The sequence below is a fragment of the Maniola jurtina genome, chromosome 13, assembly GCF_905333055.1.
Source record: "Maniola jurtina chromosome 13, ilManJurt1.1, whole genome shotgun sequence".
In the NCBI taxonomy this organism is placed as follows: Eukaryota; Metazoa; Arthropoda; class Insecta; order Lepidoptera; family Nymphalidae; genus Maniola; species Maniola jurtina.
The window spans coordinates 622,719-911,076 of NC_060041.1; the positions used below are offsets into that span (position 1 = coordinate 622,719).

General features: G+C 37.8%; 13 protein-coding genes across 27 annotated transcripts in view; 4 read left to right on the forward strand and 9 right to left on the reverse strand.

Moving 5' to 3' along the window:
* Positions 1–852: 852 nt before the first annotated feature.
* On the forward strand, positions 853–128,847 carry LOC123871321 (calcium/calmodulin-dependent protein kinase kinase 1). 2 transcript variants are annotated; one of them, XM_045915064.1, is made up of 12 exons: positions 853–1,095; positions 45,679–45,743; positions 115,388–115,468; positions 117,357–117,543; positions 118,220–118,273; positions 120,338–120,508; positions 122,093–122,240; positions 123,521–123,711; positions 123,989–124,204; positions 125,621–125,788; positions 126,904–127,088; positions 127,444–128,847. In XM_045915064.1, exons 1-12 carry the CDS (start codon positions 1,063–1,065, stop codon positions 127,622–127,624), a joined length of 1,680 nt encoding a protein of 559 aa, XP_045771020.1. In that variant the 5' UTR covers positions 853–1,062; the 3' UTR covers positions 127,625–128,847. The 2 variants fall into 2 exon arrangements, with proteins under 2 accessions (XP_045771020.1, XP_045771021.1); XM_045915065.1 differs by lacking the exons at positions 853–1,095; positions 45,679–45,743 and adding an exon at positions 53,765–54,077.
* On the reverse strand, positions 92,472–95,420 carry LOC123871317. The gene is made up of 2 exons (XM_045915054.1): positions 94,718–95,420; positions 92,472–94,559 (listed from the first exon to the last, which is right to left on the reverse strand). The coding sequence occupies exons 1-2, from the start codon at positions 94,859–94,861 to the stop codon at positions 92,667–92,669; spliced, it is 2,037 nt and encodes a 678-aa protein (XP_045771010.1). The 5' UTR covers positions 94,862–95,420; the 3' UTR covers positions 92,472–92,666.
* A 14,753-nt stretch (positions 128,848–143,600) lies between the features above and the next one.
* Positions 143,601–145,329, reverse strand: LOC123870965. Its single transcript, XM_045914483.1, has 2 exons — positions 145,291–145,329; positions 143,601–144,404 (listed from the first exon to the last, which is right to left on the reverse strand). The coding sequence occupies exons 1-2, from the start codon at positions 145,324–145,326 to the stop codon at positions 143,601–143,603; spliced, it is 840 nt and encodes a 279-aa protein (XP_045770439.1). The 5' UTR covers positions 145,327–145,329.
* Positions 145,330–152,833: 7,504 nt separating this feature from the next.
* On the reverse strand, positions 152,834–155,463 carry LOC123871348 (dynein light chain 2, cytoplasmic). The gene is made up of 3 exons (XM_045915107.1): positions 155,329–155,463; positions 153,542–153,665; positions 152,834–153,108 (listed from the first exon to the last, which is right to left on the reverse strand). The coding sequence occupies exons 2-3, from the start codon at positions 153,647–153,649 to the stop codon at positions 152,947–152,949; spliced, it is 270 nt and encodes an 89-aa protein (XP_045771063.1). The 5' UTR covers positions 153,650–153,665; positions 155,329–155,463; the 3' UTR covers positions 152,834–152,946.
* A 733-nt stretch (positions 155,464–156,196) lies between these two features.
* On the forward strand, positions 156,197–168,861 carry LOC123871341 (serine/arginine-rich splicing factor 1B). Of its 4 annotated transcripts, none has more exons than XR_006797252.1 (6): positions 156,197–156,539; positions 157,651–157,864; positions 162,769–162,915; positions 163,513–163,592; positions 164,537–164,706; positions 165,286–168,861. XR_006797252.1 is itself a non-coding variant. In XM_045915091.1 (6 exons), the coding sequence occupies exons 1-5, from the start codon at positions 156,361–156,363 to the stop codon at positions 164,652–164,654; spliced, it is 738 nt and encodes a 245-aa protein (XP_045771047.1). In that variant the 5' UTR covers positions 156,198–156,360; the 3' UTR covers positions 164,655–164,659; positions 166,280–168,861. The 4 variants fall into 4 exon arrangements, 3 of the variants coding, with proteins under 3 accessions (XP_045771047.1, XP_045771045.1, XP_045771046.1); XM_045915091.1 differs by having other exon boundaries at positions 156,198–156,539; positions 164,537–164,659; positions 166,280–168,861; XM_045915089.1 differs by having other exon boundaries at positions 156,198–156,539; positions 164,537–164,655; positions 165,179–168,861.
* On the reverse strand, positions 158,381–161,329 carry LOC123871318 (E3 SUMO-protein ligase ZBED1-like). Its single transcript, XM_045915056.1, has 3 exons — positions 160,699–161,329; positions 160,158–160,360; positions 158,381–160,030 (listed from the first exon to the last, which is right to left on the reverse strand). The coding sequence occupies exons 1-3, from the start codon at positions 160,890–160,892 to the stop codon at positions 158,493–158,495; spliced, it is 1,935 nt and encodes a 644-aa protein (XP_045771012.1). The 5' UTR covers positions 160,893–161,329; the 3' UTR covers positions 158,381–158,492.
* A 2,278-nt stretch (positions 168,862–171,139) lies between the features above and the next one.
* On the reverse strand, positions 171,140–178,302 carry LOC123871339 (2-methoxy-6-polyprenyl-1,4-benzoquinol methylase, mitochondrial). The gene is made up of 7 exons (XM_045915086.1): positions 177,982–178,302; positions 177,423–177,572; positions 176,810–176,939; positions 176,338–176,473; positions 175,297–175,385; positions 172,754–172,865; positions 171,140–171,962 (listed from the first exon to the last, which is right to left on the reverse strand). The coding sequence occupies exons 1-7, from the start codon at positions 178,145–178,147 to the stop codon at positions 171,861–171,863; spliced, it is 885 nt and encodes a 294-aa protein (XP_045771042.1). The 5' UTR covers positions 178,148–178,302; the 3' UTR covers positions 171,140–171,860.
* A 680-nt stretch (positions 178,303–178,982) lies between these two features.
* LOC123871343 (protein GUCD1) lies at positions 178,983–181,687 on the forward strand. 3 transcript variants are annotated; one of them, XM_045915101.1, is made up of 5 exons: positions 178,983–179,236; positions 179,583–179,781; positions 179,907–179,973; positions 180,649–180,836; positions 181,489–181,687. In XM_045915101.1, exons 1-5 carry the CDS (start codon positions 179,227–179,229, stop codon positions 181,661–181,663), a joined length of 639 nt encoding a protein of 212 aa, XP_045771057.1. In that variant the 5' UTR covers positions 178,983–179,226; the 3' UTR covers positions 181,664–181,687. The 3 variants fall into 3 exon arrangements, with proteins under 3 accessions (XP_045771057.1, XP_045771056.1, XP_045771058.1); XM_045915100.1 differs by having other exon boundaries at positions 179,023–179,232; XM_045915102.1 differs by having other exon boundaries at positions 179,221–179,300.
* A 3,835-nt stretch (positions 181,688–185,522) lies between these two features.
* Positions 185,523–193,127, forward strand: LOC123871342 (poxin-like). 7 transcript variants are annotated; one of them, XM_045915097.1, is made up of 6 exons: positions 186,950–187,062; positions 188,989–188,992; positions 190,710–190,857; positions 191,153–191,266; positions 191,609–191,800; positions 192,524–193,127. In XM_045915097.1, the coding sequence occupies exons 3-6, from the start codon at positions 190,714–190,716 to the stop codon at positions 192,794–192,796; spliced, it is 723 nt and encodes a 240-aa protein (XP_045771053.1). In that variant the 5' UTR covers positions 186,950–187,062; positions 188,989–188,992; positions 190,710–190,713; the 3' UTR covers positions 192,797–193,127. The 7 variants fall into 7 exon arrangements, with proteins under 7 accessions (XP_045771051.1, XP_045771048.1, XP_045771050.1 ...); XM_045915095.1 differs by lacking the exons at positions 186,950–187,062; positions 188,989–188,992 and adding an exon at positions 185,523–185,619 and having other exon boundaries at positions 190,705–190,857; XM_045915092.1 differs by lacking the exon at positions 188,989–188,992 and having other exon boundaries at positions 186,947–187,098; positions 190,705–190,857.
* Positions 193,128–194,280: 1,153 nt separating this feature from the next.
* LOC123871336 (peroxisome assembly protein 12) lies at positions 194,281–198,898 on the reverse strand. The gene is made up of 7 exons (XM_045915083.1): positions 198,633–198,898; positions 197,976–198,084; positions 197,243–197,445; positions 196,531–196,760; positions 195,656–195,800; positions 195,290–195,375; positions 194,281–194,708 (listed from the first exon to the last, which is right to left on the reverse strand). Exons 1-7 carry the CDS (start codon positions 198,750–198,752, stop codon positions 194,594–194,596), a joined length of 1,008 nt encoding a protein of 335 aa, XP_045771039.1. The 5' UTR covers positions 198,753–198,898; the 3' UTR covers positions 194,281–194,593.
* Positions 198,899–199,349: 451 nt separating this feature from the next.
* On the reverse strand, positions 199,350–219,083 carry LOC123871324. Of its 2 annotated transcripts, none has more exons than XM_045915068.1 (11): positions 218,764–219,083; positions 213,022–213,084; positions 211,726–211,892; positions 211,179–211,299; positions 206,138–206,259; positions 205,135–205,358; positions 204,287–204,419; positions 203,447–203,599; positions 202,864–203,035; positions 202,422–202,508; positions 199,350–201,694 (listed from the first exon to the last, which is right to left on the reverse strand). In XM_045915068.1, exons 1-11 carry the CDS (start codon positions 218,935–218,937, stop codon positions 201,602–201,604), a joined length of 1,509 nt encoding a protein of 502 aa, XP_045771024.1. In that variant the 5' UTR covers positions 218,938–219,083; the 3' UTR covers positions 199,350–201,601. The 2 variants fall into 2 exon arrangements, with proteins under 2 accessions (XP_045771024.1, XP_045771026.1); XM_045915070.1 differs by lacking the exon at positions 218,764–219,083 and adding an exon at positions 215,925–216,129.
* A 2,360-nt stretch (positions 219,084–221,443) lies between these two features.
* On the reverse strand, positions 221,444–253,542 carry LOC123871325 (nose resistant to fluoxetine protein 6-like). Of its 2 annotated transcripts, XM_045915072.1 has the most exons (12): positions 253,432–253,542; positions 240,354–240,490; positions 233,446–233,755; positions 232,808–232,919; positions 231,328–231,415; positions 229,942–230,117; positions 229,389–229,574; positions 226,478–226,654; positions 225,912–226,062; positions 224,220–224,397; positions 222,471–222,613; positions 221,444–221,840 (listed from the first exon to the last, which is right to left on the reverse strand). In XM_045915072.1, exons 1-12 carry the CDS (start codon positions 253,499–253,501, stop codon positions 221,733–221,735), a joined length of 1,836 nt encoding a protein of 611 aa, XP_045771028.1. In that variant the 5' UTR covers positions 253,502–253,542; the 3' UTR covers positions 221,444–221,732. The 2 variants fall into 2 exon arrangements, with proteins under 2 accessions (XP_045771028.1, XP_045771027.1); XM_045915071.1 differs by lacking the exons at positions 221,444–221,840; positions 222,471–222,613; positions 224,220–224,397; positions 253,432–253,542 and adding an exon at positions 253,047–253,154 and having other exon boundaries at positions 225,570–226,062.
* A 17,599-nt stretch (positions 253,543–271,141) lies between these two features.
* Positions 271,142–288,358, reverse strand: part of LOC123870653 (O-acyltransferase like protein-like) — a 21,058-nt gene continuing 3,841 nt past the window's right edge. Inside the window, exons 2-12 of the mRNA XM_045913999.1 lie at positions 281,186–281,325; positions 280,353–280,659; positions 278,391–278,502; positions 276,581–276,668; positions 275,919–276,091; positions 274,982–275,167; positions 274,517–274,696; positions 273,647–273,797; positions 272,986–273,163; positions 272,549–272,691; positions 271,142–272,129 (exon numbers count right to left, since the gene is read on the reverse strand). Of these exons, the coding sequence (XP_045769955.1) occupies positions 272,022–272,129; positions 272,549–272,691; positions 272,986–273,163; positions 273,647–273,797; positions 274,517–274,696; positions 274,982–275,167; positions 275,919–276,091; positions 276,581–276,668; positions 278,391–278,502; positions 280,353–280,659; positions 281,186–281,325 (1,766 nt within the window). The 3' untranslated portion in view covers positions 271,142–272,021. The remainder of the gene's footprint in view (positions 272,130–272,548; positions 272,692–272,985; positions 273,164–273,646; positions 273,798–274,516; positions 274,697–274,981; positions 275,168–275,918; positions 276,092–276,580; positions 276,669–278,390; positions 278,503–280,352; positions 280,660–281,185; positions 281,326–288,358) is intronic.

Below are 288,358 nucleotides of genomic sequence, written 5' to 3' on the forward strand. Positions count from 1 at the left end.
CAACACTTCACCTCTAGTAGTCTACACACCGGTGGAGCTTTGAAAGGATCTTTGACGATGCTATACATCTTCGAATTTTCCACAGCCTCTTAGTCTATACCTGGTATAGAAAGTTTCTGCGCATTAAGACCCCATTAGGCCCTTGTCAAACAAGCAGCGAACCGAAGGCGTGGTACATCAATTTGCTTTGTATTTAGGTACCTACTTAATGTCTATTGACTGGCTGACTGACTGACAAGCTTTCAAGGGTTCCGTACCCGATGGGTGCCAACGGGACTCTATTATACGCACAATAGACGGAAACGTTTAGGTGCGGAAACCGGCCCAGAGAGACGAAAGAAGAGACCCTATTACATACTAAGCCTCCGCTGTCCGTCCGTCCGTCCGTCCGTCTGTCTGTCTGTCAGCGGGCTGTATCTCGTGAACCTTAATAGGTAGAGAGTTCTCTTCCAAATCGGACGAACCGACGCGGGGAAGTATGCAAGGTTTCATGAAATTTCATAATATACTTACAGAATTCTAAAATTCGTTTCGTTCGACTCGTTCGGCTCGGATAAGTGTGCATTCCCTTAATGAAACTAAGCAAGTGTAAGCACTCCAATAAAATGAAATTCAATCGGGGTAGAGATATCACTCTGGGATAATGTAGAGTATTTATTAAAGAAAGAATTTTCAGACTCGGGTCTTTAGTTTCGGAGATTACCCCCTACATCCAAACTTTTCCTCTTTATAATATTAGTGTACATAGCTATCAATTTACCGAATACATAACAAGTGTGAACCTAGACACCAGCCCCTGGTTACCATGGGAACGGGGCGGCGCGCGCATCCAGTCACCACCAACCACCGGGACAGACTAGTCGCGTTCTAAATCCGAATGTAAACAATTTGTTGTAAACATTCCATTTTCGAACTGACGAATCGGATTTATTGACGCCATTCTGTTTAATTCTGGCGTAATTGAGGTTTAAGACTTGAAGTTTCGGGTGCGCGGTATTTGGTTCAGTTTTCATGGTGTTTTCATGTTTTCCATTGTGTTATGGTAGCAGACACGGGTGCTAAATGGCAGAGGACGTTAAGTGTGGAGGGGGAACAGTAAGTAATTGTATTTTCTTTCTTTTTTGAACTATAAAAAGCTCATACCTTACATACTTTATGTGTCTTATGCAACTTTTGGTATAGATCCGCAAGTTTCCATGAGACTTGACTAAACTTTTAATGTGTTTAACTTTAGGGCATAGGTAGGTTAGAATGTACTAAAATAGAAGTGGCAAGCCACTCTGCAATTTTATCTATACCTCCATAGTTCCATACGAATCACACATGAAGTTATTAGCCGTGTATGTTTGTCACTCTTTCACGCAAAAACTACTGGACGGATTTGGTTGAAATTTGGAGTGGAGAGAGAATATATCCTGGATTAACACATAGGCTACTTTTTATCCCGGAAAATCAAAAATTCTCATGGGATTTTTTAAAAACCTATATCCACGCGGACGAAGTCGCGGGCATCAGCTAGTATTATTAAAAATGCGAAAGCGTGCCTGTCTGTTATCTTTTCATGGCCCATAGTACAGATTTTGACAATATGATACAGAGATAGCGTGCATTCCGGAATTTTTTATCCTGGAAAATTAAAGTGTTCTCATGATAAATGTAAGGACTGTAAACAATTTCTTGTAAACATTCTATTTTCGAACTGACGAATAGGATTTATTGACGCGGCGCTGATTTGTTTTTCTGGCATAATTGAGGTTTAAGACTTCAAGTTTCAAAAACTTAGAGTTAAACTTATAAAACAAAGAGTTCCCACGGGATTTTTAACAAGCCTAATCTACGCGGACGAAGTCGCGAGCATACGAGTAACATAGTCTTTGAGCGCATAACATCGTCTTTGAGCCCAAGTAGGCACCTATCTTGTTTAAGAGCTTAAAAATGTAAATATTGCTATGGAATCGAATCTGCGTTCCTGGTAGATATTTCTATGTTATTACCACTAGGCCACCACGGCTCTATATTATTCTAGTATATTATGGTTAAAGTTTACGTGCTACAGATATTTTGTTAGCTGCTGAATTAATTCTCGTGGAAGTTTAGAATTTAATATAAACAGCTAGATATTTATAAGGGCCATAGCCCACGGCGACTTCTGCGACGACACAGTAGTGCGATTTGTAAACGACTCTATCGTCACATGCGGTCGCTATCCTTATGAGTAAAGATACAGTATTAGCTGATACCCGTGACTTCGTCTACGTGGATTTAGGTTTTAAAAATCCCATCAGAACTTTTTGATTTTCCGGGATAAAGAGCTTATGTTACCTACTTTGTAGGTTCTTAACTATATCATGCAATAATCACAAATAATATGGCAGTCTTTATTGAACCCCTTTGGTTTCTACACGGCATCGTACCGGAACGCTTAACCGCTTGGCGGCACGGCTTTGCCGGTAGGGTGTTAACTAGCCACGGCCGAAGCCTCCCACCAGACCAGAACAGAAAAAAGTTATAAAATTCCAAACGCCTGCCGGGAATCGAACCCGGGACCTCCCACTAATAAGACCACAGCGCTTACCGCTGCACCAGGGAGGTCGTCAAAACGTACACTTCTAGGGACTAGTAAGCGTAGCGTGGGTCGCCCTCCGACACGATGGACTAACGATATCGTTACGTTCCGTCCGAGATCGTAACCAAAGTTATGACCCACCGGTCTATTAGAGTTAAAGCAAACAAAACTATTTGCAGATCGCGTTTTATATAAATAGTGCGAAAATGGGAGCATCTCCGACAGGTAGAGGTGTTCTAAAATATAAATGGAAAATTATGCGAAATAGCCATGTAGGTACTTATCTACAGCTATAGGTTTTTGAGTTCCCCTGGGAACTGATTTTCCGAGATAAAACTCTATACCTATTAAAATACCAAATCGATTTAGTCATCGTGGCGTAACAGACAACCAAACTTTCACATTTATAATATTACTAGAGGATGTCCGCGATTTAGTCCGCATGGATTTAGGTTTTTAAAGATCCCGTGGGAACTGCTTGATTTTCCGGGATAAAAATTTGCCTATGTCAATAACAGGGACACAAGCTACCTCGGTACCAAATTTCATACGAATCGCTTAAGCGGATGGGTTTTTGGTAATCCCGTGGGAACTCTTTGATTTTCCGGGAAAAAAGTAGCCTATGTCCGTCCCCGGGATATAAGCTAACCCTGTACCGAGTTTCGTCAGAATCGGTTAAACTTTTGGGCCGTGAAAAGGTAGCAGACGGACAGACAGACACACTTTCGCATTTATAATATTAGTATGGATATATAAGTATAGTAAGTATAATATCTATTAGGCTTAGGATCAGTTTGTCTGAGTTTCAGAAAAAAAGATTTTTTGAGTTGAAAAAGTTATGATATAGGCGTGCGATACGCGATCTGGTTGATAAGAGAAATTATTTCTAGAAAGAGATTGTCGTTACATGAAAAAGTTAGGTCATTAGGAATGGCTATAATAGTTAGGTAGGTATAGGTAAGGTATTATTTTTTAGTCATTAGCCACGTGATTTTCTGTGCCGATCGCTAACGACTGTAGGTTGGCTGCGGAAATAGAGGGCTACCTACCTTGTACATTATTAAATAGTGGAGTTATATTTTATTTATTTTTATTTAAACAACTTTATTGTAACAAAATTACAAAGACAATAATTATGATACACTTAATTAAACAGAGGTCACCCTCTGGTCACCCTCTGGTCCCAGGTAACCCATACTTACGAACCTACAGAACTGTAAGACGGGGAGTCGCCATGCAACTATATATACATATTAGGTATACATAAACATACACTCTAATAGGTACATACTGTACAGTAAATATATAAATATATATATGTAAATATATGTATATAAAACATTAAATCTATGTAATATAATTAAATAAATAATACATAGTTAAATAAATAGTAGATTTTCCGTTGAAAATCAGTAATGTCAAAGCCGGCTCCATTTTAATGATGCCACAATGGTCGCAGATGGCTGTCCAATCAAAGCCTTGTCTGATTTATCACAGCCACGAGCGATAACGAGTGTTGATACTATCGCTGTACCAGAACTGTATATGATAACATCGTACCTACCTTCTAATACTATACCTTACATACAAGAGTGAATAGGCACCTTCTAGGCAAACGCACCCCATCTTATGAGTACATCATTAATTCCCTCAGGTGTGATCGTGGTCGCCAGATAGCAAAAAAAACCGGCCAAGTGCGAGTCAGACTCGCGCACTGAGGGTTCCGTACTCGGGTATTTTTGTTTTAGGATTTACAGGTAAAGCCCTTTCATATGATACCCCACTTGGTATAGTTAGTTATCTTACTTTGAAAATTGAAAATATGTAGTACTAATATTATTTGTTCATGAACACATTTCAATTTTTTTTTAATGACTTTTAACCACTAATTCACGGTCTTCGGATGTTTTTCCTTTACTCGTGCCATAATAGGCCTACGTGCCAAATTTTATGATTCTAGGTCACGGGAAGTACCCTATAGGTGTTCTTGACAGACACGACAGACATATACAAAAAAGTTATCCTAAAAGGGTTCCATTTTTCCTTTGAAGTACGGAACCCTAAAAATACTACATCTATAGGAAATAGAAATAAAAAGATTTTTTTCAAATTAACTTTTACAAGTGCTTTTGAATCCTCAAAAGAATCTACCATCTAGTTCGAAATGCCATTATCAGGTAGGTACACTATATGGCGACATAAGTTTTCTTTCTTTATACGAGTATTTTTTCGTACCTTCAAAATGATAAAGTTTTTTGTGGTTACATTCTTTACAGTACTTACAAAATAATAGCCCCAAAGAGGCCCCAGTTGTGTCACAGCTTGTCACGTAAAATTTAGGGTTTGGGCTTTATTGGGCCAGTTGGGGCCGCTCCCAAATTATTGTGAGGGACCCTTTTTACGGACAAATGTAATCGCGGGCCATTCTACTGCGCAATCCTAAAGGATCTGTAGATTAACGTGTAACTTGAGATCTAGGTTAGATACTTTTATTATAGCGAGAGAGCCAGTGCGTGCCAGACCTTCGTTATTTTATAAAAGCTGAAAGTTTCTCTGCGTGTTGTCCCCAACACAGGAACGATCAGTGACTATGAAGTTTGGTACATGGTGACTTAGCGGATGACAACTGATATAGGTGTAAAAATCTTATGTCAAAGTATACAGTCTAATTTTTTATATTTTCTTTGGAGTAGTATTAGAAATCACGTAATGCATTACCAGAAACTTGGTGTCTGTTTATAGAACTTATAAAGTTTATGGGTGTCTCGCAGGGGGCTACCACGACACAAAGTTTCTGGCAATGTATGTCGTGATTTCTAGTACTATTCCGAACAAAATATACAAAATAAGATTTTATAGTTTGACGAAAAATTGTTTACACCTTTATTACCTGTTATCTCCCAAAGCCGTCATGATATTATAAACTTCATAGTCGCTGACCGTTTCTCCCTGTATTAGAGACGATACGATACTTTTTTTATAAAATAATGATGTCTGGCAAGTGCTGGCTCTTAGCCCATTATATTTCCCTTTACGCTTAAAAAGTTTGTCGTTTTATGTACGTTACGTATGTTACGTTTTTATATATATATATATATACCAAGTACAGACTGAGGCCCTTATTATTTTAATACGGCTAACTAATGCCCGCGACTTCGTTCGTGTAGATTTAGGTTTTTAAAAATCCCATGGGAACTCTTTGATTTTCCGGGATAAAAAGAACTATATGCATTTCTCCAGGTATTCAACTATATCTACTTATACAAAAAGTGTGGGACACCTTCCAGCACAATGGACCGACGATATAAAGCGGCTGGCGGGAAGTGGCTGGATGAGGAAGGCTGAGTACCGAGTGTGGTGCCGCTCTTTAGGGAATGCCTATGTCCAACAGTGGACGTCCACAAGCTGATGATCATCCCAAAAAGCAGGGGTTTACTATAAAACTATTGTAGTACAATATAAGAAAGTCGTAAAGTAGCTGCATGGACCTCTTTCAACGACGTTTTAATTAAAAACCACTGAACAGAAAATTACTGTTTTACTCGGCTCCAGTACAATCTAGGTACTTGCGGCCACGGGTACAAAGTTGGGACTTATTGCTAGTTATAAAGCTATCATTTTCTCGTTTATTTTTAGGGTTCCGTACCTCAAAAGGAAAACAGGAACTTTTAAAGGATCACTTCGTATACAACGAACGTCTGTCCATCTGTCTGTCAATTCGGGAGAATCAAAACCTATAGGGTACTTCCTATTGCCTAGATTTATGAAATTTAGCAGGTAGCAATGTCTTATAGCATTTGTAAAGGAAAAAACTGGCCAAGTGTGAGTCAGACTCGCACACCGAGGGTTCCGTACTCAGGTATTTTCCCCGACATTTTGCACGATAAATAAAAATGCATATTTTTATGCATAACAAAAATAAATAAAAATCTGTTTTAGAACGTACAGGTAAAGCCCTTTCATAAATTATGAAAATACAAACTATTCATGAACACATTTTAATATATTTTTTGTGATGTAGTAAACACAAATTCTCGTCTTTGGATTGTTTCCTTTACTTGTGCCATAGACTTACCTACCTGTCAAATGTCATGATTCTAGGTCAACTGGAAAGTACCCTATAGGTTTTCTAAGCAGACACGACAGATGAACAGAGACCGACAACAAAGAGATCCTATAAAGTTTCCTTTTGAGGTACGGAAGCCTAAGAAATCCTATCTACGTATCTGACAGAGTCACTAAAAAGTTAAAAAAGCACTAGGCTTAAGTTAGCTTAGTTGGTAAAGTTACTAATCAATTTACATGGTGTTAGAAGGGTGATATTGATATGGGTAGAGACTGCTGTAACAAACGCACGGTCAGTAAAAAGTCAAAGGTTAATTGCTTGGTCCAACCTGCAGACTGTATTGCAGTGAGTCACGTTAGTCACCCATTATCCCATTGTGCCACCTATCTACTCATTATCTCTCATTCCTTTATTTACCCCCTATTTCTAATGAGCCTCTCTTTAAAACTCATTTAGCATTTTACAATAAAAAGTTTATTGGATAGAATCAGGCGTTACTTTGCGGAAGTTCATGTTTAGCAAGAAACAGTTAAAAATTATTTTGCTATAATCCGCCAACAGGATAAATCTGTATGGTCAAACATGCAGTTACAAGCTAAGCACCGCTTACCTCCCCAACCAAGCAATAAAGCCAAGTTCCCAAGCAAGCACTGCCACCACCATTCACATGCAACACCACACAAGACTTTTCCACTACTCTCGACGCACGTTTCGCCCCGACACCGGAGCATCCTCAGGAGATTTCGACTTTACAATGCTTGAATCACTTGACAATACAGCATTGTAAAGTCGAAATCTCCTGAGGATGCTCCGGTGTCGGGGCGAAACGTGCGTCGAGAGTAGTGGAAAAGTCTTGTGTGGTGTTGCATGTGAATGGTGGTGGCAGTGCTTGCTTGGGAACTTGGCTTTATTGCTTGGTTGGGGAGGTAAGCGGTGCTTAGCTTGTAACTGCATGTTTGACCATACAGATTTATCCTGTTGGCGGATTATAGCAAAATAATTTTTAACTGTTTCTTGCTAAATAAAAAGTTTTTTGAAAAATTAACTTCATTTTTGGGATTCCGTACCTGAACTCCGAAGGGTGCCAACGGGGCCCTATTATTATTATATCTCGCTGTCTCACGCTGTCTACCCGTCTGTTTGTCTGTCTGTCAGGGGGCTGTAGCTCATAAAACGTTATAGTTAGAGTTGAAAGGAGAATCGGCAGACACAGGCCGAATTTTGTGTCTTTACTATACCTACACCTACTCATAATTTAACAGGGCTCTCTCCGTCACTCGTTTCATACAATCATAGTTCCAATTTCATTTGAATATTAAGCAACCAAAGTCCATGAAATTTTGCAGACATATTCTAGAAACTAATATCTGTGACTGTGGTGTTTTAGATTTTTCTAAAAATATGTAGTTTTAAAATTATAGGGGCACAAAGATTTGTATGAAAATTTTTAAGACCGCGTAACTTTGAAACCGAATATTTTAACAGAAATCTGGAAAACCACAGACATAGATATTAGTTTCTAGAATATGTCTGCAAAATTTCATGGACTTTGGTTGCTTAATATTCAAATGAAATTGGAACTACGATTGTATGAAACGAGTGTCGGAGAGAGCCCTCTTATAAAAAGTATTTCAATTGATTTTACATGAGACCACCGTGGTTCGTGAATAAAAAGTCAGTAAAAAGTCAAAGGTTAATTGGTCCAGTCTGCAGATATATCGCATACGGAATGCCGTCACTCTGGAAAGTCACCAATTATCCCATTGTGGCACCTATCTACTCATTGTCTCTCATTCCTTTATCGTCAAACTTCGCGACGGCTAATGAGCCTCTCTTTAAAACTCATTTACCCTTTACAATGAAAAGATTTTGAAAAATTAAACTGCATTTTTTAAATACCAAAGTTATTCTGAGACTAAAGAAAAGATCACTCACCGAGACCATATCTAGTATCTACGTATGTGCTTAAAATCCATACTAATATTATAAATGCGAAAGTGTGTCTGGCTGTCTGTCTGTCTGCTACGTTTTCACGGCCCAACCGCTGAACCGATTTTAATGAAATTTGGTACAGACTTGGGATACATCCCGGGGAAGGACATAGGCTACTTTTTATCCCGGAAAATCAAAGAGTTCCTACGGGATTTAAAAAAATCGAAATCCACGCGGGCGAAGCCGCGGGCATCCCCTAGTTAGTATAAATGAGTACATACCTACCTACCCTATAGGTTGAAGACAGACAGCGAAGTGATCCCATAAGGATCCCTTATTCCTTTTGAGTTACGGAACCCTAAAAACGTAACATTGAAATATAATATTACTAATTATACTCTCTTAGTAATTCAAAAAATCTTTTTAAATTATTCTCTTTTTAAGAACAATTCGAATTGAAATCAACGTAGTTTTTTAACCAGCTTACTTGCTACTATTTCAAACTGACATGATTAATTCTACACGAACGGTAACATTGCATTTCCCTGTGGAAAAGTCTGGAAAAACAATTTTATTTGTCTTTGTAATGCAAATGGCGTACACTTTCTCCGTAAACACCTACTACAAGATTTATAACTCAAAATTTAAGAAACCCCCGACATGAAAACTAGAAAAGAGCTGATAACTTTCAAACGGCTGAACCGATTTTCTTGGATTATAGCTAAGAACACTCTCGATCAAGCCACCTTTCAACAAAAAAACTTAATAAATATCGGTTCATTAGTTTAGGAGCTACGATGCCACAGACAGATACACACGTCAAACTTATAACACCTCTCTTTTTGGGTCGGGGGTTAAAAAATGAATGTCACGTATATTCATTCACTAGCCGATGCCCGCGACTTCGCCCGCGTGAATTTAGGTTTTTGAAATCCCGTGGGAACTCTTTGATTTTCCGGGATAAAAAGTAGCCTATCTGCTAATCCAGGATATTATCTATCTCCATTCTGAATTTCAGCCAAATCTGTCCAGTGGTTTTTGTGTGAAGGAGTAACAAACATACACACACACACACACACACACACACACACACACACACACATACAAACTTTCGCCTTTATAATATTAGTGTGAAGATGCCCGCGACTTCGTTCGCGTGGATTTTGGTTTTTAAAGATCCCGTGGGAACTGTTTGATTTTCCGGGATAAAAAGTATCGCCTATGTCCGTCCTCGGAATATAAGCTAACCCTGTACCCGTCAGAATCGGTTAAACTGTTGGGCCGTGAAAAGGTAGCAGACAGACAGACACACTTTCGCATTTATAATATTAAGTATGGATTATGGATATTTTCTGAGTACCTATCATATCATAATATAAAATTACGACTCAGACTATAAGCAAGTGATAAACTATGTAATTTTTTTGAGCTTTAAAGGACAGGAAGTGTCGGGCAGAATAACAATATTCTGTAAAGGGAAAATATCTGATTCCACGAACGCAAGTAAAAAGAGAGAACTTTTGTAATAAGCTGACTCACTATTATGTAGAACGTTTCTAGGGACTTTGTAATATTGTAAGAGACTGCAGAAAATAGACAGGAATATTTTTAAACAGAAAATAATTTTATTCTAGCAATTTCTTGAGTATGGTTAGTATATTTATAAATATAGTTTGTTAAAAGGAAAAAAAACACCTATAGGAATTTAAAATAGTCGGGAGCATAATACAAAACGTACGTAGTACTAGCAATACGTACGTAGCCGAAATTCCACGGATAAATACGAAGCGACTTGCCTCCTCATTTCTAATTCGAGCTGCTAGGATATGGAACGCCCTTTCAGCATCAGTTTTCTCCTCTAATTATAATATAGACACCTACAAGTTAAGAGTGAATAGGCATCTTTTAAGCAAGCACACTCCATTTTAGGCTGCATCATCACTTGCCACCAGGTCTGATTGCAGCCAAACGCTAGTCTATAAATAAAAAAAATAAAAAAAATATGCCAAACTAGCTGATGCTCTTTGGTTTTCCGGTATAAAAAGTAGCCTATGTCACTCTTCAGATTTTTTATATAGTATGCAACAAGTGTAAATTAAAAATTTATAACACCCCCGACGATCCCAAAGTATCTGAGTTTTCTAAAACATCATTTTCAAATAAATAATTATGTATTTAGGCAACGTCCATCTTGACAGCTTGACATTTGTCTATTGACATAATATTATGAACCTAACGGTTATCTAACCTTCTTTTCTACAAGAAAACTAGAAAAGAGCTGATAACTCTTAAACGGCTGAACCAATTTTTTTAGATTATAGCTAAGAACACTCTCGATCAAGCCACCTTTCAAACAAAAAAAACTAAATTAAAATCGGTTCATTCGTTTAGGCGCTACGATGCCACAGACAGATACACAGATACACAGATACACAGACACACAGATACACAGATACACACGTCAAACTTATAACACCCCTCTTTTTGGGTCGGGGGTTAAAAAATCAAGTCAATCCTTTGCTTTGCTCCGATGCGACGTTTTTGAAGAACAAATCGACATACTTTCGCATATTTATAACATGGATAGTGATATCTTTGTTAAAATTTCATAAAAATAAATACAATTTGTAACGAAAGGTTGTAAATATTTAAATAGATATTAAACGTTGCTTTCAAAGTTCAATCATGAATTTGTAATAGGTACGATTTTGTTCGCAGCATTCCGGCCCACTTTTATATATTTTTCGGAATAAAGGTTTAGGCGTACACAACGCGTGACGGAAACGTGTTACAGTTATAAGACCAGGAACTGTTTGAAGATGTTTGTAACGAGACGTCGCGGTCAGCGTCGCCCTCTACCTACATAATATCCTTACATTACAGATGCTTGGGAGATTTTTAGGGTCTTAACTCGTTATTGCTTTGATTTCCAGTGTCATACTAAATTTGACATAATCATATCAATTCATAGAACACGATTTTTCTTTGAAATTCTTGCTGAAATGCGTATAAAGGCGCACCATACCCATACGCCCTTATTGCCGCGAACTGAAATCATGATACGAGTGAAAACCCTAACTCCAGAAGGTCTAAAGCGCCGGGCAAATGTCGTCGCTTACGCGTTTCTTCGAGGTTTCTGCGATTGGTTTATCTTTTAAGCAACCTAGGGAAAACTAAAGTATACTAACATAGTTCAATGGTCCTACAAAATTAATGTCGAGTGTCATTGCCGTCTTCAGTAATGTGTGACCAAATCTTTATCCATTATTTATGAAATAAAGCATCACTTTTGCTAAATAATGCGCGAGCGAGGTCGACCTGAATTATAAACCAAACGGAAAAGCTTTTCAACAAAGGGATTCAATGTTGAAGCAACAATTATTTCAAAATTACGTGTATTCAATTTGTGGAATTTAAAAAGTTTCTGAAAGTTCAGTTGTTTCGGGTTTTGATCCCGTCAGTAAAGCTACGGTCACACTTGGGAATAATTATTAACTTTTGTGCGATGCGACGCGAGAACGTCCAAGGCGTGAATTTATACGTGCACGTCTACACACTTTTTGTAGTCGCGTAGGTGTGGCTAAGGGTGAAATCTATGGGTAAAAGTGGCTTTGCTTAGACTTAAGATATAGTGAAAACGAGACAGATGTATATCTCTCACATATGTCTGTCTCGTTTTAACTCAATCTTAAGTCTGAGCAATGTCAAAGTGCGCTATAAATCTCACCCTTAGTCGTTTTTTGTCTCACAGGTTTGGATGATGCTTAATACGAGCTAAGGTCCTATTAGGCGCAATGCATATCAGGAGGGAACGTATTTTCTTTTTGAGAGAGAGAAATAAAAGATACAAGTCTACGCGATAGAAAGAGAGGCGTTTATTAAATTTTAAGCCGCAGCGCTGTGCCAGCGTAGTTATTGTACTTTATTGCGCAGTAGGTACCTATCGTTTTTGCTCAGTCATTTTCCTGTAGGTACACATTGAAATCCTGTCGTCTAGGTGTAAATTTTTATACAAAAAGCGATAACGTTTTTCTCCCCGTAAATGTAGTCCATAATTTTTAGAAATATGTTGGATATAATGAAGAACTTTGCTCGTACGTTTAAATTTTAAAGAAATATTGCTTACGTTAAAAGTTTCTAGCGTCTAAATATCCATATTTTTGACCCAAGAACTTACCTGGGCTCTACCCCATTACGTATAGTGCCTTACTTATTGAGTTTTATCAGTAGAATCGCGTGATTTCCAATTCAATTAAATTTTCTTTAACAAAATTAATGATGTTTCACACTTGCTATTGATTGGCATGTGAAACACAAATGTGTGAACTGAATTTATATGAAAATTGATATTTTCAACTCTATTTTTAGCAAACCTTTGAGCATTTCGGCAACGGGAGTGTATAAAATAAATGTTATATTTTAAGACGTTAATTTAGTGTATGACAATAGGGCTGGCATATAATTAATTATGTTACCTTTAAACGCCCCGTAAATATACTAGATTAAAAAAAACTTGAATTTGCTGGGAAAGTACAAAAACACTGGAATGTTTAGGTATCATCACTACCCATATTATAAATGTGGAAGTGTGTTTGTTTGTAGATTTTTTGGTTTGTCCTTCAATCACGATGCAACTCCTTATAGTTTTCTACAAAAGAACCCTTTGAATATACAGTGTTCGAGTTAAGTTTATGCAAAACCACTTAATCCAAGCAGCAATTGCGCGGGCGAGAGAATTGAATTACTCCGAAGGGAATGCTTCGCGCCTTTCTGCATTTACAAGATGTCTTGTACCTATCTTATTTTTTACCCGACTGCGGCAAAGCCAAAAGGAAGGGTTATGATTTTAGCTGTATATGGTCCGCGCGACATAGGCTTTTTATACGAGAAAAATTTACCTGACGGACATCCAAAAAAGTGGGTGTCTCCAAGATTTTTTTTTGATATTGTATCAAGTGGGATATCAAATTCTGAAAAAAATTCTGAGTTCAAAAATATGAATATGTTGTTATGTTATAAGTATGTTAAAATACATTTTTCAAGGAATTTCTGAAAGGCCGGTAAGTAACGCATTTGCGGTTCCTCTTGTGCTGCAAAGGTTCATGGGCGTCGGTAATCACTTAACATCATAACTGCTCGTTTTGCTCGCTCTTTTTTTTTAAACTAGAAAAGTGTGTTGTGTTTTAGGGGTGGCAAGGAAAGTTTATGCAAAACCACTTAACCCAAGCAGCAATTCCGCGGGCGAGAGAATTGAATTACACCGAAGGGAATGCTTTGTGCCGTTCTGCATCTTACAAGATGCTGGTGTCTTTTATCTTATTCATGAAAGACCCCTAAAGAGCGAGACGGGTCTCGCTCTTTAGGGGTCCGTACATAATTATGTTTTGGTCACAGCTTACAAAGTACTTTATGATTCGTTGTTTTTAGCATTTGTTGTTTAAATACAGTGTAATGGTAGGTACATAATATACCGAGATTTCATATTTCTAACAAGTTTAGTTTCTGAGATAGACTCCATCACAAAAATGGTCTAAAACCGACAACTTTGACGGCCCCCGTTTTTAACCCCCGACCCAAAAAGAGGGATGTTATAAGTTTGACGTATGTATCTGTGTATCTGTCTATGGCATCGTAGCTCCTAAACTAATGAACCGATTTTAATTTAGTTTTTTTTGTTGAAAGGTGGCTTGATCGAGAGTGTTCTTAGCTATAATTCAAGAAAATCGGTTCAGCCGTTTGAAAGTTATCAGCTCTTTTTTAGTTACCCTCACTTGTCGGGGGTGTTATAAATTTTTAATTTGCACTTGTTAAATGAGTAGGTACGACCCAAGTTGGGACAAAAACACAATTTTTAGAGTTTTCGTGTCGTAGCTACAAGAGGCTCGTTATTTAGTGTTGCCAGCTGCAGCGTGGATGCGACGCTAGTACGCTAAGCGTGACCTACTTGCGTACTGCTTTCTTTTGCTTTTTCAAAGCTTTGTCTGTATTTCACTTCTTTCATCGGCACTGCACTAATTGGATCCAAGTTTTGGATGAGGGTATACCTATCTATATATACAACATACGAGCAGATCTTTACTAGATCGTGCCCGGAACTTCAGCTACGTGGATTTAAGAGATACTAGCTGATGCCCGCGACTTCGTTCGCGTGGATGTAGGTTTTTTAAAATTCCCGTGGGAACTCTTTGATTTTCCGGGATAAAAAGTAACCTATGTGCTAATCCAGGGTATAATCTATCTCCATTCAAAATTTCAGCCCAATCCGTCCAGTAGTTTTTGCGTGAAGGAGTAACAAACATACACACACACACACACACACACACACACATACAAACTTTCTCCTTTATAATATTAGTGTGATTTAATTTAAGAGATAGCTTGCATCTCAGGGAAGAACATAAGCTACTTTTTGTCCCAGAAAATCAAAGAGTTTTTGATTTTCTGGGACAATTTAGATTTTTTAGGAATGCCGTAAGAACTCTTTGATTTTCTGGGACAAAAAGTGGCCTATGTTCTTCCTCGGATTGCAAGCTATCTCTGAAATCAAATTTTGAAAAATCAGGACAACATACCAGAAAAGTAATATAAAATATCAATTTCCAAATTGTCCCTACCGAAAATCTAATTTCGGACCTTCCAAAAAGCCTAAAAGCGACCACTGCGAAGAGAGTTCGAAAAATACAATTTATATCCTACTTTTATATCTTCGATTTGCAGATAGAATAGGAAATCTTTCGATTACCGTTTAAATACAAAACCGTTCGACCTGGCGCGAAGAGCTGTTCTAAAGGAAATTGGATTTATTCAAAGGGATGCTCATTTTATAAATATGCGACTGTACAATGGGGAAATATAGGTCCTACTATGCTCGGAGCTTTTCTACCTAAACATAATATTATATGAGGAGGTCCGTATAGGGAAACTAGAGTATCCGACATAGCCTAACGGGTTTCAAAGCTGAAATGGCAATGGACGGGATAGTTCGAAGAAGTGATAGACATACCTGCATGTTAATATACAGGATGTAACCAGAAAGTTAGCAAAAATTTAGCGTTATTATTATACTACCTAAACACAGTCCAATGCCAATAATCAGTAAACAAGTGTAAATTAAAAATTTATAATACCCCCGACAAGTGAAGATTACAGTAACTAGAAAAGAGCTGATAACTTTCAAACGGCTGAACCGATTTTCTTGAATTATAGCTAAGAACGCTTTCGATCAAGCCACCTTTCAAACAAAAAAAACAAAAATAAAATCGGTTCATTCGTTAAGGAGCTACGATGCCACAGACAGATACACAGATACACACGTCAAACTTATAACATCCCTCTTTTTGGGTCGCGGGTTAAAGATATAACCAGTAGGTACTTAGAGTTATTTTTCCTAACAGCAATATAACAATTTCGAATAAAAGAAAGGTACCTAATAATATTATAAATCCAGGAAGATGTTAATTAAATGCCCCCGGGCAAAATTGAAGATCCGTGTTATTGAATAGCATTGTGTTACTGAGTAGCATTAAGAGAAGTTAGCCTAGCGCGCTTTCCATACCAACGTAGTTTGGTTCTCGTTTGAATATTAACTAATCAAACTCACTGAAATTTTTTAGACACGTTCTAGAGGCTAATTATTATCTAAGCCTCTGTCTGTCCATCCATCTGTCATCCGTCCATCTGTCAGCGGGCTGTATCTCATGAACTGTAATAGGTAGAGAGTTAAAAAGAGTATGTATTTCTATTGAAACCAAAGGGATATGGTTTAGATAAAAACTGCCTTACTCCTTCCAATTTAGGCCACTTCTATCTTAGACTGCATCATCACTTACCACCAGGTGAGAGTGCAGTCAAGGGTTAACTTGTATCTGAGTAAAAAAAAACACTGACGGAAGTTTTACGAAACCTAACATAAATGAGAACTAAACTATTTTACGTTTGTTTGGAGCTGGCTACGAATGTACTCCTCTTAAGTAAGAGGAAACTCCGATATCGATTAAAATGGTGAAAATGAATTACGCAGGATTCCGTTTGTTGTTATGACCGTAAAAATGCCTGAGGACCCTTGCCGACAGGATAGGTAATTAGTATTATGAGATGAGGTGTCGTTTTACTTTAACAGGGCTCTCTCCGTCACTCGTTTCATACAATCGTAGTTCCAATTTCATTTGAATATTAAGTAACCAAAGTCCATAAAATTTTGCAGACATTCTAGAAACTAATATCTGTGTCTGTGGTGTTTTAGATTTTTCTAAAAATGTGTAGTTTTAAAATTACAGGGGCTCAAAGATTTGTATGAATTTTTTTAAAACCGCGTAACTTTGAAACCGAATATTTTAACAGAAATCTGGAAAACCACAGACATAGATATTAGTTTCTAGAATATGTCTACAAAATTTCATGGACTTTGGTTGCTTATTATTCAAATGAAATAGGAACTACGATTGTATGAAACGAGTGACGGAGAGAGCCCTCTCAATCACTTTAACAATTAATTCCTTTCGGCATTTTCATATCTCTTTTGAAATCAACAAATTAACAAATCAATATTAACCTATGCATTTCCTAACCTTTACCTTACCTTTCTCTTTATATTACCTTTCTCTTGAATCATTCCATCTATTCATGAAAACCGCATTAAAATCCATCGCATAGTTTACAAGTGTAAACACCCCCGACAAGTGAAGGTTACAGTAACTAGAAAATAGCTGATAACTTTCAAACGTCTGAACCGATTCTCTTAGATTATAGCTAAGAACACTCTCGATCAAGCCACATTTCAAACAAAAAAAAAACTAAATTAAAATCGGTTCATTAGTTTAGGAGCTACGATGCCACAGACAGATACACAGATACACACGTCTAACTTATAACACCCCTCTTTTTGGATCGGGGGTAAAAATATTTAAGCGTAAGTACAGAGGGAAAGACGGCGGAAAGCGACTTTGTAAATAATGTAGAGAAGTTTTGAGAATAAGTATACTCCGAACTTCACAAGGAAGAGAAAATGGGGTAAAGACGGAAATTCCTTAAAATTATTTATTTCACTTGCAGGAAATTACGAATACAAGCGAAAGCGATGCAAGCGAGCAACCGGAACTAGAGATCGCTTCTACTTCGCAGAATTCCCTCCTTTTCAACAGAAACCCTCGTAGGTACCTACTTGGGAAAAAGGTTTATGAAATTGCATTTTTATGTAAACTTGGCAGAAAGAAATTGTTATTACGAGTTACGACGTAGTTTGATATACTCGTAGGTAGACACTTAAGTACTTTATAAAGTTCATAACAATATGACATAATCACTACCTATATCTAAATAACTACTACTTATACTACTACTTATTGACTGACGGACCGACGGATCGGGCTGAAATTTAACATTCAGATTATGACGTAAACATCCGCTAAGAAAGGATATTTGAAACTCACCCCCTAAGGGGGTAAAATAGGGGGTTGAAATTTGTGTAGTCCACGCGGACAATGTCGCGGGCTGAAGCTAGTTATTATAAATGTCGTTTGATTGTTGGTTTGTTCTTCAATCACGGAGCAACGGATCGTGATTTTTTGCATGGAATAAAAGGGCAAAAGTTGTATGGCAGTTTCATTAAACACCTTTTACGTGACATCGTAGCGGAAAGTTTGATCACTTGGCGGCACGGCTTTGTCGGTATGGTGGTAACTAGCCACGGCCAAAGCCTCCCACCAGACAAAATACTAGACCAGACTAGACAGAATAAAAGCCCAGATAAAAACTTAGGTAATGTAATGTAAGTATGGAAGCGGCTAGTTTACATACATACCTACACTCGGTTTCATTGAAATGAAAGTGAAAAGCTGAAACATTTTGGCGCCTTGCCAGCGTTTTACTCGTGGTTTTACTAGTCTTACTAGATAGGTATGTGTATGTGTGTAATATAGGGAAGATACAATATAGGTACCTAGTCTTTATTTTAGTACATTATACTGAGCTGTACAGTATACACCCATTTGTAGTGGTGTCACAGATGAAATGCTTTGTTTTTATCTGACACCAACAACAAATAAATACATTTTCTTTCTTGATCGAGAGTGTTATTAGATATTATAATCCAAGAAAATCGGTTCGGCCGTTTGAAAGTTATCAGCTCTTTTCTAGTTACTAACCTTCACTTGTCGGCGGTGTTATAAATTTTTGATTTACACTTGTTATATATTTAGATAAGATAAAAACTGCAGTTAGTTTAGTGAAGCGCCTCTCGGACAAGCTGGGTAGATTTCATCTAGAGAGCCCTTTCGCGGCCGTCGTCGGCCGTAGAGACTCTCAACCTTGGCTTTGCATCACCCTGAAGCTTTCAGCCTTCGAATAGAATCAAGGGTAAAAGGTTTTTGTTACCTTTAGAAAACTCTAGAGCCTAGATAGGCAAAGCTCATACAATTGTATTTGGAAAAGTAAAGACGGCCGGTTTTTTTTGAAACAACCAGTCCTACTTAAAATTCAAAGTAGATAAACAGAAACCTCTTACCTATATCATTATAAATTTTTAAATAAGGATTACAGGAAAGAAGTTTCTAATACAAGAAAAAACTTGGGTTATTATTAAGCTCACCAACTTGTTAGCGGATACCTACCTACTTTGTTCAACTTAGTTGGTAACCCGACATGCCCGCATCGTTTTAACTTGCCTCTAACAAGAAACTTCCGGTGAAAACCTTCAAACAGAATAGAATGCAGAGATGTTTATTTAAATCACGGAATTAAATAGAATTAAGTTAGCCAGCTGCGTCTATTTGCTAACATTGCTCTTTAAAAGTATTTATACTGAACGTTTTTGAACCAAAGCTTCTTTGAGATGAAAGCTGGAAGAAAGAAAAATCTTTAGTTGAGACAACTTCTGCACAAAAATCAACTTATCAACATAGTGGCGTCGTTTCTGATGTCTGTCTTTAAACTAAATTATTAAGAGTATCTACATCTTTTTTTTAAATATCGCTAATAATATACAAGTGCAAATTAAAAATTTATAACACTCCCGACAAGTGAAGGTTACAGTAACTAGGAAAGAGCTGATAACTTTCAAACGGCTGAACGGATTTTCTTGGATTATAGCTAAGAACACTCTCAATCAAGCCACCTTTCAAACAAAAAAAACTAAATTAAAATCGGTTCATTAGTTTAGAAGCTACGATGCCACAGACAGATACACAGATACACACATCAAACTTATAACACCCCTTTTTGGGTCGGGGGTTAAAAAGGGATAGATAGCGAATTTTAAATTAACAACTTCATATTTTTAGTGCCACTCTCCAAATCTAAACGCTATGCTTATGACTGGCATCTGAAATCACGATTATTACCCATATTATTATGATAGAGCGAGCTAGAGTAAAGTTTTTTATAATAAGCATAATTATTATGCAAAGTGTATATTGAAGTTTCGCTTCTGTCGATTGTTCCACGAGCACCTCAAGCCTTTTTAAATAAATTTTCATCAAAACCATTTTCCAGACAATCCACTCTTAATTTTGGTAATAAAAGACGTCGCAAAAATCATGCGAGCAGTTAGGTAATTTTAATAGAAAATACAGGTTTTTTATTACAAATTGTTATTAGGAACACTGTACATTCTACATGAATCAATTAAAAAATTATAATTTTTTAATTAAAACCTGTATTTTCTATCAAAATTACTTTGTGGGTGAATTTTGGGACACCTTTGCTACTACGTAGGTACCTAGGTGGCTATAGTCGGTACAGATACTGTAACCACAATAATGGCGGAATTAAATTTGATCGTTCAACCGAATTCGGATGCGGAATTCGAGATAACGACCAAGTTCGAATAAACGACGTGGAATGCATCTGTTTTTGGTCAAATTCGTACTTCAAAGTAACCGAAATTCGAGTAGGTATAACTGGTGGATCGTATAAGTGCCAGTTTTGGGAGTTGGGATAGCAATGCGGAAGAATTTAGGAGCTCATCGAATTGTTCTCTTGAAGGGTACCCCTCTATTATATGATTAATGGAAAGGGGTTAAGAAAAGGTTCTTAAATCCGGTTTACTACGGGGTGTCCGAAAACTAGTCAAATCAGTATCGTTTTATCGAACGTCAAAACAGGCGCTTAGTACGCGAGCTTCTATGAAATACTGGCATGTGACGTCACAATGATTTCATGTGTTTAGTTTAATCGATAATTTAAAATGGTTATTACTCTTAAAACTAACAAAGGACGTTTTACGTATTTTAGACTACCCTATATTTAATAATCACTATATTCACAGGAAAAGAATTTATTTTTGGCATAGGCAAATACCGTATCCCACCCCTAAGCGGGTTAGTTAATAGCGAGTGACCTACTATAAGACCTACCTACCTGCCAAATTTTATGATTCTAGGTCAACGGGAAGTACCTTAAAAATAGATTTTCTTGACAGACACAACAGACAGACAGACGACGAAGTGAACGATAAGAGTGCCTTTTTTCCTTTTGAGATGCGGACCCTAAAAACAAATATTTCATCGTAGAGTCTGCGAAATAATGCCTTTCAGATTGTAATTTGTAATCTCAGAGATCCTTTCCCTTGTTAGCCCGCCGGTTATTTGACTTTACAAGGATTAAATCAGACCTTTTAGCCGACAAATGGGGGTTTAACTGTGCGCTTCGTGAAACAAATTGCTAATTATTTGAGGACATAGTAAGTTATTTGAGTAACACTATTGTAAACCCTTAACCCTGCTCTTAAAGTAGATCGAATGCCATTGAGAACACTACTCCAAGACAGCATAACAGTTATGCTGCTTTGAATGAATAATGACACAACTCAAAAAAGTAAAAATTTCAGGAAAGCCATTTAAAAATTTGACAAAATAGTCTTCACAACTTTTACTTAATGAATATAAATTCATAAAAAATATATTAATCAGTAGGGCATTAATCAGGGCCTTATTATAACAGGGGCTTATGGGTGCTTGGCCTTGAATACATTATAAAAATGATGCAAAACTACATGAACTTCTTGGCAATCGTTGACCGTTGAAGAAAAACGGCACCAAAAACCAATCAATGACATAATGACATTTTGTGGTATAACTCCAACATTTTTGCCGATATGAATATGAGATTTATGCACAATAAAATATGGACTATTTTCGTATTTTATATATTTCGTATTTTATCAATGCAAATAATAATAATTAGATATGTCAGTTTACACAATAATTTGGGGCGATAGTTCCAATCGGCCTTCGGGAATCAAACAAGGGTGGAACGCGGAACTACCCTCGGCTAGTGAAGGCTAACATCAAAGGTCGCGCGCCATTTTCACTAATGACCTCTCTCTGGATTGACCGCGGGCGCGAGCTCCAATTAATTACCTACTTGTTTCGACAAATGAACCTTTTTTTTTTTGCGATAAAATTTTATTGAAACATTTTGCATTTTGAAAAGAATAACTGCTGGGCTCCTTCCCAGTTATTCTCAGTACAAGTGTAAATTAAAAATTTATAACGCCCCCGACAAGTGAAGTTTACAGTAACTAGAAAAGAGCTGATAACTTTCAAACGGCTGAACCGATTTTCTTGGATTATAGATAAGAACACTCTCGATCATGCCACCTTTCAAACGAAAAAAATCGGTTCATTAGTTTAGGAGCTACGATGCCACAGACAGATACACAGATACGCGTCAAATTTATAACACCCCTCTTTATGGGTCGGGGGTTAAAAATTAGCTTTAATTATTTCTTAGCGAATGTCTACGTCATATTATTAGCTATCTGAATGCTATCATATATTCGGCTATATTTCAGCGCGATCCATCCAATAGTTTGAGCTGTGCGTTGATAGATCAGTCAGTCAGTCAGCTCTTGCTTCTAGTCAGTTCAGCACCAGCGGTACGTGCATCGTTGCCGAGTGGTCAAAGCGCTCTAGATACCATAACTAAAAGAGACGCAGGTTCGAAACTTTTTGATATGTATTTCAAATTATTTAGGAATCATAACATTTTCAAAATTTCAACGAGAGCGAAGCCGCGAGCGGTCGCTTGTGTTACATGGATCATGCTAAAATTAAGCATGCAGATTGCTATTAATATGACTTAGACACCCGCTAGGAAAGAATTTTTTGAAAATTCAACCCTTAAGGGGGTAAAATAGGGGGTTGAAAGTGCAGCCGTTGCGGACGAAGTCGCGGGCTTAAGATTAGTTCCTAGATAAGCAGGCATGTCATTGGGGCGCTTTAGTCTTGGGTGTTAGGGTCGCTTGAAGATATTTAACACAGTAAGCAATACTTAGTTAACCAAAATTGTTGACCAAAATTACTCGTGCACTAACAAGTGAAACTCTCGGGCTCAAAGTTTCTGTTTATTAGGGTCGGCACTAATTGAAATTCTTTGCAAGGCCCTTTAGTAGTGTTCAGTACAACCCTTATAATCAAATGCCTTAAGCGAGTTCAACTCAAAAACTTTTCTAACATTGCTATGTAGGTACTTACCTACTTATAAAACACTAGATGATCTGACACGTGGATTTAGGTTTTTAAAATCCAGAGGACTACTCATAAATTTTCCAGGATAAAAAGTATGTAGGTAAGTATGTAAGCTACTTTTGTACGTCAAAATGAATTGGTTGAGCGGATGGGCCAGAATCCTCCAACCCCCCCTCCAACCCCCCCTTGCAAGCTATGTCATTGCTTTACTATTGCAAAGTTTATATGAATAAAAATCTATTCTATTCTATTCTATTCTATTCTGTACCAACGGATGGGCCATGGAAAGCTACCAGACATACAAACACACTTTCGCATTCATAATAATAGTATGGTATGGTAATTAGTATGGATAGTATAGATTAGGAAACTAGGAATCAGAAACCCAGCGTACAGCCACGAGTTCACAGTAAAGTCTTCCGTCAATATTTATTTAAGTGATTTGATGGAATCCTAAAACAACTTTATGATCGTTGTACAACTCTCACAATACTCGCGCAAACATTTACTTTAGAGGGCAAGTGGTTGATCAATTCCTGAACCTATTTTCCTTCTGTTAACATGAAGTTTTAGCTTGTCTGTTGATTTAATCATGCCAAAACCATGGAAAAAATTGAGACCGAATTTTGGCAATGACAACATTATGGCACCACTGTTCTAGACAACTTGCATAACGATTATTATAACCCATCAGCGTCTCACTACTGAGTATGAATCTCGTCTCAGAATGAGAATGGTTGTAGAGGTATGCAACCTCTACAGTCGCTATGGACGTTGGCTGGCTGGAAGACAGCTGACAGAAAGAAAAGAATACAATAACTGAACTGATTTTAATGAAATTTGGTACAGACTTGGGATACATCCCGGGGAAGGACATAGGCTACTTTTTATCCCGGAAAATCAAAGAGTTCTTATGGGATTTAAAATAATCGAAATCCACGCGGGCGAAGTCGCGGGCATCCCCTAGTCACACTTCACACTTCACACTATATTATAAAGGTGAAAGTTTGTATGTGTGTGTGTGTGTGTATGTTTGTTACTCCTTCACGCAAAAACTACTGAACGGATTTGGCTGAAATTTGGAATGGAGATAGATAATATCCAGGATTAGCACATAGGCTACTTTTTATCCAGGAAAATCAAAGAGTTCCCACGGGATTTCAAAAAACTTAAATCCATGCGGGCATCATCTAGTTGTACATAAATGTGTTGCGGCGTTTCATTCAAGTCACCACGCTGCCAAATGGTTTCGGTCATAATCAGCTACGCTGGCCCATTGTGGATTGGCAGATTTGACACATCTTTGAGAACATTATGGAGAACTCTCAGTTATGCAGGTTTCCTCACGATGTTTTTCTTCACCGTTGAAGCAAGTGATATTTAATTCCTCAAAACGCATCATAGCTCCGAAGAATGAGAGTTGTGTACCTCCCAATTCCCCGAGTGGAAAACCGACGTCCGTTTTTATCAAAATGATTTTATTATAAGCGATTGGATAAAACACGGATAAAATGATGATTCGTTGAAAAAGTCAGCTGGAAGTTTTCCCGAAATAGCTCCGACATTAACTTAAGGTCTCGAGGCCTTGGGAAAGCGGCGAGGCGTTGGAGCAAGGTCAACTGGGCTAAGGGCGTATCCACACTGAAGGTATTTTTATCTGAGTACGGCTGTTATAACGTAAATAACGGGTAGGTACGTACCACGGTTAATACTTTGAAATGTTCATATTTTGACTCAGTTACATCGGTCGTGGTAATTTGTAAACTAATACGACAAAGTAGGCTTATATGCCATTCTATTTGCGACAATGACAGCATCATCCCCACATTTATATAAAAATCTTTACTTGAAAGGGTCCAGTCGTCCAGTTTAAAAAATTAGCTCTAGTATCGACTTTGACTCACAAATTAGTCGATACAAGAGCTAATTTCTTAAACTGGACCTTATCAAGTAAAGATTTTTATATAAACACGTGGAAATGATACTGCCACGTGGAATTGTGCCAAGAATACTGACTGCATTTCCGCGCTGGACAGCCAGGCTGATCCGTTGCGCATAAACTGAGCCAGCCCTTCTGTCACCCGATGAGGCTATTAATCGCGGTGAAATGAAAGTATTAGATATAGGTCGGCCATCTATATCGATTATACGGACGAAAATATCCTCCACTAACACACTAAATCACACTTTCAGTTCAGAAGTGGGATGTGACAGAAACTTGGGTCATGTTGTCTTTCCTATTCCTCCGAGCTTTGCCACTTCGGTATTTGTTTTGCACTAAATTGATTTACCCTTCTAACTTTGAAATAACGCTATCAAATCTTTAAGGTTCTTTTTTTTCTAATATTTTAAGGTTTTTAAGGTCTGTAAATTCATTTGGAAGCGAAAACTTCTTTAGGCGCATTGGGTGACTTAGGGATGGGTAAAAAATTGCAATAAAATTAAATTTTCAATCCGTATTATGTGCTAGTTTATTATGATCGCTTCAATTTAATTGAATTATAATTTTTAAAGATATATGCTCGCAATTTCATCCGCGAGGGCTAAACAATTTTCAAATCCCTATTTTATCCCTTAGGGTAGAATTTTCAAAAATCCTCAGCTGATGTCTACGCCATAATATCTATGCTATCTGCATGCCAATTTCAGCCCGATCCGTCCAGTAGTTTTAACTGTGCATTGATAGATCAATTAATCAGTCAGTCAGTCACTAAGTCAGCTTTTCCTTTCATATATAGAAGGCTAGCTGACGCCTGCGATTTCGTCTACGTGGATTTAGGTTTTTAAAAATCCCGTAGAAACCCTTTGATTTATCGGGATAAAAAGTAGCCTATGCCACTTTTCGAGTCTTTAACAACACATACAAAAAATCACGTTGATCCGTTGCTCCGTTGCGACGTGATTGAAGGACAAACCAACAAATGAATAAACACACTTTCGGTGTTATATATGGGTAGTGATATAATTCTGTGGTGAAAATACTAGATCTTGTCCTAGTTTTCACTTACATACTTGATATATACTTCGGCAATATGTTCGCTAGTTGCTGCCCTCATATCAAAGTTTCGTAGAACAATGTTACAACTCCTCCCTTCACCCATTAGTCTCACATATGCTATCGCAAGGGAATAGCTCTGTATTATCAAACATTGCCAACAATTTGATAATTTTGACCCTCGCTTATCAGTCTGAATTTAATTTTGATTTCCCAAGCGTGTTCGTAGTTAAGTTATAGCCGTATGCCTGTGTAATTATTAGATAACATGTGAAGTTAGGGCAAAATATGACGATTGAATTGTTATCTAAATCAAATGTTATACATTATTATCATGACATGGGTGTGTTTAGCTTACAATAAAGTTTTCATCTGAAGAATGCCAACGAAACTTAAAGTACTAAGCCTCCATTTTCAGTCTGTCTGTCCGTCAGCTGTAGCTCACGAAGGGTAGGTAATAATTAATCAGATTTCTATTGCCGTTATAACAACCACTAATCCATTTTATTTATTTATCTATGCTTTAAAACTAATGATATAGTAAAATTGTATGAAAAAATTAAAAAAAGTAAAATGAAATTGTATTTTAGACCTTTTAGACCCTTGCGATTGAGCAGTAGATTCGTTGATCGGTATGATTATAATTACTTAGTATAAGTAACTAATGATGATGTTACAGGGGCAAAATGCAACCCTCAATTAAGTTTTCTAGTGGGTATTTTCATCGGACGTTAATTCGCCCGTGGCTGCAATTCACAGTAGCCGCACTCTCGTCAAACTGTGAGACGGGATTAATTTATCACTCACCCGTTAGCTTTCATCCCGGGGATAAACATACACTACTTTTTTTCCCAGGAAATCAAGGAGTTCCTACCGGATTTTTAAAGGCCCAACGATTCAACCGATTTATATGTTTGCCACAGAGGTAGCTTGTGTCCCGGAAATTGATATAGGCAACTTTTTATCTTGGAAAATTGAAGAACTCCCACGGGGTTTTTTAAAACCTAAATCCACGCGGACGGAGTCGCGCGCATCATTTAGTCCTTTAAAGGGCACTAATGATTGTGTTACAGGCTATTAAAGAAAATTGTATAGCAAAATGGTGAAATTTTCTAGTGGGTATTTTCATCGGACGCTAATTCGCCCGTGGCTGCAATTCACAGAAGCCGCACTCTCGTCAAACTGTGAGACGGGATTAATTTATCACTCGCCCGCAGCTCGCTGGCAAGTTTGTGCTTTATTTTCCTCTTCTATTCACAACGTGTCTATTCCTACTTACCTACAGATTGCAGAGTCTAAGTACAGTCATTACAAATACAAATCACACTAATATTATAAAGGCGAAAGTTTGTATGTGTGTGTGTGTGTGTGTGTGTGTGTGTGTGTGTGTGTGTATGTTTGTTACTCCTTCACGCAAAAACTACTGGACAGATTTGGCTGAAATTCGGAATAGAGATAGATAATATCCTGGATTAGCACATAGGCTACTTTTTATCCCGGAAAACCAAAGAGTTCCCACGGGATTTCGAAAAACCTAAATCCACGCGGACGAGGTCGCGGGCGTCAGCTAGTCATTTATATAAGTGATTTTGTAAAGTGTTGATAGTAACAAAAAAGAATACCCGGCTAAGTTTGTTGTGGGCTCTTCTCAGACTTGGGTGCGTTTGGAACCCTCGTAGCTTTAGTTTTAGTTTACGTAATTAATTATCAGTACCTACTTTGAATAAATGATTTTGATTTTGATTTTGGAGCGGAAAAGCTAGCTGCCAGTCAAACATACTTTCGCATTTATAATATTAAATGGATATAGAAAGTATAACTCCACAACAGCCCAAGCACAATCATGGCATAACTCTTTGTCGCGTTTTTTTCCCCGACAAAGCGTTGCAAGGCGCGAGAGAAATGTGTCATATCGAAGTCACATGCTCTGACCAATTTAAGGCCAATTCACACCATGCACGTACACGTGACACGTGTGTAGTGACGCGCGTAAACCCCTAACACACCGGGTTACGCATACGTCCACGCTTTACTTTTTTTTTTTTATTAATTTGCAGACACAAAGAAATCCTTAAAAAATATGTCTCGCCAAACTGCATCACAGTTTGTTGGCGAGTTAGCGCTCAATACTATTAAATATATAATTACCTAATTACTATTTTACAGTTATTTAAATCTATTTTACAGCTTATTAAGAACTACTATAAATAATCAGTCAGCGCAATCGGTGTGCCATGTTTCATACAGTTCCATGCGATACAACGCAATGGTACGCGCTACGTCTACGCTTACGCAACGCTTATGCAGCCTGTGTGAACAGCTATAAATATTGCAGAGCAAAAAAAAATTTCAACTTTAAAATGACCTTTTCGTTCGCGGCAGAGCTTTTACGCTTATAAACAAAGTTGATTGAGTTGAGTTAAATTTTATCAGTGGCCGACAGAAACTTTTACGCTTTGAATACAACTTGATGAACGCAACGTTTCAGGCAACGTTTTTTTAAACTTGATTGATACAAACTGCATTTTTGTTGCTTTTCACTAAAAATCTGTACATGTTGTCCATGAACCATACAGATTTGACTGTTTTGGTGTTCCTTGTGTCTCGCGGACTCCTAAGGAACGCCTGTTTTTATCCAACATTTGAAATTTTAATGGGGATTTTGATACAGTAGCTTATTTTTTTACCTTACTTTTACCCGACTGCGGCAAAGCCAAAAGGAAAGGTTATGATTTTAGCAGTCTATGTATGTATGTATGTATGTTACTACTGGGCCAATTTTGATGAATGCGGTGTCAATTGATAAAGTTCAATACTAATACCGGACTACGCCTCTAAATAAACGCTGAAATATAATAAAAATTATGTTTTGTCGCTTGGTGAAATCATAACCCTTCCTTTTGGCTTTGCCGTAGTCGGGTAAAAAAAGTAGCGTTGCAAAACAAATAATCTCGTTTAATATCAGGAAAGCTTCTACCGTTTTGCCGATATCGAGACAAGTATGCTCTTTAAAATGTTTAAAGTTTCCGCGGCAGACGTCGCGTAATGCATTTTAACGCCACTTGACCTTAAGGGTCTTTGCACGTAAATGGATTCTGTAGTTCTTTCCACGTTTTCACATTATTTTCAGTAGTATACCTTCTTCTTGGAAGTAGCAAGTAATTCTAGCAAAAACGAACACAGTAGATAGTTCTGATGTTTACTAATATGATATCACATAAAAACGTAAGAGCGGTTACGCACTTATAAGATCCGAGTCCGCGATATACGAGTACGTTCCGAAGTATAATAGTCATAGAACTATTTTTATGGTAGCTTAAGCACTACATCCGACTTCCGTCATCCGATATCTCCTCGGATGATCGGATGTGCCTCGGATTCTAATCGGACGTATGACGACAAAGATGAATGAATATTTGGATCAGAGATCACATTAGAGCATAAGGAATATTCGCATTCGGTCCGAGTTTTTTACATCCGTATTTAACAGACTCGGATCGGACGAGTGCGTAATCGTTCTAAGTCTGCGAAAGTTTCGCTTTTTTAAAAATCCCGTGGGATCATTGATTTTCTGGTATAAAAAGTCCCGGAAAATCAAGCCTATATACGTGCTCAGGTTACTAGTTATCTCTGTACCAAATTTCGACAAAATCGGTTAAACAGATGAAAACACAAATAATACAAAATTCTCCCTGACTCTTAAAAGAGCCACGATAGCTCAACGGTTGAGGAGCGGACTGAATTCCAAAAGGTCGGCGCGGTTCAAACTACCGTTGCACTAACTGTCGTACCCACTGCTGGCACAAGCTTTACGCTTAATTGGAGGGGAAACGGGTGTACTAGTCATGATTAGCATGGCTGATATTCTTTTTTTTAAATGGCTTTTAGACGTCTTAATCACTAGGCTTCTTTCTTTACCTTCCACGCTTTTGAACCTGAAGATAATATAAATAAATATTTAAATATTATCTGTTTTTCCATTAAATGTCTAGATATTCTTGCAAGCTAATTTCTTCGTCACCTTTGTAACGGTGTTGGCAACTCGGAGCTCCTAATTCATTCATTACATCTTCACCTTGAAAGCTTCGAGTACATTCTCTTTCAACACAAAGGACCTTTGAGTAGCGCGCAGTGTTCCAATAACGACTTGTTTAAAATAATACCTTCGAATGAAGCGACTCTAATTACTGTGATAGAACTTCAATAAGTTCTTATAGTCATCAAATTATTTGTAAACTGTTTGTAAATTAAATGACGCTTCATAAAAAATGCATCATATTTTTAACCCCCGACCCAAAAAGAGGGGTGTTATAAGTTTGACGTGTGTATCTGTGTATCTGTGTATCTGTGTATCTGTGTATCTGTGTATCTGTGTATCTGTGTATCTGTGTATCTGTGTATCTGTGTATCTGTGTATCTGTGTATCGGTGTATCTGTGTATCTGTCTGTGGCCTCGTAGCGCCTAAACGAATGAAACGATTTTAATTTAGTTTTTTTTGTTTGAAAGGTGGCTTGATCGAGAGTGTTCTTAGCTATAATCCAAAAAAATTGGTTCAGCCGTTTGGAAGTTATCAGCTCTTTTCTGGTTTTCTTATTACTTTTATCCCAGGACCACCAGAGGTAACGTATTTTCTGACACAGGAAATATGTACGATTGAGTAGTGTTAGTAAGTACTAAGAAAGCATGCCTAGCCTACGTGCTAGCTTGCTTAGACGGCCAATTTTCAGGTATCTGATAATCAAGGTACATAAAACCATTACTTACCTCACGTAAATTCTCCAAACTGATTTTTACGTATATTTTAGGCAATATCCTTAAAAATATGTCGCCAATACTTCCAGACACTTCCCGCGTCGGCCGTATTGCTTTGCAGACGCTTTAAAGCTCCCAAAATAAGTAATTACTTAACTGCACGTAAATTCTGATTCTCCATTTTTATATATGTCCACCAGACAACTATTTTAAAACCTTTTACAAGAAGACAGACCGATCCAGATCCAATCATCCCCTAAATTCAATTTTAATGCCTCTGTGGGTTTGAGCGCGAGGGCATCATTATCTACGCGCATGAGACTGAGTAAGACATGTATTAGGATATATTGACTTCTCTCTCACTCTCTTATAGTTTACTTATGTCAATTAATTATTAATATAAAAAAAAAAACAGCTAAAAATTAAAAAAATTGGAGAATTTACATGAGGTAAGTAATGTTTTTATGTACCTTGATTACCTGATACCTGAAAATTGGCCGTCTAAGCAAGCTAGCAGGTCTGTAGGCATGCGTTCTTAGTACATACTAACACTACTCAATCGTCCACATTTCGTTCGTCAGAAAATACGTGACGGCTGGTGGCCCTGGGATCTTTCACTATTGTAACAGAGGTTCATAATATTATGTCAATTGGCAAATGTCAAGCTGTCAAGATGGACGTTGCTTAGATACATAATTATTTATTTGAAAATAATGTTTTGGAAAACTCCGATACTTTGGATCGTAGGCGCGGAGTTTCTAATTTATAAAATATTATAATCACAGTTAAACGAGAAAACATCAATTCAATTATAATATCCATCAGTCAACCAAAGGCCACGAACAATCAAACCAAACCCAAACCATAGTCAAACTATTTTTAGGGTTCAGTAGGTATCTGTAGAAAAAAAAAGATGTAGTCGCGTAGGTGTGCATGGCACTATTAAATATCGTAGGAGGCGATGACCCTCCGCGCGGCTGAGGTTCCCGCATCGTAGTCGCTTTGTCGCGCAGGTTTGGATGATGCATTAGGCGCACCTTCTTTATATTTTATCTGCTTGAACTCAGCTTATTTACTTTGACAAAATACGTTTAAAATTTATCATCATCAGGATCAACCCATCGCCGGCTCACTACTGAGCACAAGTCTCCTCTCAGAATGAGAAGCTACCACACTGGCCAAGCACGTATTGGCAGACCTCACGCACCTTTGAGGGAGCATTATGGCCAACTCTTAAGCATGCAGGTTTCCTGACGATGTTTTCCTTCACCACTTCGTTGTCTGTCTGTGTGTCATCTTTCAAGAGAATCAAAACTTATAAATTGGGTACTTCCCGTTTACGTAGAATCATGAAAGGCAGGTAGCAATATCTTATAGCCCAAGCACTCTACTTCTGTGGCCCAAGTAAACAGAAAAATCCGACAACTGAATTGTCATTACATAAAAAAAAACTTGTACGGAACTCTTCATGTGTGAGGCAGACTCGCACTTAACCGGTTTTGAAAGTTATGTCAAATAAAAATTTGACATGCAATAACAAACAAAATGACATACAAGCCACTTTATTCCTTATTTCATCGGATGAAAGTCGATTTCAATTTAATCGTATATCTTAAAAAAAGCGAACTATTATACGACTACGTAAAATGGGTACATTTTTAAAGCAACGACATGTTAGAAAGAGATATTTCGTTTTGGTCGTGTTAAACTATGTGAGTCATTCAGATAATTCTTGATTTAGTGATGTTCGGTCAAAAATATTTCATGGAACGTATAATTAACATAACATTGATGTTACTTTTGAAGAGATATTAGCTGCCTTATTGGATTTATATTATTATAGAAATTGGGTTTTAGAATGGCACAAATAAACGGTAATTTATGAATAAAAGTTTAAAAAGCGTGAAATAAAAATTAAATTAAAAATTTAAAAAACCCCCGACACATAAACCTCTAAAAAGTAAAAAAATAATAGGTAAGTATGTATGGGCCCTTTAAGAATAGTATAAATAGTAAATTTTTTATCCAAGCGTTCGTTGCGTCGGGGGACCGCTAAAGACTATTCTTTCTACAACAGATGACTTTCATAGTTTATGATAGGTAGCGGTCCCCTGGCGCAACGAGCGCTTGGATAAAAACTTTACTATTTATACTATTCTTAAAGGGCCCATACATACTTACCTATTATTTTTTTACTTTTTAGAGGTTTATGTGTCGGGGGTTTTTTAAATTTTTAATTTAATTTTTATCTCTTAATTAAGTAGGTACCCTACTACCTTAGTTTAAGTCAAAATATAAATAGAAAATCTAGTGTGTCGGCGACATCTCAGTTTTGCTCCGACAAACTCCTACATGTTGTGATCTTGTGAGCGGCACAAGACTTATTTTATTATTATGTATAGAAGGTAAATAAAACACTTACTTGTGATCCGGATTATATTGCAGCCACTGATTACTTGTTACCTTACACTTACAATTTGCCACTTTTCACTCACTATACACTTAACACTGCACTACTTGACCTTTTCGTTCGACGCACAAAAATCAACTGCCAGAGCGGGCCGGCTCGACCCCCCCTCGAGGAATATCCCCACTCCTCAAAAATACCCCTTCTTTGTAAACCTTCTGATTGGTCGAAGAGCCGTCCAATACCTTTCCTTCACAATAGTTTCTGATTGGTCAAGAGCCGGCTTGCTCTGGCCGGAAACGTCAAATCAAGTACTTAATTCTAATAATAACTAATTATATTTTATAAGTATTACATTTCTATTTTACATACTAATTATTTACTATTTGTATTAATTACACATTATTAATATATATTATTAATTAACAGCAACCTAGCCAGTGTTGCTGACAGTCGGCCATCCAAATCAAGTCGTTCGACCTCGGGCGACTGGCAACAAAACTTGGCATATTTCTCTTATTGTATACTAGAATATATTTTCCAAATACGTTAAAATTTATAATTTTCATTGATTATACTAATTTTATTCCAATTATTCTTAATCACGGACTAGGTCTGTCCTAAAACTCAATATTGGACCAGGGTTGTCTAGGACAATAGCGGGACCAGGGTTATCCCGATATAATATATTTCATCCTAGGACCAGGGTTGTCCGCTGGTCTGTTATTATGTTAATTATGGGAAATCTTGATTTTGCATGCGATTGTTTACTGTAGATAGATTACTATTTTTATTAGAAAAGAAAACGCGTGTTAGATGTTAACTAAATGTCATACTATTTGTCCTTTGTCAAATGTTTAGTTAGGGTCCTCTTCTGAGGACCCACTGGAAGACTCCAAGCCTTGTTGATGTGGTCGACTAAAACTGAGCCAGGGTTTAATTTTATCGATCGCTACGATGGATAAAAATCTTCTGCCTTTTTTTTGAGTCAGGGGCGTGTCTTCGACTTGTAGACGATCATGATCAAGTACTGCTGTGATCCTGTACGGGCCTTGAAACTTGGGGACCAGTTTCTTGCTTTGTCCTGTGGCAGGTATTTGCCGTTCAAGTCTGACTAAGTCACCCACTTGGTAATTAGGAGGCTTACAACGTTGCTTGTCGTAGGCTTCTTTTTGCTTTTGTTGGTATGTTTCAATATGAGTATTGATTTGTTGTCTTATATTGGTCCTGTCCAGACTTGGCTTCTCATCGGATTCGTCCACGTCAGCTATCTCTGATAATATTTTACCTTCATTAGGGCCTGATGGTCTAACTCCAAACAAAGCTTCTGAAGGGGTCCGGTTAATACCCTTATTGAAGGTATTATTCATACCCCATTGGATTTCGGGTAGGTGTTCATCCCATTTATTGTCTGAGGTACCTATGGACTTGGCCGTTAATGCATCTACAATGACTTTATTGTAGCGTTCCACTTGTCCGTTCGCTCTTGGTGTAGCCACTGCATTAAGGACATGCTTGATGCCCTTTTCCTTCATAAACTTCTCAAATGAGCCACTCGTGAACGAGGTTCCTCTGTCAGAAATCAATCTACGAGGGACCCCAAATGTACCGAAATATTCTTTTAGGACTTTAATACTCATATGAGACTTCGTGCTTCGAACGGGTCTAAGATAAATAAATTTGGTATACGCATCAATGATTACGAGAATATGCATGTTACCCCTGTAGCTACGGATAAATGGCCCAACATGATCGATATGCACTGTATCGAAAGGAATATCCTTCTTCTCGATAGGGTGCAGAACCCCGGGTTTTTTCCCCCCAGATGATTTCGTGTAAGCACATTCGAGACATGAACTAACATATTTTTTTATAAAATTTCTCATCTTAGGAAACCAATAGCACGATTTGACTTTCTCTAGTGTCTTGTCGATCGAAAAATGACCAATATCATCGTGATTCAACTTGACCACCTGCCAACGGACTCCTTTGGGTACCACCCACCTATCTCCATCCGGAGTAATCCTAAACAGTTTGTCACTCTTTAGCTTGTAATTTGTTTTTATGTCAATAACATCGTTAAGATTAGGATCCCTTAAGATTCCGGCAATACGCTGAACCTCAGGGTCGGCATTCTGTACTGTCACTAACCAGTTTTCCTCACCTACACTCATAACATTTATCAAGTCACTGTTGGTTTGGGGAATTGGGTTGCGACTAAGTGCGTCTACATGAGCCATAGAGGCTCCCGCCCTATATTCAATATCAAACTCGTATTCCTGCATTTGTTCCCACCATCGAGCAACTCGCGGTATCATATCTCTCTTCTGAAACGTAGCACGTAGTGAGTTGCAGTCCGTTACGACTTTAAACTTCACTCCGATTAGATAGACGCGAAACTTTTGAAGAGAGGATATAACTGCAAGTGTTTCGAGATCGTATGAGGAATAGTTTTGCTCTTCGGGTGTAGTCTGGCGACTGAAATAAGCAACTGGCTTTAGGATATTATGCTCATCGCGTTGCAGCAGAATGCCGGCAACGCCAATCTTACACGCGTCCGTATGTAACTCCGTCTCTGCATGAGGATCATATAGTGCTAGAGTCGGTTTTTTCGTCAAGTTTCTTTGTAGTTCGCGAAATGCAACGTCTTGTTCTGTACCCCAAGTCCATGGGGCATTTTTTTTCAAAAGTTTAGTTAGGGGCTTCGCTATGATAGAGAAACCGGGCACAAATCGCCGAAAGAAACTGGCTAAGCCTAAAAACTGGCGGACGTTATGTTGGTTCTGTGGTAAGGGAAACTTTTCTACTGCCTCTATTTTTCTGGACCCAGGACGAATGCCATCTTTAGACACCTCAAAACCTAAGTAGTCGACGGTGTGGCCAAAAAACAGGCACTTGGACAATTTAAGTGTCAAGCCAGCTTCGAAAAAGGACTTAAGGACGTTCTCTAACCTATTTAGACCTTCCGAAAAGGTTTTGGCCGGAATTATAACATCGTCTAAGTAAGCCAGAGCCTCTCTGTGACGAGCTGAACCCAGCACCTGGTTCATAATACGCTGAAAGGTTGCGGGAGCGTTTGCGAGGCCGAAGGGCATCCTAGTAAACTCAAAATGCCCCTCCGGCGTCACAAAAGCGGTTTTGAACCTATCCTGCTCGCGTATCGGTATTTGGTAGTAACCAGATGCCAAGTCAAGCGTAGTATAAAACTGATGTCCAGCCAAAACATCAAGTTGGTCATCGATTAGAGGCATGGGATAATTCTCTCTCACCGTTCTCTTATTTAGCGCGCGATAATCGATACATAACCGATAGTCTCCCGTCTTCTTGCGAACAAGCACTACCGGACTCGCATAAGAGGAGGTCGATGATTGAATTATCCCATTTCCCAACAGTTCCGAAATCATGTGTCGCACTATTTCCTTTTCTTTAATGGAAAGACGATATGGTCTATAGACTACCGGTTCGTTGTCATTGAGGTTAATGGACATTTCACCTACAGTGGTGGCACCTAATTCGGAAAGATCAGAAGCAAAGCAGTTTCTATACTTATTCAAGAGCGATAATAACTGTTCTTTTTGTTTGGGTGTTATACCGTCACCTACCCTAACCTCGGCGTCAGTCAATGGGGAGTAGTCTTTAGTACCCTTATTGACTTGCATAACGTTTGCCACGGTGGTCTTTTCTTCTTTCGCCTCACGTCCACGGGCCAGTAGGTATCCCTTTTTTAGAAAGACTTTCCTATCCTTGGGGACGTTAACCACCATCTTTCCTACACCCTCTTCGTCGATGCAAAACAGGCCTGATGGTACTGAAAATGTTACATCAGATGCAAGACGAATGCCCCCCTCTACGTACATATCCCCAGTCATGATAGGATCCGTATACACATCTATCAATGATGTTCCGAATAATGTAACATCTTCTTTAACAAATAGTTTTGTTTTGTGATTAGGTACAATAGCCTCACTGTTATTCTGCAACATGTATAGCTTATCACATGTCTTATAGACAACCACATGAGGTTGTTCCGTGAAGGATTGCCCTATCATGACTGGTACATGCATCGTATCGTCTGGTACTACGAATACTTCCACATCTGCTTTGACTTCGTCAATTTCAACGCAAACGCGGCGTTTTCCCAAGACACGTACGGCTGAGTTCCCAAACCCTCTGAGGGTTGGGAGATTATCGGTATCTTGGTCACTATCGATTTTGTTATAATCTGAAGACCTAATCATGCAGCATTCACTGCCAAAATCGATGAATGCCTCGAATGGAATTTGGTTGATTGTAACAGTTTTATGATATTTTTCTCCATATGTGTGATCATTTGACACTACCATAACCTTTTTTTCCGACGGATTATGTTTCTTGGAGTAGCAATGCTCAGTTTCATGACCAAATTTATTACACTTGCCGCATTTCTTTATCGGATCAGGGCACTGTGTAACATTATGGCCCTCTACCTTGCAGTTAAAACAACGGGAGCTCTTCAGGCTTGGTTTAGATTGCGTGGCTGTAGGTTTTAGTGGTTTACGTTCGGTTTGTGGTCGCACATTTCTGGCATTCCTTAAATAGGCAAGTAGTTTGTCTGGATTTTCGTATTGGACCGCTTCTGCACCTAACCGTATAGAGCGATCGTCAATACCATGCAAAATGCATTCTACGGCTCGTTTACCTACTATACCACATCTATTTATTAAGGCTATTTTGTCATAGTAGTATGTTTCCAGTGAATCCCCGAATCGGGCACGCTTAGCTAACATGTCAGTCAGCATCTGTCCGTAATTCTCGTCTGAGGGAAACGCGGTTACTAATTTAGCCTGCCATTCTTCCCATGAGAAGAGAACAGACGATAGCCCCTCGTACCATCGTTGGGCAACTCCACGCAATTTAGGCAGCGCAAAGTGAATTACTTGCTTCTCGTTCCATCCGTAAATTGAAGCACATTCGTTCACTTTGTGAAGCCACATTGATATCGTCTGTTCTTTCCTCGCAGGGTCAAATTCCGGTATCGTATTATGTAAATTTCCTAGTTTATCAAGAGAATTTAAGTGTTTAGTAGATTTCAAAATATCTAGGAGTGTCGTAAATGTATTACTTGCATTAGACTCATCTTCCGCTTGGCTTTTCCGATGGCTGGCGCGGCTGCATGGGCGCGGGGTGGCGCGGCTGCGCGAATGCTGGCTGGCACCGCTGCGCGAGCGCCGGCTGCGTGAGCGCTGGCTGCGCGAACACTGGCTGGCACCGCTGCGCGAGTGCTGGCTGGCACCGCCGCGCGAGTGTTCACTGGCACCGCTATATGAGCGCCGGCTGCGCGAGCGCGGGCTGCGTGAGCGGCGGCTGCGCGATCGCTGGCTGGCACCGCTGCGCGAGTGCTGACTGGCACCGCGGTGTGGGCGCGGGCTGCGCGAGCGCCGGCTGCGCGAACGCCGGCTGTGCGAGCGCCGGCTGCGCGAGCGCCGGCTGCGCGAGCGCCGGCTGCGCGAGCGCCGGCTGCCCGAGCTCCGGCTGCGCGAGCGCCAGCTGGCACCACTGCGCGAGCGCCGGCTGCGAGAGCGCCAGCTGCGCGAGTTCCAGCTGGTGGTGCCACTGCGTGGGCGCCGGTAGCGTGAGCACCGGCTGACATCGTTTCGTGAGCGCTGGCTGATCGAGCGCCGCCTGACGCCACAGCGTGATCGCCAACAGCGCGAGCGCCGGCTGGCACCGCTGCGTGAGCGCTGGCTGGCACCGCTGCGTGAGCGCCGGCCAACGCTGCTGCGTGGGCTCTGGCTGCGCGGGCGACGGCTCGCACCACTGCGAGAGCGCTGGCTGGCACCGCTGCGTGAGCGCCGGCCAACGCTGCTGCGTGGGCTCTGGCTGCGCGGGAGCCGGCTAGCGCCACTGGGAGAGTGCTGGCAGGCACCATCTCCTTGTTCGGGTGGATTCACTGTGAACAGTACCGGACAGGGAAACAAAAGAAGTTCAACAAATATCAACATATGATTAGAGACTACAAAATGTCTGCAAATTAAGTTCCCTTTTGATTAAAGAAAAGAGAAGAAAAAGTAATTATATACTAGATGGAAATAAAGTAAAAAAAAATAAAAATAATAATAACAATAAAAATACGATAAATAAATAGAATAACTCTAAGTATAGGTTTATATGTTAATAACCTTTGTTCCTTCAAGTCTTAAAATAAATTAACCTTTCAGGGCCAATGATTGTATAAAGTACGGTTTATTTGGGCTGTAAATTGCAAACACCAGTCTCAGTTTTTTTTTTTTATGTAGTGCTTTGGTCTACAAATTTGGCTATAAAATGTTCACTTTCCTTTAAGTTAAGTATAGATAAATGTCTAATTTATAAATAGGATCTAACTGTTTGAATGTAAAGGATCGAATCACTAATTCATTATTATTTACGCCACAGTATCAGTTGACAACTATTCGACCACCTATTATTGCCGTAGGGGAGGGAGTTAGCCATTTTCTGTTATACTTAAATTATATTACCTTATTTCTGCTACATGCAGGGCCACAGAAATCACACTTGGTCCTGTGAGGTTACTTTTAAAAATTTGTCAGAATTGTCAAAAATAATATAAAATTATTAAACCATTTAACACATGAAGGTAGTTCGATAAAATCGATATTTGGCTCATTCAATATCATACAATCTGTTGCTAGGAGGCCAACAAGATCGAACTCGCACAAATACGGGTGTTTTGAAGGTTTATTCTAATGCTTCGATAAAATATATAAATAGTACCTGCTTTTCTGAGTGACGCCTATACTTCATTTATTAAAACTTATTAGACCTAATGTAATCACAGATATGTGGGTATAAAAAAAATAAACAATTAGCAAATCAAATTTAGCAACATCAATTGTAATGTTGGTACCCTATTCCTAGAGTCGATGCCATCAAGGATTTGCTCCTATGATGCATTAATCGCACATGGGCATTGCCCTCGCATTTCAAAGGGTAATAACAAAAGAAATAAATAATAAAACAACGTACCGCATGCGGGTTTTTAATCGTAAGGGACTAGTATTGGGTTCAACATCACAACATGTAAGTATTTTCCAAAAAAAAAAATTAAAGAAAAAAAAAAGAATGGTTATAATTAAAGTAATTTTTTTTTTTTTTTTTTTTAGTGGGCTTTTCGTTAATTTTATCCCGCTTCTGAAATGTCGGCGACATCTCAGTTTTGCTCCGACAAACTCCTACATGTTGTGATCTTGTGAGCGGCACAAGACTTATTTTATTATTATGTATAGAAGGTAAATAAAACACTTACTTGTGATCCGGATTATATTGCAGCCACTGATTACTTGTTACCTTACACTTACAATTTGCCACTTTTCACTCACTATACACTTAACACTGCACTACTTGACCTTTTCGTTCGACGCACAAAAATCAACTGCCAGAGCGGGCCGGCTCGACCCCCCCTCGAGGAATATCCCCACTCCTCAAAAATACCCCTTCTTTGTAAACCTTCTGATTGGTCGAAGAGCCGTCCAATACCTTTCCTTCACAATAGTTTCTGATTGGTCAAGAGCCGGCTTGCTCTGGCCGGAAACGTCAAATCAAGTACTTAATTCTAATAATAACTAATTATATTTTATAAGTATTACATTTCTATTTTACATACTAATTATTTACTATTTGTATTAATTACACATTATTAATATATATTATTAATTAACAGCAACCTAGCCAGTGTTGCTGACAAGTGAATTTGTAGATTGTTGTTATGGACTAAGAGCCCACCAGGGCCAAACCTTCATTATTTTATTAAAGCTGAAACTTTCTCTGCGCATTGTACTCAACACAGGGAGGAACGATCAGGGACTACGAAGTTTTGATCATAAGTGGCCTTGGGAGATAACAGGTAAACAAGGTGTAAAAAAATCTTACTTCAAAGTATAAAGTATAATTTTTTTATATTTTCTTCGGTATAGTATTAGATACCACGTCATGGCTGCCAGACACTCAGTGTCGTGGCAACTTCCTGCCAAATTGACTGGCAAAAACTGACAATAATCGGTAGAGCCGTTGAGTAGTTACGAGCGGAAATAAAAACGGACATAGGTACATACATGTCAAACACATAACCTTTCAGGCTTCACCGCAGTCGGGTAAAAATTATCACATATTTTTCTAAAATCTGGTTGGTCGACTGAAGACATCTCTCCGCTCCACTTGAATGGAAACTGGGCCTTACCATCTGAAACGTTCAACAACAATAGCTACTAAGTACACAAAGTATCCTAATTCATTCATTACAATGTTTTATCTGGAATGCTTCAACTTTTTGTGTTTCCTTTGAACACAATGGAACCCTTTGTACTTGACTTTGAAAAGTGTTTGCTTTACCAACTGGGGAATTCTAATTTTAACATTTATTAGCAATGGAATCTTAATGGACATCATTATTCTCAATCCATCGCCGGCCCACTACTGAGCACGAGTCTCAGCTAAATGAGAATGTCAACCACGCTGGCCGATTGCGGATTGATAGATTTCACACACTTTTGAGAACAATACCTATGGAGAACTCTCAAGAATGCAGTTTTTCTAATAGAGCAAGATCTGAGAACCGTCAGATCTTACTTATTTTCTGAGAAACAAAATGTGTGGGAGTAATGCTCTTTTCTTGTGCCCTGGGACTCGCCTGATGTCGTCATCCACGTAGTGGGAGGTCTTCCAACGTTGCGCTTCCCGATGCGAGGTCACCATTCAAGCACCTTGGGACCCCAACGCCTGTCGGTTTTTCGAACTATGTGCCTTCCTATAACCACCTCAGCTTCGTCACGCACTGAGCTATGAACTCTGTTTCTCCTACGGACTCCTCATTTCTGATTTGCTCAAAAAGAGTTACTGCAAGCATCGCTCGCTGAGTGACTGAGCTTTCTTAAGAGGGCCATAGTTACTGACTCGGATCCATATGTAATCAATAACAACACGCACTGTTCGAAGACTTTGGTCTTCAAGCACTTAGGAATTTTGGACGAAAAGACATCTCGAGACTTTCCAAAAGCTGCCCAGCCAAGTTGAATTCAGCGAGTCAGTTTCCAAAATGTATGCATTATAGAATTGCTGCTCTTATACAATAATTACTTATAAAATACTTATTTGTGTTTACAAATAGAATCACAACGTTTGCTGTGGGACGCGACGTCCGTAAACTCGTACAAAGGCGTTTAATCAAGCCGCAGATCCACGCTTTTGTTCACTTGATACTGTTTCATATATCTATTGTTGTTCATGTTTATTTACTGATCAAACCATCACCAGCTCATTACTGAGCATAGGTTTTTTTTAGAATGAGAAGGGTGTAGGCCATAGTCCACCACGCTGGACCAGTGCGGTTTGGCAGACTTCAACACCTTTGCAAACATTATGGTGAATTCTCAAGCATGCAGGTTTTAACACGATATTTTCTTTCACCGTTAAAACAAGTGACATTAATTAATTGCTTTAAAACTTAGAAATACGTAAAATGAAGTATGAGTAAAATATCACTACATAATATAAGAAATATTATTTTCAGGATCTGCTCGTAAAAATAAAGTTATTACAAATAGAAATACATTAATATAACGTTTGCGCTGGAACATCGACGTCCATAAACTCGGACAAAGGTGTTTAATCAAGCAGGCTGCGGATATTAGTTCAGCATTTCACGCCTTTGTTCTCGGGATGCTGTTTCGTTTATCTATAGTTGTTTATTTTTAACCCCCGACCCAATAAGAGGGGTGTTATAAGTTTGACGTGTGTATCTGTGTATCGGTGCATCTGTGTGTCTGTCTGTGGCATCGTAACTCCTAAACGAATGAACCAGTTTTGATATAGTTATTTTTTGTTTGAAAGGTTGCTTGATCGAGAGTGTTCTTAGCTATAATGGAAGAGAATCGGTTCAACGGTTTGAAAGTTATCAGCTCTTTTCTAGTTTTCTAATAGAGATTTTTGTGTCGGGGGTTTTTAAATTTTATTTTTATTATTTTTTATTTATTTATTTAAACATCTTTATAGCTTAATACTATGACAAAGAATATAAATTCTACAAGTGTAAATTAAAAATTTATAACACCCCCGACAAGTGAAGGTTACGGTAACTAGAAAAGAGCTGATAACTTTCAAACGGTTGAACCGATTTTCTTGGATTATAGCTAAGAACACTCTCGATCAAGCCACCTTTCAAACAAAACAAACTAAATCAAAATCGGTTCATTAGTTTAGGAGCTACGATGCCACACACAGATACACAGATACACCGATACACAGATACACACGTCAAACTTATAACACCCCTCTTTTTGGGTGGGGGGTTAACAGGGCTCTCTCCGTCACTCGTTTCCACTCGTTTCATATAATCGTAGTTCCAATTTCATTTGAATATTAACCAACCAAAGTCCATGAAATTTTGCAGACATATTCTAGAAACTAATATCTGTGTCTGTGGTGTTTTAGATTTTTCTAAAAATATGTAGTTTTAAAATTACAGGGGCTCAAAGATTTGTATGAAAATTTTAAGACCGCGTAACTTTGAAACCGAATATTTTAACAGAAATCTGGAAAACCACAGACAAAATTTCATGGACTTTGGTTGCTTAGTATTCAAATGAAATTGGAACTACGATTGTATGAAACGAGTGGAAACGAGTGACGGAGAGAGCCCTCTTAAAAATACAGGATAGACTTAAAATCAAATTCCTATATTATCACTACAGTTGTTTATATGATTGCCCTAGGATTATTTACTAAGTCTTCGCTGGTCAACCATATTAGAATTATTGTGCTCCTAAGTAGATTTAACAGGGTCTCTCCGTCACTTACTCCATACAATCGTAGTTCCAATTTCATTTGAAAATTAAGCAACCAAAGTACATGAAATTTTGCAGACATATTCTAAAAACTAATATCTATGCCTGTGGTATTATAGATTTTTCTAAAAATATGTACTTTCAAAATTACAGGAGCTCAAAGATTTGTATCTGAACTTTTAAGACCGCGTAACTTTGAAACCGAATATTCAAACAGAAATCTGGAAAACCACAGGCATAGATATTAGTTTCTAGAATATGTCTGCAAAATTTCATGGACTTTGGTTGCTTAATATTCAAATGAAATAGGTACTACGTTTGTATAGAGCGAGTGACGGAGAGACCCCTCTTAACAAAATATAGAACATAATATTTGCGCTTAGACGTCGACGTCCATAAACTCGGACAAAGGCGTTTAATCAAGCTGGATGCGGATATTAGTTCAGCATTTCACGCCTTTGTTCTCAAAATTCTGTGTTTATCTATTGTTGTGTCTTGAGATTATTTACTTATCATCTTACTAAATAAAAATTTACGATTTTTGTATAAATTACTAGCGACCAGACACGGCTTCGCTTCAGTGAGAATTTTGACAAAATCCTGCTGTATTCCTTTCTAAATAATTATAAAAGAGAACCTCTGTGTAAAATTTTAGCTTTCTAGATCCAAGGGTTTAAGCTGCCCTTTGTTGAGTTGATCAGTGAATAAGTTAGTTGGTACTATTAAATTTTCGTCTATCTTTTATTATTTATAATGATTGTTTTAGTTAATTTACTTAAAAGGTCAATCATATTAGAAGCTGAAACCAAATAGAAACGCAATAAAATAATATTTGAGCTTAGACGTCGACGTCCGTGAACTCGGACAAAGGCGTTTAATCAAGCTGGATGCGGATATTAGTCCAGCAATTCACGCCTTTGTTCTCAAGATACTGTAATCTATGCATTGTTGTTCCTGTCTTGGGATTATTTAATCAGTTGAAGAACATCCGTGGGTTAGTCATCGTCATGATCAACTCATCGCCAGCTCACTACTAAGGACGGATCTCCTCTCATGATGTGAAGGGATTGGTCACAGTCTACCCCGCTTGATAAGTGCTGGTTGGCAGACTTCACCCACCTTTAGGCTATGGTGACGTAAAATCAAAGAAAAATAGGGCTTTAGAACTACCTGCGTCAAATGTACCTACTACATTTGACGCCTACCAGTGGCGTCGAAGCCTCGAGTTTTGTTAGACTGGCATAAACAGCTGTGCTCTGGCTCTATAGATCAATACATGGTATTTTTAACCCCCGACCCAAAATGAGGGGTGTTATAAGTTTGACGTGTGTATCTGTGTATCTGTCTGTGGCATCCTAGCTCCTAAACTAATGAACCGATTTTAATTTAGTTTTTTTTGTTGGAAGGTGGCTTGATCGAGAGTGTTCTTAGCTATAATCCAAAAAAAACGGTTCAGCCGTTTGAAAGTTTTCAGCTCTTTTCTAGTTATTGTAACCTTCACTTGTCGGGGGTGTTATAAATTTTTAATTTACACTTATCACTGAAAAGTTTACCTACTTGAATAAAAATATTTTCTATTCTATTTGACTATGTACTGTGACATTGTTACTGTGTGTATATTCATATTAAGTAAACAGTGAATTGAATGCAGTTTACCCTGAGTGTACCCCTTTGCAGGTGGGGGTGCTACCCCTGGGCGGCGTGCGGCGGGCGCGGCCCCCGCGACTCGCTGACATACCGAGGTATTTGCATTCTCATATTTCTTTATATTACACCAAAGTTATTGCTTCGGTATAAGAAAAGTTGTGATAGCCTAGAGGTCACAACATCCGGCTCCTAATCGGAAGTCGGGGGTTCGATCCCGGGCACGCACTTCAACTTTTCAGTTATATACGTTTTAAGCAATTAAATATCACTTGCTTTAACGGTGAAGGAAAACGTTGTGAGGAAATCTGCATGCCTGAGAGTTCTCCATGTACTTAAAGGTTTTAATACACTGTATATAAATGCTAGTAGTTATTTAAACAACGTTGATATGGCCCAAGCGCCGCGTTGCTCAGACCTTTGTTGGTGAATCTACTCTTTGTGTTGACAGTCCTTCATCCTTTGTCAACATACAAAGTCCTACACCTCATAATGCGGGCTAACATTACACCATCCTCTGTACACATATAAAACTGACTGACTAGCATATCAAGTTTTTAGTTAGTCGGTCGATTCCGGAAAACCTGCGCGAATCATTATTACAATTGCAATTGTTGTAATCGGCTGAACTACAGGTATACTTATAGCAACAATAAATCTATACATATAATAAAATTGTAGAAAAGTGGTGTCTGTACAGTGGAAATATATAAAAAAAAGTAGCAGGGGTTGTTATTATATCGATGCCAAACCCGAAATTGTAATTTTTTTTTGTCTGTTTGTCTGTTTGTCTGTGTGCTTGTGCACGCTAATATCGGAAACGGCTCATTCGATTTAGATACGGGTTTCACTAATATATTGTAGTAAGTTTCACTTAACATTTAGTGTTTATTTCATGTCAATCGGTTCATATCATAAATAAAAAAGTTATGTCAATTTAAAGAATCACGGCGTACATTTTTAACGTACAGAGTACCTACGTACTACACGCCTCGCGCCTGAGCGTCCGTGGCTATATAAAGCGCGAAAAGTCACTATTCCACGCGAACGAAGTCGCGGGCACAGCTAGTGAAAAATATATTCGTGCTTTACTCAGTGGGCTCAAAACAATGATACCCCACATGCTAGGGCCAAAGAAAATTTTGTTTCGGCTCCTTTTTAACCCCCAACCCAAAAAGAGGGTTGTTATAAGTTTGACGTTATATCTGTGTATCTGTCTATCTGTGTATCTGTCTGTGGCATTGTAGCTCCTAAACGAATGAACCGATTTTAATTTAGTTTTTTTGTTTGAAAGGCTTGATCGAGAGTGTTCTTAGTTATAATCGACGAAAATCGGTTCAGCCGCTTGAAAGTTATCAACTCTTTTCTAGTTTTCTTATAGAGGTTTTTGTGTCGGGGGTTTTTTAAATTTTGAGTTATTCATGTATGGCTCTTCTGAAAAATAATTTAATACTTAAAGAATTTTTAATTCAATACCTATTTGGTTTTGGGTCAACATTCTACACCAAATACCTACTAAAATTTCAGGTAACTCATTTCATCGACGAGCTAGAGACCTGTGACATGCGGACAGAAGACAGACAGACAGGCAGCAGAGCAGAATTAATTTATAGGGCTCCATTTTTAACTTTTGGCTACGGAACCCTGAAAATCTGCATTTTTTTTCGGAATGTCCCAAAAATCGCATTTTCACTCGTCACTAGTGCGGTGCCTAATGTTTAACTTGCAATGATGTGAGTGAAATGAAAAATCGAAGCTATGGCTAGTGACCACGTCCTTTTGAAAAAAATCAAGATCACACTAATCACACTTCACACTAATAATATAAAGGCGAAAGTTTGTGTGTATGTGAGTGTGTGTACTGTGTATGTTTGTTACTCCTTCACGCAAAAACTACTGGACGAATTGGGCTGAGAATGGAGATAGATTATACTCTGGATTAGCACATAGGCTACTTTTTATCCCGTAAAATCAAAGAATTCCCACGGGTTTTTAAAAAAACCTACATCCACGCGAACGAAGTCGCGGGCATCAGCTAGTAACGAAATATTATCTTTCAGGAACTTTTTAATATGTATAAATACCAGTATTTAAGCGAGCGAGCCCTTGTTTGAGGAGTCTCTTTGTGTTGACATTCCTTTATCCTTTGTCAACTCATGGAATAGGTACTAAGCGTAACTCGGGATGCCTGTGAGCTTCGAGGGTAAGTTGTCTCTGTAATGATAACAAATATTCTAAAATATTTTTTTTTAATTCAGATACAATTTAGCCCTTGACTGCAGTCTCACCTGGTAGTAAGTGATGATGCAGTCAAAGATGGGGTATGACAGTTATTATTAAATCCATACCCCTAAGCAAGCGTAGTGTGGGACACCCTCCAGCACGATGGACCGACGATATAAAGCGGCTAGCGGGAAGTGGCTGGATGAGGAAGGCTGAGGACCAGGGTGGTGGCGCTCTATAGGGAAGGCCTATGTCCAGCCGTGGACGTCCACAGGCTGATGATGATGATGAATAGTATTAGAAATCACGTCATGCATTGCCAAGACACCCTTAGTTCACCCTAGTAAACTTTAAAGGCGTCTGACAAAGGGTTGCCACGACACTAAGTGCATAGTGCATACAGATTTGTCTGTATCAGCGGATTATAACAAATTAAGCTTTTGGTTCCCTGTATATTACAAGGAACCAAAAGCTTAATTTGCTATAATCTAGTAAACGCCTGCTTCTATACAACATTTAGTTTCATCTATTTTCGGAGACTGTACCACTCGGATTTTTTCCAATGGCAAAAATTGCCTTCTGAAATTCAATTATACCTACAACTTCCAGTAAGAGTGAGGTAAAAGTGACTTTGATAATAAATGGCATCTCTAAGGCGTACAGATGTAAATTGCCCTGAGAGCGTCTTATCTGATGGGTCCTTTGTGTTCGTTTTGGTTATTACTGAAGTGACCTGAATTAGCTTGAATGTTGGGCTCATTGAGTTACCTACAGCATAGAGTAGCAGACACATGCATTAACTCAACCCATCGCCAACCCACTATCAAACTCATAAAACTGTGCCACTATTATGTATAGACGTCTGTTTTCTCTTAGAATAAGAAGGGTTGAGGCCATGGTCACGCTGGCCAAGTGTGGATGACACCTTTAAGAATATTATGGAGAATATTAAGCATGCTTTCCTCAATGTGTTTTCCTCTACCGTTGAAACATTAGATATATGCTAACTCGCTTCGCATGGAACCCGAAAAGTTAAAAATTCGAGTTCCAAGAAGTTCATCATTATCTTTATCGTCAACCAAAAGGTGAACAAAAAGCTGTTGTAGGGAATACCGCTTTTTCAAACTAAGCTAAGCTGAGCGAAGTCTTACAGCTTACTCTACTCTTCTCCTACGGATCTCCTCATTTCTGAGAGAAACTACAAGCACAGATCTCTCCATCCGAGCAATTAAGATTCATTTAATTATTAATTGAGAAAATAAAGAATTAAATAATAATCAATACTTCCGTGAAGAAATTTTAATATTAGGTACCGACATATTATTATGCTAATAGGTATGTAGTAGGTGGTAGCAGATAATTGCGCTTTAGTTTGACCTTTATCATATTGAAATTTATTATTATAGAAAAGGATACCTAGGGGGGCGTAGAGACTGCCCACGTGAACCACTGAAAGGCATTAACTTTATGGCACCAGTACACATTAGCCCAATGTGTCCAAGTGGGCACCTTGATGTTCCATTTTTGTTTGATGACGAGGTGAGGTCGCAGTCAAGGTCTAACTTGTAATGCAATAAAAAATAAAACCGACTTCAAAAACCACAAACACTAAAAAGTAAAAAATAACTTTTATTTAGCTACACGTGTAATGTACCTAGGTATGAAGTCGAGCGAGCATATTAAAACAAAATTAGAAATCCAAGAGTGAAGCTCGCCCGACTTCATACCTAGGTACATTACACGTGTAGCTAAATAAAAGTTATTTTTTACTTTTTAGTGTTTGTGGTTTTTGAAGTCGGTTTTATTTTTCTTTTGAAAATTTTTTATTTCACAATTTTTAGTGGCCCACTGTACTATAATATGCTATGCCCAGTTAAAACCCTACTGTTTACTAAGCTATTACACTGATCGCGAGCAATTTGCTCCTATCTATTGAGGAGTTCTGTTCTCCATCTCCGAAGATATTCATCAGATCTTCACCAAATTTATATGGGACCACCTGCACAGTATACCCTTTCAAACAAAAAAAAAATTTTCCAAATCGGTCCAGGGGTCTTTGAGTAATCGGGGAACATACATAAAAAAAAAAAATAAAAAAAAAAAAAGATCCCGACGAATTGAGAACCTCCTCCTTTTTTGGAAGTCGGTTAAAAAATGTTTCAAACCCGTAGTTGGTAAATCTACGCTAAGCTGGGTTTGATATTATCAAGTTAACTGTATCTTTAACTATACCCATGCAAAAAAGCGCGTCAAGCCGTTGCTCCGTAGCGACGTGATTGAAGGACACACCAATAAACTAACGCACTTTCGCATGTAGATATATTTTAACCCCCGACTCAAAAACAGGGGTGTTATAAGTTTGACGTGTGTATCTGCGTACTTATCTGAGTATCTGTGTATCTGTCTGTGGCATCGTAGCTCATAAACGAATAAACCGATTTTAATTTAGTTTTTTTTTGTTTAAAAGGTGGCTTGATCGAGAGTGTTCTTAGCTATAATCGTTAGCTATAACCGAAGAAAATCGGTTCAGCCGTTTGAAAGTTATCAGCTCCTTTCTAGTTTTCTTATAGAGGTTTTTGAATCGGGGGTTTTTTAAATTTTGGGTTATATCTCTTCCCTTTACAAGTTCGCCAGTTCGCCGATTGCTATGACCAAGAATGTTGGGCCAATGTGCAGGACTCTTAACACGTGGTGTAATATTCAAGATTAGTTCAATAACGATTTTGTATGTTAAACGTGGGTGTTACGATATAAAGTGACTCTAACTTTATCATATTAAACTGTACTGTAGGGAATTAGATTTTTTATTCGAGTACAAGTTAGCTTTTGACGATTTTGCTAGTGTATCTGCCTACTCTTTAATTCCTTAAGAGGGCTCTCTCCGTGCTTTGCCCCGTGCTTTGGACAGCACGTGAAGTCGTTGTTACCGCGCCTGATCTCTCCGATCGTGTTGGAATGCCGTCCCGTCGGGCTATGAGAGTGCATCTGCAGACACACTTTTCAAAGGCAAATTTGCGCTCGATTAAAAAGAATGATTTTACACCCTCATGCCAAAGTTTTGCGATTTATATAAAATCGTGCCCGTGCTTTGGAGAGTATGTGAAGACGTTGTTACTGTGGCTGATCTCACTCTGGTTATGTCGGAATGCCATCCCATCGACTATAAAATTAACAGGGCTCTCTCCGTCACTCGTTTCATACAATCGTAGTTCCAATTTCATTTGAATATTAAGCAACCAAAGTCCATGAAATTTTGCAGACATATTCTAAAAACTAATATCTATGTCTGTGGTTTTCCAGATTTCTGTTAAAATATTCGGTTTCAAAGTTACGCGGTCTTAAAAAATTTCATACAAATCTTTGAACCCTTTTATTTTAAAACTACATATTTTTAGAAAAATCTAAAACACCACAGACACATATATTAGTTTCTAGAATATGTCTGCAAAATTTCATGGACTTTGGTTGCTTAATATTCAAATGAAATTGGAACTACGATTGTATGAAACGAGTGACGGAGAGAGCCCTGTTAATTTTATAGTCGATGGGATGGCATTCCGACATAGCCAGAGTGAGATCAGCCACAGTAACAACGTCTTCACATACTCTCCAAAGCACGGGCACGATTTTATATAAATCGCAAAACTTTGGCATGAGGGTGTAAAATCATTCTTTTTAATCGAGCGCAAATTTGCCTTTGAAAAGTGTGTCTGCAGATGCACTCTCATAGCCCGACGGGACGGCATTCCAACACGATCGGAGAGATCAGGCGCGGTAACAACGACTTCACGTGCTGTCCAAAGCACGGGAGTGTAAAACCATTTTTTAACCCCCGACCCAAAAAGAGGGGTGTTATAAGTTTGACGTGTGTATCTGTGTATCTGTGTGTCTGTGTATCTGTGTATCTGTGTATCTGTCTGTGGCATCGTAGCGCCTAAACGAATGAACCGATTTTAATTTACTTTTTTTTGTTTGAAAGGTGGCTTGATCGAGAGTGTTCTTAGCTATAATCCAAAAAAATTCGTTCAGCCGTTTAAAAGTTATCAGCTATTTTCTAGTTTTCTTGTAGAAAAGAAGGTTAGATAACCGTTAGGTTCTTAATATTAAGTCAATTGACAAATGTCAAGCTGTCAAGATGGACGTTGCCTAGATATACATTATTATTTATTTGAAAATGATGTTTTGGAAAACTCCAAGTTTTTGAAAGTTATCAGCTCTTTTCTAGTTACTGTAACCTTCACTGGTCGGGGGGTGTTGAATTTTTTTAATTTACACTTGTTTTGTCAAGTATGTTAGCTTTTGACTAGTGTGTCCGCAAACATTGGTGCACTCTCTATTCCCACACTCTCAGCTTTGCTACTACTGAGTATTTCTTGTCTTGATATAAAACCCAAAAACTTTTAATCCAACCCGTGATTCGAACCCGTGACTTCAGCATCCATAGCACAATAAGCCAGCTACTAGTCATAAGATTAGTGAACGCGGAACGCAGAACTCTTGACCGTCGTCTCTATGACAGGACGTCAAAGTCATCATGCATGCATCTCGCACGATTTCCTAAGTAAATAAAAGTTGAAGCTTCCTTCTCGTAAGCTCGTAAGGCTAGCGTTCATTGAATATTGAACTCTATTACCGCTAGTCGAGGTTATGTTTTTGTTTGCGCGCGCAAGCCAGCGTGTAGAGCAACTGGTTGTACGCAGAGTAAACAATATTAATGCAGACGGTATTTAACATCCACTATTTTACATACCTACATTCTACATAGCTCAAGGGGTTGTGAAGCTGAAGTGGCAATGGGCAGTGCACATTGTTCGAAATCACGATAGACGTTGAGGTCCAAAGATGCTAGAATGGCGACCTCTCACCGAAAAGCACAGCTTTCGATAACCCCTTAGTAGGGGTCTGTCGCTATTGAGGGTTAAACGATTTTTTGATGGAGCAGAGCATTATCCAGATATTTTTGATGCAAGTCATCACACTAGATGATAAGGACGTCAAGCATTGCAGTGCAAAAATTATGCCGTGAAAAACCAGAGCCTATTCATGACGCATTATAAAATATGAATGAATTATATTAATTATTTTAATTACTAGTTTCCCATGGTGAGTTTCCCCATGACATATTGTTGCATTTTTTTCCTTCTTGTTTATAGCGTGTTTTCCCTATAATTATGTAACCTTTTTTAAATCATATTAAAAAAAATATTGTTATAACTTATTAAAATACTAGTAATACATTCCGGCTATGCTCGGGTGAAATTTCTAAAAATTATCATCTTCTTTGTATTTAACCCCCGACCCAAAAAGAGGGGTGTTATAAGTTTGACGTGTGTATCTGTGTATCTGTCTGTGACATCGTAGCTCCTAAAGTAATGAACTGATTTTAATTTGGTTTTTTTTTTGTTTGAAAGGTGGCTTGATCGAGAGTGTTCGTAATAATCGAAGAAAATCGGTTCAGCCGTTTGAAAGTTATCAGCTCTTTTCTAGTTTTCTTATAGAGATTTTGTGTCCGGGGTTTTTTAAATTTTGAGTTATATTAAACTAAACTTTTACAAGTACCTACTTTTGAATCATCAAAAGCATCTACCACTAGTTTGAAATGCCTTTCCTAACGTAAAGAACCAGCGAGAAACTCGGCAGTTGCTCTTTTCAAAGATTTGATATACTATGTTTAGTTAGCTAGTTAGCGAATCACCCTACTGTTCTCAGTAGTGGGCTGGCTATAGGCTGAGCATAATGATGATGATACAGATGATATTTTCATAGGCATTTCGCCATTACAAAGTGAAAACTGTCGCGTCTACACGCTTCTGTAATGTTAACTTTAATCTATGACGGTCGGAGCCTCCGGTCCAAGCGGCGAGCACGGCAGAACATAATACATATCAACAGAACACAACCGCATGGCGTCTTGACCTCTTCGGACGTCTAACCTCTTTTATTTTACACCTCTTTATTTTCCGCACACGAAAAAAAAACAAAAACAATAGGCCATAGACAAAGTTTAGAAAAAAAAGTTCGTCGCAAAAAGTTTTTATAAAAACATCTATTCTATCTGGTGCTGTTATTGCCTTCTATGTGTGTGTATTGTTTCGTATTTACAAGTGTGTTTATGTGTGTGTGTCAGTGTGAAAGTTTGAAAGTTCCGACATGAATGGAGTAGTTGTGGATTCCGAACGTAACGCGGAAATGGCGGGAAATGTTGACAGGTAAGTCAGACGATAAAAAATACGATAAGGGAATTCTACCTATTTTCTTCTTTTTTTTCAAAAGATGGTAAAAATTTTAAGCTTTTTTAGGGTTCCGTACCTCAAAATGAAAAGGTACGGAACCCTTCGAATGCGAGTCCAACTCGCACTTGACTGCTTTTTGTTACAACAATTTTTGTCTACCATCTTTTTAGACTTATCCAAAAACTTACCTATAAAACTAGGTAGGTACTATCTAGGTACCTTTAATTAAAACAATCAATCGTAAGCATATCATAAATTAAACTTTTCATTTTCATTTTCGTTTCCATTTACAAAAGGCTGCTTTCTAATCCATCTGAGGCCGAGGTCGTAGATATCCTAAATAGGTAAATAATTATAAAGTTGAAAGTTGTGAAAATATTTCAACTTACCTGCCTAATAGTACCTATCTACCAAAAATGCCATTTACTAGTTAGTTACTTAATTAGGTAACCCCAGCAATTTTAATTAGCTAAGTAAATTAAAAATTGCTTAGGTACTTATTCGCAGTTTGATTCAAAGTCAAAGTCAGATTTTTCGGGCAATATATGGAGCCACATTTTTCGAAATTCCCACAGGAGCGACAGGATCCCAGAGGAGCGGGGATTGTTAGTAGTTAGTAATAATTATTATTATAATTATTAAGTAAATTGGTTCACGAAAAAACTTGGTGAAACACTACTGAATTGTCAATTCGATAATCTACTTAATTAACCCCCGACCCAAAAAGAGGTGTGTTATAAGTTTGACGTGTGTACCTATCTGTGTATCTGTCTGTGAAACGGCTGAACCGATTTTCTTGGATTATAGCTAAGAACACTCTCGATCAAGCCACCTTTCAAACACACCCCTCTTTTTGGGTCGGGGGTTAAAAAAGGAAAAGCTGACTGACTGATCTATCAATACACGTTTCAAATAAATGAAACTACCGGACGGATAGGGCTGCAATTTGGCATGCAGATCGCTATTAGACGTAGACATCCGCTAAGATTTTTTTTTTTTGAAAATTCAGCCCCTAAAGAGATAAAGTACGGGTTTGAAATTTATATAGTCCCGATGTGGTAGTCTACGCGAAATCGCTAACTAGATAATCTAGTTTCTTATACGATAGTACGGAACCCTTCACGTGTGAGTTCGACTCGCACTTGGCAGGTTTTTATAATATATCATCGATATTCCAAACTAGTATTTTTCTAAACCGGTTTACTACAATCTTACACAGGATGGTACGAATTAAAATGATTATATTACGTAGGTACCTAACCACAATAAAAAGAGTTCGAACTTGAAATAAGTATATGGAAATGCAAAGATAATTATGTAAAAAGGTAGTCCCAGTGTTGTAATCACAACAATTAACAATGTGAATTAATGTTATAATAATGTTATAATAATAGTTAGTAGTTACTATTATGCAATTAATTTTTCTATTGCATATTCTTTATTGATTGCTATATCACATTTCCACACATAAATTCATTATTTATTATACAAGAAAATGTGGTATTCTAATAATGATAAAATAATTAATGAGTGGAATCACTTATTACAAAATATGCCATATTACAAATATTGTACTACAAAGTACAAACCCATATTACAAAATGTTGTGTTTGAAGGTTCGTTGGTTTGTCCTTCAATCACGTCACAACGGAGCAACAGATCCACGTGATTATTTGCATGGGTATAGCTAAAAAACCTGGGGGACTTCGTCTGTGTTGGTGTTAGCTGGCGGGCGTGCTCTGCCTTTTTGGAGTGTTTTTTTTTTTGTTAAAAGTAAAACTGGAAAGCGCTCTAAGGGGGTGCCGTGCGTATGTCGGCGAGCGCCGGCACAGACGGGGTCCATACTCCATACTTGTATAGTTTAACTAACTTGTTACAAATAACTACAAACTTGACATTGGCTAATCTTTGTAAAGCCAGACGAGAGAGGAAATATACCTGGAGAGTGACATCTACCTTTTATCCCCGAAAATCAAAGTTATACTTTTAACCGATTTATACGAAAGGCACAGAGACAGCTTCCGTCCTGGAAACTGAAATGGCCAACTTTTTATTCCGGAAAATAATAGTTCCCACAGGATTAATAAAAATCTAAATCCACGCGGACGAAGTCGCGGGCATCATCTAGTAATTCATATAATCTTTTATTCGTTAATATTATGCTTTAGTATAACCATACCTTGGTTTTATGAAAGAACGTTATTATAATTTTATTTTAAAGCCTTTAGTAAGGAACATATTCAAATTAAAGCGAGGGAAAGAAATTAAACGAAGCTATTACGGAGATATATAATACCTTGTTAGTTCAACAAAGGTTAAACGTAGACGTCTGGTTATGAAGTTTAGACATGAGATTAAATACTAGTTACTAACGACAGTTTGAGCCATGCTTAAGATGTTGTTTCAGTAAACAGCGTTTGTAGTGGTGTTTAAAATAGGTATTATGTTTTACAGTTAAACGTCTTTGGATATTGAGGCTGTTAGTTTGTTTTTTAAGTTCCTAAGTTCAGCTGTTCAGTTTTTTTTCTTCAGGTTAATCTAATTCCTCTACAGAGTCTATGCTCTATACGGTTACTCTGGCAGTTACTTCTGGATATTATACATAATATAATTCAATAAACAAAATTCCTCCCTCGGATTTGTTTGTCTGTAGGTAGTCCATACGCGCTAATCTCAGAAACTACTAGGGATTTTCATTCGGATTTTACCAAAAGATAGATTGATTTTGTGAGAAGGTACAGTATAATTTATAATGGTCCAGCATAATTTATAATGGTCCAGTATAATTTGTAATGCTTCAGTTTAATTTATAATGGCCCAGTATAATTTATAATGGTCCAGTATAATTTATAATGGTTTAGTGTAAGTTGGCCGAACTGTGATGATAATTTTTAACAAGCTTTGAGAGCTTTCTTGGCGAACGCAAAAACCTGCTATGTTATTCTAAGCAAAAGCTTATTATTCTAACAGGAAAGATATGAAAGTCGCCTCTAAGCGGACAAACTAATTTTGTTATTTTATTTTTCACTAGCTGATGCCCGCGAGTTCATTCGCGTTGATATAGGTTTTTAAAATTCCGTGGCAACTCTTTGATTTTCCGGGATTAAAAGTACCTTACCTATGATTAAATCCGGTGTATAATCTATCTCCATTGTAACTTTCAGCCAAATCCGTACAATGGTTTTTGCATGAAAAAGTAACAAACATACACACATACACAAAAAAATCGCCTTTATAATATCAAGTGTGAAGTGTGATGTACCAAAATCGTAGTTAGTAGTACTAATGCATAAACTTAAACAGCAGCTTTGTTTTTGTTTGACGAACGTTGTTTAATTTTCATTATAACTTCAGCACCATTCGACACATGTTACTCGTACCAGTACTGTAAACTTTCCCACACTTGCTACTGTTCAAAAATTAATCTTAAGCGTTTAATCTTAAAGCTCATTATATTTATAACTTATATTGAAACTATGCATGTTTTCAGGAAGCCACATGTAGGACTGGTTATTCGAAAATGGTATTTAATTATTATTGGGTGCTAAGATTATATTTGCTTATTAGAGGATGCCCGCGACTTCGTCCGCGTGGATGTAGGTTTTTGAAGATCCCGTGGGAACTATTTGGTTTTCCGGGATAAAAAGTTGTCTATGTTAATAACATGGACGCAAGCTACCTCGGTACCCATACAAATCGGTTGAGCGGATGGGTCTTTAAGAATCCCGTGGGAACTCTTTGACTTTCCGGGATAAAAAGTAGCCTATGTCCGTCCCCGGGATATAAGCTAACTCTGTAACAACTTTCGTCAGAATCGGTTAAACTGTTGGCCGTGAAAAGGTAGCAGACAGACAGACAGACACACTTTCGCATTTATAATATTAGTATGGATAGTGTGCTTTAATGTGTGTGTTGGTAGCCTAGTGGTTAAAACAGTAGTGGTTGACAGCCTTCTATTTAGAGGGTTCGATCTCGGGCACGCACTACTAACTTTTCGTTTTCTTTCTTTCTTTCTTCTCTCTGGGCTGGTTTCCGCACTTAAACGTTTCCGTTTGTCGTGCGTGCATTGCCCCTCCCCGCTGAAGTCTTCACTCCAGCCATCCAAGCTCGCTCCAGAAGCTGAGTAGACCACCCAGGTTGCCGAGGGCTTCATGAAGTGAGGTTTGGGATCCCAAATGGCGTTCTCGTTGTTCTGCAACGCCCGTGTAGACCAGGAGCACGTGCGTCGGTGTTTCATCGACCTTCATGCAGGCCCTGCACAGAGGACTGTCGATAACACCTATAACGAAAAGGTGTTGGTTTAGTGGGCTATGCCCTGTTATGAGTCCCACCACCTTCCTGTTTCGTGTCATTAACGGTGAAGGATAATATTATGTAGTTTATAAGACATTACCATGTCTTGTATTTTCATAACATGTGCAATAGCTAATACAAAAATACAGGAAGGTACTGTACGATATTTTCAAAAGCATCAACGGCAATATGACTTTATTTCCATAACATCTAAGCCGTTTGTGATACTATCACAGTTCAGAAAAACACTTTATCATTATCATAATGTTAAACGATGACCTCTTCTTACTTAAAATAGCACGAATTTGAGCTTTTATTACAGTTTACACACTTCAGTACACGCTTCGCGCACGCTGTACTTGGCATCGCGTGTGTAAATATTTTGTGTAACAGCAAACAGGGCGTGAGGGGAAGCGAAACATTCCGAAATGTTACACATGGACGCAGGCATTAGTATTTCAATTATAACCAATTATAACAATCTAAATCCATATCCATACTAATATTACAATTGCGAAAGTGTGTCAGTCTATCTGTCTGTCTATTTGTCTGTCTATCTGTCTGTCTGTCTGCTAGCTTTTCACGGCCCAACAGTTGAAGTTCAACTTTTTAACCGATTTTAATGAAAGGCACAGAGTTAGCTTATGTCCCGGGGAAGGATATAGGCTACTTTTTGTCCCGGAAATCAAAGAGTTCCCACGGGATTTTTAAAAACCTAAATCCATGCGGATGAAGTCGCGGGCATCATCTAGTATAAGTATGTATAATAAAAGGAAGAGGTGACTGATCCATCAACGCTCAGCTCAAACTACGTATTATGACGTAGACATCCGCTATGAAAGGATTTTTGAACCTCTAAGGGGGTAAGGTGGGTACAATAAAGACTTGAAATTTGTGTAGTCCATGCGAACGACAGTCTAGGCCTAAGAGTAACCGAAAACCCTCTAAAGAAATACATATTCTGTGAAAATTTCGGCTCTCTACATATTACGGTTCATGAGATATACCTACTAGTGGCCCGCTGATAGACGGACGGACGGATGGATAGCGATTTTTCGCAAAGAGGTTTATTATTTTAACGTTTAAACTATCGTCGGTGATTTCTATAATATTATTCTTTGTTTCATACTCAGAGATACCTACAATAGCTTGCCCCCTCTACAAATATCGATAACCCGCGTGAACCCACAAGAACCATTCATAATATTATTCACATATTAATGATAACATACCTACGCATTTCACAATGTTACTATTTTTGTACTGAATAGCATTAAGTTATCTTGCATAGTACAGTGAAGGGAAAAAGTGCTTTGAAAATAGATACGTATAAATATTTAAAACCTTAGATAAATAGAAAAAAAGAAAAAGATGAAAGAAACAAAAAACGTTTATTTTTGAAAGCTGTGCCACACAATCACACTAATATTATAAAGGCGAAAGTTTGTATGTGTGTGTGTGTGTGTGTGTGTGTGTGTGTGTGTGTGTGTGTGTGTGTGTGTGTGTGTGTGTGCGTGCGTGCGTGCGTGCGTGCGTGCGTGCGTGCGTGCGTGCGTGCGTGCGTGCGTGCGTGCGTGCGTGCGTGCGTGCGTGCGTGCGTGCGTGCGTGCGTGCGTGCGTGCGTGCGTGCGTGCGTGCGTGCGTGCGTGCGTGCGTGCGTGCGTGCGTGCGTGCGTGCGTGCGTGCGTGCGTGCGTGCGTGCGTGCGTGCGTGCGTGCGTGCGTGCGTGCGTGCGTGCGTGCGTGCGTGCGTGCGTGCGTGCGTGCGTGCGTGCGTGCGTGCGTGCGTGCGTGCGTGCGTGCGTGCGTGCGTGCGTGCGTGCGTGCGTGCGTGCGTGCGTGCGTGCGTGCGTGCGTGCGTGCGTGCGTGCGTGCGTGCGTGTGTGTGTGTGTGTGTGTGTGTTTGTTACTCCTTCACGCAAAAACCACTGGACGGATTCGGCTGAAATTCAGAATGGAGATAGATGATATCCTGGATTAGCACATAGGCTACTTGTTATCCCCGAAAATCAAACAGTTCCCACGGGATTTCAAAAACCTAAATTCACGTGGGCGAAGTCGCGGGCATCGGCTAGTACCAGATATACCTACGGGTTAGGTTGTGGTGGTAATAATTGTGGTTTTAATTCGTCCAAGTTTAAAACATAATTATTATAATTTAAGAGCGGTGATAACTCTCTTCCCTTGTCGAGTTTTTGTTTTCTTATGTAAATTCTATCTGTGAAAACTTGTTATTAGCTTTAATGTTCTTCCGTTCTTATCTATTTACCTATTCTTGTAAGCTGTAAGTTTTCCTTGTAAAATAAAATAAGATATATTTAGACTAAAAAAAAATTTAGACTAACCTCAATCATATCAACGTACAGCTTATTAAAACGCCAAGTCTAGAATCTTGAGGTGTATTAAGGTTATACAGGGTAAAAGTGAGAGAGACACCATGTGTGGTGAGACGCCATACCTTTGGTAATTCAGTGAGTGAGAAAGAGATAGATATATTTCTCACTATATGTATTGCCTATAGGCATATAGCTTTTGCACAATATAGGCTCTATAATGTAGACCCTGAGTTATAAAGAAATTGCACAAATTCTACCCGAGCGATGCCAGAGCGGGTCGGCTTGTTAATATATTATCTGTATAAATTATTCAACTGGCGTCCGCCTGTCAACGAGCGTCAACGCGATTGATTTTGACGAAGGAATTTTATTTCTTCATTCCCTGAAGAAAAGTTGAATCAGCAATAAATGCTATACACACTAATATTAATATTTAAATTTGGAAATGTGTCGGTCTGTCTGGCACTAGCTTTTCACGGCCCATCCATTCAACTGATTTTGACAGATCACAGATCAGGGAAAGTTATCTGTGGTACAGATATAGGCTTGCATCCCAGAGACGGACATAGGAAACTTTTTCTCCCGGGAAAGTGACAAGTTCCCGCGGGAGTCCCCGCATGCTTTAGGGTTGATTTATGTTAAACCGTGCAGGGCCCGAGCCGTGCCACGATCGAGGCACGTTCGATGCGCAGACGATCCACGGATTGCAATTTTGAATGAAGAAACGTAACACGGACGAGGCTGGGAAAACTCCGACATGGCATGGTCTGATGTGAACTCATACATTTTCCGAACTGTGTGTCTCGGACGTGGCACGGCTCGGGCCCGGCACGGTCTAGCATGATTAATCATCCTTTATTTGACATAGCTTTTTGCTAAAGAATTTGAAGTGAAACCGGAACGGTCGTCAAAAATCATAACTTTTGCGATTTCTGAAACAGTTTGAAAGTAAACATATTCGAACATAAAGATATTTTTTACGAGTTTTTTATTTCTAAGCTCACTGTTCGCCGCTGCGCTGAGTGCGCTGTAAAAATACAATAAAACGTCAATAAATCCGCAGAATGCAATGGCGCCGATTCTCTAAACTAATTTTAGAGTATCTGCATCTTTTTCTTAATGTTAATAAAAATTAAATTAAAAATTTAAAAAACCCCCGACACATAAACCTCTAAAAAGTAAAAAAATAATAGGTAAGTATGTATGGGCCCTTTAAGAATAGTATGAATAGTAAAGTTTTTATCCAAGCGCTCGTTGCGCCAGGGGACCGCTACCTATCATAAACTATGAAAGTCATCTGTTGTAGAAAGAATAGTCTTTAGCGGTCCCCCGACGCAACGAACGCTTGGATAAAAACTTTACTATTTATACTATTCTTAAAGGGCCCATACATACTTACCTATTATTTTTTTACTTTTTAGAGGTTTATGTGTCGGGGGTTTTTTAAATTTTTAATTTAATTTTTATTTCACGCTTTTTAAACTTTTATTCATAAATTACCGTTTATTTGTGCCATTCTAAAACCCAATTTCTATAATAATATAAATCCAATAAGGCAGCTAATATCTCTTCAAAAGTAACATCAATGTTATGTTAATTATACGTTCCATGAAATATTTTTGACCGAACATCACTAAATCAAGAATTATCTGAATGGCTCACATAGTTTAACACGACCAAAACGAAATATCTGTTTCTAACATGTCGTTGCTTTAAAAATGTACCCATTTTACGTAGTCGTATAATAGTTCGCTTTTCAAGATATACCTACGATTAAATTGAAATCGACTTTCACCCTATGAAATAAGGAATAAAGTGGCTTGTATTTCATTTTGTTTGTTATTGCATGTAAAATTTTTATTTGACATAACTTTCAAAAACCGGTCAAGTGCGAGTCTGCCTCACACATGAAGAGTTCCGTCAAGTTTTTTTTTATGTAATGACAATTCAGTTGTCGGATTTTTCTGTTTACTTGGGCCACAGGAGTAGAGTGCTTGGGCTATAAGATATTGCTACCTGCCTTTCATGATTCTACGTAAACGGGAAGTACCCAATTTATAAGTTTTGATTCTCTTGAAAGATGACACACAGACAGACAACGAAGTGGTGAAGGAAAACACCGTCAGGAAACCTGCATGCTTAAGAGTTGGCCATAATGCTCCATCAAAGGTGCGTGAGGTGTGCCAATACGTGCTTGGCCAGTGTGGTAGCTTCTCATTCTGAGAGAAGACTTGTGCTCAGTAGTGAGCCGGCGATGGGTTGATCCTGATGATGATGAATTTTTAACGTATTTTGTCAAAATAAATAAGCTGAGTTCAAGCAGATAAAATATAAAGAAGGTGCGCCTAATGCATCATCCAAACCTGCGCGACAAAGCGACTACGATGCGGGAACCTCAGCCGCGCGGAGGGTCATCGCCTCCTACGATATTTAATGGTGCCATGCACACCTACGCGACTAAAACAGTCGAGGCTACAACATCCTTTTTTTTTCTACAGATACCTACTGAACCCTAAAAATAGTTTGACTATGGTTTGGGTTTGGGTTGATTGTTCGTGGCCTTTGGTTGACTGTTGGATATTATAATTGAATTGATGTTTTCTCGTTTAACTGTGATTATAATATTTTATAAATTAGCAACTCCGCGCCAACGATCCAAAGTATCGGAGTTTTCCAAAACATTATTTTCAAATAAATAATTATGTATCTAAGCAACGTCCATCTTGACAGCTTGACATTTGCCAATTGACATAATATTATGAACCTCTGTTACAATAGTGAAAGATCCCAGGGCCACCAGCCGTCACGTATTTTCTGACGAACGAAATGTGGACGATTGAGTAGTGTTAGTATGTACTAAGAACGCATGCCTACAGACCTGCTAGCTTGCTTAGACGGCCAATTTTCAGGTATCAGGTAATCAAGGTAGGTACATAAAAACATTACTTACCTCACGTGAATTCTCCAATTTTTTTAATTTTTAGCTGTTTTTTTTTTAATATTAATAATTAATTGACATAAGTAAACTATAAGAGAGTGAGAGAGAAGTCAATATATCCTAATACATGTCTTACTCAGTCTCATGCGCGTAGATAATGATGCCCTCGCGCTCAAACCCACAGAGGCATTAAAATTGAATTTAGGGGATGATTGGCCCTCTGGATCGGTCTGTCTTCTTGTAAAAGGTTTTAAAATAGTTGTCTGGTGGACATATATAAAAATGGAGCATCAGAATTTACGTGCAGTTAAGTAATTACTTATTTTGGGAGCTTTAAAGCGTCTGCAAAGCAATACGGCCGACGCGGGAAGTGTCTGGGAGTATTGGCGACATATTTTTAAGGATGTTGCCTAAAATATACGTAAAAAACAGTTTGGAGAATTTACGTGAGGTAAGTAATGGTTTTATGTACCTTGATTCTGATGATCAGATACCTGAAAATTGGCCATCTAAGCAAGCTATCACGTAGGCTAGGCATGCTTTCTTAATACTTACTAACACTACTCAATCGTACATATTTCCTGTGTCAGAAAATACGTAACCTCTGGTGGTCCTGGGATAAAAGTAATAAGAAAACCAGAAAAGAGCTGATAACTTCCAAACGGCTGAACCAATTTCTTTGGATTATAGCTAAGAACACTCTCGATCAAGCCACCTTTCAAACAAAAAAAACTAAATTAAAATCGGTCCATTCGTTTAGGCGCTACGAGGCCACAGACAGATACACAGATACACAGATACACAGATACACAGATACACAGACACACAGATACACAGATACACAGATACACAGATACACAGATACACACGTCAAACTTATAACACCCCTCTTTTTGGGTCGGGGGTTAAAAAAGGACAGAACATGAATATTACATTTTTAAAGACTAAATTTTAGAGCACACTTAAAGAATAAGCTCGTGACTAGCAGCTTTGACAGCGGTTTGACAGCTCTAAATTAAAAAAACTATGTCTGTCCTTTTCATATCACATCAGTAAAAAGAGGATGCAAAAGCTCTAAAATTTAGAATCAGTACCATAACGTTTTTCTTGACGGTACATTTCTACAACACTATAAAAGTCTACCCAGCTCGGGATTGAAAAATGTAACCGGTCAAGTCCGAATCGGACTCACACACGAAGGGTTCCGTACAAGAAAGAACACATTATTTTAATTTGCATGGCAGTCATTTTAACTACAAACTTCAACAACACTACAAATCTCAACTTTTTACGTATAACAGTTCATGAGATTCAGCCCGCTGACAGACAGATTAACGGACAGACAGACGGACAGCGGAGGCTTCGTAATAGGGATGAAGTCACAGGCATCATCTAGTATTAAAATAATTTCTCTAGCGTGTGAACTAAATATAATCTATTTCCGGAATGAAAATTTCATTTGGAAAAAAATTCGTTTAAGCGGTGAAACGGTTGAATTTTGAATTTCCCGTGTCGAATTCCTGTAATTAGTGACTGTGAATTTTCACTCGCTTCTCTGCCATGTGCTTTTTAGCTTTTTAGTAATGCTGTCAGATGTTAGGATTTTATATCTGATTTTAATATTAAAATCGGACATAAAAGACATAAAATCCTAACATAGAAAAAAGATAAAGGCTTTTGCTTACCTATACCTTAGTACGTTTATTATTCATAATCTCAACTTATATCAATATTTTTAAACACACTAAAAATTAGGTAATTACTTAATTACATTAATTACTAAATTTTGTTGCAATAATTTATATTTTTAATACACCGACCTAATATATTATTCAAATGATAAAAGAGCGTGGATTTGACCTGCAGCTCGCTTCTGCAATGCGCGGGGCTTTAATTTCTTGTATACATGGCATAATATTGTATATCAAATCTTTTAAAAGAGCAACCGCCGAGTTTGTTGCTGGCTCTTCTCGGTAGGAAAGGCATTCCGAACCAGTGGTAGATGCTCTTGACGATTCAAAAGTACTTGTAAAAGTCTAATTGAATAAAAATATTATGAATTTGAATTGAATGGATTTTGTAGGATAAAACACGGCCCTTTCAAGTTTGGACACGTTATTATAAATAATGTCCGTAATTTTTAAAGTGCTTTTCTGTAAATCCAATATACAGGTTACATTAATTTTAGACTAGTCTAATAAATTCTAATCTAAAACTACGTCTCACTTCGCTTGACCGGAAAAAGGAACGGAACAGACGTGTGAACAGAATTTTAATCAACTTCAGATATTCGATTCTACTTTTCGCATGAGATAATATAAATCCTAGGGATTTCTTTTGTACTTTTAAAAGATTGGATTGGGAATAATTTGATAGTAAAAATATTGATTTTATGTAAGGCCAATATGGCGCTTACAACAAGTAGGTAGGTAAAGAGTAGACTGATAGCGTCGGGCCTTCTTTTCTTTTGAAAATTATTGAAACACATTTAATTATTTTTTTTGTAACTACAAATTCGTGATTATCAAATTTTTTCCTTTACTTGTGCTAGAAGAACTACCTACCTGCCAAATTTATGATTCTAGGTCAACTGGAAGTAGGTACCCTGTAGGTTTTCTTGATAGACTCAACAGACGGACAGACAGACAGACAACAAAGTGATCCTATAAGGGTTCCGTTTTTCCTTTTGAGATACGGAACCCAAAAAATGAGCTCGGTGGTTATCATTCAGTATTAGACACTGAGTCAGCGAAGAGCGAGACAGTTAGCGAATCACAGGTGGCCCGCCCTTTAGCAATGAATGGAACTTACCCTATACCAAAAGAACTTGCCGCGTTAAAATCCATACTAATATTATAAATGCGAAAATGTGTCTGTCTGTCTGTCTGTCTGCTACCTTTTCACGGCCCAACAGCTTAACCGATTCTGACGAAAGGTACAGGGTCAGCTTATATCCCGGGGTCGGACATAGGCTACTGTTTATCCCGGAAAATCAAAGAGTTCCCACGGGATTCTTAAAGACCCATCCGCTTAAGTGATTTGTATGAAAGGTATCGAAGTAGCTTGCGTCCCTGTAATTGACGTAGGCAACTTTTTATCCCGGAAAATCAAACAGTTCCCACGGGATCTTTAAAAAGCTTAAAAATCTTCCACGCGGAAGAAGTCGCGGGCATCCTCTAGTTGCTTTATAAAATAGGCTATAAGTATAAAAGAAATTTATGACTCTCTTGACATATTTGTGCGCCACTTAAAAGGAGCTTAAAGACTTGGTAGAACCGAAAGCCGACCCTGGAATGGCGTGCGAGGCGGTAATCGGCTTTTGGTATAGATGTTTAGCGTGAGATTTCAGCTGTAAGACGCCATTTCTACTTACATCAATAGCGACATAATGTTTGTACAAGTAGCTATCTTGACTAGGTAGCTCTACCTGAAGGACGTAGGTATTTTGACTACGATTTGCCTGAAATATTATTTATGTAAACGACGCTAAATTATTGTTTTTTTATCAAATCGATCTTCTTCTTCCAGACCTTATCCCACGCTACGTGGGGTCGGCACAACATGTCTTCCTCTTCCACTCTCTTCTGTCATCCATCAACTTATCATCTACCCCTTTTATACGCATATCCTCTTTCACGCAATCCATCCACCTTTTCTTTGGTCGTCCTCTTATAATAATTAATAATGAATTCTATAAATAACCTAAAATCTAAAAGAAAATATTAAATTAAAACTGAAATAAATTAAACTAAATCTAAAACCTCATATACCTAAACTAACTGACTGACATCAGTAGGAGCAGGCTCTGAGGAATAAGGAAGTTCTATGTTAAGCTGGTGGGTCTTGAAGCTTGAGGTTTTGCATGTAGATTTTTAGAGTTCAGTACTCGCAGGTTGCCAACGGGGCCCTATCACTAAGCCTCCGATGTCGGTCCGTCCATCCGTCTGGCTGTGTGCCAGCGGGCTAGGGCTGTATCTCGTGAACCATAATAGGTAGAGAGTAGAAATTTTCAAAATGGCCGCCATGAAAATTTAAAAAAGTCTTATTTCTTTCACGGCAATACGGAACCCTCCGTATGCGAGTACAACTCGCATTTGGCCGATTTTTCATTTGAAACATAGACTACACATTAATAAAAGATTTTCAGAAATACCTACCACCTGAGCAAATAAATTCGTCTCATGCCTCTAGCTATGACATTAGAATTATATATCTTTGGATAAAACATGATTGTAAAAGATACCCGTATCCCGCTTGGCCGCCGGTGATTTTGATGAACCTTTGATGTTGTTTGATGTTACAGAATATTATAAAGTAATATCCAATGCTTTTACAAAAACAATATCTTTGAGATAAGAATTTTGAAGATTCGAAGCCTCAATAGCTCAACGGTTGAGGAGCGGACTTAATTCCGAAAGGTCGGTGATCCAAACCTAATCCGTTGCACTATTGTCAAACCTACTCCTAGCACAAGCTTTACATTTAGTTGGAGGGGAAAGGGGAATATTAGTCATGACTCATGATTTAGTATACCTAATATGCTTTTTTTTAAATATGCATATACCTATATGATTTTTGGAAACTTTTACCATCTGGAATAAGTAAAACCTAAGTAAATGTACCAAAAATTGAGCCAATCACAAATCAATGATGGATGCATCTTTTTTTAGGGTTTCGTACCCAAAGGGTGCCAACGGAAACCTATTACTAATATTCCGCTGTTCGTCGGTCCATCTGTCTATCTGTCTGTTAGCAGGCTGTATCTCGTGAACCGTAATAGGTAGAGAGTTGGAATTTTCTCAGAATGTGCATTTCTATTGTAACAAATAATAAAAATTACAAAATGCCGTCAAGAAAGTTAAAAAAAATATTAATAATTTTTTCTTGTAGAATGTTGCGGAACCCTTCGTGTGCGAGTCAGACTCGCACTTATTCGATTTTTTATACTAGACCAGCTGTCCACTGCCACTTTCATCATTAACTAGCTGACGCCCGCGACTTCGTCCGCGTGGATTTAGTTTTTCGAAATCCCGTGAGAACTCTTTGGTTTTCCGGGATAAAAAGTAGCCTATGTGCTAATCCAGGATATTATCTATCTCCATTCCGAATTTCAGCCAAATCCGTCCAGTAGTTTTTGCGTGAAGGAGTAACAAACATACACACACACACACACACACACATACAAACTTTCGCCTTTATAATATTAGTGTGATTGTTACTGTTATGCTTGAAGTCATACCTACCATTGCATCAATGGAATCAATGCATACCATTTCAGATATTTCAAAATCAACACAATAGTCTAACTAGATAAAGTCTACCCACAAATCTCTGACGCAAACCGTTTGATAATAAATCTAGATCTGATCTTCTCTATCAATTTGGATCTAAAATAAAATGAATTTTAGTATCCGCGGGCACTTTATACCGTCCGAAACCCACATCTATTTGGTATTTGAAATAATTTAATCAACAAACTGAAAATGAAAATGTTTATTTAACACTAGATATCGCCCGCGGCTTCGCTTGCGAAACGTTATATTGTGGTGTTATTGAAATTAATTACCTATTATTTATTTAACTGGTTCAAATGTCGAGTGGCAGCACTAATTTAACTCGGGAAACTATTAATGTTTAAACTGTAATAAACGATTTGCTCCCAGAAACTTCTAAAGACAGATAGTTAGGTACTACCTATTTACTTAAAAGCATACGAAGATTTTGATGTTATTGTCTCGCGAGGTTTGAAAAGTAGAGTATTAAACTTGGTGATAATCAGTAATACTGCCTTTGTCTTGGACTCCCCTAAACTCAGCTCACTCACTCAGCATTCTAGATGCAAAACACTCGCTACGCTCGAGAGTTACTCTAAAATCCCTCGTTACGCTTGGAATTCATGTGATCTAATAAATTACATTACCCCCATAAATAAAATATAATAAAATAGAAATAGAATAGATGTTTATTCAAATAAACTTTTACAAGTGCTTTTGAATCGTCAAAATAATTTACCACTGGTTCGGAATGCCGTTCGTACCGAGAAGAACCAGCAAGAAACTCGGCGGTTGCTCTTTTCAACTGTTCAATTTACAATAATATGCCATACTATACAAGCTATGCGCGGGGATGCAATTGCACCATTTCATAATATCACTTAACAGGGCTCTCTCCGTCACTTACTCCATACAATCGTAGCCCCAATTTCATTTGAATATTAAGCAACCAAAGCCCATGAAATTTTGCAGACATATTCTAGAAACTAATATCTGTGCCTGTGGTGTTTTCGATTTTTCTAAAAATTTGTAGTTTTAAAATTACAGGGGCTCAAAGATTTGTATGTGAATTTTTAAGACTGCCTAACTTCTAAACCGAATATTTTAACGGAAATTTGGAAAACCACAGGCATAGATATTAGTTCCCGGAACGTTTCTACAAAATTCCATTGAGTATGATTGGTTAGTATTCCAATGAGAGACGAACTACGTTTGTATGGAGCGGGTGACGGAGAGACCCCTCTTAAAACTTATTAGAACTATCAAAGCTGTTAACGCAAATCATTCCCAAGCTTTCTTATCATTTAAATAAATAAACTTAAGATTTTTCAACAAGTCTGCGTTTTATGAAAACTTTGAACTCGTTTTCTGTTTGTTCATACAATAAATTTATTTCTGTTTACTTAGTTAACGTATTATAGAGCCACTTCTATTCAAGTGTACTAACTACTACTATAGAATACTAAATTCATTCATTCAAACATTCAACGTAGGACTGGTATGCGCGTGTGGGTATTTTTATGCGCAACATCAAAGTAGCTATATCACTATATGTCAATGAACATGTATGTATCCGCACGTACCTATCGCATTATGTAAATGTGGTTCTGTCACGTACAACAAACATTTTGCCTCGCTTGCCAATGAGGAATTTACACGTTTTTAGGGTTCCGTACTTTGAAAGGAAAAACGGAACCCTTATAGGTACACTTTGTTGTCTGTCTGTCGGTCCGTCCGTCCTTCCGTCCTTCCGTCCGTCCGTCCTTCCGTCCGTCCGTCGTGTCTGTCAAGAAAACCTATAGGGTACTTCCTTTCCTAGGTTACTTTTTGATTTTTAGAGCGTGTCTACAAAAAATTATTGATTTTGATTGATTCGAATGAGAACCTAACTAGGAGGTACACATCTCTCATTTTTTTGAATTTTTGTTTTTGATGCTGTTTTGTTTAGTATAAAAACGTGTCAGGTGCGAGTTAGGCTCGTGCACCAAGGGTTCCGTACTCGAACGATAAATCAAAATTATTATGCCTAAAATTCAATAAAAATCTGTTTTAGATGAAAATACTACATAATTTTACATTATTTGTACATGAATATTTTCAATTTTTTAAACAAATTCATGTCTCAGTCAGTTTGAATTGGAATTTATTTATTTTGTCGTTATAGTTTGTCCTTTGTCAATCACGATCGTTAAATAACTTGTTTTGACAGATCGTTTGGCCGGATCACGCTTCACGATAATTTGCGAAGGTCATTTCAAAGAAAATCAACAAGTAATAATGATCGAATTGATTTAACACCACTGTGTTACTTATTTAAGCAATGTAGCTACTTAGTGATTATGCATTAAATATCCAGAGATACCTACAGAATAACTCTTTTAGAAACATTTCCACGGTAAATGGTTATACTTAGGTATAATTATTATAAGTAGCTGCCGCCCGAGACTTCGTTTCTTGGATATAGGTTTTTTTAAAATCCCGTAGGAACTCTTTGACTATCTGGGATAAAAAGTAACCTATGTGTTAATCCAGGGTAAAATCTATCTTCATTCTAAATTTCAACCGAATCCGTCCAGTACTTTTTGCGTTAAAGAGTAACAAACATACACACAAACTTTCGCTTTTATAATATTAATATACTAGAGGAAGCCCGTGGCTTCGCCCGCGTGGATTTCGTTTTTTTTAATCCCATAGGAACTCTTTGATTTTCCGGGATAAAAAGTAGCCTATGTACTTCCCCGGGATGTATCCCAAGTCTGTACGAAATTTCATTAAAATCGGTTCAGCGGTTGGGCCGTGAAAACGTAGCAGACAGACAGACAGACACACTTTCGCATTTATAATATTAGTATGGATTAGTTTTATGTGATTAGTGTGATGGTGTGATGTGTGATAGTGATGTCATACATAAAAGACTGCGGTCTTTTCACACCTTTGAGAACATCATGGACAACTCTCAGGCATGCAGGTTTCCCCATAATCATTTCCCTCGCCGTCGAAGCATGTGATATTTAACTATTGTTTAACACGCAAATAATTCCGAAACTGATGACTGCGATAGCCCAGTGGTTAAGACCTTCTACTCGGAAGGTCCAGGGTTATAAGACCAACAAAAATCGAAATAGGAATTTTCCTCCCGAATAGGAAGCAAAATCTTAAACACTAAGGCCCAGTGGGTCTTCGTCTCTGCCTTTTTGGAGTGTTTTTTTTTTTGTTAAAAGTGGCCGGGTTTTATGTTTTGCTGGTGTTTTTGGTGGTGGAACTGATTGGGAAACGCTCTAAAGGGGTGCCGCACGTTGTCGGCGAGCAACGGCACAGGCGAAGTCAATACCTACTTATATAGTTTCCATAACTTGTAAATAACCGCAAACTTGACATTGGCTAATCTTTATAAAGCCAGACGAGAGAGAAAAAAAGCTCTAGTGACAACTTGACCGTGTTATTTCGTAAAAAAGATAAACTCTCTAGTAAGAAGATACAAAATGTCGCACAAAGGTTAGAAAATCCCTAAGCTCCGTTCCCCGCACACAATTTAACGGTCACTAGACTGAATAAATATCGGTTCGACGGCTGTAAATAAATCGACCGGACTTCATTGCGTTACATACGTTTTAGGGCCGGTTGATACAAACAAACCATTGGTTATCTCAACTTGTGTTCGTTAAAATTTAACAGATAGTTTACGAACTCCTGAATTACGGACTACACATCTTAATCCGGCTGGTCGTTAAGAGGTTAGACAAATTACCCTTCAGTGCAAATAACTAGTTCTAAGGTAAATTGACTGAAAACAGAAAACACCTGAAGGAGGCCTCACACTAAGGGTGTACTGAATTGCTAGATAGATATTTAGGTATAAATCGCTTTTTGGCGCACTTATTGGTGATTGTTAATTAAAACTAAAATTATGATTGTTTAAATCGGCTTATTCTAATTCTAAAAGAGATGGCTCGTCAAATAGCATGCGGGTTGCGAGAGGGTGCATGCATTGAATTCCTTGATTCCTTTTTATACGCCACTAAAAAAGATTTTTTTATTATTATATTTCTATTGCAATTAATTCCAATAAAAGTGGTAATTTATAGTTCTATAAATTATAATAACCGGCTTGCTAGAACGTAATGAACTAAAATTTAATGATAATCAATGTTTTGAGCAGAAGATAAATTTTTTACGAATGTCATAGTGCAATGGTGGATCAACGGTTTCTTTCACTAAATAACGGTTTGTTAGTCCATGTTCAAATGTCTCCGTTAAACTTTAACATAAGTTGATGCAACCGGCCCTTAGGATACGAAGATTACACTGGAAACGTTTTAGAATCGGTCACTCATCCATCGGGAACTCAGCCAGAAATAAGTGAATGTCAGCTATTTGTAAGTAGTATGAATAATAATAGGCGTAATACGTTTGTATGGAAAAGCGCGTAAGTGTTGGTTACAACTTCTTACGCGCTTCTTTTCTTTTCGTTTCTTCTTTTTCAAGTCTTGCAACTTTTTAGGATTCCGTATCACCAGAAAAAAAGGACCCCTTATAGGATCACCTCGTCGTGTCTGTCAAGACCTGTCAAAAGAATCAAAACCTATAGGATATTTCCCGTTAACCTAGCATCATGAAATTTGGCAGAAAGCAAAGTTTTTTAAGTTCGAATACAAGTAAAGAGAACAATCCGAAAACCGTGAATTTGTGATTACATCACAAAAAAATGGTACAATAACGTCCTTGTGCGAATCTGACTCGCGCTTGGCCGGTTTTATTTTATTCAGCGTATGACTAGTTTTATCTTATTAGTCCGGTCAAATTAAACCAAAAAATAAGAGTGAAGCAACAAGCTGAAAATTGGTGAAATCGTTCAAAATATAATTATAAATAAAATTTGAAAATTCCCCATCTTTCCCTTGTATGGAATTTTTTTTATAGGCCAAAAAATGAGTTTTTGGCGATTTTCAGCAAAACGGTAAGTTTTACCATAAAATACTTCAGACAAAACTTGTAGATCATAAAATTATCTATAAAAAATGTATTTTGGAATGGAGATAGATTATACCCTGGATTAACACATTAACTACTTTTTATCGCGGAAAATCAATAAGTTCCAACGGGATTTGTAAAAACCTATGTCCACGGGAACGAAGTCGCGGGCATCAGTTAGATAATGTAATATTTTCAATCGTACACGATATTTAACTATCATAAATTCCAATATTTACAGAAGCATAAGAAGGAACAAGCTGTGATAGCCTAGTGGTTAGAACGTCCGCCTCCTAATCGGAGGTCGGGGGTTCGATCCCGGGCACGCACCACTAACGTTACAGTTATGTGCGTTTTAAGCAATTAAATATCACTTGCTATAACGGTGAAGGAAAACGTCGTGAGGAAACCTGCATGCCTGAGAGTTCTCCATGTTCTCAAAGGTGTGTGAAGTCTGCCAATGCGCATTGGGCCAGCGTGGCAGACTATGGCCTAAACCCTTCTCATTCTGAGAGGAGACCCGTACTCAGTAGTGGGGCGGAAATGGGTTGATCAGCATGAAGGTACATTACAACGTGCAATCGCAATTCGTTCCAGTTAACGTTGCGAACTACGTACAGTATCGTTATCTTCACGGTATTACCACAGTTGTACGATATTAATGCTGTGGTATTACGCACAAAAATGATTTCATTTACGGTTAACATAGCTACTAGATTCGTTATCATAGACAGACTGTATGAAGTTATTTCATTTTTAGGGTTCCATAGGATCATTTCGTTGTATGTCTTTCTGTCGTATATGTCAAGAAACTTCCCGTTGACCTAGAATCATGAAATTTTGCAGGTAGGTAGATCTTATAGCACAAGTAATGGAAAAAATCCGATAACAGAATTTGTAGTTTCATCACAAAAAATAATTAAAATGTGTTCATGAAAAAATAATTAGTATTTTCAGCTTTCAAAGTAAAATTACTATAAGAAGTGGGGTATCATATGAAAGAACTTTACCTGTATATTCTTAAACAGATTTTTATTCATTTTTAATGCATAACAGTTTTTGATTTATCGTGCAAAATGTCAGGAAAAATACCCGAGTACGGAACCCTCGGTGCGCGAGTCTGACTCGCACTTGGCCGGTTTTTCGAAATAAAAATTAACCTATGCTACTCTCCACAGGTACAGTACCTACGTCATAGCCTAGTTAAGAGGTCTTTTAAGCAATTACATATCACTTGCTTTAACGGTGAAGGAAAATGTCATAGTGAGGAAACCTGCATGCCTGAGAGTTCTCCATAATGTTCTCAAAGGTGTGTGAAGTCTGCCAAGCTGTACTTTGCCCGAGCGTAGTGGACACTGCCCAAACGCTTCTCATACTGAGAAGAACCCGTGCTCAGTAGTGAGCCGGCAACGCCGACGTATGATGAGTGTACCTACAGCCTCATACAAGTGTAAATAAAAAATTTATAACACCCCCGACAAGTGAAGGTTACAGTAACTAGAAAAGAGCTGATAACTTTCAAACGGCTGAATGTCTTGGATTATAGCTAAGAACGCTCCCGATCAAGCCACCTTTCAAACAAAAAAAAACTAAATTAAAATAGATTCATTAGTTTATGAGCTACGATACCACAGATACACAGATACACACTTCAAACTTATAACACCCCTCTTTTTGGATCGGGGATTAAAAATTTTATTCGGCTATCTGTTTTCTAGTAAGGTAGGTAGATACATCTGATATTGCCAAGTCATGCATAAAAATCATATATTTGGTTCTGGATGCTTTGTCCTCTAAATTCGTTTTAAGATAACACAAAACGTGTTTCACTTGACCTGCGACCTAAAATATCATAATATTATGTACATACATAATAAATTGTATACAAAGCTATCTTCGTCATATGGGTAATGGGTATTGGGTACTGTCAGAAACAAAAGATAGGTACACACATTAATTAAAATCTATTATTGTAATATTGAAACTTATATAAAACTTGAGTATTATAAAATATGGTATGAATTACAATTAGGTCCAAAAAAATCGTACAAAAAATACATAAAGTTTGTTACTAATAGGTATTTTGTTATTATCATTAGTACCTATACGCTCGCTTCCACATTATTCTTAAGAGATTTTTTAATTGCTTGTAACCTCGCATAAAAATACTATTTATAAATTATTTACAACAAGTGTAAATTAAAAATTTATAACACCCCCGACAAGTGAAGGTTACAGTAACTAGAAAAGAGCTGCTAACTTTCAAACGGCTGAACTGATTTTCTAGGATTATAGCTATCCAAAGTATCTGAGTTCATCATCTACATTTTCAAATAAATAATTAGGTATCTAGGCAACGTCCATCTCGACAGCTTGACATTTGTCAAACCTAACCTAACGGTTAGTTAACATTCTTTTCTACAAGAAAACTAGAAAAGAGCTGATAACTTTTAAATGGCTGAACCAATTTTTTTGGATTATAGCTAAGAACACTCTTGATCAAGCCACCTTTCAAACAAAAAAAAGTAAATTAAAATCGGTTCATTCGTTTAGGCGCTACGATGCCACAGACAGATACACAGATACACAGATACACAGACACACAGATACACAGATACACACGTCAAACTTATAACACCCCTCTTTTTCGGTCGGGGGTTAAAAATATGGTATGAATTACAATTAGGTCCAAAAAAATCGTACAAAAAATACATAAAGTTTGTTACTAATAGGTATTTTGTTATTATCATTAGTACCTATACGCTCGCTTCCACATTATTCTTAAGAGATTTTTTAATTGCTTGTAACCTCACATAAAAATACTATTTATAAATTATTTACAAAAACTAGATGCATCAAAACTCCAAAGTCAACTTGTTTTGGGTATTGGACCTTATCAGAAACTGCATTCCAGCACGTTTCATAGGTAGTTATGTACTCAGAATATTATCGTATAAGTTTATTTAATTAATAAATAATTGACTTTCTACCAAAAACTAGTGGAAAGACCTTGAAACCAGTTTTTTATTTTACATTCGAAATCGATTTGGTTACCAAATAGCTCCTTGAAGCATTTTGGCGAGTACCTACCTATATCTGTCGCTGCGATATAATCTATTGAGTAAGCATAGACCTCAAGTTTTCCAGGCCCGGAACTTGCCCCGGATTCGCACGGGGGGCTTACCTATTCCACAGAAAAAATTTAGGCAGCCAGGCTGATCTCTTAACAATATAATATACTTACAGAAACTGACTGTTATTAGAACTTTTGAGAAAAGATTTTTCAGGTTACCTCCTTGAAACATGAAAACCGAGAGTTCCAGAAATAATGACCGCTAAAGTTTTTAGCAACTACCTAGCAGGGGTACAGAACTCTACCTTATATTGTGTGTATGACACACTTGACCAGTTTTTTCGTTTTTGAGTACGGAACTCTAAAAATTTCGTGTTGAGATCTAGTAATAAGAAATGAGGGGGTGAATAGGTGACCAAATAGGGGTCAAAGTTCCACTTTAGCGGTCCCCGGTACAAAGTAGAACGAAAATATGCCATTACCGTTCATAACTAAGAAATTATGCGATCGTTATGGCGCACAGCCAAAGTATTGGTTGTGAGAAATATACTGCCTTAAAAGAAGAAAAACCGGCCAAGTGCGAGCCAGACTCGCGCACTGAGGGTTCCGTACTCGGGTATTTTTTCCAACATTTTGCACGATAAATCAAAAACTATTATATATAAAAATAAATAAAAATCTGTTTTAGGGTGTACAAGTAAAGCCCTTTCATATGATACCCCACTTGGCATATTTATCTTATTTTGGAAATTGAAACACATTTTTTTTTTTTTTTAAATGATGTAACCAGATTTTCAGATTTATTCATGTACGTGTGCTATAAGAACTACCAAATTTCATGATTCTAAGTCAACGGGAAGTACCCTATAGGTTTTTTGACAGACAGGCGTACAGACAGAAAACAAAGTGATCCTATAAGGGTTCCGTTTTTCCTTTTGAGGTACAGAACCCTAAAAAACACAGACAGCAGACATTAATAGGGCTCCGTGTTATCATTTTGGTACGGAACCCAAATAAGAAGAAAAAGTGACGTTATGAGAGACAGTTGTGAGGCGCCTTTGACCCCGGTATGACAAAAAACAAAGCTATTAGGGACCGCGCTCACTTGTTTGTGAGCTTTTATTGTTTGCTATTTATTCTACTTGATTCTAGCTTTTATTTACGCACGCTTTGTATTGAATAAAAAAAAAATTGAACTATTGTATGTAAATTAAAAAAGTAAATTAAACCTAATAATTTTTGATACTCAGACTCAATTAGTAAAGGAGAGCACTGTCGCCTAAAACACAGGTTTCTACCGAGTTTAGGGACAGTGGATAAATAATTTGTGTCTAGTTTTGTTTGGTTTTACTAAATTATTCTAATTTATATTTTAGTTGTAAGTGCCTTAATAAAAACTTTATAATTAGTAATTTGTAAAAAACTAGTCGTAAGCTGCTTTCAATAAAAAAATATTTATTTTATTTATTTATTTTCGTCCGCGTGGATTTAGGTTTTTTAAAGACCCAGATTCGTTTCCTCGTTTCTATAACGCAACTGATAGAATATGTGATGAAACTGATGAATATGATATAATAACGCATTTCCGCTTCCGTTTTCCCCGCCAATTAAAATATTGGAACCTTCAAAAGAACCTTCTAGGTAGGCGTTCTATCAACTATTACGCAATTGCAGTCCAAATATGTCTATTTAGTAATTTGCAAAAAAATTAAAAAGCACTATAATATAACTGCTCTGCCATATCATTGAATTTTTGTTAAAAACATTATAACCATTGGCACAATTCCACGCCGGCATGATTTGTATACTTAGTAATTAGATAAGGCTAATTTCAGTTTATATAGTAATCAAAATATAGTATGGGCCATAAACCTCAAAAGTTTCATTAAAGCTCCCTGAATCTCAAAACTAACAATGTAATAGGACCTTAACAACTATGGTGTCAATGACCGCTGTAAGTGAAAAGCGATCTCCGATTGCTTGATCTCAAACATACACCAATAAGTAGGTGGATACATTCACTTACAATATACAAGTAACAATATTCTTGATACTGGATTATCTCTACATAGTATAAAATATAGTCGCTTCCCGCTGTCTGTATGCATGAACGCTTAAATCTTTTAAACTACACAACGGATTTTAATGCAATTTTCATCAATAGATAGAGTAATTCAAGAGAAGGGTTTATAGATGTAGTTTAATTATGTTTACGTGTTAGTTTCTTGAAATATTATGATGATAATGGTTCAAAATGTCGGAAGAAAACAAGCCGATTGTGAACTTGAGGACGGACGGACCGATAGACAGGCAGACAGACAGACAGACAACAAAGTGATCCTATAAGGGTTCCGTTTTTCCTTTTGAGGTACGGAACCCTAAAAATCCTTAAAGCCTTCTGATTCTGACCCCGTGCTCAGTAGTGGGCCGGTGATGGGTTAATGATGGTGAAGAAAAATAAATAAGGGGGCTAAGTAGGTACCTAGCCAAATTCCTTTACTGCATTTAAGTCCATTTCACTAAAACTAAAGTTCCCGATCAATATAGTGTCGGTCTGACCTCCTTACGTTCCATTTAGACTTATTTATAGACTTAATGCTATAAAGCATCGCGTACTTTGCCTTTTGTAAGGAGCTATTTACACAGAATTGTGTAGCCCCATTAACACGAAACTTGTGATTATGACATTGCTAAAATCGCAATCGTTTTCAGGGTTTTGTACCCGAAGGGAGCCAACCGAACCCCATAACTTTGCTTAGACTTAAATTTCAGTTAAAACGAGACAGATTTATGCCAGAGGTATAACGCTGTCTCGTTTTAACAGTGTCTTACATCTGAGCAAAGTCAAAGTGTGCTTAGATCTCAGGCTAAGACTCCTATCCATATTTTGGCCGTCCGCCTTCTGAAGAGAGTAGAAATTTTCACAGAATGTGTATTTTTATTATCGCTATAACAACAAATACGCTTGTACGAGACAGATTACGGAACCTTTCGTCCGAATCACACTTAACCATCTTTATGATAAGCTCACAAAAGACATACCTACCTAGGTATTGGAGATGTCTCTCAACAAGTTCAAATTTTTCATAAAACCTAAACCGATTGAGAAATCCTATAACTATTTGAAGGATTATTTAAATGATAAGAAACTTTGGGAATGGGTGACCAAACAGCTTTGATGGTTCTAATAATTGTAATTGACACTCGTGAAATGGTGCTAATAACTTGCGCATACGGCTATTTAAACAGGGTACCTAAGTACATCCTAAGTACTAAGTACTCTTTATCCTGAAAAACCGAAAAGTTCCCTTGGGATTTTCAAAAAACCTAAATAAACGCGGACGAAGTCGGGAGCATCATTTACTAATAAATATAATATCTTCCTGCCATGAAATCTCTCCAAGGCAACCACTAATGGCAAATCACTTACCGAGCTTACTTTTACTTACTTTCTCATTCTACATTGAACTTAAAAAGTTCGGACACCAAAATCCAATTTCATCGGCAAAATGAAACGTTTATAAAACCTGACAGTAGGCTTGCCAGATAAAAGCATTTTAAATCATTTTTAATAAACGTGTCAAAAACACGATAGCAATTCCAAAGGTGGAAAAAAATTAATCTCACAAAATGAAAGCAAATAAGTTGTCCACTGTTGACATATTTTCAGCCTGTACAAGGAACCAAAAGCATAATTTGCTATAATCCACTAAACCAGACAAATCTGTATAGTACATATTGGTGGCTGGCTTTTCCTGCATGTTTAGCAGTGGGAGGGTGGGTGGTACATACCGCATGCCGCATGTTACACCATATTGATTTGTCGAGTTTTTACGGATTTTCGCAAATTAAGTTTTTGGTTCCTTGTATATCATGGACTTCTGTAAAGTAACACCTGCTTCAATACAATACACTACAAGGGTGCTAGCACAGTTTTATCTCACTGCTATGTATAGTACGTAGTACAAGTGTAAATTAAAAATTTATAACACCCGCGACAAGTGAAGGCTACGAGTAACTAGAAAAGAGCTGATAACTTTCAAAGGGCTGAACCGATTTTCTTGGATTATAGCTAAGAACACTTTTGATCAAGCCACCTCTTTCAAACACAAAAAACTAAATTAAAATCAGTTCATTAGTTTAGGAGCTACGTTGCCACAGACAGATACACAGATACACACGTCAAACTTATAACACCCCTCTTTTTGGGTCGGGGGTTAAAAACAAAGTCATTTATCCCTCAGAGAAACAGATCTCCTAGTCAAATATATTTTGAAAACTTTAATAGACTGTAGAAACATTATAATCGATTTATAGACCCCTTGATTCCACGCCACCATCCATCAACGGTAATATATCGTACATGATAGTGGTATAGCCCGGTACGATATAAATATTCATATTTGCAAAACGAAATTATACGTCACGGGAAATTTAGCGAGACAGTTTTAACTGAATGAATAATGCAGCAGTAGCCAACAGCAGCGTATCTCCCGTTCTAAATGAACTGAAATTGTAATATTACTTGTTGACCTCTGCAATGCTTAAAAGTGCAGTGTATGTTGGAACTGAAAGCCAATGCCGAAAGTACCCTATAATAGGTTCTCTTGACGGATACGACAGACGGACAGATAGACTTACAGACAGACAACGAAGTGATCGTATAAGGGCCCCCTTTTAACCGACTTCAAAAAAGGAGGAGGTTTTCTAATCGACTGTATGTTTTTTTTTATGTTTGTTTTGTTTGTTTTTTACTTTTTAGTGCTTGTGGTTATTGAAGTCGGTTTTTATTTTATTTTTGAATTTTTTTTTTTTGAGATACGGAACCCTGAAAACTAAACCAACATCGGTTTTTTTTTTATTCACTATAGGTAAGCGCTTAACCACAATCACACCTGATGGAAAGTGATGATGTGGTCTAAGATGGGACGCGTTTACCTAGAAGGTACCTATTCACTCTTGTTTTAAAGATACCCGGATTGTAATTGGTAGGAAACACAGATCGCGGAAGATCGTGGATCGATTCATCCCTTTAGGAGGTAAGATGCTACAGATATACCTACATACACCCAGATACACATGTTAAACTTTTAACACCCCTTTTTGCGTTGGGGTGTGCCCCCGATGCAAAAAGGGGAGTTAAATTTATAATTTAAGTTGGGGGCGAATAATACCTAAACCCATGCGGACGAAGTCGCGAGCATTTACTAGTGAAATCCTCGTCTACGAAATCTTAAAAGCTCGATACGATCGCGTGGTTTCGCAATTACTCGGAAACTTTTAAAACACACTCATACATATAAAACTTTCGCAAGAAACTCATAAAGAAGTTACTCGCTTTCTTCCAAATGTTCGAGGATTCTTTTTAATCACGATTTCTCGTTTATATGGTTTTTCGTAACTTCTTGTTGATTTCTGCAACTAACATTCAAATTATAGCTTGACCTAAGGTAATTTTCACTTTATTGCACAGTTATAAGAATTTTCTATTTTTTTTTTTTTTTGTAATATAATCACAAATTGACGGTTTTCAGATTTTTCCTTTACTTCACACTAATATTATAAAGGTGAAAGTTTGTATGTGTGTGTGTGTGTGTGTGTGTGTATGTTTGTTACTCTTTCACGCAAAAACTACTGGACGGATTGGGCTGAAATTTAGAATGGAGATAGATTATACCCTGGATTAGCACATAGGGTACTTTTTATCCCGGAAAATCAAAGAGTTCCCACGGAAATTTTAAAAAACCTACATCCACGCGAACGAAGTCGCGGGTATTAGCTAGTGTGCTATAAGACTTACCTACCTGCCAAACATGATTCTAGGTCAACGGGAAGTAACCCTATAGGTTTTCTTGACAGATATGACAGACGGACAGACAGACAACAAAGTGATCCTATAAGGGTTCCATTTATCCTTTTTAGGGTACGGAACCCTAATATAAGGAAAAGGTCGTGGGAAACAACTTAAATTTTTGTCAAGAAATGTTATATAGAGCACGTAACATCAAAAACATGCAAAGAAATACATTTGGAAAGCATACACCGCCAGCAGCCAGCGAGCATGAATAATTCCACAATATACGGAGAATAGCGAATACTGATGCTGCATACATCCAGATTTTATTGATGTGCCCATCTCTTTATCTGGATGGTTTCAGATATTCATTGAACACAAGTGTAACTTAAAAAAACACCCCCGACAAGTGAAGGTTACAGTAATTAGAAAAGAGCTAATAACTTTCAAACGGCTGAATCGATTTTCTTGGATTATAAGCAACCTTTCAAACAAAAAAAACTAAATTAAAATCGGTTCATTAATTTAGGAACTACGATGCCACAGATACACAGATACACAGGTCAAACTTATAACACCCCTCTTTTTGGGTCGGGGGTTAAAAATTAGTAAACTAAGGGCCTGTTTCACCACCTCCAGATAAACTTTATCTAACTTTATAATATTATGACGTTATGACAGTTTTTGTATTGGGAATCCGTCAAAATGTTAAATTTATCTGTTAGATAAAGTTTATCTTGCGGTTGTAAAACAGGCCCTAAGGGCCGGGTTTTCAATCGTGAAATAACTTTTATCTAAGGAATGAGGCTTTGACAGTTATTGTATAGGAAATCTGTCAACACGGCAAATGAATTCATGAGTTAAAGTTTATCGAGCGATCGAAAAATTAGCTCTATGTAGTCGTAGACTTTAGTTTTCCTTAGATTACTTAACAAGTGTAAATTAAAAATTTTCAACACCCCCGACAAGTGAAGGTTACAGTAACTAGAAAAGAGCTGAAAACTTTCCAACGGCTGAAGCGATTTTCTTGGACTATTCCGCGTCTACGATCCAAAGTATCTGAGTTTTCCAAAACATCATTTTCAAATCAAGTTTCAAATAAATGATTATGTATATCTAGGCAACGTCCATCTTGACAGCTTGACATTTGTCAATTGACACTTGAATATTATGAACCTAAGGGTTATCTAACCTTTTTTTCTACAAGAAAACTAGAAAAGACCTGATAGAAGAAACTTTTAAACGGCTGAACCAATTTTTTGGATTATAGCTAAGAACACTCTCGATCAAGCCACCTTTCAAACAAAAAAAAGTAAATTAATATCGGTTCATTCGTTTAGGCGCTACAATGCCACAGACAGATACACAGATACACACGTCAAACTTATAACACCCCTCTTTTTGGGTCGGGGGTTAAAAACCAAACCAATCGCATAAACTTTTTTTGAGAAACACATAAGGGACGCGGTTTTTCCGGCACTGTAGACCTTCTGGAATCTTGTTTCAGTTTGTGCCACATACGTCACAGCGTTATCTTGATTCCTCCTGGTGCTTGTATTACTCTCAGGGCAACTAATACTTTAAAAGTGTTGTACTAAGTAGCACATTATCTAAATATTTTTCTTTTTTTTTTTGGGTTCCGTACCTCGAAAGGAAAAACGGAACCTTTATAGGAACACTTTGCATTATCTCTCTGTCTGTCTGTCCGTCTGTCATGTCCGTCAAAAAACCTTTAAGGTACTTCCCGTTGACCTGGTATCATGAAATTTGGCAGGTAGGTAAGTTTTATAGCACAAGTAAAGGAAGAAGTACGAAAACCGTGAATTTGTGGTTAAATCACAAAAAAATTAAAGTAAGATAAATATACCAAGAAGGGTATCATAATATTAAGAAAGGGCTTTACCTGAACATTCTAAAACAGATTTTCATTGTTTTTATGGATAATAGTTTTTGATTTATCGTGCAATATATCGGAAAAATACCCGAGTACGGAACCCTCAGTGCGAGTGTGACTCGCACTTGGCCAGTTTTTTTTGAAGGACAAATACGCGATTCGATTAAGCGACCTAGTGGACGTTAGATAAACAGATAATTCGTCTCAATTAGTATGGCCTGTATCCGAACCGAATCCGTGTTTGTATGTACCTATTAGCGTTAATACGGATTTATCACCTCGCAGACTCCAACCCGGGATTATATCGGACATGTTGTCCTGGGACAGTTGAAAACCAATTAAATACTGTTACAACTTGGTCCGTGACATGGCACACGGTTGCTTATTACCCGACTGCGGCAAAGCCAAAAGGAAGGGTTATGGTTTTTTTTTTTTTTTGTAAAGAATATGAGCCATACTAATCATGACTAATACTCCCCTTTTCCCTCCAATTAAGCGTTAAGCTTGTGCCAGGAGTGGGTACGACAATAGCGCAACGGGTGGGGTTTGAACCGCTGACCTTTCGGAATTTAGTCCGCTTCTCTACAGTTGAGCTATCGAGGCTTATTTATTATTATTTACCCCCGAAAAGTGAAGGTTACAGTTACTAGAAAAGAGCTGATAACTTTCAAACGACTGAACCGATTTTCTTGGATTATAGCTAAGAACATTCTCGATCAAGCCACCTTTCAAACAAAAAAAAACTGAATTAAAATCGGTTCATTAGTTCAGGAGCGACGATGCCACAAACAGATGCACAGATACACACGTCAAAATTATAACACCCCTCTTTTTGGGTCAGGGGTTAAAAAGAGTGGTGGTCTCCAAAAATTATAGCAATTTAAGCTTGTAGTACCTTGTATTTTATGGACTCTCTTAAATATGATTTGTTTTTAAAATGTAGACAGACAGACGGGGTATTTATCCATATAAAACTATAAGGGCCTTGTTTGACTATACTTATAACAACGATGGAACATTGTAGTGTAAGTACATTAATCAATCATTGTCGTACTTTGCCGCGAGCAAAAACTAGGTACTTATTAGATTATCTCAAACTGCCGACATAGAGATATTTTTTGTTGCCAACATTATCATATTTATTTATCTTATTATCATATTATCTACTTAGAAATGGGGTCTTCATAGATGAATCTATCACTAACTGACGCCTACGACTTTGCGTGGATTTAGATTTTAAAAATCCCGAGGGAACTCTTTGATTTTCCGGGATAAAAAGTAGCCTTTGCCATTCTCCAGGTCTTTAACTATAGACATTAGACACCCATGCAAAAAATCACGTCGCTCCGTTGCTCCGTTGTGACGTGATTGGAGGACAAACACACTTTCGTATTTAAAAATATGAGTAGGTACCTACTTACTGCAGATATGTCGAGTTTTACCGAAAAAAGTAGCCTATGACCTTCCCCGGGATGTAAGTTAACTCTGTTCCTTCATCAAAGTCGGTTAAACTGTTGGGCCGCGAAAAGCTAGCAGACTGACAGACAGACTTTCGCATTTATAATATTATGGTATGGGTGAATATTGAAATAGTTATTATAAAAACAGTCTAACAATAGCAAACTAAATATCAAAACGAGAATAACACGAGTTATCAAAACTTTAGCATGATAATAATATAATGTTTTGATAACAACCCGAAAAGGTCAAACCACAATGAAACGTCAACACTGAACACTGAACCAGAGGTCAATGTTAATTAGATTGGTGATTATGAAACAATAAAGATAAAACTTGGGAGATGACTCCGTCACCGGTCAGGGTAACGCAATTAAAAACTAATTCGGAATTTTCCATCTATTAACTAACGTAGGTATATCTTGCTCGTCCTTTTAATTACTTATTTAATACTAACTAGCTTATGCCCGCGAATTCGTCGGCGTGGACTACCAAAGCCCTATTTTACCTCCTTAAGGGTTGAATTTTCTACAATCTTTTCTTAGCGGATGTTTATGCCATAATAGTTATCTGCATGCTTGGCCCGATCCAGTAGTTTGATAGAGCAGTTAGTCAGTCAGTCAACTTTTCAATTCATATAGTACTAGCTTATGCCCGCGACTTTGTCCGCGTGGACTACACAAACGAACTTCTATATTTTAAGCTTCTATATTTTCAAAAATCATTTCTTATCCGATGTTTACGTCATAATAGCTATCTGCATGCTTGGTGGAATGATCCTAATATTTAAAAAAACAGTGAAATTTATTATTATATCGTATCCAAAGAACCATAATAGAAATAGCAAGTTGATTTTGTCAAGAATAACATTACAAAGGCATTCCAGCGGAGGCGGGAAAATTTCGAATTAGTTTTTAATTGCGTTAACCTGATCGCGGGTACAATCATCTTCCCAGCTTTATCTGTATTGTTTCTGATCATAAATCGAATTAAATCTATTTGATAAATTGGATTTGCCATGGATTATTATCATTCCGCTGCGGAATTCGATGCTTCCGTCGATTGCGGAAAACCTGCATCAGTTCACCCTAATCCATACTAATATTCCATACTCCATACTAATATTATATAAATGCGAAAATGCGTCTGTCTGTCTGTCTCCTAGATTTTAACCAACAGTTTAACCGATTTGATGTAATTTGGTACAGAGTTAGCATTCACCCCGGGGAGGGACATAGGTTACTTTTTATCCCAGAAAATCGAAGAGTCCCCACGGGATTCTCAAAGACCCATCCGTTTAACCGATTCATATGAATTTTTAGAGGTAGCTTGTATCCCGGAAATGTACATACATAGGAAACTTTTTATTCTGGAAAGCAGAGTTCCCACGGGATTTTTAAAAAACCTAAATCCATGCGGATGAAACTGCGGGTATCATCTAGTATAGTAATAAAATTAATTGTAGAGATCCGGTCCCGAGTGTGTAATTTGGCGTTTCATTGCCTCGTTCACGCGCGCCAGCTGTGTTTGTACTGTTTGTAAACAAACGTTTACGAATTTACGATTCGATTCATACTAGACTAGAACTATGATATACCTAAACCAATGGAATTGTAATTTTTAACGCAGTATGAAATAATTAGCTGATCCCCACGACTTCAAAGGTTAAATTATACAAATACGAGAAAATGACGTGAAAAATTCTCAAATATCAAGACCCTACTACCTCTACACTCCATAGACACTAACTAAAATAATTGAAGTATTGACTGCAATGATATTACTCGTACAATAGAGTTCCGAACTTATTATGTGGCGTATGATCAGTGATGACGATGATCTACGTTTTACGAGAAACGCCGTTGAACATTGTGTTGTTAATGTGACCGGGACATTACGACTCCTCACGTCCCGGCCACAACGCGATGTTCAATGGCGTTTCCCATTAAACGTAGATATAGTCACAACAACGGCATTCACATTGCCGTTTGGCGTTAGGCCGTGTGGCCTTTCAGTTTAACACGTTTATTACTATCGCGATAATTATGGCGTTGATGGGCATTGATGTTAACCTTAATGTAGCCGTAACATAAGACAGAAGATACAAAATGAATGAAAGTCGCTACATTCTACAGAGACCGTCATCAATCATCCTAGACTTTTAAGTTTTCACTTAGATACATAGGTTTGGTAAATCGATATGCGTAAGTAACGAATCTAGGTTCTTGATTTTTACTTACATAATATAAATATCATTGATAGATTGCTTCTTGCATAACATATTGCGTCACAGATTAAGGTATAATCTATTGAATTAATGTCAACAGTCTTAATAATATGTACTTAACGTAATGTATTTTAAATCGTATATAATTTAAAAGTAATTGGTCGAATTGGTGTCCCCTGCAAGAGGCCTGGTTAGCCTTGGAGAAGATTGTACGCAAGAGCTTTTTGCAACTGGTAACTAAGATATACTACCTAATGATTATTATCATCTTATTACATCCTACATCCTAATTACTATTAATCCAGGTGACAGAGGCTACATTTTTAACCCCCGACCCAAAGAGAGGGGTGTTATAAGTTTTGACGTGTGTGTTTGTGTATCTGTCTGTGGCATCGTAGCTCCTAAACGAATGAACCGATTTTAATTTAGTTTTTTTGTTTAAAAGGTGGCTTGATCGAAAGTTTTCTTAGCTATAATCCAAGAAAATCGGTTCAGCCGTTTGAAAGTTATCAGCTCTTTTTTGGTTACTGTAACCTTCACTCGTCGGGGGTATTATATACATTTTTAATTTACACTTGTTGATAGCTTTATAGAACACAATTTTTGTTTAAAATAGCCTTTCTATAGGTACCTACTAATTTAGTTCAATGGGCTTCCGCTTCGCTGAAACCCTGTGATGCTGATACGGTCTATTCAGTTCATTTAAGGGTCTAATATATTATATTTATTAGACAGGAAAAACGGAGGTTAAAGATCTTATAGCATCTTCCAACTCCCGTGGTTTATTTTTCAATTTGGTACAGTTTGGTTTATTCAGGTAGGTACTATAACAGCGTGGTGGTTCCACCACCACGCTGGCATAGTCATACCAGATCATACTCCACCACGCTGGTCCAGTGCGGATTGGCAGACTTCACACACCTTTGAGAACATTATGGAGAGCTTTCAGACATGCAGATTTCTTTACAATGTTTTTCTTATGTAAAGAGAGTGAAATTTAATTCTTTTATACGCCCATAGCTCCGAAAAGTTAGAGGTGCGTGCCTGGAATGGTACCCCAATCTTCACGAATAGAGGCGGACGTCCTAACCACTAGCCTATCACGGCTTGTATTCTCTCTATTTTTTTTAAATAAAAAATCAGGTGGGTTACCTGATGTTAAGTGATTACCGCCACCCATGAATATTTGCAGCACCGGAGGAACCGCCGATGCGTTGCCGGCCTTTCAGGAATTTGTTGGTCCGCCCCTTGAATAACCCCATGTTGTAATCTAGTAGGAACACCGCCGACGGGAGTTGATTCCACAGTTTGCATGAGCGCTATTAATATTATTAAAGCAATTATAACAAAGGCCAATACAAGTCATAAGTCACGCACTATGCGTATGGTGTAAAACCAGCCATGATCTCACATCTCTCGGACGGAGGGAACCAATTAAGTCAAATTGATTTACACGCGCCGAGACCAATTACCCCAGCGATGTGCCACGCGATGTTATACCATCGATCTAGATCAATGTAGTTCACTCCCCCAAGAGGTCAAAATACTACATACCTATAAGCATGGTGAGGAAACCTGTATGAGTTCTCTAGAAAGTTCTCAAAGGTGTGTTAAGTCTGGCCAGCACGCAGCCTGGTGCAGCCAAAGCCTACTTATTCGGAGAGGAGATCCGTGATCAGTTATAGTGAGCCGGTGAGTTGATGATGCTGATGATTAGTTAGACGCGAGGGTTCCGTACTCGGGTATTTTTTCCAACATTTTGCACGATAAATTAATAACTATTAGGCATAAAAACACTAAAAAGTAGAAAATAATTTTTGTTTAGCTACACATGTAATGTACCTAGGTATGAAGTCGAGCGAGCATATTAAAACAAAATTAGAAATCCAAGAGTGAAGCTCGCCCGACTTCATACCTAGGTACATTACATGTGTAGCTAAACAAAAATTATTTTCTACTTTTTAGTGTTTTTGGTTTTTGAAGTCGGTTTTATTTTTCTTTTGAAAATTTTTTATTTCACAATTTTTAGTGGCCCCACTGTACTATAATATGCTATGCCCAGTTAAAACCCTACTGTTTACTAAGCTATTACAGTGATCGCGAGCAATTTGCTCTTATCCATTGAGGAGTTCTGTTCTCCATCTCCGAAGATATTCATCAGATCTTCACCAAATTTATATGGGACCACCTGCACAGTATACCCTTTCAAACAAAAAAAAATTTTCCAAATCGGTCCAGGGGTCTTTGAGTAATCGGGGAACATACATAAAAAAAAAAAAAAAAAAAAAAAAAAAAAAAAGATCCCGACGAATTGAGAACCTCCTCCTTTTTTGGAAGTCGGTTAATAAATAAAAATCTGTTTTAGAATATACAAGTAAATCCCTTTCATAATGATACCCCGTTTGGTATACCTAGTTATCTTACGTTGAAAATTAAATATACTAATTTATTTGTTCATGAATATTTAAACTTTTTTTGTGATGTAACCACATATTCACGGTTTTCGGATTTTTTCTTCATTTGTGCTATAAGACCTACCTACCTGCTAAATTTCATGATTCTAGGTCGACGGGAAGTACCCTATAGGTTTTTTTGATAGACACGACACGCGGACAGACGGACAGACAGACAACAAAGTGATCCTATAACCTTATAAGAAAAACGAAACCCTTATACCTACTTATATGGGTTTCGTTTTTCATTTTGAGGTACGGAATCCCTAAAAAGCCGGCATTAACGACCTTCTAGCGCCTTCCAACTCTCATGATTTTTTTACAACTTGGTTCCTTTGCCTTTCTAAATAACATCATAGGTAAATAGGTGTACTGTAGATATTGTATTCCCAATTAACTGAAATAGATTTACACGCACGAGATCAATTAACCCTAGCGTTGTGCCACGCGCGATGATCCATCAATGTAGTTCACTCTCACAGGTCAAAACACGTTAGTTAACAGGGCTCTCTCTGTCACTTACTCCATACAATCGTAGTTGCAATTTCATTTAAATATTAAGCAATTTAGTTTCTAGAATATGTCTGCATTTCATGGACTTTAGTTGCTTGATATTCAAATGAACGAAGAGACCCCTCTTAACAAAGAGTAATGATCCCAATGCCAGACTTTAAGAAAAGAGAGTAATATTAGTAAAAGTGAGTAATATGAGTAATAATAACTAAAAATTGGTTAATTAGGTTAGGAGCTACGATGCACACGTAAAACTTATAACACCCCTCTTTTTGGGTCGGGGATTTAAAAACAATATTGAACTATTACGTGTTATAGATCCTCCTCTTGAATCACTATCTATTGATCCGTTGTGCATTTTAAAAGATCTAAGCGTACAGAGGGGCGATAGCGAAAAACTATTTTGTTTTTATACTACGAGTATGTAGACAAATCACTCCAGCTTTATTAGAACGCCAAAGGTAAATTCAATATTGCCGGAACATTAAGCAATCTCGGGATTGCCTGTATGTCTATACCAAAGGTAGATTCAATCAGTAGGCACCTGTGTGCTGTAGATACGAGGATATTAGAAATCTAATTAATCTGCGCTCTTTCACTTATCCCGATTCGTTCAGGAAATAGGCAACTTCCCTCGTTTCCCGGGTCATTCGTCCGTTCGAAATGAAGATTTTCAATTTTCAATTTTCAAAAAAGGAACCTTTATAGGATCGCTTCGTTGCTTGTCTGTCAAGAAAAATGAATCAAAAGTCAAAACCATTTTTTTTTCTCTCTCGTCTGGCTTTTACAATGATTAGCCAATGTCAAGTTTGTAGTTATTTGTAACAAGTTAGCAAAACTATACAAGTATGGACTCCGTCTGTGCCGGCTCGCCGACATACGCACGGCACCCCCTTAGAGCGCTTTCCAGTCAGTTTTAACAAAAAAACACTCCAAAAAGTCACAACACGCGCGCCAGCAAAAAAGAACAATGGGTAATTTTGTATGGAACCCGTACCCACCGTGTAGCATTTTAGACTAGGTGTCATTTAGAAGAGGCATAACTGACTGACAGAAAAATGAATGAACGAATGAATGAATGAATGGGAGACCGAAGTTATGATAACTTCTTTTTTGCATTTTTAATTGCCAAGTATTATAACAATAGCATATTTTTCTGTTCTATAAACCAAATGAACAACCAGACATTCTTCCATTCTAAAAAGAGACCATCAGCTTAAAAGCTAAGACGTTCTCTCTTCCTTACCTCCATACCGTTCGTTTTTGCTACGGGCAAAATATTAAATAAAAAACCATCAATCTTAAAAAGCACAGTTTTATTACAGAACAAAGAAGCATCATTTTTATATGGTATTGCTACTTTCAATTATTACATCGTCCCAGGCATTTGCCGGACCAACGAAGTTATCTAGGTGCCTACCCACACCTAAGTACCATATTATGCTAACAGTGTGGGCACAGGCGCCTAGAGTTCTCATACCTGTCATGCAGGAACAATAATATGCTGCGATAGCTTCTCTGCCCTGGATGTTCTCTTTAAGCAAAATATATGTGTAATATATTTTATTCGAGACGTGCCTCGATAATATGCGGCCTCTAATTAATGAGCAGTTTTCTGTCACCAGCCCATGCTCCGCCATACTAGGGCTAGGGCTAGAAGATACCTCTATATTATATAAACCATCTCCACCTCGCAAATGCTCGGCAACGTACGATCTAGCGAGTTTTAAATGGTATGTTCCCAAACTGAATAAAATGACGTCTTCTTCTGTCAATTGTGGAAATGGTATTAATGTAGCCGTCATTGTAGTGAACACCGCCCGTTGTCGATTTATATTTTCTGTGACTACATAATTGCCCAGTATATTGTGTTCGTTTATTCTTTGAGCTATTATTCCGATAAAGGCTTGGGCATGCTCATTGTCCGTCAGAGGTTGCCTAAATGCATTTATAAGTGCTCCTGCAATGCGAAAGTCTGTAAACACGTGAGGGAGTGTTTTATTAATAAGTGTATGCCTGAATATCTTGTAGTCTCTTTTGAACCATCCATTTATGACTTCAATGACCCATCGCACTATTGTGATTTGTCGAGATTTATTTGCTTGTATGTCTGTGAGCTGTGTGGCATGTCTGTCTTTGCTCGGCGGCATATGGGCAACATAACCTGCACTTTCTATTTCTGGTATAGAGTCTCTGAACCCTCGATCTAAGATAAAAACGTCATCTGTTTGTAATACTATATGCACTGGGGACGTGGTATCATTCATAATATCACTCATGATTTGGGCATCCGTTTTGGTTGCAGCGTATGGTCCACATATATCTATAATATAGCCGTCTGGGCATGTAATTAAAAAGGGTTTTAACAGGTTTTTGTACTTGTGTAAGCTGTAGGTTTTTTTTTGAAACAAAAAGTTTTTACTTTTCTGGACGTATATATATGAACCATCACATAGAACTATCGCCACTGGATTTAAAGGGTTGGAGTATAAATATGATGGCACTGCAAGGCTGTGAGCTATGATATCATTACGGCTTATATGATTAAAACCTAAATGGCGAACAACAAAGTCCTGCGTCAAGCAGTTTCGTGCAGTTTTAAGTAAAACGCCAATCGTTTTTCGAGATACACCTATTTGTGAGGCTATACGAGTATTTGGTTCACCAGACCTAAGTTTTAATAAATAGACACCCAGTGCAGTTTTTGGTCTTTTACATTGAGCTAAAAGAGACGGTGTTTCACTTAAAATGGTTGAGAATTGTTGGTGTGTTAAGCCAGTTAGGTAAAATAGATCCTCAGGTGAAATGTTGTTTACATTGTCAAAATCTATATTTGTCTTATGTTTATATGCAGCTCGTAACGTGTCGATCATGTCTTTTAGCTGATCTGGCGTGAATATCGTCTCCCCATTTTCATACAGGGAGCTCCAATCATTTGAGTTGATGTGATGTGCACAAATGCGTGCATTTTCAGGAACGTATACGCTATAATCAACTAACAAAAGTACTTTTATAAAGCTGGACACTCTATGAAGTTCTTGGTTGATGCACCCGCGGAATAAGCAGTGACGCGCCGTATTTGCAACCCGCCTATAAGTTGGAACCGACGTTGGTTGCATGGTTGGTTGCTCTGGATTTCCGAGTTCTTGGTTTTGTTCTTGTTCGAACCTGGCTTGCTGTCTTCTTCCAGCTACCCAACAACGATGACACATATATTGGACTTGATTGAGGGCCATCTAAAAGAAAAAAACCTCAAGTTATCTTCATGTTATTTTTTATTTGAGGGCATACTTTGACGTTACGTATTAGGTATGAGTAAACACAAAGACACTGCAAGAGCAAATACTACTAAGTCATATGTATGATAAATGAAAACAGTTAAGTTTTTACTAACCTCATTTATGTTAATCCGTTCCATCACGTACTCTGTGAAGCCTGGATTGTCTTCCAAATAGTCTCGCGTCAGATGATGCCGGTTTCGGTCACGTAGTACTGATCTTGTACACGTAATACACACTACACGGCGTTCACCTTCCATTTCGTCAAATCCAGTCGTTAAGCAATACACTAAAGTCCGTTGTGAAGGCTGAGGTTGTAGGTAAAACAATGATAAAAAAACTAAGATGACAAAAATGCGCGCGCTCAAAGATAGTTCCAAACAGGTACTACCCGTACAGATAAAGAATGGGATTAGAAATGGCGGCAAAGTAGGCCGGTTTTGTCAGCATAAACGGGATGTATAGCGACAATCCGCTAAGTGCGAGTGAGAGGTTAGAAAGCGACGCCATTTTCAATACCATTCTTTATGTGTACGGGTAGTACTAACTAGTAACTTGGCGAGAACAAAAGATCGAGGCGGCGCGGCGGAGGTACTGACGCCACACTATCTATCTCACTTGCACTTATGCACATTTATATCGCGAACATGTTGAATGCGCTTGAGGGAAATTCGATGATTTTCGGCATTTTTAACGCCGAATATCTTTTTTCCCCCATGAGCTACAAAGTTGGTGTCATACAACAAGTTTAAATATTTTCAAAGACCTTTCTAATGGTACCGGTTTCAATTTGCTACAAGGGTGGGTACGTTTTGTTCCATGTTCAAACATTTCCAACTCCGCATACCTGATGCTGCAGGGTTAATGCTACTAATAAAACTGAAACAAATAAAGGCAGACACACAATTGGATTTGCCTGTCCCGCGAGAACTATCCGAATCGACAATGTCGATCCTCATTCCCAATTCACTGTAATATGTGTCTCTTTGTAGGTTGAATTGCAAAGTATCCTGAATCCTCAGATGTTGGTTTTGTAGGTTGCAACTTGAATTGCAAAATGTCCTGTATCCTCAGGGGATGTTGATGTTCAACTGTTATCAATGTACTAACCCATATTATAAATGTTAAATGATGTTTGTTAGTTGCGTGTTTGTTGGTTTTTGGTTTTTCCTTCAATCACAGCTCAAAGGAGCCACGGATCAATGTGATTTGTGCCAGAAAAGCATAATCATAATCATCCTTGCTAATATTATAAATGCGAAAGTGTGTCTGTCTGTCTGTCTGCTACCTTTTCACGGCCCAACAGTTTAACCGATTCAAACGAAATTTAGTACAGAGTTAGCTTATATCCCGGGGACGGACACAGGCTACTTTTTATCCCGGAAAATCAAAGAGTTCCTACGGGTTTCCTAAAGACCCATCCGCTCAACCGATTTGTATGAAAGGTACCGAGGTAGCTTGCGTCCATGTTAATGATATAGACAACTTTTTATCCCGGAAAACCAAACAGTTCCCACGACGAAGTCGCGGGCATCCTCTAGTATCCTATATTTTTTGAGTACAGGTACAAAAGGTGGTACAAAGAGTATATTGAGTCCAATGTATTCGACCATTAATTCTAGTATGCAAATATTATGCTATGCACCCGCGCTAACCCGCTGCGGGTAAGCGCGGGTAACGTGCGGGTGTGCGGGGCGTCCCCGATTGCCATCTCAACCTGTCGCCTATTATACTGTCTTCTGCTAATCCGCATTATTGTGCAGGTAAGCGCCCGTAACAAGCCTCAACTTGATAGCTACATTTGGCCACACTCCATGTTATTTCGTAGATCAACTCAAGTATTCATGAAGGTAGTGGCCAGGGATGTACGAGCACTAGATCTTACATTTTGTATTACGACAGGAGCAAAATTTATTGCCCTAATTTGTTTTTACCCGACTACGGAGCCAAAAGGAACGCTCATGATTTAAACAGTCTATGTATTTATGTGTGTTCCAGTGTAGCGCCTAAACTACTGAGCCGATTTTGATGAATGAGGTGTCGTCAATCGAATCGTTATTACGTAACTAAAACTCGTCGAGCCAGTTACCTTGTCCTACCCAAAACCAGAACAAATTATGGCAGAAAAACCGTTACCTATGAAGGAGCTAAACTTTACAATAAAATACCGGCACAGATAAAAAATGTACACTCATTCAATGCATTTAAAACTGAATTAGCTGTTCATATTATGAGTAATTCAAGTTACTTCGATAAATGCATTGAATGAGTACTATTTATTTATGCAATAAAATGGCGAATAGTGTATTCTTAGAGTTAAGTTCTCATGTGAATGACTTTTCTTTGTCTTTATGAGAATAAATATCTTTAAATCTAACCTATTATAGTTCGCGTGACATTTTATACGAAAATTAAGTATTTTCAATTATTAAAGTAAGATACCTGTACCAAGTGGGGTATCATATGAAAAGGCTTTGCCAGTCTGTACATTCTAAAAAAGATTTTTATTCATTTTTATGCATAATACTTAGTTTATGATTTATCGTGCATAAAGTCGGAAAAATATCCGAGTACGGAACCCTCGGTACTCGAGTCCAACTCACACTTGGTCGGTTTTTTTTTAGTAAATTTGGAAAAAGGCACCGAAATACGTCCCTGTCAGATGTAATCCACCACAAGTCGTTCAACAAGGCGGATCGGATGAATAAGATACGAGTAGAGCTCGCGTTGCAGCCTCCATTGTATGCATTGTTAAACAGCTTTGTACTAGACCGTAGAGTAAGTTTCACCAGATCCGTGGGTGTACTACAATATAACGTGTTTTACTACTTTATCAATGCACTGTATCAGTGGCTTGCACAGGGGTTTAAAGCCAGGGTAAGCAATAAGGTATGAACTTATTTTCTGATAGGTCCTAATCTTCTATCTATACATATAATAAAATTGTAGAAAAGTGGTGTCTGTACAATAGAAATATATAAAAAAAAAGTAGCAGGGGTTGTTATTATATCGATGCCGAACCCGAAATTGTAATTTTTTTTCGTCTGTTTGTCTGTGTGTTTGTGCACGCTAATATCAGAAACGGCTTATTCGATTTAGATACGGTTTTCACTAATATATTGTAGTAAGCTTCACTTAACATTTAGTGTTTATTTCATGTCGATCGGTTCATAAATAAAAAAGTTATGTCAATTTAAAGAATCACGGCGAACATTGTTAACGTACAGAGTACGTACTACACGCCTCGCGCCTGAGCGTCCGTGGCTATATAAAGCGCGGTCACTATTCCACGCGAACAAAGTCGCGGGCACAGCTAGTGGAAAATAAGTCTTAATCTACTACAACTTGGGTAGGCAGTATACACAGATACACACGTCAAACTTATAACACCCCTCTTTTTGCGTCAGGGGTTAAAAATAATACTTGGCTGAGTCGTTATGAACTTCTTCTCAGGCCAGGGCGCGTTGAGAACCCTCGTGGCTTTACCAAACAAATTGTGTGAAGGATCTCTTTAGACTGTGGTCGTATTAAGAGGGGTAGGTACAGCCCTTCAAGCCCGGCCAAGTACCTACCCAATTGTGTCGGAATCATTTTCTAGATGGCCGCTTAAGTGTATTAAAACAATCTACTCTCTTCACTGTAAAAATGTAATAGCTCCGAGTTTAAAGTGCTCTCCCGTTATAAAATGAAATATACTTAGAGATAATGCCCTCTTAATCTGAGCGTGGAATATTTCAATGTCGGCATTAAGTTAAAACTTATGAGAGTCATCATAATTTGCGTCAGTTTAAGTGATTTACCTTTTTTATCGTTAAATCGAATTTAGTGGTTATTTGTAGTCATAACTTGATTAGGTTAGGGTCGTTTAAGACATGCCCCAAGCGGCTCAAAGGTTGACAGAGACAAAATTGTAGTACAATCTCACCTAGTGGTAAGTGATGATGCAGTCTAAGATGAAAGCGGGATAACCTGGAAGGGGTATGGTAGTTTTTATTAAACCCATCTTTGCTATCTACACGGCATCCAACCGGAACGCTTAATCCCTTGGCGGCACGGCTTTGCTGGTAGGGTGGTGTCTAACCACGGCCGAAACCCCTCGCCAGACCAGACCAGAGATTTAGAAATTACAAACCCCTGCCGGGAATCAAACCCGGGATCTCCCGCCAGGAAGTTCGTCGTTTTCTTTCTATTTCGGCAGCATACAATAATAGTAAATTGCGCTATAAAAGGTCATATGTCGCTACTAACACTTTTACCATTTAAGTATGAAGGTATTTTTATTTCTATCACACTCTTCTGTGACCTCTTATTTCTAAGGGTGTAGTGTAAAGTCTCTTTTGATAGCGTACTTTAAATACAAAGACACTTTATACTAAGTAGGCTTATCTATGGAATAGGTAAGCCCACCCGGGTGACGCCGGGCGGATCAACTAGTCTAAATATATAATAACAAGTGTAAATTAAAAATTTATAACACCCCCGACAAGTGAAGGCTACAGTAACTAGAAAAGAGCTGGTAACTTTCAAACGGCTGAACCGATTTTCTTGGATTATAGCTAACACCTCTCTTTTTGGGTTGGGGGTTAAAAATATATTCTATTCTCTTCTAAAAGATTTACGCTTTTAAAAAGGAAAAGTTGGATGGACATTTAAATGTGTTTCTCTCGAACAAGTGTATATTATGTATTCTGAGGAAAATGCTAGTTTATATTAGGAATCATATTATGCTCGGGCTGTTGCCCTAACATAATATGATTCCGTACAAAGGTCACGAGCCAACATCCAGACACTTTGGGGTGTTATAAGTTTGACGTGTGTATCTGTCTGTGGCATCGTAGCTCCTAAACTAATGAACCGATTTGAATTTAGTTTTTTTTTTGTTTGAAAGGTGACTTGATCGAGAGTGTTCTTAGCTATAATCCAAGGAAATCGGTTCAGCCGTTTGAAAGTTATCAGCACTTTTCTGGTTACTGTAACCTTCACTTGCCGGGGGTGTTATAAATTTTTAATTTACACTTGTGTCCTACAGCTTTTCAAAATCACTGTAAACCGGATGCAGGAAGAAAAAACCAGCTACGTGCGAGTCAGACTCGCGCACCGAGGGTATTTCTTCCAACATTTTGCACGATAAATCAAAAACTATTATGCATAAAATAAATAAAAATCTGTTTTAGAATGTACATTGTATTGTACAGATAAAGCCCTTTCATAATATGATACCCCACTTAGTATAGTTATCTTACTTTAAAAATTGAAACACATTTTAATTTTTTTCTCATCATGTAACCACAAATTCACGGTTTTTGGATTTATTCCTTTACTTGTGCTACAAGACCTACCTACCTGCCAAATTTCATGATTCTAGGTCAACAGGAAGTACCCTATAGGTTCATGACAGACAGACAAACAGACAGACATCTATCTTTCTGTCTGTCTGTCAGTCAAAACAAAGTGATTTTATAAGGGTTTTGTTTTCTTTATGAGGTTCGGATACCTAATTATGTAGAGATGATTAAATTCAACGCTAACTTCAGTTTACATACGAAGTAGGCTGAAAGGGCGAGGACCTTCTTGTAGGCCTGTTATCTTGACATCAATTATTATAATTATAGTAGAAACGCTCGAGGGTTTTCTACGAACTCGGGCTATGCCTTATTAAAATTAATATTATCTTAATTTAATTTTATTAATCGTTTGTCTATAGTTATGTGGAACCTGAAGGTTGAAAAATGAAGGTGTAAGCTTAGATAATTTATTTTAATTTATTTGTGGAATGCGTTTCCAGTTTACATTTTCCCCGCCAGCTATAATATTGGGAGTTTCAAAAGAAGAGCGAATAGACATCTTCTAGGCAGGCGCGCTCCACTTTAGGCTGCATTACTATTTGGTGCGATTGCAGTCAAGCGCAGTAAAAAAATATACTTTGACAGTTTCTTTTTTAATCCGTACCGCATTGTAAATGCGAAAGTGTATCGATCTCTCTCTTTTTTTTCTCTCTCTCTCTCATCTGGCTTTACAAAGATTAACCAATGTCAAGTTTGTACTTATTTGTAACAAGTTAGTTAAACTATACAAGTATGGACCCCGTCTGTGCCGGCGCTCGCCGACATATGCACGGCACCCCTTTGAGCGCTTTCCAGTCAGTTTTCACAAAAAAAAAACACTCCAACAAGGCAGAGCACGCCCGCCAGCCAACACCAACACAGACGAAGTCCGTGTATCGATCTATCTGTTAACTTTCACATTGCATCATTTTAACTGATTTTGACGTTTGGATGTACAGTAAAACCAAATAATAATGCGCTTAGAAATCTTCGTCACTGTTCGGCAACGGTCGTATGATACACATGATATTGACTCCTATTTGTTTATAACAAGGTGCAAAATTCGTCGTATTCTCAGAAACACCCGAATCATTGAATCATAAGAGCCCTAAACAATGCACTTGCATTTTGCACCTTGTTATAAACAAATAGGAGTCAATATCATGTGTATCATACGACCGTTGCCGAACAGTGACGAAGACTTCTATGCGCATTATTAATTTGGTTGTACTGTACACGTTTAGCTTGTATCCCAACATACCTATGTAGACTACTTTTTATCCCGGAAAATGGTTACAACGGGATTTACAATAAATCTATATTAATTAAAATTGCGATGGTAGGTACCTACATACAGCGATGAGGTTATGGATCTGTGTGTTTGAGCGTTTTTGAATCCATTTTCTTGAAAAACTGCTAGATGATTTTAATGTAGTTTTTGCATTAATTTAGTCACTTTCAATATCAATTCTGGGCACGTTTTCGTATATGCCACTAAGAGGCCCTGTAATCGTGGTTTTTTTTTTTTTTTTTAATTTAACGGAAGGGACCTCCGATGTGGCGGTCGGAGACTTTGTGGGACTGGTAAGGGTTCTGTCTGAATTAAGTTTAAGGCTAAAATGGTCAATGCATAGGTTGACCATTTTACTGGCGTAAAGTAGCTTATTATTATAATAGGCATTATACATCCAATCTTTATGGCCAACCTATGCCTGTAATCGTGTTATATGTAGGTAATTATTTGCTATGTTACAATTTTCCTTAAAAATTACTAAGTACCGTATGCATGAATAAGGAGCAATCTATACCAGGCATCCTTAGAGATTTAACGTGGTCAAAATTGGTCAGAAATCAGGTCAGTACACAAAGGTCGGATAGCCAATTTTATGGTTCCGATATCTAGTTATAAACGACGCCCATAAATACTGCCTCAAGTGTTACTATCATACACTCAACGGCTATATAATTATAGTAGTAAAGGGCAAACGACTATTATACCAAATAATAACATGCGTATATAGTAAGGGTAGATTGATTTAAGGGTACCCTTCTTACGCGCTTCTCCATACAAACGTAATTCAAAATGTCAATTTGCAATTTAAACTTTGCCGTTTTTGGCCAAAATTCACTTATCCGGCCCTCTCCGGATGAGGTGCGTTAGAAGGAAAAGGGTAACACGCACAGATAACGTTTTTTCCGACATCTGTGGTTTAGAATTTAGAGTAAAAACCAAAGGGATGTTTTAGGTTAGCCCGCTTCCATCTTAGACTACAGCATCACTTATCACCAGGTGAGATTGCAGATAAGGGCTAACTTGTATCTGACTAAAAAAAATCTCCATCACGCCGGCCAAGAACGAATTTTCATACTTTTCACACCTTTGAGAACAAGAGATCCTCTCAGGCATGCAGATGTTTTATCGTCATGCTAAAGCTACCTAAAATAAACCTCTGCCTTCAAGAAACTTTAATTGCTATAACTTTATGAAAAGCGGCAAGTTACGTTGATTATTACCTTGACTTGTATCAAGAAATATGATTCAAATTAGACCCCCTACGCTTAAGTTAAAGCCTTGGGACCGACGCGTACCTACTGAGTGAAGTCGAATCGAGACGCAACGTATTCTTTGATAACAGTTTAAACTCAAATTTATACTTTGATATACCGTTGAAATTCAGCATTCCGAACCAGAGTGGAAGATTAATCAAATTGGCAATTAGAAAGCACTTGTAAAAGTTTACCGCTTTGAAGAAAAAAACTTTCAATGTATGTTTGTACTTATTAGTCTATTAAAACAATACACAGGGGAGATTCGAACGGTACCTGACACGCTGTCGGCCACTCGCCGCTTCTATTGGCATTTAGCATACATCACACTAATATTATAAAGGTGAGAGTTTGTGTGTATGTGTGTATGTTTGTTAGTCTTTCACGCAAAAACTACTGAACGGATTTGGTTGAAATTTAGAATGGAGATAGATTATACCCTGGATTAACACAACTACTGTTTATCCTGGAAAATTAAAGAGTTCCTACGGGATTTTCAAAAAAAACTTATATCAACGCAAACTAAGTCGCGGGCGGCTAGTTGGTAGATAAAGCTTAGTTTGCGTTGTTTTCAAAAAAGACGTTACGCGTATGTTGCTTTGACTACTCCAACAGGTGTGCGTCGCGCTTAGTTCTCAAACAGTTATTTCAAGTACCTCGTAAATCTAAATCTTTGAGAAAGTCTTAAGTAGTTTCTAGCTTTACAAGTTTAAAGTACTAAAGTTTACGGCTTCAGGTGCAAGATGTAAAAAAGTTAGGAAATATGGCGAAATACAAACTCGCAACATTGCCAACTTTTCTAGCAATTTCAGCTAAGTTTTATGTAGTACTAGAATCTAGATGATGGCCGCAACTTCGTCCGCGGCGTGCGGATAAGTATAGACTTTGAACTCTTTTTTCAAATTCAAAATATTTTTATTCAATTAGACTTATACAAGTACTTTTGAATCGTCAAGAGCATCTACCACTGGTTCGGAATGCCTTTCCTACCGAGAAGAACCAGCAAGAAACTTGGCGGTTGCTCTTTTCAACGATTTGATATACAATATTATGCCATGTATACAAGTAATTAAAGTCCCGCGCATTGCTGGAGCGAGCTGCAGGTCAAATCCACGCTCTTTTATCATTTTGATTTTCGAAGTGTATATATAATATTGTCTTGGACTGCAGATCTGTTTTGTATAGCGGTAGTTTATTGGTATAGAATTTATTATAATAGAATTGGAATAATTGGAGTGCTGGAGATATTTAAAACGCATTTCTAATAATTTCTTTGTCACAAAGATTTGTTATTCACAGTCAAGAGAGAAAAAACAAAATAAAATATTTTTAAATTGACCTAGAATACAATAGTTTTATTCATTTGCGTCCGCATTGAACGATATTATAATGCAGTTATGTATATTTTTAAAATTTATTTAGAGTTATTAACTTGAGCGGGTCGAGGGAAAGAAAAACAGGTCACAGAAAAAGCTTTGTAAGCGCCCTCTAGTTACTTAAGTTATTATTATATATTTAATCACGCTATCATACATACACACATACAAACACTCACGCACACATAAAATTCCATCCTATTACCCGCTCTCACACCCCACTCCTGTCAGTTACCTTTGAACCGGCGTTTACGCACGTCGAGTCTGAAACCCGCTAACTGCGTGACGCCCGCTGTACAAACGCCACGCGCCGCTTGTGTAAAAAACTCATATAACGCTAAATTAATCACGCAAAACCCGCTATTAAACTGTAAAAACGCTACGCTAAGTAAATAACTTAAAATCACATAAACTTTAAAATTAAGTGAAGTGTTCTGCGAATCTGTGCTTCGAAGAAACTATCCACGGAATACGAGAAAGGGAAGACTCCAAACCACCGGTGACCTATCCTGCCTAAATCCAGGTATTTATCCTACAATTTCTCTGGTCCTATCGCACCGTATCCAATTTCTCTTCCTAGAATCGTATTCATATACAATTCAACACTAAACACGCTATTTATTGTATATTTCAATATTCATTGCAATAGAATTACGTTCGGAACATAGGTACCGCCGCTAACAAAAATATACAAAAATCTTGTATAATTACGCATATTTATGTTTAGATCCACGCATTACATTATATTAACGCATTATATATAATTATTTATGTATATTTTTCAATATTTAAAGATTAAAACTTTTTATATCTACCTTCAACTAACTCATTATAAAAATTATATCGAAATAATTATTCGCCTGTATTGAGTCTTATTCGCTTGAAATAACGTTTATTATCGCATATCAGAAATCAGAATGTCGAAATCTAACGAAACTATTGTTAGATTAGAGGCTAAGAAAGAATTCTTGTTTTTATCAATTCAACAAATATATGATTTAAGTCTGAAGGTGAGTGATTCTGTGAACAGAACGAATTTCTTGTCTCGCGTTCAAAGTTTAGAAAAATTACGTCAAGATTTCGCGATAGTTATAGATGATTTAATTTCAGCCTATTTGAAACATGACCCTCTTTATACGCCGAACTATGCCCCGCTAGGCGCATTTGACACATTATACTGTCAAATTCAATATACTCTAAATGAAATTAAAAGTGAATCAGCTGTGTCACAGTTTGACAACCAATACAGTTTGTTAAATAAAAAATTACCTCCACTGAATTTAAAAACATTTGATGGCTGTCCGTCAAAATGGACTGTCTTTTACGAAAACTTTTTGAACTTAATACATAACAACAATAGACTCACTGATGTACAGAAAGTTCAATATTTAGTCAGTTGCTTAACTGATAAGGCGCTTTTGGTTTGTTCTGGTATACCGCCCACCTCTGAGAATTATCTTATTATATGGAACGCATTATTAGAGAAATATCAAGATACTAGAGTGCAAGCTACTCAATATATAGATACGATTTTAAATTGCAAACAAAATCAACCGCTCGAATCTTTTGTTGATCAATTTTGTTCCGCACAAGCGGCACTGCAACGCCTAGAAATACCAGATTTATCAGACTTTATGATTACACACATTGCACTCTCAAAGTTAAGTAAAGAGGTTGTCACATTATTTGAACAAAATCACAAACACATTAAAATACCTACCTTTTCCGATTTAAATAACTTTCTAAAAGAACAGTTAAAAATACAAACTTTACGCTCCGTTCAAGTTAACACTCAAACTCCAAATAAAAAACCTAATTCATATAAACCTAAATCGCAAACTCAGACTTATACTAGTACAGTCAGCAACAACACTAATTATAATTTAAATTCTCAAAATACTCAACGTAAGTGCATAATCTGTAAAAATCAAGACGCTCATCCGCTTTACAAGTGTGAGGTTTTTAAAAACCAAGACGCTAAAACTAAGCTAGACATAGTGAGAAAAAATAGATTTTGTGAGTTCTGCCTAGGATTTCATTTAAAGTTCCGCTGTAAGAGCCAGGGTCGATGTGGGAACTGTGCATCTAGCTCACATCACAGTCTGTTATGTAGCTCTTTTTCTAAGCCCAGGTATGAACCCGGGACCTCACAGTCACATGCCACCGCTTACTCACCGAACCGCTATGGTGCTAACAGCAGTAACACTCCGATACAGATGCCACCGCAGAATGATAAATCTAGTGATTTGCCAAAGATTACAGCACCACCTCCCGCACCTCACGCTCCGCCAACTAATCCTACAGAATTAGCACTTTCGGTGACTACCTCTTCACGCAATTACTCAAAAGATACAACTGTACTTTTACCTACCGCGAAAGTAAATGTATGTAGTAACAATACGCAATACGCTATCCGTTTATTTTTAGATACAGGTTCAATGACTAATTTTATATCAAAAGAATGTTGCCAACGCTTAAATTTGAAAATTAAATTCGCTCCGTCAGTTGTAAAAGGCATTGGTCAAACAGAAAGCACATCCCTGGGATTCGTAACATTTAAAATTTACTCTCGCTTTGACTCACGCTGTTCTTATACTATTACCGCTAGGGTGATAGACACAATTACCGACCACTTACCAAACGCTCGTATCGATGTTTCCCAGTTAACTCATTTACACGCATTGCCATTGGCTGACGACGATTATCATACTCCAGGGCCGATCGATTGCCTAATCGGTAATGAACTGTTCCCCTTCTTGCTTGGGTGTGACAGAGTGGTCTCGCCTCGTTCGTCTGTAGTCGCAGTTCAAAGCACGCTAGGCTACATACTGATGGGGAGAGCAGACTGCGCAGCTCACAACTCGACTCACCGCTCAAACGATTTTAAAACTTTTTTATGTCACACAGACTCTCCGTCACTTGATGAAATTACTGAACGCTTTTGGTCATTAGAAAATGTACCTAATAAAATTCACATAAGCCCTGATGATGAAGCATGTGAACGCATCTTTAAAGATACTTACTCACGCGATGAAACAGGCCGATATACTGTTCACTTACCCTTTAAAGATGATCCCGCTAAACTCGGTGACTCATACTCGATCGCCAAACTCCGCTTTCTTCAATTAGAGAAGAAATTAAACGCTAATCCCGCTCTTCGTAAAGATTATAACGCAACCATTCAGTCATACATAGACAAAGGTTATCTTACGAAAGTAGACAACCCTTCACGCGATATAAATTGTTATTATATTCCGCACAGAGCTGTTTATCGCCCTGATAAGCAGACTTCGAAAACTCGTATCGTTCTAAACGCTTCAAGTCGAACTTCCTCCGGAAAATCGCTTAACGATTTATTATATGTAGGTCCTAACTTACAAAATAACATATTTGAACTCTTAATAAATTTACGCTTATTCTCAATCGCAGTAACCGCAGATATTGAAAAACATTATTTTCAATTAAATTTAACGCCCGCGCATCACGCTTTTCAAAGAATTCTTTTTAGATTTGACACTGAGCAATCTATTGACACTTATAACTTCACCGTAGTATCATTTGGAGTATCTAGTTCACCTTATCTCGCCATGAGAGTCGTGCGTCAGCTAGCTGAAGACAGCATTGACAGGTACCCGCTCGCAGCTAATGAAGCTACTCATCACATGTACATGGACGATTACATAAACTCAATCGATGGTTTTGAGAAAGCCAAAGAAACTTATCATGAAATGGTCGATATGTTCAACTCGGGTGGTTTCAATTTAACCAAATGGATCTCCAATGACACTAAATTTCTAAATGAAGTTCCTAGCTCTCATAAAAATCCGCACGCAATTAATTTTGATTCAGATGCTCAAGACGTTACAAAAATAGTAGGAATGCAGTGGCATCCTAAACTCGATACTTTTACTTTTAAAATCAACGCTAAGGAAAGTCCACGCGATTATACAAAACGCTTAATTCTTTCAATTACCGCGCGCCTGTTCGATCCAATCGGTCTAATAGGTCCTGTTACCGCTTTTATGAAACTTCTCGTCCAAGAATGTTGGAAATTAAATCTCGACTGGGATACTCCAGTACCCAGCTCAATCGCTCAACAGTTTGAACAATTTTGTAATGAATTACCACATTTAGAACAAATCAAAATTCCACGCTACGTAGGTATGAACTCTGAATCTCATGTAACGCTCATAGGTTTTTCTGACGCTAGTGAAAAATGCTATGGAGCCGCCGTTTACATACGCGTAAGTTCAGATGAACATTCTTCTGGATCTATTCATTTGCTCGCTTCAAAATCTAGAGTCGCACCGCTTAAGAAAACATCACTCGCTCGACTCGAGCTTTGCGCATCTCTTCTATTAGCCAGTTTAATTGATTTGATACGTGAAACTCTTAGCAAGCGCTGCAAAATAAATAACATTTACGCATTTTCGGACTCTAAAGTAGCTCTTTCATGGCTGCATTCTCCCGCATATAAATACCATACATTCGTTGCCAATAGGATTACCGAAATTAATTCAAAGTTATCTGCTGAACATTGGTATCATATAAAAGGACGCGAAAATCCTGCGGACATTATATCTCGTCCAGTCACGCCGAAAGAATTATTAGAACGCAAACTTTGGTTTAACGCTCCTCAGTGGACAACGCATCCTATATCGCGATGGCCTATAACGCCTTTTCAAGTAAACGCTCATAATGAAAATTTTGAAGAAGCAAAAATTACTGTTCTAGCAGTTGAAACTTCTGTTTCTGACGCTCAACATCCGATTGAAATTTTAGCCGAACGCTCTTCTAGCTGGTCTAAATTATTGCGCACCATTGTTTACATGTTAAGATTCTCCAAACGCTTAAAATCACGCGGTTCTATTACAGTTTTTGATCTTGAATATGTAGAAACTTACATAATTCGCTATGTTCAAAATAAACATTTTTCTCAAGATATTCACGCTCTCAAAAATAATAAACCTTGCTCGAAATCGATCTTAAAACTTAACCCATTTCTCGCAGACGACATCATCAGAGTTGGTGGTCGTTTAAGCAATTCGCAATTAAATTTTGGTCAAAAACATCCAATAATCTTACCTTCTAAAGACCGCATCACTCCACTAATAGTTGATTATTATCATATTACTAATTTGCATACAGGACCCGCGTTATTACTCGCTTTACTCAGACAGAAGTTCTGGATCATTGCTGCCAGAAACTTGGTTCGACAACGTGTACACAAATGCAATATTTGTTTTCGCGCTAACCCTCAATCTACTTTTCCACAAATGGGAGAGTTACCCGCTTTTAGAGTAGCGCAAGTTAAAGCCTTCGTTCACACCGCTGTGGACTACATGGGACCTTTCTTTGTAACTCACATTCGCCGCCGAGGTATTAAAAGTCATAAAGCGTACGTCTGCATATTTACATGCATGACTACCAAGGCAGTACACCTAGAATTAGTCTCAGATCTTAGTTCTGACTTATTTCTTGCAGCTTTTTTAAGACTAAGCGCACGCAAAGGCCTTGTAAGTCTAATATACAGCGATGGAGCTACTACCTTTTTTGGTGCTAAACGCAAATTAGATGAACTTTACACTCTCATACAGTCCAATGCTCATAAAAATTTCATTGAAAATCGCCTCGCAGAACATCGTATTCAATTTAAACATAGCCCGCCTTACGGCCCGCATTTTAATGGTCTTAGCGAAATTAACGTTCGCTGTGTAAAAACGCATTTATACAAGGTAGTAGGGACACAAATCCTTACTTATGAAGAATTAAATACAATTATAATTCAAATCTAAAACTTATTAAATAGTAGACCATTATGTATTTTAAGCTCTGATCCGTCAGATCTTTCCGCACTTACGCCCAATCATTTTCTCAATCTCACTCCCGCAAAATATTTACCTGTCGAGGATTTAACGGATATTCCCGACAGCCGCTTATCCCGCTATCAATTGTTAACTAAAATTACTTGTTCTTTCTGGAAACGCTGGAGCCAAGAATATTTGACTTCTTTACAACACAGACAAAAGTGGAATACTCCATCCAACCCTGTGAGTCTTGGAGCTGTTGTTGTAATCAAAGACTCCAACGTTCATCCTCTTTGCTGGCCTCTAGGAGTTATAGAAGAACTCTATCCAGGGAAAGACAGTATAATTCGAGCAGTCAAAGTTAGAACGCGTTCCGGAAGCTACATCAGACCTGTAGTTCGGATATGCCCTCTACCTTCTCAATAGGCTGCTATTAACTCTATTTAAACGCTTTAAACGCTATAATTTTTATCTCTCTCTTGCAATTCATTCTGTTTAGAGGATTACCTCTAGGCGGGGGAAGTTGTAAGCGCCCTCTAGTTACTTAAGTTATTATTATATATTTAATCACGCTATCATACATACACACATACAAACACTCACGCACACATAAAATTCCATCCTATTACCCGCTCTCACACCCCACTCCTGTCAGTTACCTTTGAACCGGCGTTTACGCACGTCGAGTCTGAAACCCGCTAACTGCGTGACGCCCGCTGTACAAACGCCACGCGCCGCTTGTGTAAAAAACTCATATAACGCTAAATTAATCACGCAAAACCCGCTATTAAACTGTAAAAACGCTACGCTAAGTAAATAACTTAAAATCACATAAACTTTAAAATTAAGTGAAGTGTTCTGCGAATCTGTGCTTCGAAGAAACTATCCACGGAATACGAGAAAGGGAAGACTCCAAACCACCGGTGACCTATCCTGCCTAAATCCAGGTATTTATCCTACAAGCTTTGAAGGTCTATTCTCAACGAGAAATAATATCTTGCCAAGTTAAATGTAGGTTGCAGAGTTTGCAGTGAATGTTTTATAGAAATCTCCTAAACGAAGCCATCGGGAATCCAAATTAACTCATCGTGGATCATCAGGATTACAGCAACTCATCGCGACTGAGTCGTTTCTGAAAAACAGGGCTCTCTCCATCACTCGTTTCATACAATCGTAGTTCCAATTTCATTTGAATATTAAGCTACCAAAGTCCATGAAATTTTGCAGACATATTCTAAAAACTAATATCTGTGTCTGTGGTGTTTTAGATTTTTCTAAAAATATGTAGTTTTAAAATTACAGGGGCTCAAAGATTTGTATGAATTTTTTTAAGACCGCGTAACTTTGAAACCGAATATTTTAACAGAAATCTGGAAAACCACAGACATAGATATTAGTTTCTAGAATATGTCTGCAAAATTTCATGGACTTTGGTTGCTTAATATTCAAATGAAATTGGAACTACGATTGTTTGAAACGAGTGACGGAGAGAGCCCTCTTAAGCAATTGGATATTTCAATTTTTAATACGCTCAACTTTTATTGGCTCCCTCGTCACAAATTGTCTTTTAAATTGAAAATGAAGATACAATTAATTGGAGATTAGTCACTCCAGAAATAAATCTATACTTATTAATAACACAAGTTAAAGTAAAACAGCACTAATCCCCGACTACTACCAGCGAACTGCCGATAGATAGCGACAGATAGGCATAGTATAAAATTGTTTTCCTGTCGCTCGGTGTATTTTAACATGGTTACTATATTTATATTAATGAACTGCAGATTTTTTTTAGCTTTCATTTGATATCCCACTCGATACAATATCAAAAATTTTTTGGAGACCTTCACTTTTTTGGATGCAACATCCTTCAGGTCGATTTTTTCGTATAGAAGTGTAAATTAAAAATTTATGACACCCCCGACAAGTGAAGGTTACAGTAACTAGAAAAGAGCTGATAACTTTCAAACGTCTGAACCGATTTTCATTAGGTTATAGCTAAGAACATTTTCGATCAAGCCACTTTTCAAACAAAAAAACTAAATGGAAATCGGTTCATTAGTTTAGGAGCTACGATGCCACAGACAGATACACAATTCAAACTTATAACGCCCCTCTTTTTTGGTCGGGGGTTAGAAATGTAGCCTATGTCACCCGAACAGCAGCAGATAGTGAAAGAGTGTCGTTGGTACCCTTTGGGTATGAAACCCATAAGACAATGATTTGAAATAAGTAAATGAACAAAATCCTTTCACTTAAAATTAAAGCGCCCCTTGTGACTTGTCGGTAAACTCAAACAATTTGCAGCCCCTCGCCGCGGGGATTACTCGACTTGTTGGGACAAGTTTTGGACGAAGAGCCAGCGCGTGCCAGACCTTCGTTATTTTATAAAAGCTGAAAGTTTCTCTGCGTACTGTCACTGTGTGCGTACACAGGGAGGAACGATCAGCGACTATGAAGTTTTGATCATGGTGGCTTTGGGAGATAACAGGTAATAAAGGTGTGAAAAATTTACGTCAAGGTATAAAGTCTAATTTTTTTTATATTTTCTCCGGAATAGTATTAGAAATCCCGTCAAGCATTCCCAGACACTTAGGCTGAGATCTATAGAGTGTACTTTGACTTTGCTCAGGTTTAAGTTTCAGTTGAATCGAGACAGATTTATGCCAGCGGTATAACGCTGTCTCGTTTTAACAGGGTCTTAAGTCTGAGCAAAATCAAAGTGCGCTCTACAGATCTTAGACAGTGTCGTAGCAACCCCTGCCAGACGCCCTTCAAGTTTCAAAGTTTATTTTTAACCCCCGACCCAAAAAGAGGGTGCTATAAGTTTGACGTGTGTATCTGTGTATCTGTCTGTGGCATCGTAGCTCCTAAACTAATTTAATTTAGTTTTTTTTTGTTTGAAAGGTGGCTTGATTAAGAGTGTTCAAGAAAATCGGTTTAGCCGTTTGAAAGTTATCAGCACTTTTCTAGTTACTGTAACCTTCAATTGTCAGTGAAGTTTATTTTCATTATCATTCAGTTATACTTTAACGTAAGATTTTTCCAAAAATCCAAATCACCATGATCCAAACTTCATAGTCGCTGGTCGTTCATCCCTGTGTAATATAAATATCCATTCAATACGCAAACAAACTTTCAGCTTTTATAAAACAACGAAGGTCTAGCACGCGCTGGCTCTCTCTCTATTTGTTTAATTATTGTAATTATTATTTACAACGGCAACGAGCTAAAACACCCGAACTTGCGGAAAATTTGGAAGCCTCGCAAAAAAAGTTATAATTGGAACGACGATTCTGAAAACGTGATAACTGAAAAAAAATCGGTCCAGTGCGAGTCGGACTAACACGCGAAGGGTTCCGTACTTGGATTAATTAATTCATCCATGGTTCCGTACTATCATACAAGATAATATAACACTTTTATGTTTAATACTACAAGTTAATGACGCTTCCATGTTGTTAGTCTAAGTTTCCACGCAACTTGGTTATCAATCATCATAGACTAAGGAATTCATCTTTCTAGTAGCGTCTTCGAGCTGTATCTACCAAATAGACGTTGTCCACAATTTCGTCCACGTGGATTTATCAACTTTAAACGTGGTTTTTTTCGTCTTCTTCTTCCCGTGGGAACTCTTTGATTTTCTGAGAAAAAACTAGCCTATGTCCGTCCCCGGGAAGTAAGTGCGTTTCTGCATCGATCCGTTCAAAATCCGTTAAACGGATGGGCCGTGAAAAGCTAATAGACAGACATACTTTCCCATCACACTAATATTATAAAGGAGAAAGTTTGTATGTGTGTGTGTGTGTGTGTTTGTGTGTATGTTGTTACTCCTTCACGCAAAAACTACTGGACGGATTGGGCTGAAATTTAGAATGGAGATAGATTATACCCTGGATTCGCACATAGGTTACTTTTTATCCCGGAAAATCAAAGAGTTCCCACGGGAATTTTAAAAACCTACATCCACGCGAACGAAGTCGCGGGCATCGGCTAGTTTATAATATTAATAAGTAGTATTAGTAGTAGTAATTAGTAAGTAGCTATGACTTATTATCATAATGATATTACAATTTTGTACCTATAAATGAATAAAATCATGAAATAATATGTAGCTACGTGTTTATTAATTTAAAAGATTGATTAATTAAAATAAAATGCATCGAATGTCTGCCGATAACTATCACTTCACGTCACTTATCATAGAGAAAATGTCGAAATTAAAAACTGTTTCAAATATTAAATCTCGATGAATTTCATACACTCGCGATACAAAATATCGCGCCGGCGAAAATAATATTTCAACGAGATACTCCTGTCTAGATACTTACTCCACGATATTCACAGCGATGCATAAGTTAACCATGTTTGCTAAATAATTCAGGACTGAACAGAAAGAACTATGAATGAAATTCACACAATAAGGCATAAGCTGAGGACCTAATAACAATAACTCTAAAAAAACCGGCTAAACTACAATAATTTTTCACGATATATCAAAAACTTAAATGCATAAAAATAAATAAGAATCTTTTTTAGAGCGTACAGGTAAAACCCTTTTATATAACACCCCACTTGGTATAGTTATCTTACTTCAAAAATTAAAACACATTTAAAAAAAATTATACGATGTAACCACAAATTCACGGTTTTCGGTTTTTTCCCTTTACTTGTGCTATAAGACCTATCTACCTACCCATGATTCTAGATCAACGGAAAGCACCTTATAGGTTTATTAACCGACACGATAGACAGGCTGACAGACAGACAACGAAGTGAGGGTTCTTTTTTTCTTTTGAGGTACAAAACCCTTAAAAGATCCAAAGGTCTCATAAGATATTGCCGTGGCCACTCCCTTAATGATAACAAAGTTCTTTGCTTTTTAAACGAGACCGGAATTGAGGACAGTGTTATAGAGAGCGGTAAGTTTGGTCACTCTCACATCGATGCCTCTGATGCCTCCCCAGTATCAGCGGATTTTCTAGTAAATGTGGAATTTGAACTTCCTAAGGGAGTGTCAGTGGAGTTATACACAATCCCTAGAGATACAAGGATCTAGTCATTTTACACCATCTTGTTATAAAATTATAAATGATACGTTTATTTTTATGATTTACGCACGAGATTGCAAAATACCTAATGATATTTTGTCAAATAAATTTTTACAAGTACTTACATACTTTAAAAACGTTAACCCATATTTATATCATATTCCCAAATGCTGCCCAGCTGCAAAGAAGGCCATAAATTCATCCAATCAAAACCATTGCATCTGCAAGCAAATAGGTCAAGTGCAAGTAGGGCTTGCACACGAATCGTTCAAGAAATAACACTTTTTTCATGGCGGTCAATTTTTTAATTTTTATTATTAGTTACAGCGGCAATAAAAATACACATTTTGTGAATATTTTCAGACTCTACCTATTATTGTTCACGAAATACAGCCCGCTGATAGACAGACAGGCGGACGGACAGATGAGGCCTAGTTAGTCGTAGCCTCAATAGGAGTGGGCTGAAATCCGAAAGGTCGGCGGTTCAAACCCCACCCGTTGCATTATTGTCGTACCCACTCCTAGCACAAGCTTTATGCTTAGTTGGAAAGGGGAGTGTTAGTCATGACTAACATGGCTAATATTCTTTAAAAAAAATCATACGGTACAGAACCCTAACAATGACGCTCGAAAAACGTACGTTATTTTTAACAAATTAAAAATCTTTTTTTTTTGTTTCAGGCACTCCGCGGTGGACGTGGTCGCGGAGGCGAAAAGGGAACGTGACGTCAGCAAAATATGGCAGCCATCAGACACTGACAGGTAATTTTTTTATGCTTTACCAGCGATGTATGCATTATATCACACTTTACACTAATATTATAAAGGAGAAAGTTTGTATGTGTGTGTGTGTGTGTGTGTGTGTGTGTGTGTGTGTGTGTGTGTGTGTGTGTGTGTGTGTGTGTGTGTGTGTGTGTGTGTGTGTGTGTGTGTGTGTGTGTGTGTGTGTGTGTGTGTGTGTGTGTGTGTGTGTGTGTGTGTGTGTGTGTGTGTGTGTGTGTGTGTGTGTGTGTGTATGTGTGTGTGTGTGTGTATGTGTGTGTGTGTGTGTGTGTGTGTGTGTGTGTGTGTGTGTGTGTGTGTGTGTGTGTGTGTGTGTGTGTGTATGTTTGTTACTCCTTCACGCAAAAACTACTGGACGGATTGGGCTGAAATTTAGATTGGAGATAGATTATACCCTGGATTAGCACATAGGCTACTTTTTATCCCGGAAAATCAAAGAGTTCCCACGGGAATTTTAAAAACCTACATCCACGTGAACGAAGTCGCGGGTATCAGCTAGTGTATTAATAATGCATACATTTTGAGAATTCCCTCGCTATATTTAAAAGTAGGTACTGATTAGGTTAGGTTAGTCTTAAAATCGTACTTATACTTACATGCACAATTCATGTCACATCTACCCTGGATGCAGGACTAAAAAAAAGTTGAGTAAACGCGCTATAAGAAGAAGTACCTATGATTAGTTTAGCAATCGTGAGGGAACCGATTAACCGACATACACACACACATACCTAGTCGAGTACGTACATAAGTAGGTACCTTTGTAGTTCCGATGCATGGTACAATTACGTCATCTTTCAGAGTCGTTCCCCATTGTGCCTCGTATCGGAAAATATAAACGACGTGGAAGCTTGGAGGCTGCACCGTTTCACGATATAATGGGCCGATAGTTGCCTATACCCTTTAACTACTTTACCCTTTCAAACTTATATGCTACTAGCTGATACCCGCGACATCGTTCGCGTGGATGTAGGTTTTTAAAATTCCCGTGGGAACTCTTTGATTTTCCGGGATAAAAAGTAGCCTATGTGCTAATCCAGGGTATAATCTATCTCCATTCTAAATTTCAGCCCAATCCGTCCAGTAGTTTTTGCGTGAAGGAGTAACAAACATACACACACACACACACACACACATACAAACTTTCTCCTTTATAATATTAGTGTGATGCCTTGTATCATCTGGAAGGAGCTGGGATAATTTGTTGTAATAATAAGTTTTTCTCAAACATGCATGGAAATATTTTCATTATTTTGAAAAAAGAACACGCGAAGTATCGAATTTTCGGACAAAGAAAATCAAATCCATTACAGGAGCGTTTTTTGAATTTGGAACATTACAAGTTACAACGCTCCTGCAATGTTGTATGAAACGGCCTGCTGGGGTTATTAAATACTCTTTCATCGGATCTCTTTTGTCATTCTTTTGGCATACCATAGTCTCTTTGCTTAGTAGTTACAAATTGCGTTTACGTGGCTGTATAGCCATAAATGCGTTTGCCTGTCGGCACAGATGATAAAAAAAAATTGGTGGCAAAGCTGAAAATTCATCTTGATTTGTTATGTACACACTTACCTATAATATAAATTTTTGTGACGCATATTAAAAATATGACTTAAGTGGTTCTACGAGCCTTTTCAGACAACCGCCAATAGCAGGTTTTAAATCGATTATTGAAATATTTCTGTCTATGCATCTCTTTAGTTATATCTGTTGCATTTAAATATGTAATTTAGATTATAATGGAGCTAGTATACATCCGTGTTGGACAAATGTCTCATAAAAATTAAGATAATAAACGCACACACCTACACACACGCACACACATACACACACAGTTAATATGATATGCACCTTTCTGTCTCAGGTTGTCAGCATACTCCCCCGACCGCTCGTCCCTACTGCGCTCGCACGCCGCCAAGTCAGCCGAGTGCAGCGGCCAGGGGTCCCCTAAAGCCAGGAGAACCCCCAGGGAATCACGACGGGTGTCCCTCGCACAAGCCCCGGGATACGTGCAACTCAACCAGTATAGACTGCTGGAGCCGATTGGTCAGGTAAGACCAAGTCCTACAAGCCAGCTGAGTAGAGCGGCCAGGGGTCCCCCAAAACCAGGACAACTCCCAGGGGTTGCGGCGAGTTTCCCTCGCACAGGCCCGGGGATACGTGCAGCTCAACCAGTATAGACTGTTGAAGCTGATTGGTCAGGTAAGACCAATTCCTATAAGTAAGCTGAGTGCAGCAGCCAGGGGTCTTCCAAAGCCAGGAAGCCGCGGACGCCCTGGGAGTCCACCAGGCCCTGAGATACGCGCCGCTCAACCATGGTAGCCATGGAAAGATTTTGTCAAGGTCTGCATCCAAGGGATGCAAGGATGTTCGATTGTAAAGTGGCGAGGGGGAACTAGGTCGAATAGTAACTTGGCACATTCTCCGAAATATATCTTTTCTCTATAAAACACCGACAGACAGGCAACCTTGTGCCGATGTTCCAAACTTTGAAGCTTAAAACTGACTTGGATGCCAATTAATCTTCTAGCACGATGATTCACCGAATCTGATGCATCAAGCTGGTACTTGGCAGAGCCATCCTATGTAGGGGTGCTGACCTTTATGGCGCCTCGCGGTCCATTAGTAAAATTGCGAGGGGGGAGCTCTAGATCAAATGCACACTCTCGAAGAACCCCTATCGACTTGCTAAAACCTTCCTTTTAAGTAGCTGATTTTTATTTACAGGGTTCATACGGCATCGTCAAGTTAGCCTACAGCGAAGAAGATGATACGCATTATGTAAGTTATTATAATTTATTACCTATTAGATAAGACTAGCCGATCCCCGCGACTTCGCCCGCGTGGATTTAGGTTTTTTGAAATCCCGCGGGAACTCTTTGATTTTCCGGGATAAAAAGTAGCCTATGTGCTAATCCAGGATATTATCTATCTCCATTCTCAATTTCAGCCAAATCCGTCTAGTAGTTTTTGCGTGAAGGAGTAACAAACATACACACACACACACACACACACGCGCGCACGCACGCACGCACGCACGCACGCACGCACGCACGCACGCACGCACGCACGCACGCACGCACGCACGCACGCACGCACGCACGCACGCACGCCCGCCCGCCCGCCCGCCCGCACGCACGCACGCACGCACGCACGCACGCACGCACGCACGCACGCACGCACGCACGCACGCACTTAGTGTGATAATACTTGACTTCGTCAGCATTATGCACAACAATTTAAACTGAGCTTTATAAACTTTGACATACGGTTAATTTTTTTTATCCACGCGGACGAAGTCGCGGGCATCAGCTAATAATGAAAATAAAACACAAAGCCCGTCGCACATTGTCTTTGTTCCATCGTTTTCAATATTGGTTTTCAATTGGCGCGTGTCCAGGGAAAATTAAATACACGCACAGAAGCGTTAATCGCATGTATCGGTCAGGTAAATTACGGGACGAAATTGCCTAAATTGTACAAGTACGGAATAATATACTGAAACCGAAATGTAATTTTATGTTTTGTATATATTTGTATATAATAGTATTGTAATGTATTTTCGGACTCGCACGGGTTCCGTACCATTGTACAAGACAAGAAATACCTACTTACATCTTAATTTTTATGGCGGCATTTTGTTATTATTTTTTGTTATAGTGACTATAGGTTGAAGCCTCACATCAGACCAGACCAGAGACAGATTAAAAATTCCCAAATTGCCCTGCCGGGAATCAAACCCGGGACCTCCCACTTAAGACCGATGTGGTCTTACCAGCTGCGCCAGAATAGAGTGAGGGGTCACACGTTGTGTACTTTGAACACAATTCTCTTCCAAGAATAACTTAACTTCAGCAGTTAGTTTATACGTGGCATGTTTTGCATGTAATCAAAGATTAGCATGTCCTGCACAACAGGTTAATTGCGACACGACATGTACATGGATAACGATCAGTCGCCATGAACTTTGACACGAACCAATATTAGCATATTGATTGCCTTCGCGCTGGCCGGCCCCTTTATGGTCTTCTTTGGAATCTTAATTAATTATACGACGACTAAGAAAAACCGGTCAAGTGCGAATGGGATTCGAACTCGAAGGGTGCTGTACCATCGTACAAGAAAAAACACTTTTTAATTATTTATTTTTATTAGCGGCTATTTGAAAATTTTATTAAAGGCAATAGAAATACACATTTTAACAACTTTTCTATCATTTTCATACAAAAAATTTCAAATCTCTGCCTATTACGGTTTACGAGATACAGACAGATGGATGGACGGACGGACTAACGGACAGTCGAGGCTTAGTATTAGGGTCCCTTCGCGTACGGAACCCTGTTTATTGCCTCACTTTAAAAGGTAGACTATAATAATATTAAGTCTGGCTAGTAGGTATGTCAGTCTGTTAATTTTTCACGGCCCATCCCGGGGGCACATATTTTAGTTTTTATACTATACGGGAAATCGAAGAGAATCCTTTGGTATTTAAAAAACGTAAATTCTAATTAATAATGTGAAGGGACGTTTGTGCATTCATTCGTATTCGTTTTCGTAAAAATATGATTGTATGTGACCGCCATATAAAACGTACATTATATGCGTGTGCACTCGTTCGTATTTTTACGATTCGTATTTGATGGATTTTTGACATAAAAATACGATCCGTATTTTTATGCCAAAAATCCATCAAATACGATACGGATCGTATTTTTACGAAAACGAATACGAATGAGTGCATAAACGCCCAAGGACTGTTTGACTTAGGTCTACATAGCATTAGATACATTGCATAAGGTTTTTCTTAACTTTAACACTCAAGTTAGTACGAATTGTTTTGTTCAGGCAATGAAGATCCTCTCAAAACGCAAGCTGATGCGGCGCGCGGGCCTCTTCGGGAGGACGCCTCCGAGGAAAACTGGCCCCGGCCCTCCCTCCGACCCGCTGCAGAGGGTTTACAGGGAAATTGCTGTGCTCAAGAAACTGGACCATCCCAACGTTGTCAAGCTTGTTGAGGTATGGTGAAAATCCAATAGTGGTGAAAGGTTGTTTTTCCGTCCGTCTGTCTGTCCGTCTGCCCGTCTCTCGTGTCTCTCGAGAAAACCTATAGGGTACTTCCCGTTGACCTAGAGTCATGAAATTTGGCAGGTAAGTAGGTCTTAAATAGCACAAATAAAGGAAAAGTCCGAGTACCGAGAATTTATGGTTACATCACAAAAAAAAATTAAAATGTGTTCATGAACAAATAATAATTAGTATTTTTCAATTTTCAAAGTAAGATAACTATAACAAGGGAAGTATAATATTATGAAAGGGCTCTACCTGTACATTCTTAAACAGATTTTTATTTATTTTTATGCAAAATGGTTTTTGATTTATCGTGTCAAAATTTTGATAAAAATACCCGAGTACGGAACCCTCGGTGCGCGAGTCTGACTTGCATTTGGACGGCTTTTTGTTTTGGATACGGTTACAATTCTACAGAACTCCATACCTAATAGATAGCTATAGCCTATAACTCGTATTTAATTGAATAGCCCCGCAAATATGAACTAAGTTATTATGTGGTTTTGGTGAACACGCCAGTAATTTGTGGTTGACGTAATGCCAGATAGTGTTATTACATCTAAGTGATTTATGTACTTAGGTAAATTATTAGGGGCTAAATAGCCACGGTCGTAGCCTTCCACCAGACCAGACCAGAGACATTTAAAAAAAAACAGGCCAAGTCCGCGTCAGACTCGCGCACCGAGGGTTCCGTACCCGGGAAATTTTTCAACATTTTGCACTATAAATCAAAAACTATTATGCATAAAAATAAATAAAAATCTGTTTTAGAATGTACAGGTAAAGTTCTTTCATATGATATCCTACTTGGTATTATAGTTATCTTACTTTAAAAATTGAGACAGACACGACCGACAGACGGACATCGAAGTGATCCTATAATGGTTCCATTTTTCCTTTTGAGGTACGGAACCCTAATTATTAATTCCCAAATTATCCTGACCTGGGACCTCCTACTTAAAATAGCACAGCGCTTAGCAATGCATTAGAGAGGACGTCAAAAGCTAACCTAGCATTATTTTAAGTAATACCATTACTAACCAACTTCAAAAAAAGGAGGATGTTCTCAATTTATCGGAATCTTTTTTTAATATTTTTTATGTATGTTCCCCGATTACTCAAAGACGCCTGGACCGATTTGGATTTTTTTTGCTTGAAAGGGTATATACTTCGCAGGTAGTCCCATATAAATTTGATAAAGATCTGATGAATATCTTCGGAGATGGAGTACAGAACTCCTCAATAGATAAGAGTAAATTGCTCTCGATCAGTGTAATAGCTTAGTAAACAGTAGGGTTTTAACTGGGCATAGCATATTATAGTCCAGTGGAGCCACTAAAAATTGTGAAATAAAAAATTTACAAAAGAAAAAATAAAACCGACTTCGAAAACCAAAAGCACTATTTTTGTTTCTACACGTGTAATGTATGTATGAAGTCAGGCGAGCTTTACACTTGGATTTCTAGTTTCTTTTATTATGCTCGCTCGACTTTATACATTACACGTGTAGAAAAAAAATACATTTTGTTTTAGGTGTTAGACGACCCAGCGGAAGACCAACTGTACCTGGTGTTCCAGCTGTTAGAAGGTGGACCTGTGATCGACGTCCCCACAGAAAACCCTCTGAGTGAAGAGACTGCGAGGAAGTACTTTCGAGACGTGGTGCTCGGCGTTGAATATCGTGAGTAGGGGCCTCGCTTTTTGGTGCTCACTTTTTCTATATTCCTAAGAAATCCCTGACTTTAGACTGAAATCGATATCCATACTAATATGTATTATAAATGCGGAAGTGTGTCTGTCTGTCTGCTACAAGAGCTACAACACAGGCCCATCCGTTCAACCGATTTTAACGAAATTGGGGACAGAGATAGCCTGCATCCTGGGAAAGGACATATGCTACTTTTTATCCCGGAAAATCAAAGAGTGCCCAGCTTATGTCACTATAGGTATCCATGCAAAAAATCGAGTCTATCCGTTTGTTGCTCCGTTGCGGTGTGATTGCAAACCAACAAACAAATATACATACAAACACATTCTCGCATTTATAATATGGGTAGTGATTGTAATTTATCTTTTCTATTGGGAACTGTTTAATCTCTGGTAACACTAAGAAACGTCAGAATTCTATGGAACTAAACATCAGACTGAGTTTAAACCTATAGTTTATTAAACAATACGTTGAAATGGCTGTACCGGAATATACCTAACTAGAACTTAAGTTTAGACTTAAACCAGTCAAAGTCTATTAGCTGTGCTATTAGTTCGTCATTAATATCTCATTTTACTCAGGCAAATAGGCCTATTCAGCAGAATGGCAAAATCCTTTGATCCCGCTGCCATACAACGGCCGAATTTCATTTATTTCCCTACACTTCACTCGCCCACGAATGTTAATTCATCATCCATCATCGTAATCACCTTATTTCGTGATCGCGCTGATATTTAATCACGCTTTAATCACGCCCGTTCGGTTTAATCACGGCGATGATTACACGCTCGTTTTGATCACGGCTGCAGTATGAAAAGACTCTTTGTTGAAAAATTAATACCTAATACGTTTTGTGATCAAGAATTTACGACATCGTTTAATTTTCTTCTTCTTTGACGATTATTGTTACGAGTACCTTGACTGCGATGTCATTTTATGGAAAACTAGCTGACCCACCCGACTTTCCTTAGGTTGAATTTCCAAAAACAATGCACCTCATTGACAAGAATTTTGATCCGTTTTAGGCCTCATTCGCACGAGAGCTTTTTAACGTCCGTTTAAAAGGCGTTCAAATAGAACAAATGCATTCCCAAGTATCTGTTCACACGTCAACGCTTTTTTAACGCGCATTTTGTATTTTTAACGCAACGCTTTTTTAACGATCGTGCGAATTAGGGCTAGCTCTTGTTTTACTTCTGTCAGGTGTTCTGCGACATCTCTTGGCTTTCTTCGTCAACTTTTTAATTTCCCAGTGCACTTTCAACGCATCGCGCACCGGGACATCAAGCCGGCGAACCTGCTGATGGGAGAGGGAAGAGTGCAGGTGGCAGACCTCGGCGCGTGCGGGGAGCTGGCGGCGGCCGGGCGGCTGTCCGGCGCGGTGGGCACTCCGGCCTTCAGGGCTCCGGAGGCTGTGGCTACCACTGACAAGTACAATGGCGAAGTAAGTATCTTCTGCAAAACATGGTTGTTAACTAGTACTATGAACTAGACCTGATAAGAAGACTCCAGCTGGTCGATTGCGGAAAAACGGCATCAATCATTATTACAATCTCAATAATTGTTGTGATTCACTGAATTTATGGTATTCTTATTGCGTGAGCGAGCGTCAACCAATCAGAGCCGATTGCGATCGTGACATTGTAGCTGTCATTTTACCGTAATCCAGGCTCCACTCAAAGAGAACTGTACTAACTAATTCTCAATATTTTGTTACCCAGGCGGCAGATATCTGGTCTCTGGGCGTTACCCTCTACGCCATGGTGACGGGAAGAGTGCCGTGGATAGGGGCGACGTCCACCGACCTTCAGAAGCGGATCCTCGCAGAACCTCTGACTTTTCCTCCAAGACCGCCACTCTCCAGGTCCCTGAAGAGGTTCCTAGCGCGGATGCTGGATAAGGATCCTGTTACTAGAGCCACTATGAAAGAGATTAAGGTAATCATCAACTCCCATTCAACTTACGCGTTAGTACTTAGAACGGAGCTGGATGTCATCCAGGGCATTGTGTTTGATAGTTTTTTTAAATAAAAATAGCGAACAAATGAGCAGGCGGGCCTTCTGATGCTACGTGATTACGGGCCCATGAACATTCGCAGCTATAGAGGAACTGTCAATGCATTTCCGATCTTTCAGGAATTGGTCCGCCCCTTGAATAACTTCATGTTGTAATTTAGTGGGAACACCGACGATGGGAGTTAATTCCACAGTTTGCATTGTGCGTGGAAAAAAGGATCTCGTACCACGTGAGATCGAAGTGCACCAGGCACCCAGGTGATGAGGGCGACATTGCTTACGGTGACGTGCGCAGTGATTTTAGAAAAAGGAGGGTGAAATGAGGTCAAACAGCACTTCAAAGCACTCTTCGTTATAAAGGCGATAGAACATGCAAGGAGAACTATAGACGTATAGGCTCAAAATGCTCAGAACCTTAGTTAAGGCCTATGATGACAATGCTAGCTTACTCCAATGACACTTAGTGCACACAAAGTTCTAGCCTAAACTTAGCTCAAAGCAAATGTTGACCGTCTATCGCATATCTTTGAAGCAAACATCACGCTTCACCATTCAACTGGACACTAAGCAATAAACAAGTATTTGCGAATCTTGGTAAACAATATTAATACGATGCCGTAACCTTCAGAGCTCTGCAAATACCGACTGTCCGACGCATACTACGTAAGCTGCCCGCTGATTTGATGATTAAAATCACAAAACATTCAAGGCTTAAAGGTTTTAAGGTTTTCTTCAACATATACACACCCTAGCCCTAGCACAGACTACGGTCTATTTGGGCTGCAAAATTCCAAACAACAGTCTGTTTTTTATCTAGTGCTTTGGTCTACAGGTGAAAAATGTTTCTCTTTAAATCACACTAATATTATAAAGGAGAAAGTTTGTATGTGTGTGTGTGTGTGTGTGTGTGTGTGTGTGGTGTGTGTGTGTGTGTGTGTGTGTGTGTGTGTGTGTGTGTGTGTGTGTGTGTGTGTGTGTGTGTGTGTGTGTGTGTATGTTTGTTACTCCTTCACGCAAAAACTACTGGACGGATTGGGCTGAAATTTAGAATGGAGATAGATTATACCCTGGATTAGCACATAGGCTAATTTTTATCCCGGAAAATCAAAGAGTTCCCACGGAAATCTTAAAAAACCTACATCCACGCGAACGAAGTCGCAGGTTTCAGCTAGTTAAGTCTATTACTAAATAAATAAATAAATAAAAAAAAACACCATTAACATCATCAACCTTTCGTCGGCGCCGGCTCGATCTTCCAGCTCGGTCTCCTTTCAGCATGGCCATACACATACACATACACACACTTTCGCCTTTAAACATTAATATGGTTATTTCCAGGAACATGAATGGTTGACCCTCGGAGGCAAAGAGCCTCTCCCCTCGGAGGAGGAGAACTGCCGCCTGGTGGAGGTCACTGATGAGGACATGGCGCGCGTCGTCACCTCCATCCCCAACCTGTCCACGCTCATACTCATAAAGACCATGCTCAAGAAACATAGCTTTCAGGTACCTACTAAACCTACTAAAACAATATACCCCCGACCCAAAAGAGGGGTGTTATAAGTTTGACGTGTGTATCTGTGTATCTGTCTGTGGCATCATAGCTCCTAAACTAATGAACAGATTTTAATTTAGTTTTTTTTTTGTTTGAAAGGTGGCTTGATCGAGAGTGTTCTTAGCTATAATCCAAGAAAATCGGTTCAGCCGTTTGAAAGTTCTCTTCTAGCTCTTTTCTAGTTACTGTAACCTTCACTTGTCAGGCGTGTTATCAATTTTTAATTTACACTTGTTTAATGTTTACTAGGTAACTTCATGCTTATACAACATATATTATTATTACTGCGGCTTTTTTGACACTTTTATGAACTACATATTTGAAATACAAACTAGAAAGAAAATGGAACCAAAAACCGCTCCTTGTGTAGGTTAGACAAGGAGCGGTTATCATTTCGTATGTTTTCCGTACTTACTTATTTAACGAATAATTATTGATTATTATAAGTTCAAATAGATATTAATAAATAGACACTGATTTTATGCAATAATTTATTTTAAACAAATGCGATCCACTCTAATGTCTTAGTAAAATACCATGTCATACACATCTACAATCTTTGCGATTTCCTTTTACTACATAGACACACTTTAGAGGCAGTAAAAACTGTTTACAAAAGGATATTTTTAAATTGTAACTTCTTTTTCTTTTTCTTCTTATCATATCCAGGGGTTTCTTATCCATCCTAAGTATTCGTTTTTCATTTTATTTACTTTCAATTATATTTTGCAAAATGTTTTATTTTTTTTATTTTTTTTTATTAAGGGACACTAACAAATAACAATATACATATTTAACATTTTATATATACTTACAAACTATTACATAGACCGATATGCATATCAATAACAGCTAGCGTCCACAACATTTTTGTAAAGCGCCAGGTAAACATTATATTATAATAGACTTAACAGATATAATAGATACAAGTACTTAAATAATAGGTATATGAAACATAATTACATTATAAAAAATAAAAATGAAAAATGACTATAGTTACGTTAAACAAAGGTTAAGTACTAAAAAATACAGTCAGTACTAAAAAATACAGTCATGTTTGTTCCAGAATCCATTCTTGCGCAGTCGTGAAGGCAGTGCTAGACGGGAGTCCACTGACGCTGGACCTGGTGTTGCCACTGAAGAGAGTGAAAGAGAAGGAGAGGCAGCTAAAGCTGATAGAGCCACGCGAAGAGCTAACCTAGCTCGTTCAGGAAGATCTCTATCGGCCCCTGGGAACTATCTTACTGACAAGTTAGTCTGACCCATCCTTTCTAGAACACGCGAATTAAAACCAGATTTTGCTCATTATTCTAATTATTCTATAATTGATATTCCAGTTTTTATTCCAACCATTGCAATCTCATCGAAGGTAAACTTAATCTTGTGCAAAATTTAGATTTTTTGTCAACTATATGATGCCCTCGAGTTAAATTACTTGTAACATGATAATTATATAATAATATCACCTAACAAGATTACTACACAAGGTACTGATTTTATTTTTAATTAAATTCTTAAATTAATCTCCAATTTACTGGTCCAAAATTAACTAAGTATTTTTAAACTAAGAAATAATAATTATAATAGTTTCGTTCTTCTTTTACAGGCAACAGTCATTTGACATATCTCTGGAATCGGTCCAAGAGTCCAAAGAAGTGAAATCGATCAAACCAGCAGAACAGAGCAGTCAGAACGTTCCTAAAGCTCAAACAAACTCTAAGCCCCAAGAAAAAGAAAGCAAAGAAAACAAACCGAATGGAGATAGAAAAGAGAATAAGGGGAGGTGATGCCGAGCGCCCGCGCCCCGCGCTTCTCCTTGAGATTCGTTACCCGACGGGTCTTCCAACCAATCAAATTATTTGTGCATCTAGTAACTAACCCAAACTACTTATCCTAAAAATTTTATAAAAGAAGACAAGCAGATGTTAAAGAAAGAGAACAACTGAAGATAAATAGAGTGGCTCGTCTTTATAGATACGTCATCGCATTTGTAAACCCTCAAATTCTTCCTATAAGAGTATTTGAGAATTTGAGACCCAATGCTGAACACATCTAGCAACCAGTTGGAAAGTTTGTTGAGTGGAATAAAAGGCTGTTTGATGTCTTAAAACCTTTTCCTATAAATATGGTATGCGCAATTTTTCAGAATAGTTATTGTGGTTAGTGATTATATTATTAAGTTTTATTATGGTTTAAGTACAGTGAAAACAAGGTTATCACCTTGATTCATAATTTTTAAATCACAGTACAAGTAATTACATACTTAATTTATGTTTGTAATGAAATTTAGTACATTGATGACGTTATTTTATATAACTTTTTGTAAGCTTCAGTTGATTGTTGCATTTAAAAGTAAAAATTCTTCAGTACTTAGGCCATTTCTCGTTGCATTTTTTATATAAAACACCATTTATTAGGTAAGTTTAATAAAATCCGCTTAGCAGATTTCTTCAAAGCTCAAACGTCAATTTATTGTGTAGTCTTAAAATATTATACTAAGCAAAAACTATAAGAAACAAATGAGATATTATAAGAAGAAATGAAAATGTTATGTATGGGCTAAGGCTGACTGCCATAGTAAGTATTGCCACAGGTAACATGATCATAAAATACTTAATTTGTTATAATAATATACCTACCTGAACAAAATGTTTTCCTAATGTTTCGTTTTTCACTAGGTAAAGTAGCTGCAAAGCTAAAATGTAACATAGGTAATGTAATTTTTAAAACATTGAATAAAATAGGAAATAAACTTTTCCTATTCAAATTTTTAATACCTAGTCAAATCAATCTACTGCTGATTTAGAAATTCTAACGAGTAGTACTTTCCCTAAAAAAGTTAAAAAACAACTAACAAACAAAAATAGTAATTCTATCATGTAGATTTTTGGACCTATTTGATTACTTACAAATAGTTTTATTGGCAACTAGCAGAAATCAAATTATAGTCTTGAATTAACCGAATTCAGCTTTAAACATTAATTCATGACGTACCTATAGGCCCTTACTTAACATTAACTGTGGTGGCCAGCCTTAGAATGGTAAAGTTCATGTAAGTACGTACTGAAATGATATTTTTATAGTAAATCATTATAGTTAGATTGTGATTTATCTAAATCTTGATACTTATATTTCTCTTTTGAAACGTCTAGTCTATCGCAACTGTAAATACCTACTTACTAACTCTAATTTTTTCACGATTTGTATCATAACTATATTAGCATAATTGCACTTACTATTTGTCGAAGAAATCTTTCAATTATATCTAAGTAGGTATTTTTAGGAGAAAACACAATTCTGTATAAATAATACATATTATATATATTTTGTATTTTAATTTTTGACCATAAATGTTACTTATTATTGATACATTATTTGATAGAACGTTTATTTGTTATGGAAAAATTATTTACCTAATTAGCATCTACTCCAGTACTTATATAATATTTCAAGAACCTTATTTTTATATAACTACTTACTTAATAATAAAAATAGGTTAGCTATAAAACTAATTTAAATGCTCAAAAATACAAATTAATCTTTAAAAATATTGTACTTAATGATAAAAAAAAAATATTAATTAAGTACTTACACTGAAACTATTCGTTTTGAAATAACTTCATTTGAATTAGTAATTTGAATTTTTAATCACGATAGATTAGAAAACAAAATCAATTTAGGAAAGTCCATTTGATACCTAATCCGTAGTTCCTGAAAATTACATCGAACGTGACAATGTCCGAAAAATATCAAAATGTAAGAACCCAAACATCTAATTTACAGATATTGATTTTATAGTTTCGATTGATCATTATTTAAAACCTAAGGACCTATAAGGTCAGAAAGCTTTATAAATATTTTCCGATCTAATCGAAACTTATAATAGATAAGTCGATACTTACCCTAACTATAATCATAACAAATTCATTAAAAAAAATTATAAGTAATAAGTGAAAGTGGAATCACGATAGAAAAAAAAATTGGCAGTACCTAACTGCTTTATTACGATATTTTAAATTGTAAATATTAATATTCGTATAACTACTAAGTTATTGTATAATTATGAATTAAAAATCATAAGACGCCTGAGAGCATTTTGAATTTGAAAATTAGCTCTTATAATATATTATTGCTAACTTCAGGCGTTGTTTTGTGAAGAATTACATGCAAGTATGAAATTTCTGTATTCAGGAATATTAAATATACTTGTGATGACTTTTGAAGACGCTGACTTGTACAAATATAACTAAATAAAAAGTCTCACATGTTCTTATTTGCATGTAAATCTCAGAATTAATATAAAATTGACCAATTTTGTCGGAATTTTAAAGTAAAAGTTTACTTAAAACATTTTTAAACGTAATTCCTGTCATGTTTTTAATAAGGTAACCTTTTACCATCTCTTGGTCGAATTTCCTGCCAGCTTTCCCTTGAGCTTAGACCATAACACAGGGTGTCTAAACAGATATATACAGAGTAGTATCCCGAACTTAACGCATGTACAAAGATATGGATGGAATACTTACCTACATTGTTCATATAACTTTTTTGTATTGTAAATCTGGCATAAATCTGGTACTTAACAGGGCTCATTCTGTCACTTACTCCATACAATCGTAGCCCCAATTTCATTTGAATATTAAGCAACCAAAGTCCATGAAATTTTGCAGACATATTCTAGAAACTAATATCTGTGCCTGTGCTGTTTTAGATTTTTCTAAAAATATGTAGTTTTAAAATTACAGGGGCTCAAAGATTTGTATGTGAATTTTTAAGACCGCGTAACTTTAAATTACAGGGGCTCAAAGATTTGTATGTGAATTTTTAAGACCGCGTAACTTTGAAACCGAATATTTTAACGGAAATCTGGAAAACTACAGGCATAGATATATAGGCATAGGGTTCCCGGAACGGTTCTACAAAACTTCATTGAGTATGATTGGTTAGTATTCCAATGAGAGACGAACTACGTTTGTATGGAGCGACGGAGAGACCCCTCTTAATAATATTTGACCTATCATTTAATTTACCACCGTAATAATTGATCACATTGAAATACGTATTACACTTATATAATACCTTTCCGACGAAAGGTATTATGTACCAACCTGCCATTTATAAATTCATGTAAATCGGGATATTACAGATAAACGTTTCCAAACTACTTAAGTCCAGCTTAGATTTTAGGAGATTTTGTAATTTCGCGTTTTATCTTTGGCAAGCGAACGGTCCAAATATATAAATTGCCTTTACATGTTGTGATAGGTGAATAGAGATAAATGCTTTTATTATATTATTATGATTATAAATAAATCCGGTAGGTTTTAAAAATTATTACTTATTATACCTAATTACGATTTTGAAGCTTAAAAATTCAGTAAGCGTATTAAAGACTATCAATTTTGCTAGGAATTGTCTCGTCAGGTAGTCTGCAAAGGTATTTTTTTAATTATTGTACTTAATTACCTAAAATATATTAACCAAATATTCTTATATTTCTCTTTAAACATGTAAGTACCTAATGTAGCCGTCCTTAGGCCGCGATTACACCTGTAAGTTTTACTTACGTAAGTAGCTTACATAATTAATTAATAATTGAAAGCCCTAATTTAACTAAATGTGCATAAAAGAGTGTTAAATTAGTGTCGTAAGTTAATCATTGTAAGCTATTTACGAGAGTAAAACTTACAGGTGTATCGCCTTTCACTTACTTACTTTTAAATATTGATTCATACTTGTACTTTTTATTAATTACCATAAAAAATTTAAGGGCGAATACAAAAAAGGTTAATTGTTTTAAATCTATCTACAATCGCATTTTTTCACTTTAATTAAACAAATGTAACTATTAAAGTTTGTTTTGTTTTAAAAATATGAAAAAAGTTTCGTAGCGTAGACCTTACGCTACGAAACTTTTTCCATATATTTAAATCTTCTGAATAAACGTGCCCACCGAATTTTCACTAAGCAGATTTTTTATGGTTATTAAAAATTAGTGTGAATATTTTTAATTAAGTATATTTAATTGTTATTTTGTATACTTACATGCCTCTTAATTATTGACAGATACCTTTGCAGAATATACATACCTACTTGTAATAAAAACCTCAATTTTATTGTGTGAGTTTATGTTGATTTTAAATTTTGAATCAAATCCAATAAATACATTTAATTCTTAATATATGGTTTTATTGTCTACTATAGGTACACATTGCTCACGCCTTCGTCCGCGTGGATTCAGGTTCTAAAAGATCCTGTGGGGACTCTGAGTTTCTGGGATAAAAAGTATCCTATGCTCATTTCCGGGATGCCTTCCTCTCCTATCCTTGTACCTAATCGATTTAAAATGGGTCGTGAAAAGCTAGCAGACAGACAACACAGATTTCGCAATTGTAATATTAGTATGGATATAATAATTCCATCCCAAAAATGCAAAGTTGGCGGTGTTGATTCACTTGCCTGTCAAAGCACATAAAGCTATTGAAAGCAAAAGTAATCTTACCGTTTTACTTCCTCTGTAGTATGGAACCCTCGGTGCGTGAGTCTGACTCGCACTTGGCCGGTTTTTTTCTTTCCTCCGAAACCTAAATTTTCCGTAAACAAATCTTTTTGATAAGATAAATCCAATGTTGAACTTTCAAAAACACTGTAAATCAATCGCTAAGGGACGGAGTAACTTAATTTGAAAAGGACGAAAGTGAAAGAGGCAATGTTTACAAGTTTAAATTAAAAATTTATAACACCCCCGACAAGTGAAGGTTACGGTAGCTAGTAAAGAGTTGATAACTTACAAACGGCTGAACCGATTTTCTTGGATTATAGCTAAGAACACTCGATCAAGCTACCTTTCAAACAAAAAAAAAACTAAATTAAAATCGGTTCATTAGTTTAGGAGCTACGATGCCACAGACAGATACACACGTCAAACTTATAACACCCCTCTTTTTGGGTCGGGGGTTAAAAACAATAGGGATAAAAGGCTGTGGTCTGCATATACGGGACCCGTGGGAAATCAAATCGGGAGAGTAGGTATATGTAATGTAACGCGATAGGACCGCCTTAGGGAGGTTGACCATTACCACTGAATATTTGAATCGGTTGGTCCAATAGATCTATTTGTTACCTTTTTAAGGCTCCGTTCCCGATGGATGCCACCGGAACCTCGCTGACTATCCGTGTTTGTGTGTAGAGTGGGCTGTATCTCGTGAACCGTACCAGTAAGGGAGTTGAAATTATCACAGGATTGTATTTCTATTGCCGCAACGACAAATAATAAAAATTTCAAAATGCCCACCATGAAAATTTATTCACAAAATTGATTTAGGTTTTCGCGGGCAGTTAGAGGGACTATGCAAGGTAGGGTCTGAGCTCCTTTTTAATCTCGAGAAATCAAATGGTTTTTAAAGAAAATCTTTCTCGTCTAACAGCTTGCTCATTTTTACACGAATGCTGCATTGATTCAGGCTGCTTATCTTAGAAAATGAATCCAGTTTGTTTTGCAGTAAGCAATAAATAAGTAATAAACAAGTAATACAATGTATTTATTAATAATTTATTAGCTTTTAACTTATCTCAATAACATTTTAGACTTAATATTGGAATTAATATTAACTTTACATTTTAACAACCGTGGTCTTTTTTCTTCTAGGATGTTTATTTATTATTTTTAACGTATTTGACAATAAGTTACCTATATATTATTATATTTTATTAATCTAAATTTTTGCTATGATGCACCTATTCAACGATTTTATTAATCTTTTTCATCTTTCACTTGATCCACTTTCACATTTTTCTCTTCATGTTTACCATCTTTGTCTTTGTATGATATCAGCAAAGGAACATTATTAGTTGGTCCGCCAGTCACCACATTTCCAGAACTTCCTAAAGGTACTACATTCCCTGTAGGCTTGTTCCCTAACACTACATTCCCTGTAGGGTTATTCCCTTGACCAGGGTTATAATTTACTGGCACATATATTTGGCCATTATTCGATTGGCCATTCCATTGGCCATTTTGTCCGTTGCCTTTGTTCACAGGAACTAGAATAGTTTGGCCATTTCTCAACTGAATAACATAATAATATACGCCATTTATTGCTTGAACTGTGGAAGATGGAACATACGTTGAACCTGCATTGTTTTCTCCAGAATTAACGGGTACATAAATTTGACTAAGATTGTTTATTCCAGAATATCCAGATGCATAAACTCGACCAGGAATGTTAATCCCAGAATTGGCATCGTTTGTAATCGTAGAAGTCTGACCAGGATTGTTAATCCCAGAATTGGCACCGTTTGTAATTACATAAGTCTGACCAGGATTGTTCACCCCAGAATTGGTACCGTCTGCAATCACAAAAGTCTGACCAGGATTGTTAATCTCAGAATTAGCACTATTTGTAATCGGATAAGTCTGATCAGGATTGTTAGCCCCAGAAACAGCACCGTTTGCAAGCACATAAGTTTGACCAGGATTGTTAACCCCAGAGTTGGCACCGTTTCCAATCACATAAGTCTGACCAGGATTGTGAGCTCCAGAATTAGCTCCATCAGTAATCACATAAGTCTGATCAGAATTGTTAACCCCAGAAGCAGCACCGTTTGCAAGCACATAAGTTTGACCAGGATTATTAACCCCAGAATTGGCACCGTCAGCAATCACATAAGTCTGACCAGGATTGCTAGCCCCAGAATTGGCACCGTCAGCGATCACGTAAGTCTGACCAGCATCGTTAACCCCAGAATTTCCATTAACAGGTACATAAATCTGCCTTGGGTTATTTACTCCAGCATTGCCAGATATGTAACCCTGATTAGGGCTATTTACCTCAGAGTTAGCAGACACGTAGAGTTGGCCAGGATTATTCACCGCAGAATTATGATTGCTCGTTCCAGACTCGTAAGGTTTACCATTATTATTCGGGGTTTTCACAACTGTGTAGTCACCATTTGAGTTTCTGACAACGTTAACATAAGGTAATTCATTGCCATTATTCACAGGTACTTGTTGGTTTGGTTTCACTACATATACGAATTTGTTAGGCTGGTTAGTATATTGATTTTGTGTGCCTTGGTTATTCGATGTTGGAATTGTTTGTGCATTATTATTTGATGTTATCCACTGGCCTGGAATATAATTGTTTGAAAGCGGAACTACACCAGGCGCTACTGAAGGATATTTTTTATCACTATCCTCTGCACTGAATCTATTTGGCAAGTTTTGCTGAACATCACTAGTATTAACTTGATTTTGCTTTTTTGCTTCGTCTATATCGTCGGGGAAAACCACAGAATCTGAATATTTATCGAGTCCTTCAGTATTGTTATTTTTCAGTTCAGGATCCTCCATCGATGTCCCCTTTTTAAAATCATCATTATTAAGACGTAGATCCGTTTTTTCGTTTTGAATTGAATCATAATTTTTTTCTTCAGATTTATTTTTTGAATCTAATCCTTGTACTGCATTAGAATGATGTCCTTCTGCGTCATCCAAAATGTTTGGTTCGTGGGATTCGTTAATATTATACTTCAACTCGGGATCCGCCATTACTATACCCTTCTTTATATCATCATCAAGAAATTCTGGAACTTTATGCACAATTGAATCCTCATTTTTTTGTTTAGGATTATTTTCTTGAGTTGTTTCGGACAGAACATTATCCCTGGCAGGGATATTCAGTCCTGCGTCAACATTGGTTTTCGGTCCCTCTACGTTACCGGGAACTATATTTAACTGTGATTCATTAATATCCACATGATTGTCTAGATTTGGCTCACGTTGTGGTTCATTGCTTTGTTCATTTGTGTTTGCCGGTAGATTAATATTAGCATTATTTACAGGAACTTCATTCGGGTGACTGTTTAAACCGTGGATATCAGGTGTCAGAGGTTCATTTGGTACTGGAATATTTAAATGAACATCAGGTTCATTTGGTTGTTCAATGTTAACATCGCTTTGCCCAGGGATTATAACTCCAACATTATTAACACCCATTGATGGTGTGTAATTTGTTCCCTGGTCTATATCGCCATTATAGTTATTATCAGGAGCAATATATCCATCTGTTTGCGTACCACCATTTCCAAATATATCAGATCCAAAGAGACCTACTCCAAAAATCCCTGGATATAATGTGGCATCGAAGAAATTAGGAAAGTCATTCTGGTGGTGATGGTGGTGATGATGCTGATGAGGATTGTGGGAATGGTGAAGATGATGACTCTTCACCAACACCGCTCCAAGGAAGAGGATGAAGACCTGTGAACATTAATTGTTTTTATTGTACTGGCACGTTTGGAATTAATTTTCACATTTTTAGGGTTCCGTACCTCAAAACGGAACAACGGAACGGAAAAACGGAACCCTTATAGGATCACTTTGTTGTTTGTCTGTCTGTCTGTCTGTCTGTCAAGAAACCTATAGGGTACTTCCCGTTGTCCTAGAATCATGAAATTTGGCAGGCAGGTTGGTGTTATAGCACAAATACAGGAATAAATCTGAAAACCGCGAAATTGTTGTTACATCACTAAAAAAAAAATTAAAATGTGTTTCAATTTTAAAAGTAAGATAACTATACCAACTTTACCTGCTTTTTTTGGCTTTACCTGTGAATTCTAAAACAGATTTTTATTTATTTTTATCTATAATAGTTAGTTTGTAATTTATCGTGTAAAATGTTGGAAAAAATACCCGAGTAGAAGTCGGAACCCTCAGTGCGCGAGTCTGACTCGCACTTGGACGGTTTTTTTAACTTGAAAGAGTGCTGGTATTAGGCATGACTCAATAGTCAATACGATCAAAAGTGCTCTTGCCACCATAGACATTCCTACGCTCATTGAGCTGGCAGGAATTAGTCGGAATGATAACAAGAGACCTGATGGATTGACGCTGGTTCCCTGGGAACGGGGACGGGCCGTAATGTGCGACGCAAGGTCCGTTGACACATTGGCTCCGCGTCATATCAGGGAGAGAGCATCAAGACCGGGAGCCGCAACCGAAATGGCTGAAACCAGCAAGTATGCCTCTCTTATCGAGAAACATATTTCTTGTTCTGTTTGTTATGGAGACCCTGGGGCTATAGGGCAAAAACATTTTATGAGACACTAGCTGATGCCCGCGACATCGTCCGCGTGGATTTATCGTATTAGTATGATATTACGGTTAAGATTCTACTTTTTACTAAGCTTAATTACTGATCGCGACCGATTTGCTGTTACCCGTTGAGGAGTTCCGTTCACTGTTTCAGAAACTATTCGTCAAATCTTTACCAAACTTACATGGTACTAACTCGACATTACAACCTTTGTAAAAAAAATTGTGAAAAATCGGTTCAGATTTGATGGAGTTATGGAGTGAAATCGAAAAAGTTTGATCCTGTATCCCGAAGAATCCCTAATTTTTTTCGGCATAAAAACTGCCCTTTAAGTTAACACGGAGTATCAGCTTTCACTGTACCAAATTTCATTTAAATCCGTTCAGTAGTTTTCGCGTGATGTGGGCACAGACAGACAGACAGACTAACAGACAAAAATTCTAAAAAAATGTTTCCTCCAATCAAAATTTTCAAAATATATTCACTGTACAGAAATGGTCCAGTTACAGTTTCATTATAAGTAGTTATAGACTTCACCGCGATTGGGAAAATCATCTGGTGACAGAACGGCTGGCTCGTTTTTAGGGTTCCGTATCTCAAAAGGAAAAACGGAACCCTTATAGGATAACTTTGTTGTCTTTCTGACCGTCCGTCCGTCGTGTCTGTCAAGAAAACCTATAGAGTAGGTACTTCCCGTTGACCTAGAATCATGAAATTTGGCAAGTGGGTAGGTCTTATAGCACAAGTAAAGGAATAAATCCGAAAACCATAAATTTGTGGTTAGATCATTTAAAAAAATTAAAATGTGTTTAAATTTTCAAAGTAAGATAACTATTTGTACCAAGTTGGGTATCATATTTTCAAAATATTTAAAGGACAAGCGACGGGTCTGCCCGCGACATTAAAATTTTAATTGGTTTTTCGCAATTTGTAAACTGATACGACAAAGTAGGCTTATAGCATTCTATAGTTGCGACAATGGCAGTAAGTACTATCATTTCCACGTGTTTATATAAAAATCTTTACTTGATAAGGTCCAGTTTAAGAAATTAGCTTTATACCTAGTATCGACTAATTTGTGAGTTACAGATACTAGAGCTAATTTCTTAAACTGGACCCTTTTAAGTAAAGATTTTTATATAAATAGGTGGGGATGATACTATCGCAAATATCACTATTACTGTTATTGTCGCAAATAATTATTGCCTTAAGAGGGCTCTCTCCGTTACTCGTTTCATACAATCGTAGTTCCAATTTCATTTGAATATTAAGCAACCAAAGTCCATGAAATTTTGCAGACATATTCTACAGACACAGATATTAGTTTCTAGAATATGTCTGCAAAATTTCATGAACTTTGATTGCTTAATATTCAAATAAAATTGGAACTAAGTACGATTGTATGAAACGAGTGACGGAGAGAGCCCTGTTAAGCCGTAATCCAATTGCCAATTGTCGTATTAGTTTACAAATTGCGAAAAACCAAATAAAATTTGAATTTCGCATCAGAAATGATTCAGTTTACAGTAATTATTGTTTTATTAAAAATACTTTGTCTTACTAGCGAAAAATCGTAGGTCTATGGTCTTACCTGTCTTGTCACCGCCATTGGGAAATACGCAATGATAAAGTAATTAGAAAACGATTTTTTATATTAGACCTTTTACCTACTTCTATACTTAATATTATTTAGACGGAAGATTTGTTTGTTTATAATTGATAAACTTTCCTTTTTTTAAAGAATAAAACTCTAAAATTACTATCGATTTTTTTAATTTTTTTCATTATAATATATCAGTCAAGCGATTATAGCGTTCTGGTACGATACCGTGAAAAAACTGAACAATTAGGGTTTAATAAAACTGCCATACCTACCCCTTCCAAGTTAGCCCACTTCCATCTTATACTACATCATTACTTACCACCAGATGAGATTGCAGTCAAGAGCTAACTTGTAATTGAATACAAGTGAAAATTAAAAATTTATAACATCCCCGACAAGTGAAGGTTGAAGTAACTAGAAAAGAGCTGATAACTTTCAAACGGCTGAACCGATTTTCTTGAATTTTAGCTTAGAACACTCTCAATCAAGCCACCTTTCAAACAAAAAAAACTAAATCAAAATCGGTTCGTTAGTTTAGGAGTTACGATGCCACAGACATATACATACACACGTCAAACTTATAACCCTCTTTTTGAGGTCAGTTAAATAAAAAAATAGTATAAAAATACCTGTTCCGCGGGAAACAAGAAAACGTCGAACGTAGCCACGGTAATTAACTAGTCTAATACTATACAAAACTTGTCAAATTATCTTCGATTGCTTGAGTGATAAATGTTAATTATTATCTAATTACTATAGAAATACAGATTATATTCGTGTGTTAAATTGCAAAGGTAGGTAATATCGAAATCTAAATAGATTCAAGAAAAAACCGCACGCACGGATCCAACACTGAATGTTAATTGGAATTTAATTATTGGATACATTTTGTACGATACCTATGGCAAACTAGAATAGTGAGTAAGATATGATTCTAATAGATAGGAAGCTATGCGGAAAACCACAATAGGTAATTAACGGTTTTATGGTGCAAAACTTCGCAGTTTAGGCACTTAGTAGGTACCTAAGTACTTTTTTTTATAATTTTTGTTTAAAAAAAAAAATATGAAAAAGTTTTACAGAGAGGCTTATAATAAATTATAAATAAAGTACTTTTTTGTTTTTCTACGGTTTTAATACGCGATCTCTGAGGAGAGATCGATAATTCATAAGTAGTTTAATTTTTGAAATAGACCTCGTCACAGAAATGGTCTCTAAATCCTACGATTATAAAACAATTAGACCTTTCTCTACACTACTTTATTTTTAACATAAAAAAATAAAAAATATATATTCGTACTCAATAAGATGCTAGGGTGAAAAAAAAATACAGATCCTTTTTTATGGTTTTAGGTTTAGTTGAGTTTCTCAATAACTAGGTAGTTATTCGGTTTTGAATCTAGATTCTACACCAAATACCAAAATTTCAGATTTGTAACTAATTTCGTCTATGAACTAGAGACCCGTGACACGCGGACAGACAGACAGACCGATAACAGGCTCCGTTTTTTACCCTTGTACGGAACTTTAAGAAGGAAATATAAAAAAAAACTCTTGTAATTTATACTCGATTTATTTTTTAAATTTTGTTAAAAAACATTTGGAATAAAAAAACACTGAGATGAATCTTTCTCTGAAATAAAATCATACGTCATGAATCATGATGATGCATATTCTCCATATTATGGTGTTTCCTACCAACCACGCCCAAAAGCGAAAGCATGGGTGTTGGTGTTGCCAAATGGTGACCATGAGACATGGGTCTCCTCCTGTGCTCATCCAAATGTCTTCCTTCTGTCATTCTCTCTTCAAAACCCATTCTTTTAGGGTGAACTTGTCCCACATAACTCATGTGACCAGGTTCGTGAAGTGGATTGATGTTAACATGTCCCATATTTTCATTCCTCATATTTCTATATTCCATGGTTTCTCGACCCATTTGAATTTGCGCCATATTTCCAGGCCTCATAAAAACACGTCCCATATTTCTGAGTCTATCTTCATGATCCATATGCTCGACATCTCGATGTCTAGAATAACCGCCCATGTTTCTCATTCTATCCTCAGAGTTTCTCAAATATCCCCAATCGTTTGGGTCACCATTATATGAATGCCTCACAAGGCTTCTCAGTCCGCCGTTTCTAGGATCACCCCAGATATTTGGCTCGTCATAAAGCTCTCTTGATCTACCATCTTGCCTTAAGTAATCATCATCGTGATCATCAACGTAATCATCATCTCTGTGAGCTTCGTATCTGTGATCATTTCTCAACATGTTCTTAATCATTTCTTCCTCGTTCAGACCATACTTCATGCCGCATCTTTGGTATACGTTACGTTTTAAGGGGGTCAAGAATTTTTGACGGAAAGCGGAATTTTCACTCTTCTGATCCTTGACGGTAGTGGCCTTTAAATTTTCACTTTCCGAACTCACTGCTAAAATCAAGGAGCAAAGAGCCTGTAAAACAAATAAATCAAGTTTATATCTCAGCTCTCAGTGTATTATGTAGGTACTTCTTGAGAGTCAGGCCCGAGGGTGTAAAACCGAAAAACAAAAAAAAACAGACAAGTGCTAGTCGGACTCGCACAGGGCGGGTTCCGTGCCATCGTGCAAGAATGACCTTGGCTGTTTTTTTTTTTCAATTTAACAGAATGGTTTCCAAGACGTTCCAGGCTCCAACGGCTTGAGGGCAAGCACGTTGTTTTGTTTTGCTTGTCAAGCAGCCAGCAAAAGGCACTTTTATCATTTCTTGAATGCTGTCCAAACCTCGCGTCAATCAAAAATATTAAATCGTATCAATCACGGTCAAGCACCTAAATGTAAGGAATCAAGCATAGTTCAAGCAAAAATCTAAGTAGTATACTTGCCACCAAGCCGCTTGACGGTCTCGGAAGCCCTACTTACCAATATAAATAACTTCATCTTGGCTACAGCTATCATCGTTAAGTCAATCACTCCAACTGATTACAACATCACCCCGTTTCAGTATTTAAATAAAATTGCGTATAGGTAGTATTGCAATGCCGTGCATATAATAAATATCGGATATCAAAGCATTGACGTTATTCATATTATTACTTCTATTTAATTAGGTATTCATCCTTTGCATTGGGCTCGTATTATAACAACTATAGTACTTAATATTTCAAAAAATCCCTTATTATTAAACACACGAAGGGTTTCGTATCATAGTGCAAGAAATATACTTATAAGTGTATTAGTTCATGCCCGGAACCTAGTTCACATTGATTTGGGTTTTAAAAACCCCGTAAGACGTTATGGCTGAGCTTTTATCTTTTTTATATGCATTGAAAAAAAAATTGCACTCGCTGCGCTCGCGCTACTATTTCTTCTTGTACTCTATCCTGCTATCAATTGAAAGGTAAAATTCCACTAACCAACCAGGTATTTTTTTCGAAACCAATTCCTGGCTACGGCCATGGACGGACGGACTGCGGAGGCTAGGAGGAGTAACAGGGTCTCGTTCATATGCCTAAAATTGCAGTGATAGCCTAGTGGTTAAGGCATCGACTTTATATTCGGGAGGTCGGGGTTCTATCTTGGGCACGCGCCTTTGACTTTTCGGAGTTACGTATGTTGTAAACAATTAAATATCACTTGCTATAAAGACGTAAAAGACACTAAGTAAGAGTTTTACATGAAATAAATTGAATTTTGGCCTGAGTATATTTACTCTTATACACAATTATTATAAGGTGGGTAACTAAGTAGGTAGACAAGACAGACTACAGATCAAATTTTTTCGTTGCTTCCGTTCCATATTTAGCTCTCGTCTTAAACTTGTTCATGTCATACCTACTACCTACCTACCCACTGAAGTTTCAGTTTCATGAAGCTCAGTTCCAGGCAAGCCTCATAGATACCTGTTTATGCTCTTCCAAGGAGAATGCTTTTTGCTACTTTTCATCCCGAAAAATTAAGGACTTCCCTCGGGATTTTTGTAAACGTATTTCGAAGCGAACGAAGTCGCGGGCATTATCTAGTATTCTAGACTTCATCCGCATTCCGCGTAGACTACATAAATTCAAACCCCTATTTTACTCCCTTAGGGGTTGAATTTTCAATAATTCTTTCTTAGCGAACCTCTACGTCATACTTGTGACATTTTCAGCAAAGGTTCAGATTTCTAAAAATGCTGTCCGATTTAAGAAAACCAATCTACGACTTTCCTTGGAAGGGCGTGAACGGCACCATACGCCCTGGGAAATCCCTTAGTAGTACTCGTATGTACGAGTAGGTACATTATAGGGTTACCTATCGTTTAACTTAACTGTTAATAATAGCAAATCAATGGCACAAATCAGAGTTTGATTTGTAATTAACTTTGGAGCAAAATTTTACCTTAATCCTTAAGGGTTTTAAATACTCTATATGGCACTGACTTACTTAGTATGAATACTTACTAATTTATTCAAGCCACAGTTTGCTTTTTATTGGTGGTCAAAATCAATTACCTGAGAGTTCGTTACTTAGGTCCGGTTACCATCGGATTGAAGTCGATAACAAGTTGAATTCAGCTTTAAGGATCTTTGGCACACGATTGAAGTAATTAGGCATAGTGAAAATAAAACATGGAAGACACTCTAGGGACGCGCCGCCCCTTTTTTGCCAAACGAAATAAAACTTAGTCTGAGTTATTATCAAAAGTCGGTCAAGTGTGAGTCGGATACTATGTGAGAATTTTAACTCTCTACCTACCTATCACGTTCACTAGTTACAGCCCGCTGACAGACGGACGGACGGGTGGACGGCGGAGGCTTAGTGATTAGGTCTTGTTGGCACAATTTTGGGTACGGAACTCTAATAGTATTTATTTATTTATTTAATTATTTATTTAGTATGACCTTACTGATGCTCTCTATGTGCTCTATTTCACTCTGTCAGTGTGCGTTGTGCCTCAGAGCGTAAAAGCCAAGTTAAGGATGCTATAGGGTAAAAAGGAAATAAGAAAAATCTATTCTAATTTTTGCTCGATTTATTTTTTAAATATGGTAAAAATTATTTTGAATTAAAGATACTGGTCTTCTCTCTCTGAAATTAAATCATACGCCATGATGATGCATAGGCATATGCGCCGTGTTATGTTTTATACCACCCATTCCCAAAAGCGAAGGCATCGGTGTTGCCAATCCGTGAGCGTGATACATGGGTCTCCTCCTGTGGGCATCCAAATCTCTTCCTGTCACCATTGCGAAGTCATATCTCTCTTTAATACCCATTCTATTAGGGTGAACTTGTCCCACATAACCTACGTGATCTGGTTCGAGAAGTGCATTAATGTTAATATGTGGCATATTTTCATTCCTCATATTTTCATATTCCATGTTTTCTGGACCCATCATGCTAATGTGCGCTTTATTTCCGGGTCTCATATAAACACGTCCCATATTTCCGAGTCTATCTTCATGTTCTATATGCCCGTCATTTTGATGTCTAGAATGACCGCCCATGTTTCTCATTCTACCCTCCGAGTTTCTCAAATATCCCCAAACGTTTGGGTCACCATTATACGAATGGCTGACAAGGCTTCCAAGCCCGCCGTTTCTAGAATAGCCCCAGATATTAGGCTCGTTATGAAGCTGTCTTGATCTACCATTGTACCTCAAGTAATGGTCATCGTGATCATCAACGTAATCATAGTACCTGTGATCATTTCTCAACATGTTCTTAATAACTTCTTCCGAGTTCAGACCATGGTTCATGCCGTATCTTTGGTGTACGTTATGTTTTAAGGGTGGTAAGAATTTTTGGAGAAAAGCGGAGTTATCATTCTTCTGGTCTTTAACGGTACTAGTCTTTGAATTTTCACTCTCCGAACTCACTGCTAGGATCAAGGAGAAAAGAGCCTGTAAAATAAAGCAATTAAGTTATGTCTCAGTTTTTTTTTCAGTTATCACTTTTACCTACGTCTTTTTTGAGGGTTTAATAGACAACCAAAAACCAAAACAAACAAATCGGTTAGGTGCGTGTTGAACTCGCTCACGAAGGGTTCCGTACATCTTACAAGAAATAACTTTTTTTAATTTTCAAGGTGGCCATTTAGAAATTAACACTGTGAAAAATTCAATTATCTAATTATTATAGTTAAGGAGAAACAATCCGCTGACAGACAGACGGACGGACGGACAGCGGATCGGGAACGGAACCCTATAACCAACAACAAGAATTAACTTTGTTAAATTATTACAACTTTTTTCAGCTTAACCCGAGACCTCCGCCGTATGAGCTAGCCACAAGCAACGAGCCAAAGAGGCAGATACATATTATAGGGTTGCCAGATGCCCCGTATTTTACGGGTTACCCCGTATTTCAGGGTATGATAATACAGAAACCTGTAATTGCGAAAATAAAATATGGAGTAAATAAACTCCCGTATTTTGTACAAATTCAGCCGAAGCTGGCTGGCGAAACCCAAACCCTGACGTTTTGTCCACTAGAAAGAATATTTTCCTTGTGCGACAATGCGTGAACCAATACCCGCGTAGCCAAAACCGACTCAATATTGATACTGTGAAGAGCGGAATCACAAGTTAAGGTGCAAAGATTTTTATACATTTGTTTCAAAAAATGAAGAGCTTAAAAGCTGTTTCTCCAAACAATAATTATTTAAAATATATCTATGTAAAACACTATCTCCCGTAAAAAAATCTAAGCCCCGTATTTTTGATGCTGGTAGCGCGTAAAGATAGAAAGTTGTAGATGACAACCCTAGATAGATACATTCTAACTTACCAATATAAATAACTTCATCTTGGCTACAGTTATCATCGTCAAGACTCAAGACAATCGCTCCAACTGATCTCAACATCACCCAGTTTCAGTATAAATATGAAATTGCGTTTCTATAATTGCCAATTGCAATGCCGTGCCTGTAAACATCGGATATCAAAGTATCGACCTTATTCATACTATATGTTTAATTCTTTATTATAGTTGCATTGGGCTCGTACACCTAATAATTATAATATTATAAAAAATCGGGCAAGTGCGAGTCAGGCTCGCGCACTGAGGGTTCCGTACTCGGGTATTTTTTCCTACATTTTGCAAGATAAATCAAAAACTATTATAGGTAACTATGTTAAGTCTGGCTACCGCGCAGCGTGGTGCAGCCAAAGCCTACTCTGCGAGGAGATCCGTGGTCAGTTATAGTGAGCCGGTGAGTTGATGATGGTGATGATTAGTCAGATTCGCGTGTACAGATAAAACAGAATGTACAGGTAAAGCCATTTCATATGATATCATATGAAAGGGCTATATGTCATGACCTTTTATATCCCACTTGATATAGTTATCTTAATTTGAAAATTGAACACGGTTTTAGGATTTTTTTCCCAAAACCTATCTACCTGCCAGGACGTACCCTAGAGGTTTTCTTGACAGACACGACAGACGGACAGACAGACAGACAACAAAGTGATCCTATAAGGGTTCCGTTTTCCTTTTGAGCTAAGGAACCCTATAAGGTTAAGTGCGAGTTGGGCTCACACGCAAAGGGTTTCGTAATTCGTACTTTGCAATATTGCAAGGTCTACACTCTACATCTCCTGAGGATGCTCCGGTGTCGGAGCGAAACGTGCGTCGAGTGTGTTGTCGTGGATTTGGATTGTGTAGTGGTACCTACTTGGGGCTTGCTTGGTGGCTGGCTTTTCCTGCATGCTTAGCAGTGGGAGGGCGGCTGGTGCATGTCGCATGCTGCATGTTGTGCCATACAGATTTGCCTTTTTCAGCGGATTAGAGCAAATTTGCTTTTGATTCCTGATATCCGACTTCCATAAAGTAACGCCTGCTTCTATACAATATTTGCACCGTACAAGTAATAGCACTTTCTATTTTTTTTAATTTTTATGGCAGCCATTTTGAAATTTTTATTATTTGCTGTTATAGCGGCAATAGAAATATACATTCTGTGAAAATTCCAACTCTACCTATTACGGTTCACGAGATAGACCGTACAGCCAGCTGACAGACGGACGGATAGCGGAGACTAGGAGTAATAGGGGTTCCGTAGACAGCTTTAGGTTACGGGCCTCTAAAAACTAAGTAGATATGTAATTATTGGTGATACATATAATATAGTCAGTGACGGATTAACCCTTAAACAAATTAAGCAATTGCCTAGGGCATCACGTCTGAGGGGGCACCAGAAGAAGCACAAAAAAAAATCCATTCTTAGGGCATCACGTCTCACTCTCACGTCACCAAAAACCACACCAAAAAAAGTTTCTAGGACTAATTTGAAGATTCGCTCGTTTTAAGTAGACATAGAGTCCGATCTAGAGTCATAACCCCACTCCCGCTTGCCCACTCGCTGCCCGCTTGTGCATTCAACAATTCGAACCTAACTACTCCACTTCTAAAGTACATATTACATCTCATCATCTTATTTTACAAAAAACTAATGTTTTTAGGCGGTAAAGGTTTAAAGACCGATTCTAGTGGACATACGGATAGTAGTCCAGTAATTCTGTAATATGAGATGGAAAGTTTTCAGAATGTTATGCAAATTGGTGGTTTTATAGATTTCGATGTGCTCTTTCCGAATTTTTATTTTGCCACCTCGTACCTTTGCCGCTCGCGCCGCCATCTTGGAAAAATGGCGCCCAAAAACAGTTTTTTCCCGATAACTTCTTTCCCACTCATTTTACGATAAAAATGGCAATGTAACAATTAAACTAGAGACAATTTCCTACAATTTGTGTAGTCACCTTTTTTTGTAGACTCAATAGTTTCAGCGTACGAGTGCCACAAAGCCCACTCCAACACTCGTTTTGGCTAAATAACTCATTTCCACCCCACCATGTGGTAGAGTGAGTGGCGTGATTTTTTTTATGGTATCTCCAGGAACCGGTAGTCACCTTCAATTTAAGCCATCAGTTCGACCAGAGAATATTAACACTCTTCAGAATTCTGCTCGAGATAAGAGTAAATATACTGCATCGCAGTTTCGATCTCACGTACATATGAGCCTTTTTTTTGGGTTTTAAACCCAAAAGATGCCCATGGGACCTTATTACTAAGCCTCCGCTGTCATCCGTTTGCTTGTCCGTCTGTCTGTCAGCGTGCTGTATCTCATGAACCGTAATAGGTAAAAAGTTGAAATTTTTACATAATGTGTATTTTTATTGCCGTTATAATAACAAATAATAAAAATTTCAAAATGGCCGCCATGAAAAAAAAAATAAAAAAGAGCATTATATCTTGTATTATGGTACGGAACCCTTCCTATGTGAGTTGGACTCGCACTTGACCGATTTTTCGGCGTCTCGAGCATGTTTATAATGTGGTTGCAGTCAATACACAATATCGCAATTCGTGCATGAAAAATTTTACCTCGCACTACAAACTAAAAAAATAAAAAAATGGGTCAAGTGCAAGCCCAACTCGCACACGAAGGGTTCCGTCCGTACCATCAAACAAGAAATAACATTACTTTTTTGTTTTTTTTTCATGTCAGCCATTTTGAAATTTTTATTATTTATTGTTATAACGGCAATAGAAATACACATTTTGTGAAAATTTCAACTCTCTATCTATTACGGTTCACGAGATACAGCCCGCTGACAGACAAACGGACGGACGGCCGGACGAACGGATGACAGCGGAGACTTAGTAATAAGGTCCCGTCGGCATCCTTTGGGTTCGAAAACCAAAAAAAAGGTCCATATTCATATGAGATCGAAACTGCGATGCAGTATATTTACTCTTATCTCGAGCAGAATTCTGAAGAGTGTTAGTATTCTCTGAATGAAGTGATGGCTTAAATTGAAGGTGACTACCGTCTCCTGGAGATACCATAAAAAAAAATCACGCCACTCACTCTACCACATGGTGGTGTGGAAATGAGTTATTTAGCCAAAACGTGTGTTGGAGTGGGCTTTGTGGCGCTCGTACGCTGAAACTATTGAGTCTACAAAAAAAGGTGACTACACAAATTGTAGGAAATTGTCTTTAATTTAATTGTTACATAGCCATCTTTATCGTAAAATGAGTGGGAAAGAAGTTATCGTGAAAAAACTGTTTTTGGGCGCCATTTTTCCAAGATGGCGGCGCAAGCGGCAAAGGTACGAGGTGGCAAAATAAAAATTCGGAAAGAGCACATCGAAATCTATAAAACCACCAATTTGCATAACATTCTGAAAACTTTCCAGATAAGCCCCTTTTTGACGACCAAATTACTGGGCTATAGGGGGGCCCACGGGCATGGATTGCTTAGGGCACCAAGTAGTCTTAATCCGTCACTGAATATAGTTAGTAAGTATTCAAATTTAAAATGCCCTACCATGAACCTAAGTATACGTTCATGTGCCCTACATAAAAATTGCGGTGATATCCTAGCGATTGAGGCATCAGCCTTCGTTTTTTTTTACAAATGGTAGCGTACCTAGTTTAATTTTAAGAGTTTCTGCAAATATTAAAGTCTCTTTAAAGACTCAAAACTTAACCTCTTATTTAAGAAACCCTAAGGACCGGCGCACATATGGCGGAGCGCAGAGCAGAGCATGCCCGCGAAGTTTTCTAATCGCGTGACACATTACGCGAATTTCTACCAGAGAAAGCGCGAGCACGCGCGGGACTGCGCGCGGATGCGCGAGTATCCGCACGGATGCACAATTGATTTTAGATATTATTTCAATGCGGACTATGTCGACAATATTTTGACTGTGAAAAACGCTTTGCGCTGCGCTCCGCCATATTATGTGTCCCGGCCCTTATACTACGAAAACCTACCATAATACGTCCATGTACCATTTCGTCTCAAAGATGACATTTTCGCAAAATTCCTTTTTGTCATTTCTCAGAATAAGGGCCGGCGCACATATGGCGGAGCGCAGCGTAGAGCATGCCCGCGAAGTTTTCTAATCGCGTGAATTTGTACCAGATAATGCGCGAGCACGCACGGGACTGCGCGCCGATACACAATTGATTTTACATATTTCAATGAGGATAATGCAAGGGATAATGTCGATATTTTTTGACTGTGAAAAATGCTCTGCGCTGCGCTCCGCCATGTGTGCCCCGGCCCTTACAGTCCTTTTCTATTTTTTTTACTTAAATGTCATATTGAGAAACATTTTGAGAAAAGACCTAATGCTGCAAGATTAAGCTGTGGGGATTTAAGTACATTTTGAGAAATGACTAAAAGGACATTCTGAGAAATGATAAAAAGGACATTCCGAGAAATGACGAAAAGGACATTGTGAGAAATGACAAAAAGGACATTTTGAGAAATGACAAAAAGGACATTTTGAGAAAAGGTCGATACGCACTGAAACAGACTTTAACCAGATTTCATAACAGGTTACTTTAAAGTAAAAAAAAAAAAAACTGGTTTGTAAGAAAGTTTAATTATCATAGAAGTTTTGAAAAGGTCTCCAGTGTGTTTATTAACAAAGAAACTAAACAATTAATTTAGATAAGTACTAACATATTATTATGATTTTATGCTAGGTGTTTTAGTCTAGGAATAATAATTAAATAAATTTCCTTTTATATAAATACACTAGATGTGATTACCCAAGTAAATGTTCTTAAAATAACTAACAGTACATACATACATACATACATCGTGCGCTGGGAGCGAAGGGCTACCGTCTAACAAACATTCATACATAAAGGCCGATTTACATTACGCCAGCTATCAATTGCTGAGTTGTACAGACTGTCTGATATAATGCATAAATAGCGCACTCCCCATATTATTTGCTGTATCAACTGGCATGTCAAAAGAACCGTTTGCCTTTAGTTAAGGACTAAAATCGTCCTTTTGACATGATAAGTTACACAGCAAATACGGAGAGTGAGTTCTTTTTATGAACTATACACCAAACAGTGAAGATTTTGCCAGTTACTTATGCCAAGTCTGAGATCTATAGTGCATAGTTTGACTGTGCTCAAACATAAGCTTCAGTTAAAACAAGTCAGATATCAGCGATATCGGGCTGTCTCATCTAATTTTCACAGTATCCTAAGTCCGAGCAGTCAAAGTGCGCTCTATAGATATCAGGTTATGTATTGCAGCGTCAAACGCTACAATAACATTTAATTAATTTACACTATGAACGGTGAATTGTCTTGAGCAGTCAGTAACTGGCTCAATCAGATTTACACAGAAGTGACTCACGTCATTTACATGACAATATCAGCGGCGAGTCAGCGCACATTCGAGTAACTACTGCCCTAATGTAAATCCAGCTTAACAGATCTTTCGCATCTAACTCCGAGTCTGACGTATGCTGTTTACATGATCAGTATCGGAGTCAGCAAAGACGAGTCAGTGACTGGCCCAATGTGAACGTGCCTTAAGTATTGCAGGGTTGGAAGGTTTCCCTCTAGTGTGGAGATCAACGAGGCATGGCCAGCATTAATAAAGGCTCGTGAATCATTCACATACATATCTTTCGCGCCGTCGGCCCAGAGAGAAACATTCTAATATAGAACCAAGGGACCACAGACTAAAGGACAAGGATAGACGAAACACGCGTCAAGAAAACCTTAAAAAGTGAAGCTATCTGTGTGCGTGTCAATCAACTGTTTTGTCGAGGTTTTGTGCACCAATATCCCGGAATATATTAATTTTATGTCTATACAAATTATTTTATATGTATGCAGTATGCAGGTATCAAATGCTTTATTTTGATTAATTAATAAATTAAAATGTATTAGATTAATTGACAGGTTAAAAAAATTTAGTCGATAAAATCAACTTACTTCACTAAAATTAAAATCATGATCTTAGTGAATAAAATCAACAATTCAATTCAATCGATATGAACGAATAAATTAATCAATGAATGAGTAAATTAAAAAGAGAGTGTTTAAAACCGTTATAAAACTTTTAACCCGTTAATTGACAAACATGAATAAAAATTTACTAAAAAGCTTTGATTTCTCTGGACCATTCTGGACCTGTCTTTCACTTTCTGGAGATTTTGCCAATACTGTCTAACCCTATCCTCTAGTCTGTGTATTGGGTAGGAATGTAGAGTTCTATACAATAGACTGAAGTCTGGGGACGGTTGGCGATTCTGCATCACTAACAACAAAAAATTTAGATTTATCTCAGGCCCTCAAACGTAAGCTACCAAGTTGACTAACGTGACATTGGAGTTGTGTGAATCTGTCCAATTTTTGGCATTTGACTGTCTGAAATGTCAGATAAAGTCACACAAAGTATAGTTTACAGATAACTGCAGACTCAGCTACCCAGATTTTATTGACCTGTTCCACTGTCCCTACCAAGGTGGGTAAGAGTGGAAATTTTTTCCATCCCTATTCCATTTTAATGAAATAGTGAATACAACTCAAAAAATGCAAAAAAAACGGTTACTGAAAGGCCCACAAGCCCAGTCGCAAAAATTTATCAGGAGACTGTCTGGTATAGCAAATGATGCAGTTGGTCTTAATTTTGTTTCTGTAGCTGTATTTTCAATGAGTACGCTCATAACTGTATTACTGATGCCAGAGACATCAACTTAACATAGTCCGTCCTATGTAGAGACAGTTATCCCATTTGCAAAGTCATTTTACCACTCATCCCTACCAGTAGAAATAGGTGGAAAAAATTCCACTCATTCACCAGGGTATACACCTTGGTAGGGACAGTACGAACGACAAAAAATCTAAGTAGCTTAGTCAGTCATTAACTGCAAACAACCTGGGGCAACCATAAACCTGACACTTCAAAATCAGATGCTCAGCTGCTAAACATCAGATGATCAGCTGCTAAAAATCAGATGCTCAGCTGCTAAACATCAGATGATCAGCTGCTAAAAAACCGCTCAAGTGAATTGAAGCTACTGAACGTCCTATTAGAACGTCGTATACAAGTGCTAACAGGTACATCTTGATGCCTAACTTCACTCATAAAATATGTCTCAATAACGTTGGTAAAAAAGCAAAGTTATGACTTAGAAATCACGTTACAATTTGTTCCAATGTGCAAAGATGTGTTCAGTAGACCAATCAAATTATTGATAGGCGTGAAAAAATTATCATATTGTCATCTATCAATATTCCAATTGATTTACTGAACAATGCTATAAATTTTTATACTCCATCTTATCTCGAAGTTATTATAGGGCTCTATTTATTACGTAATCCCATATAGATGACAGACAAACATCTCAGGCTGAAATCTATAGAGTGCACTTTGACTTTGCTCAGACTTAAGACACTATAAAAGCAAGACAGTGTTATACCGCTGGCATAAACCTGTCTCGTTTTAACTGAAAAGTCAATACGTCAAAGTGCGCTCTATAGATTTCAAAAACAGTGGGCGTTACCTATTTTGAGTATAAAAATTTATATCTGTTAGTACTGAAATAGGGAGATGGTAACTGCAATGTCACATAGTGACTTTTCGCTTACACTAGGGCTTAGTGTTACAGTTTAGCCGCTCTTGAACAGAAGTATTGCAACCTGGCCGAGATAGAAGTAGATGAAGTGACGCGTCTCATGCGTCACGTAGGAGCCGAAGTTGCGACCCACGATGCAATGCCACGTTGGGTTGTACTTCTTGTCAAACTCCTTCTTGATAAATGCTGCTATATCCTGGAAAACAATTCAAAAAAAAATTCTAAATATTTTTATTCAATTAGACTTTTACAACTTTTACAAGTTTGAATTGTCAAAAGCATCGGAAGAAGGTTCGGAATGCCTTTCCTACCGAGGAAGAACCAGCAAGAAACTCGGCGGTTGCTATTTTCAAAGATTTGATATACAATATTATGCCATGTATAAAAGCAATTGAAGACCTGCGCATTGCTGGAGCGAATTGTTGGCCAAATCCACACTCTTCTATCATTTACATAATCTCATCAATCAATCATTAAAAATGTATCTATACGAATATTATTTAGAGCCGATAATGGATAGAGCCGATAGTGTGGTGGACTATAGGCAAATCCTTGTCATTCTGAGAGGAGGCCCGTGCTCAGTAGTGAGCCAGTGATGGGCTGATGATGATGAATGTATGTTGACTCACTTTTTCAATGTTGAATTTCTCAAGTGCTTGCGTGGCGCAGTCCACAGCATCCTGCTGCATCTCCTCGCTCATGTCAGCATTCTTAATCACCGCCTTGCGGTCACACATCTTGTCAGCTGTATTGCTGGAATACAAAACACAAACAAATAAGTACTAGATAGAAAGGAAACTTTTTTGAAAGCTGTACCACACATTACCAGTTACATAAACAGGTTAGATTATCCTGGCTTCTTTTCATTGCTGCAGATCTGGCTTTTTCCACTATTTACATTATATATTCTTGTCAATGATAATGAAAGAATTGTAAACGACCCTCCAGTGTGGATAGTTTGCAATTCTTTTGTGGTAACAACACCACCGCCAACTAGTGAGCTTCTATGCTAAAAAATAATTATAGTTGGCAGTGGTGTTATTACCAAAATATAATGATTTTAGTTGCATTGAAATAGGTGAAAAAGGTTAGGAGTAGCTGCAACCAATTAGATACCAATTAGACCAGACCTGCAGGATTATTACATAATGTCTATACTCAGCACACCATAAATGTGAATCTGTTTAACCGACATTGTCAAAATTTTGTACATATCAAGCTTGCATATCACAGACATGGACATAGGCTACTTTTAGTATGGAAAAACTAGTTGCCATGGGATATTTAGTCTAAATAAGATGAATTCCCAGACATCATCTAGTTGTTTAAATGACTGGCCATTAAGTGATTTTCAGTGTCTACTGTCACTATCATTTACAATCATTGAAGTTCAGCTCAAAATGTGTAGAACACTGTTCGACTCAGACTTCACTGTTAAAAGGAAACAGTCAAAGTATGCTCCATTGATCTCAGCATGAACGCTACGCTCAGTCATCTTTATTGGTCACCAACATTGCCCAATAACAATTTTATCCATTTGTTGGACACTTTGTTTAGTACACAACTGCTGAGATGCCTGCAGAGCTAATATTATATTATTTCCCCCGGGCGACACCACTTTGTTAGAGAAGTCATCAAAAACATTCAAAACCTTTGACATGTCAACTAAAATAGGCTAAGTACAATTCATCAAAAAAAAAACCATACAAATTCAGACTTTATACTGAAACAATTAGGTTTATTTTCATTCAACGCTAGTTTTCTACACGTCCACTCGACGCGCGCCAAATACGTCTAGTGTGGATGTAAAGACGCGAATAAAATGCGACACTTTCCACAGTGAAAAGGTTATCATAATCGCATGACATTATTACGATTTTCCACATGCGTGAAACACGCCATTGATTGTTTATGTTCAATATCGGACTCTAAAAATAACTCTTAAAGGTCAGGCGCGAAGCTATCCCCGCGCGCCCTTTATGAATTTCCCGTTTTTCTCCTGGAAATCTTGTTAGCCCAATAAATAAAATGAATAAACTATTATTCATTACCTTGCAGAATTTACAGCCTGAGAAGATTTTCTCCTTGTTATTTTAACTCGGGCACTCGCGGTTATGCCAGTCATCAAAAAAAATTAAATAGAGGCCTAGAGAACCTCCGTAAATAAAACAGGGCCTAATACTAGATAATGGTTACACATTGCTATGAGGGTTATCACCATAGAAACATAAATTAAATCAATAAAATTACTTTAGTACACAATTTATTGCGAATGTTAGCGAAATGTGTTGGAGCGCCGATACTTTTGTTCACTGTTTTTCAGTCTATAAATGGTGGAATACAATAAAATTATATTGCGACGGCAGGGAATCCTTAAAACTAAAGAAAACACATAATAAATTAATAAATTACTCACTTTTACGTCGGACTTGGATCAAATTTTCACGTAATGATTTTGATACCGGAGATTCTTTGCCTACTTTCTAGAGGATTCTTGCAAAGGCTTCTTTCAGCTGAGACTACAAGTATTGCGCTAGAGGGCGTTCTAATTTCAAAACAGTTCGAAAATCGAAGTTTAATAAAAGTTTTTTAAAATAACTTTTTAATTTTATTTCCTATACTGGCTTGGTGGCTCTTCTAAAATCAATGGTCGTAACAAAAAATAACAAATATAATTATTATTTAACTAGGTAGATAATGCAAGATCTTTATTTTCTCAAAATATGTATACCTAACTATTTATAGTATTTATTACATCGGTTTGCTAAAATACCTTGATTTTTATTAGCATAATATTATGCTGCAAATGATCTGCAAACACAGCAAATCACACTAATATTATAAAGGCGAAAGTTTGTATGTGTGTGTGTGTGTATGTATGTTTGTTACTCCTTCATCCAAAAACTACTGGACGGATTTGGCTGAAATTTGGAATGAAGATAGATAATATCCTGGATTCGCACATAGGCTACCTTTTATCCCGGAAAATCAAATAGTTCCCACGGGATTTCAAAAAACCTTAATCCACGCGGGCGAAGTCGCGGGCATCGGCTAGTTAGAATGCTAAATTTTTAGCATTCGATAATTTTTCGGTCAGTCATACGGGTAACATTAACAAGGTATAATAACAGGGATTTTAGTGAGCCTTTGACCATTTTGACTCACAATGTTTGTTACGTTTCTAAAGTTACCCGTGACCCCCGTGACTACCGTAACCATAGACTATTGCCTAAAATCATTACAACTTTCTGAACGAACAACGCTTCCAAACGTGCCTTTTGACCGGAATTCCGACGCCATCTTTAAAATTGTCAAAAACGCCCGCCCTCGCCTGTGCTCGCCGACCACGATCACTTATAGAAACTGGTGTATTAAATTGTAATATTCGATATATTTCGCAAAATTTATAATATTCTATAGGTTTAAATTGTTCGAATAGCACAAAATAATGTCAGGTGGTAGTGGCGGTAGCAGGAATGAGTGTAGGATATACGTCGGGAATCTGCCCCCGGACATCAGAACAAAAGACATCCAAGACCTGTTTTACAAATTCGGCAAAGTTACCTTCGTCGATTTGAAAAATAGAAAAGGACCACCATTCGCTTTCGTAGAATTTGAAGACCCTAGGTAAGTTTTTCAAAATATTGCTCGGCTCACTAGAAGTCAATTTTAGTCGCCATTCCTACAAGAGATTTAACATTATCTTAATTGGAGCATATTAGCGCTGATAAGTGCGCCTCAATTTATTGCGTGTTTGTTATAACTGTCTTTCTTTTTTCATTTTGTTGGATGTTTGTCAACGATTTCACATCGCAACTTTTGTTAGGTGCTTTGAAATGAGGGTAATTTATATGTATATTGTAAGTACAATAGAAATTTTTGCAAAATTTTCTTAGGCATCTTGTTTTTAGGGTTCCGTACCTCAAAAGGAATAAAAGAACCCTTTTGGATCACTTTGTCTGACTATCTGTCTGTGTGTCATGTCTGTCAAGACCCATGAATCAAAATCTATAGGGTACTTCCCTTTAACATAGAATCGCAAGGTTGCAATGTCTTATAGGCAATAGCACAAGTGAAGGAAAAAATCTGAACACCATGAATTTGTGGTTACATTACAAAAAATCTAAAATGTTATTTCATGTACGATGGTATGGAACCCTTCATGTGTGGGTCCAACTCGCACTTGACCAACTTTCCATTATTTATATATTATTATATTGTTTGTGCTGTGAGTTATCTCTATTGTTAGTTGTTACACTCATGGAATGCTGATAACAATGCAAATAGGTACATGAAAGTTGATCCAACAATCAACAGCACCACAAAATGGTAATACATTATAATTTGAATGAATGATTTATTCAACAAAATGCAGGTAGGTACAGTATGTTGAAATAATGAAAATGAGTCTTGTACATTTTAGTAAGATATGTATAAGTTTGACAAGGCTTTAGATAACGGGCAAAAACTTGTCAAGTGTGAGTTGGACTTGCACACGACGGGTTCCATATACAACTACAACAAATACAAGAAATAACACTAATTTTATTTTGCATGGCAGCCATTTTGAAATTTTTATTATTTGATGTTTTAGAAGCAAGAGAAATACTCTGGAAATTTCAACTCACTATCTGAGATACAGCTCGCTAACAAACAGACGAACAGTGAAGGCTTTGTAATAGGGTCCCTTTGACACTTTGGTGCAGAAATCTTTAAACTATTGACTTTGTTTAACCAGAGACGCAGATGACGCAGTACGAGCTCGCGACGGTTACGACTATGATGGCTACAGGCTTCGAGTGGAGTTTCCACGGGGAGGAGGTGGTGGGGCTCGCGGGGGCCGGTCTCAGGGTGACCGTTTCGGTCCGCGCCCTGCCGTTCGAGGCCCGCCGGCCCGACGCTCCGAGTACCGGGTACTCGTCACCGGCCTGCCGCCGTCTGGATCTTGGCAGGTGAGATATACTAAATGAAGCAGTCTCCAAATCTCCACACACAATCTCTAGGTGTCACCATACAACCCATGGCTTTGAGTACTGGGGGTTCATTATCAGCTTGTCCTTGGGATCTCAGGTGAGATGTAATCATTAAGTATTTTTCAAACAGAAATGGAGAATGTGAGCCAACCCCTCTGTAAAAATGGAAGATTGTATGTGCAATTGTTAGTATGACGACACCCTTTTGAGTTAGGACTGTCTTACAATAAACATGCAATTGATTAGACAATGTCCATAACATCCCAACAAGCTGAGGTTAGAATCAAAAAAAATAATGAGCCTCATAGTGTGATACCTGTACTCCAATGTAACAACCCTGCAAACAGCTGATTGCACAAATAGGGATTTTCCGATACCACCTAAGTATCGATACTTACTCATTTCGATAATACTCAAATCTTTTTTCGATACTATACAAATAAGTACTCCTCAAGTATCGATACTTACTGATATCGATACTTTTTGGAACTTTTATTTTATTATTTTGAGGGTGCTATCAATGAACGTTGAAGGATAATAATTTAAAGAAAATTGAGACGAAAAAAACGATTTATTTATTATAAATGTTTATTAGGCTTATTATAATTTAAACAAAAAACTCTTCAGCATTAAGATTGCCCAAAAACAGTAACTGTTCAAGGTATTTAGAAGACAATCTGTTTCTTGTTTGTGTCATTGTTGCACCGGCTTTGGAAAAAAGGCACTCGCTAGGAACTGATGTTGCAACAACAATTAAATATTGCTGTGCATACTTGTACAGACAAGGAAACACCAACTTCATGTCATCCCATTCTGCAAATGGGTTGCTTTTAAGAGAAACTACTGGATTTGATAAATAAAGAGAAACTTCATCTCCCTGATGAGATTTTTTTTTCTTCTTGTGCCCATGTGCTAACTCTTTATGATGTTTCCAAAAATCGTATTCAGGTGGTGCAGTAGATGAGACATCATCTTCTGACTCACTTGGGCTACTTAGTTGTCCGACAACCATGGTTCTAAGTTTTTGAATAGCTCTTCCGCATGCAGAGGGGTCTTGGAAATGCAGATTTTTAAACCTTGGGTCTAGAATTGTTGCAATGGCTGCATGATCGTTTAATTCAATCATCCCATACCTCCTTTTCAGCTCTCTCAATAAAACATCCTTACATTCTTTAACGATAGCGGAGTTTGGAGTGATACTATTCAGTTCTGTAGTTAAGCAATTAAGCATTGGTATAATTTTGGAGATTGTTACATACTTTTGGCCCGATGATTCTCTTGTTACATATTCAAAAGGCTTTAATACAGTTGTAAGCTCATTCAAGGTTTCCATTTCCACTGCACTTGGCAAATTTGGAGCCACTACACTCTCAATTACAATTTCTGATATTACTATTCTTAACTTTAGAAATCGCTCTAACATAAAAAAAGTTGAGTTCCACCTAGTTCTTACATCTGCAATAAGTTTTAAAACTGATCCTGCCGAAACATTATTACGCATTTGGATTTTTCGTAGCTTATCCGACTGCACAACACTATTTTTTATCCAATTAACAATTTCTCGTACTTTTATAACAGCTGATTTAACACTGGGCAACTTTAGTGCCTCTTCAACTACAAGGTTAATAGTATGGGCAAAACACGGTAAATGTTTTTTTTCGCCTAAAGACATTCGTATGGCAGCCAACATTGAACTGGCATTATCTGATACAGCAGCACGAATTTTGGTAAGTGGAATATTCCATTTTTTCAAAATATCCAGCAGGTTTTCCGATATGTATTCAGCTGTATGTCGCTCTCTTAATGCACGAGTTGCAAGATAATACATACACATTTGACCATTTTCTACAAAATGTATGGTGACGCCCATGAATCCTACTTCATTCATTGTCTCTGTCCATATGTCCAGCGTTAAACAGAAATTGTCTATCTTGGATAATTTGGACTTACAAATAGTTATACAAGCTTCGTACTTTTCGGTAGTCATTTTCTTTAAATACTTTGCGCCAGGAACTTTAAAAGTAGGCTCCAGTTCTTTTACAAGTCGTAAAAAGCCTTCACCTTCAACTATATTAAATGGACGCATATCTTGACAGATAAAAAATATCAATGCTTGAACAATTCTGTTATACTTCGTACCACCAGCTAAAAATAAAACTCAATTTTAATACATGTAATATTAAATTAAATATTTATATATTTTTCTTTAACACTAATTCTATATGTATTAATATTATTTTGCTAATATTTAATTAAATATCTATTTATTTACCTTTATTAGATGAAATTCGTTCAAACGCATTCTTTATTGAATTGCTCAGACATAGCTCCCTTGCAGTCTCCGAGTCCATACTTGTTAATGTGGTTACACTAGAGCAATCATCACGATCTTCTGAAATTTTCGATGTTGATGCTTGGGGTTGATCATCTTCCATTAAATGCCTTGAGTTGGCCAACACTATTGTATTTTTTGAACTGAAACATAATAACAAAAATTAACACTTGATAGATCGATAATCTTCAAAGTATCGATAATACCAACTCCAACACTACCGCCATTTAACAACACTATTACACTAACAAAAACAAACACATAACCTTAAATTGTTTAAATCGTATTTATACAAAGGAAATATCTCATCACCGGTCATCAATTATTATTCATATATTATTAATATATAGACAAGACAATCACAGTACCACTGCTGCAAAACTATTTTTTATACAAATAAAATAGGTAGGAGTAGGTAGGATTTTTTATTTAACATCTTAGGAAAGCAATCGCAAAAAAAAAGAAAAGTTTAGAATCCTACCTTTCGTTGGACTTATTATTTTCTTTTTTCTGTAATTTGCCTTTGTCCACAGAAATTCCATGAGTTTTAGAATGCTTGAATAAATTCGACGTATTCCCACAATACTTCACAGACTTAAAACACTGTTTACATTTTGCAATTGTTTCGTTTGTTTTGGTAAAATGTGTCCATATTATAGATTTTGGTGGTGCCATGATAACATTGGAATAAACCGATGAATTTGATGATTACAATTAATAAAATTACTTGTAAACAATCACTTAACACTTTCACAATGGCGGAATGGCGAGATGATTTGCGAGCGGGTGCGGGTGTTTTCTTCTCTCGCTTTCGGCTCGGGCGGGCTCGGCTGAAGTCGGACGAATTCGGCTAGCCCAGCGCGAGACAACGCGTCACTCACGCCGCCACGCGACGAATACCGGTAACTCGGTAACCTGATTAGCTGACTGTTTTTGCCTCGTTTTTGCTCTCTTAGTTCTGTATGATGCGTTTGCTGATTCGATTCGATACCAAGTATTTTTGTTTCGATACCGATTATGTATCGCAAAATTGATTCGATACAATAAATACTTGGTATCGAATCAAAAGTATCGAGTACCTACTAGTATTTATTAGTATCGGAATATCCCTATGCACAAATAAATTATCACCACTATATCATACAAATTTAACAATTTCGACCATCAAAAGGAGTACAATTGTACCTACTTTGAATAAATGATTTTGACTTTGACTTGACTGGACTTGAACTCTTAAAAAACTTCTGTGAACTCAGGACCATTTGAAGTTTGAAGAAGCACAGCCAACAAAAGAATCTATGACACTATTCTGTACTAACTAACTGATGGCGCAAACAGCCAACATTTTATTTGAAATTTTAAAGATTTAAGTTTTATTTTTTTATCATAATACTTTGCTGATGGCTTTATGGTTGTATATTTCACACAATTCATGATTTCATGTTTTTTGTGCCAATTTTTAACTCCCAACCCAAAAAGAGGGGTGTTATTAGTTTGACGTGTGTATCTGTGTATCTGTGTGTCTGTGTATCTGTGTATCTGTCTGTGGCATCGTAGCGCCTAAACGAATGAACCGATTTTAATTTAGTTTTTTTTGTTTGAAAGGTGGCTTGATCGAGAGTATTCTTAGCTATAATCTAAAAAAATTGGTTCAGCTGTTTAAGAGTTATCAGCTCTTTTCTAGTTTTCTTGTAGAAAAGAAGGTTAGATAACCGTCAGGTTCATAATATTATGTCAATATACAAATGTCAAGCTGTCAAGATGGACGTTGCCTAAATACATAATTATTTATTTGAAAATGATGTTTTGGAAAACTCAGATACTTTGGATCGTCGGGGGTGTTATAAATTTTTAATTTACACTTGTACATTACAACATTGAATTCTCTCTAAAATCACAAAAAAAATGTTTCAAATCCATGTTTTAAAGCCTCTTTTGCCCGATGATGAGAACTCATGCTGGAGGGGTGTGGGGTGGAACGGGCAAGTGCGTGTCCGCGCCTCTGCGTACGTCGTACGTAGCGTATTGCCTGTTTTGCCCTGCGGTGGCCCAATGAATAACAGATTATGAGATCTGAGGGCTTACATTAAATGTTCATACCAAATCTTAACATTATTTAGTGTAATTTATATACAACTAAAAAATAATGTCAAAAAAGTTGTTATTTTCTGTTCTATTCCGTATTTACAAGAACCGAATTCGATTGCAGCATTTTTTAGGGTTCTGTACCTCAAAAGGAAACCCTTATAGGATCACTTTATTGTCTGTCTGTTGTGACTGTCAAGAAACCTATAGGAGACTTCCCATTGACCCATAATTATGAAATTTGGTAGGTAGGTAAAAAAAAATATTGTATAATGGTACAGAACCCTTCATGTGCGAGTCCAACTCGCACTTGACTGGCATTTTTTTCTTGATTTGTGTGCAATAAAGTTTTCCATCTATTCTATGTCCTACTATACTGTCTCAAAGGGCTTGATCCTTTTAAGTCTTCACACTAGATCATTATGTACACCTAAAGGCCAAATATCCATAATATAACTTGTTGCAGGATCTCAAGGACCACATGCGTGAAGCAGGCGACGTGTGCTTCGCGGACACCTTCAAAGACGGCACGGGCGTGGTGGAGTTCTTGCGCCACGAGGATATGAAGTATGCGGTCAAGAAGCTCGACGACTCGCGCTTCCGGAGCCACGAGGTATGGAAATTGTTAAACAACCAGCCAGGTGTGAGTCAGACTCACATACGACGGATTCTGTACCACGGTACAAGAAATAACGTTTTTCTTTATTTTAATTAATGGCCAATTTTTATTAATAGCAGTAATAGAAAAAGCATTCTATGAAAACTTCAATTCTCTACCTTTTATATTTGTGTGAGATACATTCCACTGACAGACAGACAGACAGCTGAAGTCTTATTAATAGGGTCCCGTTAGCACCCTTTGGATATGGAACCTGAAAACAGTGATTCCATGGATGAATATGGGATGACCAAAACGATGTCAAAGATGTTAGTCACAACTCTTATAATGGCTAGATTGGTGCAGGTTAACAAATAGACCATAGGTTAGACTCTAACCTTAACGAAACCTGCATTAAAAGCAAATAAACAATTGATTAATTGATTGAATAATTTTAACTGCAAAACATTTATTAGTACTTTTGACTATAGTTTGGCCAAAAGTTGTTATAGCTAAAAAATATTGGTTAATATAGTGTTTTTGACTGAGAAACGTAAGTTAAAATTTTGTATTTTAAGGTTTTTGATTGTCAGTCGTAAATGTTTGTCCCAGGGTGAGGTTTCATACATCCGAGTGAAAGAAGACTATGGCAGCGGAGGAGGCGCCAGCGGTGGTGGCGGTGACAGGGATAGGTGAGCTCTGATTATTATGTTAGACTAGATGATGCCCGCGACTTCGTCCATGTGGATTTAGGTTTCTAGGAACTCTTTGATTTTCCAGGATAAAAAGTGATCTATGTCAGTTTCCGGGATGCAAGCTACCTCTGTACCTTTCATATAAATCGGTTCAATTGATGGACTTTTAAGAATCCAGTGGGAACTCTTTGATTTTCCGGGATAAAAAGTAGCCTATGTTGTTCCCCGGGATGTAAACTAACTCTGTACCAAATTTCGGCTGTGTGAAAAGCTAGGAGACAGACAGACACACTTTCGCATTTATAATATTAGTATGGAGTATGGATGGATACTACCCGGTTGTTAAATGTTAAACTCTTACTGTCTTTTTCTCTATCAACTGAGAGAAGTTAGTACAGGGCTCTCTCTTTGTTATACCAAATCACAGATACAAAAACTCAGCGTTAACATTTTGAGACGCCAATTAATGTTTAATTCCGAATGTTTTTGAAAACATAGTTTCTCTAATAGAGTACAGAAAAACACTGTTAGCATTGTGTCAAAAAAACCCGGCCAAGTGCAAATCAGACTCGCGCACTGAGGGTTCCGTACTCAGTATTTTTTCCAACATTTTGCACGATAAATCAAAAACTATTATTCATAAAAAAAAAACATATGATACCCCACTTGGTATAGTTATCTTACTCTTAAAATTGAAACATTTTTTTTAGTGATGTGACCACAAATTCGTGGTTTTCAGATTTATTCCTGTACTTGTGCTATAAGACCTACCTACTTGCCTTTCATGATTCTAGGATTCTATAGGTTTCTTGACAGACACGACGGACAGACAGACAGACAACAAAGTGATCCTATAAGGGTCCCGTTTTTCCTTTTGAGGTAAGGAACATTAATATTGCCGCTTGACTATGCGCCTTAACGATATTTTTCCCTTTCATAAGGTCTCGCTCATACTCGCCGCGCTCGCCGTCGTTCGCGCGCCGCCGCGGCTCGCCCACCTACTCGCCGGTGCGTCGCTCGTACTCGCGCTCCCGCTCGCGCTCGCGCAACAACTACTGAGGTCGGTAAGCTTACACCACACTACATACACAAAACATAATAATTAGGGCAGGTTCACATGTTACGAGTGCACTCCTTCCACTGTTGAAGGTCCACAGTCTTTGTCACAAAACATAATATGTATGTAATTAAGGCAGGTTCACATGTTACAAGTGCACTTGAACTAAATAGCTAAATCAGTTCTTATGCTACTCGCGCAGTAACTACTGAGTTCGGTAAGCTTACACTAAATACACCTTCCACTGTTGAAGTTCCACACAGTCTTTGTCACATAACATAATATGTAATTAAGGCAGGTTCACATGTTACAAGTGCACTTGAACTAAATAGCTAAATCAATTCATACGCTACTCGCGCAGTAACTACTGAGGTCGGTAAGCTTACACTACCATACACCTTCCACTGTGGAAGTTCCACACAGAATCCTTGTCACAAAACAAAGGGCAGGTTCACATGTTACGAGTGCACTTAAATTAAATTGATAAATCAGTTCTTACACTGCAGCTTGTGCAATAACTACTGAGGTCGGTAAGCTTCTCACACGACACTACTGTCTTACACTAAATACTCGTACTACAGTTCAAGAACAGAAGTTCCACACAAGGTCCTTGTCACAAAATAATTAAGGCAGGTTCACATGTTACCAGTGCACTTGAACCAAATTGAGGAATCAGTTTTTACACGCTTCTGCAACATCATCATTCCCATGTGGTTGTGGCCTAAAGTGAATTTAAAAAAATGCACAAACAGTCCAGATTTTAGTGGCGAATAATTTATGACATATTTTTGTAAGATTCCAGTAAAACTGTACATTTTATTAACATAACTTACCTCCACAGTAATTTTGGATAAACCTTGTTGGAATTCAGCTTTGGATTTTGGAATTATTGAGCTGTCTCTTGACAGCTTCATGGATCTCAATTGTCAGGATTACACATTTAGTTTTGTCTCACTCTGGATTATACTCAGGATTTTCAAGGACATCACAGCAACACTAGTATCAAAAAAAACTTTGGATTTTAAAATATCCTTCAATAGAGCATAATACCAGATTCTCAAAATACCAGATTATCATAAAGACAGACAACAAAGTGATCCTGTAAGGATTCCGATTTTCCTTTTGAGGTACGGAACCCTAAAAATAATAATTTTTCGATTTTTTTTTATCATCGAGAAGAGGTTTTAAATATAAATATTTTGCAATTGTTATAACACTTTTTTTTCTACATTTCGTAATAAGAAACATGATGTGTATATGTGTGCAAACCAGGCCCCTTGAACCATATCGTTTGTGACCTGTCATCTACCAACTATGATAAATATAGGTCCTCAACAAACCAGTCTAGTAAAATATTAGATTTGAGAATCTGGTACTATACTCTGGAAGGAAATTTAGTAGTAGTCAATATTTTTTTCTGTTTATTCTGTTACTAATTTTGTGTGTAATTAACTTAAACATAAATAGAGATGGAAAACTTTATTCAATCGGACTAAGCTTTTGGATAAAGGACTGTTGGTAACTAATTTACCAGTGGTTGTACATGTTACCAGGATGAGTCCGTAAGTTGTGTTTGTTGTGTTTGGTGTATACTGTGCTCGGACTGAAGGGTGGATGTTTTCAACAGCGGCTAGCGAGCGACGCGGCGCGGGGACTGCGCGGCGCGGCGGCTGCAGTAGACATAAGACACGCGATCTATTGTATTGACTCCCACAGACACACAAAACTCTATCGTAAAGTGGAACCTTTGACAATAACGTGCTTTACACAAAAATGACATGTTTTACACAAAAGTAAAATAACCTGTTTTACACAAAAATAAAATTACATGTTTTACACAAAAATAAAATAACATGTTTTACACAAAAGTAAAATAACCTGTTTTGCACAAAAATAAAATAACGTGTTTTACACAAAAATAAAATGACATATTTACGCCACTAAGGGCGCGTTCTCACTATGTCGTAACGGTTAATTTGTTGTTGGACGACTATCGTCTCTAGCTGTTCCCATATATTATGTCGTCGAATATATTTTTTTGCTTAGAACGACTATCGTATCTATAGCTGTTCCCATTGGAATCCGTCCCATTGGAATGGATTTGCCATCACGATCAGTCGTATCTTTTTTTTTCAATCTTTTTACGGCACGATATGATATGTGCTAGCCGTTTCCATTGCCTCGACAATCTTTCGTCACTGTAAAAAAAATTGACTGTCTGTAAAGTCGGTTTACTGACGATAGTTGAACGTGACAACAAAGGCCGATTGTGCTTCTTTGTCGCTCGTTCCGCGCTCTCGCTTGCACTTCAAGCCTTACATGGAACGCCTCGGAGCGAGGTAACGCCGCATGAGTCATGTTTTTTCGTGCGTGCAGCCGGCTCTATCGAATTATAAGACGTTGTCACGTCAAAAACAGCCTCGGACGATAGCTGTTAATCGTGCCGTCCTATATGTGGACACCTCCATTCAAATATACAAGCCATGATGCTTCTGGTTGACTATTTGTCGTCACGACAGAGTGGCAACGTGCCTCAAAGGAGTAGTTAAAGCAAGCAATACACCCGTCAACACTAAACTCTACTCATATTTTCTAGGACACACTCAACATTCTTTTCACTTTGACACTGGAGCATCCTCAAGAGAAGTAGACTTCATAATTGCTTTTCCTGCTTCTTTAGTAGGAGGGAGCGGTGTAGGGGGGATGTCGCATGTTAAGACTGAATAAATTACAAATACCCTCATTTTACTCAGTTCCAACAAGTCAGATGTTTTTATATTTCACTATTATTGTTATATTATACTTAATAATCATAAAAATATGATATAATATTGTCAAAGGTTTCACAACATTTCAGTTTTTAAACTAAGTAAGCGTGTGGGTATAATTATGGTACTCTTCGGATTGGCGGGCGTTTTTACCCAAAATATAATAATATATAAATAGTATTAAAGCAAGACTATTTTAAATTAATATGGATCAACAATTTCAGTTACAAACCAAATTAATATGAAATTAGGATAAGTTTTCGGCTATTTCATCAGCTCATTGCTTTTTTAAAACGTTCCTTTTGAATTAATCAACAGTTAAAACTATAAGTATAACCAAGTTTAGTACTTTTATTTATAAAAAAAAAAGATGAATAAATTCCAAAGATGTGTTCCATATTCTTTATGTAAAAGGATCAGTATTACTTTTCTCTGCATTTTATTCCTCGTTTCTGAGGATTTGACCCCTTTTCATTAATGTCATAATAGTAGGGTAAATCCTAATTTTTAAAATCAGTTTGCTTATAAAGTTATAATGCATAAAGAGAATGCATTCACCAGAATTGCTATATGTGTCAACTGGCATGTCAAAAGTTTAAAACTGTACTTTTGGCATAATAGTTGACACATGGAACAAATATGGCATGTGTGTTCTCAAAATATATGCACTATAGCGCTTTATGAACGGACGGAACGTTTTCATTCAAGCAATGACTAACAATGAACCATATCAATTTAATTTTTTTTTCGCCAACATTACGGAGGGTAGTCGATAAAAGTATAAATATTAGATGTTATGTATTAACTATTAAGCAATTGTAAACGATTTATAATTAAAAGCATTTTCTTTTGTTTCATCCTCTTTGGATTGGATTGGATCGTTGGATGTGCTTGGCTGGAGGTGTGCTGAATGAGGGAACGGACTAGGACGTGAGGGAAGGACATAGGACAGATGAGGGAAGGACATAGGACATGAGGGAAGGACATAGGACATTAGGATAGGACGCACGGACGTAGGGAATCGGAAGGTCGGGACTCCAGTCTTTCTTGTTAAAAACTTTTGGACCGGACTTTTAACCGGATCGGACGGACTCAAGCCCGGATCACGAGGATCTAGGATACCGTAAGGATTCCCCTGGGTATGATTTTGAAAATTTTTGCCAATAATACAAAACCAAAAAAAAACATGGGTGCGTGTGTACCTACTTGCGTACGCGCGTTGGAAGTTATACTTCTTTTTTTGTCTCTATAAAAACGTAAAAAAAAATTGTTGCTGCCAGTACAATATTGTGAAGCTTCTGCAGAATGTGAATACCTTCGTATTTGAAACCTTAAAGTATTAAAAAAAATTGTTAACGACTAACTTCAACATAGATTTCGTGTGTCGCTTAGATGTTGCATGCTATGATTTGTAAAAAATCCCTCATTTCCTCTAACGCGCCTAAAGAAGTATAATTTCATAACTGAATAATACTTAATTTTTTTTTGAGTGCACGCCTCCGTACGGACAGAGAATTAATTTGTTTGTTTGACCATACCCTTAACTCACACTTTATATTTTGCTTTTCGATGTCTGCGTTACTTTCCTAGACAGCGCTCCTATAGGGCCTGCGCAGACTAAGCCAATTGTTCGAGCATACGCGAACTATTCAGTACTACCTACCACTTTTATAATTCGTCCCGCGTTTATGTTTATTACGTCCCAATGGATTGCTATTACGATTAGTCTTGACTATTAGTCTTTTCTCGCTTCTTCAATAGTAGGAGAGCGGGCGGCGCATATCGCACCACGAAATCTTTCGTCTCCAAAATATTTATTGGATACTAGCTGATGCCCGCGACTCCGTCCGCGTGGATTTTGGTTTTTCGGATTCCCGTGGGAACTGAGATTTTCCGGGATAAAAAGTAGCCTATGTGCTGATCCAGGATATTATCTATCTAAATTCCCAATCTAAGTCAAATCCGTCAAGTAGTTTTAGCGTGAAGGCGTAACAAACATACACACACACATACATACAAACTTTCGCCATAATATTATTTTATTATTAGTGTGATGGACGATATTTTATTATTTTCGAGCCATCTGAAAAGTGTTCGCGCTTGCTCGATCATTCGCTCGGTCTGCGCGGGCGCAAGTAATCTGTACATCCTAACAGATAGTCGATGTCATTATGTAAAGCATGCTTCAGAGCTTCACATCCCGTACTCGAGTGACGTATGACAGTGTGGATGGGCGATGGACGGATGGGTACATTGGTGTATTGCGCTCGATTTACATTATACGTTCGTCTTATAAAAAAAAATTGAGTACGTAAAAAGTATCTTTACGCGCGGTTGAAGTGAAACTTCTTTGACGTGGCAGGATTAAATCTAAATATGAAATAAAAGCCGTGATAGCCTAGTGGTTACAAAGTCCGTATCCTTTACGCGAAGTCGAGGGTTCGATCCCGGGCACCTTTGCGTTATAAGAAATTAAATATCACTGAAGTGGAAAATATCGTGGGGAAGCCTGCATATCTGAGAGTTCTCCATAATATTCTCAAACGTGTGTGCAGTCTGCCGATCCACACATGTGGCCAGCGTGGTGGACTGTGGCCTATCCCTACACATTCTGAGAGGAGACCCGTGCACAGTCACTACTGACCACTCCACCACCGGCCACTCCACTCCACTCCACTCCACTGACCGGCGATAAGTTGATCGTGATGAAGGAACAGCTCAAACTTACTGGACAGTAACAGGCTGAGACATGCAGGTAGCTTTAATCCGCTAAGAAACAAGTATTGAAAATTCAACCCTTAAGGTGGTAATTTTTTAGGGTAGTTTGAAAATGAGTTGTAATTACTAAACGTAGCTTTCAAATTTCAATCTATAACATTAACTACTTGGTATTTTTTTTTAAATGGATAAAAATTTCCGGCCTCCAAACAAATGTTCTGTTTGGCTTAGTCGTTTTTTGAATAAACGAAATCTGTTAAAAAGATAAGTCGCGCTTAAAGAAGTTTTACTTGAAAAATTAAAATATGAATATTGTTGCCAGATTGTTTTATAGATTTACAAAGTGTGCATTGTGTATTTTGTTTTAAAGATTGTCGCTATAATGTAAATCGACCTATAAATTTTAACATTTTTTAAGAGTGTTTCGGAGAAATTAAAAAAAAAAACAATTAAACTTTTAAGAAAGCGAAATGTACAAGAACAACTATTTTTTTGGAATCGGAATATTGAATACTGTATTATAATAATTTGTATTTAATATTAGTTAGGGCCCCCGCAAACTACAGATCTTTTCTCGCGTACTACCACTTTTATAAGTCGCATCAACAAAAGTCGTTTGCGCAGAAAAGCACCAACACCACCAATGAAAAATGGACCTTATTGCTTGACGTTACGGTTGTAAACATAAGAACAACAGAGGCTTGTGCTATCTCGCGCGTACAACGTGGCGCGTAGTCAACAACTAATAGCGGACGAACGCGCTCGATGATTGGCCGAGATATTTTCGCGCCATCCAAAAATACTTCTGCGCAGGTACATCGGTGTAACTTATACAAATGGTACTACTGTAACTTGTAGTCTATGGGAGCCCCGAAATCGTGACTGATCGAGTCAAATCGTGTTTCAATGTTGATATCATAGTGTAAATGTGTGTGTAAATTTAGGTACTGGATCTGCATTCCAAACACCGACAGTTTGATGGACTTAAATAAAATACCCCCTTTTAAAAAAAGCATTTTGTTTAATTTCATAGACAACAAACGCCTGTACAAAACATTATTATAATGCATACATTTTGAGAATGAACTCAACATATTCTATCTTCTTCTTTTCTTCTTTGGTGGCTTTTTGTAGTCATTGCACTTCGCCAGTGTCGAGTGGCTCTAGTGTTTTTACACCCTTAAAAAAATTCACAAGTGCCTAAAATAATAATATGGAACTAGTGAAAACAATTCAACATTAATTCCATTATTTTCAGATTCCTTTTAAAATGGAACTTGTGATTAAAAAAACATCAATAGTTCCATCATGGAATTAGGGCCTGTTAGGGCCGGCGCACATATCGGAGCGCAGCGCAGAGCAAGCCCGTGAAGTTTTCTAATCGCGTGAATTTTGTACCAGAGAATGCGCGGGACTGCGCGCGGATGCGCGAGTATCCGCACGGTGTACAATTGATTTTAGATATTATTTCAATGAGGACAATGTCGATAATATTTTGACTAAAAAATGCTCTGCGCTGCGCTCCGCCATATATGCCCCTGCCCTTAATGGTACAAGTGGCAACTTATGTTTAGGACTAAAATCGTACTTTTGACATGACAGTTGACACAGCAAATAAAGCGAGTGTGTTCTAAAAATGTATGCATTATAGTTATAAATAAATAAACTTCTTGATCACACTTAAACCTCACAGAGGTTATTTTGTTCTTAATTATTTTAATATTAAATCTTAAACCCTGAATGGATGGCACAAACTCCGAATGTCAGATTTTCATAAGTCACTTGTCTGAAGCCAGCTTCTTCGATCATCGATTTGAATTTTTCCTGCGAACAACCACAACCGTGAATAAAAAATCGGCCAAGTGCGAGTCGGACTCGTACACGAAGGGTTCCGTACCATAAACAACAAATAACAATGTTTTTTTTGTGATGTAACCACAAATTCATGGTTTTCGGATTTTTCTCTTCACTTGAGCTATTAGACATTGCTACCTGCCTTTTCATAATTTCTTTCGGATTCGATTGAAATCTATAGGGTACTTAGGGGACCTAGAATCATCTTTGGCAGTAGCGATGTCTTATAGCACAAGTAAAGGAAAAATCCGACAAAAATATTGGAGTTCACAACCAAATAATAGTTTACTAAATCACATCATAGATGGCCCTGTCCGTCATTAACTTGCAGAGTTGAAGCGATTATTATACTGGTTAGATATTTCTTCGATGGTACGGAAGCCTTCGTGTGCGAGTCTGACTCGCACTTGACCGGTTTTATTTTTATTAACCCCCGACCCAAAATGAGGGGTGTTATAAGTTTGACGTGTGTATCTGTCTGTGGCATCGTAGCTCCTAAACTAATGAACCGATCTTAATTTAGTTTTTTTTTTGTTTGAAAGGTGGCTTGATCGAGTGTTCTTAGCTATAATTCCAAGAAAATCGGTTCAGCCGATTGAAAGTTATCTGCTCTTTTCTAGTTACTGTAACATTCACTTGTCGGGGTTGTTATAAATTTTTAATTTACACTTGTTTATTTAAAATGGCTGTGTCACAGACAGACTGGATGAAACTATAAGGTTTCCTTACATTACTATGGAATCTTAATAGACTTATGTTACCTGATGTGGGAACTGTCGTATGCTCTCCACTAAGTACTGGTATGGCTTCCACTGGCCAGCTATGAGCTGTCCCAGCACTGGGATCATTTGGAATGAGTATTGGTCATACACCCTGTAATCAGAAAGATGTGAACTATTATGAAATTATATTTACTAGCTATTGTACATAACAGACTCGATGCTGACTCCACTATGACTTATTGACTTACAGTAAAGCATTGACATGTGAGCTTTATATCAGACTAGCCGATGCCCGCGACTTCGCCCGCGTGGATTTAGGTTTTTTGAAATCCCGTGGGAACTCTTTGATTTTCCGGGATAAAAAGTAGCCTATGTGCTAATCCAGGATATTATCTATCTCCATTCCAAAGGACCATGGGCAATTTTGTATGGACCCCGTCCCCACCCTCCAACAGTCACCGGATTTATGTTAATATGTTCATTTGGATTCAAATAGACGTAAATAGTTGGTTTCAGCTTCAAAATCGATGGGGTTCTTAAAATAAATAAATAAAACTTTTTGTTTGAAATTGATTTATTTTTGTTATTTTTTCTATATTTTATCGTACAAAAATCATATAACAGAAAAAAATCACCTGATCTTGATCATCAACACCAATTTGGACATTGATATCATCCGCGTTTCTTTGAATTTCTGGACCTAGGACGTCATAGTCTGCGTTTCCGATGCGACCTTGTCGCGTAACATTGCTAGCTCTTTGCCAGCATCTATGGCACACTGCCATCGTGTTATTGAATACAACCGGGAAAAAGAAGAAAACTCGGGGAGTATTAGAATCTGCCTTCTGAAGCAAGGGTCGCGGGGTCAAATCTCGTAGGGCACAAGTATTTGTGTAATAAATGTGACGCGTTATGTATTAACTACTGTTAACACACGTCATAAAAAATGAGAATACTATATAAAAAAGATGTTAGTTGTATCGGCGTATTTTGTGAAATATAGGTAGCTAACTAATTCAGGTCAGTTTCAGCTAACGCCTCTTGTAGAATGTGCCGCCTTTGTCGCAAGACAGATCGCGGACACATTATACACGGCCGTCTTGTCCTGTTTCCATAATGCACAGTATCCAATCCAGTTATCACAAAGTCCTTTATCGTGCAACAATGCAGTGACAATATCAAGTATCAATCAGTCCAGTAAACAAGCAGGGGTTGTAGTTATTTAAAGCAAACACTGATGACAATAATGTATAACACGTGAACGTACACTGCAGCGAACTGACTGTGACGAAGGTTCGCGCGACTACCTACCTGCGCAAGAGCGTGGGTTGGTGAGCGGGGGGAGGGGGTTATTTTGTAGCTGGTTATCTTTATGTGCATGCTCTGCTTGCCGCTGTGCAATAAATAGATAAATGAGTGAGTATTTTGGAATTAGTCATCAATAATACGTCAACGAAATATTTTTTTATACGTAAGATACCATGAGAACCCCATGCATTTGGGCATCGTCGCCATAGTAAAAAAATATCATCTTGCCTAGATCTATCAATTGCGCTACATTTCATTCTTGTTGATAGGTGGGGACGATTCCGCCCATAGTCCTTTCAGCCAAATCCGTCCAGTAGTTTTTGCGTGAAGGAGTAACAAACATACACACCCACACACACACATACAAACTTTCGCCTTTATAATATTAGTGTGAAGTGTGATTCCTTACAGTGGAAATATCAACATTTAAGGTGCATGCCACGGGTCTGCCCGCGAAATTCAAATTTAATTTGGTTTTTCGCAATTTGTAAACTAATACGACAAAGTAGGCTTATGTCATTCTAATTCCGCCAATGGCAGTATCATCTTCACAGGATTACATAAAAATCTTTATTTGAAAGTGCTCAGTTTAAGAAATTAGTCAAAATAACGAGTTTGACATGAGTTACTCACAAATTAGTCGATACTATAACTAATTTCTTAAACTGGACCCTTTTATGTAAAGAATTTCGCGGGCAAACCCGTGTTATGCACCTTAATTGAAAGAAGTTACGATGCGTGGATGGCAACCCTACTAACGGTGGATGCTACGTTATGCAGTAGAGTAGTCAGCAGATTATGTGGATCGGAGTCTCGTCAGACTCCTGGCATAGTTTGCAGATGTCTGCGTCGAAGTTCAAGGTTGTACATGTGTCTTTAGTCCACAATGACCCGCTAGAGTATGCAAATCTTTTTTTTTTTTCTTCTCTGGTCTGGCTTTACACTGATTAGCCAATGTCAAGTGTGTAGTTATATTTTACAAGTTAGGAAAACTATATGTATAAGTATGGACTTCGTCTGTGCTGGCGCCCGCCGACATACACGCGGCGCCCCTCTAGAGCGCTTCTCAGTCAGTTCCTCGGTCAGTTCCACCACCAATAAACACCAGCGGGACACAAAAACCGGCCACTTCTAACAAAAAAACACTAAAAAAAGTCACAACACGCGCGCCAACAAACGCCACCACAGACAAAGTCCTATGCAAATCTTATACATAGGTTTTTACAGCCTGTCCCTTGCATACTTGTATAATCCTATGTGTAATAAATAATTACCATTGCATAGTGTTGTTGGGCAGTTGGCTGAACTCCAGGCAGAGGAAGCGCCCGCCCGGCTGCAGCACGCGGTAGGCTTCCTCCAAAACCTATGAAAAGTTTTAAGTATAAAAGGGGCTTGAATATTTTAGTATGGAGCCTGGGGGCCTCCATTACGGTAAAATGATAGCTACAGTGTGACGATCACAATCAGCCCTGGCCAACTCTGTCGCTATTTGCTAAAATCTTGGATGAAGTTGTTTTCTACATTTGCCATGAAGTAGATAGTCGTTCTTAAATGTGCACAATGCATACCACTGAATATTATGAAGATTCAAAGCTCTGGTAATCTCAAGTCAGGCCTACTAGCCTAGTGGTTAGGACGTCCGCCTCCTAAACGGAGGTCGGGGGTTCGATTCCGGGCATGCACCTCTAACTTTTTGGAGTTGTGCGTTTTTACCCAACTACGGCAAAGCCAAAAGGAAGGGATATGATTTTAGCGGTCTATGTATGTATGTTTGTATCCAGATTCTGTGTTCCACCAGCGCCTAAACTACTGGGCCGATTTTGATGAATGAGGTGTCAATCGATTCGTCGTAAAGGTCCGGGTGACATAGGCTATATTTAATATGAAAAAAATTAACCTAACTGATGTTACATGAAAAAAAGAGGGAGTCTCCAAATATTTTTTTTTTTGCTATTGTATCGAGTAGGGTGTCAAATGAAAGAAGAGAAAACTCTGAGTCCATAAATTTAAATGTACTACAACATTAAAATACACCAAGAGACAGAAAAACAATTTTACTATAATATTTCAGCTCACAGGCGGGTTTTAGTTTTCAACTTCATCTTTTAAGTAATACCACTTGCTTTAACAGTGAAGGAAAACATCGTGAGGAAACCTGTATGCCTGAGAGTTCTCCATAATGTTCTCAAAGGTGTGTGGGACTAAGAGCAAATCCCTTCGCACTGAGAGGAGACCCGTGCTCTATAGTGAGCCGGCGATGGGTTGATCATGATGATGATTAAGTTGCTTAGAGAAATTTTACTTCTAAATGGTACCTTATCCACATGTGTGCAGTTTCTGATACCGAAGGCAATAGTGTATGCGCTATATGAGTCGTCTGGCAGCGGAAGGTTCTCAGCATCCGCACACAACCATTCTATGTCCACTGAAGTGTCTTTGGTGAAGCCTTGCCTGAAAACATTAATACTTAAGTTATCTATTCCTAAAATAAAACCTGTACCTTTGTGATAGTTATAAGATACCTGCCAATTTCATTCAGTTAGCCCTTGACTGCAATCTCACCTGGTGGTAAGTGATGATGCAGCCTAAGATGGAAGCGGGCTAACCTGGGAGGAGTATGGTAGTTTTTATTAAACCCATTCCCTCTTGGTTTCTACACAGCATTGTACCAGAACACTAAACAGATTGGCAGCATGGCTTTGCTGGTAGGGTGGTAACTAGTCATAGCTAAAGCCTTCCATAGACAGACTAAAGTCTAGACATTGCTATCTTCTAGACAAATCTTACTTTTCTGCCCTAGCTTTGCCCACATCCAGCATGTGTTGGTTGATGTCACACACGGTGACACTGCTGCGCTTGTCTGTTGCTGGTAAGCCTTGGTTCTTGAGGTAGTTCAGATATCTGAATGTTATGTCACCTGAAATAGTTATGAAAGAATGTAAGAATCATTAATATTTTTAACCTTTAAAAACTTTTGAGTAACCTATACTAATGTTATAAATGTGAAACTATGTATGTCTGTCTGCTAGCTTTTTACTGCCCAACAAATTTTGTCAAGATACAGGCACAGCTTGCATCCTGGGATGGACATAGGATTATTTTTATCCCAAATAAATCTGAGTTCTCAGTGGATTTTAAAAAACCTAAGCAACCAATCGACTTGATTTTTTAGCATAGAGATAGTTGAAAGGACGGAGAGTAACATAGGATACTTTTATCCCGAAAAATCAGAATTCCCACAGATTTTCAAAAACCTCAATCCACACAGACAAAGTCACTGGCATAGCTAGTTGCAATAATTCTTCATAAAAAAATAAATTATAAGCAACCTGTTTTCTGTATTTCCTTCTTTTAGATTGTACATATAAATGAAAATATTCAAGCTCTTAGCAATTATTACCAGTGCCTCCAGCCATATCCAAGAGTTTGGTTCCAGGAGTGGGCGCCAGCCGCAGCATGAAAATATCTTTCCACAGTCTGTGCACTCCAAATGACATCACATCATTCATCAGGTCATACTTGCTTGCTACCGTCTCAAACACTTGATGCACTGGAATGAGAATAAAGACTTATTTAATCCTAGCTAACCTACTCTGCTTTGACTCAGGTAGAATTTCTAAAAATCTTATTGAGGACACCCAGTTTTTGTCCACTGAAATGTTTTAAAATATTACTTTGGCCATATTAATAATGATTTTAGACAGTCGAATTTTAAGGATTGCTACCACAGGTTCTTGCTGGTTTTCTCTAGGGTTTTTGGATTAGCGGTCATTTAAAAATAACTAAGAATTTATTTCAATTAAGAAATCTTTTTTTGCTATATCCTATTCTATTCTAGAACCATTTTTATATCAATCAGCTGCTGTGCTACGTAATATTACGAAATATTAACTAAGTAGGTATTTATGCGTAATAACTGGAGTAGTTGCTACTAAAATACACAAGTATTACAAGCATACCTTTTTTCGTTTTCTCATCTTCGTTTACAGTTTCAAACCCAAAATGTGTTTTTCGTTTCTCTTCCTCTTTAGGTTCAGCTTGCGCACTGAAATTTTTGGCACCACATAACCTTAGCGAAGCTTTTCTAGTGTTCATTAATGAAAGAACAGATCTTCTTAACGCCATTTTAAATATTTTGAAAATCTGTTGCTTAATTCAACCACTGCTTCTAATAAAATAAAAATGTTCGAAACTGGAAATTCGTAATTTTCGAGCGAAATCATCAAACAAAATAGGATTAAGGCGATCAGCTGGATAATTGACTGATTGACATGTTGACATTGACAACACAACAGTGTTTCCACTTACAATTTTGATTTTACCCTAGTTTCTGTAAGAATTCGCCATAATTAATTACTTAAAAAAAATTAAATACTCTGATTAGTTAATTAATTGTTAGTTATTCGACACCACTTCACGTTTCAGGATCCTAAATTGTAAGTCTTGTGAAGGAGTTTATTAATTATCGTTTTCTACCATTTTCTTTTAATTACCTACCTAGTGATTCATAGGAATAATTAATTATATTAGTCTACTCATCTAATTACTTACCTTTAAAAATATACTACTCTTCCTAATACATGGTGTTTTTTTTATTCTATTCTTTTCTAGCTGTCTTGAGCCTAGTTATTCCCTTTAAAAAATATTAAATTAACATTGGGTAGTTATAGAAAAATACAGCTACCATGCAGTCCGATTTTATCCCCAAATCACCCTAAAATTCTGTCGACATGAAAAACACCCTAAGCCGTTCGTAATTATTAGTTGTTTCGCCCTATCAGTGCAAAATCTCTAAAAGTAGAAACACTGAATTTGACAAACAAAAAAAATTTCAAAGTCAAACGTCTCATCAGCCGTCCATGTCAAAATTAGTTTTCATAGACTTGATAGAGTTGTTTTTTTCATAGAGATATATGTTTTTTTTTTTGTATTCAAATAGTGCCGCGAAATTAAAGCTACTTTATCGTTTATTAATTTGTAAAACTTTTTAATGATGAGCTTAGGAATGTTTAAGTGAACAACATCATATTATCATGATAAAATTGATGATATTGTTGTTATATGAAACCACAGCAACATGCTTTCTGAACTGGATATCGATTGATAAAATTGATATGATAAAATTGATAAGGATTACCATGACAAACGATTAGTTTGGAGTGGCTTGTTTAGACGCTACAAACGAATAAATACTATGTCAGCAAATGAAAGCAAGTACATATAGTTAAATTATTTTCACTGCATCATTATCTACCAATTTCGTTACCAACTACCAGTGGTAAATTATTTTGACGATTCAAAAGCACTTGTAAAAGTTTATTTGAATGAAAATATATTTCAATCGAAGAACTTATTAATTAATCCTTAAAAAAATAACTTAGGTGCCTACAATCGGTAAAAGGTCTTGCAGCCTTACTCCTTACTAGGATAGGATAAGTACCTAGGTCGTATGGTGTAAAACCATTTAGATTCACTGGATCACATTTAAAAAAACTATCCTTCCAAATTCAAACAATTTACTTATTTGCCTGATTAATAAAAATGTTTTTTTAAATCTTAGGGGCCAGTAATAGTTACGTAAATCACAACATTTCCCACATCCGACAACGGTTCAACTGGGATTGTGGAATAGCTTGCGTCCTCATGCTGCTGTCTGAGCAGCAGAGGAAGGAATTCATAGAAGGGTTCTCGCGAATATGCCTAGAAGAGGGCTTCGGACATGCCACTTGGACGATAGACCTCTGTTACTTGCTGAAGAGGTAATTACTCTGTAGTTCTTCAAGTTATTCAAGTTAAGGTATGCTTGTCTTGTGAGGTATTCACATATTCAGTATGCAATCCCACGCATTCAGCTGTTTCTTCCAGTGATTCATTTTAATTCTAGGTTCGGCATTAAGCATCGCATGTACACTACGAGACAAGCAGCAAACAATAGAGCCCGTAGTGACGAGGTTAGTTGGATTTTTGCTGTGTTTGGCAAGTAAGGCACGGAGAACTGTTTTCAGTCTAACTATAGGTACCTACTTCCACTTTTAATATGTCCACCTTTAAGTCAAGAATGAGTTGACAAGTTCTAGGCAAGCGCGCAATCTTAAGCTTGCTAACAGGTCTGATTGCAGCTAAGCGCTAGTCTAAAAATTGAAAAAAAACGCGTTCGGGAAAACAGCCCCACAAGCAAACGCTGAAGTTGGCCAACTGCCTTATTGAGCATACTCGGGTAAGTATGCAGGTTTCCACATGATCTTTTCCTTCACCATTAAAGCAAGTGACATTTTAATTGCTTAAAACGCACATAACTCCGAAATGTTAGAGGTGTGTGCCCGGGATCGAACACCCGACCTTTTACTGCCTTCTTTCTATCACCGTTTTTAACATCTATTATTATGATTATTGGCCCTTGAATCCTTGAAACCATATTTGGTAAATGGTGAATCAGACTGTTTGCGTTAACTGCTGGACTTTCCCAAGAGCGCGCCACCACACACGATCCTCCGCCTTCCTCATCCAGCCACTTCCCGCTATCTTCTTAAGCTCATCGGAGGTTGTCCCACACTGCGCTTGCTGATTCGCGGTCTCCACTCCACGAACAGAAACCATATTCACCAATTATTACCATTTAAATATAGGTAGCCAATCGTGTACGGAACCGATTCAGAAACGCGTCACACAATGGTATCACGGTGGTGGACGGCGTTCTCTCCACGGAGCAAGTGATCACTCACGTGGTCTCCACCGGACCAGCTATCGTCCTCGTGGACGCTGCTCTGCTGTCCTGCGACCTGTGCAAACACAACAAACTCACGTCTGAATTTAGGTATGTATTTATCATGAAATTTATTTTTGTCAGGAAAAAGAAGGCGCATAATTCGTGACTATCACTGCAATCTCAAATGTTTACATTTATATTTTTTTCTCATACCCTTAATAAAAGTATGTAATCACGAGACTACACAAGCAAAGCGAGCGTATTTTTCTACTAAGTTGGTACTAACTACGTACTTAAACCTCATTAAAAAGGATTTTTTTTTTTTTTTTATTGCAAGATTCATCGTGTCGTAGTTGCATCAACTAGGGATAATGCGTCATGATTTTTCTTCATGGCTACAACACGTGTTCGTATTCGTAACATGTCACCAAAGCAACGACAAAGTACGAGCGATGCAAGTGCAATTTTTTTATATAATGCCCAGGGAAGAGCATTTTCGTGTTCAATATAGCACCACACCCATGCAATGATTCGCTAACACAGTGTCTAAACACTGAATGATAGCCATAGAGCTCATTTGACATTGTTTGGTTCTAAATTGCTGCTTCACTAGGTGATATTCAAATAAATATTCGTAGAGAACCTTCAATGGATTAAAGATAAATGTCAAATGGCTCAGTGGCTACCATTCAGTGTTAGACATTGAGTTAACGAATCAGTAGGCCCGCTAATAATTACAAATCATTTCATTCGTTCCCAGGCGAATATTCGGCGGTAGCTACCGCGGCCACTACATCCTGGTCGTGGACTGGGCGGGCGGCAGGCTGCGGTACCACAACCCCGCTCGCGCTCACCCGCTCTGCGCCACCACGCGCAAAAATTTGCGCGTCGCCAGAACACCGCCGCATACTGACTGCGATGTTATACTCGTATAAAACCAATATAAATAAATTATTCAATTCTAGTGCTTACGCCTTGTTTTATTTTCATCATAATAAAACTACATGCAAAAATAAATTACAGGGTTATCGATTTTGAACACCCCTGATTAACCTACCTAATTCCCCATCCGGCATCCACAGATTTGGTTTTTAGACAACATTCCATTTTCCATTTTATTGTAGTCTATGGCTGTCAGGCGCGCCAATTTATAGGTATTAAAATTTTTGACAAACATTGAGAATCGTTTGGAACCACGCTTAAATTTTTTAGGATTTCAATTTGTCTGTATTTTTATTTAACTCATATAGAGACGTATATTATCAAGCTAACAATATAATAAATGAAGGACAGATTGATTAAATTACGCAATTCAGTGCTGCCAACATAACAACTAATGAACGCAGAACATAGAACGCAGAGGACTTCCAACAAACGCTCCTCTATGCACCGGGGATCCCGGTATATGACGTCAAAAACTGTTTGAATAATTCGACTCTGTAAAGTTGCTTGTACTGTTGCACGTGAGCTTACAATCAGGCAAAATAAAAAAATAGGGTTGTGTAAACATGTTTGTATTACTAATTATTATATATTTTTTCGTAAACAGTAATTTTGTAACGTTGTTTTCATCATGTTATGCTTGTCTTCTTAACTGATTCAAAAATTATTATGAAACTTAATTTTTTAGTTTAGCTAAAGTAGAGAACGTAGTTGAATGACTTTAAAGCAAGGTTTATAATTTTTTCATCAATATAGGCACCTATCTATATTTTGGTTTCCCTCAGAAATCGCGGAAACCTTCCCGGAGAAACGCGTAACGACCCGATTTGCCTGGCGTTTTGGACTTTCTATTTAAAGGGAGTTTTTCACTTGTATCATGACTTCACTTTCAGTCCGCGGTAGCAAGTTTCTATGGGCCGCGTATAGTGTAGTAGTTACGCATTTCAGCTTGAAGCTATTTGTAATTTATCTTTAAAAAAAAATAGGTTACTTATGTTACTTACCAAACCAAAAGCCGCCTTAAAAAACTATTATTTAATAAACTATTATTTATTAATTATTAAAATAATTTATTTTATCCCAATAAAGCATGCGTGCATGACTTAACAATTTATTAATTACTTCTGGTCACAAGTAGGTATTTTGCGTATATTTTATAGATAGCTTTATATCTTCAGAGTTTGCTGAGCTCATTTTTAAATCGTCTGACTCTGTTGGTTCGGGTATTTTTTATTTGTACCAGAAAGTTGTAACAATCAAGACAAAAAGAAAGAAAAAGTGGATAGGGAAGCATTTATCTCTACAAGAGATCTCTAACAGTGACCCTTGGTATTGCGAAAGGTTGTAAAGGGAGTAGGGTCGGGATTAGTAATCTAAGCCAAATAGTAAGAGCTACTAATACATTTTTTACACGACTGCGAGGTGGCATGTACTATGTAAGTTTCTTTATTCCACCATAGCTTCTAAATACCGGGACAGATTCGAATGTACGAGTATTTGGTATCGTTAGAGCTGCTACATCATCCCGAGTGACACCTATAAGTTTTTTGAAAAAAAAAAAAACAGTAGGCATGGCAGGGCAGTCCTGTTTTTAATTTTTTTGACATTCTATATTTGAATTACTTCTCTTGAAAATCTGATGTTTGTGTTTAGTAAGAACATTTTGTTAGGTAGCCGCCTACTTTTTGCCAGATGTGCCAGACATAGGTTCTTCAAGAAAATAGGTAGTCCTTTTTCCAACAGTACGATAAAGTTTGTATTTTTTTAATTTTATTCTAACAGAAGGGGGTGAAAGCGAATAGGAGGCCGACTTTTAAACTACTAGGCCTATACAGGAGGTTCGGAATTGGATTCCGGAATACTTATTTTTGGCAGTGTGTTTTAATGGTGAAAGAAAACATTGTGAGGAAACCTGAATGCCATTCTACCCATCTTGAGCTTGAGATATCCATAATATTCTCAAAAGCGTGTAAAGTCTGACAATTCACATTTAACCAGCATGGTGGACTATGGCCTAAACCCTTCTCATTCTAAAAGCAGATAAGTGCTCAGTGGTGGATCGGTTATGGATTGAGATGTGATGAAGGTGATTCACTGCAGTGTTATGGTGTGTTGCAAACAATTTGAAACGCCAGCGCGACGATCGCGCTTTCTTCCATCCCTCACTCTCATTACTCATAGTCTGATGGGACGGCAATCTGACACGATCGGAGAGAGACAGGTGTAGGACCAAACGTGCTCTCCGAGAACCCACCATCTTCTCAACTCCGCGCTACTACTGGGAATTTCTCGACAGAAAAACTTCATATAGCTTTTGGCCAGATTCGGAATTCGAACCGGGATCCATAATCTATAGTCAAATAAACTAGCCACTATACTAAAGCAGATAAATATTTATTATTATTATTATTAAATGCGAATGTATGTCTGTCTGTCTGCTAGCTTTTTCCGGTCCAATAGTTTAAACGATTTTGATGGGTACAAAGTTGCTTACATCCCGGGCAAGGACTAGGCTACTTTTTATGGTGGAAAATCAAAGAGTTTCCACGGCATTCCTGAAGGTCCATCAGTTTAACCGATTTACATTAGTACAGAGGTACATCGCGTCCCGGAAATTGACATAGGCGACTTTTTATTCAGGAACAGCTAAATGTTCCCACGGGATTTTAAAATAACCTTAACCCACACAGACGAAGTCGTTGGTCCACTGCTTTATCTCTCTCTGGTTATGTCGGATTGCCGTCCCATCTGATTAAAGGAATGAGAGAATACATAGTGTAGCTGTTGACAATTTCTTTAGCGCTATAGTGAGCGCTGTGGTCTTACAAGAAGATGGGTTTGGGGGCAATTTGAAAATCTATTCTGAATTAAGCAGGTGTTGGTGTTTGTGTTTAGGCTCATTGATTTGGTCTCCATAATAAAAACCTATGGAGTAAAAATGTGGTCTCAGGAACTCAGCCCTATAATTAAACGTAGTAGGTGGAGGTACGATCACAGTTTGTACTCGTTGCAAAATCGATGACTAGTTAGTATTTACTTTGGAATCATTGGAACCGCGTATGTGCTATTCACCAGCTAAAGGAGATATTTTTTTATAATTTTAAATAACATTACTCTAAAAGCTCGAACTATGGTAAATCCTATCCAATAAAACCCATGCTTTAGATTTTTTTTAGAGAATATTAGCCATGCTAATCATGACTACTACTCCCCTTTCCCCTCTAATTAAGCGTAAAGCTTGTGCCAGGAGTGGGTACGACAATAATGCAATGGGTGGGGTTTGGACCGCCGACCTTTCGGAATACAGTCCGCTCCTCAACCGTTGGGCTATTGAGGCTCTTGATTGATTTGACTAGATTGTAAGATAACTATGCCACGTCAAAATCGGTTTGCAAAAGGTTTACAGTCGAAATCCTAATTCTGTCATGTTTGATAGGTTACATTTACATAGCAATACAATTGTAATTAATTCTGTGATCTTTTTGACAGTAAAACGATGTCGCTAAGTATCGACAGTTTACGGATAGATGACTTTCGGCCGTTAGTGATTTAAATAGATGAATGAGAAAATGTCATATTTTAATACATAGGTAGGAACAACTCAAGTGCAAACATTGACTTATTATTTGTTCTTAGTTCCCATTGCCTTCAAGCGTTTTAAGCAAAGTACATAACTTCCATAAGAATAAAATAAAAATTAGACATCCACGGTAACAACCCTACTTCAATTATTTTCAAAATCATCTCGCTCTTAGGCCTATTGTACCTCTCTCGGCCTCAAGCAAAGCAAAGGTCTCCTTATAATAGAAGAGAAAGAGAAAAAAAATCAAGAGTATGTACGTAGATAAATTCTAACGGAAGTATTAAGTTTCCTCAATCAGTTCAATTTTAGTTTTTGTGAAGACCGGTATTACAATCTGTGTTATTTAGCACCACAGATAATAATTAGGTAGGCATAATTTTTTTTAATTTCTTTTTTTACAATAATAGATGAGCAACTTTATTTTTGCGTCGTGGCCGCGTGGTGGAAATTATGTGAATAATGATTTTTAAAATAAATAAATCATGAATAAAATATTACTAGGTATACCTAAGTAATTTTATTTTGTTTAAAAAGATAGACCAGTATTTAAGTACCTACTTCTGCGTTATTAGGTAAGTACTTTTAAATCTATCTAAGTTTTATTTTTTAATAACCTACCTATCCATTAAAATACCTAACTTTCGACAGCCAAATTACCTAACTCAAAAAAAATCTGCACCCATTTTCTTGTATGAACCACAGGGGAATTCCCGAACCAATATATTGCAATTTTTTTTTAAATTATGGCAATTCTGTACCTAAAAAATAAAATCTTTTAATATTAATCACAGTATACCTACTCAATTTTTTTTAAACAAGTAATTGAGTATTAGTTCAAATTAATTTAGAACTTTTTAAAGTAAATTGAAATATGCTCCCCATCTAATGATATTCCATCCATAGACATTTTATTCCATCTAGGTACTTAGGTAGGTATAGATTATACCCTGGATTAACATGTCATAGGCTAATTTTTATACCGGAAAATCAATGAGAGGGTTTTTAAGAACTTATATCCACTTGAACGAAGTCGCGGACATCAGCTAGAACATAATGGTTAATAAAGTTGGTTTTTTTTTTTTGTTTTTTTTTATTTTACAATTTTTTCATAAACTAAGCTGTAAACTGAAACTTAGTTTAGGTACTGTTACAAAGACGTGCACACATAATTTTTCAGGGGAATACCCTGAAAAACGGATCTTTTTATGTAAAAACTAGATGGTGCCCGGGACTTCGTCCGCGTGGATTTAGGTTTTCAAAAATCCCGTTGGGAACTTTTTGATTTTCCGGAATAAAAGTACCCTGTCACTCTCCAGGTCTTTAACTAGGCATATTAACCAATGTAAAACATTTTTTGTATTGGTTAATACGTGATTACATCGATCCGTTGCGATGTGATTGAAGGACAAAACAATCAAACACACTCTCGCATTTATAATAGGGGTAGTGATTGAATACCACAAACCGTGTTGAATAGTACCTATTTATTTTCTTAAACCGATTAAAATGATAAAGTGCGTGTCTGAAGTCTGAATTTAGCATAACGTTTTACGAATATAACCTAAGTTTATCTTCCAAACTTCCACTCCACTCGGCGGGTGAGCGTTGCGCCGTACGCAGTTTCAGGTAATATCGCGAGGAAAGGTGTACTTACCTACCTATGTTGTCAGTGATAACAGTTATCAGTTACGCTGCAGGTTTAAGTAGTTTTAATTTGTATCCATTTTGGTGTTTGCCTTTATACATTGTACTTACTTAATTTAGGAATAATAAGTAAGTTAGTTGTTTCACGGTTTAAAAAGGTGAGAAGTTCTTCTATAAGTACAGAAAAAATTAACTTAGTAGGTAAGTTTTAGTGGTAGTTTGGGTTCAATGAAAGTAGACACTTCTAGACTCTAGTATATGTGTGGTTTGGCAGATTTCCATTAAAAAAGCCTGTCAAGTGCGAGTCGGACTCGCACACGCATGGTTCCGTACCTTCAATAATATACCTACACGTACCTAACACTTTTATGTAAGTAGAACACTGAGAGTTAATGTGATTTATTAAATAATTTTTTTCGTGAACACATTATTTTTTTTGATGCAGTCACATGCATCGTGCAGGTACTGGTGAAAATTCAGAAAGTAATAATACAGATTTTCACAAATGTTAAAAATACTTAAATATAAAAATTATAAAACAAAAATACACATTTTAATTTTTTTTGTGATGTAACCACTCACGGTTTTTGGATTTTTTACTTGTGCTATTAGACCTAGTTACCTACCTGTCAAATTTCTTGATGCTAGGTCAACGAGAAGTAGCTACCCTATCAGTTTTTTTGACAAATACGACAGATGGACAGACGGACAGACAACAAAGTGATTCTATAAGGGTTCCTTTTGAAGTGCGGAACCCTAATAAGTAGGATTAAACTTAAAAGATATACGGGTTTAAAGATTTGTGTAAATCTTGAGTCTATCTTTTGAAACTAAATATTCTAACGGAAATCTAACAAACCACAGACAAAAATATAGGTAATTTGGTACGCGACGTTTGAGGGCACTACAAGGTGCTAAAAACGGGACTTCGTCTGTGGTGGGGTTTGCTGGCGCGCGTGCGGTGGTGCTTTTTTTGGAGTCTTTTTTTTGTTAGAAGTGGCCGGTTTTCGTGTTCTGCTGGTGTTTACTGTTTATTGGTGGTGGAACTGACTGGGAAGCGCTCTAAAGGGGCGCCGCGTGTATGTCGGCGGGCGCCGGCACAAACGAAGTCCATACTCTACTATATAGTTTCCCTAACTTGTAAATAACTACAAACTTGACATTGGCTAATCAGTGTAAAGCCAGACGAGAGAGAAAAAAAAAGGTGCTACAAACAAAATCGAATCTCCCACTTAGAGACCCGCGTCGGCTTCGCACGGGTAGCTTATTACAATTTCGTCGGGATCTCATTTTTTTTTGTAAATAAAATGCCTAGAGCCTATGTCACTCAGGAATGATAGTTTTCTACTGGTGAAAGAATTTCCAAAATCGGTTCAGTGGTTCCAGAGATTACTTCCTACAAACAAACATACAAACTCTACCTCTTTATAATATTATATTACTATAGGTTTTAGAGTAGTTACAATACTACCACGTTTATAAGTATTTAGCACCATGAACGTTTTAGCCATAGATACTTAGGAGTTTTAGCACGTGATTTTTTTTTTGGGATTTATTTATAGTAAGATATTCGCAAGTGATTAATAATAATTGATTGATTATCCATTGAAATGCTCATGTGACTAAAATGATAGATAGATATTTAACCGATAATAATTTTTTTATCCATTTATTGTAATACATAGATAGCTGTACTACTGTTTGTTTCCAAAATAAAATATAAGTAAGTACGAATTGCGAGAAAAGATATCTACCACTATTGAGACCTACCGTCACCTACCTCCGATTTATTAAGTACTTACCTAGGTACCTACCTACTTAAGTACTATGGGTACTGCATATTATGGGTCGTACTGGAACGCTACCGCGCTAATTTGAAATACTTACTGTTCATCCAAACGAGCTGCTAATAGAGAAGAAACCGCACGTCATTGGTCGCAGATAACGGAAGTAGGGCACGTTCACGTTGTTTTTTTTGACGTGACAACGTCTTATAATTCGATAGAGCCGGCTGCATGCACGAAAAAATATGACTCATGCGGCGTTACCTCGCTCTGAGGTGTTCCATGTAAGGCTTGAAGTGCAAGCGAGAGCGCGGAACGAGCGACAAAGAAGCACAATCGGCCTTTGTTGTCACGTTCAACTATCGTCAGTAAACCGACTTTACAGACAACCAATTTTTTTTTTCGTAATATAGAATTCTTGGTATCCTGGAAAATCAATGAGTTCCCGCATGAATTAATACCTATATCCATTCACGTGGACGAAGACGCGGGTATAATAAATACAGTGGGTAGATGCCAAATTCGCCTGTGGTTGTACACCCCACACGGCTCCCTTAAGAGTCGGTGCGGCGCCTTTGATACATTTACGGTACGTGCCGAGCGGTGCGAAGCAATGACGTCCGTTTGTAAGCGAACAGACTATAGCCTAGATAGCGCGTGGAACAATACCTGAGCGAGCTTGCACTTGCATCGTAGTAGGTGACGCGACTATTTTTTTAATTTTTTTTTTAAATCCTTTATTTAAAGGCTTTTCATTTATGGACTATATTTTAACTGCCTAGAACTAAGACGTACTAAATACCTACCTCAGTATAAAAACACAACACGTCACGTCTTGACAAGATTTATGCTTACACTAGAGATAAACGCGAGAATATTCAATTCGCACCATTATGTTTATTACCATACGATTAGTCAACAAAGACTGAAAGAGGCGACGTCACGCGTTGTAGGAATCTCTTACGTAGATTTTTATTTAAATGTATAGTTATTAGTTGCTACTTACTATCATAGTGTGGACATTGTGTACTGGCTATTACCTATATTTAGTAAGTTGACAAAATTCCATACCTACAGAAAGTAATTTGAAAGTTAAAATAGTACTTATGTACATCCTACCTAACTAGTTAATTAAATCATATTTAGTTTCACTTTCATAATATGATATCCGAGATATAATAATCAACTATCTAGGTACCTATTACTGTTCACGGGATATAGCTCGACAGATGACAGACAGACAGACGGATAGACAGCGGAGGCTTAATAATACCTTGGTAACAGGGTTCTGTTGGCAATTGGCACCTTTCGAGTAAGAACGGATCCCTATAAAATACGTAGGTAACGTGAAATCCTGGTTCCAACTCCTCAATTCTGATGCTGCAGAGGTCTGGCAGGTAACCCAAACCGTGAGGACCCGGAATCTGAATTAATATTGTAGGTAAAAAACTGTTTATACTAAAATAAATTATTTGTTAATCTATTGTTTATCTGTAACTGTTGTATAATTTAGTAAAATATCGGGCTCTTATCAGTACCCACCTATAGTAGCTTGGTTAATAACAAAATAACACGAAATTCATAAGACATACATGTAAATAAATGTTAAATGTAATAATATTAAGCTGTAATTATTTATATATAGTACCTAATTATTTTATTTTACTAGTCAGCGAATCGCGATTACATCTATAATAATGTATTATTAACTATACTTATATGTTTTATTTCATTATGACAGGATATTACCGAATAAGCTGACGATACAAAATGGAAAAATATTTTTGTGTAGATTTTTATATAATAGATTTTTATTCAAATAGACTTTTACAAGTGCTTTTGAATCGTCAAATAATTTACCACTGATTCGGAATGCCCTTCCTACCGACAAGAACCAGCAAGAAACTCGGCGGTTGCTCTTTTTAACTCTTCAATTTACAATAATATTCCATACTATACAAGCAATTGTAGCCCCACGCATAGCTGGAGCGAGTCAAATCCAGGCTTTTTTACTTTGTTGCAGCTGTTCGCTATGTCAAAACGGACGGTCGTGAATGAGGAGTACAAGGGTCTGGTGGAGGCGTTCCAGATCCCGGCGGAACTGCATGAGCGGGACGGCAAGAGGTTCGCCAGCATGGGCTCCGTTCTGCCCATACACTGCGCCACGCCGGACCAGGTGAGGACTACCAGATTCCTGGTCATCGTTAGTCGATCGACGTCAACTGACGACTTTGTTGTAAGCGTCTTCTACGATCAGTACGAGTTGTGAACTTATACTGAAGCAGGTGTCTTATATGTAAGGTGACGTTCAAACGACTCTTTTTTCAAGGAGAGCTTCCTGGCTATTTAATGTTTTTAAAGAAAATAATCCTCGAGAATATGCTAACTATGAACTGGGAGTGTCAGAATGACGTTAGGACCTAAACTTGCCACAGGATACATCGTTAGCATGCATTTTGTTTTATTTCTAGTTGGCGGAGAGAGCACAAACAACCCACCACTATTGCGACGTATTCACAGACGATTTGCTTGCGCCACTCGGCGAATTGGCCTACGTGCGCCTCGACGAAAATGTGGCCGAAAAGGTAAACGAAAGTAATAGTCCCTAATCCTAATAATATTTTTTTGGAGAATGTGCTCAGGAATTTTACAACTTTGCTCCTCTTTTACCGTTCTATCACAGGACAGCGAAAAACCGTGAACACCTGGATCTGTGACTGAATAGTGAATGAATGAAGAAATGGAAAGATTTCTATTTCAGATTTTCACTTTCTAGATCTTTCTAGATCTATCTAAATAGGCCTTCTGGTCTGTTACGAGTAGGTACCACTTCCACTTGGCATCTACAAGCAATCATATAGACCTTCCGGGTAGGTATACCTATAGCAGTTCTTTTTTTCACAAAAACATCCATTTACCATAATCAGGTGTTCCTGAATCGCAGCAAGCGGATCCTGCTGATATCCAGCGACGGCAGGCTGGCTCAGTGGCGGTGCGCGCCCACCTTCGAATCAGCCAACCGCTACATTGCCGGCGCGCCTATCGTCAACAAGGACGGCGCGCTGGTGTCCGTGGTCACCGCGCGTCGGGGCAACCACTACGCCGTATCGGCTTTTGAGGTAAGCCTTTTTCCGTGCCGATTGCCCCTGGGGTAGATATGTTCTGGAGTAGATCTTCTTGTTAGTCGTATACTTCATAACAAGGTTTCTGTGCTCGGCATTTTTCATTGCGACTGTAAGTGGAAGCGACTTGACTTGGTCAGACCAGTAACTGGGAGATTGCCTTAAGACTATAACTTCATAAATGTTACGCGGTAGGCGTCAGTCAATCTAACCGAAGTACTAACTAAGAATTTTCTGATAAGACGTAGCTGGAGTGGATACCGCAAGAAAATTGGTAGACTAACAAAAGCGACCGACACAGCTCAAAGGATTAGCAGGCTAAATGGCAGAGGGCAGGTCATGTCTGTAGCAAAACCAATGGCCCATGGGGCAGATGTATTCTGGAGTGAAGACCGCGTACCGATAAGCGCATTGTAGCACGACCTCCACCGTACTGAACCGTAGATTTTTCACTTCCCACGTTGTAGGAAAGATCGTTAGTCGACGTTAGCTTCTTCTTCGTCGTAACACTCTTGGCAGAGCGTTACGACGAAGTCGTCATCACGAAGCAACGTCTTTGAGGGCAGATGTTATGCGCCTCACGAGCATTCGCCACTTCTCCCTGCTGGCCGATAGTCTGATACACTCGTGTACGGCACGTGTGATTGCTTACTGCGATGGAAAGTGAAGGTATTTGTCACCAACTGTAGGTACATCATTAGTTTTCATTCTATATTTCAGGGCGATGGAGGTTACTTCGCAACCACCAAATCTTGGGATGTCGTAGACCAGGAACAAGGCAAATTTTTCTACGGCGACAGAAACTTCTCCACGCGCGAGGAGTTGAAGGAATATATCAAGGCACTTCCACCAGTCAATGTCACCCCCGAGGCACAACCAAAACCTGTTTTGCTAAGGGGGAAGACCCCCAGGATTGCTTTGGTTACGGAGGACGGAAACCAGCTCTCACATCACTATCTATGTGGGGTGTTGACTGACGTTGAGTATTTGTAAACTAAGAGAAGTTCAGTTTTAGGGTACAAATGTTGTATTTCACGAAGACCGTTTGGTTTTGTTTGTTTGAGTGCACACGGACACATATACTTAGTTATAGTGTGCGTAACGCTCAGTTTCGACGCAACGCGGTTTTCGTTGCGCACACAAATGCGTTAACGCTTATCGGTACACTCAATACTACAGCCAAGGCTGAGTCGGTCGTCGTCAAATAAAACATCTTTATTAGTACAAACATTTTGTTTATCACTACGGAAATTTAGTTTGACACATGTATAGTGCGCGACAGGTTGGAATTACAACCGGGTTGGTGACGCCCCGCACATCAGCACAGCCCCTTTTTTTTTGTTGACGCTGGGGAATGCATTTACGCATCCCCCTCCCCCCCGAAGCTAGCCAGCCAGCCGTAAGGCAGCCAGCCAGCTGAGGGAGGGTTTGTGGGACTCGCCGGCCGAGAGGCGACCGGAATACCCACTAAACCCCAGCGGCGCTACTGCGCGTCGCCTGGCGACTGGGTCACGGGAACGCCGAAGCAAACAACCGCGACCCGGCCAAGCGACGTCTGCCGAGGCAGACTCTCCACCGGGGACCTACTCGCGAGGCCCCCCCACCGCACGTCCGGGCCGCACCAACGCAGTGCGTCCTTCGACCCTGGGACCCAACGGGCGACATCTGCAGACCGACCGCCCGGAGCTGCCGACATCAGCACAGCCCCTGCGCTTACCCGCTGCGGGTGACGATGACAGTGCGGGTGTGCGGGACGTCCTCCCGCCTCATACCTCGATTGCCATATCAACCTGTCGCGCATTATAAATATCTAGGTTTTTTTCATTATTATAATATTATTATTTTTATGCATGAATTTGATCGATTTAAGATTTTTTTAATAAATAATTATTTTTTATGTTTTAATAATATTTACTCAGCCCTTAATTAGTTTCATAATTTGTACATATTGCGTTTTTGCTAAAATTTACAGGAATTGATAATAATACTTTGTACAGAATGTAGAATTTTAAAAACGTTTTTCAAATATAAAAAATATTGAACATTATTTTATAATTTAATCCAGACTTGAGAAGTAGAGTTCAGGTTTTAAAATTAAGGTTAATTTTAAATCTTGAGTTCTGAATCGAAAATTGGGATTAAATAACATATTAATATTTAACAATAAATTCCTATTTTTGTTCATCTTTTTGACATGGTTTTTTTTTTCAAAATAAGTAATTATCTCTTTTCCTGTAAGTTTCAGCAAAAAACGTTGTATGTACGATTTGTTTAATTAATGATTTTAATACTTTCACTAAAGGGATTACTTATTTTTTATACACTAAAATATAATAATAAAAATGGATTGTAATAAAAAAATCTCTTTATTAAAAATATACATTTTATACACACAACCTTAAAACCCTAAATACATTGCCACATCCCAATATCATACCTACTCATATTTCATTTAATTCATTACCTACATAATATTTTAAATGTTATACATTTTATAATAAATAGGTTTTCTCACATCTTTATTCTCATAGATTTCGAGTCAATGCCCCACCTACGACGCGGCATCAACTTCGAGTGACGTATTTACGGAACGATCTTTGACCTGTAGCGTCAGTCAGATGTTTTATTTGCAATACACTGTAACTTTTAAAAAAATACAGGATTTTTCTTCTTTTTTTTTAATCTTATCAGTAATCATCAGTACTATCACCTGTCTTCATTTTTGCTAGCGTTGTAGTTACACCCTGTATATTATGGAAATATTCTCTCACACTATAAAAGTTCACATGGTTACGTATCGAGGTAGAGTCGTACCAGAGATCGCTCGCTGGCCGGCAGTCGGGTGACGGGGCACGTGCTAGAGTTGCGCACGTGACGAGATATACAAGTGTAGCAGAACACATACCTGTACATAAAATACACAATACGTTAAAAAAACCGGCCAAGCGCGAGTCAGACTAGCGCACCGAGGGTTCCGTACTCGGGTATTGTTTCCAACATTTTGCATGATAAATCAAAAAATATTATGCATAAAAATAAATAAAAATCTGTTTAAGAATGCACAGGTAAAGCCCTTTCATATGATACCCTATTTGGTATAGTTATCTAACTTTGAAAATTGAAACACATTTTGATTTCTTTTTTCGTGATGTAACCATAAATTCGCGGTTTTCGGATTTTTTCCTTTACTTGTGCTATAAGACCTACCTACCTGCCAAATTTCATGATTCTGGCAACGGGAAGTACCCTATAGGTTTTTTGACAGACACGACAGACGGAGAGACAGACAGACAACAAAGCGATTTCATAAGGTTCCTTTCGTTGAGGTATGGAACCCTAAAAAAAACGGGCAAGTGCGAGTTAAACTCACGTACCGAGGGTTTCGTACTACAGAAGAAATGAAACGGTAAGAACCACTTTTGTGAACGGACTTCAAAACTAGCTTTGTTGGCAATTAAGTTAGTAGCAAGACAAAATATTACATACCCGGAAACAGGTAATACGGTAGGCACTTTCCATCGCTGTAAACACACGGGGCATACATTTCGCCACCGACTATCACGTTCATCTTTCTGAAAGTGAACATTTACTGATAAATACTTTTGTTTTTTTTTCTTTCTCTATTTCTTCTATCTGCGATCATTCCTTGCACTATAAACAGATTTAGGCTTCAATTTGGGCTTTGCATACTTAGCTATGTGACATCCCTTCAATATGAAGTATATAACCTATATATCACAGCGAAATGGCCATATCCCGTCTTAGGGATGTGGTCAACTCACTACACTTCTATTGAGAACCACCACTACACTTCTATTGAGAGCGAAGTGAGCACAAGTTTTCTGTATTTACCTGAGGTGGTGGTGGCGCTGGTAAAGCAGACAATGCCAGCGGTGCTCTGGCATCCCACCATCTCAGTAATTGTACTGCAAATGCCCCGTACTCCACTGCGTTGCTGGCTACACGCCAGACCATTGGAAAGGTCACCACTGCACTTCTGTAGGGAAATAGAAATAGGTTTTTTGAGTTCACAAAGGGTATCAACTAGATCCTATTACCAAGCCTCCGCTGTCCGTCCGTCTGTTTATCTGTGGGCTATAAATCATAAACCATAATAGCTATACAGAGTTCTTTTTTTTACAGAGGCTGTATTTATATTGCCAATATAAAAACAAATAATAAATTTCAAAATGGCCACCATGCTAATTATAAAGTAGGTACATAGTTTTATAGAATGTACGAAACCCTTCATGTCTAGTTTTTATGATTGCTAGTCTAGTTACTTATGATATGCTAGTCTAGTTTTTATCATTTACATAATCTTCGATTGTGTATTGCACCTTTTTCAAGAGCAGACCTACTCAGATTTTTCAAATTGATATAAAGGAAAATCTAGAAATATAAAAGGAAGAGCCGACAGATTGACTGACTGACTGATCCATCAGATAGATAGATAGATAGAAACTCTTTATTGCACACAAAAACACACGTAAAGGATAACAACACAGTAAGAAGAAAACAGAAAAAAACAATTGTGTCCATCAGCTCAAACTACTGGATGGATCGGGCTGAAAGGCATGCAAATAGCTATTATGACGTAGACATCTGGTAAGAAAGGGTTTTTGAAAATTCAACCCCTAAGGCGGTAAAATAGGGGTTTGAAATATATGTAGCCCACGCGGACGAAGTCGCGGGCATAAGCCAGTAGGTTGATGAAATATACTCACCCAAACTGTCCATTAAACACACTCCTAAAGAAGTCTGCCCAAGTATTCTCATCAGGTTCCTCTGGTGGAGCGTCCCTTAACGTCAAGCCCAATAGATGTAAGGAAAGGGAAGGTGCCTCGCCCTTGCCAGTAAGGTAGCGCGCTAGAACCAGCAGCCTAGTTGATTCTGTCACGAAGTGTACTATGGAGTATAGCTTGACTGCTGCTTTGCGAGCTTGGTCTGCTTTGGTCTGTAACAGTATAATATAATTTGGTCTATAACAGTAACAGTAAGGGTCTGTCTGTAAAGGTATAAAGATTTGGTCTGCAACTGTGTAAAACATTGGTCTGAAGTCTGAATCACTACTCATATCATTAATGTCGTCTGTTGGTTTATTGGTTAGTTCTTCAATCACGTCACACCAAAACCACAGATTAACGTGACTTTTTGCTTGTATTATCAAGACCTGAAGAGTGACATATGCATGGTCTGTAAATTGAAATTCAAAATATTTTTATTCAATTAGACTTTTACAAGTTCTTTTGAATTTTTGAAAAATGAAGGTAGAAACTATAAAGGTTTGGACTGAATCAGCCTGTTAAATTAAAAGAGAGGCCAAATTTTTAAACAGTAGTACTGAAATGTAACAAAACTAAGGATATTTTGTAAGTATTCAGTTTTTTTTGAGTATGGAACACAAAAAGTAAAAAGAAAGCAAAATTCAATCCTCACCTTACCTAGTCTCCCATCCTCCAGATCCTCTCGCCACCTGTTGACCAGCTGCTCACACTTATCCCTCAGATAAGGAGCTAGCACTAGCAGAGCAAGTGAGCCTTGCTCCAAGGCCTGAGGCAAACGAGTTCCAGAACTGAACTCGGTACTGGGGGATATTGGCACTCTGTGCAGTCCGTAGAAACACTCGGAAAATGACGCAGCTGTAAGTGAGCTAGATTTTATTAATTTCTAGATGCAATTCTGTAGCTGAAAAGTTGCTGTACACAAAATTATTATAATATACAAATATTTAGTTTGCAACTTATTCAGTTTGTAGTACTCGTTTTATTTGAGTCAATAGCACCAACATTACTGTCATGTTTTTTTAGTTAAAAACATTCTCATCATGATCAACCCATTACCGGCTCACTACTGAGCATGGGTCATGAAAAGGGTTTAAGCCGTTATCTGTTTGAGAAGATTTTGGAGAAATTTTAGGCATTTTGTTTGTTTTCCTTTACCATTAAGTCACATTGATTATGTAGTTAGCAGCCTTGTACTATGACTATAGAATATTAGTTCCCTCGGGCATTGCAGTGGTAGGATTCTTTTTAATTCAGTAGGATTAGTTGTTAAGTAACCTAGAAATAAGTACTAACATAGGTAAAGTGATTGTTGTTGTACTAACACATAATTATGGGTTAAAGCCTGAAATAAAAGTTTATTCATTTATTTTATTTAAGGATCTTACCATAATGTTTCAAGTAGTGGTACTGCAGGCACAGATCAAACAGCAGGTACAACTCATTGTACCATCGCTCACACCATCCACATTTGTTTGGGTACACAGCTGCAAGGTACTGGAAGTAGAATATTATAGATTAATATCTAATACTTAGTATATAGTAGCAGCTTTCACGATGATTCAGAGTACAGACCATATCATAGTAAGGTTTCTACATATGTAACACATTCACATTTAAAAATCTATAGAGTAAATATAATCTATCTGTGGAAAAATGTGGCATGTCAGCTAATAAAGTATAATTCTATGATTTATTTGCTGACCTTCTAGTCATTGGGGTGGAAGTTCTGAAAATCCATTAATCCTGTGACAGTAAACTAAAGTTTCCAGGCAAGGTCTAGGAACTTTATGTCAGTCAGTTTTTCTTTATAAATAAAGAGGATGTAAGAAATACTTATATACCTACAAGGTATTTACGTTACCTTATTACCATTTACCTATCATAAGGAGGATACATGGCAACAAATCAAGATAAACCCTAGTTAATTGAATATTTTAGTATTATGTAGATTAACTAATAGGTACACAAATACTCAAATTTTCTATAGGTTACTGCAGATAAAATCAAACGGATATTTATATAATATGGCAGTTTATAGTTACCTCTATAAGTTTTCTTAGAGCTGGTTTAACTGTAGACCCTAGGGCTTCCTGTGCAGTCACTTGGAACACCGAGGGAGTCCCTTGCAAAGTACGCGTTAAGTGCGCCGCATACACCGCCATGTTTGTATTTTATTTCGCAATATAATACTTGCGCATCGTAGTTAAAAGTCTGCCATATCCTAAAGTTCAGAATTTCTTATTTTAGTTAAGTTTTTATCTTTCCCTGATTTAAGATTTTCCTCAAGTGTTTACAAATTGTTATCAGCCATGACAGTGACATTTGTAATCATTTTGACAAATGACACTGACAGCTGGTGAAAGCAAACTAGTCTATGGCTACAGATCTTTTTTCACTTGGTAAACAGGCAAAGATCAAAATCAATACAGCTTTCAGCTTCATTAGTATTAAAAAAAAAAGATTTTGGTCTAACCTAAAGCAACACAGTAAAGCAGAGTTCGCTAGTCTCCGCATATGGGCTGGCAAATAGTGGGATTTAGAATACATTTTGTTTCATTTCAGACTCAAAGCGGCGCGGCGCTTTAATCTACTATTGTGCTTCCCTTTGAGTCCACTCCGTGTTTTGTTTCAGTATAGTTATTTCATCCCTTTTTCAACCATAATAAGTTTAGTTAGAGTTGTTTTATGAGTTGCGCCTTCGCGACTAGGTTTCTTTATTTCTTTTTAATGATTTATTAATGTAAATAAATAAAGCCACATTTATTAAAATACTTTTATTATAAGGAATAATTATTATCATCTATTTTTACACTTTTATACAGTAAAGCATTTCCATTAGTTTCAATAATAAGGCAACACTTACATCACTATTCAGACCAAAATATTACATTTATAAGCAAAGCATTTTAGTAGATTATCGAAAGCTTAGCGTTCACATAAAAAGATTTTCTGTGAAATTCTAAATTGTTGGATGTCTCTATATCCTAAAGGTGAGTCTAGACTATGTAACAATGTTATATAACATCGTAACGTAATCCTACACATTGACATAACGCGTAACGCGTGACCGATTTGTATTTGGTTTTAACAGGGTTTTAGCCATACATAATACTTTTTTTCTACTATATAAAATAATGTAAGTGTGGACTCACCTTAAGACGTTCTCAAATTCGCGTCAGTACATTCAAAAGTAAAATCGTGCGTAAGCAAACTTTTTAAAATAAATAATTCACAACAAATAATTGGTCCTCTAGTAGAGCAACACGTTCACCGAAATTTAAATATCATGATTGAATATTATAAATAGATTGATTATTAAATCATCATTGATATTGTTATGTATAGGTTAAAAATTGTAATACAAAATAATCACTTATTCGGTTAAAACTTTGGTTTGATGTAAACAAAAACCAGATAATATGTATTCAAAACTTTTCAAGGCATGACTATTAAAATGCTCAAAATATTTTGAAAACATACCCATCAAAACTCAAACATATTTTAGACTCTAAAGCCATGTTAGTTTAATAAAATTACTGTTAATTTTCCCACCTTATTGCCTACAATAATATACAAGCACCTGGGTTTACTATAGAACTATTATGAGCTATAACATTTAATATTATTTTCGTAAATACAATATTTGAAGTCTCGTATGAAGTGGTGTTGTTACAAAATATTCCACGTGAAGTACTAAGAATGTCAGACAGTTTGAGTCCGTTAAATATTGTTAACTGTAATATTGTCATACTAAATTGAAGACTAGCCATAAGAAAGTCATTATTACAAATTAAGGTGCGTTCAGATTATGTAACATATTATTCAGAATGTTTGTTCTTTACATGCACACATTGTAATTTATTTATTACTAATTACTATTATTGTATAACAATCCTGCAGTCTACTAAAATGCTATTACAGTATGTTATATAACATGCTTTTTTACACAGTCTGAACGCAACTTAAGGCTGATTATAAGGAAATAAAAAATAATAACTAATCATGAACCTTAGCAGTTAAAACTTAAATAAAATTAATAATATTTAAAAGTGATGTCAAAATATTATAAAACTAAAATTGTCTTTTACATACAAATGACTTTTTATTATGGCTAACAAAACATGGTTTAGGAACATTTAATTATACATTTTTGCCAACTTAGTTCAAACATGTTTTTTTTTTTTTTTTGATAATAATATAATAATTATTGTTCTAATATTTTTTGAACGTGGAAAGCAATACGAATTTCTTGTGCCATTTTTAAATTATTACAAATCTTAAATTAGTTCTTTTAGAGCATAATTTTGGCTAGTTTTTAAAATATAAATTACTATCCACTATTTTTTTTCTTCTTAAAGCTAGTTTAGTTTCAATTACGCTGTGACAGCCTAGTGGTTAGGACGCTCGCCTCCTAATCGAAGATCGGGGGTTCGATCTCGGGCACGCACCTCTAACTTTTCGTGAGTTATATGCGTTTTAAATAATTAAATATCATTTGCTTTAACGGTGAAGGAAAACATCGTGGGGAAACCTGCATGCCTGAGAGTTCTGCATAATGTTTTCAAAGGTGTGTGAAGTCTGCCGACTTGGCCAGCGTCGTAGACTATGGTCAAAACGCTTCTCACTCTGAAAGGAGAGCCGTGCGAAGGCGATGGGTTGGTGATTTTTTTTTCATAAATTTTTTTACAAAAATTTTCAAAAAAAAGTTGCTGGATCTGTGGATTAAGTACAAAAAAATCCAATTTTCTAAGTACAAAATATGACGTATAATATTTTGACTTCGAAATGTCCTTTCAGCCCTAATTTTTTATAACTCACTAATGCCCGGCATGCAATACGATTCGCAGGCCACTTATTTATCCGTTAAGGTATTACGTCAGAAACCTTCACGCAAGTGCCAACAGCAACTGTACTAAGTTTTAACTCAATCGGATGAACGATGTGCCTTGGTAACGAACTGACAGATAGACGGTCAGACAAATATTATTTTTTTAAATATAAAGATATGTAGCTACTTGGCCGAATTATTGTACTGAGGTCGTCCCGCCAGCTCTAGCAGGTATCTGTCAGGATGCTCGATCCAGTCGGCCGCTGATATTTTTACCTAGAAAACAAACAGAATAACTAAATATAATTTAGTTATATAAGGGCCGATTTTTCGAGCGTCAAATAACTTTTATCTAAGGAGAAATAAAAAAAAAACAATTTTTTTTTTTAAATTCAACAGACGAAGTCCAGCATTTATTTTAAAGTTTAAAATAAATGCTGGACTTCGTCCAGCATTTATTTATTTTATTTTAAAGTGTAAAGCCATACGAGAGAAAAAAAAACAAATGCTTTTGAATCGTCAAAAGCATCTACCACTGGTTCAGAATGCCATCCCTACCGAGAAGAACCAGTAAGAAACTTGCCCATACAAAAACTGTCAAACCCTCAAAATTCCTCAGATAAAAGTTATTTAATGATTGAAAAATAAAAATCTTATCAATATCCATACTAATGTTATACATACGAAAGTTTGTCTGTCTGTCTGATAGCTTTTTTCGTTTAATCGATTTTGATAGAGATAGCTTGCACCCCGGGGAAGGAAAGAGGCCATATTTTTCCCCAGAAAATCAAAGAGTTGCCACAGGTTTCTTAAACCCAAATCCATATGGATGAAGTTGCTGGCATTATTTATTGGATACTAAGATGGCTTGCATCCTGGACTCGACATGTTTTATACTGGATTATCAAATAGTTCCCATAGGATTTTTGAAATCCTAAATCCACGCGAAGCGACGTCGCGGGCGAGGTTTTGCATATGTGACATTAGAAACTAGTTATCTCACCGATCTTTGCCTCTCAGCTTCCTTCACTTGCCACTTTTTGACCTCCATCTGCGCTTCTCTTAATGACTGCTCTCCACAACCCCAAACCTACAAACAAACATAATATAATAAAATTATGCAAAATGGTGTAATTGCACGAAATAAAATTTTACATGAGCAAAAAGCAAGGAGAGGGGGAGAAAGAGAGAGAGGAGGAAATAGAGGGAGAAAGAGATAAGAGTTAACTCGTTAAAGGGACGGGTGGGGTGGTATTTCAATTTTGCGAGTTAAATTGCTTTAATAAATAATAACTTTAAGTTTTCGTTTACAACATCCCGATAAAAGATGGCGGTCTCAAAACAACTGTTCTGTTTGGCGGCCATTTTAAATACGGAAATACGGAATCACGAATAAAGGTCTGAGCCACTTTCCAGTCTAAAGAAGTTTTACCACAGTTACTTACCTCAATAGCACTGAGGGGGTAAGGCACGCCCTTGAAGGTGAAGGAGTCGAAACCTTCACTAATGGCCAGCAAAGGCTTGCGAGGGTCGGAGCCCGCACGCAAGCCTTTGGGGTAGCCTCGGATAGACGAGTTTAGGTATAGCATCTTTGGAGCGTGCTCTACTAGACCGAATCTGAAAGTAAAGATATCTAAATATATAAAAAGAAAAGCTGACTGACTGACGGATCTATTATGACGAAGAAATCCACTAAGAATGGATTCTTGAAAATTCAACCCCTAAGGGGGTAAAAAAGGGGATTTGAAAACTTGTATCGGAGTAAACAACAGGGCGATTTCATTTAGTCACGTAACTTGAAAAATATACCAATATCACTCAAAACCTAACCTAAAACCTACAACCACTCAAATAGCTTCTTCTGCTGTTCCTTCTAATTCAACATCCAAGTTTATTCCAAAAATGGCTTACCCCATAAAGTTATTAGCGATAAGGGACCTCAATTCATGTTACATAAGTCACTTATTAATCCTTTATAATCCTAGTAATAGCTACTGTTTGTGTTGCCTACAGTAAAAAGTTACTTACGAAGGCAGAAGCTGTATAAGTGCGCAGTCGGGGCCGCCCCAATACTGATGGGTGTCCTTCCACTCTTGAGGAGATGCTATTACTAAAGTTACTCCTTCCGCCACACCCTCGTCACCCGTCGCCGCTCCCTCCACAACTATGAGGGTAGGACCTCTGTAATTAAGAATCTTAATATTATACATGAGTAGGATATGTCAAACCAAACTCTTTCTCTACAGAACTGTTATACGACCAGTAATAGTCTACGAATATGAAACCTGTAAATTCCAATGTTTGCTTTGAATGGGACAAGTAGAGAGAATGACGACAAAATGGATATTTGCGGCATTCGAGGGAAAATCTGCAGGAATCGCTATGATTTGCTGCTGTGATTTTTGTCTGGTAGCAGGCTTTGGCCGTGGCTAGTTACCATCCTACCGGCATTGCCATGCCGCCAAGTGATTTAGCGCTCCAATACGATGCCGTGCAGAAACCAAAGGAGTATGGGTTTAGTGAAAACTTCCATACCCCTTCCGCGTTAGCCCGCTTCCATCTTAGACTGCATCATTACTTACCACCAGGTGAGATTGCAGTCAAGGGCTAACTTGTATCTGTTGTAACACCTGACTGACCTGATTGCTCAGTACCAAGAATTAGATATTTTTAGTTCATCTCTGAAAGCATAATATGTACATATTGTAACCTTTGACTCAGTATGCGATTTGGCTTTACTGTAAGCATATTAACTGACTAACTGTAATGTAGGTGACTACTGTAGGCATACTGAGATATTATTATTTAATACATTAAATCAAAAAAAAAAGATGTCTAACAGTTTAAACGCTATAAAAGGTCACGTACCTATAAGCTAAGGTGTGGTGCAGAAACCGGTTCGTTCCCAAACCATGTTCGCGCGACGCGTACAGCGGCGCCCAGTGGGAAGGCAACGTGCACACTAGACGAGCCAGCCAGGCTGCCGACGCGCTCGTACCTCCTGGAATTATGTTCCTATATTATTGACGAGTTCCTATATCATTTGAGGTTGGGTGAGACGTCAATACCCAAAGACCTCATTGTGGTCACTAATCGGGACGGATATATATTGGAAAGTCGGAGAGAGAGCCAGCGCATGCCAGGCCTTTGCATTTTATAAAAGCTGAAAGCTTCTCTGCGTATTGAGCCCAGCACAGGGAGGAACGAGCGACTATGAAGTTTGGATCTTGGAGGCTTTGGGAGATAACAGGTAATAAGAGTTTAACAAATCTGATGTAAAAGTATAAAGTCTTATTTTTTTTATTTTCTTTGGAATAGTATTAGAAATCATGTCATGCATTGCCAGACACTTAGTATCACGACAAATACTATATCATGACAACAACAGACACCCTTAAAGTTTAAAAGTTTAAAGTAATCAGTGGTGTTCCCATAAGATTACAACATGGGGTTATGCTAGGGGCTGATCAACAAACTCCTGGAAGGCCGGCATCGGCGGTTCCTCTGGTAATGTTGATGGGCGGCGGTAATTATTTAACGTCTATGACCCGCCTGCTCATTTGCTCGCTATGTTAGTATACAAAAACAGCCACAGATGAGTTACGAGTAATGAAAACGCTCAAAATCATGAGCACAGATAAAAAGTATGACTTTTTGACATTAGCCGGGACTACTCTTTCCCCGCTGTATCCACTGTGGATCCCGTGCGCACTCACCCGGGTGCGGCTGTGTAGGAGGCTTCAAGGGCCGGCTGTAGAGAGGCGGCGCGGTCGCGGCCAGCAGCCAGGCCGCGGACACGGGCAGCAGGGCTCCGGAGCCGGCCCAGGCGCAGCGCTCCAGCACCGGCGTGCCCAGCTCCAAGCCGTCCCCGCCGCCGTTGCCCGCCTCCACTCGCGCTTCGATCTCCCGGTACCGCGTTGCTAGCATGTGAACGCAGTATCTGTGCGTTGGAAAAAATGGTTTAAATAAAGGAAAAGGAACGACATATACTTATTCTTTACAACTGTGTAAAAAAAAAATTAGCTATTTCTTTCTGTTTTAAACAGTGTTAAAAATGTACAGGGGAGCGGTGTCTGTATGCTCGACCGTAGCAAAAAGGGAAAGGGAGCGACGCCATACTAGGGGCGCCAGGTGGGCTAACATTGTATCTTGAAACTCCTATATAGTGCAGATTTCAGTAAACTCTGTTAGCGTGATTCAGATTTGCGTGTTCTACTTTGACTTCCGATGAATTTACCCGTGCTGCCATCTAGTGCAAGCGTCATGAGTAGTCAGGCTTGGGTTTGTGTAAGCAGTGATTGTTGATTGATATTTTCATCGTATAAGTGAGAAGCATCCTCTTCTTGCAACTATGGCGACAACCACAAAAACATTTTAAAGACAACCCTGGAAGCAAAATTAAAAAAAAAAAAAAAAACAAAATCCTTTAAGCGCGACTTAACAGTAATTCAGATCGGCTCAACATAACGGAAAGTGGAGTTGCATAAGAGCCCTAGAATTTAAGGACCAACATGTATAATGTAAATGTGTAACTCTGTGGGCGGTACTATAGTAAATAAATAAATAAAACGGCCCATTCATATTTCACGCAAGCATTCAAGTAGCACATTCTTTTTTCCAGTAGTTTGTAGGTTTAGATGAAAATATGCTTGCTGCTCGTTGCGAAAAATTTTATAGTTAAATCTAGCCATAATGAACAGTAATATATAAATAATTTACCTGTGTATGGGAAATATTAATCTGTGGCAGTGTTCCTCCAGCCAGCGAACCACGAAGCCGACGCTGTGGGAGTCTTTCTTGTTGAAGCAACCTCTTACTACCGCTGTTAGGGTTTTATTGATCTGCATAATTTGTTCAAGTTCAATGGTTAAGAATTAAAAGATGGACAATTTCACAGGTAGCATGTGAAAAATCATGTAAAAAGCTTTTTCATATTATAACTTGCTAGCTTTCTTAAGAGCCCTGTTCACGGCAGCGACAACTCGTTGGTGGGTAGAGCTACGGGTAATAATTTGTAGGTTATATACTAGAGCTAATTTCTTAAACTGGACCCTTTCAAGTAAAGATTTTTATATAAACCTGTGAGGATGATACTGCTATTGTCGCAATTAAAATGCCATAAGCCAACGTTGTCGTATTAGTTTACAAATTGCGAAAAACCAAGTTAAATTTGAATTTCGCGGGCAGGCTGTGCGTGTCACCCTTTCCCTCTAAAGGCACCTCACCCCGGGAGAGGCCATGTGGTGTATATAGTTTAGGTTAACAAAGACAATAGCATGTGTCAGATGGACATCAAGTGTAAAGTGACTTTGACAGACGACAGTGACAAGTGAATAGACTGTGATTTGGCAGAGAGCAGCAAACATGTAACCACGTGAGTTCTAGGTTATAATAGTGGCGACGAGAATCTAAAAACATCTCAGTGATTAGTGCGTGAAAATAATAAATTAGGCCGGGATTACACGGAAAAACGGGTGCTAACAATGTCCGAAATAAGATTTCAGGAATTTAACATAAAGACCGACGAGTGGGAGTCGTACATCGAAAGGTTTGGTTTTTTGTCGAGGCAAAAGGTGTGACGGATATTTCAAAACAGAAAGCAATATTTTTCGCATCATGCGGCGCAGATTTGTTCGGTTTGGTAAAATCATTAATTTTCCCGAAAAATATTAATCAGATTACTTTAGGGGAAGTAATCAATGTACTGAACAATCATTTTAGCCCACGACCAAATGAAATAGTGGAATCATTTAAATTTCACATGAGAAAACAGGACAAAAACGAGCATATGCCGGAATACATCGCAGCACTAAGAAAGATGTCGAAGTACTGTAATTTTGCAGATTTAGAGAGAACTTTGAGAGATAGATTGGTATGTGGGGTGTACGATACAAAATTACAGGAAAGCCTGTTAAAAAAAACAGGTTTAACCTATGAATTGGCAGTCGAGATGGCGTTACAGGCTGAGAAACGAGAAAAAGACCTAAAGGTCATCAATGTAAGTGAGGTAAAGGACTCAGAGCCGGTGGCAGGGACTAGTAAAATTAACAGTGAAGATGAAGCGATGGACGTGAGCACGGTGAAAGAGAGGAAGTCCTTCTGCTTCCGTTGTGGGGGGAATCACTTGTACAAGAAGTGCAGTTTTGCTGCGACAAAGTGCTTTAGATGTTTTCGGGTAGGCCACATTGCCCGAATGTGCTCGAAGAATAGAAAAGAGCAAGGGGAAGTGAAAGAAATAGATGAATTTATGAACGGCATGCACAGTGTAAGTGGAGCAGAGCGAGTGCCGCCTGTATTGGTCGAAGTCAAGTTGAACGGGAAGATAATACAGTTTGAAGTGGACTCAGGGTGCTCATACACCATTGTATGTGAAGACCAGGCCCGGGGCATATGGAATGGGGCATTGCCGCAGTTGACACCAACAAACCTAAATCTACACACGTGGACTTATAAGCCAGTACAGTTGCTGGGTAGTGTGGAAGTGCACATAGAATATGGAAAATTCAAGGGGCACTTGACATTGCTAATTGCAAGAGGACGGGGACAAAACCTGCTTGGAAGAAACTGGTTCAAGTGTTTAGGGATAACAATTGGGGGTATTAATTGTATGGAAGTCGACAGCCTAGCTAAGACCTTGGAGAAGTATGAAGAAGTGTTTAAGGAAGGATTAGGTGAATATACAGGACCAGAGGTAGAAATTACTTGTAAAGAAAATGTACAGCCAAGATTTATGAGAAGCCGCCCCATACCCTTTGCTATACGGGATAGAGTGTGTAGGGAGATAGACAGATTGGTAGAGACAGGCGTAATTGAACCAATACCGTTTTCAAATTGGGCCACGCCAATTGTTCCAGTACAAAAAAAAGATGGAAGCATTAGGTTATGTGGTGATTACCGGTTGACAGTCAATGCAGCGACTGAAACGGATACATATCCCCAACCAACAATTAATGAATCATTGTCAGAGTTAGCAGGTGGTACAATATTTTCAAAACTTGACCTGAAAGAAGCATATACCCAAGTAAAAGTTACAAATAATACAGCAAAAATGCTAACCATAAATACTCCAAAAGGCTTATATAAAGTGAAAAGATTACCATACGGATTAAAAGCATGCCCGGGGATATTTCAAAGGCTGATGGCCAATACATTAGCGAGCATAAAGGGGGTGACAGTACTCCTAGATGATATATTATTAGCAGGGAAAAATGAGGAAGAACACATTCAGATTTTAGATAAAGTGCTGCAGTGCCTCAAAGATGTAGGATTGAGATTGAATAAAAAAAAATGTGAAATAGCGACGGACAGGGTGGAATTTCTGGGATATGTGGTAGACAGGCTGGGCATCCACCCAAGTGCAAAAAAAATAAGCATGATAAGTAATTCCAGAGCACCTCAAAATGTGAAAGAGTTACAAGCGTTTCTCGGGCTGTTGAATTTCTATGAGAGATTTATAAAAAACAAAGCAACATTATTGGAACCGCTGCACAGATTGCTAGATAAGGATGCAAAATGGAAATGGACAAAGAAGGAAATGGATGCTTTTAATAAGGCTAAGTCTGTGTTGTCCAGTGAAGACACATTAATACATTTTGATAATACCAAGCCGGTAGTGTTAACATGTGATGCCTCCGAATATGGAGTAGGGGCAGTATTGGCTCACAGGATGGAGGATGGAAGCGAAAAGCCGATTGCTCTGGGATCACGAACACTAACTAAGGCGGAGAGAAATTACAGTCAATTAGATAAGGAAGCGGCGGCCATTATGTTTGGATTAGAAAAATTTAATCAATATTTATATGGTAGACAGATATTGATATATACAGACCATAAACCGTTACTAGGAATATTTAGCCCTAATAAGGCGATACCAAAAGTTTTATCACCTAGAATGATGCGATGGGCATTAAAATTGAATTCATATGATTATGAGTTGCAGTATAAATGTGGATCTAGCATAGTGGGTGCCGATGCACTGAGCAGATGGCCAATGGAGACTAGTGAGGAAAAAGCTCAGAAAATATCACCAGAGGTGCTGTTATTGGCCGAAAAACCTAGTGCTATAGAATATTCAGCTAAAGATATTGCAGACCAGACAGCAAGCGATGAAGTGATGGCAAAAGTTAAGTATTGGATCTTGCACGGTTGGCCAGATAGAGTTGAGGATGAAAGATTAAAAATATATTGGGTAAAAAGGAAAGAATTATCGATTAGCAATGATTGTATTATATGGGGAAGTAGAGTGGTTATACCGCCCCCTATACGTCAGCATATGTTACAGGGTCTACATGAGACACATGATGGTGTGGTGGTGTCGAAATCGATTGCTAGAAGTTATTTTTGGTGGCCGGGGCTAGACCATGAAATTGAGAGTTTAGTGGCAAACTGCGACAGTTGTCAGGTGCATCGGAACATGCCTCAAAGTACTGCACATTCATGGATTACCCCTGCCAGCCCATGGCAACGATTGCACATCGACTTTGCAGGCCCTGTGGACAACAGAATATTTTTAATAGTGGTGGATGCTCACTCAAAATGGCCTGAAGCTAAGGTTGTTAGAACTACATCAACTGAATGTGCAATTAGAGCACTGAGAGAAATATTTGCAGAACAAGGGCTGCCCGAGGTGTTGGTATCGGATAATGGGACGGCTTTTACATCTGCAGAGTTCAAGAAGTTTATGCAGAGCAATGGCATAAGGCATATCTTAACCCCTCCATATAGCCCATCATCAAATGGTCAAGCAGAGAGGACTGTACAATCAATCAAAAATAAACTCAAGATTATGTCAGGTGGCAACCTAGAAGTTAAGTTGCCTAGGTTATTATTTGGTTTGAGGACAGCGCCAAGTACGGTTACAGGAAAGACACCAGCGGAAGCGTTAAATAGAAGACGATTTCGAACAAGGTTTGACATAATACATCCATTCTCAAGAAAACCAGTGGCAGATAATCAAATAGAAAGCAACAAAGAAGTCCCTGTAAGAACTTTTAAAATAAATGATAAAGTATGGCTACGGTCTTACTCACGAGGGCGAAAGTGGGTGAAAGGTGACATCTATAGGCTGAAAGGACCGGCAAGGTTTTTAATCAGAATAGAGAATGGCCCAGTGGTAACCAGGCACATCAACCAGATACGAAGGCGGGATGCAGACAGTGAGCTGAGCCCAGAGGAGATGCGGGACAGGTTAGGGATACCCCAGGAAGCAGTGGTTACGTGGAAGGGGGGAATAATGAAACATTAGTTAATGCAATAATAATAATAAAAAGACTAAAGGGGAAGGTATGTGGTGTATATAGTTTAGGTTAACAAAGACAATAGCATGTGTCAGATGGACATCAAGTGTAAAGTGACTTTGACAGACGACAGTGACAAGTGAATAGACTGTGATTTGGCAGAGAGCAGCAAACATGTAACCACGTGAGTTCTAGGTTATAATAGGCCAGGTGAATGAATTTTGCTCGAGATACAAGATTTTTTTGGTCAAAAACGCCAAAGGGAAAATTTGAATTGATGTTTGGATTTACGCCTATTTTTCCCAAAAGAAAACATTTTATTACACAATCTAAAGACATTTGTTAATTTCTCAATTTTCTAGTTTCCTAAATAGTTTATTTACGCATGAAGATGGGATTTACGCACGCTTGATGAAGAGGGGAAAATCCGGCTAGTAATTTTTTTTTTTTTCAATTTTCTTTATTGTACACTGTTGTAAAATTAAGACGTTAAAGTAACACAAAATAAATATGCATTTATTTACCATAGGGCAAGTCTGCGGACCCTCAGGGTAGTGGTCCATAGATAGCTTGTAGCTGATGAAGAGGAGACTCCTCAAGTCATCAGGGGTGATGAGACCTTCCTCTGGGTCCGAACTGAACATTCTGTCAAACAAAACTGCAATCTTACAAGTAGGTACAGTAATCAGCAAACCCTATGGCCCGTCTGAACATAGCCTTAAAAACTTCAAAATGTTCGTCAAGAAAATTAAAAAAAAAAAAGTACATCACATTAAAGGTCGAGATCACAATCGGGATATGAGGCGGGGGGACGCCCCGTCACCCGCGCTATTCCACACCGGGTTAGCGCGGGGACCAAGCGGGGACTAACATCATATTTTGGGTGTATGAAATATTTATTTTCCGAGCTAAAACATTGCAATAAATCCAGTTGTTTTCAGTACTTGTTGTTTAAATACAGTTATGGTACCTAATATACCAAAATTTGATATTCCTAACTAGTTTAGTTTTTGAAATATCTATTCAAGTCAATGGTCTAAAACTGACAATTTTGACGGCCCCCCATCTCACCTCACATAAGTGTCAATGATGATGTTGTCGTCAAGCATGGCTAGGATTCTCTCGCACTGTTGCCGGAACGTGGATACAGGAATGTGCTTGTTTTTGCATTTTCCACTTTTGTGTATGTAGTTGTAGAACTGACGCGCCAGCTCTGGGTACATTGGGAATAGATATTTCTGGAAAAAAAAAACACAATACACATACATACATATAATATTAATACACATACAGGGTGTAGTCAGAACGCTAGCAAAAACGAAGACAAGATAAGTGCTGATGATTACTGATAAGGTACCATAAAAAAAAATACGATTTTTTTTAAATCCTATATTTTTAAAAGTTTACATTAAGTTGCAAATAAAATATCTGACTGACGCTAGAGGTCAACGAACGTTCCGTAAATAGGCCACTCGAAGTCAATGCCGCGTCATAGGTGGGGCATTAACTCGAGTTTTGCACGCTTTACTGCCGAAAGACGGACATAGCTCTTTTTATCCCATGGGTTTTAAAAAAAACTTAATCCGCCGACTTCATATCCGTATATGAAGTCGGCGGCATTAGCTAGGAAGTACTATAAATAGTCATGAGTCCGAAATAGAAGGCATTCGCCAAAACGAGCAATTAGTGAGGCATTCACTGTGGGAGGTTGAAACGAATTGTTTTTGTACGCCATTTGTATCTATTGTGACTTCAATTACTTAGACAATAATAGAAATACATACATAGTATATATGTTTCCTAATAATGCTATGATAAAGTAGATTATGTCACTCCCCAGTAGGGTGATTCGCTAACTCAGTGTCTAACACGGAATAATAGCCACCAAGCTCATTAGACATTGATCGGTTCTACATTGCTGCTTCACTGAGATACATCGAAAAAAAATTCATTAACAACCTTCAATGGATTAAAAATGAATATCAAATGAGCTCGGTGGCTATCATTCAGTGTTAGACACTGAGTCAGCGAATCACCCCGCCGCAGCTCTTTAATCGTCCATACTTACTCGTATATCCACCTTATATCCATACTAGCTGATGCCCGCGACTTCGTCCGCGTGGATTTAGGTTTTTCGAAATCCCGTGGGAACTTTCCGGGATAAAAAGTAGCTTATGTGTTAATCCCGGTTATAATCTACTTCCATCCTGAATTTCAGCTAAATCCGTTCAGTAGTTTTGCGTGAAAGAGTAACAAAAATACACAAACATACACACACATACATACACACAAACTTTCGCCTTTATAAAATTAGTGTGAAGTGTGATAACTTTTAGGTTCATGTAAAAAATCAGCAGATTCACTTACGGTAAAACATTTTTCTGTGACGCCGTTGATTCCATCCTCCTTTTGCGATCTCTGCGCAAGCAACTGTGAACAACAATAAAGAACTAATTACTATTTTCGTGTGTCCCTATTTCTTAGGCTGAGGAAGAGAGTACTTTAACACAGAAACAGATTTATGTAGATACTAGCTGATGCCCGCGACTCTAGGACTAAAAGGATCAGGATATGATGAAGGTTTTTTGAAAGTCCTCTGGGAATTATTTGAATTTCCGGGATAAAAAGTGGCCCATGTCAATTTCCGGGATGTAAGATAACCCTGTACCAAATTTCATCAAAATCTGTTAAACTGTTTGGCTGTGAAAAGCTAGCAGACGGACAGACAGACTTCCGCATTTATAATATGAGATGGATATAAAGCCGTGACAGCTTATTGATGTCTCTTATTCGGAACGTTGGGGGTTCGATCCCGGGCACCGTACTTCTAACTTTTCGGAGTAATGCGCGCTTTAAGCAATTGAATATTACTTGTTTTAATCGTGAAGGAAAACATCGTGAGGTATCTTGCATGCCTGAGAGTTCTCCATAATGTTCTCACAGGTGAAGTACGATTTTAGCCAAGATGAACCGTACTTTTGACATCACAATTGACCCATAGAGAATGGCCTTTTCTCGTCACTAAAAAAAGGGAATATTAGCCATGCTAATCATGACTAACACTCCCCTTTCCCCTCCAATTAAGCGTAAAGCTTGTGCCAGGAGTGGGTATGACAATAGTGCAACGGGTGGCTTTCGGAATTCAGTCCGCTCCTCAACCGTTGAGCTATCGAGGCTCTATTATAACCTATTATCATATCTATTTTGTATGGACTATATATGGCTTTGATTTGATTTGCCAATATCATGCGGGCGAAGCTATAGCCAAACGCTAGTTATTATATTAGTTACGTATAGAAGTGAGTAGATGTATCAAGTAGATGGGTCTAGAAATCATCAGCCATGTGAGCGAAAGGTCAAACACACCGTTTTCTCATCATTGGCACAATTGTCTTAATGAATGGAGCCTCTAATGAGTGGGTAATTTTACAAGCTTTTTTCATGTTGACGTATCTTTATCGTCATTCTAGAAAAATCTTTTCAATACCCAATGCCTATACTTATTACGCGCCATTTTAACTCTATGGGCCAACTGTCATGTCAAAAGTACTGTTCTTTAAAATCTAAATATATAAGTACCTAAAAGGAAAAGCTGACTGACTGACTGACTAATCTGTCAACGCACAGCTCAAACTACTAAACGGATTGGGCTGAAATTCGGCATGCAGATACCCGGGAAGTACCCTATAGGGTTCTTGTCAGTCACTGCAGACGGACAATGAAATGATCCTATAAGGGTTCCTTTTTTACTTTTGAGGTACGGAACCCTTATAACTACGAAGTTATCTAACTTTTTATAAACCTTGACAATGACATTTTTATTAATTCACTTTTGTTAAATCGTGGATTAACCAAATCTGACCGATAAAAGTAATTAGTTAATAATAAAATAAGTTGACTGATTAATTAATTACATTAATCACGATCGAATGCCTAATCTATTAGGATGACCAGGCTATCTATAATAATAATCTACGAGTTAGATTTTCAAAATTACAGATTTTCAGTCAAAAGACAAAAAAAACATTTAAAAAGAGTCTCATCACACTAATCACACTTAATATTATAAAGGAGAAAGTTTGTATGTGTGTGTGTGTGTGTGTGTGTATGTTTGTTACTTCTTCACGCAAAAACTACTGGACGGATTGGGCTGAAATTTAGAATGGAGATAGATTATACCCTGGATTAGCACATAGGCTACTTTTTATCCCGGAAAATCAAAGAGTTCCCACGGGAATTTTAAAAACCTACATCCACGCGAACAAAGTCGCGGGTATCAGCTAGTTTTATATATGTTTACATTTTTAGGGTTCCGTACCTCAAAAGAAAAAACGGAACCCTTATAGGATTACTTTCTTGTCTGTCGGTCCGTCCGTCCGTTCATGTCTGACCTTCCCGGTACTTCCCGGGTATCTGCTTGACGAATTTCAGCCCGATTCGTCGAACTAGTAGTTTGAGCTGTGCGTTGATGAATCAGTCAGTCAATCTTTTCTTTTTATATAATTTAGATTTTAGATGTTTTAGATTCTTTCAAATATAGAGTCACCCTATCATAAATCATGCTTGACAGCTAAGATTTATTGGACAAACGGAAACGAAAATTGATTTATATTAAAGCTATTTTTATTATCGTCTATTAACGCTATTATTTACAAATAAGCGTTCAGTAATCTCGGAAGTGATTTATTATTGATTTTTCACTTGAAGAAAGGATATTTTAATGACATTTGGATTTGTTTCAAGTTTGCGTGGTTATGTGTTTTTATTTTTACTACGATTAGTTCACTCAGACGATACCTTGTGATGTAAGTTTAATAAATTGTTTTGCTAATTCTATTGAGAAGAGCTGGTAAAAATGACAACTATAGTGCGCGACAGGTTGAGATGGCTACCGGGGTGGGGACGCCCCGCACACCAGTACAGCCCGGGTGACGTGCGGGTGTGCCCACCCTGCCCCCGCCTCATATCCCGATTGCCATTTCAACCTGGTACTATATGGTATAGGATTAAAAATGAAAAATATCCGCAGACTAAGACGCGAGCTGCTTTTTTTATAAATTCCTAGCTCAAGCCCGCGACTTCGTCTGCGTGGACTACACAAATTTGGAACCCCTATTTTATATTGCAAAATCAAAATAAGATCACTGTAAAATCAAGTGAAAAGTAATTATAAAATACTGAGTGTGTTATCTAAGTCGGTTTGAAACTCCTATATTTTTATCGACTTTTTAAAAATATCAAGAATTTAATTAATATTTAAGTAGGATTACCTTACAACAAGTTTTACATTTGAGCGTCCGTTTCGGCTTCAGCCTACTTTTCTGGATACCAACTATTGAGAACCGCAAATCTTTGGCCACAATCACAGCGCGCTCCATGACAGAATAAATTCATTCATTCATTCATTGAGTAGGTAATACACTATTAGATGTAAATAGATAAAAACTTATGATTGTTTCACACCATACAATCACTATCAATATCAATGATCAAATGAACACGATTGAAAACGAAACTTATCTCCCTATTTGTGATAAGAATGTCATCAGAGCGATTTTGAATTAAAACATGATTAAAACATTTAATTCGTAGATAATGTTGATCGCACATGAGACGACCCGGAAAGGTCTCAAAGAGCCGCAAGTGCCGTATTTTTAATACTGACCAAGCGTGTGTAGTAGAATCGGGCGCATCATAAAATAAGTGCAGCTAGGTAGCTTGGTCGATTGCGGACAAGCTGCATCACTGCTACAGTGACCAGCAAATTACTTGACCAAAATGGCGCCGTAGCAATGGAAAATTGATGAATGCGGGAAGCGAGGACCAAGTGCCAACTTATAAACCAATCGCATAACTTAACCCATGATGACTGGGTACTGGAACTTAATCGCATACACCTGCTATTTGGTTCTAATCGCGACAATATCCAGCCAGATACTATACAATCATTATGAATAGTTGTATTCTTGTTACAACAATGCCAATAATAAGGGAGTGCGACAGAGTTTTGATCGCGATCTTCACACTGTAGCTTTCATTTTACTACAACCAACGTAACACCAACATCTGCTGACGTCACCAACATTGGACGTCACAACGCTGGATGCGGCCGAATCTTGCTTTTAAGAGCCGCTAAACCCCATAAGCAGCAATTTTCAATACAGAAAATTTTCGGTTCAGGGTTATTATCGGTACACATAGTCAGTTCGGCATATTCAATCTGCAAATTTTTTTGACAGTACACCATAACAAAAGCGATCGTAACTTCTACAAAATGGTCGAGTTTGACTCTGCCACTTCAATGTTTACGTCTTGCGGCTTTTGCGGCTCATCTCGTAGTATGCGTTCACCTTTAGCGAGGTAAAGCTCGTTTGGCGTATAGATTTAGAATGCACATAATTGCTTTTGATTGAATGTATTGTAGTTGTGCATATAATATAGGAAGTCATGTGATTTCTGTTTATCAAAGACTTAGTTAAGTAATTATTATTTAAATTATTATAGATGTAACTACCTTATATCAGGAATTTTGTCCTGTAAGAATATACCTACGGTAAAATCAACCATAAAATTTCTTCACCATGTTGCCATAAATGTTATTTGCACATCTTAAAACTATAAAGTCTTTTTTCCCTCACAAGACCTATCTAGTGTCATCATAGATCATAGCAGTTATCAAGTCGAGGATCTTTACAAAGGACCTGTTTTGTCTTTCTTAAGTACTTTATAGCTATTGTAATTGGAACTCAGAACTGCTAATTTTTGGTAAGTGCCATTTTTGTTATATATAATTTAAAATTATTTATATAACACACATTGAACCAAATATTTGAATATTGTATTTGAACCAAATCCAATGAAAATAAATATGTATTTTGATTATATTTCATTTTCCGGCTGCATGCCATTTTTAGCCTGATGTAAGGCCATGACTTGTCCAACGTAGAACTTTTGAATGCACTATTAAGTACTAGTGATTTTCGTTCTTTTAAAATTATAATTATTACTGCATACATGAAAGATATTTGCGGCCAGAATTTATATAATATTATAAAGAGGTGTGAGTTTGTGACTTTGTATGTAGGGGGTAATCTCCAGAAATAATGATCAGACTCTGAAAATTCTTTCACTCATAGATAGCTACATTATGAGTGCTATAAGTAATAAATTACATCATGTGGATGAAGTCATGGTAAAAGGCTCATGATACCCATTACCAACTAAAAATGTAAAGCATTAGTTTATAAATTAATAACACTCCTTTGGGCTTGCCGCAGTCGGGTAAAAAAAGACTATTCTACAGCTGGGTAGAGGCTTCTTATACATGAAAAGTAAAAATTTTCAGCCTATTAGTCACTTTACTATAATTATCCTTCTTTGAGATTTCTATTTGCACGCTGGACACAACACATAGTAGTATTTTTAGACTGTTAGTTGCTTTATATGACACATCCTTTCATGATGATAGAAATGACACAGCATAAAACAAAAACCAAGAAACACTAAAGCTAAATCAACAAACAACTCACTCATGCAGGGTGAACAAACTTAGACTGTGACTCAAACTAGATTTGCAATATTATAGTATACTGGCTTAGCCCACAACTCTGTCCATGTGAAATGGTTTTTTAATTCAATCTCATAGAAAATCCTACGCAATTTGTGCATGTAATGCAAACTATTCTATGCAAAATTTTACCAAGAGTGGTTCACCAGATAAGTTATGAAAAGAAACAAACAGACACTTTCATATTTATAATATTAAATTTTTAAGTACAGTATTGGTATGTCATTAATTTATTGATTCTTCAGGTACCATTCATGAGTTTTGATGACAAACACCTTGTGACTTAAAATGTTTACTTTTCTTATCAGACAAAAAATTTATCATTTTCAAGGCCAAACACAATAAATGGTAAAACTAGGGCATTATTTTAAGCAGAGTAAGTCAATCCTTTGAGTAGAACTGTTGATTGAAAATAATTTATTCAGAAATACGTACTTAATAATATTATTGAGTTTTAAGCTTTAAGTCTACTTGCATACAGAATATTTTGGACCTGAGTCAGAGTAATATGGAATGCAAAAAAAAATATAAGTAACCTTTACCTTGCCAAGCTTTTCTACGGGTACTAAGGAGGTTGTTTGGTTTTCAGTCTTTTCCTGGTGGCCTTGCAGTTCGCCGCTGGATCCTGAACGAGTACCTCTGGTTGACCCTCGGGGGGTACTGGAACCGCTTCCACCGTCAGAGAATCCTTTTTCGTGGGTGCTGTGGTTACCCATTTTTACAGTAACATCACTTTCAGTGTTAGAACTATTAACAACAGCTTCTAAACTATAGTTTTTTGATCTTGAATACAAATTCCAAATAATTCGCAATCAGCGTGCACGTCACAGATAAAAATGTTCACTTTTGACATTGATATATGTCAGTGTCATTCTCAACGACTGACATGATGTACCTATGTCAATATGTCAATGTCAAACAAAACAGCTGACGCCCAGCCTCTATAGTCTAAGAATTATTTATTAATAATGTGTATTAAGGTGAGCGCGCAATTATAAAAAATTTGAAGTGAAGCCTATATTATACAAAATACGTTTGAGATTTGGGAAACTCGGCAAAAAGTAAAATAAATGAACGATTCAATAATAATTTGCTTTTATGAAATACTTCTAAAAGTGAGTGAGTTGTGTACAACTTAGCTTTTATTGGTTGTTCCGAAGCATCTCCTACCACACTTAAATTATAATTACCTAGTTATTTTTACTTACCACTTTTTTTTTAAATACCTATAATAATTAATGTTTATAACTAATATAATTTAAGCTTTAAATTTTGATTATTTAAACTTACAATTTTATAACATACTGGTTTTTGATAAAGTAACAAATCAAAAACCGGTACAACCAAATAAACTAATGCGCGGTTGTTTTATTTTATAATCTGTACCAAACAAAAAAGCGCGCGCGCGGGCTTTCTCTTAAACTTGAGCAAAAACTTGAAATGATTTAAATGGAAATAATTCATCCGAGGATGAAAATATAATTAAATAAATCACTGTCAAATCAGAAAAACCTATGGATTGTTGGACATGCTAGTATAAAGGGAAGCAGATATTATATGGTAGGCTTTTTAAATTACCATAGCATATTTAAGAATAGGAAAATTATTTTCAAACATAGGTAATCAGCAGCTTTAGTGCAGGCAAAAATATTTTGCAAATTATGATAAGTACTAGCACGCAGTAGACTAATAATCATATTATTAGCCCTATTACTAGCAAATAAGTAAAAAAAACGGCAAGTTTAAAAGATTTATAAAATTTATTAATTAAAATTAAATAACTTACATAGTGAAACCTAAATTACATAAGCGTTTAAATTCTTATTTTAATTCTAAAGTACGTACAATAGATAGGTATCACAGATTAAGGTATCATAAGCCATACCAATTGAGGACAAAGTAGAAAGGATCTACTTCAAACATATTTCAAGTAGACTACTTTTAACTTTATTAATCAAGAATTATATTATTTTGGGAAATGGAAAACTTAAAAATAGTAGATAGGACGAAGGTACTTAATAAAATAAAATAAATTTTAAAAGTAGGTCATGTATTAATAATTTATATTTTCCATATGGTTCTCATGTAAGTACCTTCTTGACCAAATATTTTTCTTATATTATAAGTACCCTGATATTAATTATACTACGAAACAAAAAATTGCTTATTTAAATAATTAGTTAAATACCCGGCCGTTTCAAAATTCTTATTTAATATACTTTTGTACACTTGACTTAGCAATCTAAGCATAATGTAAATAATAGGTATAAATACTTATAAAATGGGAAATTAAGTACCGTAATTAAGTGAAGTATCAAAGTCACATTTTTTTCGAACGGAAGAAATGTTCGCACGCCATTGATGTTTGTAAGCCCGAGCCGCAGGCGAGGGTTTACTTACCATCTGCATCGTCACGATCTTAGAATTACCACCGTCACTAGTTTGTAATGCCTAGCCTTTTAACGTCTGTGTTATTAAATACAGCGTTATTCAATACAGTTGTGAGAAAACAGATAAATAAACAAGAGTTTAAAAAAACCAAAAGACCATATTTTTTGTGCGATTTTTGCCTCATTCAAAATATCGGGTGGAGTTAATTCCATTTTATTTTCTACCTCATTATTTGAATCCTTAATTAAACCACTCGAATACAGTAAAGAGTGAAAGAGGAAGACTGCAAAAGAAAAATTTAATTACATCCTAATATAATATAAGTATATACCTATTATGAACACATCTCCAAGGCCCCTGATGTAACTTACTTGATAAACTAAGCTCATTACTTAAATCAAAAATACTTTATCACCCTAGTAATTAAAGTAAATAAGTAGGTATAATATTTACAACTTAAGGTACCTAACATGAATTAGATTTTAAGGCTCCACCACACAGGTGCGTCATAAAGATCGATATTGTCATGGCGCTGGTCGCGGTATCTATTTCCGAAGAGTGCCAGCACCTCGGTACTTATGCCTCCGCCGTCTGTCTGTCTGTCAGTTCGTCTGTCTGTCAGTGGCCGGTATCTCATAAACCGTAATAAGTAGTGTTGAAATTTTCAAGATTGTGTATTTCTATTACCGCTATAACATGATAAAAAATTCAAAATGCACCATGTAAAAAAATACATAGTTATATCTTATACGATGGTATGGAACTCTTCGTGTGTGAGGTCGACTCGCACTTGATCGATTTTATTATGAATACAATATTTATATTAAAATGCAGCTGAGGGACACATTTTTTTAAAATAAAAATAGCGAGCAAACGAGTGGGTGGATCACCTTGATGTTAAGTGATTACCGCCGCCTGAACATTTGCATTATATCGCAATAGAGAACGCATGCGATATTATCGAATGTTATATCGCACCTATCTGATAGAGTCAAGTACATTTTCTTACCCGCACCTTTACTTACAAATGCAGTAATTTCTAAATTACCGACATAGAAAAAAGTGCGTGTTTCACACGTTTTACAAAGACTTCATTTATGTCCAATATTATAATTATATATCACATAAAAATAGTTTGTAAAAACTTGTGTGTGGGTAGTTCAACGAAAATATGCAGCGGAAGTGACGTCACGTAGGTCATGAATATAGATGCCAAAGAGTGTCCTCCCTGAAACAAAAATCAACTGTTAGTAATTAAATTCATAGTACAGTTTAGCCGGCAAGATATATTGTACATCGACCTTTAGAAAGAGCTTTTGGCTTTGTAAAGCGTTGTCTCTGTCATTCATTCCTATGTGATGTTTTGTCGGTCCCAACGAGAGAGACAACGCTTTACGAAGCTATCTCTTTTGAAAGGTCGATATTTCCTACCGGGCACTTACTGTACTAACCCACATACCACTAATCTTTGTGTACTAACCTGACTAAATTAAATGGGTGGTGATGACCTAGTGGTGTATATATGTCAGTCTCCTAGTCGGGAGGTCGGATGTTTGATTCCGTGCACGCACCTCTCACTTTTTTCGGAGTTTTTTTTTAAGTAATTAAAATATCACTTACTTTAACGGTGAAGGAAAACATCGTGAGGAAACGTATATAGGTATCTGAAAATTCCCCACATTGTTCTCAAAGGTGTGTGAAGTCTGCCGATCCGCACATGGCCAGCGTGGAGGACTGTGGCCTAACCCTTCTCATTCTTTGTTTTGTATAACCAAATCAGCACTTATTATATTTACTTATTATAAGACCAGTGTAGATAACCCTTTGTAATAAATTGATTGATTGATTGAATACTTACAATCTCAAAGAAGGATGTCCTTGCTAAATTGGTCTTGACGGCTAACAGAGAGAGGTTGTACGTCCAATGTATGAGAAGCATGGAGAGCGACATCCTTCCCAGAATTTGCCAAGAGCGCCACGAGAGAATCCACCACCAAATACCTGAAAAGAGTAACAAAATCAAATGAAAAAACATCATAATATAGTAGTTACTTAGATAGTGCCATAGATTCCTTCGGGGTCTCAGCTATTTGACAAGCGTTAAAACATTTCTTCCGAGTTCAGAGAAGTATTTTACGAGATCATTTCTGCGATCAGCTGTTTACAGGGTTGATACATTCAAGTTTTAAACAAATTCTTTAAGTCCTCGTATCTCATTTCAATTTCACCACCTCGAAAAATTTTAACTAAAAAAAGTTCCCATGGGATTTTTAAAAACCTAAATCCACTAAGACGAAGTTGTGGACACCGTCTATAATTTGATACAAAGATAGCTTGTATATAGAGACAGACATAGGCTACTTTTTATCCCAGAAAATCAGAGTTCCCGTTGGATTTTTAAAAACCTAAATCCACGCGGTCGAAATAGCGTGCAAGATCTAGTAATAAATATTATATTATTAATAAGCAATTGATACAGATAGATAACATAAATAAACATGAAAGAATTATCTGTTATACATACCAAAACGTAATTAAAAATTTTCCTATCGTCAGGGCCAGTAGTTATGGGCATTATAAACCGCAAACGCTGTTATGATCTCATAAAGTTTTCATAAAAAAGGAATAGGTATATTTTATAAGACTTAGCAACCAGATATAGTACCTAATTGATTTATGAGATCTATAAATAGTTCAAAGATAGAATTCCCAGAAGAATGATAAAATTAGTTGAATTCATTAACTTGGATTGACGTTATGAAGTAATTTGATGATTTATAGAAAGAGTGCTGTCTGCTGTTTTTTTTATATATTTTATTTACCTTAAACGGTGAGTCTTCATAAAGTGTAAAATATTTTAATGAAATTGGGCGAACTGGACCAGACAGAAAATATTTTATAATCATCATTGCCACAGTTTAAAAAAAATCATCCTCATTTAAATATTAAAGAGAAAATCGATTAATAGTATAATTGAGTACAGCGATTTTCTTGAAAAGTTCTCAAAATAACACCATTTCTATTCAGATTATTCTGTATCGTAGGTAAGTTAATTATTTATTTATGTACCAAAATTGTAGTTACAAAGTTACGATAAATTAAGCTATGTACAAAGGAAATGCTTATCTCTAAAAAGAGATTTCTTCCAGCTTCCCCGTGCAGGTTGTGAGTAAGGTGCATAAATACGTGGAATAGGTCCCATGGTACTAGATTTATAAAATGGTTAATACAAGTGCTACACAATAAGATTTATCTTTAATTAATTAGCTTTCAAAAAAAAAATCGAGTTCCTTTCTCAGACAGAACATCAGCAGAATCTGCTACTAGCTTTTCACTATTCAAATTTCAAGCCCCAATTTGAGTTTTCAAAAATCCTTTCTTAGCAAATGTCATAACAGGTAGCTATCTGCATGCCAGATTTCAGCTCAATCCGTCCAGTAGTCTGAGCTGTGCGTTGATATATCAGTCAGTCAGTCACCACTTCCTTTCATATATTTAGAAGATAAAGATACAGAGGCGACCGTATCTAAACGAGCAGACTTTATATGACGAGATGACGGCCAATTTCCAATATTGAAGAGGCATGAGACGAAAAAGAAGAACTTACGGTCAAGTCTATAGAAGAAGCCGATCATAGCTATGGAGACGATGACGCCGAAGACCGGCCGCTCCAGGGTTGAGAACAGCGTCACCAGGAACTTGTCCTGACAGTCCTTCATCAGGAAGCCGCCCAAGATCCACAGGAACATCGCGGGAACTGACATGCGGTACAGTATGCGGAACCACTGCAATAGATAAATACTCATTTAGGCAAGTTTCGATGTATGTAGGCAATACGTTGAAAGAAAATTCCTAATCTCTTTTGCTTTGCTGAACGAGGGTACGGCATTATATTGCCAGCGGATTGAACTCATTTCGTGGTTTAACTCCTAAGGATCGCCGGCATTACCAGTATCCGGGTAGGTATGTACCTATTAGATCAACTGGAGATATGGTAGCTTATTATGTTGGTCAAACTAGAGACCCATCGCGTCTTGGGTGTCGGAAATCGGAACACATTACAGCGGTTAGAAACAATGATCCTCAGAAAGCTGTGATCGCTTAGCATATTCCATAACCAGCCACAAAAAATGACTAAACTTGACAATCCCCAAGTGTTTTCTACGGCGTACTGTCACTTCAACGAGTGAGTGAGTGACTTACAGTGTTTTTGTGAAGGTCGTATTCGCTCTTCCTCATCAGATGGTAGACGAAGGCCAGAAGCAGTCCCAGTATGGCGGCCGGCGCACTGCTCCACGGCGCCGCGTATTGCCACTTCAACGAGTGAGTGAGTGACTTACAGTGTTTTTGTGAAGGTCGTATTCGGTCTTCCTCATCAGATGGTAGACGAAGGCCAGAAGCAGCCCTAGTATAGCGGCCGGCGCGCTGCTCCACGGCGCCGCGTACTGCCACTTGAACGAGTGAATGAGTGACTTACAGTGTTTTTGTGAAGGTCGTATTCGCTCTTCCTCATCAGATGGTAGACGAAGGCCAGAAGCAGTCCCAGTATGGCGGCCGGCGCACTGCTCCACGGCGCCGCGTACTGCCACTTGAACGAGTGAGTGAGTGACTTACAGTGTTTTTGTGAAGGTCGTATTCGGTCTTCCTCATCAGATGGTAGACGAAGGCCAGAAGCAGTCCCAGTATGGCGGCCGGCGCACTGCTCCACGGCGCCGCGTATTGCCACTTCAACGAGTGAGTGAGTGACTTACAGTGTTTTTGTGAAAGTCGTATTCGCTCTTCCTCATCAGATGGTAGACGAAGGCCAGGAGGAGGCCTAGTATGGCGGCCGGCGCGCTGCTCCACGGCGCCGCGTACTGCCACTTGAACGAGTGAGTGAGTGACTTACAGTGTTCTTGTGAAGGTCGTATTCGCTCTTCCTCATCAGATGGTAGACGAAGGCCAGGAGGAGGCCTAGTATGGCGGCCGGCGCGCTGCTCCACGGCGCCGCGTACTGCCACTTGAACGAGTGAGTGAGTGACTTACAGTGTTCTTGTGAAGGTCGTATTCGCTCTTCCTCATCAGATGGTAGACGAAGGCCAGGAGGAGGCCTAGTATGGCGGCCGGCGCGCTGCTCCACGGCGCCGCGTACTGCCACTTGAACGAGTGAGTGAGTGACTTACAGTGTTCTTGTGAAGGTCGTATTCGCTCTTCCTCATCAGATGGTAGACGAAGGCCAGGAGGAGGCCTAGTATGGCGGCCGGCGCGCTGCTCCACGGCGCCGCGTACTGCCACTTGAACGAGTGAGTGAGTGACTTACAGTGTTCTTGTGAAGGTCGTATTCGCTCTTCCTCATCAGATGGTAGACGAAGGCCAGGAGGAGGCCTAGTATGGCGGCCGGCGCGCTGCTCCACGGCGCCGCGTATTGCCACTTGAACGAGGGTACGCCTTTGTACTGCCAGCGGATCAATCTAAATACAAAAAAATTATTAGGTATTTTCACACATGTCAAAGTATTGTGTGCCTAAATGGTGTACATATGAGATTTCTTAGGGCGTAAGTCACACAGAACACACACACATACTTTAGCATTCATAATATTAAGTAGCTTATGCCCCCGACTTGGTCTAAACATATTTCAATCCCCTATTTTACGCCCCCAGGGGTTGAATTTTCAAAAATCCTTTGATTGCGGATGTCTACGTCATATTAATAGCTATCTGCATGCCTTTCAGCCCGATCCGTCCAGTAGTTTGAGCTATGCGTTTCGAGTCAGTCAGTCATTTTTTTCCACTTATGTTTGAACCACCTAAGCTATTCGTAAAACATCTAACTGAATAAACTACGTCACGTATTTTTGTAATTTTAGTTATCTTTGCAACTCACTCAGGGTTCCCAAGGAACAGGATCGTGAGGTCCCAGTTGTAGGTTATCGCGAAGTTGGCCAGGATGGACAGGACGAAGAGAGCCGAGAACACCTTCACAGCGGTGTGGGGTCGTCGAATCAGCAGCACTAACAGTACTGATGTCACTAAGTACAGCTGCATGTCTACTGCTAGGAACCTGGGAGAAATGAACATGGAGTTATTTATATGTATGTAATTGATCATATCATCAGTTTGAATAAATTTATTATTAGATGATGCCTGCGACTTCGATATATTGTTTGAAAAAATCTCGCGGGAACCATGGATAAATCCGTCCATCATCACTAAACACACACACAAACACACACACACACGCGCCATACACCACACACACACCACACACACACCGCACTCACACCACAAACATTATAATAATATTATGTAGTATGATTGGATGTTTCCCGCACACACACACACACACACACACACACACACACACACACACACACACACACACGAACACGCCATACACCACACACACATCGCACACACACCTGAAATATTATAATAATATTATGTAGTATGATTGGATGTTTCCCGCAACTTTATATCCCTTAGTCTCAGTTTTTTTTTCCTTGCAAATGCTTGGTATCTATTTCCGAGATGCAAGCTAACTCTGCAATTTCAAGTAAATAGAAAAGCCTCAGTTTTATGCATTCATATCAAACTAAGAACAGGAAAGTCAATGATCTCCACCTCTACTGTCATATGAAAAATACGGTTTGCAAAGAAAATAGGTACTTTATCTACTCGTACGTATAACAATACTTTTGTTTTGTACATTATTTAGCTAAGTCCTAGTAGGTATAAAAACTATTAAAAAATTCATGGGTAAGTATATTAAAATTAAATATATTTTTACTAAGACGCCACAATATGGCGGAAAGTTACCCCTCTAGTTTTAGTTTAAAAGCTTAATTAATAAGCTTATTTAATTAGTAATGTTTTTTTGTTTTTTGTTTTAATAACACTTTTTTTAGGCACTACATGTAGGGTTCCGTATCTCCAGAGAAAAAAAGATCCTTATAGGATCATGTCGTTGTCTGCCTCTTTCAAGACCCGTCAAGGGACTCAAACCCTTAAGGGTACATCCCGTTGAATTAGAATCATGTTTGGTAGGTAGCAATTAGCAGTCTTATAACACAAGTAAAGGGGAAAATCCGAAAGCCATGAATTTGTCATACATCACGAGAAAAATTAAAGTGTTATATTTGGTAGAATTGGCTACGGAACTCTTCGGGTGGGAATTAGACGCGCATTTGACCGGTGTTTTTTTAATAATCGGTTTAACGACTTTGATTTTTTGCTAAGTCATAATTATTATTTTCCAAGATAAAGTTTAAGCAAATAGAAAAAAAAAAATACAATTCAAATGATAAGAATCTTCGTTTTTTCAGCATAGGAAATACATATATAAAAAAAATAAGTAAATAGTTACTTAGTTTTTCACATCCGTTTGAACGGTATTATTATTTTGCAAAACAGGCACGCGCGTTCAGAGAATGTTCTAATTTGCATTTATAACTTAATGCGTGTTTTTCCATGCCCATTAACTCATGTTCCGGTATACCTAACCCAGCTAACCCTGACGTCAATCGAGATAAAAATAGACCCCGATTCCTGGGCCATACCACACAATAGCATTATGACCCTAAGAACATAATAGCTGTCAGATAATTTAATAGAGATATATGTATTTGTATTATAATAAATTAACGCCCAGCCCAAACCACAATAATCTAGGTAAAGGTCAAATTCTCAGAAAAACAATGAGTCAAACGAATCCAAAAACGATGGGTCAACCGTAGTATAATAATCACCTATCTATTTAAAATGTTTTTGGTTCTACCAAACGAAGTTTTGGTAGACACTGCAACAAACACTACCAAACGTTAGAATCGTTTCGATTGATTGGCCGTGAAAAGGTAACAGACAAATAGACACACTTTTGCATTCATATTGATATTATTATTATGATAAATAACTACACTATATCCATCCTAAACCACAATAATCTAGGTAAAGATCAAATTTCCGTAATAGACAATGAGTCAAGTGAATCCAAAAACGACGGGTCTACCGGAGGTAGTTTTGGAGTGATTGACTGTTTTATCACAGAATCCTTAGGCGCCATGAAAACAGCGCGTGGTATTCTTTACCACAAACATGTCTGTCAAGAAACCATGCCTAAACATTGATTTGAATAATTAGGTACCTATCATAGAGGTCTCTGTCAAAAGTTTTATTTACTAAGATATTAGCTAGACATTTGGTCATTTTAAGCTTATCAGAAAAAATCTAAATACCTACTTAGTAATTTTAGAAAAAAGGAACTAACAAGTATGTTTCAGCTATACAAGGAACCAATGGCCAATTTGCTATAATCTGCCAAACCAAACAAATCTGTATGGTGCAACACAAAGCATGCGACATGCACCGCCCGCCCTCCTACTGATAAACAAGCAGGAAAAGCCAACCACCAAGCAAGCCATACCATGGTGCACCACCACGTAACACCACACAAATTCCAAAACCACTCGACGCACGTTTCGCTCCGACGCCGGAGCATCCTCAGGAGATGTGGACCTTACAATGCCTATTTGAAAAGTAAATTACTTCATTAATTTTTAGTTACTTTATGGGATTTGTGTGGTGCTGCGTGGTTGTGATACGTGGGGCTTGCTTGGTGGCTGGCTTTTCTTGCATGTTTATCAGTGGGAGGGCGGGTGGTGCATGTCGTATGCTGCATGTTGCACCATACAGATTTGTTTGGTTTGGCGGATTATAGCAAATTGGGCTTTTGGTTCCTTTTATATCATGGACTTCCGCAAAATAACGCCTGCTTCTATACTACATGTTTTTCAGCTTACCAGGTCTGTATAAGGCATCTCTCGTCAGGCATCACCAGGTTGTTGACGTAGAACGCGTGGGTCCACCACTTGTTCCTGCAACGGTCACTCTCAGCTTGCACTAGAGTGGACCAGAGTGGGCCATCGCTCATGTGGCGCCACCACGTTGCTGTTAGCCCGACCACGAACATCGAAAGAGGTGTTATTCTAGAAGAATAAGTTAACGAAATTAATAATTATAGTTGAGTCTAACGTGTGTGTTAGTCTGTTAAGTGAGCATAAAGAGTTTACAAAAGAGTTTAAGACAATGGATGACTTTGGAGGTCCGAATTTGGCATGGTTCCCTGCATGTTTCGGAAAGCACGTTCAGCCGCGGGTCCCGCTTGTTATCATGTGATAATAACTGTAAAATCTCGTTTTCTGAGTCGAATTGCGTGCTGAACTATCTGGGAACCCACCTTATCATCCCAAAAACTCCTACTATTTATTATGATAAGAGATGGAGAGGATTAAATGCATGAATAATGCATTTTATTATCATTAATTATTATCGCCGTAACGGATGTATAATTACCTCACAACCCGATGCATAATGACCTGCCACCAGAACGCGAGCCCGATCTTCTTGTTAGGGTTGGCTTCGAGCGTCAGCAGCACGTTGTACGCCAGGAGGAAGCTGGACAGTATGATGAACGTCTGCACCACCGCTGTGCCGTTCGTCAGCATGGCCGACAACGGGTGCTGGTGTGCCTATTAAGTAAAAATTATAAAATTAAACAAGGTGATAATTAAAAATCGGTCAAGCAAGTCAGACTCGCACAAAGGGCTGCCATCGTATAAGAAATAACACCTTTTTTCAATACTATGGCCCCACTACCAAAGGTTTTACTGGAGCAGAATTTAGAAAGAGTGAAAAAAATAAAAAGAGTTTAAAACAAACAGACAGACATTCAGAGATTGTAGTGCAAGCCTCAGATGGGTTTTAAATGACTTGTTTAAAATCTATACTAATAAATAAAATTGGAGTGTAGGTATGTCTGTAATTTCGAAATAACTACCGCATATTAAGGTCATATGGTTATTTGAACGATACCATAACTGAATCACACGTTTTTAAAATTTTTGTCTGTCTGTCTGTCTGTCTGTTTGAAAAGGCTAATCTTCGGAACGGCTGAACCGATTTTGACGGGATTTTCACAGACAAGTAGAAAATTGACCAGGGAGTAACATAGGCTACTTTTTTAACCGACTTTCAAAAAGGGAGTTGTGTTTTTCTACCTATGTACACAGAAATATCCGATATATCTGAACCGATTTGCGTCGTTTCTTTTTTAATCGATAGAGGAACTTTGCGACATTGTTTCATAAAAGATTTGGATTCCAACTCCTCAATCCTGATGCTGCAGGGGATCTGACCAATCCACGCGGGCGAAGCTGCGGGCATCAGCTAGTCACACTAATATTATAAAGGCGAAAGTTTGTATGTGTGTGTGTGTGTATGTTTGTTACTCCTTCACGCAAAAACTACTGGACGGATTTGGCTGAAATTTGGAATGAAGATAGATAATATCTTGGATTAGCACATAGGCTACTTTTTATCCCGGAAAAGCAAAGAGTTCCCACGGGATTTCGAAAAAACTAAATCCACGCGGGCGAAGTCGCGGGCATCGGCTAGTTTACTATAAGACTTATAGGTAAGGTAATCAATTATAAACAAGTGATTAAAACATTTCATTCTTATTCTTAGTAGGTATGAGAAATAGTAACAGCGAATTAAATTCAATTAAATTTAAATTAAATTCAGCTATTATACAAGATTGTTTATTTATATTGTGCAATGTAGGCAAGTAGGTACTACCTAGCTACAATTATATGACTCAGGTTTTATTATTACGATTAATGGGGTATAATTGTTAATTAATCTGTTTGTCTGTAAGAAAAAAAACGTGTAAGTACTTACCGTTTCCAAAAAGCTTGGATTGTGTACAAAAGTCATGTAGTGTGCGATTGAAGAGTGCGCGATTATTACGGCGATCAGTGTTATTGCTCTGAAACAAACATTTTAAATTTTAATGTTATTAAATACCTACTCGCATACCTACCTATGCCAGAGTGAACTAGAGTGGGGAATTCTTTGATTTTCCGGGATATAAAGTAGCCTATGTGCTAATCCAGGATATTATCTATCTCCATTCCAAATTTCAGCCAAACATGTCCAGTAGTTTTTGCGTGAAGGAGTAACAAACATACACACACACACATACACACAGACTTTCGCCTTTATATTATTAGTGTGAAGTGTGATTACGTTCATCTTGCACGAATTGCAAATATCACGAATTGCAAATATTACAGCTACATTGTAATAATTAAAATATAAAACATTGTTATACATAATAGCTATCAGCCTATTAAATAAAAATACCTAAATAATAATAATAATTAACGGCCAGCTTAAACCACAATAATCTAAGTAAAGGTCAAACTTAGATCCTGGACCACAAGATTATTTTATATACCTACCTACTACAATACTATTATGACCATACAAAACATAATAGTTGTGAGATTACTCTAATTAATTGCCAAGCCCAAAACCGCAAAACTTTAATGATTTTCTTAATATACCTAACACCAAGATAATAAAAATCATAAAAACAAATCAAATGAATCCGAAAAGACGGGTTTACCAGACATAGTTTCATAGTTTTGGAATAATAATTGAGCATAGTCACAGATTAAAAATTTAATATCTAACCACAAAATTTTTAGGTGCGGTTTGGACTAAATACGTTTATATCCCTTACAACGCACGTGTTTAACGTGTGTTTAAATTTTGAACTTAGATAACTTGTGGTTGCTTCTTGTGTTTGAAAAAAGAAAGAAAAAATTTATTTACATAGTAACTATGCCACTCATAAAACATTTTTTATGTAGGTATGTGTTACCAGCTTCCATCACTCGAGTATTTGTTCAGAGCATAGACTTATATATATGGTTCAGAGTAATATAGGAGCGCCAAGATAACACTCATTGTCGTATATGGCACAACCTGAAAAAAGTTCCAGATGTATACATCGCAATATAAAGCGCAAATGCATACAGCGCCGATTTTCAACCAGAACCATTGAATAAGTACTGGTGACGCCATGGCAGCGGCTCAACAAATTAATTAACGCAAGAGCGGAGACCTACAAAAGACTTTTGTCCAGCCGTGGACGTAGACTTCATCATCAGTAGAGACTTCCACACGCTATGGTCTTGCACCCCCTGAATCCAGCAGCTCCCAGTAGTAGTGGAGGGTCTACCAAAACTTTCGAGGGTCTATCAAACCTTTTTTATGAGGTCGTCTAATATTCTAACCGACCTAAAATGGCATGGTGGCAATGAGCGGGGCACATAGTTTTAAAAACCGATAGACGAATGGGTGATAGACTTACTTCATGCCATTGACCGGGTCAAGCGCGCAGAGCCGAGGGTCCTCCTTCTCATAGTTAGCTGTCAGTCTCCCCCAGTTGACCCGGGCGGACCACGTCATCAGGTACCGGTTTGCTGAAAACGTTACTTTATTAAACTTCATCATCATCAACTACCCATCGCACTACTAAGCACGGGTCTCCTTTCAATAAGAAGGGTTTGGCCACGCTGACCAAGTACAGATTGGCAGATTTCACACACCTTTGAGAACAATATAAGCAACTCTCAGGCATCCAGATTGCCTCACGATGTTTTCCTCCCTATATTACTCCTTAAAAGGCGATTGCGCACTACATCCGATCCGAATCCGTGAAAATACGTTTCGAAGAAGTCATAGACTATTTGTATGGTAGTTGACGTACTAGCTCCGATTTCCGATATCCGACTTCTATCTTTCTTCTATGAGAATATCCAGGATGTGCCTCGGATTCAAATCGGACATAATATGATGTAGACATGTTAAAGATGTCCACTGAATAGCTTGGATCAGAGATCGGATTAGTGCGTAAACAATATCCGAGTCGGTCCGAGTTTTTTATATTCGTATTTTCACGGACTTGGATTGGATGAGTGCACAAACTCAACAAAGAAGAAGACTTACGTTTATTATCCGGGTTTCTGAGCAAATCATAAGCTGTTCCGACCACATTGCCCATCACGATCAGGCCAACTATCACCGCAAAGATCATATCCGGGACATCTATTGGTTTAGGTGGAGTTTCCTCAGTTTTACAATACTCCAATTCTATTAATTCTGTGTCGAGCCCATAGTTAGTTTTGGTCAGGTTGTGGACGCATTCTTCGAAGATGTGTGGTGGGGAATCTCCATCTATGTGTGCGCACGTGGTTGTCACACAGTAGCCTCGCTGGATATATGTGTGGTTGAAATGATTCTTGTCGTCGGAGAATTTCTGGAACAATGTAACGTAACTTTAATCACCTGACACAACTGAAGCTTTGTGGAAGCGGGCTAATTCTTGGACGAGGAATGAAGAATATATTAAACCATCGATGTATAAAACCAAGACCCATATGAGGTTTCTACGTAACCTCAGAACATGGGACCGGAATGTTGAATCTCTTGCTAGAGTGGTAAATAACCATAAGTGGCTGAAGCCATAACAATTGTTAATTAGCTAAGTATAGTAACTGTTCTTTTAATTCCTATGGCTATGGTGCTTTAAAAATATGAGTCAGAGAATTATTTTTAATATTCTGCTCATTCAGTGGTTTTTCTATGAGTTAATTTTAGCTCTTGGCTACAATCTGAGGTACAACACATGTAGGTATTTACCTCCGCAGACTTTTGGTAAAAGCATGTATGGCATGAAATTGGCTTGATCGGCTCACAGTGCCACGGTCCACCAGACCAGACCAGACCAGACATAATTTAGAAATTGTAAGTGTTTCTACTGAGAACTGAACCCAGGAGTTTTCAATTATAAGACCACAGTTTAACCAATGAACTTGGGAGGCAGTTTATGAACATACTTATAGCGGAATTCCAAACCATTAATAATCTATACATATAATAAAATTGTAGAAAAGTGGTGTCTGTACAATGGAAATATATAAAGAAAAAGTAGCAGGGGTTGTTATTATATCGATGCCGAACCCGAAATTGTAATTAATTTTTTTTTGTCTGTTTGTCTGGGTGTTTGTGCACGCTAATATCAGAAACGGCTTATTCTATTTAGATACGGTTTTCATCAATATATTGTAGTAAGCTTCACTTAACATTTAGTGTTTATTTCATGTCAATCGGTTCATAAATAAAAAAGTTATGTCAATTTAAAGAATCACGGCGAACATTTTTAACGTACAGAGTATTCCACGCGAACGAAGTCGCGGGCACAGCTAGTACTAAAGTAAAATCCCGAAGCCCCAGACAGACTTACTTACCTACGTCATTCAAATCAAGTTTTGATTTTTCAATAAACGTGCTGTGGAGGTAGGTTTTATAGGTTTACTAACTGCCGCAGCAAAAGCTGCCGTACTCTTGTTAAAAAGCGGCTAACCCTAAAAAATGCTTTATGAGTAGGTATAGTATCGTATCGCCAAAATTTTTCGTAATTCGGAATTTTGAAATACGACTATAATTATGCTACGTAGGAACAAGCTCTTTTTCTGTTGCTGGGTCGGCACTAAAGCGCGACCCAGAGAAGTACAATCTATAGAATCTATACTAATAAATAAAATTGGAGTGTCTGTCTGTAATTTCGAAATAACTACCGCATATTAAGGTCATATGGTTATTTGAACGATACTATAACCGAATCACACGTTTTTAAAATTTTTGTCTGTCTGTCTGTCTGTCTGTCTGTCTGTCTGTCTGTCTGTCTGTCTGTCTGTCTGTCTGTTTGAAAAGGCTAATCTTGGGAACGGCTGAACCGATTTTGACGGGATTTTCACAGACAAGTAGAGAATTGACCAGGGAGTAAAATAGGCTACTTTTTTAACCGACTTTCAAAAAGGGAGTTGTGTTTTTCTACCTATGTACACCGAAATCTCCGAGATTTCTGAACCGATTTGCGTCATTTCTTTTTTAATCGATAGAGGAACTTTGCGACATTGTTTCATAAAAAATTTGGAGTCCAACTCTTCAATTCTGATGCTGCAGGGGATCTGACCAATCCACGCGGGCGAAGCTGCGGGCATCAGCTAGTCTATATATAAGAGTCTATAGAATCCATTTTAAAGGCAGGTCAGTTTTTAATTCCCATGTTTTTTGGCAATAACTCAAAGACTACTTTTTGGGTTTAGCCGCTTTTCACCAAAAGGTCGGCAGCATAGATAATGATAGGTGTAATCTGAAGTTATAGGTAGGTACATATGGTTTATAGTTTTCTTGGCGGCATCAAACCGGAACTTTTGGGTGGCGGTACGGTTTTACCAAAAGCGTAAACAAGTCTTATAACCTGCGAATCAGTTCAAATAAATCATGAAACGTAGGAGCGTTTTATTAAGGGGACATAGCGAATACGAAACTGATTTCAGCAAAAGTGTAAAAAAAATGATTTACTTATTGTTTACTGTAACGTACATTGGCCGCGACGGAACCAAACAATAAAATTATATCACTAGCCACAAAATAAATAAACAAGTGTAAATTAAAAATTTATAACACTCCCGACAAGTGAAGGTTACAGTAACTAGAAAAGAGCTGATAACTTTCAAACGGCTCAACCGATTTTCTTGGATTATAGCTAAGAACACTCTCGATCAAGCCACCAAAAAAAAAACTAAATTAAAATCGGTTCATTAGTTTAGGAACTACGATGCCACAGATAGATACACAGATACACACTTCAAACTTATAACACCCCTCTTTTTGGGTCGGGGGTTAAAAATGTAGAAAAAATATTAATAACCGTTCCTGATTTAAGCTACAAAATTTACGTAGGTAGAGCTTGTCATTTTGAAATGACGCACCCCACTACATAATTTTGTAGATAGATAAAATTATCGTTGTATAAAATAGACAAGCTCTACCTATCTATATTTGGTGAAGTTTTCAGAAATTTTCTTTCGAAAAAGCTTTGTACCCAAACGTATTCCTATTACATAAAACACATCATAAGTACCTACTTAGTATCTTAGTTATTGTATTTGTGGTTTCAAATATAATGGGCATACAAAAATCACAAAGTTTCAATATGGAACCTTTTTTTTTTTTTTTTTTTTGTTGACGCTGGGGAATGCATTTACGCATCCCCCCCGGAGGGAGGGTATGTGGGACTCGCCGGCCGAGAGGCGACCGGAATACCCACTAAACCCCAGCGGCGCTACTGCGCGTCGCCTGGCGACTGGGTCACGGGAACGGCCGAAGCAAACAACCGCGACCCAGCCAGCGACGTCTGCTAAGGCAGACCCTCCACCGGGGACCTGCTCGGTCCCCATCGACGCACCTCCGGGACGCACCAACGAAGTGCGTCCCCCGACCTTGGGACGCGAACGTCGCCCGCGTCCCATCCTCCGCTTCATCCACTGTGCCCTCTGCTAGTCAGAGGGACACGCGGAGAAACCTCCCCCCCTGCCAGGTCATTAGCCATAGTCAACAATATCTCTGAAGAGAAATTATTAGCCATGTTACCGGGGCGCACCGGCCCGAACACTGCTCTTCCCCTCGGACGCATCCAAAAGGGACCAGCAGCATCCAGGCACACTGGGAGGTTACCTGGCTGGAAAATAAATTAAAAAGGTACCAAACCCGTTCTCAATAAAATTACAATTATACTTTTATTCTTATCGGATCTGAATTTAATTAAATAAGTAAAAACCAGTTAACTAGTTTAAATTATTTACCTAATTAACATGACGTATTCTCAAAAACCCTTTGCCTCAACGATAGGTTTACTATAACTTGATACATAATAGGTACCTACCTGTTGGCTAGATCTTCGACAACCTCTGAACTCATACAAGACTGCCACAAGGCTCTGGAAACACTCGCCATGTCGAATGACATCACCCTACGGTGGGTCAAAGGACATGATGGGGACCAGGGAAACGAGGCAGCGGACGCATTAGCACGCAAGGCTACGACGCTGAAGGTGACAGGGCCAGAGCCTATGGTACCCATACCCTTCAGTGAGTATAAAAAACGTTTAAGTGCGGAAACCAGCCCAGAGAGAAGAAGAAGAAGAAGGTACCTACCTGACCACTTTGAAGGCTACGCACATCATCATCATCATCATGATCAACCCATTGCCAGCTCACTACTGAGCACTGTCAGAATGAGAAGGGTTTTAGCATACGTAGTCATAATATGTACGGATGCCATGCTGGCCTCTCAGAGCGGATTGGCAGACTACATCTTTGAGAACATTATGGAGAACTCTCAAGCATGCTAATTGCCTCACGATATAAAGCAAGTGATATTAATTAATGTTTAAAAAGCATTATATCTAATATCTATATACCTACCTACTTAACTCAGAAAAGTTAGAAATGCGTGCCCGGGATTGAACTGTGGTCTGCCTACTGATTCGCTAACTCAGTGTCTAACACTGAAGGAGAGCCACTGAGCCCATATCACATGTATTTTTAATCCATTAAAGGTTTTCTATGAAAAATTATTTTAATATCACTCACTGAAGTAGCAATGTAGAACCAGCCAATGTCAAATAAACTCGGTGGCTATCATTCAGTGTTATACACTAAGTTAGCAAATCACCCCGCTGACTACACAAAGTCATCAACACCAATAAATATGATATTATACTACGGAACCCTCAAAAGAGTTTCGGATTAGAGAGCTCATTCATACCTAAATTTTGAGCATTGAACCTTGAATAGAGTTCGTTGACTTCAGCCTTTGATTACGAATCAGAATAAGATAATTTGATTTATTTTTATCTACCGACCTCTCCGGCACAGTGGTGTTTGCTTTGCGCTATAAGCAAAAGGCTTGGGGTTCGGTTCTTTGGCCTGACGTTATATAATTTTAATCTACCAGACGGTGAACGCAACTTCGTGTGGATTTAGGTTTTTTAAAAATCCCGTGGAAACTCGATAATTTTTTTCAGGATTAAAAATAACCTATGTCACTCTCCAGGATGCAAGCTGCCACTATTTTTTGTCAAAATCACTTAACCAGATGGGCCGCGAAAAAATAACAGACAGGACAGAAGATAATAAGGTGATAGTATTATACTCGTAGGTTTATGAATGGTACTTTTTTTTGCTTTTAGTCGTATCGTAAAAAACTATAATAAGAAGGTAGTTTGGAAGCATATTATGTCGTTTGGTTTGAAAAAAATATCAAATAACAGGTACTTAACTGCCAAGGCAAAAATCTGAAAATCTTAGTAGGGTCTAATTAACCATAAATAGAATAGTTCTAGAAAATAATAAAAATGAAGGTCACAAATCGAACAAACAAAACAATTACGTTAGGTAACATTGAATTTCGCATTAGTTCGCAATTCGCATGGTTAAATAACGACCTTGTTTTAACTAATTAAATCACTCTAATCCGTCCATTGTAGGTAAGGTCCCAAACTTTCCGTACAAAGTAGCTGTCAGTATATTTATTGACATAAAAGGCGAGGGACCCGTTATGGAAAAATACCAAACTAACTTTATATCGAAGGTGAAGAGATTTAGGAGTTTCAAGTTCGTAACTTGTTAAGAGTTGTTATTATAAGAGCTGGCATTAGTAATATTGTAGGTATGTAGCTTTCATGTTTTTTCAATTATATCATGCGAAATCATTTTTGCAAAAGCTAGTCATGATATAATCTGAAAAAATTCTAGTAGCCTAGACCACTTCTTGTATAACCCCCTCTACCTACTTTTTAATTTTCTTCTTCTTTTAAAGTCTTTTAAATTTTTCCGCCACTTTATTTTCAAGTAGCTATGTAACTTTAAACTTTCATACGAATTTCAAACCCCTATTTCACTCCCTTAGAGGTTAAATTTTCAAAAATCTAAATTTCCAAAATGTATGCCTTTCAGCCCGATCCGTCCAGTGGTTTTAGCTGTGACTGATAGCTATCAGTGAGTCAGTCAGTCACCTTTTCATTTTATATATTCGATGATGATATTTAATTGACCTGGAGGTCATGGTCTCTTTATAATAAAAATTAAAACTTAATCCACGTCATATTACGATTATTGCATTCTTGCGTGATATGTTTTTTTAATAAATATAATTAATGCACTTGAGATAGGTCAGTTTAATGATTTAATCACATGTTAATTTGTTACGACTGTAATATAACTACATGATATGAGTAGAGATTGCCCGCGGTTTCAGTCCAGTGGCAAAAAGAAATTCAGCTTTTTCCTTGTCTATTAATGAATCTACTTATCCATACTATTAATATTATAATGCGGAAGTGTGTCTGTCCGTCTGTCTGTCTGTGTGCTACCTTTTCACGGCCCAACAGTTTAACCGATTCTGACGAAAGGTACAGAGGAAAGCTTATATTCCGGGGACGGACATAGACTACTTTTAATCCCGGAAAATCAAGGAGTTCCCACGGGATTCCTAAAGACCCATCCGCTTGACCGATTTGTTTGAAATTAGGTACCAAGGTAGCTTGCGTCCATGTACCTAATTGACATAGGTAACTTTTTATCCCGGAAAATCAAACCGTTCCCACGGGTTCTTTGAAAACCTAATTCCACGCGGACGAAGTCGCGGGCATCCTCTAGTTTAGCATAATATTTAGACAATGTGATGAGAGTGGGTAAACCAGTCCAGCGTGGCAAGTTAAAACTTTATTTGTTGTCAAACTGTTGATCACTGTAAAAATAATATTTATATATATAAAAAATACTAGCTATTTTTTATATAAAAAACCAGCCAATAAATGCCTGCCAAACGAGCAGGCGGGTCACCTGATGTTAAGTGAATACCGCCGTATATTGGGATCGTCCAAAAGTCGAACAGCCTGCCTTTGGATCCGATCGATGAATGGAAGGAGTTGGTACTGTTCCGGCCCAAAGGTGTGAGCCCATATTATGTGGGCGGTACTGATGTTTACTGTTATAACCCAATACCTGTATAGCGTCCAGAAGTCGGCTGTATCGCTTCGACGTGAGGTGGAAGGACCCGAGGCAGAAGGCGCCGCGCGTGGCCAGGCATTCTTCATAATCGTCCAACTCGAACAGCCTTGGCATAGAATAGTACTGCTCTTCTGCAAAACAAATTGATATTTTTATTATTTAAGCCTCTAGCTCTAAATAGCCCGCATTTTGAGGGTTCCGTACCTCAAAAGGACAAACGGAAGCCTTATACGATCACTTTGTTGCCTGTCTGTCTGTCCGTCCGTATTGTCTGTCGAGAAAACCTATAGGGTACTTCCCGTTGACCTAAAAACATAAAATTTGGCTGATAGCACAAGTAAAGGAATAAATCCGAAAACCGTGAATGTTTGGTTACATCATTAAAAAAATATTTAAATGTATTATCACAGAATATAATATCTCCTCTATGTAAAAAGTAAAATATATTTATTTACATTAGTCTATACGTAACATAATAATTAATTATGCAAAAGATTTGCTAGTAAAAGTAGATCAAGGTATACCTACCTACTCTACCTCTGAGTAAATCGTACGTACCTACGAATTATTAGTCAGTAGGTGCCTATAATTTTGTTGATGCGGTTTTTTTAAAAGCCGATGTCCGTCTACGTAATACAAGTTATCTCCATACCTAGTCAGATGAGACGTGAAAAGGTAACTGACAGTTAAACATACTTTTGCATTGATAATATTAGTATGGATATAGAGGTACCTCTAAATTTCCTCACAGAACCCGTTAGTGAAAATTATATGGAAATCTCTATGATTTCTATGATGATATCAATCATAGTATCAAGAGCTACTTGTACATTCGGAATCCATACTTAGTATTATAAATGCGAAAGTGTTTCTGTCTGTCTGCTACCTTTTCAGGGCCCAACAGTTTAACCGATTCTGACGGGTAAAGAGTTAGCTTATATCCCGAGGACGGACATAGGCTACTTTTTATCTCGGAAAACCAAAGAGTTCCCATCGGATTCCTAAAGACCCATCCGCTTAACCGATTTTGGTACCGAGGTAGCTTGCGTCCCTGTAATTGACATAGGCATCCCGGAAAATCAAACAGTTCCCACGGGATCTTTAAAACCTAAATCCACGCGGACGATGTCGCGGGTATATTCTAGTTCTTCATAAATCAGAAATGAGGAGTGAGGAAAGCCATAGGAGAACCAAAGTAGCTCAGCGAGTTGCGAAGCTCAAGTGACAATGGGCGGGGCGCATAGTTCAAAGAACCGATACACGTTGGAATCCAAGGTGCCGGAATGGCGACCTCGCATCGTAAATTGCTGCATTTTGGCACTCTTTCCACTAGGTCAACGGACGACTTTGACGAGTGCGACTCGTTTGAAGTGGTCCGTTGACCTAGTGGAAATCCAAGTGGATCCAAGACAGCGACCTATGGAAGTCCCTACTATGTGGGCCACCAATGGACGTCTATAATTGGTTTTTAACGACGAGGGAGATTTTTTTTTCCTTTCTTGTTAGGTACGAAGCGATGATTGCCTAGTGGATCCCTTGGATCGAACCTTTCGGAGTTACGTGCGTTTTAACATATCTAGACACTAATTAATTAATGAGCTAACATGAAATACCTATTTATACTATATAAAATTTTAATATATAGGGGGAGGGGGGGCACATTGATTCACGGGGCACATTGGTACAGTATCTATATCTCAAAACCGATAAACGCTACACAGTCCGGCACATCACTAGAATGCTCAAGGGCATTCACAAGAATGACAGTTGTGACACCGTTCGCCGCCAGTTTGCCATTGGACCTCAACGGTCACTAACGTGTTGAAAGTGGCGTGCGCCGCTGCCTACAAAAAAAAAACGTGAAATGTAATTGTGTCTCAGGAGGATTCTTTTAGTTATTTTTGTTATTATTTGTTACTACAGGTAAGTAAATATAGTTATTATTGTATTTTAAAATGTTTTTGATTGCATTATTATTATATATTAGATAAAATTAATTGTTTGTGGAAAAAGTCCGTTGGGGCACTTTGATACGGTAATGTGCGGGGTACAATGATACGTATCAATCTGCCCCTCTAGAGTATTAAAGTCAAAAATAATAGTTTATTTTATTGTTTATTTTCTTTTTTTCAGAAAATGGTGCGCACGTACAAACCCAAAACTGATAGAAAAAATATCAATGAAGAAAACATTGAAGACGCAATACGTGAAGTATTGTCAAAGACTTTATCTATACGCAAAGCAGCCGACAAATATAGCATCAAAACTGCGACCCTACAACATCGCATAGAAAAAGCCAGACAATCATTTGAAGCTACCAGAATATTATCTACAAATGAAGCATCCTCTTCATTACAAGCAGAATCTTCTTTATCACAAGCAGGTCCATCTTCACCACAAATAGCACCATCTATGGAGATGGCACAAATAGCGTCATCTTCAGCACACACTACTACTGCAGCTTTATCATCACACACTGCTACAGCTACTTCATCAAACATCTATGGTTCCAAGTATACCGTTGCACAAGTTTTTTCAATCGAACAAGAAAAGGCATTGACTCAATATTTATTGAATTGCAGTAAAATGCACTACGGCCTTACATTGAGACAGCTTTTGACTTTGGCATACGAGTTCGCAGAATCCTCAGGGTGTAATTATCCAAAACCCTGGATGTTAGAGATGTAGTTTTGCAATTACCAAAACCAACTTTCTCCAAAGGCACATCTCGAACATCGTCGCTTTATTCATTTTCGGTAGGTTTTACTCGATATAATATCCAGTAGATTGTTTTGTAATTTATATGAGAGTTTTTATGATTATTTTTGCTAAATTTTTGATGTTTGTTTAATTTTTTAAGAAAACTATTGTTCATTTTGATAGGAGGTTCTAATATTATATTTTCATTAACAATATTCAATGTTAAAGTCTGATTACTTAGTAAGTATATAACTGATTATATAATTAAGAAAATAACAGAGAATTAGTCTTGTTCTATGATGACAATATTGTTTTTTTTTTGTGATTATATTTCTTAAGTAACTTAAGAGACTGATTATGGCTAATGTGCACTCTTAATAAAAAGTGTTTTGCGATCTCAATCAATAAAATTGTTTTATTTCTTAATTTTAAGTAATAATACAGTTTATATTGGGTTTTTAGTCAGTTTAAATTTGCATTTCATATGGATCTAAAATACGTATCAAACTGCCCCACCCCATGTATCAAAGTGCCCCACTGGTGGGGCAGAATGATACAAACATTTTATTTTCTTAAAATCACATTATCTCTATACGTCGCCAATTTTTGCGGTTTTTGCGTAGCCAAAATGTAAGCTGACATATCAGCCAATGCACACATCAAAACAAATATTTAAATATAATGCTTTATGGTCCTCAGAAAAGAGATTTAATTTTTGTGTATCAAAGTGCCCCCCCTCCCCCTAGTAGGAAAACATTGCATCGTGAAGAAACCTGCTTGAGAGTTTCCCATAATGTTCTCAGAATTCGCGACTGGCTAGCAAGCAAGGTAGACTATTGCTAAACTCGTAAGAGGAGACCTAAAGTAATGAGTCGGCGATGGTTTGATGATAATGATGCAGTAGTACTTTACTACTTTTCTGACTACTTGATTCGTTGCTACGTGAAAGAAGGACAAATCAGCAAGCCTAATTGCCTAATGTCGCATAATTGTTTTACATATATATAACATATAATATTATGTATATGGATTTGGTAGGTCGAGGTCTGCTAAATGGTAATTATTATGCCCTAATGGTAGCACCGCATCGGCACAGAGTATAATATGATATTACATATTAATATAGAGCTTCGACGAAGACGTAATCTAGACGAAGCAATGGGTTGGTAAGGGTGGGACCACAGATCCATATTTTCTACTCTGTGGATGTGACTAAGCAGCGACCTGAACTGTTCGTAGCTTTAGTTTTACGTAATTAATTAACTAGGTATCACCACTATATCATCTTACAAATCTAATAATTGTGACCATCAAAAAGAGTACAATTGTTTTTAATTCAGCCAAGGAACAATGTTACAGTATTTTAAATGAATAATAATTAGATTTTACTTTGACTTTGTTCAAAGATTTTCAAAATCTCCCAGAATCGAATAAACAATTTTTAGAATTTTTCATTTTACTTCTATTGAACATGAGTATAATACCCCATTATAGTCATGTTTAACACCGTAATAAAAAAAATGTATTAATTTTTTATGGTCTTTTATAGTGGTTTATATATTATGTGCATAATAAATACTAAGGTCACCCGTGCGAAACTGAGCACCGATCAATAGGCTTAACTTGACCTAAAAAGAGATTATAATTAAGGTATTTGGGTTTTACTATTTGCCGATTATTTATGAGCTGTTTTGCCGTCTTCGTCCAAGGTCCATCGCATGGTAATGACCGACAACGTCGCAAAAGCTTAGGGTTGCCGATCCTATAATTATAATGAATTAACAAGTGTAAATTAATTTATAACACCCCCGACAATTGATTGTTACAGTAACTAGAAAAGAGCTGATAACTTTCAAACGGCTGAACTGATTTTCTTGGATTATATCTAGAAACACCCTCGAAGCCACCTTTCAAACAAAATAAACTAAATTAAAATCGGTTAATTAGTTTAGGAGCTACAATGCCACAGACAGATATACAGATACACACGTCAAACTTATAACACCCGTCTTTTTGGGTCGGGGGTTAAAAATAATATATGACTGCTCTGCCAAAAAATGGACTACAAAAAAAAAATTCTATTTTTGAAGTTTGAATTTAAATGTGAAACAACCACAATAATACTACATTTTTTTTTTTTCAAAATACTTATACCTGCCTAACCAATTTCAGTCGGAATGATAGAGAATCCTAATCTGTTCAGACGTTTAAAAGTTATGGTGGAATAAAGAAACTCACGGACATGAACCATGACAATTTGTTAATTTTTAGCTTCTTTGTGTTTTGTCTTTGTTTGGCTTGCTATAAAGACTTTCCATCTATCTTTTTTATAACCTGTTCAGAATTTTTTATTTAATCATACGATGTTTTAATTTTCTGTTTAATAGTTTAATTATTAGTCTTTAACGAATGTTGTGATCATTTCAAAAAAGTTTTAATCGCTTACATTATAACCAGTTTATTGGTCAGTTTAGGGATCAAAATAAAAGATAAATACGTAAATAAGTTCCTTTATTTACCCTTTTACCCTTTCTGAAATCAGATATACTTTAAATAAAAAACTTTATCACTCATAAAAAAGTTGGTAACCCTATATCAGCACCGGTTCGGAAAGTTGATTCCATCGAGAAAAAGCCGGCAAAATTAAATCAGATTAGATATTCAGATCCGAACAACAAACCGGTATCGGTCAAAACAATACGTAGTATGAAGCGATAAGAAAAAACACCATGAAACATGTTTTGGAATACATTACAGGCCATGATGGGAATGCATGGGAATCTAAAGGCTTGGGTAGAAACCAAGCGGGACGAAAACGGCAGCCAAGACGACTAACTGAAGCAAATCACAAAGGGTGTGTGTGTGGTGTTACACCGCGCTATTGTTTCTTCACTCAACTTTTCTTTTCCCACGCAGAAAAAAGTTGACGTCAATCAACGTGAACTGTCTTAGTAATCGTTTTATACTTACTTAAATATTTATCAAAATAATAAGTGCTAGTTTTATGCATTGAAAACCGGTCAGGTTCGAATCTGACTCGCAAAGGAAGGGTTCCGTACCATTGTTTGTTGATTATGTACTTTTTATTTTTTATAATTTACATTTTTATCGTTTATTATAGTGGCAATAAAAGTTCACAATCTGAAAATTTCAACTCTCTGCCTATTACGCTTCATGAGACATAGCCCGCTTACAGACAGACAGACAGACGGACGGACAGCGAAGGCTTAGTCATATTAAGGTCCCGTTGGCACCCTTCAGGTATTTTCAGAATCGAATCATTATAGTTCCAGAGATTACACCCTACTTAGTAAACTCACAAACTAAAAAATATTAGTACAGATACTGATGTTACAACATATTATGTAAGTGCCTAGTTCATTATATCCATACTCCATACTATAATATTATAAATGCGAAAGTGTGTCTGTCTGTCTCCTAGCTTTTCATTTAAGCCCAACAGTTTAACCGATTTTGATGAAAGGTACAGACTTAACTTACACCCCGGGAAGAGACATAGGCTACTTTTTATTCCAGAAGATCAAAGAGTTTCCACGGGATACTTAAAGACCCATCCGCTTAACCGATTTATGTAAAAGGTACAGAGGTGGCTTGCATCCCGGAAATGGACATGGGCAACTTTTTATCCTGGAAAATCAAAGAGTCCCTACGGGATTTTAAAGACCTAAATCTAGTTTCCCATTTTTTAAAGGCAAGTGGGGTCCATACCAAAAAGCCGATAGGTGTGTAACTAAAAACACAAAAAAAAATGTTTTATAAATAAACTATTGCGAATTATAAACAATGAGTCTTCACATTTTTTACGAAAAGTCTTAATAGTATTATTTATTTGCAGTTATCAGTTATTATTTCCGGTCTGCCCGTCTTTAATAAGCTACGTCAGAAAATTTTCCATGCCATCGGGGTTTTTTCATTCAACCGAGTCTGTTCAGCTTTTTATAGGTCGCTTTACAATTGTTAATCTTTAATAATGTCCGTTTAAAAAATTATAATAACTTATTTACCTATGCATAGCGAACGTCACAGATATTATTATAATAAAACGAGATAAAACCCAAAAAAGAATAAAACATTGAAACGACTTGACGCTTATAGACGTATTGAACTTGGTTTTCTTTTATTTTTTGATTCAAATCTGCTTGCGACGGTATTTCGTCATATTCCGTAATCCGTTTATCCAACCTATAATAGCCACCCTAGTTGGAAACGCCTGTCCACCTTAGACTAAAATATAATACATAATATACAAATTCCGAGTGTGGAGACGGGCAAAATTCCCGAGTAGGTATGTACATCCTAGGGTTGCTGTTTTATGGTGGATGGACCGAATAAGCAGATTTTGTTTAAATTACTTTTATTAAACCGATTGTTATGAGTTTCCCATAATATAAGGTTTTCTCTAATGACAAACTATATGTCTATAGTATCTATGTTTATTATAATAATATACTGTTATCAAAATAGTTATAAATAGGTGTGAAACCAAACTTCACTAAGCTAGGTAAATAGTAGACTCGTGTTTAATTATATCAATAAGGTAACAGCGATCTTTAAAAATGAGCTATAATAATATAAGCTAATTTTATGCAAAAAATAGATAAAATCCTTAGGTACTAAGACAGACGTCATCATAGTTTATACCTATTTACTTACAATCTTTGTTTTTTTTGTAAGTAGGTACCCATAAAAGTTTAAAATTGAATTTGAATATGTTTTCACCGGCCATTGCGCCGCTTACATTTTGTTTTGATACATTTTTGTCTTAATGTTGTTAACCTTGTTCCTAATTGTAATTAGTTTGCGTCTAATTACAATTTTTAGGGTTCCGTACCCAAAGGTTAAAAACGGAGCCCTATTAATGTCACTCTGTTGTCTGTCTGTCCGTCCGTCTGTCCACCGGTCACAGGCTCGTAGCTCGTAGAAGAAATGAGTTCATCTGAAGTTTTGGTATTTGGTGTAAAATGTTGACCCAAAACCAAATTAGAAATTCAATTAAATTATTTTTCAATAGAGCCGAATAAAATAATTGTTCATTATCATTGTTTAGAACTCAATAAGTAGAGTACGAATATAATTTTTTTTGCAACTTAAAAAATAAGGAACTGGGGAGCCATCAAAGTTGTCAGCTTTAGACCATTTTTGTGACGGGGGTTATCTCAAAAACTAAACTAGTTTACTAGTTAGACATATGAAATTTCGGTATATTATGTACCGTATACTGTATTTAAACAACAAACACTAAAAACAACTATTTATGAAATAGTTTGTAAGCTGTGACCAAAACAAACGAACTTTTGTCTTTCGGGGTGCATTGCGATGTTCTGGCCCGGAAAAGAAATATTTCATACACCCAAAATATGATATATTCATAATTATGTACGGAATCCTGACAGAGCGAGGCCCAACTCGCACTTGACCGGTTTTTAAAAAGTCTTATTTATAAAATATTCCCGAGCTATAGGATATCCGAACTCCGAAATAGTTTCATGGACTATTTAACTTATTTTGCAGTTTTATTTTATAGTTTAGTTCTCATTTCGTTGTAAGTAGGTATAGTATTATTTAAATTATTTAGTCACTTATATAGTAGGTTAGTACTATTACTTGTCCAAATATTTAATCCATACTAATATTATAGATGCGAAAATGTTCCTGTCTGTCTGTAACCTTTACAAGGCCCATCCGTTAAACCGATTTTGACGAAAATCGATACAGAGGTAGTTTGCATAGATTTTTAAACTGGAAAATAAAAGATTATCAAACCTGAAGTCATAAAGAGGTCCGACATCTTATACTTACCCCTAACAACTATCAAGTGCAAGTAGTTTTGGCAGCAAACTTGGAATTTCACGCAAAAAGTTACAGCCTCAATAGAAAAAAATCAAAGTCGCATTTATTTTGGCAAAATTCGTGCAGTGGTTTGTAAGTATTATAAAATTAATAGAAATTTTAATCCCTAGGTCCCTTGAATTGAGAGCATAGGTACCTATAATCACGCAAACAAGTTGATTAGCATATTTTTTATTGGATCAGCCATGTATCTATTACATTTGTGATTAATTTAAATATAAATATTGTTTATGATTAATGTGTACTAATAATAACGTGTGGGAATTTCAAATTATTGCGGTCAATCAAAGTATAATTGCATTTACCTATTGATCGCCAGACCACTATGATTATAATATGCCAATTGCCAATGATCTCTAGACTCTACCACATTTTTTTATTGGCTTTGCGTCTCTGGCGCTTAGCCCTTTTGAGCCTGATCTCTACCACAGAGATGAAGAAATTTAAATCTATTGAAGAGCTATATTGATAGGGCTGGATTTGGTTTTAGTAGGTAAAACACCTTTACACGCCTTTAAAGGCCTAAATATCACACTAATCACACTTCACACTAATATTATAAAGGCGAAAGTATGTGTGTATAATATGTGTGTGTGTGTGTTTGTTACTCCTTCACGCAAAAAGCACTGGACCGATTCGGCTGAAATTCAGAATGGAGATAGATAATATCCTGGATTAGCACATAGGCTACTTTTTATCCCGGAAAATCAAAGAGTTCCCTCGGGATTTCGCTAAACCTAAATCCACGCGAATGAAGCTAGTTTATAATGGTAGGATCTCGATCGAGGATCATGCACCTACCTTTGATCCAACATCCACAAAGTACATACTTAATCACTAATCACAATGGAGGATCCTCGCAATTAGAACTAGTGTGAATATTTTTTCCCATACCTAGACTTATGTACTGCAGAAAAATTCTCGATAATAATTGAATAATCATTGTAATTACTTCAGGTATACACACTTTGTGTAATTAGAACAGTAAGCAAGTAACGATGGAATTTACCGGAAAAACAGCTACTTTCTTACTATATTTAAAAACTAAAATTCGCTACTTTATAACAAAACGAATTTTTAATTTGTTGAACATGAAAACTGTTTTATTTTTGGTTTTTGAAATAATTTCTTTACAAAAAATTAAAGTCCGGTCGGATTTTTTATTTTATAGTTTAGGAACATAATATCATGTCTAAGTATAACATTGTATTTAGTTAGATGTTTTTAAATAGAAACACCTGTTTCTATTTAAAAACAACCTAATTACCTAATTAGCACTTGTTACTTATTTTTGCAAAAGATGTTTACCATGTAGGTATGCTTTTTTACGAACTCATAAAAATTATTATTATAGGTGTTTTATGACGCCGCTCCTACATAATATAATAACACTATACTTACTAATAATCTCAGCAATCAGTGTCATATTATTTTGTCACATACTTAGGCGAATTCCAAAAACATAAAAAAATAGGCTCGTGCTATGAAATGGAAACAATGATTATCTAATTACTAGACCACAAAGTATTATTAATCCATCGCCAGCTTACTACTAAGCAAAGCCTCCTTTCAGAAGACGGGTTTGGTCAAAGTCCACCACGCTGGCCGCATGCGGATTGTTACTCTTCACGCAGCTCTGAGAACATTATGGAGAGTTCTCAGGCACGCAGGTTTCCTCACGATGCTCTTTGGTTCACCGTTAAACCGAATGCGATCGAAACGTTAGAGATTGAACCCCGGAACCCCGGACCGAAGTTTTTAACCATTAGAATATCACCGTTTTTTACCGCGTAAGGTTACCGTTAGTTAAATTTGACCTCCAAAAAAGCAAAGTGGATTACACCAGTTAGGGTTCGTTAACTTTTGACCGTTAATCTTTGCAATTAAGGCAACTTGAGAGAACTTATACAACACATTTTGTTTTTTTTGTGGTCTTCATCTTTAACGGTAACCTTAGTTTAACCGCTTGACATACAACTGAGCCTAACACTAAGGTCTCATAGTTCCAGTTCCAATTACAGGTGGTTAAAATTACACTGTTATGGTTAAACTTTTACCGTAAATAAAAGCACAATGGGTTATACAAGTCAGGATTTGTTATACAATATTTGGATCAACATTTTACCTTAAACCTCAATTGCGGAAGTATGAATGAACAGCGACTTGTGCGACCCATTTTGCTTTTTATTGTTGGTCAATGACAACTGCCCTTTTCTAAAGAGAGTTGGTAACAAAGCAAAACGCAGTCTTTTTGGGGAAAAAATATAACGAGATTTCCTGCTTTTACAATACCTTATTAAACTTTGACAAAACCCCATACACTAAGTTATATTTCAGGTTTTATTTCGTTCCGGTACGATGCCGTGTAGAAACCAAAGGAGTAGATAGAGTTTAATAAAAACTGCCATACCCCTTTCAGATCAGCCCATCTTCCATTTGAGACTGCATCATCACTTACCACCATGAGATTGCAATCAAGGGCCGGAGTACCATTTTGTCAGTTGCCCGTTAATTTAACCGTAACGTAACTTTAATCGCCTATTATGCAACTGGACCTGAGTGATTTTAGAATAAGTAGGTATGTATGCGTCCTATGACGATATTCAATCGAAGATGTATGTAGATTAAGATTCTCGTCCAGTATTTTATCCATAAACGGTTGTTTGGTTTACGTGCACTAGAATATATATTACTGCAATTAAAATAATATTATTTTGAAACGCATGGTAGTTTTTTTTATGGTATTATTTTTGAAATTTAAATATACCTCTTATGTAGCGGTACTTAGTAGTTTTTATATAAAAATAGCGAGCAAACGTAAACGATACAAGTGTAAATTAAAAATTTATAACACCCCCGACGATCCAAAGTATCAGAGTTTTCCAAAACATCATTTTCAAATAAATAATTATGTATCAAGGCAACGTCCATCTTGACATTTGTCAATTGACATAATATTATGAACCTAACGGTTATGTAACCTTCTTTTCTACAAGAAAACTAGAAAAGAGCTGATAACTCTTAAACGGCTGCACCAATTTTTTTGGATTATAGCTAAGAACACTCTCGATCAAGCCACCTTTCAAACAAAAAAAACTAAATTAAAATCGGTTCATTCGTTTAGGCGCTACGATGCCACAGACAGATACACAGATACACAGATACACAGATACACAGATACACAGACACACAGATACACAGACACACAGATACACAGATACACACGTCAAACTTATAACACCCCTCTTTTTGGGACGGGGGTTAAAAATTGATGTTTCTTTGTCGTCAATCTTCTCAATTAAATGTAAAGTCAAACAAGTTTAATTGTTTTCTACAAGTTTTCTACCGACCGGAAAAGCCAACTACGTGTTCTTTTATAAGAAAAACTGAAACATGATGGTATTTATGTTACCCACAGCGTGTTACCCAACGAACTCTATGTAGCCCTACGTATAATTCCCGATTTTGCCCTTTAGAGGTATCTAATTTTCAAAAATCCTATCTTAACGGATCTTAAGAAGACGCAGTACACTCAACCGAATTGCCGGCGCACGTGGGTAATCTGTTTGCTATTTCAACTAACATTGTGTGAGAAAGAGATCCCTGGTAGAATGCGCCGGCTGGCCGTTCCTTCCACCGTCCGCGTGGAGTCGAATGTTTTGGGTAAGTGATTTTGATTGAAATCAAACAATCAAGGGCGGTAAAAGAGTTTTTCAGGAAAAAACTACAAAATTCATGTCTGCAATGTAGTAATCTCAACGAATGAATAAATAAACTATGTGTAAAGTTAAATTGTTGTAGAATTTTCATTCTCGTAATCTTGCGTTTATCTTAATAGTTTGGGTAAAAGAAAGATTTTTTTTGAGAAACAGGCGTGAATCCAAACGCCGATTTGAATTTTCCCTTCGCCGTTGTTGACTGAAAAATCTTATATTTCAAGCAAAATTCATTCACCCGGCCTCTCTCGGCGTGAGGTGCGGTTATAGGTAAAGGGTGACGCACAGATAACATTATTTCCTTCATCTGTGGATACAGCACTATTGTAGGCTCTACCAATGAATTGTCGCTTCCATGAACACCCCTCTTAATTATAACAGGTAAATCAAAAAAGCCGACCTGTCATCCCCACGGCGCCGCTGCCGGCGAGCACACTCAACAAGCACAGCACTGGTATCACTCGCACCATCTTCCGCGGCACAGCTCACAGCGTTAGTGAGGGCGGATGCTCACACACCACCAATATAACTCGCCAACCAGCCCCGAACGATTATATATAGAGCAGATTTACACCACGCGACTACGAAACGACGTTTAACGCTTCAATAGACCAACAGTTTCAAAAGCAGACTAAAATCTGCAGCTCTATTACTTATCTCAATAGACTTAGGTGTAATATTATTATGTAAATAATAATTCGTACTTTTAGCAAGGTTTTAGTATATAATACACTTTTTCACTGTTATTATCTAAGGATATTATAGGTAAATTAAAAAAAGCCGACCTGTAATCCCCACGGCGCCGCTGCCGGCGAGCACAGTCAACAAGCACAGCACTGGTATCACTCGCACCATCTTCCGCGGCACAGCTCACAGCGTTAGTGAGGGCGGATGCTCACTCACCACCAATATAACTCGCACGCTCCAGCCCCAAACGATTATATATAGAACACATTTACAACACACGACTGCGATACGACGTTTCATGCTTCGATAGATTTTAACAGTTTCAAAAATAAACTAAAAACTGCAGTTATAACTTCTATTGCGTATCTTAGTAGATATGTCACTAACTGAGGTATAATATTACAATAGAGCTATAGACTGTTTGTGGCTTCAGTCAACTCAAGTAAGAAATCGTCTTTATTCCCTATTCCGTGGGAATTTCGAAGATTCCAGCCTTATCCTTTGGTTATTTTATAAAGGGAATCTAGCTGAAAAATCTTTGTTTTCTAGGTTCATGAGTTTTATGAGTCAGTCAGTGAGTCAGGATTTTTTTTGATGTTTAGAAGATGATGATGAAGATAGGGAGAAACTAATTGATATAATATTATTATCGATAGCTCAAACTGCCGGGACTAGAAACAGTAAGAAAGATGTATTTGTTATCCAATATTGAAAGAGTCATTAAAAGTACCTACTTATCGTTATAAACCATTCACTTACTATGGTATCAATTCTTATAACGTTAAAAAAAAAACCATACAAAAATGTCAATATTTCAGGACTCTTCTCAATTTAAAGTTTGATCCATTTTGTCAGAATGTCCCTTCTATATCATAATAATATCATAAGCTACGGAGCCCAACAAACATTTTCAAATTCAAGAAAATCTCACACGACTATTTTTTTTATAAATCATTATCGTATTCGGTAATCGCTTAAGTAATTGGGTGACCACTAAGCTGGTTCCCAGTTCCGTGTTGGTAACGAACATGGCTAATGTATCAAACTAAAACAATAAGAGAGAGACGACGGACGAATTCCCCAGAATGGAAATCCCGATGACGTAATAACATCAGGATTTGTAAAGTGTAGACATTTTTTAATCATTATTAATTTACTTTAATTAACTTTTAATACTCGCTGACCCATCCCGACTTTACTCAGTTCTCGCTTTAGTCATAAAGCCGGAAAAGTCCGGAATTTAGAACAATCCGGCCTTATTCTTCTACATTATAAAGAAAACAGTAGGTAAATTTCAGCTTTCTAGGCCTAGGGTTGATGAGTTAGTCAATAAGTCAAAACTTTTATTTTAATTTTAAAGTATAAATAGATTTTTTTATAATCTAGGATCTAGATGATAATATAGTACAATTTTTGTAAATAGATAGACAGACTTTTATCAGAAGTCTGAAGGTGTAAAATTGTTATTTTAGAGCTGACGTTAGCGAATCCCCGCATATTCTGTGACGTATTATAGGCATGGGTGTATCATAAGTGATTTGTTGTTTATGCTTTGTTTTTGTTTATGTTTTGTTTTTTACCCGACTGCGGCAAAGCCAAAACCAAGGAAAATGATTTTAGCAGTCTATGTATGGATATATGTATGTATGTTTATTTTTTGTATCCAGATTCCACCGTAGCGCCTAAACTACTGGACCGATTTTTAACCCCCGACCCAAAAAGAGCAGACAGACAGACACACTTTCTCATTTATAATATTAGTATAGATTTAACTTTTAAGTAATTAAATACAACTTGCTTTAGCGGTGAAGGAGAACATCGTGAGGAAACCTACGAGTACGTGCCGGAGAATGTTCTCAAGTGTGTGAAGTGTTTCTATCCGCACTTGACGTGGTGGACTATGACCTAAACCCTTCAAAGAGGGATCCGTGTTTAATAGTGACCTCTCACTTTCAAGACCACAGCGCTCACCACTGTTTTAATTGATTGAAAAAACAAAAAACTTTGTACTTTAACGGTCTAAGGTTGACGGTACCCTTAAAATTGGGCACTTGTATGTAGTTATTTCCTGTTTGAACTGAATGAAGCTTATTTTAATATTAATTGAAAACATTATAATTTATAACATATTAAATTACGTCCGGTTATCTGTTTTATAATAATAACTAGCCGGCTCAATCCGGCTTTGCTCGGGTGGCATTTTTGAAAATCGTTTTTTACTGGCGGCCTTTTAGAGAAATCAATTATCTAGAACTAGCCGATGCCCGCGACTTCGCCCGCGTGGATTAAGGTTTTTCGAAATCCCGTGGGAACTCTTTGATTTTCCGGGATAAAAAGTAGGCTATGTGCTAATCCAGGATATTATCTATCTTCATTCCAAATTTAAGCCAAATCCGTCCAGTAGTTTTTGCGTGAAGGAGTAACAAACATACACACACACATACACACACACACACACACACACACACACACACACACACACACACACACACACACACACACACACACACACACACACACACATACAAACTTTCGCCTTTATAATATTAGTGTGAAGTGTGACTAGCGGGTAAGGTTGCATGTTGGCATTAGATAACACACGTCAGGTAGGCACTTTTTATTGACAGTCAAAGTTTACCGGTAACCGTAATCTAACTTTAACTGTGTGTCATGCAACTGGCCCTTAGCCAACAATTATTATTATCATCATTTACTAATTCCTATAGTCTAAACTTTCATCTACATAACACACTAAATCATAATTCATTGTAAATTATATACACCAAGATCTTCTTGCAAAATCAATTAGTGGACACTTAATGAGAATCGCTTCATTTGTTTCGAAGATTAGCATGTATTGACAGACAAACTCAGTGGAGACACTTTGTTTTATAATAATGTAATTTATGTAAGTGATTCGTGATTTGTAATGGCGTAATAAATCTATGTACATACCTGTCTAATAAAATAGCTACGGCAAAGTTTGGCACGGGGTAGAATAGTGATTTCATTTTAGAGGTCTGGGAAAAGTGTTGTGCAAGTGTTGATGAATAAGTTGAAATTGTCGATGAAAGTAAACTGAACTAATCAACTACAAATTGCAATTTATAAGTTTGTGTGTGATCCGTGAACGATTAACAAGTGTAAATTAAAAATTTATAACACCCCCGGCAAGTGAAGGTTACAGTAACTAGAAAAGAGCTGATAACTTTTGATTTTCTTGGATTATAGCTAAGAACACGCTACCTTTCAAACAAAAAAAAACTAAATTAAAATCGGTTCATTAGTTTAGGAGCTACGATGCCACACACAGATACACACGTCAAACTTATAACACCCCCTTTTTGGGTCGGGGGTTACAAAGACTTCAATGGTGAAGGAAAATATCGTGAGGAAACCGACGTTCCTGAAAGTTTTTCATGATGTTCTTAAAGATGTGTGAATTCTGTCAGTCAATCTCCGTGATTGGTGTGCGTGGTAGACCATGCCTTTCTCCTCCTTGATCCCTTTTCATTCTGAGAGGAGACCCGTGCTCAGTAGTGAGCCAGTGATGAATGATAATAATGATGATAGTCATAAAAAGACTCGCACCCAGTGCCGTGAATTTAAAAATCTTTCTTAAGCAAGCAAAATCAAATTATTTCTTTTTTTGGACCTCGCAAAAAGTAATAACTTTTATGTATTTAAAAAAAATATTCTTTCGTTTTTGGGGAACTTGTCAAGTAGGGAATTTCAGTAATTTGTACGCGTAAATGTGTCCAATTGTTATGATTTATCGATCAAATCTATGAAAATTGTTTCGTTTAAAAAAAAAACAATAAAAACCACTTTTGAAAATAGGAAAATGCATTACAATTTCCGATTTAAAAAAATACAAGATTTTTGAGCAGTTTTAGATTCTTTTCCATCGAAAAAAATATTTGTTACCATGTGTCTATTTCACAACGAATTCAATTATCTAAATTCTTACCAAAAAGCATAATTTTATTATTTAAATATGCATATTTAAAGTTAGTCATCAAAATCGCCCAAATGTTAACTTCGACCTCAGTTGAGCCATGACATTGCCAGTAAAGTATTAAGTAATTAACATAAAATCATTGCCCATATCAATATTATAATTTGTCCTAATTAACTTCTATAATATGGTAGGTCAGGATTATTACATATCGTAGGTGAATAGGTTTTAACCAAGTTTGCGACCTTAACTTTAAACAGGGGCATGTTTTAACGTTTCGACCACAGAACTCTAAATAAAGTAATTAATAGAAATGGTATATGTAAATGCATAGTCTTAATTTGACCACAGCAACAGTATACAGCAAAACTTTTGTTATTTTTATAACGCTGACAGCATTATAGCGCGGGCAACCCTAGCGGCAATTTTCCTGTTTTACTTTCCCTTGTCAGCAACTTTAGTATTTTATTACAATTGTATTACAATTACAATTCAAAATAGAAATTGTACAAAATACAAATTTTAAATACAAAATACAAATTGTATTACAATACACATATTTTTACGAAGCAAATGACTATTTCCACTATAATACCTGACCACCAAAAGGATATATATCGCCAGATACATTACTTATGTGTTGTCTTAGAGAAGTTTCCTAGCGCTCTCTTCATCGCTCTCTATTTTGTATGGAGCTTTTTATTCGTAATTTTGTAGTTGAATAGAATCTTGTGTATGTGGTTTGCCAGATTTCCGTAAAACTATCTAGTTTTACAGTTAGACGGTTTAAAGATATTACGTTTGAAAATCATTGAGCCTGTGTAACTTTAAAATTTGATATTTTAACGGATATCTGGCAAATCACAGACACCGAATAAGTAAGTGCATTGGAGTTTGATTAGTGTTCATTCAAATGAGAACTACAGTTCTCATTTGAATAAAGGGAAGTTTTGGAGAGGCACTATTTAATATTTTTTTATTTTATTTATCTTACATCTAATTGGAACGGCAGTTCAACTTACAGTAACTAGATGATAAATTATTATACAAACACAAAAGAGACAAAATACAAAACTATGGAAACTTGTCACTAGGACCTACACCTCTACACTTATTTCAATTTCTGCGGATTTGAGTCACATCGGAAAGTTTATACCCTTGTAACTAACAGTTAAGGTAATGTAGACGAATCAGGTCGATGTAATTGCATCATAGGTTTCTTTGATCTTTGTCATTGATATTTGTATATTGGAGAATAATAATAAGTGTTTATCATCATCATGATCAACCCATCACCGGCCTTTTTTAAATCCTATACAATACAGGCCTTAACTGCGATTTCACATGGTGGTAAGTGGTGGTGCAGTAGTTAATCTGAAGGGATATGGCAGTTTCATTAAAGCCCATAGGTACCCCAGGTTTTTTTAATTCAGATAAGAGTTAGCTCTTGACTGCAATCTCACCTGGTGGTAAGTGATTACGGAAGCGGGCTAACCTGGAAGTAGTATGGCAGTTATTAAATCCATACCCCTTTGGTTTCAACATGGCATCGTACCGGAACGCTAAATCGCTTGGTGGCATAGCTTTGCCGGTCGGGTGGTAAGTAGCCACGGCCAAAGCCTCCCACCAGACCAGACCAGAGATGTAGAAATCATAAAATTCCGAACCCCTGCCGAGAATCGAATCCGGGACCTCTCACTAATAAGACCACAGGGCTTACCACTGAGCCACGAAGGTCGGTTTCTATGCGGTAATCATACTGGGACGCTAAATCGCTCGGCGGCACTACTGAGGTTAAATAGGTACCTATTATACTATTTACACGCAATACCTATAACCTTCTTAATAATTGTACATGGGAGATAAAATCTGGAGTCATAGGTCAGAACAGCAGATGAAATCTGTATTTACTTACTTATCTAGTAATTTTTATTGTAGGAAGACATGCAAATTAAAAACACGATGGTGCAAAGTATTTTCTTCGCCATCAAACCAAACCAAACCAAAGGAGTAGAAACCAAAGGAGTATGGGTTTAATAAAAACTGCCATACCCCTTCCAGGTTAGCCCGCTTCCATCTTAGATTGTACCATCACATACCACCAGGTGAGATTGCAGTCAAGGGCTAACTTGCATCTGAATAATAAAAAAATCATCATCATCAACCCATCCGGCTCACTACAGAGCACGGGTTTCCTCTCAGAATGAGAAGGAAGGACAGACTTCAGACACCTTTGAGGGCGAACTCTCAGGTATGCTGATTTCCTTACGATTGTTTTCTTCACGTTAAAGCGTGTAGAGGCATGCAGCCTCTTTTAAGACCGGCAGCTGCGAAGAAAGCAACACACTTTGCAGCTGTCACTTAGAGAACACAATTTGAATTCGGAACGATTCAAAATATCTTGCTGGCCTGGACGAACCCCGGGCAGCGAATTCAACCAATTCACTTCAGATCATCAAGACCGAAACACCTCGTTTTTCTACCACAGTTTTAATTGTAACCCAAGCACATATTGTAAATACAGCCCAAGTAATACAAGTTAATATGTAGCGGTATTTTTATTTATCAAGTTATCTATCATACGCCGCATGGCTGCTACAAGCGAACGAAACGAAAAGTTAGAGTGGAATTTTTTAAACCGGGGAGGGGATGGAATTTCCAAAAACACGTAAGTAATTACTTTTTTATTTTTGAGTGAATGTCCAAATTCCAATTTTCAAGGATATGTCTTGAAAAATGAAACACTTTTTTACAAACTTTCAACCTCTACTTAACCCCCTTAGGGTTGAAATTCTTCAAGAATCCTTTCTTAGTAAGTGCCTACATTATAAAAGGAATTTATATACCTACTATCTTTTCAAGTTTCTTACCGTAGCGGTTTACGCTGTGTACATATCAGTCAGTCAGTGAGTCTGTCAGTCAGTCAGGACAAGTTTTTTTATAGATTCCTATATTTTTAAACTATTAGATTCCAATTAAATTACTTCTAAATTGTCTCCATCATATTATGTACTAAGAGCCAGCGCGTGCGACACCTTCGTTATTTTATAAAAGCTGAAAGTTTATCTGTATTGTCTCCAACACAGGGAGGAACGATCACCCTTAAACTTTTAAACTTTAAAGCCACCATGATCCAAACTTCATAGTCGCTGATCGTTTCTCCCTGTAATACGCAGATAATGTGCAGAGAAACTTTCAGCTTGTATAAAATAACGAAGGTCTGGCACGCGCTGGCTCTCTCTATATTATGATGAAATGAGGTTGATGATTGATGACAGTTTTGTGCTTGGCCGAATGTAACTTGAAGGAAGTTTGAAGGGCTTCCTGGTAATAAATAAAAACATAATCTGTTAATATTTGATTATTAACTATTCCTGCATACATTAATTGATAAAATAACTCTAATAAATCAGAAAATATGGAAACAATTTTAATTGAACTTTGATTTAGTTTGACTTCATTAAAAATACATAAATTGTTTTTATATATCACTAGTATTTATAATCTTATAGATATTATTAGGCAGGTATGAAGGTAAATATTTATTTTCCAACACATTATTCCTTCTTATAAGAATAATGATCAATGATCATGCATAAAAATTTGTACATCGACTTACAAAAGTACCAAAAAACTATAAGTTCAAGTGGGGTTCAAAACACTTCGAACATGCATTTATCGAATGGAATGTTTTTTTGTTGATGGATATATTATTTTCGTATTCAAGTAAAAAGGGTATTTAAAACGTTCAAAAAGTATGTACCTACCTACTCAAGTTTTAACGGTCATTGGGCTGAAATATAAAGCTGCGTTGCGAAGCGATGCGAATTCGTAAGAGAAATAACATTGCGATGCGATGCGATGCGATTGCAAGGCGTCTAACTCGGACTATACTTCGAAAAACTAACCAAACCATTCATTCAGGGAGCCTGAACAGTAGGTAGGTTCTAGACGTACGTATTTAACCCCTAACCCAAAAAGAGGGGTGTTATAAGTTTTTTGTGTGTGTCTGTGTATCTGTGTATCTGTCTGTGGCATCGAAGCTCCTAAACTAATGAACCGATTTTAATTTAGTTTTTTTGTTTGGAAGGTGGCTTGATCGAGAGTGTGAATCGGCTGAACCGATTTCCTGATTATAGCTTCTTAGCTATCGGTTCAGCCGTTTGAAATAGAGATCCTTGATTTCAATCTATGACGTATCATGTAAGACGCCATTTCATGACGTAGGTAAATATATTTAAATACAAGCTGAGTTTAAGTTGTCATAAAAAAAACTCGGCTTCACGCCAATCTAATAAATATAAGCAGTAAAATTAAATAACGTTTTTAAAACCTAATTAAAAATGGTTATTTAAATAGTACAAAACCCCAACAATGAAAACAAGTTAAAAACTAAAATAATCAACGTATTCGACCTATGAGTCATTTCACTCATTGTAATTACGTAGTTTGACGTAGCCGATGCGTAGAGCGTATCTACTGATATTATTACAAAAGAGGTAAGATTCGTTTGCTTATTTGTTTGTGTGTTTATTTGTTTGTAATGGATAAACTCAAAAACAGCTGAACCGATTTTAATAATTCTATTCCTTATAGAAACCTACATTATCAGGCTATATTTTATTTTCAAAATTCAAAAAAATCAAAATTCAAAATGTTTTTATTCAATTAAACTTTTACAAGTGCTTTTGAATCGTCAAAAAAAATCTACCACTGGTTCGGAATGCCGTTCTTACCGAGAAGTACCAGCAAGAAACTCGGCGGTTGCAAACATTAGAGATCCCTACGAAAGTTGTGATAATGTGACTTAAGTCGGGAAAAATCGTCAACTTCCAATAGGAATTCCATTCCATTAGTCGTCTTATCTGGTCTGGTCTAGAATCACGAAATTTGGCAGGTAGCAAGGTCTAGCACAAGTAAAGGAAAAATCCGAAAACTGTGAATTTGTGGTTCCATCACGAAAAAAAAATGTTATTTTGTGTACAATGTTACGGAACTCTTAGTGTGTGAGCCCTACTTGCACTTTACCGGTTTTTTTATTAAGTTTGAAACTTATTTATCTATACTAATAAATAAAATTGGAGTGTCTGTCTGTAATTTCGAAATAACTACCTCATAATAAGCTCATATGGTTATTTGAACGATACCAACACTGAATCACACGTTATTAAATTTTTTGTCTGTCTGTCTGTCTGTCTGTCTGTCTGTCTGTTTGAAAAGGCTAATCTTCGGAACGGCTGGACCGATTTTGACGGGGTTTTCACAGACAAGTAGAGGATTGATCAGGGAGTAACATAGGCTACTTTTTTAACCGACTTTCAAAAAGGGAGTTGTATTTTACTTCCTATGTACACCGCAATCTCCGAGATTTCTGAACCGATTTGCGTAATTTTTTTTTTTATCGATAGAAGAACTTTGTGACAACTTTCCCACGGGATTTCAGACCCTAAATCCACGCGGGCGAAGCTGCGGGCATCATCTAGTATGACATAAAGTTGTTAATGTTAATTTACTAGTGCAAAATTGTTCTCATGCCGAATCTACGCGTAGGTACTTAACATTTTCCGACGAAATTAATCATCCAATTAATTTGCACATTACTTAGTTTCAAGTTTATCTAGATTAAAGTTAACCTTACATTGATCCCTCATCAGTCATCAAGTAAAATATATTATAGGCATAACATTGGTGAGAACTTAAAAGGCGACAAAATTTAAAGCGGGTGCTACGTAGGTGGCTACAAGGTCCGATACCTATCAGTTTGAACAAATTATTTTCGTTTTGGGTTATTCTGTGAATTTACTAAGTTAAGGTTACCTACATAGGTATCATTAATATTTGAGGGCACTTAAAAAAGGTAGGTTTAAGCACATACTTAGGTATGTGCTCAAAACAGCAAAACAGCAGTAACTGTATTTCTAATATTGCTGGGTGGTGATGGAAGGCAGTCCAAATTAAAATTCACTTATTTTAAACACACTTTAATTAACACGTCCAGATAACGCGGATAGCGGGGGGTAAGGGGGAGAACGACAACAACATCTAGTCGGCCCCAAATGTCAACCTCACCTGCACGCGGTACCCCCTGCTGGACAACGGACGAGGCACTGACGACCGAGCTGTGGCGGGATAACCACTCTCACCTGATGGGGCAACCTGTCAGAAGAGGCTTCAGCAGCCTATAGGGATCCAAATAATCCCGAAAAGGACTGGTGCAGAAGGCAACGGGAAACCACTGCAACTAATCTTCCCAAGAAAGTCATCATGAAAGTACAATCAGAGAGATCATGGACGCCATGCAATCCGCCTAGCAACCGGCGCCGCTTTGCTTCCGGGGCAAACGGTGGGAAATGTGCTACCGGCCATGGGGTAGCAGGAGACCAGGCTTCCCATGGAAATTCAGATACTGGAATACCTGTTAAGTTACGCCAAATCCAAACGATAGGGACGTGGAATGTGCGTGGCTTACTTAGCACCGGAAAGCTTAACATCTTGGCAACGGAGGTCACCAGATGTGGCCTGAACATTTGTGGACTTAGTGAAACCCACTGGAAAGGTAATGGATACTTCCTCACTGACTCCTATGCCGTATACTTTTCTGGCAATGACAGCAGTAGCCAGAACGGAGTTGCTCTCTTAATACCCGCACACCAGAGGAACTGTGTGATAGGTTTTGAAGCAGTCAATGACCGGATTATCAGTGTCAAACTAAAAGCATCACCAGTGAATCTTACTATAGTGCAAATATATGCCCCCACCAGCACTGCCAGTGATGACATTATAGAGAAGTTCTATTCTGAACTGGAGACCACCATCGCTAAAGTCCCCAATAGAGAAGCTCTGGTAATACTGGGTGACTTTAATGCTAAAATTGGAGTAAACTCTAATCAGCTTGGACAATGTGTGGGCAGATTTGGTCTTGGAGCACGCAACGAAAGAGGTGAACGTCTCATACAGTTTGCAACTGAAAATGACCTGGTGATAGTAAATAGCCTATTTCAGCACCATCCACGTAGGTTGTATACTTGGACATCGCCAGACGGTAAATATCGCAATCAGATAGACTATATCTTGATAAGATCGCGATGGAGAACATCTATCAGAAATGCTCATACTCTTCCTGGTGCAGACTGTGGATCAGATCACCAACTACTGATCTCGAAGTTCAAACTGAAACTAAGAGCAGCTCGAAGTCTCATTAAACAGCGGAGAATCGAAGTAAAGGATAGCTCAAAGTTTTACGCTACTGCAAAACAGCACTGGGCAGAATGGGGCGATGCAAACTCTGCCGAAGAGACGCCAGACGTGTTGTGGGAACGAACCAAAAAGCTAATTACAGAGTCTGTTGCAGCTTCTGGATTACCCAACATAGCACTCAAACGACAACACTGGATGTCGGATGGCACACTGGAACTAGTTCAACAGAGGCGCGCATTGAAGGCAACAGGGGCAGCGGTTGGTGACTTGAACAAACTGTCAGCGCAAATTCAAGCGGGATGCAGGCGGGATCATAATGCCTATCTTCGTAAAATATGCAACGAAATCGATGCTCACGCTAACAGACATGAGTCCAGAGATCTTTATCATAAAATCAGGTCCATCACAAAATCACTCACCTCCAAGACCTGGGCTATTGAAGATAGTGATGGTATAATAGTTACTGAGCTAGATCGTATAACTGAGGTTTGGAAGAGTTATTGCCAGTCCCTGTTCCAGGACAATCAGTCGGAAAACTTTCCCAATACAGAGCCCGGATATGAGGACCTGGAGCCAGACATACTTAAATCTGAAATCAGAGCCGCCATTATGCATCTCAAAAATGGGAAAGCTACCGGAAGAGATGCAATCCCGATTGAAACAATAAGGGCTTTAGGCGATGTAGGTGTCAATATCTTCTACACCATCTGCAACAAGATATGGAGTTCGGGATCATGGCCAACAGAATGGACTCACACGGTTTTCATTCCTTTACATAAGAAGGGTTCGACCAAGAAGTGTAGCAATTACCGACTTATAGCACTTATATCTCATGCTAGCAAAATCTTGTTACACATTCTAAATGAGCGACTGAAAACTTTTTTGTCTAAGGAGATAGCACCAGAACAAGCCGGTTTTGTTAAGGGAAAGGGTACGCGTGAGCAGATCCTTATTGTTCGCCAGATCATAGAAAAGGCACGAGAGTTCAATAAACCAACTTACATTTGCTTTGTTGACTTCTCGAAGGCGTTTGACTCTGTGAAATGGCCTAAACTGTGGAATGTTTTGCTAGACATGGGTACACCGCAACACTTAGTTCATCTTCTCAGACGCCTTTACGAAGATGGAACGGCATCGGTGCGGACGGATGACGTTTTATCACAAAATTTTCATCCCAGCGCAGGCGTTCGCCAAGGATGCATAATATCGCCGCTATTGTTCAATGCTTACACTGAACTTATAATGCGCATTACTCTTGAAGACTGGACCGACGGTGTTGCTATTGGAGGCTACAAGATATCAAATCTGCGCTACGCCGATGATACTACCTTGTTTGCGACCAGTGCTCGTCATATGGAAGAGCTACTTCTCAAAATGGAGCGCGTCAGTCTAGAGTTCGGATTAAAAATCAACCGCAGTAAAACTAAGATGATGGTTGTAGACCGTGCCAATAATAATTCGCCCGAAGTCACTCGAATTGCGAACTGCGAGGTCGTCCAATCCTACATATATCTTGGTGCTTTAATCTCGAACAATGGGGGCTGCGTAGAAGAAGTAAAGCGGCGTATGGCGATAGCGAGAACTGCAATGGACAAGCTAAAGAAAATATGGAAAAACAAAAACATCACAAAAGCTACGAAGATCAGGCTCGTTCGGACACTTGTTTTTCCCATTTTTCTATACGCTGCGGAGACGTGGACTTTGCGAACAGTCGAGAAGAAGAAGATTGATGCTCTGGAGATGTGGTGCTGGAGGCGAATGCTAGGAGTCTCATGGACTGAATTTCGCACCAACGTCTCTATACTCCAAGAACTCGGCATTAAACAACGTCTTTCGGCGTTAGTACAGGGTCGCATACTAAAGTTCTTCGGACATGTCTCCCGGCGTGAGAGTGACTCCATTGAGCGTCTTGTGGTGCAGGGCAAGGTGGAGGGTACCAGAGGGCGAGGAAAGTCGCCTACGCGATGGACCGACCAAATTAAGTCCGCTGTGGGCGGTGCCGTGCACGAGTGTACCAGAATGTCGACCAGCAGGGAGAAGTGGCGAATGCTCGTGAGGCGTGTAACATCTGCCCCCCAAAACGTCACTTCATGATGACCACGACCGCTCTGCCAAGAGTGTAACGACAAAGAAGAAGAAGAAGATAACGCGGCGGTCAGTGAGAGAAGAGAGAGGCTGAGGGTTCACGTTGTGTGAACCCCTAACAATATTGCCATTTATTAATACAATTTTAATGTTGCACGCAACAAGCACTTAAGAGCTTATATACTTTGGACTTGGGATAGGTCCCGTGAGCAGCACAAATCTAAGCTCAGCTAGGGGCTTGGCTCTACTAGAGATCTCATAAATTTTAACAGTGCAAGCATTACGAACTTGTGAGTCTTGGCAACCAAAACATGTTTTCGGTAAAATTTCTTTGAGATGTAGAGTCCTCTAGATTTGTAGTTTGAGTAAGAGGAGCGTGTAAGGATGAATAGTATATTCAGTTCGAGTAATATCCGAAATTAACTAGGATAAAAGACGGACGGACGAACGAGCAGGCGAGTAATTACCGCCGCCCATGAACATTTGCAGTCAATCGGCCAATTCGTTGCCGGCTTTTCAGGAATTTGTGTTTCAGGAATATAAAGTGATATACCTACATTTTACATGTCAAGGAAGTTTTAAAATTATTATTTACACTTATGTTATCAAGCACAAACCTGATTATCGATAAAACAGTGAAATAAGGAAAAAAATTAAACGCCACTCGCTTAAAAAAATGTGCACTAAATATAAATGTCGCTCTAATGAATTTATGTGACTTCTTTAGATGACTGCAAACACCATTTTAAGACGGGAAGGTTATAAAATAAATGGTTTGAATAAAATGTAAAGAAATAAGGAAATAATATAGCTTACTGAGATACGATCTCACATATTCGTATTTTGGATTAAATAAAATATACTGTAAATTTACCATGAGTTATATTTTTAACCCCCGACCCCCAAAAAAAGGGGTGTTATAAGTTTGACGTGTGTATCTGTGTATCGGTGTATCTGTGTATCTGTCTGTGGCATCCTAGCTCCTAAACTAATGAACCGATTTTCATTTAGTTTTTTTTGTTTGAAAGGTGGCTTGATCGAGAGTGTTCTTAGCTATAATCCAAGAAAATCGGTTCAGCCGTTTTAAAGTTATCAGCTCTTTACTAGTTACTGTAACCTTCACTTGTCGGGGGTGTTATAAATTTTTAATTTGCACTTGTGTTACTAGATGATGGCTGCGACATTTTCATATTATTGGCATGAATGTATCTATCAAACATCAATACGCTTATAACGCTAATTTTAACAGCAAAAACCATAAACGGTGACTTTTGACTTTTTGATATAAATATAATACTGAGCTGAGTTTTTATAGTGCCGATAATCCTGCTTTTATGATGATTATATTTATTATTGAAAAAAGTGCAAAAAATATGGAATCTTGGCCTAACATGTTTTTATAATAAACCTATTGAAAATGTTTATGGTATTAATGAATTAAGGAGTTTCTGGATTTTTTTCTAGATCCGTTTATATGATATTTTTATATCATCATCACTGCACCGGCTCACTACTGAGGACGGGTCTCTTCTGAATGAGAAAGGTTTGACCATAGTCTACCACAATGGTCAAATGCGGATTACCAGACTTCAGATATTTTTGAGAAGTTGATGGAGAACTCTTAGATATGTAGGTTTCCTTTTGATAGCCTTGTGGTGAAAAGAATGCGCGTCAGCCTCGTGGTGTCGAGGTTTGAGGCACGCACCTAACTTTTCGGAGTTTGGTGCGTTTTTAAAGCATTTAAATATTACTTGCCTTAACGATAAAGGTACTTACTTGAAGTACGTAATGTTACATTTTATTTAAAGGTCTTCTTCTTGAAGTAACTTCTACCGAAGGTTGGCAACCATTAGGGCTATCTGCATCTTGGACTCTGCTGCATGGAAAAGAGATCGGGTACTCTTCCCGTACCATTGGCGTAAATTCTTGAGCCAGGATGTTCTTTCTTTGGTGGTCTTCTGCGGGCTATTTCACCCTGAACAATGATCTGAAGGAGGTCATATTTGCTATTTCTCATGATGTGACCGAAGTAATCCAACATAAGAGATCAAAAAAAATTAAAATAGCAACTACAGCTGTACTAGCGTTGATGTCTTTTGTTTGATCGTCAAGATTCTATGTTTGTTGAAAATCCATTTCTCATGTCTGAGACAAGTGTAAATTAAAAATTTATAACACCCCCGACAAGTGAAGGTTACAGTAACTAGAAAAGAGCTGATAACTTTCAAACGGCTGAACCGATTTTCTTGGATTATAGCTAAGAACACTCTTCAAAGCTCATGCCACCTTTCAAACAAAAAAACTAAATTAAAATCGGTTCATTAGTTTAGGAGCTACGATGCCACATACTGATACACAGACGCACAGATACACACGTCAAACTTATAACACCTCTCTTTTTGGGTCGAGGGTTAAAAATAGTATAAGCGGAACAAGAACTTAAGTTCGTCAAACTAGTTAACCAATTAATTGAGATTTTATCCTCACCATAAACCTTTTTTTAACCGACTTCTAAAAAAAGGTGAGGTTCTCTATTCGACTGTATGTTTCTTTTTCTTTTTTGTATGTTTGTAAAGCGATTACTCCGCCAAATATGAAACGATTTTGATATTGTTTTTTGTTTGGTAGGTTTTGAGGTGGCCCCATTTTAGTTTGGTGAAGATTTGATTTGAATATCTTCGGCGATAGAGAACAGAACTCCTCAATGGATACGAGTAAATTACTCGCGAGCTTTGTTAACTGTAAGTTTTTAACCAGGTACTATAGCATATTTTAATACAATGGGGCCACTAAAAATTGTGAAATATATATATATTTTTAAACAAAACTTACTTTAATAACCACAAACACGTATAAAATAGTTTAATTTATTACCGGATATATTATTTATACAAGAGTTAAAGTATTTCTCTACAAACATTTTTTGGAGTCGGTGCCAATGTGTTTTGATAATAAGAAAGAAATGAGTTAGAAATCAATAAAAACACGGAATAAACACTATCATTGTAATTTTATTTACAGTTACAAATTCCATATACCTAATAATTACAACATAGTATATTACAAGTACATTACACTATTATATTACATATTTTCTATATGTATCTATTTTATTGGAACATAATAATCTGTTATTTTAATCACATAAGTAAAGTCTACAGTTATTATGAATTTCCAAATTATTGTAAAAACAGAAAATATTTTCAAGAAAAATATTGTCAGTTATTGACTAAAATTTGATTAAAACTAACTTACTGCGGTTATAACTAAACTTTAAAACTAAGTAAACGTAAAATCTTTGTACTAATTATGAAAAACTAGTTTAAATATTAATATTAACCATTTAAAAATAATAGACGGCCGATAACGCATCCCCATTTTAAAACTAAGTATTTTAACTCAAAAAAACACTTTTTGAAACTAATAATATATGTAAATAGATTTTTGATAATCTACGGAAGATAATTTTACAATAAGGTATAAGGTTTACCTACATTTTCTAAATACGTACTATTAATTTTTAGTGGCAAGTTATTTCGGTAAATTTAATACATATACATTTTTCCTATGTATTATTAAACTTGTTTATATACGGTTATGGCTTTGTATAAAGTATCAGTTTTATTCCCGTATAGGTAGACAATATCAAAAATGAGGTAAATATATCTCAAAAGGCGAATTTTTGAGTTTAAACAGTTTTGATCTAGAGAATTGAACTAGAATACGGTCTATGTCATGGATTTCGGCATTACAATTACGGCCCGTTCACACATGGGAGTCCGTTTTTAACGGATCTTCTTCTTCTTCTAGTGCCGTCTCCTATCGGAGGTTGGCAATCATTAAGGCTAACTGGATCTTGTTCACCGCTGCTCTAAACAGTGACCTCGTACTCATGTTAAACCACTGGCGAAGGTTTTTGAGCCAGGATGTTCGTCTACGGCCAGGTCTACGCCTGCCCTTTATTTTCCCTTGCATTATGAGCTAGCTTGCATTATGATTTTTTAACGGATACGTCATAGATTTATGCTGTGTTCACACATAGACATCGTATAACGTTCAACGGATCCGTCATTACTGGATGCGATGTGTGAACAGAAAACTCGCAGTATACCGCCGCTATTCTACAAGGATGGATATATCCGTTAAAATTCTACGTATCCGTATATTTCCGTTCCGTCCGTCCAGTATACGATGACAAAACGGAATGTAATTTTTTTACGGAACGATATTTTTTACTGTATACAGAATACTGTGCCATGTGTGAAGTCGCTCATACAACTACATACGCCATCGAAGAAAAAAAAAACGTACACGATAAAACGGAACAAGTAAAACGGAGACATGTGTGAACCGGCCGTTACAGGTGGCACGTAGGTAACTCTATTCAAATGCCAACAGGTACAATTTTGCGACTCCTCTCTTTCATCGTTTTAAGATACGTTTGTGAATGAAATCAGTAAGAGATGCCTGTTAGCATTTGAACGTTTACGCACAGTTTCTGTCTGGCAGTCTAAAGCTACAGACACATCACTGTGTCGCCATATTGCAACAGAGACTAGTATGCACTTCTTCGTTGAATGAAAAATTACAAGATGAGCTTACGGCATCAACTACAGTCTACGGATGTCAAAAAGTGTGATCCGTCAACCTAACTGGGTGGGTCATTTAGCTGATTTATACTTTGACAAGGTTTTTAGTTCTGCTATGAACGAAATAAAGTCAAAGCCATACTTTTTCTGTCCGATTTTGAATGTGACTACTGATATATCTTTTCATAAAAGCGTACAAAACGTTATCTAAGACTTCTTTATATAAAATGAATGACTTATCGCCGTCTCTCGGCTCACAATACATAACAACACAGTATTATGTTTGAACCTTCATGCAATATGCGTTGACTCTTAGCTTAGATACCTACAATAAGTTTCTATGCTAGGAAGGTAAGCTGGGAACTTTTCTCACAGGGTTAATAAACAAATGGTGCAAAACACCATTTGTTTTTGAAAATCCTTTTGGGAAACACTTACTTAAGTACGAAAACAAACTTAAGTTTAAAGCACATTGCAGCAGAGCTTTATCTCCAATAAGTAATGACTAATGACTAATGTACAAAAGTGTAAAGCAAACTTAAAAACAGGCCCGAATGCGCGGGTTCTCGAGAATTTATTGTTCACAAATATGTAGTTAGAATGGAAAGCTCACTGAGCTTTGCGAGACTTCAGAAAAGTCGCTTCTACACTCCCGCAATGTGCCTTTACCATTACAGAATGCCTATTTTAAACACTAAATATCACAGGCGCACGTAGGCACAAGTAGGTAGGTATGTAATACAGCTAGAACCAAACTTTTTGACCGCTCTGAGCTTCGTCTGTACCTTTATTGCGTGTTATGTATGCCACGCACTAAGTTCAGACCAGTCGTAAAGATTGGTGCGATCGTTGTTGAGTGCTAGGATAGCAGCGCTGTGCAGGAGCGCAGTATGGGCGACTCCACGAGCAACGTCACAGGCAGCGCCAACAGCGTCGTCCAAAACATCGTCCCCAACATGTCGCTACTCTGAAAACGTACAAGATTACATTAGTCCTATTAAAGTCCTCATCATCATATATTTACATCTATCCAGCGCCGGCCCACTGAGCGTACCTACTGCGCATGGGTCTTCTTTCAGAAATAGGAGGGTTTAAGCCATAATCCACCACCCTGGCCAACATTGCTGACCAGTGGGTCAGCAATGTTGGCGCATTACACTCAGTGGAGTGTAATGCGCACCGTGCACGGGTGAGAAAGGTTTTAGGCCAAGTGCGTATTGGCAGATCACTAAGAGGAACTCTCCGATATACATGTTTCCTCTCGATGTTTTCCATCAATGTTAAAGGAAGTGGACAGGACAAAAATTACTTTACTTAGTAGTGGATCGGTCATTCGGGCCGTCAGCATTTTGTTTGTAATGGGCATTGTCTCAATGTTGTACTCACAATGGACATCACGGAGGCTTCAGTGAGCGTCCGGCGCGTGCCCACGATGTACACGTTGACGAGCCAGTGCAGCATCATGATGGACAGCGACATGCGGCCGATGGTGGCCCATCCTCGCCACGCCCACGCTCGACGGAGCCTGCCTGTGAAACAACATAACAAAATTATTAACCCCTTTTTTCTATTAACGGTGGGGAAGTCTTCCTAAGATCCCCGACGTCTTGGGAAAGACATCGGGTTATGTACAATTTTTACCTACTAAACCCTCCTCGGTGGCCACCCTCAACGCATATTAGGAGACTCTGAAATATCGTATGAACACATCGGTGCCCCCTTTGCGCAATTGCCCATTGGGCTCGTCCCAGAGAAAATTGGCGCCATATACAGCGGCACAGTCAGGTAGAACATCCACTCGAACCATTAGGAAATACCCTTACCATCGATGTTGTTGGCGATGCCGAGGAGCGTGAATGCTGCTAGCAGCGCGAAGGACGGCCGCTCGATGGCGACGTAGGCGGCGGTGGCCACGTGCGTCGTGTGCTCCAGGATCGCGTTGCCGGCCAGGATCCACGCCATGTACAGCGGCAAAGTCAGGTGGAACATCCACTCGAACCACTGAGAAATAAATAAGTATATTAAAGTCAAAGTCTTTCATTTAAACTCCTGCGTGCTACCTGTACCTTCCGTCACAAGTTACACATGACTAGTAGGTATACGCGCAACTAGTTCCGAACCCTTCCGAGGTGTACTTTTTCAAAAGGTTCCGACGTGGCATGAATGAGACTGTGAGCCGCACGGACTGCTATCCCAAGGCATACTGTGACGGGGACTGAGGTGGAGAGGAAGAGGGCGAGATGGGAGAAGCTGACAACAAACCGCGGCATCGTACAGATACTAAATCGCTTGGCAGCACGGCTGTCAACAGTCACGGCTGGAGCCTCTCACCAGACCCAACCAGACACAAAGAAATTTCAAATTCACAAATTGCCCCTGCCGGGGATCAAATCTGAGCCCTTCCACGTAGAAGACCACAATCTGAGGTCATCAAAAGGGGCGTCAAAAGGAAAGAGTGGTTGGTAAAAAGAAATAAAAACTGACCTTGTGTTTGGAAATTTTATATCCCTGTTCCTGAAGGTCAAAGTGTACGTGTGCAGTGAGAAGGCCCATGAAGCAGGCGGGCAGGCTGCCCCACGGCGCCGTGTAGAACTGGGAGAACGATGAGATGCCACGGAAAGTCTGCCGGACGTTCCTGGAAAAATCAGTTCCAAATGCTACATCTTCAAAAAGCCAAAACATCTATTGGTCTCCCTTAATAGAAATTAATTAATTGATCTATCAGGCATGAGTCCATAGGAGAAAAAGAGTAATCCACATAGCTCAATGGTTGTAAACCCATGGGTTGCGAAGTGAAATGGCAATGGGCAGGGCGCATAGTTCAAAAAACCAATAGACGTTGGGTTCTCAAGGTGCTAGAATGGCAACCTCGCACCGGCGCAGCATTGGAAGACCTCCCACTAGTTGAACAGACAACATAGACACAAAACTGACGTGTGGAATTTTCTATGTTCAGTGGTAGTGGTCTATCGGTTGATAATAATGATAATGATGAAATAATTAATTAGAGGAAATGAGTGCGCATCTGTAAACGAAAAAATATTACTGTCGTCTTTAACCAATAGACGTCCACTATTGTATCTTGTAGGGTCAGGGTCTGCCAACACTGCGCCCGAAATCTCAATCTAGCACATCTATCAGTTCTTGGAACTATGTGTCTCGCCTCAACTTCGCAAACTGTTGGGCTACATCGGTTACTCTAGTTTTTCTACAGATCTCCTTCATTCTTATTTGATCCCGTATCGAAACTCAGAGCTATTTAATGGAACCCCTTAGAGGAGTTATAATAGAGGTCAAATGTTCATGCCGTTTTATCAGTGACCCTGTATCTAAACACGTCTTTCAGTTACTTACTCAGGCACCATGATGTAGAGCAGTGACTTCCACTCGTTCACATACGCGAGTGCAAAGTTCATTACACACGAGGCGATGAACAGCGTCGCCAGGATGGGGATCTGACGTTTCTTCTTTTGCATCAGGTACAGAGTCAAAAAAGCAGCCACGATGTACAGTTGCATGTCTACCGCTAGGAACCTGCAAATTAAAAAAAAAATGCAATTTAATAAGATTATTGATGGGAACATACGCTAGTAAAAATCTTGTTATTAAAAACAATTGGTAAAGGGCGTAGGGTGACTTCTTGCAACAGACAAACAGCCAACTCTCACTGCAACTGTTACCCGTCTAACTCCATCTCGCAGTATCAAGTTGTGCAGGAATAAGGCATGCATCCAGAACTTCTTGCGACAAACAACAGCCAACTCTCACTGTGGTTCTCATCGGTCTAATACCACCTCGCACTGCCATCAGTAGACTTACCAGGTGGGTAACAAGCAGTGTTCGTCAGGGTAAATGAAGTTGTGCAGGAATAAGGCGTGCGTCCAGAACTTCTTGCGACAGATGTCGCTCTCAGCACCGACGGTCAGCTCCCACTGTGGTCCGTCACCCGTCTGCCGCCACCACGTCGCCGCGAAACCCACTAATAGCAGGTGTACTGGTATTATCCTGCAATAGACCATTATAATTTCTTATTATTACAAAATTACAAGCTGTCACAATGTCACACTGTTACAATGTTCGGTGTCTCTCTACGTGGTCAAATCGGAAATGAGGAGATCCGTAGAAGAGTCAAAGTAAACGACATAGCAGAATGGGTTGCGAAGCTGAAGTGGTAATGGGTAGGGCACATAGTTTGAAAAACCGATAGATGTTGGGGTCGCAAGGAGCTGTTGGATTCAGGTAGTGCAAGACCGTGGCTGGTGAAAATACCTACAACAGATCTACGTCCAGTGGACGTCTATCGGTTGTTGATGATGATGGTAAAATTGTAATCTGCAGATCATGCCAGGGGTCTGTCAAGACTCCGATGCTTATCATACTATCTGCTACGGGTCAGCTAATGCGTAAACTAAGCATCCATCTGAGGAAACACATAGTACGGTCCATAGAAAGCTACTCTAATTGCAGTCAGGAATATGCTGCTGAATCTGGCACCCACAAGTCTTGACGAGGAAATCCGAAATTAGTGGAGATCACATATGGAGACGATCAATTTGATTCAGGGATCTAAAAACTTGCACAGCTGCCTAAAAATAAAGAATTGTACTTGCTCTTTGAGTTTTACTGCATTTTCCTTGAAAGTAACTTTACCAATTTTTGGTAGCGTATCAACGTCTATAGTTTTGTACAGTAAAATACACATAAGTTGAACTTCCACAAGAAAACTTGCCAGTGAAATTTGGTTTAAAGACCTTACCTGGCGAGTCTATGCAGTATGCACATAGGTAGTTGTGCCAACCCGAGCTGTTTTTGTGAGTTCTTGGAGTACAGCAACATACTGTACGCGAACAGGAAGTTGGATATGACGATGAAGAGCTGCGTCAGCGCCGAACCGTTCCTTATCAACATGGTTACTGACTGCTGCAGCACCTGGTAATCATATCATAGAATATAATATAACAGGAGTGAGAGAAAATTCAGTTAATGTCTTTTTTATCGTTTACAAGCTAGTACTTTTGTATGACTAGTGCCAAGTTTGGCTAGGGTTTTTTATTGAGGTCTAAGTTGGAGCACACTTGCCTAGAAGTTGTCTATTCACTCTTGTTTCTAGGGTACCAAAACCCGAAGAGTGCCAACGGGACCCTATTACTAAACCTCTGCTATCCGTCCGTCTGGAACTCTTCGTGTAGTACAACTCGCACTTGACCGGAATCTATTTATACCGCAGTGATGCGATATGCTCGCGCAGCACTGCAGCACGGAGAACCTAAGTATTATTGCGGTCTTTATTGCTTCGACAAGGTCGTTATTTATTAAGTCTTTGTGGAATGAGCCTTCTATACTTATAAGGTGTTAAGTGTTCTGTGCTAATACTTAAAGCAAGCGAGTCAATGATGTTAACGTGTTAAAGAGGCTTACCCTTTCAAAGTACTCAGGGTTGTAGAGGTGCACTTTGTACTGGATCTCCGCCGCGTGCGTCATGATCACCAGCGACAGCAGCAGGACCCTGGAGTCAAGCAAGAGTTGGTTACAAGATCTAGATTTTAAAATTGAATACCTAAATGCTGTAGAGAAGCAGGCTTTCCTTTGCGGAAGTCACATACTAGGAACCAAAAGCTTAATTTGCTATAATTCGCCAAACCAGACAAATCTGTATGGTGCAACATGCAGCATTCGATATGCACCGCCCGCCCTCCCACTGATAAACATGCAGGAAAAGCAAGCAATACGCACCACCACCACGTAGCACCACACAAATCCCAAAACCACTCGACGCACGTTTCGCTCCGACACCAGAGCATCCTCAGGAGATGTAGACATTACAAGGAGCGAAACGTGTTATAGTGGATTTGTGTGGTGTTGCGTGGTAGTACTAGGGGCTTGCTTGGTGGCTGGCTTTTCCTGCATGCTTAGCAGGGGGAGGGCGAGTGGTGCTGATCACATGCTGCATTTTGTACCATATAGATTTGCTTTTTTAGCGGATTATAGCAAATTAAGCTTTTGATTCTGTGTATATCATGGACTTCAGCAAAGTAACGCCTGCTTCTATACAATAAGCAAGAGTTTGTACACTTACAATAAACAGTGTAACTTTTAAAATTCAAGAAATATTTTGAAAACTCTTAGATTCTCTTCTGAAAAACGCATGTGTAATTCTGTATTTAAGTACGTCAATGTGTTGTTTGCCTGAAATAAAAGTCAGCCAATTGTGAGTTGGACTCGCATACGAAGGGTTCCGTGCCATCGTACAAGCATGCATAATTTTTTTTTTTAATATGGCAGCCATTTGTGAAATTTTCAGCTCTCTGCCTATTTACGGTTCATTAGATACAGAACCTTAGAAATGTTATTGGTATAGTATATGTATTTTATTTATTTAAATTCATATATTATTATAAGACAATATTATTGTGGTACCTCTCCGTCGTTTTTTTCATCCTTTTTATTATTTAATTATTTTTCCTTGACGCAGGTAATTAATTATTATTAGATGAGTCGCATGTAGAAGATAATATAAATATTTTTTACTTTTCCTTTACCTAATGAATAATGTATAACATAAATTATGATAACTTTATTCAAGAAAAAAATATTTGCCTTATAATAAATGACAGTCTTTGTAACATTATATAAATCTTCTTTACAATTCTTCTGTACAATCAATTAATAATACAAAAGATAAATTAATAAAATAGCAATTAGCGTTTGCCAGTTTTGTGTTGTTAAAACGTGTATTAAATAATTAATTGACATCGTAAATTAATAAAGGTTTAACAAGTTTAAATTAAAAATTTATAACACTCCCGACAAACTGTGAAGGTTACAGTAACTAGAAAAGAGCTGATAACTTTCAAACGGCTGAACCGATTTTCTTGGATTATATCGATCAAGCCACCTTTCAAACAAAAAAAAACTAAATTACAATGGGTTCATTAGTTTAGGAGCTACGATGCCACAGATGATACAATAGGAAAAAAAACTTTTTGGAGACCAACACATTTTTTGATGTAACATCCGTTAGGGCAATTTTTTCGTATAAAATATAGCCTATGTCACCCAGATCTTTACAACGAATCAATTGACACCTCATTCATCAAAATCGGCACAGTAGTTTAGGCGCTACGGTGGAATACACAGAATCTGGATACAAACATACATACGTAGACTGCTAAAATCATAACTCTTCCTTTTGGCTTCGCCGCAGTCGGGTAAAAATGATGAAGATTACCTGACTCCTTGTATGGGACTCAGCGCAGACAACCTCGGGTCTCCGTCTTCGTATGTGGCGGTGAGTCGAGCGAAATTCGACTGTATGGACCATGCTTTTAGCAGCTTGCTTTCTGTGGAAGACAGATATAGATACTTACTTAATATTTATAAAATAATTGGCGTACTAGAAACCGCTATAAACTTGTAATGCCATTATATCGCGCGCGCAAATCCTTTGTGGGGCTGAGTAGGTATGATGTAACATAGGAAACACTAGTTATCCTACATGAAATAATGACTATATCCTGGTAACCTTATATCTTAAAAGGACGGAACTTTTTGTCCCGAAAAACCAAAGAGTTCCCAAGGGATTTTTAAGAACCTTTTAAAGTAGTGGTGATCATCTACTTAGTAGGCTAATAATAATTTAGAAGATGATAATAACATGAAAACAAGAAACAGTGCTAACGAGATTTTCGTCAAATCCAGATAAACAAAATTCCAAATCAGTCCGCTAATAATAATTTGGAGCAAGTTTTGTTTAAGATCAACTTAATAATTTATTGCTGATGACATTTTACATAAAATATTTTTCCCCCTACGCTTCTCAGCGCCGTCCATAAAAACCATAAAATAATTACAAATGCCAAAGTATGTTTGTTTATTATATAGAAGCAGTTACTTTAAGGAAGTCCATGATATACAAGGAACCACAAGCTTCATTTGCTAAGTATACCTAATATACACCTTTCAGTGGATTATAGCAAACTAGCTTTTGGTTCCTTGTTTGTTTGTTGGATTGTCCTTCAATCACGCCGCAACTAAACAACGGATTGTCGTGTTTTTTTGCATGGGTATAGTTAATGACCTGGAGAGTAACATAGGCTACTTTTTATCACGGAAAATTAGAGTTCCCACCAGATTTTAACTAAAAAAACTGAATCTACGCGGACGAAAACGCGGGCATAATCTAGTTACCCATTAAAACTCAATGAATTTTTTTAGGCACGTTCTATATATTATAATAAATGAATATACCTACGTGCGGTTTCCAGATTTCTGTAAATTATTTCTTTAATAATAATTTATTACTGATGACGTTTTGTATAAAATATTTGTATTACAGTTGTATTAACATATCTCATTAAATTTTATGGTAGGTGGTTAATTAAGAAATTTTATTAATTATATTTTAATCGCACGGGTAAGCGCAGTGTGGGACGACCTCCAGCCCGCTGGACCGATGACCTGAAGAAGGTGGCGGGAAGCGGGTGGATGAGGAAGGTTGGGGACCGAGTTTGGTGACGCGCTCTTGGAAAGGCTTATATCCAGCAGTGGACCCATACAAGCTGATGGATGGATGATGGATGATATTTTAATCATCATATCATGATCATCATCGGAAATCTCATCATCTTCCCTAAAGAGCACCACCACACCCGGTCCTCAGTTTTCCTCATCTAGCTACTTCCCGCCAGCCTCTTTATATCGTTGGTCCATCGTGCTATAAGAACGCCTCATTTTAATACAACAACGATTATATTTTAATACAACGTATACCTATATTTTCGTACAATTTGTAATTTATAAATGGGCAGTGTATTTATTATAGGCGGGTAACTTGTTTTTATTATATAAAATATATTATTTAATTGTGAAACATTTTTGTTGTAATATAATATACAATGTCAATGTCAATACTCCTTTTAACTGGGTCAATACACAATAATACAAACATACATACCTACTAAATCCTTATTATTTTTAAGTAAGTATATTAAGAAAACCTTAGAATAAAGGTCGCGCTTCCAACATCAATGGAAAAACCATCGGTGCTCGAGTCTGACTCGCACTTGGCCGGTTTTTCCTTTTGAGGTCTGGAACCCTAAAAACCTACTCAAAATATCGGAAGATTTTTGAGATTACCGATGGGGAATCCATTTGGCACACAACTATTAGAAAAAAATTACAAAATACTTACTGCCTTCACCATTCGTAGCCAAATGATACAGCGTCCCAATCACATTGAAGAAGAGTATCACAACAATCACTCCAAGCATTATACGTTGCGGGGTGTCCATTCCTCGTTGTTTGACCCTCAGGTCTTCGTGCGTTTTGCAAGATATGCTCTCCAGTGATGCGCGGATACCAGGCGATAGTGCCTGCTGTTCTATGCATCGTTCGAAGCGAAGCGTTCTGTTCACCTCCTTGGAAGGACAGCGTGAAGATAGGCAGTAGCCTCGATGGACTAACGTTCGATCGAAGTTCTGGGAGTCCGATGAGTAGTCCTGGACATAAAGAGAAGTTTGTTAGAACGATGTTGATTGAAGAATGTTGGTAGAGCAGGATTACGTTCGTTAAGAGTTCAAACCAGATTATTTTTTATTTAGGCATTATAAGGTAGGTATAATATATCTATTTCTTTTTCTGAAATGGTAACCACGACCAAAGTTTCTTTTTTATTTCGTGACAAAGGCTTCCAAATAGATCAAAGTTGAGCGACAGGCCAATTTGTCAAAATTGCCCGAACCTGGGACCTCCGATTTCTAAGACTAAGTACCGAAGATCGGATCTTGTAATATCCATACTAATGCTATAAATGCAAAAGTGTGTCTATCTGCTATTACCTTTTCAATTTCACGGCCCACCCAAGAATCTGATTATGATGAAAGGTACAGAGATAGCTTGCATCCCGGAGACGAACATAGTCTACTTTTTATCCCAGAAAAATCAAAGACCCATGGGATTTTTTAAAAACCTAAATTAACGTGGACGTAAGTAGGTAAAACCTGAACTGGTATCATAAAACCTTACCTTAATAAAGTTGAATGCCGCGCTGGGTTTGTCCGCGGACATGCGAACGGTCCCCATGCAGTAGAGGCCGTCCCGAGGCCCCAAGCATCGCTCATAGTTATCCAGGTGAAACAGCCTTGGTAGTCGAATCTGATCATCTTCTGCAAGAAAATAACGATATATTTAGAAAATACTCGATACGGTAGAGGCTTACTTGAGGTTCAAAACATCCCTCATAATAATTATCCAGGTGAAACAACCTTGGGAACCGAGTTTAATCGTCTTCTAGGAACCAAAAGCTTAATTTGCTATAATCCGCCAACCAACGAAATCTGTATGGTGCAACACGCAGCATGCAGCATGAACCGCCCGCCCTCCCACTGATAAACATGCAGGAAAAGCCAGCTTATCAGTGGGAGGGCGGGCGGTGCATGTCACATGCTGCACGTTGCACCATACAGATTTCGTTGGTTGGCGGATTATAGCAAATTAAGCTTTTGGTTCCTAGTATATCATGGACTTCCGCAAAAAAAAAGACCCGCGACAGTAGAGGCCAGCTCGAGGTCCCAAACATCGCTCTGAAGTCTGAACTGATATCCAGGTGAAACAATCTCGGCAGTTAGAACTTGGTCATCTTCTCAAGATAAAAACAATATTTTTTGGAAGCGGCCAATAGGTAGAGGCTGTTTCGAGGGCCAAACAGCGCTTTGAATAGATATCCAGATGAAACAACCTTGGCAGTCGAAACTGAATCTCTTCTACGAGAAAACAATAACATATTTAGAAAAGACCCGATTCAGTAGAGGCCGTTTTGGGGTCCTAAGCATCACTTATAATCTTCCAGATAGAACAACCTCGGCAGTCGGAACTGGTCTTTTTGTACAAGAAAATAACAATATACTTATTTAGAAAAGACCTGATACGATAAAGGCCGTCCGAGCATCGATCGTCCGAGGTCCAAAACCTCCATAACGGAATTTTGGACCTCGGTGCTAACGGGACCATAATTACTATTACTAAGCCTCCTTTTTCCGTCCGTCTGTCTATCTGTCAGTCAACGGGCTGTACCTATCTCATGAACCGTAACAGGTAGAGTTGAAATTTTCACAGAATGTGCATTTCTATTGCAGCTATAACAAATAATAAAAAAAATCAAAATGGTCGCCAGAAAAATTAAAAAGTGTTATTTCTTGTACGATGATACCTACGGCACCCTTCGTTGCGAATCATACTCGCACTTGACCGATTTTTTAAAAACCTAAAACCACGCGGATGAAAATCACAGGTAAAAAATATGCTTTGAACTTAATATTTTGTTTTATGAATAAGCTTCAGTCATTTAAACCGTTATTATTCGTCGTTATTAAAAAAAAAATTTAAAGTTTAAACTTATTATTCGTTAATTGATATTTTTGAAGTGTGTTTAAGGCTTTAGGCATTGATCTAGTTATAGTAGGTCAACGGCTGTAAATAAAAAAAAATTACTTCCTTATTTGTGAAATACATACTTTAAATTAAACTACTAAAGTTAATTGATAACGTAGCTTTGATTAACGAGATTATAACCAGAAAAATCTACAGTTTAATTGATTAAGAATAGGAAACTAAAAAAACTGGTTAATAATATGCGTGAAACAAGTAGGTATTGATTTAATTCAATCATACGCTAACATGAACGTTATAAAAATATACTTACTCAATATTAGTTAGTAGTTTAACCTATGATAATATAAATCTGTTGAGCCCATAAATTACTTATGTAAAATAAATCGAGGATTGTCTAGTCAAAAACTAATACTGCCATGATCAATCTTTTTTTACAAAAAAATATGCAAAAAATTCTTGAGATCAAAAATTGCTTTTTAAAGAAATTTTTTGTAGTAGAAATTTTTAACTTTATATTTTTTTATTTTGTAAAAAAAATAGCGAGCAAACCAGAAAGCGTGTCACCTGATGTTAAGTGATTACCGCTGTTCATAAACATTTGCAGCACCAGAACAACCGCCGTTGCGTTGTCGGCCTTTCAGGAATTTATTGGTCCGCCCCTTGAATCTAGTAAAATGTTGTAATCTAGTAGGAACACCGCCGATAGGAGTTGATTCCACAGTTTGCATGCAGGAATCCCGTGGAAACTCTTTGATTTTCCGGGATAAAAAGTAGCCTTTGTCCATCCCCGGGATATAAGCTGACCCTGTACCAAATTTCGTCAGAATCGGTTAAACTATTGGGCCGTGAAAAGGTAGCAGACAGACAGGCAGACAGATAGACAGACACACTTTCGCATGTATAATATTTATAGTATGGATACCGATAGTATGGATATTATGTTTTCATTGATAGGTACTATACAGGGATGATAATTTTTAATTTCCTATTGTAATGAATTTGATGATGAATTAAAGGTTTCATGTATTTAATTGTATAGTCGTGCACAACCCAAATCATCGACTTTTGGTTATGATAACAAAAGTAAGGTCACTATTAATGTGCAAAAACCAATGAAGTATGATATTTTTCGCCTTTTCCTATTCAAACACTCCACACACACACCTATCCCATGTGCATAACCTTGCCACGCGAATATGATCATTAAGGTGCTAAACGACTAACGTCTTTGACAGTACCTACTAAAAATCTTGATCCTATATTTTGGGTCCAAGCTAATTTTGCCGCCACCGGTTTCGCGAATACTTGTTCATGTCACGAGTTGGCAAGCGAGCAAAAATAATGGTACCATTAAAAAACCTGTTATCTATATTATAATAGGTACTATATTTATGCAAATTATTTAAAAAAATATTCCACATAGGTATAATTTTCGAATTCCGGTTCTATTTACATTTTTTGTAAACAATTACCGGTAAACTACTGCCCAAAAACGTTCCGTTATAATATACTTTTCAAGTTTATTAATAGGTTACGTCAAAATGATTTAAATTCCCCTTTCCCTCCAAGTCAAAGTCATTTATTCACAATACATTGTACTTTTTTGAATGTCAATTCGTGGATTTCTAAGATAATGATGTACCTAATGGTGATAATTAATTACGTAAACTTAAAGCTTAAGCTAAGAGGGTTCCAAACGCGTCCAGGTCTGAGAAGAGCCCACAACAAACTCAGCCGGGGATTCTTCCGGCAAAAGTTCAAACTAGCGAAACGTCAAAGTCTCGTTTACCGCCGTAAAGTCGCCAGCTTATCGGTTTTTTATAGGATATACAATTATAAATATTTCGGAGAGTGTGCACAGGAACTTTTCGATCTTGTCCCCCCTTCACCATTTTACCACCGAACCGCAAGACGTCGGGCGAGTTTCCATCCTTAAGTCGTCGACATTCCATCTACACGCACGAAACGTTTTGCGTCATCATACTCATACGCATGATTAAGGTTTGGAATACTCTTCCGCGATCTGTGTTTCCTACCAATTACAATTCGGGTATGATTAAAACCAGAATATATAGGAATCTTCTAGGTAAACGCGTCCCATCTTAGGCCACATCATCACTTTCCATCAGGTGTGATTGTAGTCAGTTCATGCTGACCCGCACTAAGAAGGATTTTGAGAAATTCTACCAAGTACCTTGAGAACCTATATCCATGCGAACGAAATCACGGGAATTTAGCCTCGATAGCTCAACGGTTGAGGAGCGGCCTGAATTCCGAAAGGTCGGCGGTTCAAACCCCACCCGTTGCACTATTGTCGTACCCACTCCAGCTGGCACAAGCTTTACGCTTAATTGGAGGGGAAAGGGGAGTATTAGTCATTATGGTTAATATTCTTTAAAAAAAATTAAACCGGTCTATCTGTAATACCTATCCTTGTTTATAACAAGACAAAAGCATGCTTACTACGAAGGCGCATAGGTAATTGCTCCTCATTGATTATTATTTATTATGAAACGCCATTGTTCAACCGCGCTTCCCAGTTACATCATGGCCGTGGTCATGATCTTGTGACACGCCACCAGTGAGCTGACATAATACTAGAGCCACTATCTTTGATCTACAATTGTTAAGTGCTGATAGACGTCGGCCTCAATTTGGTGGGTCTAGTGGTCTAGGGTTCGATCCCGGGTACGCTACTCTAATTTTTAACCCCCGACCCAAAAAGAGGGGTGTTATAAGTTTGACGTGTGTATCTGTGTACCTGTGTATCTATCTGTGGCATCGTAGCTCCTAAAGTAATGAAACGATTTTAATTTAGTTTTTTTTTGTTTGAAAGGTGGCTTGGTCGAGAGTGTTCTTAGCTATAATCCAAGAAAATCGGTTCAGCCGTTTGGAAGTTATCAGCTCTTTTCTAGTTACTGTAACTCTCACTTGTCGGGGGTGTTATAAATTCTTAATTTACACTTGTTCAGAGTTATATGTACCTACTGGCTACTACGTTTTAAGCAATAAAGTATTACTTGCTAGTTGCTTTAACGTTGAAGGAAAACATCATCAGCAAACCTGCATACCGTGAGAGTTCTCACATGTGTGTGAAGTCTGCCAAAAAAAATCTCCGCTGGGCCAGCGTGGCTGACTATGGTTTAGGCCATATGCCCTTCTCATTCTGAGAGGAGACCTGTGCTCAGTAGTGGGCCAGCGATCATTGGATTGATGAGTATGACAAAGTTTCAATGGTCAGGCTTCACTATCGGGATTCGAGTTCGGGCAAATTTTACGATAGTTCGGCAAATGAACTAGTCACACTATACGAGACACGGTAAATATTTTGTGTTTGGCAAATCAACCGGCTGGAAGATGCGACATTCTGACAGCAAATAGTCTCCCTGTGGTAATATTAGTTATCCCGGAAAAACAGAGTTTAAACCCTTATTTATCTACCGTCGTTATTTATGTATCTGTCGTCTATTCCTATCCCTATTCCTTTCTTATTTACTGTAGTATTATTATTATTATTTTCTTAATTATTTAATTTAAATTTTTATATATATACATTATGTTTATTTACTTTATTTTATTAGTACACCCCTTCCACTTTCTTTAATTTTTATTATCTCCTCACCCTAAGGTTGCCTGGAAGAGATCGCTATTTTAGCGATAAGGCCGCCTTTTGTACATAAATCTATAATGTTATTTATATGTTACTATGTATTGTTGGTGTACAATAAAGAATATTTTATTTACTTTTACTTTATTTTATTCGCATCAACCAGGCAACTTCTAGGCAAGCGCGCTCCATCTTAGGTTGCATCATCACTTGCTAGCAGGTCTGGTCGCAGCCAAGCGCTAATCTATTTTTTTTTTATTCGCGAATCATTTGCCGAATTCCGATAGTGTAGCCACACAGTAAATGTAAGAGAAAACACGTTTATAATTATAGTTTTGCGGAAAGTTTATAGTTTTGCACGTAATACGGATATTATTAAAGGTGTTAAAGATTGCGAGCAGGCTTTGATTACAGATGGAACCTTGAATTGAAATGCTGTTAAGGTGAATGAACTACATATAAGGAAATATTGGCATACTTACATGGATTACTAATAGGTACTATTATTTTTGTGCCTTATTATTTTTTATAACTAGGTCGAAAAACTTATTTTTTTTTTAGTTATAGTATTTTGCGTAATAAAAACTATACAAACAAAAAGCAATTATTCATTTGTACATAAGAATGTAAATAAAACAAGGAAAAATTCACAACGACTTGTGAGTTGGCTTCAAGGTATAAACTAGTAAGTGTAGGTTACAGGTTATAATAAAAGAAATGTCACGAGAAAGAAAAATAATGACTCTCCTTTAGATCTTACTCATTGGAATAAAAGTGAAGTACCTAGTGTTTATTTCTTAGGAGTTTGTACCAAAATTATTCAACAAGTCATAGTTAAAAAAAAAACCTGACCGCCCTCCCAAAAAACGAACTAAAAAATAAAAAGTTTCACATTTGAAAATGGTACCTTATTATGGGCACCATACAGCCACCATATATAGAATTTAAAAAAAAAAAAAGACTTGTGTCACTTGAGAAGATGTAAGGCTTTTAACGATACCCTATACACCCAATTATATACACCCAGTACATTGCATTTTTTTAAATTCATTATAGGCAAGCGCTTGACCACAATCACATCTAATGGAAAGTGATGATGTGGCCTAAGATGGAACGCATTTACCTAACAGATGCCTATTTACTAGAATTAGCATTTGAATGGTGGAGTAAAAAAAAACCATGCATATAGTATACGACAGGTCGACATGGCAATCGGGGTATGAGGCGGGGGGACGCTCCACACACCTGCACGTCACCTGCGCTATCCCTAGCTTAGCGTAGGGGCTGTACGGGTGTGCGGGGCGTCCCCATCCCGATTGCCATCTCGACCTGTCGCGAACTATACAATGAACTCTGAAAACATTACATAGCAGTAAAGTTCTGTAAAAAGAAGCTCCGGTGCGACATTCGTCTGTCCGCGTCTATTTCTTCTTAAACCTGGGCGCGTTTGGAACCCTTGTTACTTTAGTTTAGTTTACATAAAACATTATCATATACTAGCGGATGCCCGTGACTTCGTCCGCGTGGATTTAAGTTTTTAAAGATCCCGTGAGAACTGTTTGATTTTCCGGGATAAAAAGTTGCCTATGTCAATTACAGGGACGTAAGCTACCTCGATAGCATACAAATCGGTTAAGCGGATGGGTCTTTAGGAATCCCGTGGGAACCCTTTGATTTTCTGGGATAAAAAGTAGCCTATGTCCGTCCCCCGCGGGATATAAGCTAACCCTGTACTAAATTGCGTCAGAATCGGTTAAACTGTTGGGCCGTGAAAAGGTAGCAGACAGACAGACAGACACACTTTTACATTTATAATATTAGTATGGATCATTATCTTACAAATAATAATTGACAATCAAAATACAATGGTAAATGATTTGATTTTCACTTTCTCACAGCTGCTTATTTCAGTAACCATAATAACATTGACTTGTGAAATAGTTTGAAAAAGTTCCTCTACATGGGTAATGCTGCCAGCATCTTGAGTACAATGCCTCGCTGGGGTGGTCTTGATGAGGATTTAATTTAATTTATTCTAGTTTTTAATTTAATAGGTATATATTTGTTTTTACTTTTAATTTAGATTTAAGTTTATTTTATAGAATTGTCAGTTATTAATTAATGTACCTAATTCTGTATGTTGATGATAGTAAATAAAAGTTTTCCCGTTTGAAAAATTGTTCTTGTTCTGTATTAATTCT

What these genes read in the sequence shown, in the direction of transcription:
- LOC123871321 (XM_045915064.1), top strand. Translation starts at nt 1,063, where the DNA reads ATGGCAGAGGACGTTAAGTGTGGAGGGGGAACA. An exon ending in AAGAAGATGATACGCATTAT is followed by an intron (nt 118,274 to 120,337) that starts GTAAGTTATTAT and finishes TGTTTTGTTCAG; the next exon opens with GCAATGAAGATCCTCTCAAA. An exon ending in CTGACAAGTACAATGGCGAA is followed by an intron (nt 123,712 to 123,988) that starts GTAAGTATCTTC and finishes TTTGTTACCCAG; the next exon opens with GCGGCAGATATCTGGTCTCT.
- LOC123871317 (XM_045915054.1), bottom strand. Translation starts at nt 94,861, where the DNA reads ATGGAAGGTGAACGCCGTGTAGTGTGTATTACGTGTACAAGATCAGTA. An exon ending in AACGGATTAACATAAATGAG is followed by an intron (nt 94,560 to 94,717) that starts GTTAGTAAAAAC and finishes TTTTTCTTTTAG; the next exon opens with ATGGCCCTCAATCAAGTCCA.
- LOC123870965 (XM_045914483.1), bottom strand. Translation starts at nt 145,326, where the DNA reads ATGATAACTGTAGCCAAGATGAAGTTATTTATATTG. An exon ending in AGATGAAGTTATTTATATTG is followed by an intron (nt 144,405 to 145,290) that starts GTAAGTTAGAAT and finishes TTTATTTTACAG; the next exon opens with GCTCTTTTCTCCTTGATCCT.
- LOC123871348 (XM_045915107.1), bottom strand. Translation starts at nt 153,649, where the DNA reads ATGTGTGACCGCAAGGCGGTGATTAAGAATGCTGACATGAGCGAGGAG. An exon ending in AGAAATTCAACATTGAAAAA is followed by an intron (nt 153,109 to 153,541) that starts GTGAGTCAACAT and finishes ATTGTTTTCCAG; the next exon opens with GATATAGCAGCATTTATCAA.
- LOC123871341 (XM_045915091.1), top strand. Translation starts at nt 156,361, where the DNA reads ATGTCAGGTGGTAGTGGCGGTAGCAGGAATGAGTGTAGGATATACGTC. An exon ending in CGCGCTTCCGGAGCCACGAG is followed by an intron (nt 162,916 to 163,512) that starts GTATGGAAATTG and finishes TGTTTGTCCCAG; the next exon opens with GGTGAGGTTTCATACATCCG. An exon ending in GGTGGCGGTGACAGGGATAG is followed by an intron (nt 163,593 to 164,536) that starts GTGAGCTCTGAT and finishes CCCTTTCATAAG; the next exon opens with GTCTCGCTCATACTCGCCGC.
- LOC123871318 (XM_045915056.1), bottom strand. Translation starts at nt 160,892, where the DNA reads ATGGCACCACCAAAATCTATAATATGGACACATTTTACCAAAACAAAC. An exon ending in AATAATAAGTCCAACGAAAG is followed by an intron (nt 160,361 to 160,698) that starts GTAGGATTCTAA and finishes ATTATGTTTCAG; the next exon opens with TTCAAAAAATACAATAGTGT. An exon ending in ACGAATTTCATCTAATAAAG is followed by an intron (nt 160,031 to 160,157) that starts GTAAATAAATAG and finishes TTTTATTTTTAG; the next exon opens with CTGGTGGTACGAAGTATAAC.
- LOC123871339 (XM_045915086.1), bottom strand. Translation starts at nt 178,147, where the DNA reads ATGGCGTTAAGAAGATCTGTTCTTTCATTAATGAACACTAGAAAAGCT. An exon ending in GGATATGGCTGGAGGCACTG is followed by an intron (nt 176,940 to 177,422) that starts GTAATAATTGCT and finishes TAACTATTTCAG; the next exon opens with GTGACATAACATTCAGATAT. An exon ending in TACGACAGTTCCCACATCAG is followed by an intron (nt 171,963 to 172,753) that starts GTAACATAAGTC and finishes GGTTGTTCGCAG; the next exon opens with GAAAAATTCAAATCGATGAT.
- LOC123871343 (XM_045915100.1), top strand. An exon ending in CTCTGTTACTTGCTGAAGAG is followed by an intron (nt 179,782 to 179,906) that starts GTAATTACTCTG and finishes TTTTAATTCTAG; the next exon opens with GTTCGGCATTAAGCATCGCA. An exon ending in ATAGAGCCCGTAGTGACGAG is followed by an intron (nt 179,974 to 180,648) that starts GTTAGTTGGATT and finishes ATTTAAATATAG; the next exon opens with GTAGCCAATCGTGTACGGAA.
- LOC123871342 (XM_045915095.1), top strand. Translation starts at nt 190,714, where the DNA reads ATGTCAAAACGGACGGTCGTGAATGAGGAGTACAAGGGTCTGGTGGAG. An exon ending in ACTGCGCCACGCCGGACCAG is followed by an intron (nt 190,858 to 191,152) that starts GTGAGGACTACC and finishes TTTTATTTCTAG; the next exon opens with TTGGCGGAGAGAGCACAAAC. An exon ending in ACGCCGTATCGGCTTTTGAG is followed by an intron (nt 191,801 to 192,523) that starts GTAAGCCTTTTT and finishes TCTATATTTCAG; the next exon opens with GGCGATGGAGGTTACTTCGC.
- LOC123871336 (XM_045915083.1), bottom strand. Translation starts at nt 198,752, where the DNA reads ATGGCGGTGTATGCGGCGCACTTAACGCGTACTTTGCAAGGGACTCCC. An exon ending in AGGATGGGAGACTAGGTAAG is followed by an intron (nt 196,761 to 197,242) that starts GTGAGGATTGAA and finishes ATACTGTTACAG; the next exon opens with ACCAAAGCAGACCAAGCTCG. An exon ending in GTGTTTAATGGACAGTTTGG is followed by an intron (nt 195,801 to 196,530) that starts GTGAGTATATTT and finishes ATTTCCCTACAG; the next exon opens with AAGTGCAGTGGTGACCTTTC.
- LOC123871324 (XM_045915068.1), bottom strand. Translation starts at nt 218,937, where the DNA reads ATGGGTAACCACAGCACCCACGAAAAAGGATTCTCTGACGGTGGAAGC. An exon ending in TCCTACACAGCCGCACCCGG is followed by an intron (nt 204,420 to 205,134) that starts GTGAGTGCGCAC and finishes ACATAATTCCAG; the next exon opens with GAGGTACGAGCGCGTCGGCA. An exon ending in AAGCTGAGAGGCAAAGATCG is followed by an intron (nt 201,695 to 202,421) that starts GTGAGATAACTA and finishes TTTGTTTTCTAG; the next exon opens with GTAAAAATATCAGCGGCCGA.
- LOC123871325 (XM_045915072.1), bottom strand. Translation starts at nt 253,501, where the DNA reads ATGGTGCGAGTGATACCAGTGCTGTGCTTGTTGACTGTGCTCGCCGGC. An exon ending in CTGTTCCTTGGGAACCCTGA is followed by an intron (nt 226,063 to 226,477) that starts GTGAGTTGCAAA and finishes TTTTGTATTTAG; the next exon opens with ATTGATCCGCTGGCAGTACA. An exon ending in CTTCTTCTATAGACTTGACC is followed by an intron (nt 222,614 to 224,219) that starts GTAAGTTCTTCT and finishes TACTCTTTTCAG; the next exon opens with GTATTTGGTGGTGGATTCTC.